The sequence below is a fragment of the Lampetra planeri genome, chromosome 27 (assembly GCF_965212315.1).
Source record: "Lampetra planeri chromosome 27, kcLamPlan1.2.h2, whole genome shotgun sequence".
Taxonomy (NCBI): domain Eukaryota; kingdom Metazoa; phylum Chordata; class Hyperoartia; order Petromyzontiformes; family Petromyzontidae; genus Lampetra; species Lampetra planeri.
The window spans coordinates 10,394,944-10,602,043 of record NC_136133.1 but is presented as its reverse complement, the minus strand read 5'-3'; the positions used below and the strand labels follow the sequence as shown (position 1 = coordinate 10,602,043).

Genomic DNA, 207,100 nt, shown 5'->3' with positions numbered 1-207,100 from the left:
GGAGATAGACGGGGGCAGAGGCGAGGAGGGAGACGAGAGAGGGACGGAGAGAGGCTGATGGAAATGGGGAGAGGGAGGAGAGGGGAGGGAGACGGGGAGAATGCGGCTGGGGGACGGGGGGGGGAGATACGAGGAGAAGAGGCACGTGGGTGGTGTCGGGTGCGCGCTGCATTGACCGCCCGCGCGATCTCTGCTCAGATTTGCGAGAAAGCGGGCCGGAGGCAGAAGACGCCCGCGAGGTCGTCACCCCACGGCCGAGGTGGGGTGACGCGGATCGGCGCGCGCGCGGGAGCTCGGTGGATTGTAGCGTCGCAGGGTCGTGAGAGACGCTGACGGTGGATTAATCCAGAGACACAGAGATAGACAACAACAACAACCGCCATTCGCCACTAAGTGGCGGTGACGTCACCACGACGCTTGTGCCAGGCCATGTGCACCTTGAGGCCACGTGAAGTGTCGAACGCCCGCTGGCAGGAGGTCACGGGGCAGACCCAGGTGCCACGGGTCGACTGAGACGAGTGGCTGATGCGCCACCTGTGCCCCCTACTGTGCCAACTTGCTGTGCTTTATCCACCCGGCGCTCCGCTCGTTGTTGTGAGCGTCGCTCCTCCACCCTCCGTTGTTGTTGGAGGGTGACTGCCTCCAACTGCCCAGTCGCGTCCTTCACGAGCCTCCTCCACAGAGGCCGATCTTGACACCGCTGGTGCCAATCTTCAGCAAGTCCACTCAGCTCCACGTCCTCCTGTACCACATCACTCCATCTCTTCTCTAGCCCGTGCCGCGCCCGTTTAGCCCTTTCGATACGGCCGGACAAAAGCTGTTTAGGCATGCGGTGATTAGGCATGCGGGCTACATGTCCCAGCCAACGCAGCCTTGCCTGCCGGAGGAGCTCACCGAAGAGAGACACATACATAGACACACAGACACACGTAGATACAAAGACACGCATAGACAAACACACAGACATAAATATACAGATACATTCACAGATACACATAGACACAGGCAGAGACTCACAGAAATATAAAGACATACACAAAGACAGACACCTAGACACAGAAACACACAAATACATAGACAGGGCTACACACACATGGACACAGCGACACACTTGGACAGAGACACAGATAGACACGTAAAGACATGCATAAAGACAGAGGCACGCACATATACATAAAAACAGATAACTATGCAGGGACACAGATAAAGACACATAGAAACACAGAGGGACACACAGAGTCACAGACAAATTGACTCTAAATGGTTTTTCCAATCAATCAGAATGTCCTTCCCTTGGCAGTGCTCGGTTCAACAGTCTTTAGGACTCAACTGAGCTTTACAAACTCCCCCCAATATATGAAAAAATAAGAATAGGTGTTACATGCAATACCCCGGTGTCTACAAACTAAGTTGTGCCTGCGGCAGTAGTTACATTGGGAAAACTAAGCGACATGTCTCAGACCGTGTTCGTGAACACAAGGCGAATCTGAAACACGGTAGGACCAATACCTCTGCCGTGGCTCATCATTGTTTTAACGCTGTGAGCACACATGAAATTGATTTCTCCAAGACGTCAGGTACTCTGCAAACCCACTGGCTATCAACAAAGATTCGTTCATGAAGCCATCCAGATATATAAACACAGACAACTTCAACCGAGAGGATGGGTACAAACTGAGCAATCATTGGAAGGACGCTATTAACCAGGTAAAGTCACAACTGGCTGTGATCCTTCCATCCTACCTGCCGATGTTAGCAGTTATTTCCGACTCTCTGAGTTACATTACCTTGTTAAATGTATTTACATTAACAGGCGAAATGTCTCACTAACATAGCCGCTGCTCCCTTTTCCTCGATGTGGCTCTCGTTGTTTAATCGGCTGAATGTCTCACTGGCACGGCCACCGTTGCGGTGGTTCTCTTGCGTTGACATGCTGCTGGTCTCTCACAGCGCAGCGGCCAACGCCGCAGCTGTTGTTGCCCACGAGGTGGCGTTGTGCCCGCTTCTCTGACACTGACATGCCAATCTTCTCATGAACACAGCCGCTGCTGCCGGAGCCGTCTCACATTGACATTCTAATCTCTAATCTCTAGCAATACAATGGCTGCCTCTTCAGCACCGTAGTCGTGATGTATATGAGGCTCTCTGTTCTTACATTTACATGCAAATTCCATCTCTAGCCCAGCCCACTTGCCCTTGGGTTGCACCCATCTCAAACCTTTTTAACCTCTTGCTGCAGCAGCATCTCCCGCTGTATTTCTCCTGCCTCAGCAATTCGCCTGCTGTATTTTTTTCACCTGAAGACGATTGCTTGTGTTGCGATCGAAACGTCGTGATTTTGTATTTTTATTTTCTATCTACGTGACTTTACCGAAAGACCAAAAGAGTAATTAAACAGGTGTTAAGATGTTCAAATACCAAATATAAACCTTTTGCAAGGAATCAAGTTCGCAAAAATATGAGACAAAGGCAAAGATCCCCCATATAGCCTTAACCGACTAATGGGGGCAAGTGCTCTGAGCGACCACCAATGAAGGCCGGCACGGCACATGGAGGGGGTGGGTGGCCAGCACCACGCCCGGCCGCCTAAGTTTCCCTAGTGGCGATGCTTACACACCGCACCAGGTCCTCATTTGAGGCTGAGTTGACCTAGGGGAGGCCCAGGACCTGGTTCAGATAATCGTCACTGGTGTCGGTGGCCGTGGGAGGGAATCACACTCGGGTCGCCTGGTTCGTAGCTCTAACCACTGCGCCACCGCTCAACTCAGCCGAACTTTACAAATTCGATCGTTTGGCAATAAACTCGAACCGCTTAGGCCCAGCACATGTTGGATAAGTTTCATTTTAGCTGCAATTCTCCACGGTACAATCAAACGAGCGACTTCGTTCAATGGAAAGGAAAGGTGGTACAAAGTGAGCGTAGCTGGAGGTACCACTGGGTTGTCTGGTCACCTCGCAGGCCTTGGAGCGTACCTCGACCACCAGGGGAATGCTCTGAGCTCTGCAGGAGCGGGCTTCTCTGAGAGGGGTTCCCGATACCACCGCTGGTGGGTCCGCCACGCCCCGCACGTGGCCCGCGGTGGCTGTGATGCAAACGCAGCTTGATGCGGACAATAATGACAACGGTTTATGTCATGCCTTTGATATTGGACATTAATATTTAAAACTGCGATATTTATTTTAACACGCAGTAGGCGACCAATGTTATCCATAATATAGGTTTTTTTTTTGGGTTAGATGCCGTAAATATAAAACTTTAAAAAAATAAGTTAGGTAAACTTATGTTATGTTAACGAAATGTATATAGCGCCCTAACCAAGACACATTACAAAGAATGAACGATGCGACAACAACGCGCGTGTGAATGTAACGGTGGAGATGAGGTGAGTGAAGTAGATGAGAGGAAGAAATGGGTGGAAAATCTGCGATATGTAAATTCGGTGAAAGCGAAAATAATGACAATAAATGATGATCAATGGATTTAATTAATGGGGTCAATGAGTGATATCCATAAAATGAGAATATGGAGAGGGAACGGTGGTGGTTATGAGGGGGGATTAAGGGGTCGGAAAGCTAGGGAACAATGAGTGAGTGAGCAAAGGTGACTGTTTAATCTAGAGGAGAAGTTTCTTCCATTTGTAATAAAGGACTTCGCCACGCTTCACTTGGTCTCCGTCCACTCTTTATTAGGTCAACACCCGCAGCCCGCTGGTCCCAACACCGGACTAGCTGTTCCTCGCGATGCGCCCCGCACGCGCTCTTCCGTCAGTCTTTCAGCGCCCCTCGCTCCGCACACCGCTGGCCGACAGTGTGCTGAGCCCATGCAGCCACGTGGCTGATGGCGCGGAATCCCTCCGGCCAACCAACGTGATCCCGCTTCTTCACTCCAAAAACTGACCCAGAGCCCTTCCAGGCTCCCACCTATATCTCCTTTACCACGTGACCCTGTTTCCTCCCTCACACCACGTGCCTTCGAACCTTCCAGATCTCGCCCCTCCATCGCGCCCTGCTGGCTCCGCCCCTAGGTTCCGCCCCCACTCACCTCGCTTCCGATTGGACCCGAGGTGAGCGGGGACCTTCACATACGCCCCCATACTGGCTCCGCCCACCCCGGCCCATGTGATTGGCCCAAAGGCCAGCAGCGAACCCCGCTTGCGCTTGCATTACACATTGAAAGGGGGTAAGAAGAGAAAAAGATCGAAACCCTAATTAAACCACCCCGATTAACCTGTACACCTCGCCTGGTATACAGGTGGTTGTGGGTTCGATCCCGACCACCTACGCCTGCTGTATATTTGGAGTTTGCGTGTCTCTCTCCTCGTGGTCGCGTGGATTTTTCTCCGAGTCCTCCGGGTTTCCCCTTCACATTTAGAAACAGGGGTTGAGAGTATTTGGCACTAAATTTCCACGTCATAAGCCACTTGATTGAACTATCATTTTTGATCACCAATCCGTTTAAAATAAGAACTATACAGTTCAGCGGGCTTTACCTGATAACATAAAACATAGTTTGTGAATAGTTTGTCATAATTAGTCAATTACAGCGCTTTGCCGATGGATGACGGCTCGCTTACCGATGCCCTCTCGTCCATGGGCAGGGGCCGCACGCGGCTCTTTAAAGACTGCTTTGTGGCGTCATACATTAGGGACCACCGTCTCGTATTCGCATGCATTGCAGCTCTTAAAATATGAATGGGGGGTTTTTTTTTACCGAATTCGAAAAGAATGTCTTTCTTGTTATTTTGGTTGCCGACCCCTGGTCATGAGGGTTGTTTGACCATACGTCACCACACTGCTGATCAGTGCTGGTTGGTGGAGGCAGTAAGGGAAGGCCCAAGACCCTGATTCATAGCTCACTCACCAACTCATGTCAGCCGTGGCCGGGAATCTAACACAAGTCACAAGGTTCGTGGCGCAGTGCTCTAATTGTGATTATACTCACTTTTCTGGAGCTAATGCCCAGCACCTATGAACATTGCCTTCATCCTCTATGGACGCGACTACTCTAATGTTTTTCTTGCTGGTGAATATAAGAATTCGATGAAAACGTTCTCTTGTTATTTAGTGAAAAAGAGCATTATAGCCAATCGGATTCCTCCAGTATGAATGTACACCGGTGCAGCATAAGAACACACCGATCCTCATCAAACAGTCTGAAGATGTCGCTGTTACCCTTTCAGTGAGCTGCAGACTCTCCATCAGACGTTGCCTTAGATTCAGCAGCAGTTTTCCCATTCGAACGTATGGTGGCGTTGGTGACACCACGAGTCAGAAACTGTTTATTCCACCGTCCGCCAAGATATAATTCCGGAAATGAATCGAGGAACCATCTGACCAAGTCTAAGGCGCGACGAATGAAATCTGCCTTTGGAACTCGAGAGCCAGCCAATTGTTATCAGACTGGGTGCTGCTGTACGACAACAGACTGCGAAGCTTCGTGTTCAGCTGCTCACATAAACATTCGTCTTCCGACTGCGTCGACATCACGAAAACTGGTTTTGACCGCAAGATTTTCTGACCAAAGTTGCGAATTGCGAGAAAATAAAGGATTATTGCGAAAAATCTGATTTGTTTTTACATATCCCGAGCACCACCGGAGTACCGCATATACGTTCAAATGCGTAGTCTCATTCTGAATACATTTGAGCACGAACACTCGGAAGGCCTTTCCCAGGCAATATGGCTCTAAAATGCCCGCAAAAAACACACGCGAATGAATGCAGAGAGAGACCAAGGCTAAGTAAACACACGTCGGTTGGCTGATATATATTGTTTTTAACTGGCCAGCCCTGCGTGGCTGTAATAACATTGACAAATAAACATGTTTTTTGTTAAACACAATCTTGACCACAAATCTTGATAATCGAATTGAGCTCCGTGTTCTCACCCTAAGCAATTTGTGGATTTTCTTAATTCTATATAGTAAAAATGTTCTGCATGACAAAGAGTGCCATAACGAAACAGCGTTGTGCAGCAGTCGCGTTAAGCGAGGACTGCCTCAACTCTTATTACGGCTTTTCTTCTCATTTCGATGGTATTGTATTTATACGAGGGCTGTTTAGGGATGTCATCTGTTTTATAGAGGATCAAAACGGTTTCTGAGGCAGTCGTCTAAACTAAACTATAAACTATTACTGGTAGGAACCTCCTGGTTACACCAGCCCACAGGGGATTATTGTGTCCGTCCGTCGTGCAGGGAGGGGCTGGGTGGAGAGGGAGGGGCAGGGTGGGGAGGGGAGGGTGGGGAGGGGCTGGGTGGAGAGGGTGGGGCTTGGTGGGGAGGGTATGGTGGGGAGGGGCTGGGTGGGGATTGTGGGGAGGGGCTGGGTGGGGCTGGGTGGGGGGTGTGAGGGGTGGGGCTGGGTTGGGAGGGGCTGGTCACCCCGTGGTGCCCTTATAAAACTAAACGTTTAACCTACTCACGCCGGCTTGTGTCCGCCCTCACAGTCGGGCATATTTGCGGAATATACCACGTCGCCGTTGACCCTGGCCATTGACCAAGCAACCCAACGTTCCTACCAGCTCCCTCAGCAGGAATGTGTTTTACCAAGGAAAGCCCCACTGAGCTATGTAGCACTTTTTCAGAAGCGACCTGACTATCACAAATGACAGCTCAACGAAGTGACTGGACACTTACTCTATGAGACCTCCTTTACCAGTGGCAAAATATAGTAGTAGGTTTTTACCCTTTAAACTGGAACAAAAACTGAAACCTTTATACAAGGCATCATGTTTGTAATAACCACAACACCAGCAGTCAAAATGCAAACAAAAAGAAACAACTCTGATCATGATAATGATATGCACTGTCCTTGAAGTTGAATGCTTACCCCGAGCTCTCAATACTCTGACAGTGCGCTGTTTTTGAGTTGTACGCCTTTTGGCGTCATCTGGTCCAACACCAATGGAGAGTAGGCTCTAAAAAAAGCTGTCTCGGTGTGGAGTGAGTTCCAAGTGGATGAACCACTGAGTAAGTGAGTGGGTGGGTGAGTAGGCGAGCAAGTGGGTAGGTGAGTTCCAAGTGGATGGACCACTGAGTAGGTGAGTGGGTGGGTGAGTAGGTGAACGAGTAGGTTAGATGAGTTCCAGGAAGATGAACCCCTGACCGCAAAGCTGCGAGATCCAAATCTCGCTGTCCTAGTGCGCGGAGCAATCAGATGGTCACCATGAGCTGCGGAACGAAGATGGTGACAATAGACAATAGAGTCTACCACCGACACACAGCACATGTCCATCAGATAGCTTGGAGAGGATTGGTGTAGACACTTGTGTAGTGGGCTCAAACGGAAACTCAGACGTACCAGTTGGAGGCAACACATGTATTTATATCAACACTTAACACAAAGGGGTAACTGCTCCTTTACCAGACATTAACCTATGGTGGTGGTCCACCAGGCTAACTACACTTACTACACTTGGAGAAGCTACAATGGACTGGACCCAAGCTTGGGTCCAGGTCTCGTGTCGGTCTTGTCTTCAGGCGGTGGAGTCGCACGTAGATTCTTGAGGATCACGACAGCAACCGGTCCCACTGGGAGACTGGCTTTAATCCTCTGTGGCAGGGCTCACTTTGCCCCTAGCCACGACCCCCTTCTCGAACTATCGAGGAGAATCTCCGCTTGACACGTGGTCCCCCCAGCCCCCCTTTTGGGGGTCCCCGGGTAGATGCCTCCAGTCACGTGTCAATCAGAGTGCCATGGCCCCGTGAAACCCCGTTCCTGATGCCGGCACCCCCCGCACCCTATCCTGTCGGGCTGGCACTACACCCAGCGCAGGGTGCCACTGGTTGCTGGCAGTCCATGCTCCTCAAGCTTTGCTAGGGCCGGTACTGCATCGGCCTTCAGTGGTGTCCGTGATGTCAATACATTGTATGGCATGCCTTTCCCAGGCTGGCCACACACAGCGACATCCAGCGATGTCGCTACATCACCCCCCTCCCCTCTTCGTAGCATTCAGCCGTCCCGGCTGACAACTCCCGTTTAGCAAGTAACCAACAATAACTAACAAATTAACAAGAACAATGTGCGCCTCAATAACAACAAAACAAGAACAATACCCCAGCCAACCTATACAATATACACACTATCTACAAATATACATCAACGGGCGAGGAAAGGAGGTGGAGGTACAAAACAACAAGCAAGAAGAGATAGGGAGAGAGAAAAAAATGCAGTAACCCGCGAATGCTCGGAACCCCCCCCAGTACCAACATCTCCCACCCACACCATGTACCAACACCCACAAGCACAACAAGGGCTAGGGTCAGCCAATAGCCGATGCGGCCCGCCGAAGTGTGACAACCAAGTGACAGTGTGGGAGTGTGTGTGGATGGGGATTACGAAAACCGCAGAGTTTTTGATCGAGTCCTCGTGGCCGGGCCCCCAGGGGAGATGGGCTCACTCTCTCTGGAGGTCCCGGGGGGGATATGCAAGTGTCCCGACGAACCCGGCTCCTCACGGGGAGAAGCCAGCCGGGCAGACGGGTTCTCGTCGTCCGGAGCCAGTGGAGCCGGAGCAGATGTCGACTTGGGGGGCGTCAGTCGGGCGGCACCTGAAGACGGGATTATATGACTCCGCTGAGGACCAACCTCAGCGGGCACACACCTCAGCTCGTCTGACACATGTGACACTCGGTCCCTGCGTTGTGAAAATAGGATGAATTTGCGCAGAGCGATGAAGGGCTTGAGGCGCGACGGGTGAACAAACCAGCTCCGCCGGCCCAACCAAATCTGAACTCACTGCGGTTGGACGACCCGAATTACATCAACAGGACCTCTCCAGGGTTTAAACAATTTAGGTGACATACCCACCGGTACCTGTGGGCAGTGTAGCCAGGCTCTGTCACCTGCAACCCCTTAGTTGCTCATTAGCCAATTAGCGCGAATTAGAATTTGCCCCTCTCTCGAGAAACGGTGCCTTAACGCGGCGAGAGAGTTTGTGTACGTCTGAGAAGCTGATCGCTATACCGTCGAGAGCCTAGTGCTCTCAGAAGGGTCACCCAAGGCGGGAAGACTTCAGTGGAGACGTCAGACAAAACCCGTTTCAAAAGGTCCCCATATGACCTTTTCAAATAAATTGTGATCCAAGAAAGCAATGGGAAACTACTTGGATTTTTTCTCCCTTGAAAACTTCAATGATGACAAGCAAAATCAACAAAGGCCCTGAGTATCGGCGTCCTTTAAATAGGGCAGGGGTGCTAAGAATCTCCGAGCTTGTGTCAAAGAATCCTTTCAAAGTAGCAACTTGGAACGTTAGAAGTTTACTTCAAGCAGGAAAACTAGCCAATGTCATACAAGAAATGGATCGACTTAAAATCAACATAATCGGTCTAAGCGAAACTAAATGGCCTGGAACAAAAAAGTTTATATCGAGCGAACACCACATCTTCTGCTCCGGAGGAGAAGAAAACACCAAACAAACATACGGTGTCGCCTTTATAGTACACAAGAAATTAGCGAATAAAGTCAACAACTTTACCCCAGTATCAGAACGAATAGCACTACTACAATTAGCAGGCAACAAAGTCAACGCGAACATTTTACAGGTTTATGCTCCAACAGCAGATAAACAAGATCATGAAATCGAATCGTTCTATGAGCAAATAACCAACACGCTGAAGCCGCTGAAGAAACAAGACATCACTATAATCCTTGGCGACTTCAACGGAAAGGTTGGCCACGGTCGAATGCAGAACATTGTCGGAGAACACGGACTAGGAACAAGGAATAGACGAGGCGACAGACTGGTTCAATTCTGCCAAGAAGAACGTTTCAGTATTGTTAACACGTGGTTCCAATTACCACCTCGACGACTGTACACATGGACCTCGCCGCAAGACTCCGACAACAACATTGTCAGGAACCAAATCGATTATATCCTAATTAACATCAGGTTTAAGTCCAGTGTGATAACAGCAAAAACCTACCCTGGAGCCGATATATCGTCAGATCATAACCCAGTAACAGCTACAATAAGACTCAAATTGCGATCAATACAATGTACAAAGACGAGACGAGCAGACCTGGAGAAACTGAAGAACAGCGCCGATAAAAGACAAGTACAGCAACATCTCAACGATAGCATCCGCTCAATAACAACAGAAACAGCAGATGTTCAGGAGTACTGGCGCTCGTTCAAACAATGCATCACAGAAACAACAGAAGTCATGCTGGGACATCAGCCACCGAAAAAGAAACAACGATGGATGACACATTGTATTCTCGATCTAATGAGCAAACGAAGAATGTACAAAAATAACAACTTGGAGAAGTACAAACAAATGCAACAGAAGATCAGAGAAGCAATCCGACAGGAAAAAGAAAAGTGGATGGAAGAACAATGCGCCGAGATTGAAGAACTAATTAAAAAACATGACAATTTTACTCTGCACAAGAAGCTCAAAGAAGCTGGTAACATCTACAGACCAGCCCCAACAGCTACCTTGTATGCGGACAACAACCAACCAATCCTAAATAAACAAGAAAAAATGAACACCTGGACAAACTATATACACAAGCTCTATGGCGCCGCGAGAACACCTGCAGAAAAAGACCAACAGATGTCGAAAGACGCTCTACACATTTTAACATCAGAAGTAGAACATGCAATCAAAACAGCTAAGTCAGGCAAAGTGTGCGGGCCCGACACAATCCATGTAGAATTGCTCAAACTATTAGACAGTAACAACATACGACAACTGACTAATTGGTACAATCAAATATACAATGGCAATAAAATTCCATCCGACTGGCTACAATCCATCTTTGTGGCCATACCAAAGAAAGCAACAAGCCGGAAATGCGAGGACTACAGACTGATACGCTTGATGAGCCACGTGCTGAAAGTCTTCCTGAAGGTGATCCAACAGCGCATACGCTCCACATGCGAAAATGCATTGAAGAACACACAGTTTGGCTTCTGCAAAGGACTAGGCACAAGAGAAGCAATCTTCTGTCTACAGATACTACTACAGCGATGCTACGAACATCAGAAAGAAGTGTACATCTGCTTCATAGATTACGAGAAAGCCTTTGACTCAGTAGACCACGACCGACTAGCAGCTCTATTAAAACAACTGGGACTAGATAAAAAAAGACATCAATTTCATCATTGCTCTTTATTGGAAGCAAACAGCCCAACTCCGATATGACAACGAATTGACAGACCCAACACCAATACAAAAAGGTGTACGACAAGGCTGCCCACTTTCACCCAGTCTTTTCAACATCTACTCGGAGCAGATTTTTGATCGAACACTAGCAGATAAAAACATTGGTATTAAAGTAAATGGACAATACATCAACAACATCAGGTATGCCGACGACACTGCACTGCTGGCCGATTCGGAACAAAACCTACAACAAATCTTGGAAGAGGTTGCCACAGAGAGTCAAATATGGGGCTTACGAATTAATAAAAAGAAAACAAAGGTTATGAAGGTCAGCCGAACTACAAGCGAAATAACAATCAAGCTTGGTAGCGAAAAATTGGAACAAGTACACCGATTTAAATACCTTGGTGTAATCATTGACGATCAGTTGAACCATGAAGTCGAAATCAAGAGCAGAATTGAACAAGCAAGGCAAGCATTTATTAAATGGAAAACACTCCTTGCAGACCGCAATTTGAGTACATCACTGAAACTGCGCACACTGAAATGCTACATCTGGTCAATTTTGTTGTACGGAGTAGAGACGTGGACACTGACAACAACAGCAACAAAAAGGCTCGATGCTTTCGAGATGTGGCTGTATCGAAGAATGCTGAAAATCCCATGGACAGCCAAAACCACCAATACACAAGTTCTGCAAGATATGGGCACTGACAGGCAACTGCTGAAGACCATCATTAGCAGGAAGTGTTACTACCTAGGCCACATTGCCCGAAACGACCACAAATACCAGCTATTAAAGCAAATCCTGGAAGGAAAAATGGAAGGGAAAAAACGACCAGGACGGCCAAAAACGACATGGCTCAGTAACATCAAAACATGGCTACAATTAACAACAGCACAAACTCTACACGCCGTGCTAGACCGGGACCAATATCATCGTGAAGTCGCACACGCCGTTAGGCAGCACTAAAGAAGAAGAAGAATTTGCCCTAGAAGCCTCACACGCTTCCAAAGCCTCTGAAGGTTAAAGCGCATGGAATCCAAAAGTTGGCCTTGTTTGGCGCGACATGTAGTTGGACATCAATTTGGGGGTCATGGTCTCCATCGTACATTCAAAAGAACGGCGAATTGCCGATGGATGCATGAGGAGCTATTCAGTAGGCAGCCAGAACTCCGGGAACCTGCAAGTCCCCATCAAGCTGGGACTCGCCGACCTGATGTCTCAGCATCGAAGTCAGAGTTCTGTGCAGGCGTTCCACCATTCCATCCGTCCGGGCGTGGTATGGTGATGTACATATTTTCTTGCCCTGATCGGTCAAAAGACGCTCAAGAGCACCGTTGTCCATGACATAGCCATCAAGGAAAGCCTCAGTAATGGCAACCACCGACTGGTTGGGGAGCGGCCAGGCCATTGGCCAGTGCGATAAATATTTGACGCCAACCAACAAATATTTATTTCCACGAAGGGTGGCGGGAAACGGACCAAGTATGTCTATAGCGACCAACTCGTTAATGCGGGAGACCCGAATTGATTGCAACGACGGACAACAGGGCCTGGCTGGGTGTTTCCGCCACGCACACTGCACACACCCCTTCAACAAATCAGCTACATCCTCTGCCATGCCCGGCCAGAAGAAGTCAACCTGGAGCGTGGCAAGACTTTTGCACACCCAAGTGCAACAGTCATTCGTGCACTGCCCACATAACCTTACCCCGCAGGGCAGTGGGCACAACAATATTGTAATGGCGCAAGCCGCCATCCCAACACATTAGCAGGCCATCCCTTAGGACGCAAGGCTATGCCCCTACGGTCCCTACCCCCATCCGTTTCCTTGACGCGGCTGCGCAATTTAACCAGGGAGGCGTCCTCCACCTGGAGGCGCCCCCATCTGCGAGATCAAGGCCAAAGATGGCATCATACGCCAAGGGACCGTCGGCTACCTTGGAGGAGGCCACCTCAGCCGACGCCGCAAGGGGTGGGGGTGAGTCGTCGGTCGGGGCTTTACAACGCCCCAAGCCCAAAAAACAAGCGCACCTGTCGTTTGGTGGCAATCGCGACAAGGCATCCGCGTTCATATGCTGGGTGCCTTTCTGATAGGATACAGTGAAGGAGGACCTCCAGCCAATGCGAAAGTTTGCCTGATGGCTGTTCAATCCACAATGCATACTGTAGCGCTGCGTGGTCAGAGTGCACCGCAATGTGTCTGCCATACAAATAGGGGCGATACTGTTGTACAAAAAAAAACGATCGCCAGGAGTTTCCGGCGTGTGACACAGTATCGTTGTTCGGCCAGTGACAATACTTTGCTGCCGTATGCGACAACGCACTCCAATCTGGGACAGAACCGTGCCGATGCCGGTGTTGCTCGCGTCTGTATCAAGGACGAACGGTGTGGCAAAGTCGGGGTAGCGGAGGGGAGGGGTGTTCACCAAGGCATCGTGGAGCGCAACAAATGCAGCCTCCTCCCCCCAATGAAACTTCTTACCCTTAGCCGTCAAGGCATGGAGGGGTTTTGCGTTGGTAGCGAACCCGGTGATAAAACGGCGATAATAAGACACGAATCCTATAAAACTCTGTACCTCCCCCACCGACATGGGGGTTGGCCAAGTCCAAACACACGCTGTTTTGTTGGGGTCCGTCGCAATGTCCAATTTTACTGACAATATGACCGAGATACCGCACGGATTTTTGAAGGAGGTGAAACTTTTGCGGCTAACATTTGAGATTTGCTGCAAGCATTTTGAGAAAGACGGCACGTAACCGATCAAAATGTTCGTCAAGGTATATTAAGCATGAGTCCCACTGAAGTCCAGCCAGGACCAGCTCCATCAATCGTTGGAACATAGTCGGCGCATAGTGGAGCCCCATCGGAAGCCGATTGAATTCGAATAGGCCCTGAGGTATACGAAAGGCTGTTTTGGGCCTAGAGACTTCGTCTAGTGGCAACTGCCAAAATCCGGACAAGAGATCAAGGGTAGAGAAGTAGTGGGCACCCGCTAGGGCGTCCAGGGAATCGTCCATCCGAGGGAGAGGGTAAGCATCAGCCACAGATATCTTGTTGATCTTGCGGAAATCGACACAGAAGCGCAAGCCTCCATCATGCTTTTAACAAAAACAATAGGGGTTCCCCACGGGCTGCTGGATGGCGAAATGATGTCTGCAGCTAGCATCTCATCAACTGCTAGCCAAACATGCTCCTTCTCTGCAGGGCTCAGCCGGTAAGGGTTCTGCCGGATGGGAGCCGCGTCGCACGTATCGATATGGTGGCTCAAGAGCGTAGTACGGCCGATGTCAAATTTCCCCGTACTAAAAACGTCAGCAAACTCTTGTAAGAGCGCCCTCAACTTATCCCTCTAGGACTCGGACAAGTCCGCACTCTCCGAACAAAGCGATTTCAACCACTCGTCATCTGGACCCTTACTCGTGAAGTGTGGGTGACGCATGGGCTAACAGGGTGCCCTCCTGAACAATGGAAGTGTCTAACCCAGCGTTGAGAACCTGGATGAAAGATTCCTGGTCGTTGGACGCCAGCGTCTGGGCTCCAACTGACGTCAATCCCTTTGCGGCCGTATTGGAGGGTCCCAAGAGGACCCCTCCCGCGGCCGCCGTCTGGTCTAATGGCTTGCGCAACCGTAAGGGGATGAACATTTGCGCACCAGGCGGAATCCGAACCGTTTTAGACGCCAGTGCTTGCACAGTGGCATTGGCCGTACACATCCGAGCGAGAGACGGTAAAAAGGCCATACAACGGCCCGATGGCAATTCAATGCACCCTTGGTCAATTAGAATATTTACAGGCATTTTACCCAAGAAATCAGTCCCGAGCAAGCATGGAATGGCAAGAGATGAGGAGACGAGAATCGGACCTGTCAATTTAACATCGCCAATACATACCTGCGCTGTTATTTTTCCAATGATGCCCAATGAGCCACCATTTTCGGCAAAGCACGGCACTTCAACAGGGCATTGGATATGGCATTTAGCGGGCAAAATATTATAAATTAGCTTTGAAATGATGGTCACCGACGCACCAGTATCGATGAGCATCCTAAAATCGACCCCCTCGATGGAACCAATAAAGTCGACGCGCGATACCCTCCGTGCGGCGAGCAGGGGCTGAACCTTCAGAGTTTAAGTGCGTGATCTGCTGCGCGTATCAGTCTCCTGAGCCACCGTGAAGACGCACGCACGGAGTCGACAACAACTTTCACTCAATAGCCACCGTCGGTCCGACGCGACAGCCAGCAACAACAGGTACATTTTTTAAGTGTTGTTATTTTATTTTACAGTATTTTTTACATACAGCGCTTTTGAGATATTTCTAGATGAAATGCACTTTAAAAATAAGCATGATTATTATTATTCTTACAGGGCACATCTAGAGACAGCGAGACAGATAAAGACACAGAAACAGAGAAATGCATAGACAAAGAGACGACACGGAGAAACAGAGACCCACAATGAAAGATACAGACACACAGCGAATACACACAATAAACAGACACGCACACCAAGACACCGAGACGAAGATACACTGATGCACATACATAAACCTAGACAAAATAAAGATTAAGATCCCCCGTATAGCCTGTAACAGACTTGGGGCAAGTGCTGTTAGCGAGCACCGATGAAGGCCGGCACGCACCCCAGTGGCGATGTTTACACAACACACCAGGAACTCATTTGAGGCTGAGTCGACCTAGGGGAGGCCCACGACCGGTTCAGATCGTCACTGGTCTTGGCCATGAGCGGGAATCGACCTGGGGTCGCCGGGTTCGTAGCGCAGCGCGCTAACCGCTAAACTACCACTCCCCTAGACGCCACCCACACACAGACACACACATTGTCTTCTGCATGTCCGAAGATGATGCCACTGACGGTTCTGGTGTCCCGCGTGTGCGACTGTGGCTGTGGAGAACGATGGGTGAATGGGAGCTCTCTCGCCCTCTCTCTCCTTCCCACATCGACTGCACCTGTTGCTTGCGAAGTTGTCGTCTTGTCTTAATCACCTGAGCCTCGCTACGTCTAACAGCTGAGCACCAACATGGTCCCACGTCGCACGGCTTTCAAGTTGCACTTTGGCCTGGCTTTGAAGCTCTTTTTGTGGCCACTTTTTTAGCGGCTCCTTGAAGCTCTCAGAATTGCGGCCATTTCACTTGAACCCACATCGCAAGTTAATCGGAAACAAGCAAGGGGCTTCGATTTCCAAGGAGCGGCTGCGTTGAAGAGCTTCACCATTGCAGACATCACTTTTGCCATTCCTTTTCAGATGCGGGTGGGTTGTTTTCTGAGCACAGGTGGAATTTGTCGAGGATTTGGAAGCGGTTCCGATAAGGGTGGGTTCCGAGAGCTCCACGCCGCATTGCTTCCATACTCTGCCAGACCTTAGAACAAACGACGCCCCCGACTCTCTTCATCCGGGCTCTGAGCTTGGTCCAAAAGGCCGGCGACGGCTTTCAGTTGTGCGTTACGATGCTTTGCTGTTTCTAGGTTGAAACCGTCGCACGGTTTATTTTAGGTCGATAGTCCATGCCTTTCTGCAGGGTGTACAAAGGCGATCTTGTGATGATACGTTGCCGTGGCCGGCGCACGCTCTTCAGAGAGACGAGGCTGGCGGGATGATTGACTTTGAGTTGCATTCGGTTCTCGTCCCTTTTCGTACCACGCAGCTTCGGCAAGATGGCTGAACAACTTGACGAAGCAGGGACACGAGAAGGCCACGTGACGGCGACGCTTTTCCAGGGAGCCTATGGGGCCTCCACGGTGGTGAGACGTTAACTACCTCCCTTGGCCTACAGGAGGTCGTGGGTTCGATCCCGATCATGACGACTGTATATTTGGAGTTTGCATGTTCTCCCCGTGGTCGTGTGTATTTTTCTCCGAGTCCTCTGGTTTTTCCCTCCACATTTAGAATCAACGTGCGTTTAGAGTATTTGGCTGCTATTAATTTCCACATGATAAGCCACTTCGTTGAGCTATCATTTGTGATAGCCATGTCGCTTCTGAAAAAGAGCTATATTGCTCAGTGGGCGTTACCTGATGAAATAAAAAGTGTCAGTGTTATATTGCTCTCGAACTACTGCCTCAAACAGAGATACACATATAGACATACACAAGACAAAGATCGCCCGTATAGCCTTAACATACTTTTACAGTGCTGTTCGCAAACGTTTATGAAGGCTGGCATGGCACACAAAGGGGGTGGATTGCCAGCACCACTCCCGGCCAATTTTGTCTCCCAAGCGGTGATGTTTATACTTCACACCAGGTACTCATTTGAGGTTTAGTCGACCGATGGGAGGCCCAGGACTGGTGCAGATAATTGTTACTGGTGTTGACCGTGAGCGGGAATTGAACTCAGGTCGCTAAGTTCATAGCACAACATGTTAACCGCTCCCACATACAAACACACGGACATACACACACGTTTTACCTTAGACACACATACACACGTAGATATAAACACATAGACATACAGACATACCACACACGCATTAACCTCACACTGTGATATGACGTCACCTTTGACCTCACGCGCTGACCATGGCAACCATCCTCCGCTGGTCCAGCGTTAGACTTGGCCGAGTCCACTCGCAGGAGACACGGCGATCGATTCTCCTCTTTTGGCCGCAATGGGGAGGTCAGCTGGAGACTCGGGGAGACTCTGTGAGTCTCAAGGAGACTCGGGGAGACTCAGGGAGTCTCAAGGAGACTCGGGGAGACTTTGCGAGGCTCAGCATGACTCGGGGTGATGATTGGGGGAGTCTCGATGTGGCTCGGAGAGACAACGGGGAACACTGTCGCAGTGTTCCGACTCGCGCTGCTTCCACCATCCGGCATCACAGACGAAGTCAGCATCCAACCGCTGGAGATTTACTTTCGAGTCCGTCTTTAACTGAGAAAAAAAAACGGCTTCATCGACCTCGGCCACACAGAATCTCACACAAGGACACAATTCTGCCATGTCCCGTGCGATAATCGAGTCAACCAAAAGAGCATTTCATGGTCCCTCCCAGTCGGGTGCGCACGCACGCTCTCGTCGTCAGTACATGAGCTCGTCCCCGAGTTGCGTCACCGGCTTCTCCCCTGAGCCCCCGCGGGCCCCGCGCTGCCCGGAACAGCAACAGTAGCAGCACGGGGTCGAGGGAGAGCGAGCAGCATGCGCGGAGAGGGAGCCGAGTGCCACCCCGCAGGGCGCCGCCAGCGCCAGCCACGCGCCGTCGCTGAGCCACACGTGCTCGGTGAGCACGCGCAGCACGCCCGGCTCGCCCGCGTTGGCCGCCTGCTCCACGAGGTCCGAGGCGAAGGCCAGGCCACAGAACATGGCCACGGCCACCCAAGCCAGCAGTGCTGCCAGAAGCAGAGAGTCGCGGGTTAGATCCGGCACTGAAATCAACTTCCCCTGTACATGAACCTCCTTAACCTCCTTCCGTTCCTCTCCTAGAGCCTCACCACCTATTCTCTTCCCTCTCCTCGCCCCTCCACTCCATCTCTCCCCGACCCTTCCGTGATCCCGAAGCACTCTTTCCTCAACCCTTGCACACCCCCTGTCAACTGCATCATCCCATGCTGTGATCGTTTTGTAAGCTATGTCAAGCGCTTTGAGTGAAGGTGCCTATAAATATACATTACATTATATCCGTATGCTTTTTATAAATGTCTCGTTTGGGCGTACCTGCATGTGTGCGTATAAATGTGTGTGTACCCATGTGTGTGTATCCGCGTGTGTACCCGTGTGTGTGTGTGTACCGGTGTGTGTTCTTGTGTACCCGTGTGTGTGTGTACCCGAATGTGTTTGTGTACTCGCGTGTGTACCCGTGTGTGTGTATACCCACGTATCCAGCAAAAACAAACCTTTACCTCCTCGCTGGTGCCGGACGGCAACACTTCGGTGGATGTGAGCAATGCCATGGAGAGAAGGCCAATTCCAAAATCGGCTATACCCCTTCATAGCGCTTGTAGTCACCACAGCAGCCAAACGGGGGCTCTAGACGGGTGCGAGGGGCTGGTAACCCCTCCACCTTCAATTAATTACCACTAAACCACGTGAAAAATATATAACGAAACTTGTGCCGGGGGAACAGGCGTCTATGATGTCTCCTGGCCGAACCCCATTTGGTGGGTGGCCACGTGGAATGTTCAAAAGCTCACTGCGGACGAGAGGCAGCCATTTCTCTGCCGGGAGCTGGACCGGTACTGCCTGGATCTCCGCAGTATTTAGGAGGTCCGGTGGACTGACTCTGGCTCATGCCACCATGAGGGGGAGACAGACCTCTACTCGGAGCAGGAGACTGCCAAACAACAGGGAGTGACTCTTCTTCTCAACAAAAGAATGAAAGGGGTGTGGGAGCGTGGCGATGAGGTGTGGGAAGCTGTAAGCCCCAGGCTACTTTGGGCTCGCCTTCCTATCAACCAGAGGCGAGGAGTAGTCGTCGTGGTTACTTATGTCCCCACTGAAAATGAACATCAGGAGAGAGATGCTGGCAAGGCCGATGAGTCACATGCCTTCTATGACTCCTGTCACAGGTGCTGGCTAAAGTGGCCACTCGGGAGAGAGTCATCCTGTTGGGTGACTTTAATGCCCAAGTAGGTCATGATGCTGGCACCTGGTCTGGAGTGATTGGAAAGCATGGGCCAGATCAGCTCAATAACAACGGTCGGAGGCTGCTAGGCTTTTGTGCAGCCCATGGGCTTGTAATTATCAACATGCTGTTCCGGCATTAGCGCATCCACACAACATCATGGATGCATTCTAGGTCCAAGCAAGAACATCTGCTGGACTATATAGTGACGGAATAGCAGATGCGGGCCCATGTCCTTGACACCAGGACCTACCGTGGAGCTGATCTGCCCACTGACCATCGGCTTGCCCTCTGTAAGATGCAACTGCCATTCTTCCACTCCGGTGGGGGATGGACATCCAGAACCCCATTCAAACCCACAGTGGCCTGGTCTCAGCTAGTTGATGAAATTTGCAAGTGAGAATTTCATCATCGGGTTGGAATCGTCCCCCACTCCTGATGTCGAGGGGAAATGGGCGAGGTTTAGAACTGTGGCTCATGCAGCTGCAATGACTGCTTTGGGTACACAGTCCAAACCTCCCCAGAGACGCTGGCTGACAGAGGAGGTGTTCTGGCTGGCTGAGAAAAAGTGACAGGCCCACTCTCACCATCCACATCAAAGAATGAGGATGCTTACTGCAGCCTTCACTCAGAGGTTCGGAGAGCTGTGCGGCGCTGCAAGGATGGGTGGTGGCCGCGAGTTGCTGAGGAAATGGAGTCTGCCTCAGTAGCAAACGATCACAAATCACTCTTTAACTCCATCAAAAAAGTAACTTTCAGCACCACACCTATTACCATCATTATGGGAAAGAAAAGTGATCAAATATCCGACCCCCAGGAACAGGATTGCAGTTTTTCTGAGCATTTCTGTGTGGTCTTGAGGGAGGGAAAATTCCTCAGCCTGGAAAACGTCATGGGGCAAAGTGGGGATGACCCTGCTAAGGCTGCCGAACCTGACATATTGAAATAAGTAGTCACCCCCTGTCAATGGCTGGCTGAAGTGCCATCTGATGAAGAAGTACAGAAGGCGATCCAAAGTCTGAGCCCAGGAAAAGTGCCGGGCAGAGATGATCTACCAAGCAAAATGCTGAGGGAGGGTGGCGTTTGTGCATAGACTGCCCTATATGAAATAATTATAACAGTCTGGAACCATTGAATGGGTTCTGCAGGATTGAAAGGATGCCCTCGTGGTCCCCATCGTCAAAAAGGAGGACCACACAGACTGTAAAAACTACAGAGGCATCTCCCTCCTCAATTTGACACGAAAGGTCCTGCCAAGGATTATTCAACATAGCCTGACCAATCTTGATTTGAAGTTTTCGTGACTGCTGGAATCCATACTCTTTGGTATCGACTTTACCTAAAGAACTAAAGAGTATAGCCTGGCCAGGCATGCTGAGGAGAAGCTTAGGGAGCCCCAATGTAGTTTCAGCCCCACCAAAACTAAGCACCTGCCTGGGTATTTTGTGCCATCAAACACTCCACCCCCACAACTCCCAATTGGCGATAGAGCAGTTGTAGAGAGAATGGAGAGTTTTCCATACCTGGGCAATGTGCTCAGGACTTATTTGGAGGTCTCACTCCAAAGCAGTTAGCAGCATTATCTTTTCATCGGCTGCGTATCGCTGTGTGGAAGCTACCTGGTTTGCTACTACACACAAAGCTTCAGGTCTCCTTGGCCACGGTCATGCCCTCCCTTTTCTATGCTTGCAAAACATGGACCCCCCTGATAGAACATCTTCGCCGGCTAGAAAGGCATAGGCTGGCCTACCTACGATCCATCCTGGGTTTAACCAAGCTGGATTGTGCGAGGAGCTCACTAATCCTTGAAAGATCTGGACAAAGTGCCAACAGTGATCTCCTCTGACAGGCAAGGCTGCATTGGCTGGGACATGTAGCCCGCATGGCCCACCACCGCATGCCTAAACAGCTTTTGTTCGGCCGGACAGAGGGCTAAATGGGTGCAGCACGGGCTAGAAAAGAGATGGAGTGATGTGGTACAAGAGGAAGTAGAGCTGAGTGAACTTGCCGATAACTGGTACCAGTGGTGTCTGTGGAGGAGGCTCATGAAGGACGCTACTGGACAGTTGGAAGCAGTTGTCCTCCAGCAACAACAGAGGGCAGAGAAGCAACGCTCACAACAATGAGCAAAGTGCCAGGTGGTTAAAACACAGCAAGTTGGCAGAGTAGGGAGCACAGATGGTGCATCAGCCAGTCGTCTCAGTCAGTCGACCCATGGCACCTGGGTCTGTTCCGTGACATCCTGTCAGCGGGCGTTCGACACTTCACGTGGCCTTAACATGCACTTAGCTTGGTACAAGCGCCGTGGTGACGTCACCACCACTTAGTGGCTAATGACGAGTATTGGTATTGGCACCCGTGTGTGTGTGTGTACCTGTGGCGGCGGCGGTCAAGTGGATGCCCAGGGTGCCCAAGAGGATGCGGTAGGGCCTCGTCATAGCGTTGTAGAGTGCAAGCGCCGCGCAGCCCAGCGCGCACACGCACGCGGTGCCCAGGCATGCGCACACGCACGCCAGCAGTGCGCCCTCGCGGTGCCGCATCAGCTCGGGGAATACTGCGCCACAAAAGACAAAAATCCCCCATATAGCTTTAACAGACTGCTGGGGCATGTGCTGTTAGCGAGTACCTATTATGGCGCACTCGGAGGTGGGTGGCCAGCACCACGCCCGGCCGCCTTTGTCTCCCCAGCTGCAATGTTTACACTCAGACTAGGTACTCATTTGAGGCTGAGTCGACTGAGGGGGAGGCCCAGGACCAGTTCAGATAATCGTCACTGTTGTTGGCCGTGAGCAAGAATCGAACCCAGGTCACCCTCTATACCACCACTCCCCATACTGCAGACACACACGCACACATGGGGCTGCCTGGAGTAATCCAACCCTGTGGAGGCAGCAGCAAGGGTTGGTGGATCACACATCTAATCTTATTTGATCCTTATGTAGAGCGCCTTAGCTCAAGGCGCTGAGGAATGAGTGGGGGAATGAGTAACCGTAACAGAGGACACGTGGGGGTTCACGAAAGGGGTTTGGGGAAGGGAATGGACAGAGTGGAGGGGCGAGGAGAGGGAAGAAGAAGGGTAATGGGCAATGGAGAAGAGGTGGTGAGGCTTTGAGAGAGAAACGGAAGGAGGTTACGGAGGGGGACTTGTCATGTACAGGAAGAGTTTATTCCAGTGGAAGGGTGCAAGGAGGGAAACTCCCTCCTTGGAGAACTCCCTTCGTGTGGGCGTCGAGGAAAAGCATTTCCCTGTCTCGCCAGGAAAAGAGGGTGCAGCCAAGCGCGGTCTGATCTCCATCTCTTTGGGACCATCAAAATTATGAAAAAGAATAGGCTTTATCCATTTCGGCAAAAGATAGGTTTTAAGATGTTCGAACACCAAATCTATTGCAAGGCATCACGACTACATTAACCACCAATGCTTGTGGTAGAATATCCAAACAAATGTGCTCTGATAATGTTCTGCATTGTCTTTGAAACTGATCGATCTACACCAGAGACAGCCTCTTCTATGGCCTTGTCTCACCAGCGTTATACTAGAGAATGCCAAGATACAAACAGCACAAAGGCAATGCAAATACGAAAGCATTGATAGCTCGGGTTGACCAGTTATATCTAATGGACTATTTTTTGGGTGGTATCAAAATGCCTTGCAAGAGGTGTCTATTTGGTGTTTGGACATCTTAACACCTGTATTATTGCCAGATGGGGTAAATCCCGTTCTAATCTCCATCTGTTCCATCTGTGTGGGATACAGTGTTGCCTCCCTCGCACGTGTGCTCCGGTTCCCTCTCCACGCAAACCTCCCAGTCTCGGGCCACAGAGCTCAGACAATCGTTGGTAGCGATAGGTCTGGCTGCTTCCTCCAAGCACTCACCTGTGGTTTGCCCACTTTAACATAAAGATTCCCCCAGGAGTCTGAACAAAGGCCAAAGCGATTTGGTGCATTGAGGCATTGGCACTTATCTTCCGTTTACGGCTCTTGGTCAGTGGTGGAAATTCTACTTTTCGACGGCAGAGGCGAGTCTGTCCATAGGACAACCAATGTTCACTTCCACCCACGTAAAGTGGTACCCGCTTTATCGACCACGGAGGGAGAGATGATGGGGCCGAGTCAACCCCGAACCAGGATTTGAACTCGCAACCTACCCAGTGCAGGTTGTAATGCTGAGCCACACCGGCCCATTACAGAAATCGAGTGAGATGAGAGGTGGGGAGCGAGGAGAGCGTGGAGGGGAGGTGAGTGAGATGATTTGGGAGAGGTAGGAGAGTGCATGGAGGGGATCCCCCTGGCAGAATATCATTAACACTGTACACACACACCGAGACAAAGATCCACCGTGTAGCCTTAGTATACATTTTGTTAGTGAGTAGCATCTATAAAGGCTGGCACATCACACGAGGGGGTGGGTGGCCAGCATCACGCCCAGTCGCCTTTGTCTTCCCAATGACGATGTTTACATATCGCACCAGGTGCTCATTTCAGGCTGAGTCGACCTAGGGGTGACCCAGGACCGATTCAGATAATCGTCACTGGTGTTGATCGTGAGCAAGAATCTAACTCGGGACGCCGGGTTCGAAGCGCTCCCCAACACACACACAATAACACAAGAAGAGAGTGGCGGATATGTACGTGACGACGCCAAACTACAGCCACTTCTCACAACTCCAACGGTGCATACTACCGGCACTTTCCTGAATGGGTACTATTCATATTCCATGAGTGTGTGAGCGCGTGAGTGTGCGTGGGTGATGGTGTGCGTGTCTGGGTGGGTGGGGAGCGGAAATGAATCGAGGAACCGTCTGACCAAGTCGAGAGCACGAAGAGTCAAATCTGCCTTTGGAACACGGAGCCAGCCGATCGTCATCAGGCTGGGTGCTGTTGTACGGCAACAGACTACGAAGCTTCGTGTTTCAGCTCCTAACATATACGGTCGTCTTCCGACCGCTTCGGCATCACGAGAACTGATTGTGACGCACCACCACGCAAGATTTTGTGACCGAGGTTGCTAATCGCGGGGAAATAAAGAATGATATCGATTTATTGAGTTTATACGCCGCGCACCACCGGTGTACCACCACTACGTTCAAATACGTCTCAGCACTTCGACACGCGGCATGTATGTTTGTTGAACTTCTTTCGCAGCACCGTGCATAGCCAACGGTGGATTAGCACGGTCAGGAAATATAACAAATGTATCATCACAAAGAGCACGGTGCAGACGGCACTGGCGGTCTCGTGTCATGTTCTGGTCGATCCGCGGCGTCGCTGTGCCGGACGGTGCAGTGCGGTCAATCAGAGGGCCTCGCCGGTCGTCACTCATCGCGAGCAGTGCAACGCCCCAGGAACTATTTGCAGCGCCGTGAATTGATTGCTGCGCATTTTACGCGGACAGTTCTGTGGCCTGGATTTATGTGAGGTCTGTAATTGAATATGGGGGGGGGGGGGGGGTGCAGATGCAGGTCGGGAGGAGTCGTAGTCGCAGAGATGGGGGAGGAAGCGTGGTGCTGAGGAGGGGGTAGCGGAGGGATGCACGGGGGAACCCGTGGCAATTCACCAGGATGTCACAGATAACTCGTGGCGAAGTCGATTTGTGTTGAACCAGGTGAGCACTCAGGAGAACATGATAGCTAAGAGATGTTAACTACCTCGCCTGGTGTACAGAAGTCCCGACCCTGACGCCTCCTGTATATTTGGAGTTTGCGCGTCTCTCTCTCTCTCTTCGTGGTCATGTGGATTTTTCTCCGGGTCCTCTAGTTTTTCCCTCCACATTTAGAAACATGCGTTTAGTGTTTGGCTGTTAGAAGTGTCCACGTGATAAGCCACTTCATTGAGCTATCGTTTATGGTCAGGTCGCTTCTGAAAAAAAAGATATATAGCTTAGTGGGCTCTACCTGGTAAAATACAAAAAATAGTTAAATTTATAAACCGGGATGAAGATCGCTTGTAAGCGTGACTTGACCCGAGTCAGCGACGTGACAAAAATCAATCACGAGATTTAACCTGTGCGCGGCACGACAATGGAGACGATAGGAATGGCAGTAAAAGACGAGAAAATATAAACCAGCGAAAAAGCAACCGCGTCACATTGGCGTGACCCTCCGGCAAGGACCCTCACCACACACGCCACGCGTGCCCCCCCACCTCCCCCAAAGTCACTACACGTTGTTGTTTAGTGATATTCCCAAACACATTCAATGTCTGCTTATTTATTACTCGTGTCGCGAGGGGGGCGGGTGGCTATTTAAACAGCTTGTCACTTCGCCTCATTCATCCCCGACCCCCCCAAATTCCACTCTGCCGTGGTCCACCCCTCCACCTCCTCCTCTCCACACCCCCGCCGGTTGGCCCCCCCCCCCAGACCTCCCCCACCACCCAGACACCCCGCACCAGGGCACCCCCCCAGACCCCCCCCCCAGACCTCCGCCCCCCACCAGCCCCCCCCCAGCCCCTCCCCAGCCCCTCCCCAGACCTCCCAGACCTCCCCCCCCCACCACCACCCAGACACCCCGCACCAGGGCACCCCCCCAGACCCCCCCCCACCAGCCCCCCCCAGCCCCCCCCCACCAGCCCCCCCCAGCCCCCCCCCACCAGCCCCCCCCAGCCCCCCCCCCAGCCAGCCCCCCCCACAGCCCCCCCCCAGACCCCCCCCCACCAGCCCCCCCCAGCCCCCCCCCAGACCTCCCCCCCCCACCAGCCCCCCCCCCAGACCTCCCCCCCCCACCAGCCCCCCCCCAGACCTCCCCCCCCCACCAGCCCCCCCCCAGACCTCCCCCACCACCCACCAGCCCCCCCCACCACCCACCAGCCCCCCCCACCACCCACCAGCCCCCCCCACCACCCACCAGCCCCCCCTCACCGGTGATAGCGGCGGGCCGCGGGCCAAGGCCGCACTGCCGCACGTTGGTCCCGGTGAAGAGCCCCATGCCGAGGGCGCCGCGGAACTTGTCGAGGTCGGGCCCCCCCGAGGCGTTGACGATCCGGGCCCCGGCCTCGCACAGGGTGCGCGCGCCCAGCCAGCGCGGGGCGCCCAGCGCGGCCCCCAGCGCCAGCGCCGCGCTCAGCGCCAGCGCCGCGCTCAGCGCCATGAGCGCGCAGCGGCGGTAGCGGCGGCGGCGAGACGAGAGGGGGGCCCGGGGGGGCAGCGTGGAGAGAGGGGGGGGCACGGCCGACATGACACGGGGGGGGGAGGGGGGTGAGGGGGGTGAGTTTTTAGTGAGATTGGAGTGAGTGGGGTGAGTGTCTGTGCGTACGTGTGTGTCTGCGTGTCTGTGCGTACGTGTGTGTCTATGCGTGCGTGTGTGCTGTCACTGCGTGTGCATTGATCTGTGCACAGTGTGGACACGCAACGTGGTTAGGGACACAGGTGCTGAACCAGGCCGGATTAAACAAACCCCTCCCTCACCCTGACACACCCGCTCGCTCTCACACACACACCCCCTACACTGTGACATAACCAATTCTCATCTCACTCTACTCCCCTCCACGCACTCTCCTACCTCTCCCCCCCTCTCCTTCTACTCCCCTCCACACACTCTCCTACCTCTCCCCTACCATATCACTCTACTCCCCTCCACACACTCTCCTACCTCTCCCCTCTCATCTCACTTCACTCCCCTCCACACACTCTCCTACCTCTCCCCTCTCATCTAAATCTACTCCCCTCCACACACTCTCCTACCTCTCCCCTCTCATCTAAATCTACTCCCCTCCACACACTCTCCTACCTCTCCCCCCCCTCACTCTCTCCCCTCTCTCAAATTCTCATACACAGGGTAACACTCAGAAGCGACGCACACGCACTCAACAAGTGTACACACTCTCTCTCCCACCTCTCTCTCCCACCTCTCTCTCCCACACTCTCCACCGGCCCCATGCTCCCTACACTGGAGTCAAAGGAGAGGCGAAGCCGAAGCGAAGCCAACGCTGTTTTGGTGCAGAGCGGAGGGCGAATGAAGGGCAGGAGAGTGAATGAACAGTGGGCGAGGGGGCTGGCCATGGAGTTAACTTGCACATGCACCTAATTGTCTGGTGCCTCCTTGCCCTTCTCACGCGATGTTTTCACTGTGGTTGTTTTTGTCGATTCGCGTGCGTTTCGTTTACGACCGCTAACTAATTCCTTTGTTGTGCAATATTTCTTAAGGAACCTTGCCACACGCAAAGATAAAGATCCTTCGCATAGCCTTCACAGATTGTTGGGGCAAGTGCTGTTAGCACTTATGAAGGCCGGAACGTTACACCAGGGGTGGGTGGCCAACACCACGCCCGGCCGCCTTTGTCTCCCCAGTGGCAATGTTTTTACCCACCGCACCAAGTACTCATTTGAGTCGAACTAGGGGAGGCCCAGGACCGGTTCAGATAATTGTCACTGGCGTTGGCTGTGAGGCGGGAATCGAACTTGGGTCGCCGGGTTCGTAGCGTGGCGCCCTAACCACTACACTACCGCTCCCCACACTCACCTCTGTCACTACACTCACCCATCTCACCACACTCACCCCTATCACCGCTCTCACCACACACACCCCTCTCACCACACCCGCACCCCTCTCACCACACCCCTCTCTGCAATATTGTTGTTTTTGTCTTTGTTTTTTGTTGCCACTGCTGTGCTTATGCATCATGGGTCTCCCCGTGTAATATAGCCAGGCGACCGGCGACTAAACGGGACCATCTGTGTAACAGATCAAATCAAACTCAACGCTTAAACTCCCCAGACCAAGCCAAAAACAGCAGAGGTGTTATCTGTGGTGGCCTGGCGTGGACACCGTGGAACACAGAAATTCTTGCAGAAGAGCCCGGATAAGATGTTTGCCTGTGGCCCAGGGTCAGGATCAATGTTCTACCGAACAAAACTTAAACATGGCGTTTCAAGACGGAGAGGGAGCATTGTTGGCGTAGATCTCATTGCAATGTTGACCAGAAATCTCTGGTGGCATGTCAACAGGGTTATTTTAAGGCGGTCTTTCTGGGAAAACAATATTTTTATTGCCAGTAAATTTTATTCGGGAAGGAACCACCCGCTGTGCTCTTCAGGATGATCGACAGTTTGTTACATCCTGACTGTACAACCATCAGGATGATTCCATCTGTTGAGCGATGCAGAGATTTCCATACTTTTTTTTACTGATAAGATTAATCTCATCCACAATACAATCTGCCTCATAGCAAAAACTCCTCCAGTTCTGGGTAGGTTTGCCCCAATTTCTTCCTCAGCCCTCTTGCAACTTGCTTCGGAGTTGAATTGGACCACCTGTCGTGGCTCCTAAAGGAGTCATTGAAGACATTAGCCCCACTGCTCAGATCAATTCCTCCCTTTCGAAGGGCAAGGTCCCTGTGTCCTGGTGCGACCACTTCTGAGCAAGCCAGGATTGGATGTTGATGTATTAGCAAGCTATCGCTAAAACTCGAACCTCCCATTTATTGGGATGCTGTTGAAGGTGGTCGCAACCCAGTTGGAACATTTCTTGAGTGTGGTAGTTTATTTTTTATATTACCTAGTCCTGCTTTCGAGCTAGTCATTTGTGTGACTGATAACATTCAGTCCATGGATAGGAGACATATATCCGCCCTTTTCTTGGTTGATCTCTCTGCGACTTTCGACACGGTTGACCATACAATTCTGCTACAGTGCATGAGAACCATGGCAGGAATTGGTGAAACCGCCTTAAAGTGGATTGCCACTTTCTTGTCAGGTAGATTCCCAGAGTGTCCATGGGCCCTCATGTGTCACCTGAAGGGCCCGTCCTGTTTGGGGTCCTGCAGGGGTCTGTTCTGTCACCACTGCTTTTCAGCCTCTACATTCAGCCGCTGGGGGATATTATCCAGAGGCATGGCTTATGTTACCACCAGTATGCCGATGACACGCTTACTGACAAACCTGGGTCGCGTGTCTGCATTTTCTGAATGTCTGTCCGAGGTAGCAACATGGCTGGAACAGAAGTGGTTAAAGTTAAATCCTACAAGACCGAGGTAATGATCATTGCCTCTGATGCTCGATTCAGGCTGGGCCAGTGCGAGATCAAACTTCCGCTTATTAACGGGGTTCAACGTTGTGATTTGCCAAAAGTACGCAACCTCGGGGTTCTATTTGACCGCAGCCTACACATGCGTGCGCAGGTGGTGGCTGCGGTCAAGTCTGGTTTCTTTCATCTCTGCCAACTCCGTGGTTTGCGCCCTTTCCTGTCAGCTCATGATCTTGAGTCATGAACTCATGCATTCGTACAGACCCGTCTTGATTACCGTAACGCCCTGCATGCAGGGCTTCCACGTGTTTTGTTGAGGCGGATTTTATAAAGCCACGTAGGTAAAAAAATAAACAAAAAAATGAAATTAAAATTAATACAAATAAAACAATTAAAATCACGACGTTTCGGAGGCAACGCAAGTCTCCGTCATCAGGTGGGACCGTCACAGCCAGATTTGCTGCATCAAGTGAAAGAACTAAGAGTATTAATCCTTGCAGTCACGAAAACTTCAAATCTAGTGTGGAGTTTGTCTGGTGGCAGGATGTACAGTGGAGTTTGTCTGGTGCCAGGATGTTGAGTGGAGTTTGTGTGGTTTATAGCAATACAGTATATAATTTAATGTTGGGTTTGTCTATGGCAGTATATAGTACGGTGTAGACTCGTGTGATGTAAGAGAATAAAGTTTAGATGGAAGCATATTATATTTTTTACGACGTAGAATTGTAATGTATTACTTACTGTTAGTAACTCAGCTTATTGTAGAGTATATTTAGTATACTGATGATACTATGTAGTTTATACTTTAGTTGTTTACGTGGTGGTTTTAGTTACTGCAGCTACATACTATTAACACTCCTTCCCTTTATTAATGCTACCCCTATCCCCTCCTTTTGATGCTAATAATCCTGCATAATGCACGGGCATAAGTAGTACTAATCACATACCTGCATTTCCCATATCCCCTCCCTTTGATGCTGCTAATCCTGCATAATGCACGGGCATAAGTAGTACTAATCACATACCTGCATTTCCCATAAATATGCTAAATTACTCTTGATATGCAAATTATTTTGTCAAGGCGCCCTTTCCCCCCCTTCCAACCCAGATTAAATATACGCTCCAAGCATGGTGCTGTTTTATTCAGACGCCGTCTCCCCGACAGACCTGGTCTTCAGCTGAGGACGGCTGCTTGCGTTGTGGCCGAAACGTCGTGAGAATTGTTTTATTATGTTTTATTTTTATTATTTTATTACTTCCCTTCTACGTGACTTTACCGAAAGAACCAAGAAGATTGTTGAAGCGGCTTCAGCTCGTGCATTATGCGGAATTCTGAGACGTGTAGCCCGCTTCGAGCAAATTACTCCCACTCTCTGCACTGGCTTCCAATAAGCTATCGCATCCAGTATAAGTGAGCCATTCTGGTCTATAAAGCTCTGCATGGTCTTGGACCAATGTACCTGTGGGCCCGACTGATCTGTCATACACCTGGGGTTTACCCGCAACGCTCTTCAAAGCAGGACCGACTCTCGCAGCCTCGGCTCTTGGCTCGACGATGGGGGGTCGGGCCTCCTCGAGTGTCGCTGCAAGGATCTGGAATGCCTTGGCAGCGGTGACGCGGCACGCTACGAGCCTCATTGTGTTTAGGTGGCAGTGCAAGACTCACTATTTTCTCATGGCTTTTACTTAACACATTCGTTCATTGTCTTTGAATTTAATTTTAGTTTACAATCTGTTGATAACCCCTTGAGTGGAGGTGATATTACATTTGAAATAAATGCGGTTTACGATTTTGGCGAGATCCTGCAGCGTCAAACAGGTGAAGTGCCAAGGGGCAGCTCTTTGCAGGGAGAGTAAGTGGCTGAGAAATAAAGCCGCCACTCCTCAAACAGAATCAGAATCTTGAAGGTGTTTTTCACAGACGTCCAGCATGGACACTGGGTCAGAGAGATGAGCAAAGAACTCAGATGATGAGTGGTCTGGGTCAGATGCTGAAGATGATGTACGCGGATTTCTAAACGGTATGTACAATTGATCATCGATTATCGGCCACTCCATTATCCAGCTTACAACATTATCCAGCTTACAACATTATCCAGCTTACAACATTATCCGGTGGTCCTGGGTCGATCCGGCGAAACCGCTCTAAAGGCTGTGACCCAGTCCGGCGATTAGCACCGTGTCGCGTGCCAAAAAAGTAGCTATGTTTGATTTTAGTGTTAAACATATATACAGTACATTATACACTACATACAACTTAAACAATGAAAATACTGCACGTGTATACATCACCCCATGCAGAGTCTGGAGTGGTAAGTACGGTATAGTAAATGCAGATAACACTTCATATATAGTAAACTCATTTTAAATACTAAAAAGACGGCGAAAAATACCAAAAAAATGTTATTCAAGAATGTGCAAAATTTAGCAATTTTAATGATTCGTGGTTATTCGGATTTTTCAAAATTCGGCGCCCAATCCCCCCCGGATAAGAAAAAATAATCCATGATCGACTGTATTTTCTTTTTGTGTTTAGTTTATTGTCCTTCCCCCGCACCTCCGATTATCACGGTTGGCTACGTACGGTCCCAAAGAAGTTCAACATGCACACATGCGGAGGCAGCGCGAAATAAATATTGAGAATTTGTTTTTCTCTCCAGATTTGTTGGGCTTCATTTGAGATCTTACAGACGAGGATCAATCGCGACCCAGGACATTTTTGTACTTAAGTCGAAAGCCTTACGTCTTGACTGAGGTCACATATCGGGGAGATTAACCAAGGGGCCGTGCTTTCAGATCAGAAACGACAGCACGCACAATCTGATTTAGCCCCATAAGGTGGCACAGTGTAAACGCTCTCTCTCCCGTCTCTCTCTACCTCCTCTCTCGAACGCTCTCTGTCCACACAAACCGGGACACTCAAAACATACACACACCCATTTAAGAAGTGTGCACACTCTACCCTCTCTCACGCCCTCCCCCTCTCCTCTCTGGCCCACTCTGTATCCGGCTCTTGACTTCTCCAGTGCCACACACAACAGATCCCCTCGACGTCCCTTACCCGACTGTTGGGCCACGTGCTGTTAGTGAGCCCCTATGAGGGAGCGGTGTGGTCAGCACCACGCCTAGCCGCCTTTGTCTCCCGAGTGCTGATGTTTGCACACCGCACCAGATGCTCGTGTCACACGGTCGTCATCGACGTTGGCCGTGAGCAGAAGAGGAACTCGGGTCACCGGGGTTCGTAACGCAATGCGCCAACCGCTGCGCCACCACTCCCCACAGGCACGCCCATCACTTACTGCACCCTCCACCCTGCACCCTCCACCCTGCACCCTCCACCCTGGACCCTCCACCCAGCACTCTCCAACCTGCACCCTCCACCCTGCACTCTCCACCCTGCACCCCCACCCTACACCCTCCACCCTGCACTCTCCATCCTGTACCCCCCACCTTGCACTCTGCACCCTGCACTCTGCACCCTCCACCCTGCACTCTCCACCCTCCGCCCTGCACCTTCCAACCTGCACCCTCCACTCTCCACCCTGCACTTTCCACCCTACACCCAGCAATCTCCACCCTGGACTCTCTACCCTGCACTCTCCACCCTGCACCCTGTAATCTCCATGGAGCCCATGGCTGGGGGGCTCGCGCGGGGGGGGGGGCGGTCATGGTAACGAGCCCACGCATCATTAATGCAGAGACCATGAATTAGTGACGAGGCGCGGACGTCTTCACTTACATGGCACGCTCACTGCCTCCTCCTCACCTCGTTCACTCACCCGCTAACTCGCCTCTCATCAGCAACATCCTTACATTTGAACACCTCCTCACTCCCCTCCTCTTGCCACTCATCAGCGTTCTGCAGCTACAACACTCGCCCACACACCACGCGGCACTCACCTGGACAGCGAGCGCACGCTCCCTACAGAACGCGCTCTCTCCCCGCGCTCCGTCTCCCTCGACTCCCCGCCCTTCCTCTCTCTCCCCGCCCCGTATCCCCCCACCCACCACGCGCTCCTCCCGACGTGTTGATCCTCTGCCCTCGGTCACGTGACGCGCCTGATGATTTAAGGCGGCCAGTTTCTGTGGCAGGCTATGACGCCAAACGGTGTCAAAGCAGCAGCAGAAGGATAACACTGGTCAACACACTTTTTCTGGCATAAGGTATTCCAATGATTTTAAGGTAATTTTGGGGTGCTGATTACAAATCTGGCATCAGTTTTTGTCTATTACATCAGGTTTTTGAGATATCAAATATAGCATTTTCAATCAAAATTGCAGAAGAAAAATATTAAATAAATGTGGATATCTACATAAAATTATATTATAAACACACTATCCTGCAGTTACTGACTAACTTGCAATCATAAGTGACAGAGATAATTTCGGGTAAAATCAATGAAAATGTGGTATGCCGATAGCATAAAAATGAGATGTGATGGAGCAAATCTGAGATCAGATTTGGAATCAGCACCCTGAAATAAGCTGGAAAAGTCCAGGCTAGAATTTTTTTTGTTGACCAGTGTAATTTATACCTCCTGGTTACACCAGCACACAGGGGATTATTGTGTCCGTCGTGCAGGGAGGGGCTGGGTGGGGAGGGAGGGGCTGGGTGGGGAGGGGTGGGGAGGGAGGGGCTGGGTGGGGTGTGGAGGGGCTGGGCGGGGAGTGTGGGGAGGGGCTGGGTGGGGAGGGTGGGGCTGGGTGGGGGGTGGGGCTGGGTGGGGAGGGGCTGGTCACCCCGTGGTGCCCTTATAAAACTCAACGTTGAACCTACTCACGCCGGCTTGTGCCCGCCCTCACAGTCGGGCATATTTGCGGAATACACCACGCCACCGTTGACCCTGGCCATTGACCGAGCAACCCAACGTTCCTACCAGCTCCCTCCACAGGAGTGTGTTTGCTATGATCGTTCAGTGCACATTAGCCCATCTTCTTCACTCTAACCAGCTTCTGTTCCTCTCTTAAAACAACCCCCATCTCTACTCCCTAGCCCACCTTTCCCCCGCCCCCAGCTACGACCAGGACGAGTCCAACCCCTCACTAACCCAACCCCTCTCACTACCCCAACCCCTATCACTACCCAACCCCGATCACTACCCCAACCCCTATCACTACCCCAACCCCTATCACCACCCCAATCCCTATCACTACCCCTGTAATGCGAGCGTAAACGGGGTTCGCTGCTGGGCTCTGGCCCAATCACACGGCCCAGGGTATTGGGGGGCGGAGCCCAGTATGGGGGGCGTGTGGGAGGGGGGGGCGTGTGGGAGGGGGGGCCGCCGTTCACCTCGGGTCCAATTGGAAGCGAGGTGAATGGAGGTGGAGCCAGCAGGGCAGTATGGGAAGGCCGGATCTGACGATCCGGAAGGGGAGGAGTCAGGGTCACGTGGTAAAGATATAGGTGGGAGCCCGGAAGGGATCGAGGTCAGTTGTTGGAGTGAAGAAGCGGGACCGCGTTGGGTGGCCGTTGCGCCATCAGCCACGTGGCTGATGGGGTTTCGGCACATTGTCGGCCAGCGGTGTGCGGAGTGCCACACTGGGTGTCACCGGTTGTGCTAACCGGATGTGGACTTGAAGGGGAAGTGGAGCACTCCTGCTCTACCAGTTCTCTGAAGTTGGACTTGAGCCAGGCGGATGGACCAGCAACACGGACACGCTCTAAGACACCGCATTCCTGATTTATGCGCGTCTGCCGTTCTTGCGTGTCGGTTACTGTTGTTGTGCATTGCCTTCCATTCCGTAATTCTTTCTTGCTTGTTGCACGGAGGGCGGGCCGGTGTTCCGTACCGGATCCTAATCCCTTCCCTTTCGTTGTGTTCGTCGTTTTTGTGCTCTCCGTTGTGTCGGTTGTGATTCCTGAATGTGTTGCCGTCGCTCTCATTATAATATCCTGTTTCAGCCGGGACGGCTGGTCTTTTACATCGGGGGGGGGGGGGGGGGGGGTCATGTAATGCGAGCGTAAACGGGGTTCGCTGTTGGGCTCTGGCACAATCACACAGCCCGGGGTATTGGGGGCGGAGCCCAGTATGGGGGGCGTGTGGGGGCCGTTCACCTCGGGTCCAATTGGAAGCGAGGTGAATGGAGGTAGAGCCATCAGGGCAGTATGGGAAGGCCGGATCTGACGATCCGGAAGGGGAGGAGTCAGGGTCACGTGGTAAAGAGGATATAGGTGGGAGCCCGGAAGGGATCGGGGTCAGTTGTTGGAGTGAAGCGGGACCACGTTGGGTGGCCACCGCGCCATCAGCCACGTGGCTGATGGGGCTTCGGCACACCGTCGGCCAGTGGTGTGCGGAGTGGGGGAGCGGAGGAGCTGACGGAGGAGCGCGCACAGGGCGCGCGCGAGGAGATGCTGGTTCGCTGTCAGGACCAGCGGGGTGCGAGAAGGAAACTAAATAAAAGAGCAACGGAGACCAGCAGTGCCTGACAAAGTCTTTTATTACACCCCTATCACTACCCCAACCCCTATCACGACCCCAACCCGTCCCTACCCCAATCTCTATCACTACCCCAATCTCTATCACTACCCCAACCCCTATCACTACCCCAACCCCTATCACTACCCCAACCCCTATCACTACCCCAACCCCTGTCACTACCCAACCCCTACCACTACCCCAACCCCTATCACTACCCCTATCACTACCACAACCCCGATCACTACCCCAACCCCTATCACTACCCCAATCCCTATCACTACCCTACCCCTATCACTACCCCAACCCCGATCACTACCCCAACCCCTATCACTACCCCAATCCCTATCACTACCCTACCCCTATCACTACCCCAACCCCTATCACTACCCCAACCCCTACCACTACCCCAACCCCTATTACTACCCCAACCCCTATCACTTCCCCAACCCCTATTACTACCCAAACCCCTATCACTACCCTACCCCTATCACTACCCCAACCACTCTCACTACCCCAACCCCTATCATTAACCCAACCCCTATCACCACTCCAACCTCTATCACTACACCCATCACTACCCTAACCCCTCCTTAACCACTCCCGTCTGTTCTCCCGTCACCATAACTTCACAACTTTTAATAACCCCGCTATTTATCTCAACCACTAACATCTTACGTACAATTTTATCATTGTTGCAAAGCGCCTTCGCATAAGGCGCTATATAAATCTATATAAGATACTAGTGGGAAGTACCCGGCGTTGCCCGGGCGAAAAAGACACACACACACATATGGACTCAAACACACACATCGACTCAAACACACACATCGACTTACACACGCACACACATAGTGATTGACACACACATCGACGTACACACACATGGATTTACATGCAAACATTTGAACTTTTCTATTTACCAACTCAGTTTGTTAAGATTAGTTTTATATGTACATAATGTTAGGGAAAAAAACAATGAAGAGAAAAAATGCAAACAATTGTTAATGCACCTTTGAGGATCAGCACACTGTAATCAAAGGTGAAGGTCATACTTAACTTGTATGATATGCCTTTGTCTTGTATTGAATGCTACAAGTCATAAGTAAATGGTCAATGGTATAAAAAGATGTAAGTAATTGTACTGTAGTCTGTATTACTGTTGTTTTTAATTGTACTGTAGTAAGGCGGTTGAGGAAGTACAGTCTATAATTTGCGAGCCAAATCCTTCGCAAGTTTGGGCCGCACACACACACAATGACATTTACAGGTGAAGAAAAAGAAGACGCTGGACACCGGCAGCTTCGATGAGGGTGGTGAAGGCACCGATTTGTTTGCATCAGCAGCAGCTACTACGGCCGGTTCGGAATCCGGCTCGTGCGGGAGGCAGTTGGGGGTCCATAATGGGGAGGGGGGGGGGGCGAGTGTGGCAGGCACGGCACGGTCCGTCAGCTGGGAGGTGAGGGACACGAGGAGTCGTGGCCCTGTAGCTGGAATCTTGCGGCTTTCTGTCCTTCAGAATGACGATGACTTTGGCCTGTATGCTTTCGGGATTTTCCACGTGCTGTGTATGGATGGTGTACAGGTTTTAAAGCCATCGATGCCCATGAACAGCATTCCTCGGTTCACGAATAGGATGCGTTCGAACATTCATTTACAAAAAAAAATCCCGTTTTTTTAAAGGTGAAATGAAGGATGCGTTCTCATAGCGCAAGATAATACGTAAATTATATTCTCCTTTTACAATCATGAAAACGTCATCGTTATTAACAGTCCATGACTGTAATAATTACTATTATTTGGGTCTTTGGGTGAAGCCACGTAGATAGAAAAAATAATAACAATATCACGACGTTTCGATCGCAACACAAGCAATCATCTTCAGGTGAAAAAAAGGGAAATCTGCAGAGGCAGGCTGTTTAAAGGTGTTGAGTAAAATGGGGACGTGACGTCATGTGTGCCGTTTAGTGCGATGACGTCACGTCTCCTAGAGTACTTAAGGGAGACCCCGTGACGAAAGCGGGGTCACCGTGGGAACGGGTAGAGTACGAAGGGTGATGAGGGAACCAGGGGTAGAGGGATGAAGTAGTGAGTCTGGGGAGAAGCCAGTGGTAGCCGTAGAGGTGCTTCTCTCTCCGGTCGGTGGAGTCGGCAGAGTTCCCGATCCGACACGAGAGACTGGAGCTAGCCGGCAGGGACCAGGACTCCGTGTAGGACTCCTAGCCCCAGGGAGTTGTCTACCCTTGTGTGTTATTGTTAACTTTGAATAAACCCTTGGCAAAAGCCCATAACTTACCTCCGTCTCCAAGTGCGTCCGTGGGAACTCGTCAACAAACGTTTAGAGATGGGAGGGGCAGCTAATGCCAATGTGGGAGAGGTAGTATGGAGCTGTGGGGGTGGCCATTGTACTGAGAGAGATTAGAATGTCGTCAATGTCAGAAACTTGAAGCTCGGCGAGAGCTCGGACAGCGCAGCGGACACATGGAGGTGGAAAAGAATGGCAAGCCGCCATTTCATTTAACTAACCTCATGATTATTACCGGCAGCTCAGCGTGTTGAGATGAGTGGGGGGATGACGAGTGTCAGGTTACTGGCGACCTCCTGGTGCTGGCTAGGATTCTTGGCGGGGCGATGGGAGTTTGTGGCGTAGACGATGGGTGATGGTTGGGGTTTTGGTGGCGGGGTTTTCGGGAGTTACCGGCGTACGAGGCCTGAAACAAGAACGAAGAGTTGTGATGGGGGCGAAGTTTCATCACTTGATGCAGCTCAGCCGAGAGGACAGCGTGCATCAAGATATTCCTCTCTCCTGCCTCTTCGCGATGTCCCAGCTACGTGACCCACGCTCAGAGCTTGCCTACGATTTCCTTTGGTGGAGCTAATAGCCGGCGATGTTGATTTATACCTACTGCTCACATTGAAGGGCACTTGAAGTGAATCAATAGATCCCGACCCCTTACGGTGTGCACGCGAACAACCGTGATACAGACCGGGCAGAAGATACGAGGCCACGCGGGCTGAGTAAGGCGCAGATACACGGACGCAAAAAGTCTATGTTTATGGCGCGCAATTAAAATTTCGTAAAAAGCGAAAATTGCGAGTTCGTAAATCGAGGAAATGTTCGTGAGAATTTCAGGGCACAGGCCATCGTATCCCGCAGCAGAAACAGCGTAGTCTCATTAGATCTTGCACTACTACACTACAACCCGTGCAGCATTATAACAGTACAACCCGTACTACATTATAATAGTAGAGCCCGTGCTACACCACACTACAACCCGTGCTGCACTACAACCATGGTGGCTAGATGTTGACTACCTCGCCTGGTATACAAGATGTCATGGCTTCAATCGCGACCGGGACGCGTTTAGAGTATTTGGCTATTGCTATAGATGTCCACGTGATAAGCCACTTCGTGGAGCCGTCATTCATGCTGGCCATGTCGCTTCTGAAAAAGAGCTACGCAGCTCAGCGAGTCTGACCTGGTAAAATAAAAATAGTCAAAAGAACCCGTGCTGTACTAGGACCCGTGCTGCACTAGGACCCGTGCTGCACTAGGACCCGTGCTGCACTAGCACCCGTGCTGCACTAGGACCCGTGCTGCACTAGGACCCGTGCTGCACTAGGACCCGTGCTGCACTACGACCCGTGCTACACTAGGACCCGTGCTACACTACAACCCGTGCTACACTACAACCCGTGCTACACTAGAACCCGTGCTGCACTACAACCCATGCTGCACTACAGCAGTACAACCCGTGGTACACTACAATAGACAACAGTAACTCACGTCCTTGTGAACCAAGTGGACCAGTGGGGATACGATATCTCTCCTTCACAATTCCGCCTTTCCACGTCAACAAATGGAAAGTCTTCAAATGACAGCTCAACGAAGTGGCTTATCACGTGGACATTTATGGCAATAGCCAAATACTCGAAACGCATGTTTCTAAATGTGGAGGGAAACCCAGAGGATCCGGAGAAAAATTCACAACCACGGGGAGAGACACGCAAACTCCCAAATATACAGCAGGCGTCAGGGTCGGGATCAAAGCAATGACCTCCTGTACATCAGGCGAGGTAGTCAACATCTTGCCACCACGGCGCCCTGAATCTTAATCCCTGGATCTTGTCCTCAGGATGCTTTGACGCACGCTCAAGTGAGAAGTCGCGTGATCCGATCGCTGCTCGATTCGACTGTAAGAGAGTCTCTCTCCAACCCACCATGCGAGTTGAGCAGAAACGTAATACACGTTAAAATGCACGCCACGCCAGTTTGTTTGGCTGTTGTTCGGGTGCCCAGCGGTGAAGGGCCTCACGACACAAGTTTGGCCAAAATCACTGTGGCCTAAGCCTCTCCCCTACTCCTCCCCCCCCCCAAAAAAAAGGATTATGATGAACTACTCTTGCTGACGACACCCAAAGTCATTCTTCTTCATTGCAAGGCCTCGAGGGGGCCACTGGCGGCACCCTTAAATGCGGTCCCCCCGACAATCCACAAAAAGTGAAAACATCCCCCACCCATCATCGAAAGTGGACCCGCTCTGAACATGAGTGAAGAACACTGCCCTGGGAGGCAGAACTTCCCTTCGCAATGTGAACACGGTGGGGGGGGGGGGGTCTGCTCATGCTTCATATACAGTACAGTCATCAATAGTTTAATTCACAGCCTGGTCAATCTCCCTGCTGGATGAAGGCCATTCCCACGACCGCACTTTACCGCAGTTGGCTTCCGGGGCGAGCCCAGTCCCACTCTGCATGCCCGCCTTATGCCAACAATGCAAAAATTTTATTTGGAATTTACATCAAGAACGATGACAAGGAACAAGTGGATCCTTCCAGACCTCAGGGTCTCCCTCGACACCCACACAGCGAGGCCCCTCCAGTCTTCAGTCTACTTTAACAACAGCAAGTACAAGTCTCCCAAGTGCAAGATATAAAAACACACCACACACACACGCAGACTTCCCCGAAGCATCCATACCTCGCACCCCTGCACAGGGAAGGCCGTGGCAGGGGCTGTTTGCGAGCACCTAGTAAGGCCGGCAGCGCTGGTGCATGTGGAAGGGTGGTGGTGTGACCGGTACCATGCGCCCGGCCGTCTTTGTCTCACTCGCAGGGCTGTTGAGCACCCTACACCCTAACACCACCTCCACAAAACGCGTCGATAATAATTTTTGGCCGAGTCGACCTAGGGGAGGCCCAGGGGGTGGTGGAAAGGGGTGGGGGGATGCTATGGGAGTTATGGCCTGGAATTGAACTTGGAATTGTAGCCGAGTAGTTGACGAATGTGCGTGTGTTCTTGGTGTGCGTGGTGTGTGGTTATTGTGGTGTGTTACGGGGTGAACGGTGTGCTGTTGTGTGATGTGAATTGCATAGTAATTATGTTGGAGTGGTAAGTGTGGTGTATGGTGAGCGGTGTGAATTGTAGAGGTATGCGAGTGGTGTGGTACAGGTAGTGTGAGTGGTGTGGGTGATCTGGTACAGCGTGGTGTGTATTGCGTGGTACGGATAGTTTGGTTAGTGTGGTATCGTGGTGTTGATAGCGTGGGTGTGGTTTTTGTGTTTAGTTTGTTGTCCTTCCCCGCACCTCCAATAAGCACGGTTGGCTACGTACGGTGCGAAATAATTTCACCGTACACACATACATGGTTAGTATGGATGTGTGGTTGGTGTATATCGCGTAGTATGAATGTGTTGTTGGTGGTTAGTGCGATTCGTGTGGTTGTTGGTCAGTGTGGTTGCGTGGGGAGTGTGGTGTGTGTAGATATGGCATCAGTCCTCCCACATTCACTTTACTCAAATACACAGCAACAGGAGCTGCAGCAGACACACCCATTAGTAAAGGCAGCTTTGTATGGCAATGATAATGGCCATGATGATGATGGTGGTGATGATGATGATGGTGATGATGATGATGATGGTGACGATAATGGCCATGACGAAGGTGACGGTGATGATGGCGATGGTGGTAGCGATGACACGAACAGTGATGGAGATGATAACAACGATCGAGATGATGATGACGATAGTGGCAAAGATGATCTCCGGCATGCTAGCAGGAACCACCGACAAGTGGGAAGGCAGTAGCAGTGGAAGCAACCAGGTAGCTGAGCCGGCGCAAGCAATGACCCAGGCTCTGCAGTCCTCCATATATATTAACATGCCATCGGGCAATTAATAGACACGTACGAGGCAACCAGACCACCCAGAGAAACCCACGCTTGTGAGGGGGAAACGCTCTATCCCCGTACAGATGGCACAGGTGGAGTCCAGATTTGCTGTACTGCCTTCTCCCGGCAGAGCCAGGGGTATGGCACCTCCTCGACGCCCACGGGAAGGGAGTTTTACAGCGTCTGCCGTGTGATCCACCAGCCCTCTCTGCTGCCTCCACAGCGCTGGGTTACAGGCCACGTGGATAGCCACCACTGATGGAAGATCAATGGTGATGACGATGGCGACACTTCCATAATCATGGGTTAACGAGGAACAATAGATGTACTAAATAATGAAGCCGATTACAGAACTGGTTCTCATTAATCATTCCTCAAAAACAATCACAGAGAAAATGATGATGCTGCCAATTACTTGGTAATGATGGCGGTGATCATGACGATGATGTGGCGGTGATGACTATTTGTTCCCATCCATGGTCGTTATGCAGTAACAAGGACAATGAAAGTGATGTTACAGGTCGTTATGATCGGTCGGCGATCGACACAGATTTGATCAACGTTGTTCACAATTGACGATCACCGCCGATTGATCAACGTTGTTCACAATTGACGATCACCGCCGATTGATCAGCGTTGTTCTCTGTAGTCTGGCGGAGGCCTTGGGATGAGGCCGTGCTCACCCATATCCCTCATGGCCAGCTGCTGTTGACGCTGCTGCTGCAGCAACATCCGCTGCTGCTGCCGTTGCAGCAACAGCTGCAGCCGCTCCTGATGTTGCTGCTGCTGGTGCTGCAGGTACTGCATGCGCTCCGCAAGCTGATCGGCAACTCGCTCAGCCATCCCGGGCTGCGCCATCCAGGGCAGCTGGTGTGGCAGGGGGAGGTGGTGCTGCCGCTGCGGCTGCTGCGGCTGTGGATGGTCCTGATAATGTTCAAAGTGGTGATAGTGTTGGTGGTGCTGCTGATGATGACCGAAGTGGTGGTGGTGATGTCGGTGCTGCTGCTGCGGCTGTGGATGGTGCTGATGATGACCGAAGTGGTGGTGGTGTCGGTGGCGTGGCTGCTGCTGCTGTTGAGCACACACGGGTTGTGGAAAGATGCGTATGGAGAGGACAGGGAGAGAGAGGTATGGGGTTAGGGCTGTGGTTAGGATGTGAATGGGGCTCCCCTGTTTAGATTACAACAGGGGGCTGATGATTGTCGCTGCGGCTGTTTTGTGTGATCCCAAAGGAGTAATTTGCCGCATTCATTAAAACATTGTTTAGATTAATGTGGACCAGCGACGCCGGTGGCTACACAATAGCCGACTTTTTTCGAGCAACATCAGGGGATCTCGAACGTCTCTGATGGCGCACGGTGACTGTACGGTTAACGCACACACACCGCAACAGTGTGTGTGTGTAAATTGCACAGTGAATGTACGGTGATTGTTGCTGTTGCGGAATGTGGTTGTTGCCCTCACATTGTCGACTCGCCGCTGTTTTGGCTCGTCAGGATCAAGGGGCGGCCCAATCCGCTTTGCAGCCTCGCCGGACACCACGTGCGCCTCCGTCTGGATGCGCTCAATCAGCTGATCGTCCTCCTTCTGTGGTGGCACACAGGGGAAGAAGGGGTTAGTGGCACGTGGTTACACACACAAGAGATTCATACTCTTAGGTTTTTTCGGTAAAGTCACGTAGGTAAAAAAAATAAAATTAAAAAATGAGAAATGACTAAACATAATAATAGAAATAAAATAAAATAATAAATCACTTTTAGTAATTTTTTTTTTACCTACATGACTTACTGAAAAAACCTAAGAGTATGAATCCTTGCAGTCACGAAAGCTTCAAATCTAGAATTAAACACACACAACCACTGTGACACACTCACACAGTGGTTGACACGCACACAAGACTCTCATACACGTGAAAGGCGTGGAACAGCAGTGACACCATCACACACAGTGACAAAGATCTCCTGTGCAGCCTTTAACAGGCTGTTGGAGTGGTGTTAGCGAGTAGCGACCACGGCACATGAGGGGGTGATGTTTACACAGCACACCAGGTACTCATTTGAGATTGAGTCAAGCTAGGGGAGGTCCAGAACCGGTTCAGATAATTGTCACTGGTGTTGGCCGTGATTGAGAATCAAACTCGGATCGTCGGGTTCGTAGCACAGCACTAACCACTACGCTACCGTTCCCCAATGACACACCTACACAGTGACATACAACAACCGCCATTGGTCACCAAGTGGAAGTGACGTCATCACGGCGCTTGTGCCAGGCCAGGTGCACTTTAAAAGCTACGTGAATTGTTGAACGTCTGCTGACAGGTCATGGGCAGACCCAAGCGCCATGGGTGACAAAGATAAAGATCTCCCATATAGCCTAAACAGACTGTTGGGGCTAGTGCTGTGAGTGAACACCTATGAAGGCCGGAACAGCCAGCACCAGTTCCGGTCGCCTTTGTCTCTCTAGTGGCAATGTTTCTACACACCGCAACTAGGTACAGGGGATCCACAATAAACGTTGTTTCACACTCACGTCGCTGACTTGAGAGGAACTCAACGTGAAATGTCCCGACACATACGTCGTTTTACTACTCAACTGAACCGAGTATGAAACATTGTGTGGGTGCGTAGCGGTTAGCGCACTGCGCTACGAGCCCGGCGATCCAACTTCGATTCCCGCTCACGACCAACACCAGTTGTTTTTGTTTGATTATTGTTTTGGACACGGCTCAGCTGAACGCGGCTCTGAGGGGGGGGGGAGGGGTGTAGAAGTACTGTACAACTCACGCATGTGCTGCCATCTTCTGTCCCATCGTGTTCTCTCGCATGCATTCTGAGTGCTCATTGTTATCAGTGCGGAGGAGTTCACCAATGGGACATTGTCCAGAACTTTCAAGGATTTGTGAGCTCCTCACACAATCCAGCCGGTTAAACCCAGGATGGATTGTAGGCTGGCCAGCCTATATGTTTCTAACCTGCGAAAATGTTCTATTGGGGGGGTCCACGTTTCGCAAGCGTAGAGAAGGGGGGCATGATTGTGGCCAAGAAGACCTGAAGCTTCGTGTGCAGCGACAGGCCAGGTAGCTTCCAAACAGTTTACGCAGCTGATGAAAAGATAATGGTGCTCGACTGATTCGGAGTGAGACCTCTGCTTTCATACCAGAACTTATCATGAACACACTGCCCAGGTATGGAAAACTCTCCACTCTCTCCACAACTGCCCCATCACAAATGGGGAGTTGAGGGGGTGGAGTGTTTGATGGCACAAAATACCCAGGCAGGTGTTTAGTTTTGGTGGGGCTGATGGTAAGGCCCCACCCTCTTAGAGGCACGCTCCAGATTCTGCAGCCACGCCTCCAACTCCTCCTCTGAGTGAGCAGCAATCACCAGATCATCAGCATGGTTGACCAATAGGGAGCTTACGCTTGACTGCACCCGGGCATCGATCAGCCTCCCATTGTATCTGTACCAGATGGAGATTCCTCCGGTACAGCCATAGAAGGCTTCACAATCGATGTGGTAACTTTTTTTTTAAATGTGTGAGCCAGAGGACATCCCTGTCGCACCCCAAGGTGAACAGGGAATGGCTCCGACTCGCGGCAACATAGTTTTACCCGGGCCTGCCCACCACCATGAAGGTCCTTAATGATTGTGGGCAGAGAGCCTGGGACTCGGAAAGCATAAAGAACAACTCAGAGCCCAGGCCTACCGATGGTATCATAGGCCTTGACCTGGTCAATAAAGAAGAGATGTATATCCTGTTGGAATTTCCTACACCTCTGCTGTAGCAGATGGACAGAAAATATGGCATCTGTACAGGACTGCCCTGGCCTGAAACCACATTGGGGCTCCGCAAGCCTCTCATCAGCGTGCCTGGCAAGGCGATGTTGAATAATCCTTGCCAGGACCTTTCCCGGCACACTGAGGAGGGAGATGCCCCTGAAGTTGTTACAGTATTTGCGGTCCCCCTTCTTAAAGAGGGGGACCACCAGAGCATCATTCCAAACCTACGGAATCCGTCCAGTGGTCCAGACTGTTATTATGATTTCATATAGGGCAGTCTGCACACAAAAATCACCCTCCCTCAGCATTTCACTTGGGAGATCATCTCTGCCTAGCGCTTTTCCTGGTTTCAGACTTTGGATCGCCTTCCGTACTTCCTCAACAGATGGCACTTCAGCCAGCCACTCACAGGGGGTGACTATTTCTTCCAAAATTTGAGGCACCATCACCTCAGCAGGGTCATCCGGACTTTTCTTTATGTTTTCGAGGCTGAGGGTTTTCCCCTCCCCCAAGACCTCACAGTAATGCTCAATAAATCTGCAAACCTGTTCCTAGGGGTTGGAAATCGAATCACCTTTCTTTCCCCTAATGATAGTGATAGGTGTGGCGCTGCAAGCTACTTTCTTAATGGAGTTAAATAACTATTTGTGATTGTGGGCCACTGAGGGAGACTCCATCTCCTCAGCAACCCGTGACCACCACCCATCCTGGCAGCGCCGCATGGCTCTCCGGCCTCCGAGCAAAGGCTGCATTCAGCGTCCTCATCTTCGATGTGTGATGCATGAGACTGTGCGAGTGGGCCTGTCGCTTTTTCTCAGCCAGTCAGAACACTTCCTCCGTCAGCCAGGGTCTCCAGGAAGGTTTGGACCGTGTACCATACCGCAGCCATTGCAGCTGCATCAGCCACAGTCCTAAACCTCGCCCATTTCCCCTCAGCACAGTGACACACAGTGACACACACAGTGACACACAAACACACAAGTGACACACACCTCGGGGTCTACCCAGAGCAGGCAGGCGGTGCAATGTGGGCAGGGCTGCCCGGGGATGAGTGGATGCTGGCAGAAGTGGTCGTAGCCGATGTTGGGCGTGCGACACACGTTGCACATGGTGCCCCCGCAGCGGCAGCTCAGCTTGTTGCAGCCCTCAGACTTGAGCAGCGCCGTGCCGCAGCGCGGACACTTCCTGATGCGCGCCGCCGACATGCGCTCCTCCCTGCGGGGCAGGCGGGAGGGCAACCGCAGCGGTCGACCGCTTCACAGGCAACTGCACCACATTTCCAAGCACTACACTGGTAAGACTACAGCACACCACCCTCACCACGCACACTCACCACCCACACTTACATGCTAATGCGGAACTTGACTTGAGACTGAGACTCCACCTCCTCGCAAGTGAGCCCAGCATGATCCTTCCAGTCCTCACGGCACTTCCTGCAAGAAGACTGTGACACACACGCAGGGAATAGTGTCACACACACAACAACAACAACCGCCGTTCGCCACTAAGTGGCGGTGACGTCACCATGACGCTTGTGCCAGGCAATGTGCACCTTGAGGCCACGTGAAGTGTCGAACGCCCGCTGGCAGGAGGTCACGGGGAAGACCCAGGTGCCACGGGTCGACTGACTGAGATGACCGAGATGACTGGCTGATGCACCACCTGTGCCCCCTACTGTGCCAACTTGCTGTGCTTTAGCCACCCGGCGCTCTGCTCATTGTTGTGAGCGTCGCTCCTCCGCCTTCTGTTGTTGTTGGAGGGCGACTGCCTCCAACTACCCAGTAGCATCCTTCACGAGCCTCCTCCAGAGGCCGATCTTGACACCGCTGGTACAAGTCATTGGCATGTCCACTCAGGACCACATCCTCCTGTGCCACGTCACTCCATCTCTTCTCTAGCCCGTGCCGCGCCCGTTTCGCCCCTTCAATCCAGCAGAACAAAAGCTGTTTTGGCATGCGGTGATTGGGCAGGCGGGCTACATGGCACAGCCAACGCAGCCTTGCCTGCCGGAGGTGCTCACTGATGGAACTTTGTCCAGATCATTCGAGGATTTGTGAGCTCCTCACACAATCCAGCCTGGTTAAACGCAGGATTGATCGTACCAGGCCAGCCGAAATGTTTCTAACCGGCGAAGATGTTCCACCAGGGGGGTCCACGTTTCGCAAGCGTAGAGAAGCGAGGGAATGACTGTGACCGAGAAGACCCGAAGCTTCGTGCGGAGCGACGGACAAGGAAGCTTCTACACAGCGTTACGTAACCGATGAAAAGATAATGCCGCTCGACTAATTTGCAGTGAGACCTCTGCTGTCAAACCGGAGCCGGTCATGTGCACCCTGCCCAGGTATGGAAAACTCTCCACTCTTTCCACAACTGCCCCATCACCAATTGGGAGTTGTGGGGGTGGAGTGTCTGCTGGTATAAAATACCCACGCAGGTGCTTAGTTTTGGAGGGGCTGATGGTAAGGCCCCACCTCTTAGTGGCACGCTCCAGGTTCAACAGCAGTGCCTCCAACTTCTCCTCTGAGTGAGCAGCTATTACCAGATTATCGGCATACATAACATGGTTGACCAATAGGGAGCTATTTCTTGACCGCACCCGCGCATCGTTCAGCTTTCCATTGCATCTGTACGAGATGGAAATTTCACTGGTACAGCCATCGAAGGCTTCACAAACTATGTGGTCGAAATAGATGTTAAATAATGTGGGAGCCAGAGGACAGCCTTGTCACACCCCAAGGTGAACAGGCTATGGCTCCAACTCCCGGCCCGGTAGTTTTATCCGGGCCCGCTCACCATCATGAAGGTCCTTAATGATTGTGAGTAAAGAGTCAGTGAGATGCCCCTGTAGTTGTTACAGTGTGTGCGGTCCTCCTTTTTAAAAAGGGGGACCACCAGGGCATCCTTCCAATCCTGTGGAACCCGTCCAGTGGTCCAGATTGTTATTATGATGTCTTGTAGGGCAGTCTGTGCACAAACACCACCCTCCCTCAGCATTCACTTGGGAGATCATCTCTGCCCGGTGCCTTTCCTGGTCTCAGACTCTGGATCACCTTCAATACTTCTTTTACAGATGGCACCTCAGCCAGCCACTCGCAGAGGGTGACTTCTTCTTCCAATATTTGAGGGACTGCAGCCTCAGCAGGGTCATCCCCCCACTTTGTCCCACAATGTTTTCCAGGCTGAGGGATTTCCCCTCCCCCAGGACCTTACAGAAATGCTCAGCAAATCTGCCAACCTGTTCATGGGGGTCAGAGATTGGATCACCGTTCTTTCCCCTAATGATGGTAATAGGTGTGGCGCCGAGCGATTTGTAATCGCGGGCCACTGAGGCAGATCTCCTCAGCAACCCGCGACCACCACCCATCCAGCACCTCACGGCTATCTGAACCTCCGAGCAAAGACTCCGGTAAGCCTCCTCATTCTCTGACGTGGGATGCTGTAGACGATGAGAGTGGGCCTGTCGCTTTTTCTAAGGCAGCCTGAACACCTCCTGTCAGCCAGGGTCTCTGGGGAGGTCTGGACCGTGTACCCAACGCAACCATTGCAGCTGCATGAACCACAGTCCGAAACCTCACCCATTTCCCCTCGACATCAGGAGTGGGGGACGATGCCAACCCCAGCCGCAAGCGATGAATACATTCTCGCGTGCAACTTTCATCAGCGAGCTGAGACCAGGGTACATTGGGTTTGAATGGGGTCCTGGGTGTACACTCACCATCGGAGTGGAAGAATGACAGGCGCATCTTACAGATGACAAGTCGATGGTCAGTGTGCAGATCAGCTCCAAGGTAGGTCCTGGTGTCAAGGACATGGGCCCGCATCCGCTGTTCTGTCACGATGTAGTCCAGCAGATGTTCTTGCTTTGACCCGGCGTACATCCATGAGGTTGTGTGCATGTGCCGATGCCGGAACAGCGTATTGGTAATTACAAGCCCATGGGCTGCACAAAAATCTAGCAGCCTCCTACCGCTGTTATTGAGCTGATCTGGCCCATGCTTTCTAATCACTCCAGACCAGGTGCCAGCATCATGACCAACTCGGGCATTCAAGTCACCCAACAAGATGACTCTATCCCGAGCGGCCAATTTAGCTAGCATCTATGACAGGTCATAGAAGGCATCTGACTCATCGGCCGTGCCTGCATCCCTCCAGTGAGGTTCATCTTCGGTGGGGGCATAAGTTACCACAACCACCACTCCTCGCCTCTGGTTGATGGGAAGGCGAGTCCAAAGTAGCCTGGGGCTTACAGCTTCCCACACCACACGGCAACGGTCTCACACCCCCTTCATTCTATTGTTGAGAAGAAGAGCCACTCCCTGTTGTTCGGCAGTCTCCTGCCCCGAGTAGAGGACTGTCCACCCCTCATGGTGGCAGGAGCCAGAGCCGGTCCACCGGACCTCCTGAATACCACAGAGATCCAGGCGGTACCGGTCCAGCTCCCGACAGAGGAGTGGCAGCCTCACCTCCGCAGTGAGCTTTCGAACATTCCACATAGCCACCCGCAGTGGCTTTTTGCAGTTTTTGGAGGGGTTACCAGCCCCTCGCAGCCGTCCAGTCCCCTTTGGCTGCTGTGGTGGCTACAAACGCCTTGAGGGGAATGGCCAACCAAAATTTGCCCTCCCCCCATGGCACTACTCACCGCTACGCTCGCCACCGTCACCACCACCATTATCATGCTCACCACTATCACCACCACGGTTACCACCACCACCAGTCAATACCATCACAATATCTACCACCACCGCAACCCCATGTGCGTGTGTGCATGAGTGTGTGCGTGTGCATTTGTATGTGTGCGTGTATGTGTGTGCGTGTGTGTGTGTGTGTGTATGCATGTATGCCTGTGCGTGTGTGTGTATGCATGTATTCTTGTGCACGTGTGTGTAAGCGTGTATGTGTGCGTGCATCACCTTCTTGCAGCGAGGGTTGGGACACACGAACACGATGGAGTTCTGTTCCAACATCGCCGCAAAGTCACAGAACGGACACCTAGCACACACAGATAGCAGGCGAGAAAGTGGGTGGGTGGGGGAGTGAGGAAGTAAGTGAGCGGGCGGGTGGGTGAGCCAGGGGGCGAGAGTGGGCGAGTCAACAAGTGAGCACATGGGTGAGCCAGCGGGTGAGAGAGTGGGTAACCACTGAGAGAGGGTGAAATAAGCGAGCGAGCAGGAGAGCTGGTGAGCGAGCGAGCGAGTCGGTGATAGAGCAGGCGAGCCGGTGAGCGAGAGGGCGAACCGGTAAGGGAGCAGACGAGCCGGTGAGCGAGCGGGCGAGCCAGCGAGAGAGCGGGCGAGTGGGCAGGTGAGCAGGCAGGGGGGTGAGCGAACGTGCGGGTGAGGTCTCACCGGAGCAGTTCATCACGGAGTGCGGAGCTCACGTCCTGCTCGGCCTGGCGCTCGCTCAGCTTGAGCAGAATCTTCTGGGATAGCGTCTTCTGCAGCTCGCTTTGCGGGAAGCCCTCCTCACAGCCAGACACCATGCACTGCAGCTGGGCCTACACAAGTGTGGAGACACGAGGAGACATGGGGGGACACAAGGAGACATGGCCAGTTAGACACGGGGAGTGAGACACGGGGAGACACGGGGGAGCAAAATGAGTGAGACACCGGGAGACACAGGGAAGGGACGGCAAAATATAGGGAGACACGGTGAGCGAGACATAGGGAGATATAGGGACACATGGTGAGACATGGGGGGGGGCACAGGGAAACATGGTGAGTTAGACACAGGGAGATACATGGTGAGTAAGACACGGAGAGACACAGGGAAATGTGGGAACTCACAAGGACAGACAGGATCACACGGGGATCACGAGGACACGCAACGGACACAAACGGACACGCAGAGGCACCGCGTCTGCGCAGTCTCCACGCTCTCACCCCGGCCTGCCCGTAGACGGCCTCCTGTGCGTATCGGACGAGGCAGTCCTTGCAGAAGAGATGTCCGTCCAGGCACTGGGTCATCTCCTCAAAAGGCACCGCCGCGAAGCAGCAGCCGCACTCAATGGCCTGCTGCTCCTCCTTGTACTGCTGCTCGTTGACGAGCATCGCCAGCTGCAGATCTGCGTGCTGCCCACACACACACACAGAGAAGTAGCGCCCCCTTGGAGTCAGCGGAATACCGTACGAGCCGGCGCGGTATGGCCAGGACCACGTCTCCCCTGACCGAGCTTTAATCTCCCCGGCGGAGTCCGCTGTGTCGCACACTGCCGCGCTAGGCGCTCGTTGAAAGGCCGAATGGCGGCAATGGTGGCGATGGTGGTGGCAGCACCGCCATCACCATCAATCGCCACGAGCGGTGATTGATGGTGATCACAGGACTATCATCACTGACATCACCACCATAACCGGCACCAGCTTCACCATCACAAGCATCACGACACCATCACCAGCGCCACAATCACCACCATCATCATCGTCACTGCCACTATCAATCACCACAAGTGCTCGCGGCACAGGACTGTCATAACATCGCCAATATCACCACCTGCACTGTCATGACCATCAATCGCCACAAGTTCCAGCAGCACAGGCCAATTATACCATCGTCAACATCAATGCCATCACCATCAATCGCCACTAGTTCCAGCAGCACAAGACTATCATAACATCACCATCATCACTGCCACCAGATGCATAATGACGAGCATCGCTACCATCACTAGCGCCCCACCACCATCATCGTCACTGCCAACATCACGACTACCACTACCATCAATCATGATGTGTGGTAGCAGCACAGGACTACCATACAATCACTAATATCACCAGCATCACCGCCACCAGCTTCAACATCTCCAGCATCACGACCATCACTAGCGTGCCACCACAATCATCGTCACTGCAACCATCAGCAACATCACCACTACCACCACCATCACTGCCACCATCAATCACCACGAGTGCTAGCGGCACAGTACTATCATATTACCACCATCAACAACATCCCCATCACCACCATAACCGGCACCACCTTCACTATCACTACCAGCACCACAGCCAACATCAGCTTCATTACCACCATTAGAACCATCACCACCATCAGCACCATCACCTCGTTCTGCTGGCGCATCTTAGCCTCAAAAAACTGGAGCTCCTTGAGCAGCTCGGGGTGCAAGGGCTCCTGCACATGGCTCGCGGATCCCTCCGAGCGGCGACGGCGCTCCAGTATGCGCAGATTCACCGCCAGCTGCAGTGAGCCTGGGTCACACAGAGACAGACGCACACGTCAGCGCACACACATGCACGGAGACACACAGAGATACACACACACAGAGAGATACACACACACACGAAGATACACACACACACACAGAGATACACACACACACACAGATACACATACACGCATGGAGACACACAGAGATACACGAAGATACATACACACACAGAGAGATACACATACACACAGATACACATACATGCACGGAGACACACAGCGATACACAAAGATACATACACATACAGAGAGATACACACACACAGGCGCACACATACACACAGAGACACACAGATAGACAAAGATACAGATACACACAGAGAGATACACACACACACATGCACGGAGACACACAGAGATACACGAAGATACATACACACACAGAGAGATACACACATACACGCACAGACACACAGACATAAAACCTCCATTCACCACTAAGTGGTGGTAACGTTACCACGGCGCTTTTCCCAGGCGATGTGTACGTTAAGGACACGTGAAGCATAAAACGCCCGCTGGCAGGAGGTCACGGGACAGACCCAGGTGCCATAGGTTTATTGAGATGACTGGCCAATGCACCACCTGTGCCCCCAATTGTGCTTATTTGCTGTGTTTTAGCCAACCGGCGCCCTGCTCGTTGTTGTGAGCATCGCTCCTCTGCCCTTCGTTGCTGCTGAAGGGCGACTGCCTCCAACTGCCCAGTCACGAGCGTCCTCCAGAGGCCAAACTTGACACCGTTGGTTACCAGTCATTGGGAAGTCCACTCAGCTCCACATCCTCTTGTACCACATCACTCCATCTCTTCTCTAGCACGTGCCACGCCGTTTAGCCTCCTCTATCCGGCCGAACAATAGCTGTTTAGGCATGTGGTGGTTGGCCATGCGGGCTACATAACCCAGCGAACACAGCCTTGCCTGCCGGAGGAGTTCACCGATGAGACTTTGTCCAGATCTTTCAAGGATTGGTGAGCTCCTCACACAATCCAGCCTGGTTAAACCCAGGATGGATCGTAGGCAGACCAGCTAATATGTTTCTAACTGGCGAAGATATCCCATTCGGGGGGTTCACGTTTCTTAAGCATAGAGAAGGGGGGCATGACCGTGGCTGAGAAGACCCAAAGCTTTGTGTGGAGCACCTCTGACACACGTGTGACACCCACCAAACTCTGCGTTACATGGAGCCGTTGAAAAGATAATGCCACTCGACTGATTCGGAGCGAGACCTCTGCTGTCAAACCAGAGCTTGTCATGAACAAACTGCCCTGGTATTGAAAACTCTCCACTCTCTCCACAACTGCCCCATCACCAATAGGGAGTTGAGGGGGTGGAGTGTTTGATAGCACAAAATACCCAGGCAGGTGCTTAGTTTTGGTGGGGCTGATGGTAAGGCCCCACCTCTTAGTGGCACGCTCCAGGTTCTGCAGCCACGTCTCCAACTCCTCCTCTGAGTGAGCAGCAATCACCAGATCATCAGCATGGTTGACCAATAGGGAGCTTACGCTTGACTCCACCCGGGCATCGATCAGCCTCCCATTGTATCTGTACCAGATGGAGATTCCTCCGGTAGAGTCATAGAAGGCTTCACAAACTACGTGGTCGAAAAATATGTTAAATAATGTGGGAGCCAGAGGACATCCCTGTCGCACCCCAAGGTGAACAGGGGATGGCTCCGACTCATAGGCCTTGACTTAACCAGGTCACTAAAGCAGAGATATAGGTCCTGCTGGAATTCCCTACACCTCTGCTATAGCCGACAGACAGAAAATATGGCATTTGTGCGGGACTGCCCAAAACCACATTGGGGCTTCGTAAGCTTCTCCTCAGCATGCCTGGCAAGATAATGTGCCTGGCAAGACACGATACACAAGGGGGTGGGGGGGTTGCCAACACCACGCCCGGCCGCCTTTGTCTCCCTAGTGGTCATATTTACACACCACACCGAGGAGAGGCCCAGGACCAATGTTGATGATCGTCACGGCTGTTGGCTGTGAGCGGGAATCCAACTCGGATCGCCGGGTTTGTGGAACAGCATGCTAACCGCTGCACTACTGCACCCCACAACACAGATACAAAGACACACACACACAGATACCCATCCACACGAGTCCACACTCTCAAACATAATGTTCCCACTCACACTCACTCCCATGCTCGCACTCAACACGAACCTTCGTGAAATGACACTGGAATGACCTCTCGTTTGCCTCTGCTGGAATGAGACTTCCCTCCATTGTCCAGCCAGCTCTTCACAGCCTTAGACAACACCTGCACACACAAAGACAAAGATGCCCCCCCATGTAGCCTTATGATGGTCAGCACGGCACACGAGGGGGTGGGTAGACAGCACCACTCCCGACCGCCTGTCTCCCCAGTGGCGATGTTTACACAAAGCACCAGGTTCTTATTCGAGGCCGAGTCGACCTCGGGGAGCCCCAGGACCGGTTCAGATAATCGTCAATGGTCTTCGTGGCCGTGAGCAGGAGTTGAACTGGGGTCCCTGGGTTCGTAGCGCAGCGTGCTAACCGCTACACTAGCGCACACACACACACACACGTGTGCACGTGCGTACACACAAAAAACACATCAAGAGCTGCCGTTGGCACACAGCGGTGGCAGCGCTGTGGGCATGGCGTGCACGCGTGCGTGCCCCGTGGGCAGTGCACGTGTGCCAGGCTGGGTGCTTGATGGGCGGCGCACCAGGCGCGTGAGCGCATAGCGGTGCTTGAGGCGGCGCAGCGTGGTGCGCAGGTCGACCACCATGAGCACGGGGAAGTCATGGCGCAGCAGCTCCACGGCCTGCAGCTGGTAGGCAGCATCCTGCATGTTGTCCAGCGACGCCGCGTCAAAGTAGTCCAGCTCCGCCTGCGTACGCACGCACACGGTAAACACGCGCACGGTACACACACGGCACAAGCGCAGTGCACGCACACAACCTGTGTGGACACGCACACAGTACACGCACACAACCTGTGTAGACACACACACACAGTACACGCACACAACCTGTGTAGACACGCACACAGTACACGCACACAACCTGTGTAGACACGCACACAGTACACGCACGCAACCTGTGTAGACACGCACACAGTACACGCACACAACCTGTGTAGACACACACAGTACACGCACACAACCTGTGTAGACACGCACACAGTACACGCACACAACCTGTGTAGACACGCACACAGTACACGCACGCAACCTGTGTAGACACGCACAGTACATGCACACAACCTGTGTAGGCACGCACCAAGTACACGCGCACGGTACACTGCAGTACACGTGCACGGCACACACACGCAGTACACACAGCATATGCACGCAGCACACAGAACACACATGTAGTACACGCACACAGTACGCGCACCGTACACACACAGTGCACGCACACAGAACACACACATAGTACGCGCACAGTGTGCACACAACACGCACACAGTACACACACAGAGTACACACGTAGTACACACATAGTACACACGTAGTACACACATAGTACACACGTAGTACACACACAGTACACACACGTAGTACACGCATACAGTACGCACACCGTACACGCACACAGAACACACACGTAGTACACGCACACAGTACGCGCACACAGAACACACAAAGTACACGCACAGTGCGCACACAGTACGCACACGTAGTACGCACAAGTAGTATGCACACAATATGCATGCAGTACACACACGTAGTACACACAGTACACATTCGCAGCACACTCACACAGCCTGTGTACACACAATGTACACACACAGTACACGCACAGTACACGCACATAGCCTGTGTACACACACACAGTACACATTACACACACAATATACGGCCTGTATACACACACACATAGTACACGTACAGCCCGTATACACACACAAAGTACAAAAGACAAAGATCCTCCAATATCCTCCACAGGCTGTTGGGGAAAGTACTGATAGCGAGCACCTATGAAGGGCGGCACGGCAACACCACGCCCGGCCACCTTTGTCTCACATCTCACCAGGTACTCATTTAAGGCTGAGTCGACCTAGGAGGCTCAGGATCCATATATTTGCCACTGTTATTGGTCCCGAGCAGGAATGTCACTGCTAGTCGTAACAAGTGATGCAAGTGTGCATCCGTTAGTCTAGATCTGGTTGGAAATTTCAAATGTGTCATTCTGGAAAAAGTCTGTTCACAGACATAAGTGCTGCCAAAGATGGTTGCCATTTTGAGTGCATGGTTCCTGAGATGAGGATATGTCTCAGAGGGGAGAGATGCATAGAAATTATGAAGGCTGCTTGACTTGAATGCGTCTTTCAGAGAGTCACAATTCTGCAGTTCAGCCAGTTCCATTTGGTAAATTGTATCCACATTTTCAATGTCAATAGAAAATGGGTTACGGAAAAGCTGTATCTCCTGTTCATGGAGATGAAGCTCTTTAAATCTAAATTGGAACTCCTTTTGCAATTTTTCCAGTGAATCCACACATGTTTTGTTTGGGAATTGCAACTAATGGTTTTCCGCTAACAAATTTTGAGTTGTGGGGAGATGGCAGAAGTTTTCCTCCTTAACTTGTTTGATGAGGAGGCCTAATTTTACTTCAAATGCTTTGACATGTGATTGCATATCAGAGGAGCTTCCCCTTTCCTTCAAGTTGCACATTGAAACTGTTGAGTAGCTCCGTTACATCTGTCAGAAAGGCAAGGTCCATTCTGCATCATTGAGCTCTGGTACTTCTTTGTTTTTTGAAAGCAGAAAAGCTGTAATCTGTGGAAGTAAGTCATAGAAACGTTTCAAAACTCTCCCTCGACTCAGCCAACGGACTTCTGTGTGGTACAGAACATCTTCATAGTCAACATTTAGTTCAGACAGAAATTCCGGAAATTGTCTGTGGTTTAGTGCATGAGCTCTAATGAAGTTAACACAAGATACCACAATTTTCATAACAGAGTTCCACTTCAGTGATTTACTACACAGCGCTTGTTGGTGGATGAGGCAGTGTATGGCTATTGGATGAGAATGGTTATGTTTGTCCATCTCTTGGTTAATGCGAGCAATTACTCCTTTCTTAGACCCCACCATGCTAGGAGCACCATCAGTTGTCACACTGGCTAGTTTAGCCCAATTCAGCTCCAAACCATTCACAGTTTGGCAAACCTTTTCATAGATATCCTCTCCTGTAGTTGTTCCTTTGATGCTTTGCAGTGCAGCAAGCTCTTCTGTGACTTCGAAATAGTCATTCATCCCACGAATAAAATTAGAAGTTGTGCAGAATCACGAACATCATTGCTTTCGTCGAGTGCCAAGGAAAAATAGCAAAGTTTTTTTGTGGAGTTTTACAGATGCTTATGCAAATTGTCTCCCATTTCTTCAATCCTCCGTGTAATTGTAGGTCCTGAAAGACTCACTGTACTAAATAAATCGGCCTTCTCTGGACACATCTCTTTGGCAACAGAAATAAGGCATTCTTTAACAAATTCTCCCTCCACGAATGGTCTGCCAGTGCACGCTATTAGCTTGGCAACTTGAAAACTTGCTCGCAGTGATGAAATATTTAGCTGCTTCTACTTCACAAAAGTATTTTGCTGAGTTGTTAATGTATTTTTCAGTTTTAATATTTTATCTTTTCTCACTTCTCCAACCAAACAATCATATTTATCTTTATGTTGAGTTTAAGTGTCGACGTAAATTGTTTTCTTTGAACACAGACACTATATTCTGGCATATCAGACACACAGCTCTTTCCTTGTACTGCATGAAAAAGTAATCATAAGTCCACTGTTCTTTGAATATCCTACACTCCAAGTCAATTTTTCTCTTTCTTGACATCAGTTTCCTAGGGAGTCAAAATTGCTATTAGTAAAATACCAATATATATACAGCGCTACAAAAACAATATACCAGCAATAACTTTGCCCACACAGAGACATACAGACTGCACTGCCCATCAATGCAGTCTGATTGGGGGAACTCCGCTTTTACCCCAGGCTCACACTTGTGCGGGTGCCATTAAAAAGTTAATTACACCTGCAGTTTTGTTCACAGATCGCAGTACATCCCCAGCACACAGGAATATCACTGGGAGTGGAGCCGAGGGGCAAGTGAGGGAGCTGAGGGAGGGAGAGCCAGTCAAGCGCAGCGAGGGGAGGGCTGGCAGCCTTAGGCCTGGGGGGCAAGTCCAGTCAATTGGCCCATTGAACCATTCACCAGCGCAGCCCAATTAGTGCCCACCGCCGCAGCTCAATCAGTGCCCACCTCCGCAGCTCAATCAGTGCTCACCAGCGCAGCCAAATCAGTGCTCGCCACCGCAGCCCAATCAGTGCCCACCACCGCAGCCCAGTGAGTGCTCACCAGCGCAGCCCAATTAGTGCTCACCAGCGCAGCCCAATTAGTGCTCACAAGCACAGCCCAATTAGTGACCATGGGCCGGATAAATATCCTCGGCGGGCCGCATGTGGCCCGCGGGCCGTAGTTTGAGGACCCCTGCGCTAAAGCATTTACATTTAAATATAAGCAATAGTGTGTCCATGCATGATTGGAATATAATCGATACTATAACACAACAATCGGCTGATAATGTGTTTAATCTAACAAATGCTAACCAAATTAACAAATTTTCTAGACTTTACAATAAACAAATCCCTATTAAAAACGAACAATTTAAAAACAAAACCGTAATGAACTTGACTAACACTAATTTAACCACTGACATGATTTCTGTCCTTTCTAAAGGCCTTAACTTTGCCGTTACCCCACGCACAATTCCAGTGGATGAGATAATTGCTGAGGTAGAATCAGCAGTAAGACTCCTTCCACATAATGAGGCAGAGATGACTAGACACGAGGTTGCCAAAATAATTGAGAATAGTAAAGTACCAAAAGTAAATATTAGCTCAAACGAGGCAAAAGCCTTAAGAGAGCTTCGTCTAAATAAAGATATTCAAATCCTAGCAGCTGATAAGGGCCGCACTACTGTAGTGATGTCACGAGCCGATTATGATAATAAAATTAAAGATTTATTAGAGGAAAGTACCTACATTAAAATTAAACGAGATCCAACTAATACTTTGGAACGTAAGACTACTGCAATCATTGCAAATTCATTAATCCCAAAAAATGAACAATTCCTAATTAAGCCAAGGGCTTCAAAACCACCTAGACTTTATGGGCTACCAAAGATCCATAAAATCGGCATCCCTTTATGACCCATAGTCAGTACAATTGGCTCTGCCACATATAAATTAGCAAAATATGTAACTAAACAAATACAGCCCTACATCGGTAGGACATCATCATTCATAAGAAATTCAGAACATCTTGTGAATATGATCAAAGATATTAAACTTAACCCTAATGATATTTTGGTGAGTTTTGATGTGATTTCGCTATTCACTAAGGTTCCAGTGAGCGAGTCCCTTAAATTACTTGATACACTGGTAAAGAATACAGGTTTACCAAAAGATATTCCGAAACTCGCTGACCATTGTTTAAATAACACTTACTTCTTATGGAGAGGCGAATTCTTTAAACAAAGGGAGGGAGTAGCAATGGGCTCTCCTTTATCTCCTGCTATAGCAAATTTGTACATGGAAAACTTTGAAACCAGAGCACTTGCCTCGAGCACATTAAAACCATCCTTTTGGTTTAGATATGTGGATGACACTTTGGTTGTCTGGCCACATGGTAAAGATACACTTAACGATTTTCTAAATCATCTCAATGCACAAAACCCGGCCATTCAGTTCATCATGGAAATGGAGGTGAATAACACACTCCCGTTCCTAGATATTTTACTTGGGCTTGGCCTAAATGGTAAAATAACACACAGCGTTTACAGAAAGCAAACGCACACTGATGCCTATCTGAATGCAGATTCACATCATCACCCAGCTCAGAAATCCTCTCTTATCAAGACGCTCATACATCGGGCTAAAACAGTGTCAGATGGTGAAAGTCTAGTGAGAGAGATTAAACATGTTAAAGAAGCACTAAGACAGAATGGCTACAATAATGCTCAAATTAACAGAGCACTAAATGCCAAATCACGATCGCAAAGCAACACTGCTGAAAGCGATCAGATTATCAAAACAATAAAAATACCATTTATCTCAGGAGTAACTGACAAATTAGCCCGTGTTTTGCAAAAGCAAAACATTACAGTAAGATTTGGTACAGTACACAAAATTCAACAACTAGTAACGTGCACTAAAGACGAATTACCTAAATTATCAACAGAAGGTGTATATCGGATTAATTGTGTATGTGGCAGATGCTATATTGGACAGACAGGGCATAACGTTAGTGTAAGACTAAAAGAACACCAGAGAAATATTAAACTATCGCAAACACAACTGTCGGCAGTGGCAGAACATGCATGCCAACAGGGACACTCAATTGATTTTGACAACGTTGAAGTGTTGTGTAAAACTAGTTACTACTGGCAAAGACTAATTAGTGAATCCATTGAAATTGAGAGAAACAGAAATAACTTTAATCGCTCAGACAGCTACAGGCTTAGTGCGGCCTGGAAGCGGATTATTAAATAAGATACATTACAATTACTTATAAGGGAAACAAACACTAACTGATTACTAATGTAGCATAATCACAATAAAACACATGCCAAATGATTACTAATCTACAACTCGCATCGTAACAATAGCCTGATTACTAATCTAGTATATACTGTAATTACAATAACCCCCCCTCAAATCTTTGCACCAGACGAATTAATGAGTTAATGATGACGTCACCCTGCTGCTGCTCTATATAAGAACGGGAGACACAGCAGAGCCTCACCATTCTGGCGAATTGCCCGATGATGCTGGATGCAATTACCACCGAAACGTCGTACTCAAATTGTAAATGTTGTGGTTTCACGCTTCAACACACCGGTGGGCTAAAGCAGTGAACTATTTGTCTTTTGTCAACGTGACACTTTTTTACTGATTGGCCGTGTCGGGTGGTGGAGGGTTACGACACATTTATAAATAACGCGATCTAAACCCAAAAACGTTGATTATGAATAATATTGGTCGCGAAAGCCTACGTGTTAAACTAAGATACATACAACATACATACGTACGTACCTCCTTCTCTTCGCTGAGGAAAACAGACGACTCGGGCAGTAGCACGAGCTCCTGCACCAGGCCCCGCGGGTAGCCCGGTTCCTCCAGCAGGAAGTTGCACACGCTGGCGTCACACCACCACGTACCAACCAAAGCGTCACACACCAACCATGTTACAACATGACACACCAATCACACTGCCACACACCAACCAGTGTCACACCACTACACACCAACCACACCGCCACACACCTACCACACCTCCACACACCAACCACAGCACCACACACCAACCACAGCGTCACACCGCCACACACCAACCACACCTCCACACACCAACCAGAATCACACCACTACATGCCAACCACACCACCACACACCAACCACAGCGTCACACCACTACACACCAACCACACTGACATACACCATTACACACCAACCACACCTCCACACACCAACCAGAATCACACCACTACATGCTAACCAGAATCACACCACTACACACCAACCACAGCGTCACACCACTACACACCAACCACACCTCCACACACCAACCAGAATCACACCACTACACACCAACCACACCACTACACACCAACCACACCCCCACACACCAACCACAGCATCACACCATTACACACCAACAACACCACCACACACCAACCATACCACTACCCACGAACCACAGGACATCACCGTCACGCTCACGCTGCATGCACGGCATTGTGGGAGGCACCCACATGTCCCAGTGTTCCTCCAAGTCCCCCATACTCCAATAGCGGCTCCCCCGTGTAGCCTTAACAGGCTGTTGGGGAAAGTGCTATTAAAGAGCACCTATGAAGGCCGGCACGAAACACAAAAGGGTGGGTGGAAAGCACCACCCCCGACCGCCTTTGTCTCCCGAGTAGTGATGATTTTACACAGCGCACAAGATACTCATTGGATGCTGAGGAGATGTAGGGGAGGCACAGGACCGGTTGAGATAATTGTCACTGGTGTTGGCCGTGAGCGGGAATCGAACTCGGCTCGCCGGGTTCATAGCGCAACTCGCTAACCACTACACTACCGCTCCCCATAAACACATACACGAACACTCACACACACACAGCCACACGCTCACGTAAACAGGTGAGCACACACAGGTACACACACACACTCATACTGCCCAGCTCAGTGCGGTACCTACACATTGGGATCCCACCAGCCTCGCTCTGGAATGAGCTGCTCCAGGTAGGACCTTAGGCAATCGGGGAACAGAGCCATCTGTGAAAACAAACACACAGCATAGGGTGTAACAGCGTCCTTTCCTTAACCAGCAGAGTACCTGCCTCTCTTAAACACTCTCTATTTAACCAGTAGAGAGGACCCAATGAGATTCACTGCCTCTCTTACACAGTCTCGCTTCAAGCAGCAGAGACAACCCATGAAGATTCACCGCCTCTCTCATTTATTATCCGTTAAATAAACGGAATTTTAATTGTCTTTCTCAATCTCGAGTACTGCTGATATCGGCATCATGAGACGAGGAATCCACTCGGAAATCTCAAAGCAAGCGTAACTCCCCGTGTAATGGAGAGCGGCCCACTGAAGCAGGTTTCACAGAGCTACCGCCAGAGATCCCGTTTTGTTGAAGTGATGCCCTGGGGGCCAGCCCTTTCCCAGCTGCCCTGCCAAAGAGAATCACGCCTGTCGCACGACATTCAAACCAATATTTTTCATTCCCAGCGCTGGAATGTATCCAGTCTAAGCGCAGAACTAATTACCACAACACCAAAGACAAAAATCCCCCATATAGCCTGAACAGACTGTTGGGGCAAGTGCTGTTAGCGAGCACCTATGAAGGCCGGCACGGTACACGAGGGGGTGGGTGGCAAACACCACACCCAGCTGCCTTTATCTCCCGAGTGGCGATGTTTTAATACACCACACCAGATACTCATTTGATGCCGAGTCAACCTAGGGAAGTCCCAGGACCGGTTCAGATAATTGTCACTGGTGTTGACCGTGAGCGGGAATTGAACTCGGACATTACCACTCCCCACCACGACCAGCGCAACCAACACCACGCACGGTGAGCTGCCTACCATAGACCAACTGTGGTGAACTCACTTACACTGCTGCTGCGGAGATGGCCAAGGATGGAGGGGCAGTGGGGTGAACGAACCCTCTCCAATTCCGAGACATCTGCAAGTTGCAGGGTGGTGGGTGGGTGTCCCTTTCGCTGCCGAATCTCGGACCGTGCAAGCGGATAAGTGTCAATTTTACTTTAGAGGCGTAGTAGCATTAGTAGCGCTGTTGTTTTAATAAAGACGTTTTTATACTCAACCGTAGCGACATGAACCTTATGGCGGTACCCCGGGGTACCATAGTACCCTGGCTCTCGCATAATGTCCGTGATGAAGTCGTTTTTAGTTTGTTGATGGTCGGCGATGCGGCAATCGACTCATCTCGACGAGCTGTACAAGATGCAATATGGTGAATACGCGCGTTCAGGGTTTCAGTGCAATCGTCCTCGCTGCGTTTCGACATCGCACTGATGTCGGATTGATATGTATTCCAGTCGTGGAGTTAAGTACACCCCTGGAAAAAATAGTGTCCCAGAAATAAAATATTTCATTGCCTCAGCCATTTTGTATTATTTGGTACCCCGGGGTACCGCCATAAAGATCACATGACCGTCGCCACTCTACGATAGCTGGCGGCAACACTGTGCCACACGCCCTCCTTGCATGGTCTTGTGGGAGCCTCGGTACCTGTTCCCGATGACGTACACGCACATGCACGTCATCGGAAAAAAACCTGATGATAAACTGATGACATACATGCACGTCATCGGAATGGGATAGGGTTCAGAAAAAAGCTGCCATTCTTTTTCAACTGTCACGCCGGGAAATGGAATCGAACCGGCACCCTCTGGGTGTCGTAACGCTCCAGTTATCACACGGTCATGGGGAAACTGAACCCCCAACCTCCGCTGGCACTCACCACCTGGCCCACGACTGTGGCTAGCTGGTCACGGTCGACGCCAACGGCGCCGCCGTCGCCGCCCTCGTCAGGACCAGCCGGTGCCTCCTCCGCACCCTCCACCACCACCTCCTTGGGCGCCGATGCTGGCGCCGTCATGGCAGCAATATCATCGTCGTCCTCGCTCCGGAGCTCCTCCACCTGCGCGGGGGGTTAGCAGCCAAGCATTAACATCGTCATCGTCGTCGTCACGATCAACATCATCAACATCAAAGACAAAGACCCCCCCCCGTTCACGAGCCGGCACGGCACGCGAGGGCGTGGGTGGCCAGCACCACACCTGACCGCCCTTGGCTCCCCAGTGATGATGTTTGCACACTGTAATAGGTAATTATTTGAGGCTGAGTCGACCTAGGGGAAGACCAGGACGGGTTTAGATGATCGTCACTGGTGTTTGTTGCGAACGGGAATCAAACTTGGGTTGCTGGGTTCTTAGCACTGCTCCCCATATCATCAGCATCACCGCCATCACCAACAACCGCCATTCGCCATCAAGTGGTGTTGACGTCACCACGGCGCTTGTGCCAGGCCAGGTGCACTTTGAGGCCACGTGAAGTGTCGAAGGCACGCTGGCAGGAGGTGACGGGACTGACCCAGCGGGTGCCATGGGTTGACTGACTGAGATGACTGGGAGATGCACCACCTGTGCTCCCCACTGTGCCAGTATCACCACCACCAACATCAACACCACCGTCACATCATCGTCACCGCGTGAAGGATGGCGTTGATGTCATAGTTGTCGCCGTCGTCCGAATCGTCAGAGACAACGAGGACTGGGCTCCGGCGATTCCACGAGGCTGGGGGGGTGGTGGGGTGGAGGGGGAGGGAGGGCAGAAGCAAACATCAGAGTCATGTGCAGCCAGTGAGTGGCCAGGAAAGTGAGTGGGATAGGGAAGCAGTCATTGAGTGGGTGAGTGTATTAGTGAGAAGGTGAGTGAGAGGGATTCAGGGGGGGCAGAGTGAGTTAATTAGTGAGATGAGTGGGTGAGTGTGATCGGGAGAGAGTGACTGAGTGGGTGAGACAATTTGTGGGCGAGTGAATTAGCAGGTGAGAGGCATAGAGAGGGGGTGAGTGAATGGATGAGTGATCAAGTTAGTGGGTGAGTGAGTGGGATAGGATGGGGGGTGAGTGGATAAGTCAATGAGTGTGTGAGTGAATCAGTGAAAAATTCAGTGGGTGAGTTGGCAGGTAAGCAAGTGACTGAGCAGGTAAATGAGTGAGCAAGTGAAAGATCACGTGGGTGAGTGAGCAAGTGGGCGAATGAGTAGGTGGGTGAGCGAGGTGAGCTTTGCTCTCACCAGGGCTGTTGTTGACCTCTCCCAGGATGACTACATCTGGGGGAGCGGTGGCGGCGTCGTCCATGTGCGATGCTCCCAGAGTCCCGCTCCTACGTCTTCAACACACCACGGGACGCTACACACATCGGCACAACATTGACGCGTCAATATAAACAATACATCAACGCAAGACATGGACACGGCATGGAACACGCATCAATACGTCAGCACAACATCGACGTCACAAATTCTGATTGGAGTTGCAACCACTGCGGCAACGTCGAATCAGACCACCAGACTACCTGAGGCCGAGCTTGCTGTGCCTGAAAACAAATGGCAGCTTCAAAATCCAATACGAGTGCGATACGGACAAAGTAATGTACCGTACTGACTAGTAAGTATGGACTGCATAAAGGAATAAGTGAATGAGCAGTTGACTGCCACTTAACTAGTGACTAATACTAGACCTACCCCATCCCATATCAACTAGTGACTAATACTAGACCAACCCCATCCAATGGCGGAGCCAGGATTTTCAGGTAGCGGGGGCAACCCCTCCAGCAATGAAGAATGATAGAGGAGTTGTTAGTAAGTAAGGACTTGTCCCTTGCTTTTTATGCGAGCGTGTGCGGCGATGGCGCAGCCATCGATCGAGGGTCGAATTCAAACCGCGTTGTGTGATCGGCATCGCGCTCGCTGAGGGTGAATGCCTTCAGGGAAGTCGTGTACTGTATACGCAACTGCGCACAATTCTGTGAGTCACTTCTAACTGCTTTGCCGTTACTTATTGTCAATTATGGACTCAGACTATTGCCCTATCATCTCATAGAGACCCTGGCACATAAAAATATGCTACACAGTGGCAGTGAGGGTCGCAAAATGCCGATTTATTACTAATAAACCCCAATGATCCGATCAAAATCCCTAATTTCGGTTAGATCATTGGGGGGGCACGTGCCACCCCACCCCCCCTAATGGCTCCGACAGTGCCCGCATCAACTCGTGAGTAAGTGGGTGAGTGAGTGGATGAGTAATTGGACAGGTGAGTGTCGGTGGGTGAGCGAGTGGCTGAGTGGATGTACATATATGTATAGTGAACTTCATTCTGAACCGTATGTAGCCAACCATGCTAATCGGAGGTGCGGGAGAAGTACAACTAAACACAAAAATAAATGAGTTTTCAATTGAGAGTGGGTGTGTACGGAGTGGGTGTGTAGGGAGCTAGGAACCCGAGTTTGGTTCCGACTCACGGCCAACACCAGTGACGATTGTCTGAAGTGGTCCTGGGCCTTCCTGAGGTCGCCTCAACTTCAAATGAGTACGAGAATAGGTTTTCCCCTTTTTTGTGGCAAAAAAAAACTGTTGTGTTAAGATATTAAAACACCAAACTGCAACCTTTTACAAGGAATCATGTCTGCATTAACCAAAATACTTGTGGTCAGAATGCAAACAAAAAACATTCTCTGATAATATATGCATTGTCTTTGAAACCGATTGGTCCACACCAGAGACAGATTTCTTTCGTGCCTCGTCTTAAACGGTGTTAGACCAGAGGACGCCAAAAGGCGTACAGCACAAAGACACGCACTATCAGAGTAATGAGAGCTCGGGGTGAGCAGCTACATCATGGGACCTCCTTTGCCAGTACCAAAATATGAGAATAGGTTTTCCCCTTTTTTTCTGGCAACAAAACAGGTGTTAAAAATGAGTACCTGGTGCGGTGTGTAAACATCTCCAATGGGGAGACAAAGGCGGCCCGAGCCTGGTGCTGGCCACCCACCCCCTCGTGTGCTGTGCCGGCCTTCGTAGATAGGTGCTACTCGCTAACAGCACTTGCCCCAACAGTCTGTTAAGGCTACATGGGGGGGAAACGTTGCATTACGTTGTCTATGTGTGAATCTGTGTATACGTGCCATTGCGTGTATGTTATGTGCGTGATAGCCGACATGCTAGAGATAGTTAATGTCAAAAGGGACTTTCCAAGTGACCATAATAAATAAATTATTGACACAATTTGAACACAGGTCGATGTAAAATATATATATAGCATCACGCCAACAGACAAATCAACACATGAGTGCAACATCAGTCCATTACCACTATGTATCAACAACACACAACAACAAAAATAGCAACATCAAGCGACACGACATCATCAGAACGACATCATCAGCATGACATCGCCAGCGGAACACGACGTGAGCACACCCCAGGAGCGATGTTGACGCAAGACTGCACACGTCGGCCATGCCTCTTTGCATCCTCCTCCTCGTCGTCCCCAAAGCTGCTTCTACATTCGGCGCCACGCAACACCCACACGACTACTACCCCAATACCAACACACACACTACTACTCCAGTATCAACACCCACACGACGACTACTATCCTAATACTAACACCCACACGACGAATACTATCCCAATACCAACAATCACACTACTACTCCAATACCAACACCCACACTACTACTACTACCTCAATACCAACACTACTACTTCTACCCCAATATCAATACTAACAACACTACTACTACTACCCCAATACCAACACCCACACGACGACTACTACCCCAATACCAACACTCACTACTACTACTCCAATACCAACACCCACACTACTACTACCCCAATACCAACACCCACACGACGACTACTACCCCAATACCAACACCCACACTACTACTACCCCAATACCAACACTCACACTACTACTACCCCAATACTAACACCCACACTACTACTACCCCAATACTAACACCCACACGACGACTACTTCCCTAATACCAACACCCACACGACGACTACTATCCTAATACCAACACTCACACTACTACTCCAATACCAACACCCACACTACTACCCCAATACTAACACCCACACCACTACTACTACCCCAATACCAACACTACTTCTACCCCAATACGAACATTCACATTACTATCCCAATATCAATACTACTACTTCTACCCCAATACCAATACTCACACTACTACCCCAATATCAACACCCAAACTACTATCCTAATACAAACACCCACACTACTACTACTACCCCAATACCAAAACGCACACCTACTACTCCAATACCAACACTACTTCCCCAATACCAACACAACTACTTCTACCCAAATACCAACACTACTTCTACCCAAATACCAACACTACTTCTACCCAAATACCAACACCCACACTACTACTCCCCAATACCAACTCACACTACTACTACCCTAATACCAACACCCACACTCCTATTACTACCCCAATACCAACACCCACATTGCTACTACCCTAATACCAACACTACTACCCGATCGCAGGTCACGGAACAGGCCCAGGTGCCATGGGTTGACTGGCAGATGCACCAGCTGCATCAACTCGCTGCGTTTCAGTCACGCAGCGCTCCGCACGTTGTTGTGAGCGTTGCTACTCGGCCCTCCGTTGTTGTTGGAAGGCGACTGCCTCCAACTGCCCAGTAGCAGCGTCCTTCACGAGCCTCCTCCACAGAGGCCGATCTTGACACCGCTGTGATCAGTCATCTACAAGGCCACTCAGCTCCACGTCCTCCTGTACCGAATCAGTCCATCTCTTCTCTAGCCCGTGCCGCGCTGGTTTAGCCCCCTCGATCCGGCCAAACAGAAGCTGATTGGGGGCATGCGAGCTACATGGCCCAGCCTCGCCTGCCGGAGGAGCTCACCGATGATGAAAACTGTCCCAGATCTTTCATTGTGAGCTCCGAACACAATACAGCCGTCGACAGGCAAGCCCAAATGTTCATAACCCAGCATAGTAGTGCACTCGCAGTGCTAATCGCGTCCCCCCAGGCCGCGCTGAACCAGCGTGGCCAAGTGCTGGTCAATCGCAGCCAGTGCCTCGACACGAAAACGCCTCCAACCATAATCCAAAGATCTCCCGATAGCCCTCCCACACTGCAGGATCAAGTGCTGTTAGCGAGCTACGATGAAGGCCGGCACGGCACACGAGGCTGTTGGTGGCCAACACCACGCCCGGCCGCCTTTGTCTCCCCAGTGGCGATGTTTACACATCGCTACACCTCATTTGGGGCCGAGTCGACCTAAGTGAGGCCCAGGACCGATTCAGACAATCGTCACTGGTGTTGGCCGTGAGCGGGAATCGAACTGTGCTCCGTCCCCAGCAGCAGCAGCACGCGCGGTGTTGTGCTGTACTCGCCGTGCTCCCCACGTGGCCGCCCGCGTTGACCAGAGTGGTGAAGTAGGGTCGCGACTCGCCGCCTCTCAGCTTCGGTTCTTTCCGAAGAATCTAGAACCGGGTTTCCGGGATCCGGATCCCCTCAACGCTGATTGGACGAGGGGCGCGAGGGGTCACGTGACACGGAAAAGGATGTGGGAAGGGGTGTTCGGTCACGTGACACCGAGGGCGTTGGGGTGACGTCACTGTTTGGCACGTGGGAATTTGAAGTTCTCGTCGATGCTGTCAACGTCGGCCATGGTCGATCCACTGCTCGGGGCGCCACGACAGCGATATGTTAACTAGCTCGCCTGGTATGCAGGAGGTCGTGCGTATGATCCCGACCCTGAGACCTGGTGTATATTTGGAGTTTACATGTCTCTCCCCGTGTTCGTGTGGATTCTGCTCCGGGTTCTTCAAGTTTTCCCTCCACATTTAGAATCAACATGCGTTTCAATCATTTGGATGCTATACATTTCTACGTGATAAGTCACTTCGGTGAGATATGTGGCTACGTCACTTAGTGGACTTTACCTGGTAAAATAAAAAGTTAAATAGTAGATGGATGATGGAATTCCCCAAACCTATCGCCAACGATTACCATATCTTATGATATAACAATTCACTCAGCTTCTGCACACGAGAGGATTTACATCGCTCCATCTCCTCTATGGACGTGCTCTAGGACGCATTCTACTCCCTAGCTGCCACTCTCTTTCGAGATTCTCGACCACCAGCCATCATTGTCCCTTAGCCGTGGCACATTCTGCCCGAGCCCATAATAGAGGTCATTGTGATGTTATCAACCTGTGTATATGTTAACCCTTGCCACAAATAAACCAAGATGCCTTTCTGATCTCAAGAAACATAAACTATCACATGAACTCCGGTCATCCTCGCGGTGGCTTTTGGCTAGTCATAGAACAAAGACGGTCACTGCATCGTGCACTTTTAGATGCGCATCTGCGGCCGTCTAGAATGCTCTTCCTTCCGATATTCGGAAGCCACTGGGGCTACGCACTTTCAAATCTGGATTGAAAACTCATCTCTTTAGAAATGCTTTTTGTGTTTAATTTGTCGCCCTCCCCCCACACCTCAGATAAACACGGTTAGCTACGTACGGTGCGAAATAAGTTCAACATACACACCTACACATACATGTTCCTCTTGCCATCTCTCAGTGCAACTCCAAGCGTGCGCCTCTCCAGGCGTTTATCATCATCACGAGCAATGTCCTACCGACTGCCAGATGATAGACCGACCATGATGCCTCTTTGGCAGTGTAGACATTGGACGCGGCGCAGGCGCAGAAGGGTGGGGACACGGCGCTTCTTTATTCACAACCACAGAGACACGTGGAGCCATTTTACAGAGCCACGACAGAGCAGTCGTCACATCCTCAAGCGATGCGGCGGCTCGAAGCCCACCGCCGATTGGCTCTGGCCGATATTTTTGGTCTACTCTTCCACGTTGACCTGTACCGTCTCGGAAGAAGAGGTGAGCGCACCCCACACGTTATCCCACCGCACGCGACATTGTCGCGATTGACGAACGCAGAAGCGCCGCTCTGTAATCGTTTGAGGGGTGTAACGATGCAATTAGACGATTTATCATATTTTTGGGGGGAAAATATTTAGCGCTCCGCTCGTGGCTGCCGCAAGGGGTCTCGAGTGAAGCTATCGAATTTTTTCTAACAGCGTGGAGAGAGAATCCGGTGATTGATCTGTGGAGTCGTTACACCCCCAAAGCACGGTGAGCACACAGACCGGCGGGGCACGCCGCGCGCTACTCTACACAAAACGCACAATAAATAAAAGCTTGTGATTGCGCACAGCCTGGGTCATCCGCATGGTCTTCGGCTCCGTCTTCAATATCATCAGCATTGTCATCGTCGCCGTCACCGTTATCAGCATTGCTATGATCAGCATTGTCATCACCGCCATTGTCATCACGATCATCGTCATCACTATCATCGTCGTCATCAGTATTATCAGTTCTCCTGTCACACATCGTGAACATCGTCACAGCAATCGTTACTCAATTGGGATTCCACGCAGCATCAGCATTCATCACCGCCCTACTGACAGCCTGACGCCCGCTTGCAGGCCAGGGTCCGAGTCATCTCATGCCACACAGGGGACAGCTGCCACTGGGGGGGGGGGTGCCACTTTCAAATATGCCAAGATGTGACGTAAAGCGGTCTGATACGCCACTACCGGCATATGGAAGGGCGGCTCGAAAATAAAAACAAAAAATCACCTTCACTAGGACCACCGGGGTTGGCACCTGTCTGGGCATCTGTGTTCCTGTGACTGGAATTGCTTTGGTACCAAGATCTGGTGGCATTGAATTTAAGTGTGGGAGACTGCACAAGTGTTGATGATGTGTAAAAGGTGGCAACTCGTCACCACTATCACTATCAGTCATCATGGTCAGCATCATCATCATCTATCGTCATAGTCCTCATCATCACCACGCGGACGACTTTCAAGTAGACACACACAGAAGCGACGTCGCCAACACATGCCGAGGAAGTGTTTACATGGGTACACACAGTGGCACGTGGTGACACACGGTGACACACGGCAACACAGAGTGACTTAAAGTGACACACGGGGGGCACTCGGAGACAGAACTTCACATCATGACCATCATCAGCCGCCTCATTTCATCGTCATCCCTTATCAATCGCCATCATCATCGCCCAGCTAATTGGATGAATCAATCATCTCATAACGATTGCCATCCAATCACACCCCTCTAGCCATAACACAGCGCCACACTGCGTCGTCATCATCATCAACAACACCCTCATCACACAACAGTACATTGCATCGATATCCCTCGGGCTCAGACAAATACAGTATTAACAACATCAAGTTACCCTGGAAAGACTCGCCGAATCTCAAGACTGCTTTTCAAGAGGGGTGCTGCCACGTCGGGACGTTTGGCCAATCCCCTTCACTTGCCAGTAATTGAGAGTTGTGCTCTCTTTACGTGGGAGAAAAACGGGAGAACCCGGAGAGAAGCCAGCACCGGGCTGCAACACTCAACTGCTCTGCCACACAGACGAGTTCAGCTTGCTGCACTGCCATCCCCTGTATTAGCAGCAGCAGCACAGAGAGAGAGATGTTTGGGAGTTCCACAAATCTGTGTTATCCACCAACCATCAACCCCTACCCTTCCCAAAGTGCCGGATCACAGGTCGAGGTTCGTAACGACCATTTCTATACAAGGTTCACCACGATGGGTGGCCGGCTGGCTGGACGACAGAACTGATTGGACGCAGAGGCCACCCCGCCAAATCGAGTGGCGGCCAGATTCAATAAATACCACGGCAAACGTCGCAGGGGGGTGATGAACCAAAGCTTCAAAGCAGCAGGGGGAGATGTGAGACCATCCGACTGTGTAAGGGGTAATCAAGGGAGTAACCAGGATGGTGGCCTCCAAGGTGGCCCAGAGGGTGTGCCCCCAGGGGAGCCACCTGTCCAGCTTTGACCCGGAACAGTCTGGATATTGGCACCTGTGTTTCGGTGGTAACATTTTGGTTTGAACCGGGATCTGCTCCGGGTTATTGCTGTGTTGTTATGGTGTTGATGTTGTGCTGGGACTTTGTCACAGGAGCCTGTACAGTGTTGACGACCGACTTCACCAGGGGGCCTCAATAGTCTACAGTGGGAAACGGTGGCGACGTAAGGTGCATCATGGAGTTAAAATAAACGCGTCTCATCGCGAAATGTGTGGGACTGTCCAAGCAGAGACAGAGAGAGAGAGAGACACAACACAGCGATACACACACACACACAGATATATTGAAACACACATGTATAGAATACTCGCGTACACAAACGTGTACACAGACACACGGACCCACTCAGGTACACACGGACATGCATTCAAAGACAAAGATCCCCCATATAGCCTTAACAGACTGTAGGGGGCAAGTGCTGTTAGCGAGCACCCTATGAAGGCCGGAACGATACACGAGGGGGTGGGTGGCCAGCACCACGCCCGACCGCCTTTGTCTCCCCAGTGACGATATTTACACACCGTACCAGGTATTCATTTGAGGCCGAGTCGACCTAGGGGAGGTCCAGCACCAGTTCAGATAATCGCCACTGGTGTTGGCCGTGAGCGGGAATCGAACCTGGGTCGCCGGGTTCATAGTGCAGCGCGCTAACCGCTACACTACCGCTTCCCAAAGACACACAATTACATACACGCACACACACACAATTACATACACGCACACACACACAGACACACATAGCCACAAAGAGACAAAGACACACAGAGGCACACACACCCACACCAAACACATGCGACTCACCACTGCTCACTCTCGCATCCTCACCGGGACCTCACCGTGGACCGGCTGTGGGGAGCGCCTGCCACTCACAGCTCAGAGGAGTGTTGGGGCTACAGGGGTTAAAGGTTGGGAGTGAGCGATCGATGAACACTGATCCCAAATGGACGTGCGTGTCAGGGCAGTGTGTGGTGGTAGTGGTTGTTCGTGTTAGTGTGTGGTGGTGGAGGTAGTGGCTGTCCGTGGTTGTGTGTTGTGGTTGTGGCAGTAGTGGTTATCCGTGTTGGTGTGTGGTGGTCTAGGTAGTGGTTGTCCGTTGTTTTGTGTGGTGGTAGTGGTTGTCCGAGGTTGTGTCTGCCGTGACAGTGTGTGCCCCATGGTGGTGGTGGGGTGGTAGAAGTGGTTATCCGTGGTGGAACGGTTAAGACTCCAAGCAGCGGCACACGACGGCGGTATGTGCAGTGATGGTCGTGGTGTGGTGGCGGTTTGGGTGGTGGCATTGTGTGTGGTGGTGGTGCCAAGTGGCGGTGGGGTGTGTTTGGTCGCGGTGGTGCCGGTGGCAGCATGTGGTGGTGTGGTGCTGAGCGGGCTTGGTGTGCGAGGTGGTGGTGCCGGGCGGCTAGGACTCGGAGGTGTTGCGGAAGCGGCACGCCACAGCGGTGATGAGCGCCGCCCCCTTGCCGCTGCCGTCCTCCGACTGCAGGAACTTGACTTCGCATTTGGGGGAGAGCTGCTTCACCGTGTCGTGCAGGAAGCGCGCAAAGCTGGTGGGTCACACGGGAGTCACACAATCATCAGGTGAGTGTCTACTCATAGCCCTGCGTTCCCCCTCCATGCCCCAACCCCCCCTCGTATCCCCCGTGTCCCCCTTCCATTCCCCCCCATGCCCCCCGCCTGTGCCCCCGAGGGATACGCACTGTGGATGCAGCTTGTACATGCTGCCGTCCACCCCAACCGTGACCTTGAGGTGCTCCAGGCCGCGATTCTCACGGATCTTGTCCACGATGGCTGCCATACCGGCACCGCACATCTGGGCGGCACGGCGAGACACCACACCGCACACCTAGCGCCGTACATGGCACGGCACCACACACCACACCGCACCACGGTGAGACAACAGCACACCTTGCACCGCACACCGCAACACACACTGCACCACAGTGAGATGACAGTACACCTAGCACCGCACCACACACCGCACCACGGTGAGACAACGACACACCAGTGCGGCACAGCACCACAGTGAGAACAAACGACAGGCGCATCATCTCACTTAACGAGCGAGATGCGTTCCGCGAAAATTGCTCGGTAAGCAAACACGCGTTGAACGATCGTCGATTTCCCATTAACTCCGCTGTAAACAATGATAAAATTCTTGCTTGTAACCTTCACCAGCTATTGTGGGTTTGAATGGGCTCCTAGGTGGATGCCCACCACCAGCAGTGGAAGAATGGCAGGGGGATCTTATAACATACTCTTTGTTTCTTTCGGTAAAGTCACATAGGTGAAAACAAAATACAAATAAAGCAACTAAATTATTTTATGTTTTATTTTATTTTGTTTTCACCTACTTGACTTTACCAAAAAAAACAAAGAGTATGGATCATTGCAGTCACGACAACTTCAAATCTAGGATCTTATAACAGCCACCACTACCACAACCACCCCCGTACCTCCTTGACGATGATGCTGTCATCACACGTGCTCTCCAGGCCCAGCTCGTGCAGGATGTTCCTCACCTGCAGCAAGGCCAGCCGGTCACTGTGAGAACACAGTCGGGGGGGACACAGGGCGATGAGTGGCGAAGGACACGCAGGGACACGTGGGGACACGCGGGGACACGGGGACACGCGGGGACAGACAGGGACATGGGGACACGAGTACGACACGGCGCAATGAATGGAGATGTACACACGAGGACACGCGGGGACACGCGGGGACACGCGGAGACACGCGGGGACCCACGGGGACACGCGGGGACACGCGGAGACACACGGGGACACGCGGAGACACGCGGGGACACGCGGGGACACGCGGGGACACGCGGGGACACGCGGGGACACGCGGGGACACGCGGGGACAGACAGGGACATGGGGACACGAGTACGACACGGCACAATGAATGGAGATGTACACACGAGGACACGCGGGGACACGCTGGGACACGCTGGGACACGCGGGGACACGCAGAGACACGCGGGGACCCACGGGGACACGCGGGGACACGCGGAGACACACGGGGACACGCGGGGACACGCGGAGACACGCGGGGACACGCGGGGACACGCGGGGACACGCGGGGACACGCGGGGACACGCGGGGACACGCGGGGACACGCGGGGACACGCGGGGACACACGGGACGATGAATGGAGATGGCCACGCGTCCGAATTTGTGCAAGTCTGAGTGGATGGCAACATCTCTGTCCCCCCCTCCCCCCATCATCCCTGGGGCTCACCTCTCGATCTGGGAGAGGAACCTCGTCTCGAAGATGCCGCGAGTTTTGAGACGCTCGGAGATCTTTCCGCGGAAAAGGAGGCCGTGCTTGGTGAAGTCCATGAGGATGTTCCTCACGATCTCGCCCAGGTACATCCCACTCATGAGCTTCTCAAACCTGCAGAGGCACAGGTCCCCGTGAGGCCTCGAGAGAGGCAAGTACTGTTGAGCGAGCACCTATGAAGAACGGCACTACAACTTTGTCTTACACCACACCAGGTACTGATTTAAGGCTGAGTTGTCCTAGGGGAGGCCACAGGATCAGTTCCAATAAACATTACTAATGTTGGTCGTGAGCGAGAATCGGACTGTGTTCAGAGCTCAATGCGATAGCCACTGTGCCACCATTCAGAAAAAAAACTAAGACAAAGATCCCCCGTATAGCCTGTAACAGACTGTTGGGGCAAGTGCTGTTAGCGAGTACCTATGAAGGCTGGCACAATACACGAGGGTGTGGGTGGCCAGCACCACGCCTGGCCACCTTTGTCTTCCTAGTGTACACACACACGCACATGTACACACGCACATGTACATACACACACATGTACACATGTGCCCGAGACAGGCCGTGCAACCCAGTGTGCTCCCGCACACCTCTGCTTGCCGGGGTTGAGCGACCCGGCGTCCACCAGCTGGTCGTACTCGGTGCGGATGTCGTCGATGACGCCCGAGTCCCCGAAGGCGCCCCACTCCATGTTGATGCACATGCGGCCCGAGTCGCCCTCCACCAGCTCCACGTTCCGCATCTCCTCCATGTAGCAGCAGTTGCTGCCCGTGCCTGGGCACAGCCGCGGCATGGAAAAGACACGGCAGAAACACGGGAGAAAGATGGGAGAGAGATGGGTGAGAGAGATGGGTGAGAGAGATGGGTGATAGAGATGGGTGAGAGAGATGGGTGAGAGAGATGGGTGAGAGAGATGGGAGAGAGATGAGATGGGTAAGAGATAGAGGATGAACATCGGTGGAGGAATGTTAGGCAAGGTGGATTCAATAGACAGGGAGGGGTTCTTCTTCTGAAGAAAATCATGAAGGGGTCGTGGGAGTGTGGCAGTAAGGAGTGAGAAGTTACTGTGGGCTCGCCCACCCCATCAACAGGAGGCGAGAAATGGTGATGGTGGTGGTGGTAGTGGTGGCGGTGGCTTGCACCCACACCAAAGATGAACATCAATGGAGGGATACAGGCAAGGCTGATGAGTTAGATACCTTCTATGACATCGTGTTCCTGCTGCTGGCTAAAGTGACCCCTCGGCATAGAGTCATCTGCATGGCTGAGTGTAATGTCCTCGTGGGTACTGATGCAGTCACCTGGGATGGACTGATTGGAAGGCATGGGGAACATCAGCTCAATAATAACGGTCGGAGGCTGCTAGATTTCTGTGCAGCCAATGGGTTTGTAATTACCAACATGCTGTACCAGGATCGGCGCATCCACAAAACATCATGGATGCACGCCGGGTCCAAGAAAAAATATCTTCTGGACTACAAAGTGATGGAACAATGCATTTGGGCTACCATGGAGCTGATATATTTTTTGTGTTTAGTTTGTTGTCTTCCCCCACACTTCTGATTAGCATGGCCGGCTACGTATGCTGCGAAAGAAGTTCAACACATACATGCATTCATACGATATGGCCAATGACCATCGGCTTGTCATCTGTAAGATGCGCCTGCCACTCTTCCACTGCAGTGTTGGGCGTCCACCTAAGACCCCGTTGAAACCCACAGTAGCCTGGTCTGAGGTAGCTGATGAAGGTGATTGCTTAGAATTTCATCATCACATGCAGCTGTGGTTGGCATAGTCCCACCCTCCTCCTGATGCCGAGGGTAAATGGGTAAGGTTGAGGACTGTGGCTCATGTGGCTGCTATGGCTGCAACGGGAACACAGTTCAGACCTCCCCAGAGACCCTGGCTGACGAAGGAAGTGTTCCGGCTGGTCGCGAGACAGGCCCACTTCCACCGTCTACAACAACCCATGTCGGAGAATCGCTTGGGAGGTTCAAAGAGCCGCACGATGCTGCAATGAGTGGTGGTCAGGGGTTGCTGAGGAAATGGAAGCTGCCTCAGTAGCCGGCAATCACAAATCACTCTGACTCCATCAATAAGGTAACTTTGCAACACCACACGTATTGCCATCCTTAAGGAAAAAGAGTGGCGATCCAATCTCTGATCCCCAGGAAGAGGTTTTCAGATTTGCTGACCACTTCTGAGGGGTCTTGGGGGAGGAGTAATCCCCCAGCCCAGATAACATTACGAGGACAAGGTGGGGACGACCCTGCTGGGGATGCTTTGCCTCAAATTGTGTTGGAAGTGGCTGCCCCCCTGTGAGCGGCTGTCTGAGGTGCCATCTGTTGAGGAAGTCCAAAGAGTGATCCAGAGCCTCAGACCAGGAACATTTCGCGGGCAGAGATGCCCTCTCAAGAGAACTGCTGAGAAAGGGTGGTGTCTGTGTGCAGGTTGCTCTGTATGACACCATTACGACCGTCCGCACCACAAGATGGATTTCCACAGGATTGGAAGGATGCCCTGGTGGTCCCACTTCTTTAAGAAATCGGACAGCGTTGATTGCAACACTGATTTGCCTCCTCGCGTGGCCTCGGAGTGCACCCAGTCTAGCACACGTGCTGTGGTGACGTCACGACGACTTAGAGGCGATTGGCGACTGTCACCGTTGGCGTGACAAAGAGTGAGTGACTGTGCGAGAGAGTGAGCCAGCGAGTGAGCGAGTGAGAGTGAGTGATTGAGCGAGAGTGAGTGAGAGGGAGTAAGTGAGCGAGTGAGCATGCCTAAGAGAGAGTGAGTGAGAGAAAGAGAGTCAGTGTGAGCGAGTCAGCGAGCGAAAAAGTGAGTGAGTGAGCCAGCGAGCGAGCGTGAACAAGTGAGAGTGAGTGAGATTGAGTGAGCGAGAGTGAGTGAGAGAGAGTGAGCCAGAAAGAGTGTGCGAGAGTGTGCGATCGAGTCCGAGCGAGCGATAGTGAGCGAGAGTGAGTGAGAGTGAACTGGCGAGTGAGTGAGAGAGCCAGTGAGCCAAGCGGGCGAGAGCGAGTGAACGAGAGTGCGATCGAGTGAGAGCGAGCGACTCACCGACGATGAGTCCGATCTCGCACTTGGGGTCCTCGTAGGCGCACGTCATCATGGTTCCCACCGTGTCGTTCACCACCGCGACCACGTCCAGCTCGAACTCCTACAGTCACGCACGCACGGACGTGGCTGAGCTGGCGAGGGTGAGTGAGTGAGAGGGTGACTACGTGGGTGGGTGAGTGGTTCGTTGAGTAGGTGAATGGGTGAGCGATTAAATGATTGAGGGGATTGGTGGCGCAGTGGTTAGCACACCGCGCTATGATCCCCGGTGATCTGTGCCTTTCGTTTGTTTGGAAGCATTATTTTTGTGTAGCTGTCGCGTGAGTGCGAGTAAGCAGTGCTGCAGATAGTGAATACGCAGGCGGTGCAACTTCCTTGGGGCCTATGTTTGGGACCAGTGGTGCAATGGTTAGCGCACTGCGCCTCGAACCCAGTTACCCAAGTTCACGAGTTCAAATTCCCGCTCACAGTCAATATCAGTTCCGACGATCTGAACAGGTGTGGCGTGTTAACATCAACACTGGGAGAGACAAAGGCAGCCGGGCGGGGACGGTGTTATTGGCCACACCGCCGCTCATAGGTGCCACGCTGTGTCAGCTGATACTCACAAAGAGCACTTGCCCTACAGCCTGTGTGGGCTACACAGGGCACCTTTGTGTGTGCGTATATGTGGCAGCATACGTTTCTGCGCTGGATCGCCTCCCGGAGCAGCATCACCACGTCCTTGCCCTCACAGCCTGAGGCCTTGAAGCCCTTGGTCCAGTTTACCAGGAACCCCTGCACACACACACAAAGATTCCCCGTGTAAATCTTGACTTAAAGCTTTCGTGACTGCAGGAATTAATATTCTTTGGGTCTTTCGGTAAAGTCACGTAGATATATTCAAATAAAATAACAAAAAACTACGACTTTTCGATCGCAACACAAGTGATCGTCATCAGGAATAGGGGGTTAGCCTCTAAAGGCAAACTGTTTATAAAGGTTTAGAGATGGGCGTAGCCCAAGTGTGTGAACAGCATGGGCGGGGCAGCTGATGTTAATGTAGGAGAAAACAAGACACCGGCAGTGGGTCTCCACCAATCACAGGGCCGCCAGGCAATCATTGCACCTCGCTCCACACACCCACACTGCTGATGGTGGAGGTTGTTGCTAGAGGTGGTGGTAGTAGTGGGTAATGATGGTGCTGGTAATGGGCTTCCACCAATAAAGGGCGACTGCTAGTAGTGATGGTAGTAGTGGGCAGTGATGGTCCTGGTGGTGGGCTTCCACCAATTAAAGGGCTACCAGGTCTAAAATGGAAACATAACAGCCAGTTATGACTTAAACTGGTTGATAACATCCTTCCAGTGATTGCTGAGTTTGTACCCATCTTCTCGGTTGAAATTGTGTCTACGTCTGGACATATGGATGGCTTCATGAACGAATCTTTGTTGACTTGCCTTTTGCCCGTCCAAGGACGGGTGTATTGCAGTAAATCTGAAACTTGCAAGCGATAAGCAGACCGCGACGTTATATTCATTGCATTAATACGTGTGCAATTTGTAAGGGCGCGGTGAAACAGACCTATTTCATTTTAAGGTTATAATCCCATACTCTTTGTTTCTTTCGGTAAAGTGATGTAGATAGAAAAATAAGTAATAAATCACGACGTTTCGATAGCAACACAAGCCACTGTCTTCAGGTGAAACAATACAGCAGGCGGACTGCGGAGGAGGAAATGTAGCGAGAGAGCTACTGCAACCAAATGTTGTATACATTTGTGGTGGCTACAACCCAAGGGTAAGTGGGCAGGACTAGGGATGGAATTTGCAAGTAAACGTAATCGCAGAGGGTAGGGGTGGATGAGCTCGGCTAATCCGAGGAGGGGGAGGGGGGGCTGCCGCAACAGGCGAGAGGGTGGGGGTGAAATTTACAGAGGGAAAGAGGTGATTTATTAGTTATTTTTTTCTACCTACGTGACTTTACCGAAAGAACCAAAGAGTATGAATTCCTGCAGTCACGAAAGCTTCAAATCAAGTTAATGAGTGTTAATGAGGGAGGCTGTTCGATAACGATTATTATTGAGGGGGGAGGGGTTCTCCATGCGGAGTGATGTCACACGCTCATGAGGGGTGGGGGTGTCCATTTGGAGGACGTCACCTGCTCATGAATATTAATGAGGGGGGATGGTCGATGTGGAATGACGTCACGAGCGTTAAGGACATTCCTGGGTGATTATAGTCGGTATAGCCAGTGGGTTTGCAAAGCACCTTCGTCTTAGAGAAATCAATTTCCTGTGAGTCCATCGCATTAAAGCAATGATCAGCCACCGCCGTGGTATTGGTCCTACCGTGTTTCAGATCTGCCTTATGTTCACCAACTCGGTTCGAGATGTGTCGCTTAGTTTCCCCAATGTGACTACTGCTGCAGACGCAGCTTAGTTTGTAGATGCCGGGGTATTGCATGGCAGGGATCACATCCTTCACAGATCGCATCAGATTGCTAATTTTATGTACTGTGTTAAATCGAACCTGGATCTTGTGTTTGCTCATGATTTTTAAAAATCTTTTTGGTACTGGTGGTCAGGGACGTGCAGTCAGGGGAGGCAGGGGAGGCAGAGCCTCACCTGTAATACTCCAAAGAAAATAGCTGTTACGAAAAGTAAAAAAAAAGAATAATCAAATAAAATAAATATTAAGATTTTTCCACTGATCTGTGTTATGTAATTTCTACGATTTTTATAGTCAAAATCGCCAAATTTGCGGAGCTCCGCTGCAAATACAGGGAGAGACGAGAGGTGAGGCAGCGACGAGCTCAGCCTCCCCTCTGATTGCGCAACCCCTCAGTAACTGGATGGAGCGCGCGCAATAAGCGCGTGCCTGTTACTATCTCAGTATGTCACCAATGTAATGTTTGTAGACCCCTTCATTTCATGTCCACGCCTTCCATACTCCAGGTAACTTATTTCACGTATGTGTATAAACTAGAAAGATATTTAGGCTCGCTGGTCTCGTCATGAAACTGCAATAAAAAGCACCAGGGGAGGCAGCTATCACATCTGCCTCACTGAGGGGGACGTATCTAACACGTAGTAGTGGTGGTGGTGATGTTGATAGTGGAGGTGGTAGAGGTGGTAGAGGTGGTAGTGGTGGTAGTAGTAGTGGTGGTGATAGTGGTGATGGTAGTAGTGGTGACGGTGGTAGTGGTGGTGGTGCTCACCACGTCGAGGCTCGTCTGCCGGCATGGGAAGGAGAAGGTGAAGCCAAGGGGGAGGCGCCACCCGGCCATGCCCATGTAGTCCAGGAAGTCGGAGATACAGCCCACGATGTGGTCAAACAGCTATTCTCGGGGACACGCGGGGACACGGAGGGACATGCGGGGACACACAGGGACACACACAGACACATGGGGGGATACGGGAACATGCAGGGACATGGGGACACCCAGAGACACAGGGGGGGGGGCCATGCGGGGACACGCAGGGAACACGCAGGGACACATACGGGGACACATACGGGGACACATACGGAGACACGTGGGGGGACACGGGTACATGGGTTAGTGTGTGTGTGCTGTTATGTACGGATGTATAATTCTGTCTATGTCTGCGTGTACCTATGCGCATACCTTTCTCTGTATCTCTTTGTATATCTCTCTCTGTACATCTGTGTGTATCTCTGTGTGGGGAGCGGTGGTGCAATGTTTGTGCACAGCGTGACAAAACTCGTGACTTGAGTTCAATTTCCTCTCACAACCAATAACAATGGCGAATATCTGAACCAGTGCTGGGCCTGCCCTAAGTCAGCTCAGCCTCAAATGAGTACATGGTGCGATGTGTAAACATCACCACTGGGGAGACAAAGGCGGGCGGGCGTGGTACTGGCCACCCACCCCCTCGTGTGCCGTGCCGGCCTTCATAGGTGCTCACGAACAGCACTTGCCCCAACAGTCTGTTAAGGCTATATGGGGTGTCTTTGTCTTTATATCTGTGTGTGTGTTTATCTTCGTGTGTGTATCTTTGTGTATATCTGGGTGTGTATCTCTGTGTATATCGGTGTGTATCTGTCTTTGTGAGCGTATCTCTCCGTGTATCTCGGTGTGTGTGTGTATGTATCTGTCTCTATCTCTGTGTGTATCTGTGTGTGTATCGGTCTCTCTCTGTGTGTATTTGCGTGTGTATGTGTATCTATGAAGGAGGCTCATAAAAGACACTACTGGTCAGTTTGAGGCAGTTGGCCTTCAACATAATGGAGGGTAGAGGAGCGATGCTCACAACAATGAGTAGAGCGCTGGGCAGCTAAAATACAGCAAGTTTGCACAGTAGGGGGCACAGCTGATGCATCTGCCAGTCATCTCAGTCAGTCAACCAATGGCACCTCCTGGGTCTGTCCCATGTCAGTGAGTCTTCCACACTTCACGTGGTCTCAAAGTGCACCTGGCCTGGCGCACAGGTGCCACTTAGTGGCGAATGGCAGGTATTGATGTATCTCCATATCTGTGCGTATCTGTATCTGTGTGTGCATCTCCGTACGTCCTCGGCGCTGCCCTGCATGATCTCCGCAGGGATGGGGTAGATCTTGTTGTGCATCTCCACGCTTCGCTTCTTGCTGCTGCGGATCTTGACAAGCAGTACGCGGAAGTTCGTGCCGCCCAGGTCCAGCGACAGGAAGTCTCCGTTCTCTACACAGACGCAAACATGAAGATGAAAAGTTCACCCGTGTGGCCCATACAGACTGACAGGGCAAGTGACGCTTGCGTAGTGCCTACGAAGGCCGGCACGGTGCACGAAGGGGTGGTTGGCCGGTACCACGCCCGGTCACCTTTGTCTCCCCAGTGTCGATGTTTACACAATGCACCAGGTACTCATCGGAGGCTGATTCGACCTCGGAGAGGCCCAGGACCGGTTCAAGTAATCATCTCTGATGTTGGCCATGTGTGGGATTTAAACTCGAGTGGCTGGGTTCATAGCGCAGTACGCTAATTGCTACACTACCACTCCCTACCGCCACCATCACCACCACCACCGCCTCCACTACCACCATCATTGCCAGGGCCACCACCGCCACCACCACCACCACTACGGCCTCCACTACCACCACCACTACCACCTTCGCCACCGCCACTACCAATGTCACTACTGCCACCACCACCACCACCACTACAACCACTACCACCGCCACCTCTACCGCCACTGCCGCCGCGGGCTCCGTGGTGTCGCCTCACCGCTGCCGTCGGGCGTGGAGCGCACATAGGAGGGCAGCATCTTGACGCTAGCCGTGGCGTGCGAGTCGCGCGCCAGTCCCCGGTCCATCTCCTGCCGCATGCGCCGCTTCACGTCCAGCAGCTGCGTGAGCGACAGCTTGAGCGGCGCCAGCGTAGCGTCGATGAGCTTGCGCTGCTCGGCCAGGCGGTATGCCACGGCCGTCACCATCGCCGAGCCCTTGCTGCTGCCGCACTCAGACAGCAGGAACTGCACGCGGCTCTCCGGGGCCAGGCGGCGCATCATCAGCTGCAGACGCTTGCTGTACCTGTGCGGGGAGCGGCGGAGGAGGGGAGAGGAGGTTAGACAAGAGGAGGAGAGGGGAGAGAAGAAGAGGAAGCAAGAACAGGAGGCGAGAGGAGAGGAGTGAGGTTGTAGCAGTGATAAGGACGGTGATGACGGTGATGTTGACGAAGATAAAGAACCGCATGCACAGTTTTAGTCTCTCACCGTTTAGTGTTATTGTGAAACGTCTGTAATGCAGCCGCATCTGCAGAGGCGCGCGATAGAAACGGGAACTGCTGTGTAAATGTGTAACTAAGTTAAGTGACAATGCCCCACGGGGTCATGTCAGGCCACCCCATCGGGGTCACGTTAGGTCACCCTGTCAGGGTCACACGAGATCATCCTGTCGAGGTCGTGTAAGGTCGCCCCATCGGGATCGCACGAGATCGCCCCGCTCACTGGGGGTGCGTCTTGTAGACGGTGCCGTCCACGCCGACCGTCGTCTGCAGCTTCTTCACAGCCTTATTGAGGCGCAGGCGCGAAACGACAGCGCCGAGCGCGGCCGCCACCAGGTAGGCGGAGCGCGTGCTCACGATGGCGCAGATCTGCTGCAGCGCTGCGCAGTCCTCCTCTGACGGGTGCAGCGAAAAGTGGTCCGAGAGCAGCTCCCGTGCCTTCAGCACACCCTCCTTGTTGCGCCTGCACACGCGGGGATGCACGCACGGATACGTCAACACCTCTGGCTGCCCTCACCTACGCTCCCTCATACCCGCGCACCCGTCTGTCCCGGGCGGGGGGTTCAGCCAATGTTCGCCCGGCGACGGCGTGAGGGTTGAGGTTCCGCTGACGGCTTGAGCGGCAGCGGCGAGATGTCTTCACTCTTGGTTCCCGGGCCACTCTCTCTCCGCTTATGCACACTCCTTTTATATATCCCTCCTCATTCCGAGCCCTCACGTGTTCCCCCTTAAGCTGCCGCCCCATTAATCCCTCATCATCACCCCCCATCTCCCGTACTCCGGTCAGAGCGTGCCCACCTGTTCGACCTCGGTTGCACCCGCTTCTCCCCTTAATTTCTGGCGGTTTGTCGGTGCAAACCTCATGGTGCAATGCACACACCTGTTTGACCTCAGTTGCACCCGCTTAACAGCGCGCACTGCGCATACCTCTCCTCTACTTCTGCATAAGTATGTCAACACCTCTTGCTAAGCCTGCACGTACGCACGGGTACGTCAACACCTTGCACGGTTTCGCTGCCCCCTCCTAGCTGTAACTCACAAAAAAAAAAGATCCCCCGTGCAGCCTCACACAGACTGTAGGGGCTGTTAGTGAGCAGCGCCTATGAAGGCCGGCACGCGTTTGTCTGTGTACGCGTGTGTACACGTGTGCGTGTGTACACATGTGTACACGTGTGTGTGTGTGTGCGTATACGTAAGCGTGTGTGTAAGCATGTGTCTATGTGGTGGGGAGCGGTAGTGTCGCAGTTAGCACGCTGCGCTACGAACCCGGCGACCTGAGTTCGATTCCCGCTCACGGCCAACATCAGTGACTATTATCTAAATCTGTCCTGGGCCTCCCCAAGGTCGACTTAGCCTCAATTGAGTACCTGGTGCTGTGTGTAAAACATTGCTACTAGGGAGACAAAAGCTGCCCCGCGTGGTGTTGGCTACCCACCCCCTCATGTGCCGTGCCGGCCTTCATAGGTGCTGGCTAACAGCACTTGCCCCTACAGTCTGTTAAGGCTAAATGGAGGATGTTTGTCTTTTTTGTGTGTGCATGTGATTGTAAACATGTGTATGCGTGCGTGCATGCGTAAGCACGTGCATGTGGTGTGGACACGCGTGTGTGTGTCTATGTGTGTGTCTGTGTTGTGTGTACGCGCATGCATGTGGTGTGGATGCACATGTCTTTGTGTGTCTCTCTGCGTGCCGGAAAAGGTCCTGGCAAGGATTATTCAACATCCCCTTGGCAGGCACGCTGATGAGAGTCTTGAGGAGCCCCATTGTGGTTCCAGGCCAGGGCGGTCCTGCACAGCAGAGGTGTAGGGAATTCCAACAAGACCTACATCTCTGCTTTATTGACTTGGTCAAGGCCTATGATACTATTAGTAGGCCTGGGCTCTGGGTTGTTCTTCACGCTTTCGGAGTCCCTGACTCTCTGCTCACAATCATTAAGGACCTTCATGATGGTGAGCGGGCCCGGGTAAAACTATGTGGCTGGGAGTCGGAGCCATTCCCTGTTCACATTGGGGTGCGACAGGGATGTCCTCTGGCTCCCACATTATTTAACATCTTTTTCGACCACGTAGTTCGTGAAGCCTTTATTGGCTGTACCAGAGGGATTTCCATCTGGTACATATACAATGGAAGGCTGATCGATGCCCGGGTGTGGTCAAGGGATGGCTCCCTATTGGTCAATCACGTTATGTATGCCGATGACCTGGTAATTGCTGCTCACTCAGAGGAGGAGTCGGAGGCGCTGCTGCTGAAACTGGAGCATGCCACTAAGAGGTGGGGCCTTACCATCAGCCCCACCAAAACTAAGCACCTGCCTGGGAATTTTGTACCATCGGGCACTCCACCCCCGCAACTCCCAATCGGTGATGGGGCAGTTGTCGAGAGAGTGGAGAGTTTCCCATACCTGGGCAGTGTGCTCATGACCGGCTCCAGTTTGACAGCAGAGGTCTCACTCAGAATCAGTCGAGCGGCATTATCTTTTCATCGGTTGCGTAACGTTGTGTGGAAGCTACCTGGTCTGTCACTCCACACGAAGCTTCAAGCCTTCTCGGCCACAGTCATTCCCTCCCTTCTCTACGCTTGCGAAACGTGGACCCCCCCTAATGGAACATCTTTGCCGGTTAGAAACATTTAGGCTGGCCTGCCTACAATCAATCCTGGGTTTAACCAGACTGGATTGTGTGAGGAGCTCACAAATCCTTTAAAGATCTGGGCAAAGTCCCATCGGTGAGCTCTTCCGGCAGGCAAGGCTGCGTTGGCTGGGTCATGTAGCCCGCATGCCCAGTCACCGCATGCCTTAACAGCTTTTGTTCGGCCGGATAAAGGGGGTTAAACGGGCATGGCACGGGCTAGAGAAGATATGGAGTGAAGTGGTACAGGAGGCTGGGGAGCTGAGTGGACTTGCTGATGACTGGTACCAGCGGTGTAAAAATCAGCCTTTGTGGAGGAGGCTCGTGAAATATGCTGCTGGACAGTTGGAGGCGGTCACCCTCCAGCAACAGCAGAGGGTAGAGGAGCGACGCTCACAACGAAGAGCGGAGTGCCGGGCGGCTAACATGAAGCGGAGTTGGCACAGTAGGGGGCACAGCTGAAGCATCCGCCAGTCATCTCTGTACGTCAGCGAGCCTTTGACACTTCATGTGGCCTCAGAGTGCACCTAGCTTGGCACAAGTGCCGTGGTGATGTCACCGCCATGTAGTGGCAAACGGTGGCAGTCGCCCTCCAACAACAACAACGGAGGGCGGAGGAGTGACGCTCACAACAACGAGCGGAGCGCTGGGTGGCTAAAGCACACCAAGTTGGTACAGTACGGGGCACAGGTGGTGCATCAGCCAGTCTTCTCAGTCACTCGACCCGTGGCACCTGGGTCTGCCCCGTGACCTGCCAGCGGGCGTTCGACACTTCACGTGGCCTCAAGGTGCACATGGCCTGGCACAAGCGTCGTGGTGACGTCACCGCCACTAAGTGGCGAATGGCGGTTGTTGCTGCGTGTGTACGTGTGTGTATATGCGTGTGTGTGTGTGTGTGGACGTGCGCGTGTGTGTGAATACGTACGTGTCAATGGCGGTGATAAACTGCGTCTGGAAGTGGCCACGCGTCAGCAACTCTGGCGTCGCTTTGCCATTGAAGAGCAGCGCCTGCGTGGTCATCTTAACGAGGATGAGGCGCACCAGCTCCCCCAGGTACAGCCCGCTGATCATCTTCTCAAAGCTGCAACCGCCACCACAACCAAAACAACCACCACAACATCAGCCACAAGTTGGGATCCGTGACACACGAGGGATTTCGAGGCATGGGTAGGCAACTGGAACCGGTGCCACTAACTATTTCCCGAGCTCTGGGGTCTTACGCTGTGATGTTTGGCCACCTCCACGCATGTGGAGAGGAAAACCGGAGGGCCCGGAGAAGTTGGGGGGGGCAACGCTCTATGCCACATGGGCAGAACAAGATGTTGGGCGTGTACCCCTTCATGATAATAAATACATAATTAATATTCGATTTATAATTGTTCATCACACGTGTCTTTAAGTTGCTCTCTTTTACACGACACGAATGGTGAACTCATTCAAACAGGGCCTTTATTCCTATCGGCAGAGTTATGGTCCAGGGAGGGAGGCATTCATTCTCAGGCTCTGGTTGGTTGCATTCACAGTAATTAATATTTACGAGGAGGCGCGTGATTTCAAGATCGGAATTGCTATTTAATATTGAACTCAATGTTATCAAGTCAGTCTGTGCGAAGGGCATGGCTCCCAGGGGTTACCTCACGAAGAGAACCCACTGGTAAAATGATCATTGTTCTGATATATTACTGGTAGAATTATTGTTTCTTGATATATTGTTTGGTCTGTTGTGAGGTGCACAGACTTTGTTTTTCCAGACTAGCAGAGGACCGTCTGGTTTTTCCAATATATTCCGTATATTGTTAAGTTCTTGGAAAGTAAACTTTCCGTTCTAATGCCAGTGCGTTCCTATTTTTAGATAAGGCTAACGCTATATTATAGAGTTTGCATAATTTTCTCTTGGTTTTGATATATCTGTTAAGGAGTGCTACACATATACGTCGGCACATATTGTTACGTATTGCATGAGTGCATAATATAGTAATCTTTGATTTTTACATTTTAGAGGGTGCACACGTTGGCTGATTTTATACACCTAGACATTCATATTTGTCTTCATCATATATATAGGTTCGTACGGTTGCGTTGGTCGATCGCGTGTTTTTCACGTATACTGTAGAAGAATAATGATGCAGAGTTGACGTGATTATGACTAGTTGTTGCTTCGATCTATTAAATACTCAGCTTTGTAGTGTATTGAGTGTCCAAGTGGTTTACTTCTGTTTCATGAGTCGTAATGCTGGAAAAAGTGTCGACTGCTGGACGGATCTATGATCCATAGTGTAGCGGTTAGCGCGCTGCGCTATGAACCTGGCGACCCGGGTTCGATTCCCGCTCACGGCCAACACCAGTGATGATTATCTGAACCGGTCCCGGGCCTCCCCTAGGTCGACTCAGCCTCAAATGATGTGTAAACACCGTCACTAGGGAGACCAAGGCGGCCGGGCGTGGTGTTGGCCACCCACCCCCTCGTGTGCCGTACCGGCCTTCATAGGTGCTCGCTAACAGCACTTGCCCCTACAGTCTGTTAAGGCTAAATGGGGGATCTTTGTCTTTTGTATTTGTGTGTTCATGGAGGGGGGCACAGGTGGTGCATATGCCAGTCATCTCAGTCAGTCAACCCATGGCACCTGGGTCTGTTCCGTGACCTGCCAGTAGTGACATCACCGCCACTTAGTAGTGAATAGCTGTTGTTGTTGTGTTCCCGTGTGGGTGTGTACCTGTGTGTGTTTGTATAACCACGCGTTTACCCGTGTGTACCCGTGTGTATCTACACACTTGTCTGTGTGTTTCTGTTCGTCATCTGGGTCAATTAACTCGCAGGACCTGGGTATGTCCTGTGACCTGCCAGCAGCGAGAGAACTCCACACTTCATAACTTCAGAGTGCACCTAGCCTGGTACAGGAGCTGTGGTGACTCCACTGCCACTTAATGGCAAATGTTGGTTGCTGTTGTCGTGCGTATGCATGTGCGTGCATGCCCGTGCATGTGCGTGCATGAGCTCACATCTGCTGTCCAGGGTTGAGCGACCCGGCATCCACCTCCAGGTCGTACTCAGTGCGGATGTCGTCTAGGGAGCCGTCGTCCCCGAAGGCACCCCACTCCATGTTGATGCACATGCGGCCCTCGTCCCCCTCCACCTGCTCGATGTTGCGAAGGTCCTCCATGTAGCAGCAGTTGCTGCCCGTGCCTGCAGCAGAGGCAGAACCAACTGTGTCAGTCCCATCGGCGGCACTCACAGCCACAGTAGCTGTGGTAGCAGCAGCAGCAGCGTTGTATCACTGAGCCTGGTGAGCATTTCGAGTCTCGTGAGTCCTCGGGCTACCATCAGAGATTTGTTCATGAAGCCATCCAGATATACAAACAGACAAAACTTTAATCGAAAATATGGATTCAGATTGAGCAATCAGTGGAAGAACGTGAAAAACTACATCACATTTTAACTGCTATGATTCTCACTCTTACACCTGTGCTGTTTTCGTTCACTAATTCAAGCTCATTGACATGCTAATTTCTCCAGCCCCCACCCATCCCTGCACGCCACAAACCCTCCCCCCTCTCCCCCCCGTGAACTCCTGCAGCCACGACTCTACAAACCCCCCCCCCCCCCGTGCATATATAAAGCCACAACAGCAGATCATTATTTCTCACCTGATGACTTTACCGAAAGAACCAGAGAGTATGGCTTCCTGCAGTCACGAAAGCTTCAAATCAAGATTGTTTTGATGGTTGCTGGCCACTCCACTGAAGATGTGTGCAGCAAATTACAAAGCGATTTGAATACAATTCAACATCAACTAATCGCACTTAAGCTGATTCTGAATGGCAATAAATCCAAATAAATTACCTTGGGGTCATCATAGACTCTATACTCATTTTCCAGGATCACATTGAATGGACTGGGAGAAATGCTAATTTTTAAACTAGCTTTCGCTACAGACATAAACATTAATAATTACCAGCTAAGTTTCGGTTGGAATTGGTAAGGGCTACCAACTGGGACGGTGCATATCAATCTGCCTCCGATACAACACTGAATAAGCTCATTCCCACTCATCATTCCAACTCGGAGATTTTCTCTGGATGCCTCTTATAAGACCCATCATTGTGACTTGTACAACAAAAATGAATTAATATCACTCCATGATCGCAGAACAATTAACCAGGCGTTGTTCATTTACAATATCCTTTGTGGTAATTCGGCAGAATATTTATGTCATTTCTTGACACAACGGGAGGGCAGACCTCACCCTGAGCAGTTCATCACCCCTTCTGTTGAACGTTCCCAGACACAAAGCAAGTTTTGGTGAACGAGCATTTATGATGGCTGCCCCTGGTCTGTGGAAAAATATCGCCACAAAACTTGGTCTATAGTCATTGCCATCGATCACTCACTTTAAATCGCTACTTTCATCTGAATTCGTTACTAGCTACCAATGTATAAAGAGTTGGACGAGTTACAAATATGAATGGCCTGGAATTGTTTAGACAACTTTTTTTTGGACGCAGTGTTTTTTATTCCTCACCATAACGCCATCGTGTTTTAGGCCATATCTGCATTGCAATTAATATAGCAGATTTAAATTCGTATTTCTTCGAGATAAAGCGTGCTATTTATAATAATCGATATTTAACTAGTTTTTTCTTATTGCGATTATGATTTGCTATAAAAAAAAATTTCGCTTATCTGTTAGTGTATCTTTTTCATTTATTTTACTGTGACTTGTGCGTATGTCGGGAAAGTGGTGTTCTTTTTTGTTGCTGAAACCCGATTTAAGAGCTTATTGGAGCGCGTAGGAGCGTGCGAAGCGCTCACCCACGATGAGGCCGATCTCACAGCGGTGGTCGTCGTAGCCGCACGTCATCATGGTGCCCACCGTGTCGTTCACCACTGCCACAATGTCGATCTCAAAATCCTGCGGCGCGTGCACAGCACACACGGTACACGCACACAGTAAACATGGTACACATACGGTACACACACAGTACACGTACAGTACACATGGTATACACACAGGGTACACACACAGTACACACAAACAGTACACATTGTACACACAAGGTGCACACACGGTACACATACAGTACATATATAGTACACATGGTATACACACAGGATACACACACACGGTTCACATAGTACACACACATGGTACACATATAGTAGACAGAGTAGACACACACACACACGGTACGCACACGGTACACATGGTACACATGGTACATGTATGGTACACGCACACGGTGCACATGGTACACACACACAGGGTACACACACACGGGACACCTGGTACACACACAGGGTACACACATACGGTACACACACAATGTACACATACGGTACACATACACAGTATACATAGTACACACAGGAGGATGTGGAGCTGATTGGACTTGCTGAAGACTGGTACCAGTGGCATCAAGATTGGCCTCTGTGGAGGAGGCTTGTGAAGGACGCTACTGGACAGTTGGAGGCAGTCACCCTCCAGCAACAGCAGAGGGTAGAGGAGCGACGCTCACAACAAAGAGCGGAGTGTCGGGCGGCTAACACGAAGTGGAGTTGGCACAGTAGGGGGCACAGCTGAAGCATCCGCCAGTCATCTCTGTACGTCAGCGAGCCTTTGACACTTCATGTGACCTCAGAGTGCACCTAGCTTGGCACAAGTGCCGTGGTGATGTCACCGCCATTTAGTGGCAAACGGTGGCTGTTGTGCTGCTGTACCCCGCGGCGCTGGATGGCATCGCGCAGCATCTTCACCACGTTCTGCCCCTCCACTCCGCTCACGTGGAACCGCTTTGTCCAGCGCAGGAGCACGCTCTGAGCAGCACATGCGTAAGGGCACACAGGGACAGAGACGCAGGGACGGAGATGCAGGGACGGAGACGTGGGTAGCACAGACGGGGAAAGCGACACGGGGAAAGAGACACGGGGACGCGTAGGGATAGAGACGCGGGGACAGAGGCGCGGGGTGCACATGGGGATAGAGACATTCGGGAAGACACAGACAATGCAGCGGCACATTGGAAGACACAGACACCCGTGGGGAGACACAGGGACACATGGGAACACACATGGTTAGAGTTCGGTAGACACACTCAATGCAAAAAGTGGTAGAAATGTGGCAGGGACAGTTGTGGTGATGGTGGGGTTTGTAGAGAGAATTGTGGCGATCGTGTTGATGGTGTTGATGGTGAACAAAATGGTGGCGATGATGGTGGTAGAAGGTGGTGATGGTGGAAGGAGTGGTGATTATGCTTACGATGGTGGTGGTGGTGATGATGATGACAATGATATTGGTGATGTTTGGTGATAGCGATGGTAGTGGTGTTGGTAGGGGTGGTGGCGGTGGTAGGAGTGACGATGGTGACGGTGGTGGTAGTAGCGGTGGCACCTCGCCGTTGACGTTGTGGCGGCAGGGGAACGAGAAGGTGAAGCCCAGAGGGAGCTTCTTGTCCTTAATCTTCAGCTTTTCCATGAATGAGCTCAGACACGCTGCCACGTGGTCAAACAGCTGACAGGGTCACCGGGGGGACACGGGAGGCAGAGGCATGGAGGGGCACACGGGGAGACGAGGGATAGACAGGGGACACACGAGAAGACACGAGAGAGACGGGGGGACACACGGAGACAAGAGGACGTTTTATCACGTAGAAAGAGAAAAAGACGCTTACACACATACACTCGGTTGTAACGACACACAAACAACCCCCCCCACACACACACACGTAAGCCCCGCAAACACACATAGACAAAGATCCCCGTGTCGCCTTAACAGACTTTTGCGGCAAGGGGTGTTAGCGAGTACCTATTAAGGCCAGAACGAACAACGACGAAGTGGGTAGCCAGCGCCACTCCCGGCCGCCTTTGTCTCCCCAGTAGCGATTTTTACACACTGCACCAGGGAGTCATTTAAGGCTGATCAACCTAGGAGAGGGCCAGGCCCGGTTCAAACAATCGTCACTGATGCTGGTGGCCGTGAGCGGGAATTGAACTCAGTTCGCCGGGGGTTCGTAGCGCAGAGCGCTAACCGCTGCGCCACCACTCCCCACGCGCGCACTCAACACTAAGACCCAAACAATGACACGGACGCTTTGCGGACAGCTGCTGCTCCGACACGAGGGGGCACGGACAGACGCACACATCCCAGCGCACTCATGTGGAGGCGTACGCACAGGTGGACACGCGCGCACGTACACACTGCCATTTGATGCTATTTTTAACTAAATAAACTATCAAGGAAATAACTTTGCAAACGCTGAGCACCGGTTAAGGTCGGAACACACAAGCAGGGAGGTGTGGCTCGTAGTACGCCCTTTGTCTTCCCACTGGTGATGTTTGCACACTGCACCGGGTACTCATTTGAGGCTGAGTCAACCTAGGGGAGCCGCAGGCTCGGTTCAGATAATCGTCACTGGTGTTGGTCGTGAGCGCAGCGCGCAAACTATTACACTGCCGCTCCCCACAGAGATGGACACGCACCCACCCACACACCACACACAGGCAACACACACACACCACACACAGCAACGCACACGTGCTACCCTAGAGCTGTTCTGACTTGAACGATAAATCTACGCGAAGAACCTACTGGAAACGCAATCTCTAAATACACACACACACAGACTCTCTAGCCACGCACACACAGTGTGCCCATCACATGCACACACTGACACCGATAGCCGCTATAAGTGTCCCGTGCGTGTGCAGTGCGAGGAGTGAGAGTGCCTTCCTGGAGAGAGACATGAGTCACGGTCACGGGCAAAGGCCCACACATACGGAGGCACACGCAACACAAACTTAGGCACCCTCACTGACACAGACACCGCTCACTCGTGCCAGTCCACATCTGCCAGATGGCAGATTACAGATCAACACGGAGACCAAAAGGAACACAGACACACCCACAGCGACACACCCCCAAGCAAGTTCTGTTGGGGCCAACAGAGCACATGAAGGGCTGGTGTGGCCAGTACCACAGCCAGACCCGTGCTGGCCACAGACTGGGAGAGATCTCATCTCAGGACCCAGAGACCCCCGAGTCTTAGTAACCTGAGACCCAGTCTCCCCGAGTCTCAGTCACCTGAGACCAAGTCTCCCCGAGTCTCAGTCACCTGAGACCCAGTCTCCCCGAGTCTCAGTCACCCGAGACCCAGTCTCCCCGAGTCTCAGGACCCTGAGACCCAGTCTCCCCGAGTCTCAGTCACCTGAGACCCAGTCTCCCCGAGTCTCAGTACCCTGAGACCCAGTCTCCCTGAGTCTTAGTCACCTGAGACCCAGTGTCCCCGAGTCTCAGGACCCAGAGACCCAGTCTCCCCGAGTCTCAGTCACCTGAGACCCAGTCTCCCCGAGTCTCAGGACCCTGAGACCCAGTCTCCCCGAGGCTCAGTACCCTGAGACCCAGTCTCCCCGAGTCTCAGTCACCTGAGACCCAGTCTCCCCGAGTCTCAGGACCCTGAGACAATGCACAGGTGCACTGAACCGCCTTGTGTCCCAGCAGCTTGGCTGCAGCTCCTAGCTCCATGCCCCCGTACCCCAATGCCCCTGTGCACCCCCCTCCACTGCCTACCTGGGGACCGGTGCCCCGGATGACGGTGTCGGGGACCTCGTACACCTCGTCCTCCATGTCGATCGTCTGCGTTTCGACGCGCACGCGCAGGATGCGGAAGCTCGAGCCGCCCAGATCCAGCGCCAGGAAGTCTCCCTTCTCTACATGCCGGGGTGTAGGGGGGCGCGGAGAGCATGGAGGAGGGGGGGGAGACAGAGACACAGCCGTCAGACGTTTCATTGAAGTGAGGAGGCCCCGTTAAGCTGTGAGGCTCACGCCAGGGCCCGCTCAGACCGAGAATTACAGAGGAAGTTACACGGGCAGAGAAACATGGGGAGACACGCGGGGAGACACGGGGGGAGACAAGGGAGGAGACAAGGGAGGAGACAAGGGAGGAGACACGGGGGCATGGGGGAGACACGGGGAGACACGGGGCACAGGGGAGACACGCAGAAATACGGGGAAGCCTCAAGGAGACACAGGGACATGCGGAAACACACAGGAGCACACACAGGGAGACATGGGGAAAATGGGGAGACATGGGGAGACACCGGGACACGGGGGAGATACGGGGGCATGGAGGAGACATGAGGAAGACATAGGGGCACGGGGGAGACACGGGGAGATACGGGAGACAGACCGGATCCGTCGGGTGTGGAGCGCACGAACGTGGGCAGCATCTTGACGGGTGCGCGTGAGCGCGCCTCCTTGTCGAGGCCGCGCTCCATCTCCAGCTTCATCTGCTCCATGATGGCGCGCAGGCGCTCGTCGCTCAGCTTCATCTCATACAGACACTTGTCCACCTGCACGCGGACACGGACAACGGGAGAAGGACACGGAAGGAAGGGACACGGGGAGACACGGGAAGGAGGAGCGGTCATTTCACTTGAGCCATGTTTTGATTCACACAAAGACAAAGATCCCCCGTATAGCCCTGAACAGACTGTTGGGGCAAGTGCTGTTTATCGAACACCTATGAAGGCCGGCACGGCACACGAGGAGGTGGGTGGCCAACACCACACCCGACCGTCTTTGTCTTCCCAGTAGCAATATTTACACACCAGGTAGTCATTTGCGGCCGAGTCGACCTAGGGAAGTCCCAGGAGCGGTTCAGATAATCGTTACTGGTGTTGGCCGTGAGCGGGAATAGAACCGCTGGGTTCATTGCGCAGTGCGCTAACTGCTACTCTACGGCTCCCACACACGCACACACCCACTCACTCACCCACTCACTCACCCACACATGCACACACCCACTCACTCACCCACTCACTCACTCACCCACTCACTCACTCACCCACTCACTCACTCACACACTCACACACTCACTCACTCTCCCACACATGCACATGCTGAGGAAGTGTCACCACCTATCTCTGCTCCCACGCTCTTCCTGTTTATCTCCCTGCTGCTGCTCGTGAGTAGGCAGGCCCAACGGGGTGGGGGAGGGGAGATCCCCCATGCCCCCATGAATATCTCCACCCTCTCCCCAAATACCGAACTCTTTAAGTTCATGGTCGGAGTAGTGGTAGAGCAACGCCTGTAACGATCTAGCAGCGTTGTGGAGGCAGCAGAGAGGGTTGGTGGATCACAAACACAGATGGTATGAAACTCCCCTTCCCGTGGGCGACAAGGCGGTGTCCATACCCTGACTTGCCAGAAGGCGATACTTGAAACGTGGACTCCACCTGCCCCACCTATATGCGGATAAAGCGTTGCCTCCTCGCGCGCGAGGGTTCTCTCATGGTTTCTCTCCGGGCTGGTTTCCTCCCACACGTGTGAAGACTCATCGTTAATTGGCCGAGAACACCTTCACATATTAAAGGGACTGCAGAGCTTAGACAATTGTTGGTAGCGCCGAGTCGCAGCGTGGGTCGTCTGTGGTTCCTCCTCGAGCCTCTGAGCCACTCTCTCTGCGAGCGCGAGCAAAGACTGCGCGCAAGTGGCGGTGCAGCATGACAAGTTGACACCGCACTTTACTATATTATATTTTAAAAAATTCTAGCTGGCTCGTACGGACAGACGGTCACGTCCAAAGAACATGTGCGTTGCTAATTAGTGTCACACACACCCAATGTACTAGATTATCGTGGTGGTGGTGATGATGAGCCCTTGTGAGCGAGCCACCCGTTCCTTCCATGTTGTTGTTGTTTTGTAGCCAGATCACTCGACAAGCCACCGCAAGCTTTGTGCCGTTCGCGATCCGCTACGTAGCCGAGCGTCGGAGAAATTCATCGCTGCGTGAAAGGCTCAAGGATCGCTCGGCCAGCAGCTAATGATGCTGCTGCTGATGTCCATGTGGATGATGGCTGCGAGCGGTATTATTAGCGGTTCCAGGAGAGAGGGCACAGCTGCTGTGGGTTTTATATCGGCACGGCGTGCAGAGACAAAATAGAGACTCCCTCTCGTTCGCTCGCGTGCTGCGTGCCACGTGCTGCATGTGCTGCGTGTGCTGTGTGCTTAGAGGAGGTGGCACGCACACTGGGGGGGATTCAAGGGGACACCACCGACAGCTGATGGCGAAACGAGACCTATCCCTCAATGTAGCCCTAACCCAAACACTCAATGTAGCCCTAACACTCAATGTAGTCCGAACACAAATTACAACCGTATATCTTAATGTTATCATAAATGTCAGCCATAATCCCGATCCCATAAATTCAACTCTAATAAAGTCCTCCATATCAATACTATTCCATAACCCTATCCCCGATCTTCCCCCACACCTCCGATTAGCAGTTCACTACATACGGCGCGAAAGAAGTTCAACATGGACATACATCTCTCACCCTATCCCCTAATCCTATCCCCTCACCCTATTCCCCCCTCTCCCCGTGTGAGTTCTATCCCCAAGCCGTGTAATTCCTGTGTCTCGGTTGCCCTTGACATTCAGGGTGTGTGGTCCCCTCACTGTGACTTGACCGCAGAAATCGACACAGAAATAGACCCTCCCTCCACTCCCTCCATCCCTCCACTCCCTCCCTCCCACAGGGACCGTGTCTCTTTCCTCCTCATCAACTCACTTTATAGGTCATGCGCCTTAATTGGGGGACCCTAATTGGGAGCCTTGTGGTTGGAAACCAGGGTAAACACTCTCATCCACACAGAGCACACGTGCATTGTACATGTGCACCGGCCTCTGTGCGAGTCGGTGGGTCTCTGTGCGAGTCGGTGGGTCTCTGTGCTAGTCGATGGGTCTCCGTGCGAGTCGGTGGGTCTCTGTGCGAGTCGGTGGGCCTCTGTGCGAGTCGGTGGGCCTCTGTGCGAGTCAGTGGGTCTCTGTGTGAGTCTGTGGGTCTCTGTGTGAGTCTGTGGGTCTCTGTGTGAGTCTATGGGTGTCTGTGCGAGTCGGTGGGCCTCTGCGTGAGTCTATGGATTGATGTTAGTCAATCACAACAATGTCATTTGTCTTTGATTTTTTCCGACGAAGATTCACAACAAGAGGATTGTCCAGATGGAGCAGCACCCTCCTTGAGATCCCTCCCAGATCCATGAATGACGTTCTCACGAGAAGCCAAGCCTTCATCTCCTGTCAATCAGCCTCATCATCCTCCTCCGCCTTCTCCACTCTCTACCCCGCCTCCCCCTTCTCCCCCTCTTCCTCCTCCACCTCCTCCCTCTCCTCCTCCTCCCCACCTCATTCCCCTTCTCTTCACCTCTTCCTCCTCCCTCTCCTCCACCAACACCTCCTCCCACACCCCTTCCCTCGCCAAGGCGGTTGGAACATTCCACTGCGGTTAGGTCACATGATCACAACCGAGTCACAGCAGACGCCGGGGTGAGATCAATGCGCGCACAGCGCAGGCAATGTCAGGCAGAGGACCCACGCACACAAAAGTTCCCCGTCCAGCCTGCACAGGTTGTCAGGCCAAGTGCTGTAAGCGAGCAGCACCTATGAAGGCCGGCACAGCACACGAGGGGGTGGGTGGCCGGCCAGGATCACGCCCGGCCGCCTTTGTCTCCCCTCTGCAGATCTTTTACACACCGCACCAGGAAATGCTCATTTAAGGCCGAGTCGACCTAGGGGAGGCCCCCCAGGATTGGTTCAGAAATTCGTCACCGAATTCGGGTAGCCAGGTTCATAGCGCAGTGCGCTAACCACTGTGCCACCGCTCCCCACACACACGCACGCACCCACCCACACGTAGGCAGGTAGTGGCAATGTCACACAGAGGACAAACAGCCTGCGCTCCTTGCGTGCGAGTGCTGGTGATGCGGATTGATGCTTCCACTGATGATGCTGATGCTGCTGACGATGCTGAACTCTCCTTGCCGTGTATGGGCTCAGAGTTGCCCAGCCCGTGCTACTGCTGCTGTTGCTGCTGCTGCTAGTGACGCTACCTGCGATATACTAATCAGCAGCATTAGCTTGGCGAGTGAATTGCTCTTCGCGATTGGCGTGGGTTTTTTATGATTCTGCTGTTTCTGATGATTCTGCTGATGCTGCTGTGATGATGACACTCCTCCGACGTGCTGTAATTACTCCACACATTTTATATGATGGCAACTGCACCTGGTGACTCGATGTGTGCACAGTGAGATTACACAACGAGTCTTCTCGTGTGTCCTTAAGCCTGTGTGTGTCTGCGCGTGTGTGTGTGAATGTGCGCGTGTGTGTGTGCGCGCGTGTGTGTGCGTGTGTGTCTGCGCGTGTGTGTGCGAATGTGCGCGTGGGTGCGTGCAATAGTGTGAGGAGCGGTAGTGTACCGGTTAGCGCGCTGCAATACGAACCCGGGAATTGACCCGAATTTGATTCCCGCTCACAACGATTATCTGAACCGGTCCTTGGCCTCCCCTAGGTCGACTCAGCCTCAAATGAGTACCTGGTGCGATGTAAACATGGCTACAAGAGAGACAAAGGCGACTGGGTTTGGTGTTGACCACGCAGCCTACGAGTGAGCCTTTGGGTCTCTGTGTGTGAGTTTGTGAGTCCGTGTGTGAGTCTGCGAGTTCGTGTGTGAGTTTGTGAGTTCGTGTGCGAGTCTGTGAGTTCGTGTGCGAGTTTGTGAGTTCGTGTGTGAGTTTGTGAGTTCGTGTGTGAGTTTGTGAGTTCGTGTGTGAGTTTGTGAGTTCGTGTGTGAGTCTGTGAGTTCGTGTGTGAGTTTGTGAGTTTGTGAGTTCGTGTGTGAGTTTTTGAGTTCGTGTGTGAGTCTGTGAGTTCGTGTGCGAGTCTGTGAGTTCGTGTGCGAGTCTGTGAGTTCGTGTGCGAGTTTGTGAGTTCGTGTGTAAGTTTGTGAGTTCCTGTGCGAGTTTATGAGTTCGTGTGTGAGTTTGTGAGTTCGTGTGCGAGTTCGTGTGCGAGTCTGTGAGTTCGTGTGCGAGTTTGTGAGTTCGTGTGTGAGTTTGTGAGTTCGTGTGTGAGTTTGCAAGTCCTTGTGTGAGTCTGTGAGTTCGTGTGTGAGTTCGTGTGTGAGTCTGTGAGTTCGTGTGTTAGTCTGAGTTCGTGTGGGAGTTTGTGAGTTAGTGTGTGAGTCTGTGAGTTCGTGTGTGAGTCTGTGAGTTCGTGTGTGAGTCTTTGAGTTCGTGTGTCAGTCTGTGAGTTCGTGTGTGAGTTTGTGAGTTCGTGTGTGAGTCTGAGTTCGTGTGTGAGTTTATGAGTTCGTGTGTGAGTTTGTGTGTGAGTCTGAGTTCGTGTGTGAGTTTGTGTGTGAGTCTGTGAGTTCGTGTGTGAGTTTGTGAGTTCGTGTGTGAGTCTGTGAGTTCGTGTGTGAGTTTGTGAGTTCGTGTGTGAGTCTGAGTTCGTGTGTGAGTTCGTGTTTGAGTCTGTGAGTTCGTGTGTGAGTTTGTGAGTTCGTGTGTGAGTTTGTGAGTTCGTGTGTGAGTCTGTGAGTTCGTGTGTGAGTCTGTGAGTTCGTGTGTGTCTATGAGTTCGTGTGTGAGTTTGTGAGTTTGTGAGTTCGTGTGTGAGTTTGTGAGTTCGTGTGTGAGTATGTGAGTCTGTGAGTTCGTGTGTGTCTATGAGTTCGTGTGTGAGTCTGAGTTCGTGTGTGAGTCTGTGAGTTCGCGTGTGAGTCTGTGAGTTCGTGTGTAAGTCTGTGAATTCGTGTGTGAGTTTGTGAGTTCGTGTGTGAGTCTGTGAGTCGTTGTGTGAGTTTGTGAGTTCGTGTGTGAGTCTGTGAGTTCGTGTGTGAGTCTGTGAGTTCGTGTGTGAGTCTGTGAGTTCGTGTGTGAGTTGGTGAGTTCGTGTGTGAGTTGGTGAGTTCGTGTGTGAGTTCGTGTGTGAGTCTGTGAATTCGTGTGTGAGTCCTTGTGTGAGTCTGTGAGTTCGTGTGTGAGTCTGTGAGTTCGTGTGTGAGTCTGTGAGTTCGTGTGTGAGTTGGTGAGTTCGTGTGTGAGTCTGAGTTCGTGTGTGAGTTGGTGAGTTCGTGTGTGAGTTGGTGAGTTCGTGTGTGAGTTCGTGTGTGAGCCTGTGAATTCGTGTGTGAGTTTTTGAGTTCGTGTGTGAGTCTGTGAGTTCGTGTGCGAGTCTGTGAGTTCGTGTGCGAGTTTGTGAGTTCGTGTGTGAGTTTGTGAGTTCCTGTGCGAGTTTATGAGTTCGTGTGTGAGTTTGTGAGTTCGTGTGCGAGTTCGTGTGCGAGTCTGTGAGTTCGTGTGCGAGTTTGTGAGTTCGTGTGTGAGTTTGTGAGTTCGTGTGTGAGTCTGTGAGTTCGTGTGTGAGTTTGCAAGTCCTTGTGTGAGTCTGTGAGTTCGTGTGTGAGTTTGTGAGTTCGTGTGTGAGTCTGTGAGTTCGTGTGTGAGTCTGTGAGTTCGTGTGTGAGTCTGAGTTCGTGTGGGAGTTTGTGAGTTCGTGTGTGAGTCTGTGAGTTCGTGTGTGAGTCTGTGAGTTCGTGTGTGAGTCTGTGAGTTCGTGTGTGAGTCTGTGAGTTCGTGTGTGAGTTTGTGAGTTCGTGTGTGAGTCTGAGTTCGTGTGTGAGTTTGTGAGTTCGTGTGTGAGTTTGTGTGTGAGTCTGAGTTCGTGTGTGAGTTTGTGTGTGAGTCTGTGAGTTCGTGTGTGAGTTTGTGAGTTCGTGTGTGAGTCTGTGAGTTCGTGTGTGAGTTTGTGAGTTCGTGTGTGAGTCTGAGTTCGTGTGTGAGTTCGTGTTTGAGTCTGTGAGTTCGTGTGTGAGTTTGTGAGTTCGTGTGTGAGTTTGTGAGTTCGTGTGTGAGTTTGTGAGTTCGTGTGTGAGTCTGTGAGTTCGTGTGTGAGTTTGTAAGTTCGTGTGTGAGTTTGTAAGTTCGTGTGTGAGTCTCTGAGTCGTTGTGTGAGTCTGTGAGTTCGTGTGTGAGTCTGTGAGTCGTTGTGTGAGTTTGTGAGTTCGTGTGTGAGTCTGTGAGTTCGTGTGTGAGTCTGTGAGTTCGTGTGTGTCTATGAGTTCGTGTGTGAGTTTGTGAGTTTGTGAGTTCGTGTGTGAGTTTGTGAGTTCGTGTGTGAGTATGTGAGTCTGTGAGTTCGTGTGTGTCTATGAGTTCGTGTGTGAGTCTGTGAGTTCGTGTGTAAGTCTGTGAATTCGTGTGTGAGTCCTTGTGTGAGTCTGTGAGTTCGTGTGTGTCTATGAGTTCGTGTGTGAGTTTGTGAGTTTGTGAGTTCGTGTGTGAGTATGTGAGTCTGTGAGTTCGTGTGTGTCTATGAGTTCCTGTGTGAGTCTGAGTTCGTGTGTGCGTCTGTGAGTTCGCGTGTGAGTCTGTGAGTTCGTGTGTGAGTCTGTGAGTTCGTGTGTGAGTCTGTGAGTTCGCGTGTGAGTCTGTGAGTTCGTGTGTAAGTCTGTGAATTCGTGTGTGAGTTTGTGAGTTCGTGTGTGAGTCTGTGAGTCGTTGTGTGAGTTTGTGAGTTCGTGTGTGAGTCTGTGAGTTCGTGTGTGAGTCTGTGAGTTCGTGTGTGAGTTGGTGAGTTCGTGTGTGAGTTGGTGAGTTCGTGTGTGAGTTCGTGTGTGAGTCTGTGAATTCGTGTGTGAGTCCTTGTGTGAGTCTGTGAGTTCGTGTGTGAGTCTGTGAGTTCGTGTGTGAGTCTGTGAGTTCGTGTGTGAGTTGGTGAGTTCGTGTGTGAGTCTGAGTTCGTGTGTGAGTTGGTGAGTTCGTGTGTGAGTTGGTGAGTTCGTGTGTGAGTTGGTGAGTTCGTGTGTGAGCCTGTGAATTCGTGTGTGAGTCTGTGAGTCCTTGTGTGAGTCTGTGAGTTCGTGTGTGAGTCTGTGAGTTCGTGTGTGTCTATGAGTTCGTGTGTGAGTTTGTGAGTTTGTGTGTGAGTATGTGAGTCTGTGAGTTCGTGTGTGTCTATGAGTTCGTGTGTGAGTCTGAGTTCGTGTGTGAGTCTGTGAGTTCGCGTGTGAGTCTGTGAGTTCGTGTGTAAGTCTGTGAATTCGTGTGTGAGTTTGTGAGTTCGTGTGTGAGTCTGTGAGTTGTTGTGTGAGTGTGTGAGTTTGTAAGTTCGTGTGTGAGTCTGTGAGTTCGTGTGTGAGTCTGTGAGTTCGTGTGTGAGTTGGTGAGTTCGTGTGTGAGTTTGTGAGTTCGTGTGTGAGTCTGTGAATTCGTGTGTGAGTCTGTGAGTCCTTGTGTGAGTCTGTGAGTTCGTGTGTGAGTCTGTGAGTCGTTGTGTGAGTCTGTGAGTTCGTGTGTGAGTTTGTGAGTTCGTGTGTGAGTTTGTGAGTTCGTGTGTGAGTCTGTGAGTCCTTGTGTGAGTCTGTGAGTTCGTGTGTGAGTCTGTGAGTTCGTGTGTGAGTCTGTGAGTTCGTGTGTGAGTCTATGCTTCTCAAACTTGATGGGTCTCTATGCGAGCCACTTTGTTTACACGTGAATCTACGGGTTTTTGTGTGAGTCTACGGATCTCTATGTGGGTATACAGTTCTTGGAAATTGTTGCGAAAGACAAAACCACGACATTCAATACTAAAGCGGTATTACCTAAATAATGGTGCAAATTACATGGCAACCAAAAATAGACATCATAGTTTAAATAAGTACTGTAAGCCAATAACCTTTATTATGAATTATTATGAAGTACCGTATTGTTTACCATCGAAAACGAGTGCAGAGTCGTGGTGCTATGGTTAGCACGCTGGGCTACGAACCGAGTTCGATTTCCGCTCACGCCCAACAACAGCGACGATTATCTGAATCGGTCATAGCCCCCCCCCCGCCTCAGGTCGACTCAGCCTCAAATGAGTACCTGGTGTGATATGTTAACATCGCTACTGGGGAGACAAAGGCGGCCGGGCGTGGTACTAGCCATCCAATCCCCTCGTGTGCCGTGCCGGCCTTCATAGGTGCTCGCTAACAGCACTTGCCCCAACAGTCTGTTCAGGCTGTATGGGGGACCTTTGTTAGGGAGATGCTTGCATGGCAAAGGTTGAAATGCCACGGACTCAATGTCATCCCTTGCCCGCCCGTAGCACCGTTTCAGGCAATGGCACCATATTCCGCGGGCACAAGATACCCGCGAAAGGCCAAAACTGTCCCCCGCGATGGTTAAATTGGTGTACAAAGAGGTTGCCCGCGATAGGTCGAAACCCGCGATCTCCAAGGGTCTCCAGTTCTGTATTTGACGAGTGCGATTCCGTGTGTAGCCGCCTTCAACTGCACACACGCAGCATCCAACCACCACCACTCTCTAAGCATCACACCTCGAGGCGCATGCCGGTCCCGGCTGGCTCACGAATGACTTTGAGCTCTGGGCTCACGAATGACTTTGAGCTCTGCGCCTCGGAATTGTCTCCTGAACATTGCATCCAATGTGTAATGTGCGGCAATAAACTGTTTATTATTTTACGGGCTTTTTTGCCCAAGGACGAGTGTATATTGCAGTAAATCTGCAATATTCAAGAAAAACAATTGTTCAGCTCGTGATTATTAATGGCGGGGGGGGGGGGGTTACCCCATGTGGAGTGACGTCACCCGTTAATGGTTATTGGGGAGGGGTGCGGTATGTGGAGTGACGTCACCCGCTCATGATTATTAATGAGGGGAGGGTGCGGCATGTGGAGGGCTCTTTTGCAGTGACGTCACGTACGGATGTAGCAGTGTGCTGCGCATTTATTTTTCACCGTCACTTTCTGTGAAGAAACGTCGTCATATTTGAAGAGACTTTGCGTAATTAATTATTTAATTTTAGCTCGACCTTCCTCTGCGTTAGTGTAAAAATCCACCCGCTCATGAATATTAATGAGGGGGGTGGGCATCATGTGGCGTGACGTCACGCGCGGGACACATTCTTGGCTCATTAAATTAGTAAATGGGTCTCCGTGACCGTCTGTGGTTCTCTGTGCGAGTCTGTGGGTCTCTGTGCGCTGTGGGTCTCTGTGTGAGTCTGTGGGTCTCTGTGCTAGTCTGTGGGTCTCTGTGCGAGTCTGTGGGTCTCTGTGCGAGTCTGTGGGTCTCTGTGCGAGTCTGTGGGTCTCTGTGCGAGTCTGTGGGTATCTGTGCGAGTATGTGGGTCTCTATGCGAGTCTGTGGGTCTCTGTGTGAGTCTGTGGGACTCTGTGCACGTCAGTGGGTCTCTATGTGACTCTGTGGGTCTCTGTGTGAGTCTGTGGGTATCTGTGTGAGTCTGTGGGTATCTGTGTGAGTCTATGGTTCTCTGTGTGAGTCTGTGGGTCTCTGTGCGAATCTGTGGGTCTCTGTGCGAGTCTGTGGGTCTCTGCGAGTCTGTAGGTCTCCGTGCCAGTCTGTGGTTCTCCGTGCGAGTCTGTGGGTCTCTGTGCGAGTCTGTGGGTCTCTGTGTGAGTCTGTGGGTCTCTGTGCTAGTCTGTGGGTCTCTGTGCGAGTCTGTGGGTCTCTGTGCGAGTCTGTGGGTCTCTGTGTGAGTCTGTGGGTCTCTGTGTGAGTCTGTCGGTATCTGTGCGAGTCTGTGGGCCTCTATGTGAGTCTGTGGGTCTCTGTGTGAGTCTGTGGGTCTCTGTGTGAGTCTGTGGGTCTCTGTGTAAGTCTGTGGGTCTCTGTGTGAGTCTGTGGGTCTCTGTGTGAGTCTGTGGGTCTCTGTGTGAGTCTGTGGGTCTCTGTGTGAGTCTGTGGGTCTCTATGCACCTCTGTGGGTCTCTGTGTGAGTCTGTGGGTCTCTGTGTGAGTCTGTGGGTCTGTGTGCGAGTCTGTGGGTCTCTGTGCGAGTCTGTGGGTCTCTGTGCGAGTCTGTGGGTCTCTTTGCGAGTCTGTGGGTCTCTGTGCGAGTCTGTGGGTCTCTGTGCGAGTCTGTGGGTCTCTGTGCGAGTATGTGGGTCTCTGTGCGAGTATGTGGGTCTCTGTGCGGGTATGTGGGTCTCTGTGCAAGTCTGTGGGTCTCTGTGCGAGTCTGTGGGTCTCTGTGCGAGTCTGTGAGTCTCTGTGCGAGTCTGTGGGTCTCTGTGCGAGTATGTGGGTCTCTGTGCGAGTCTGTGGGTCTCTGTGCGAGTCTGTGGGTCTCTGTGCGAGTCTGTGGGTCTCTGTGCGAGTCTGTGGGTCTCTGTGCGAGCCTGTGGGTCTCTGTGTGAGCCTGTGGGTCTCTGTGTGAGTATGTGGGTCTCTGTGTGAGTCTGTGGGTCTCTGTGTGAGTCTGTGGGTCTCTATGTGAGTATGTGGATCTTTGTGTGAGTATGTGGCTCTTTGTGTGAGTCTGTGGGTCTCTGTGTGAGTCTTTGGGTCTCTGTGATAGTCTCTCTGCAAGTCACAGGCTGGGACCATCCACTCGCTCGCCTTGAGAAACCGGTTTAATTGCCGTGGTCGGGCTGGCGGAAACCGGGATTCAATGCCATGAACTCAATCATGACAACACAAAGTTCCCCCGTATAACGCATAAAACCTGTTTAAAGCAAGTGCTGTTAGCGAGCACTCATTTAAGACCGACTTGACCGAGGGGATAATAAGGAAATGGTAAAATATTCGTGAGCGGAAATCTAATTCGGGTCGCCGGGTACACTAACCACTCACAACACGGACTCGCTCACTAAGCCACTCACACGCTGTCACCAACTCACAGTCCCAAACTCACTAACTCACATATCTCACGTACAACAACAGCCGCCATTCGCCATTACATGTGTCGGTGTCATCACCAAGGTGTTTGTGCCAGGATGGGTGCACTTTGAGGCCACGTGAAGTGTCCAAGGCTCACTACTGAGATTAGGTCACGGGACAGACCCAGGTGCCATAGACTGACTGCCTGAGATAACTGACAGATGCACCACCTACACCCCCTACTGTACCAACTTTGTGTTGTAGCCACCCTGCGCTCTGGTCGTTGTTGTGAGCGTTGCTCCTACGCCCCCCGTTGTTGCTGGAGGGCGACTGCCTTCAACTGCCCAGTAGCAGCGTCCTTCACGAGCCTCCACCTCCACAGAGCACGATCTTGACACTGCTGGTACCAGTCATCGGCAAGTCCACTCAGCTCCACATCCTCCCGTACCGTATCAGCTCCATCTCTTCTCCAGCGTGTGCCGCGCCCGTGTACCCCCCCGCCACACCCTCGATCTGGCCAATACAGAAGCTGCTTGGGCAGGCGTTGACTGGGCACGCGGGCTACGTGACCCAGCCAACGCAGCCTCACACACTCACTCAGGAGCTCACACTCACTCAGTAGTAGCACACACACACTCAGTAGCTCACACTCACACTCAGTAGCTCACACTCAGGAGCTCACTCTCAGCAGCTCACACTCACTCAGCAGCTCACACGCACCAACTCCCACAAACGTATCACTCAATGTCCACTCAGGCGCTCACCAGCGCACTCGCTCACTGACCACCACTGCACAGCCGCCAACTGCGAGGACCAGCCAGGACCCTCCTCAAGGAGAGCCACAGGCCTGCGGTGTTTGTTTTCTGGTGGTTTTGGCGGCACGATGTCCGACGTTTTGCACCGCGTCCCGGGGAACTTATTCGGACGCATGAGTTTTGTACCTGAAGAAGCCCCTGGTTCTGCGAACCGGCATTGGCTCGGTAAGGCCTTAATTCAGCAGTGGACTGATCATGGCTAACGATTGTTGGAGGTGTGGTGGTGGTGGTGGTACGTGCCTGCGATGCAACGACTTTGGAGGCAAGGGTTGGTGGACTGCACAGGGATTAGAGAGGTGCTGGCTGAGAGGGGTGGTACTTTTAGATCAGGCGGTGCTGTCCCCACGTTCAGCATGGGGGGTGGGTGCCGGATATTCTCCGGTGGCCTCCCACGCTGAGGGTCCAGACCCTTACTCGGGTTATTGTCGTTTTAGTGGCATTCATGGCTCAGTGCCCCCCTCTCCCCAACTCCTAATGAGGAACTCATTTAATATGCGGCATTACTCAACGATGTTCACATAGATGCACGCAACACTACCCCTAACACTATCCCTAAACCTACCCCTAATCCTTACACTACCCCTAACCCTCACACTAACCCTTACACTACCCCTAACACTATCCCTCACCCTGACACTATTCCTAACCCTGACAGCACCTCAACCCTTTACACTACCCCTGCAGCTGACACGACCCCTATCCATAACACTATCCTTAACCCTTACACTGCCCAAAAATCTACCCCAAATCCTAACACTACATCCAATACTAGCAATAATCATTGCCCTAAGATTAACACTTGCCCGAAGATTAACACTAGCCCTAACCCTGGCCCTAATTTAAAACCACTAACCTAACCCCTGACCCTAACCACAAACCCTAATACTATCTTATACTCCGAACCCTAATCAAACTCTCAAATCCTGAACCCTAACCCGAGCCCTAACCCTTAGCCTAACAACACGACCCCTAACACCAACTCAGAACCATAACCTTAGCCCTACCATATAAACCTAACCCTTCATCCCCAAGGCGGTTAGAACATTATAGCATGGCCTTGATAGAGATGCTCGCAAACAGCCCCTCGACTATGAATCTGCAAGAAGATAGGATCTCTGTCCCTTGCGAGTGTGCGTGAGAGACTGTGAGAGAGTGTAATCATGCGTGGGTGCGCGAGAGCGATGGTATGTGTCTGTGTGTACTGGTCCGTGTGTCGCTGTGTGTACTGATGCGTGTGTGTCGCGATGTGTGGAGCTGTAGTGTAGTGGTTAGCGCGCTGGGCTTAGAACCCAGCGAACCGAGTTCGATTCCCGCTCACGGCCAATAAGTGATGATTATCTGAATCGGTCCTGGGCCTCCCCGAGGTCGACTCAGCCTCAAATAAGTACCTGGTGCGATGTGTAAACATTGCCACTCGGGAAAGAAAGGGGGACGGGCGTGGTGCTGGCCACCCACCCCCTTGTGTGCCGTGCCGGCCTTCATAGGTGCTCGATAACCGCACTTGTCCCACAATTCTGTTAAGGCTATACGGGGGTTCTTTGTCTTTATTTTGTCGGTGCACGTGTGTTTCTGCGTGGCTCTGGGTGTGTGGGTGGCGAGTGACCACACGTACAGATCCTTGAAAGATCTGGACACAGTCCCATCATAAGTGAGCTACTCGAGCAGGCGAGGCAGAGTTGGCTGGGTCACATAGCCCGCATGCCCAAGCAGCTTCTGTTTGGCCGCATAGAGGGGGCTAAATGGGCACGGCATGGGTTCGAGAAGAGATGGACTGCTGTACAGAAGGATCTAATGATGATTGGACTTGCCGATGACCAGTACCAGTAGTGTAAAGATCGGCCTTTATGGAGGAGGCTTATGAAGGATGCTACAACGAGTGGAGCGCGGGGCGGTTAAAGCACAGAAAGGATTCGATTCGAAGCTTTCGTGACTGCAGGAATTACTCCTTGGTTCTTTCGGTAAAGTCACGTAAAAAATCAAATAAGAATACTACGTTTCGATTGCAACACAAGTAACCGTCATCAGGTAAGAATGAATGATAAAAAAACAACATAGTAAACTTAGAAACACAATGATACACGACACAGAGAGCCGGACAACGCAACAGCCAACACCAAACCTGGCTGACCACGCTCCTCCATCCCCGGTCGTCATCAGCTTGTGTTGCGATCCAAACGTCAGAGTCTTTTTGTCATTTTCTTTGAACCTATCTTCTTGACTGTACCGAAAAACCCAAAAAATTTCGAGGACATAATTTCTGTCCGTCTGCTACTTGCTACAGCAGAGGTGTAGGCAAATTTAGCTGGACATACGATACTTATTTATTTAATAGGACAGCTGTGTTGGCGATTGGAGGCAGTCATCCTCCAACAACAACAACGGAGGTGAGAGGAGCGACGCTCACAGCAACGAGCGGATCGCCGCGTGGCTAAAACGCAGCAAGTTGGCACAGTCGGGGTCACAGGTGGTGCATCTGCCGGTCATCTCAGGTGGTGAACTCATTACATTTGGGCCTGTCGCGTGACCTGGCAGAGGACCTTCCACACTTCACGTGGCCTCTAAGTGCACCGAGCTTGGCACAAGCGCCATGGTGACCTCGCCACCACTTAAAGTGGTGAATGTCAGTGAGCATGTGTCAGCAAATGCGTGTTGGTGTAAACGTGTCAGCAAATGCGTGTTGGTGGATACGTGTCAGTATGTTGGTGTGTGGATGTGTTCGTGTTAATGTATTAGTGTGTGGGTGTCAGTGCATGTGTGCACATGCCGTGGGGGGGGGGGGGGTTTAATGCAGCGGTTAGCGCGCTGCGAACCCGGCGACCCGAGTTCCATTCCCGCTCATGGCCAACACCAGCGACGATTATCTGAACAGGTCCTGGCCTCCCATAGGTCGACTTAGCCTCAATTGAGTACCTGTTGTGGTGTGGAAACATCGCCACTCGGGAAACAAAGGTGGCCGGGCGTGGTGCTAGCCACCCCACCCCCTCGTGTGTGCCGTGTTGGCCTTCATAGGCGCTCGCTAACAGCACTTGCCCCAAAAGTATGTATAGGCAATAGGGGGGATCTTTGTCTTGTGTACATGCCTACGTGCGCTACTGCCCTTACAGAAGCATGTTTGTGTCTTTTCCAAGATTCAGACACACTCTTCCACACATACACACAAAATACAAAGATCCCCCGTATAGCCTCAACAGACTATTAAGGCCGAAAAGGCGCACGAGGGGGTGGGGTGGTCAGCACCACGCCAGACCGCCTTTGTCTCCCCAGTGGCGATGTTTACTACGCACCGCACCAGGTACTCATTTGACACACACACATACTCCTCACACACACACCACCGACACACCCTCTCCCCCACACACCCAAGGAGTGAAGCGACACCCTCTCATTCCTGTGGTCTTCGCTGTCTGCCAGGACACCGAGCCGGATGCCAACTCGCTGCAGATGCCCACACAGATACAAACACACAAACACACAGACACAGACACAAACACACAGACGCCCACACAGAGACACAAACACACAGACACAAACACACAGACGCCCACACAGAGATACAAACACACAGACACAAACACACAGACACAAACACACAGACGCCCACACAGAGATACAAACACGGTCCTGTGTGGGGGCGGAGGGGTCCTAGAGCCATAAAGGTTCCATTGGACCCCCCCCCCCTCCACCACGCACATAAAATAAAAGACGAAGACCCCCTGTGTAGCCTATACGCAGGCTGTCGGGGGCAAGTGCTGTTCGTGAGCACCTATCAAAAGCCGGCTAGGAAGCACGAGGGGGTAGGTTACATGCCGCACAAGGTATTTATTTAAGGCTGAGTAGACCTAGGGACAGGCCCAGGACCAGTTCAAATATTCGCCACGGTTGTTGTTATTGAGCGGGAATCGAACTCAGGTCACTGGGTCCGTAGCGCTGCGTGCTAGCCACTGCACCACCAATCCCCGTACAACACCCATGCACGTCTACACACAAAGACAAAGGCCCCCTGTATAGCCTTAACAGACTGTAGGATCAAGTGGTGTTAGCGAGCACCTATGAAGGCCGGCAGATGCTCACACACACATTGACACACGCACACAAGCCCACAACAGCAACAAACAACAGCCATTGAGTGGCGGTGGAATCACCACAGCTGTTGTGCCAGACTAGGTGCACTCTGCAGCTATCAGGGCGAAGTGTGGAATGCTCTTGCAGCTGGCAGGTCACGGGACAGATCCATGCGCTGTGGGTTGACTGACCGAGATGATTGACAGATGCCAACGCAAAAAGGCAGTCACAGAGACAACGTAGCCCACACACACGTGAGTGGGTGACATTGTGCGGCGCTTCTGCAGCCGTCTGGAACGCTCTTCCATCCGATATTAGGATGCCACTGGAGCTTTTAAATCACAAAGATTGAAATTTAATTTCTTGAAAACTGATTTTTGATTTTAGTTTGTTGTCCTTCCCCCGCACTTTCAATCGGCACGTTTGGCTAGATACGGTGCGAAATAAGTTCAAATATGTGGCACATTAGCAATGGACCACGCTTTTAATAAGTCCTTATGTGCTGTGCAGTACATCAATGCACGGGTGTACACCAGCAAGTGATGACTGAGTTGGGCCTGTGGGGGGCTTGGCAGGGTTAATGATTAACCGGACGTGTATACCAGCCACGTGGTTAATGGCGACTCGGTTGCGGATTGCTGTGTGTGGCACGCGTGCTGTTGCATTTTACAGATTAACCACAATAAAGGTGTTTGCCCTCGATGTGGAGCGCCTGCCCACGTCCTTCATTTCGAGTGCGCAACAAATACATGGCGAAACATGCATACTGAGCTCTGTGAAATAGAATTGCCCTGAAGGTGGAAATTCTACCAGTTTCGCGTGGAGTTACGCTGCAAATCAGTGGAACAAAAAAAAAATCACCCGATTACGCACATTTTCAGTAAATGCGTCCCCATTTACACGTAACTCAGCAGGAAGTGATAAACGGTGCGTATGTGCGTTGTGGCGTGTCACAATTTGGAGCGGGAGTGTCGTGGTTAGCGCACTGCGCTACGAACCCAGCGTTCCGAGTTCGATTCCCGTTCACAGCCAACGCCAGTGACGATTATCTGAACAGGTCCTGGGCCTCCCCTGGGTCAACTCAGCCTCAAATGAGTACCGAGAGCGCTGTGTATACATCGCCACTAGGGAGAAAAAGGCGGCCGGGCGTGGTGTTGGCCACCCACCCTCTAGTGTGCCGTGCCGGCCTTCATAGGTGCTCGCTAACAGCACCTGCCCCAACAGCCTGTTAAGGCTACACGAAGGATCTTTGTCTTTGTCTGTATGAATGTGTGTGACGATGTGGAGGAGGAGACTCGTGAAGGACGCTGCTACTGGGCAGTTGGAGGCAGTCACCCGACAGCATCAGCGGAGGGCGGAGGAGCGACGCTCACAACAACGAGCGGAGCGCCGGGCGGATAAGACCACAGCAAGTTGGCACCGTAGGAGGGCACAGCTGGTGGCATCTGTCAGTCATCTCAGTCGGTCAGCCCATGGCAGCAGCTGGGGTCTGCGCTGTAAACTGCCAGCGAGCCTCCTGCACTTCGCGTGTCCTCAAGCTCCACCCAGCCTGGCACAAGCGCCGTGGTGGGCGCACAGCCACTCCGCGGCACGTGTCAAATGGCGGATGTTGTGTAGGGGGAGCGGTGGTGCAGTGGTTAGCGCACTGACCTCGATTCCAACAGGAGCAAGCTATTGATATCAAAACCGTTCTTGGGTCTCTTATAGGTTTACTCGGCCTTAAATGAGTAATGGACATGTAGACCATCAGCATTGGAGAGACAAAGGCGGCCGGGCGTGATTGCTATCCACACAACTCACTAACAGCACTTGCCCCAGCGGTTGGGATGTGTGTGTCTGTGTGTGTCTCTGCCGCAATATAATCCATGTTGGATGATGAATGCTGCTGACGGGGGTAACGAGGATGATGACGTGGATAATCTGTGCTTCGTAATTCCATAATTCCATCTCAGTCCAGGTCCATGACCCGAAAAAAAATGTTCGTTTACCTGCACAGCACATCCAGTATGACCCACGTGCAGTACGACCTCTCGCTATGTCTGTGTCACCCTGTCTGACCAAAACCCCAACCACGCACGTCACTGGCTGCCCGCGCCCATGAGTAGAATTAGCGACAAAAACTCAGGCAGAGTGGATTATGTGGTGGGGGTGGGGAAGGAGGAGGGGAAATAGAGGCAGGACGGATCACCCAGATATCAATCATCTCCACCTCCACAGGTAGACAGCAGCCACTCGCTCCACGTACATCACACTGCTGCACGTGCGTGGAGGATCATGCCACTCGGATGATGATAAATAGTCCACCCCTCTCTCTCTCCACCCCACACCACCCCCGAACAGCACTTGCCCCAGCAGTCAGAAAATGCTCTACTGTGGGGGGGGGGGGGGTCTTTGCCGTTGTTAAACAGTATTTAACCAGACACGTGTCTGTGTATTTTTGTGGTATAAATAGTGGAACAAAGCATGAGCCAGCACACACACACACGCGCGCCTCAACATCACCACCACTCAACGTATAATCAATCAATTTCCTGAAAATATCTAAACAGTCTATGTGGTGGATCGCAGAGCTTGGCCAATTGTTGGTTGGTGTCGCCGGATCAGTGCGTGGCTGCCTTGGTCTGTGGGGTTCTTCCTCAGCGATTATAACACATGCCATTTCCATCAACGACCAAGCGATATATAAAACTACACACTACCACTAACCACTACCACCACTCCCACTACCACCACTAACCACTACCACCACTCCCACTACCACCACTAACCACTACCAGCACACCACCATGAACCACTACCAGCACTAACCACTACCAACACTCCCACTACTACCACCACTCCCACTACCACCACTCCCACTACCAGCACTCCCACTACCACCACTCCCCACTACCAACACACCACCACTAACCACTACCAGCACTCCCACTACCACCACTAACCACTACCAGCAGTACCACCACTCCCACTACCACCACTAACCACTACCAGCACTACCAGCACTACCACCACTCCCACTAACCACTACCACTACCAGCACTACCACTAACCACGACCAGCACTCCCACTAACCACTACCAGCAATCCCATTACCACAAACCACTACCACCACTCTCACGACCACCACTAACCACTACCAGCACTACCACTACCACCACTAACCACTACCAGCACTCCCACTACCACCACTAACCACTACCACCAATACCACTAACCACTACCAGCACTACCACTACCACCACTAACCACTACCACCAATACCACTAACCACTACCAGCACTACCACTACCAACCACTACCAGCACTACCACTAACCACCACCAGCAATCCCATTACCACAAACCACTACAATTACCACCAACCACCACGACAAGTACTACATTTACCACTTCCAGAACCACCACAACCACCTCTACCACAACTACCACTACCACAACCACCACTACAAGCACCACTACAATTACCACAACCACCACCACTACAATTATCACTACCACCACTATAATTACGAATACCATCTCTACAATGATCACTACCACAACCACCACTACAATTACCACTACCATAACCACCACTACTACCACGACTACCACCACTACAATTACCACAACCAACACTACCACCAATACAATTACCACTACTATCACCATCACTACAATTATCACTCCCACAACCACCACTACAATAACCAATTCCACAACCACCACTACCACCAATACAATTACAACTTCGACCACTACCAGCACTAACAATGGTATAATTACTACTGTCACAACTACTGCCAACATTTCCAATGGCAACAGGCAAGTGGGTGAATGTGATTGGGTGAATGTCATCGGGTGAGTGATCGGGTGAGTAAGTGGCTGAGTGAGCAAGTGTGTCAGTTGGTCGTCAAATTATTGAAAAGGCGAGCGAGTGATTGAATGACTGAGCAGGTGAGTGAGCAAGTGGGCAAACAAATGAGCGAATGAATGACCGAATAAGTGAGTGATTCGATAAGTGAGTGGTGGGGTGGTGGGTGAGTTATTGGATGGTGAGTAGGTGGGTGTGGGGGGTGAATGAGTGAGCGAGTGATTGGGTGTGTGGCAGGGTGAGTGAGGCGATGGGCGACTGATTGGGTCACTGGATGAGTGGGGGGGGTGATCGAGAGGGTTGGTGATTGGTTGGTTGGGTGAGTGAGCGGGAGTTAAATGAATGAGCGCGCGGGTAGGGGGGGGCGAGTGGGGGGGGGGCGAGTGGGGGGGGGGGGCGAGTGGGGGGGGGGGGCGAGTGGGGGGGGGGGGCGAGTGGGGGGGGGGGGCGAGTGGGGGGGGGGCGAGTGGGGGGGGGGGGCGAGTGGGGGGGGGGGGGCGAGTGGGGGGGGGGGCGAGTGGGGGGAGGGCGAGTAGGGGGAGGGGGCGAGTGGGGGGAGGGGCGAGTGGGGGGGGGGGGCGAGTGGGGGGGGGGGCGAGTGGGGGGGGGGGGGCGAGTGGGGGGGGGGCGAGTGGGGGGGGGGGCGAGTGGGGGGGGGGGGCGAGTGGGGGGGGGGGCGAGTGGGGGGGGGGGCGAGTGGGGGGGGGGGCGAGTGGGGGGGGGGGCGAGTGGGGGGGGGCGAGTGGGGGGGGGGGCGAGTGGGGGGGGCGAGTAGGGGAGGGGCGAGTAGGGGGGGGCGAGTAGGGGGGGGGCGAGTAGGGGGGGGGGCGAGTAGGGGGGGGGGCGAGTGGGGGGGGGCGAGTGGGGGGGGGCGAGTAGGGGGGGACGAGTAGGGGGGGGCGAGTAGGGGGGGGGGCGAGTAGGGGGGGGGCGAGTAGGGGGGGGGGGGCGAGTAGGGGGGGGGGCGAGTAGGGGGGGGGGGGGCGAGTAGGGGGGGGCGGGCGAGTAGGGGGGGGGGCGAGTAGGGGGGGGGGCGAGTAGGGGTGGGGGGGGGCGAGTAGGGGGGGGGGCGAGTAGGGGGGGGGCGAGTAGGGGGGGGAGGCGAGTAGGGGGGGGGGCGAGTAGGGGGGAGGGGCGAGTAGGGGGGGTGAGTAGGGGGGTGGAGGCGCGCGAGTGGGTGGGGAGGTAAGCGAGTGGTGGTCAAGTGAGTGGGGGGGGGCATTGGGGGTGAGTGGGGGGGGCATGAGGGGTGAGTGGGGGGGTGGGAGGGCATGGGGGTGAGTGAGGGGTGTGGGGGGCATGGGGGTGAGTGAGTGGGGGGGTGAGTGAGCGGGGGTGGGGGTAAGTGGGGGGGGGTAAGTGGGGGGGGGTAAGTGGGGGGGGTAAGTGGGGGGGGGGGTAAGTGGGGGGGGGGGTAAGTGGGGGGGGGGTAAGTGGGGGGGTAAGTGGGGGGGGTGAGTGGAGGGGGGCATGGGGATTGAGTGAGTGGGGGGGGCATAGGGGTGGATGATTGGGGGGTGGGTGAATGAGAGCGTGGGGGGGGCGAGACTCATGAGTGAGTGGGAGGGGTGACAACGTGAAGCGATGGCTGCTGTGCCTGGGGGTGTGTGTGTGTCTGCGTGTGTGTGTGGTGTGTGTGTGTCTGTGTGTGTCTGTGTGTGTGTCTGTGTGTGTGTCTGTGTGTCTGTGTGTGTGTGTCTGTGTGTGTCTGTCTATGTGTGTGCCTGGGAGTGTGTACGAGTCACGTAACGGCGCGAGAGGCGGCCATGATGGACTGTTGCAAGGTCACGGAGGAATAGGAACCGCAGAGGTCACCACACGCGCCGCTCTCCCCCACATGCCGTCCCGTGAGCAGTCATCATCATCACCAATCACCACCATCATCACCACCAATCACCATCAATCATCACCAATCACCACCATCATCACCAATCACCACCATCATCACCAATCACCACCATCATCACCAATCACCATCATCATGATCGATTCACCGCTGGATGAAGCCCCCCCCCCCAAGCCTCTCTCGCGAGACGCTGCCATTCAACGACGATCCACTTCGCCGCTCCATCTCCGCGCAGGAGGTGCCCTTCGGCTGCGTGCACCTCGCCATTAATATAATAAATATTAATACAAGGCGCTCACTCTACCATCAAGGAATCTCGTGTTACAGGAAGGCTGCGGCTACCATGGGGAGGTTTGGCCATAAATTCCGCGCACAAATACCGAGGGTTTCAGCTGCCCCCTCCGTGTGCGCGAGAAAGCCGAGGACCACAGAGGAGGAGTCGGGAACCACCACCATCGCGTACAAAGACAAAGATCCCCCAAGAACGCACAGGCTACACGGACTGTCGGGGGCAAGTGCTGTTAGCGAGCACCTATTAAGGCCGGCACGGCGTGGTGTGGGTGGCCAACACCACGCCCGGCCGCCTTTGTCTCCCCAAAGCTGATGCTTACACACAGCGCCAGGCACTGTTGCTCATGTGTGGCTGAGTCGATCTAGGGAGTGTTCAAATTCAGTAATCACGTAGCAATGGGGGTGTGTGTGTGTTACATCATGTGGCGTCCTGATGCAAGCCATCACACACACAAAGACGAAAGAACCCCAACCTCGTGTAGCCTGCACAGACTGTAGGGGAAAGTACTGTTAGAGTGGAGCAGCTGATGTCGGTGCGTGGTGCAAACCAGCCACGCCCGGCCGCCTTTATCTCTCTCCCCAGCGTGTGTCTTCTTTTCAGAATCGGTTACCGGTTTACGAAAGTCGGACACCTGTGATCGTTTCATAGAATCGATAACCGGTTCTGAAAGTCATAAACCGGTAACCGTTTTCAGGAGAATGTTTACGAACTCACGAACATGGATTATTGTTTCTTTTCACGGGGGTTAGCGGCGCACTGCGCCGCTAACCCCCGCTGATGGCTGATGGCCTCCAAATATCGGTGACAAATCTGTTGAACCAGGTCCTGGACCTCCCCTAGGTCGACTCAACCTTAAGGGGAGTAGTACCTGGTGCGATGTGGGAAACGTCAGCACTGGGGAGACAAAGGCGGTCAGGTGCGGTGCTAACCATCCCCAACGATCTTCAAAGGTGCTACTCACTAATACATCACTTGCCCCAGCAGCGTGTTAGAGGCTACACTGGGGAGCTGTGGCTGTGTGTGCGTGAGGAAGCGGCGTGCATTAGTAATGAGGAACCGCTCGCTTCCCTGACGTCACTGAGCCTGCATCAATACAGTGCCTCTATTAATACCCATAGTTACACACACACACAGACACACACAGAGACACACACAAACACAGAGACACACACACAGACACACACACACAGAGACACAGACTCACACACACACAGAGACACAGACACACAGAGACACAGACTCACACACACAGAGACACAGACTCACACACACACAGAGACACAGACTCACACGCACACAGAGACACACAGACACACACACACAGAGACACACACACAGAGACACACACACACACAGACACATAGAGACACATACACAGAGACACACACACAGACACACACACACAGATACACACACAGAGACACACACACAGACATATACACAGACACACACAGAAACAGACACACACACAGACACACACAGACACACAGAGACACACAGACACACAGAGACACACACACACATAGACACACACATAGACACACACACACACAGAAACAGACACACACACAGACACACACATAGTCGACACCCGAACACTGCAGTATACACACAGTAGCATTAGCCTCGCCCTATCCACTGCTGGATGAACCCGCATACACAGTACGCCCCCATTCATACTGAACATTATGTATACACACCCTGACATTCACACACAGATACACAGACAAAGATACCCCTATGGACTTAATAGTATTGGGGCAAGTGCTGTTCGCGAGCACATATGAAGGCCGGCATGGCCGCCTTTGTCTCCCCACTGCTGATTATTACACACTGCAGCAGGTATTCATTTGAGGCGGAGTCGATCTAGGGGAGGCCCACGATCGGTTCAGACAACCGGCACACGCCCTGACATTCAGGCACATCCAACACATTCGTGAATAACACTGCGGGCTGAAATAGAAACATAATATATGACGCTTCGGGCAATGAGCCTTCTTCATAGCACGCATTTGACGCACAAAGATAAAGATCCCCCGTATAGCCTGCACAGACTGTTGGGGCAAGTGCTGTTCGCAAGTAGCAGCACTTATGAAGGCAGACACGGCACACGAGGGGGTTGGTGGCCAGCACCACACCCGACCGCCTTTGTCTCCCCCGTGGCGGTTTACCCACCGTACCAGGTACTCATTTGAGGCCGAGTCGACCTAGGGGAGCCCCATGGCCGTGAGCGGGAATTGAACCCAGGTGGTGGGGTTCATCGCGCGCCCACTGCTACACTCGCCGTGCTTATCAGAGGTGCGCAGATGACACAAAGATAAAGTCAGCGACACACACACACACTGACTGACAAGCAGACATACAACCAATCACACAGCCACGCACAGCCACACACCCCGACTTCCATGTTCCCAGACACACACAGCGAAATTCACAGCCGCAGACGAATCCTCACCTTCTTCCCCACATCGTCAAACTGCTCCGTGAAGTAGTAGGCGATGAGGTGCGAGAAAATGATCATGGTGCCTCGCTCCTGCTGCTGTTGCTCCTGCTGCTGTTCCTGCTGCTGCTGCTACTACTGACTCCTCTCGTCTCCTGTTCCTGCTACTGCTGCTACTACTGACTCCTCTCGTCTCCTGTTCCTGCTACTGCTCCTGTTGCTGCTGCTCCTGCTGCTGCTCCTGCTGCTGTTCCTGCTGCTGCTTCTGCCGGCTGGAGCGGATGAATGAGTGCGCACTCCCTCCCCCTCTCTCTCCTGCTCCCCGTGCATGGCCCCACCCACCGCTGCTCCACCCTCTCCCTTCATCTCGCTCCTCTCTCTCCCTCCATCTCCTTCTCACAGTCACACACTCAACCCTCTCACGCTCCCCCTCGCGCACCCACGACTCGCCTATCCACACAGCTACGCTGCCAAGACAAAGTTCTCTCCCCCCCCTGCATCCTCCCTTGGCGCATGTTCCGTGAGCCAGAAGCAGCAGCACCGATGAAGGTCGCCAGGGCGCACGAGGGGGTGGGCAGCACCACGCCCGGCCGCCTTCGTCTCGGTCATCGGCGAGGCTCCTCCGGCAGCCGAGGCTGGGGTCACGGAGCCCGCGTGCCCAGCCACCGCGTGCCCAAGCGGGCGTGGCACGGGTTAGAGAAGAGATGGAGTGATGTGGTACAGGAGGATGTGGAGCTGAGTGGACTTGCCAATGACCGGTACCAGCCGTGCCAAGATCGCCCTCTGCGGAGGAGGCTCGTGAAGGACGCTGCTGGGATGTTGGAGGCAGTCGCCCTCCGACAATTGACGACCGAGCGACGCTCACAACAACGGTCGGAGCGCCGGGCGGATAAAACGGAGCGCGTTGGCACAGTAGGGGGTACGGGTGGTGCATCTGCCAGTCAGCTCGGTCAAACCATGGCACCTGGGTCTGTCCCGTGATCTGCCAGCGAGCCGTACACACTGCATGCGGTCTCGAAGTGCACCTAACCTGGCACAAGCGCCGTGGTGACATCGGCACTTGTGGCGAACGGCTGCTGTTGTTGCGTTCGCGTGTGTCTAAGAGTTTATCACCCGCGTGTCTGTTGATCAGTTTAAAACATGCCGGTGCCGCACCTGGGACTGCACTCTGCTGGTCGTCATTCCGCCCCAGACGCACAACGCAGGGCATCAGCTGCCTTCTTCCTCTTCTTACCTATGCATGTTGAACTTCTTTCGCACCGCACGTAGCCAACCGTGCTAATTGGAGGTGCGCGGGAAGGACAATAAACTTACAACACAAAAAAGCAGTTTCAAAGAAATGAGTTTTCAACCTATGGCGGATGTCGATACGACAATTTCACATTCAGGTGGTTATCAAGTCAGACAACCGCGACAGGAGCGTAGTCACAAACCGAACCTCTCCATAATAAAGGCTCAGTCTTTTGTTATGCAGTCTATTCATAGTCTCAAACCGCACCTTACCATAATAATAAAGAGTGGGCCATCCCTGCCCCCCCCTTCAACCATTATATATACGCAGTGGTATCTCCTGTAATCTCTCATTTACTTGACACAGCTGTCGGGCTGTGACGGTTCCACCTGAAGACGGAAGCTTGTGTTGCTTCCGAAACGTCGTGATTTTTATTTTTTATTTTATTTTTATTAATTTGAATTTTTTACCTACGTGACTTTACCGAAAAAACCTAAGAATAGGAGTATCGTTGTGATGTCTCCTTCGTATTGTGTGGATAGTGGCTTTGCGTCGTTACACGTCGTCTGTGGTGGATGACCAGTCGCACAATGAACAGCACCAGCTGTGACTGGCGTGGACACGCGCGAGTATCCAGACTTCGCACTGCCCTCTTGTCACCTGAACCCCACTGAACAGATTTATTCCCGAAAAACCCTAACCCTGGAGATACAACACATCGCTCACGTGCTGGTAGAAAATGTCGCAAACTGATTCAGCAATTTTCCAGCTTCACACGATCTGTCCCCCCGCGTAAAAAAATACAAGCAATTTTAGTTGTATGCATCCCATCAGCCACACACAGTATTCTGGGCGAAGTCTGCTCATTTAATGATATGCATCCTCCATAAATACGCGATTGATTGTGTTGTGTATTAAATATATTTTCATCGAACTAGGACTCGGATATAACACACCAGATTAACAGTATTGGTTACGTATGCCTGGTTTTGCTGACGAGACACTGAATTTGAAAACCAGTCCTTGTGTAACTCTTGAGTGTTTGTGGTAGGCTATGGGTCTCTATGTAATTGTATGGTGGTAGTCTATGGTTATTCGTGGTAGTCTATGGGTCTGCGAGACCAAGGGTCTTTGATGTCTATCCAAGTCTGTCCGTGAGTCAATTGGAGCATGCCTGGCGTGCCATTGCACAAGGAATTAAATTCCTCCTGTTACCGTGCCCCTGATGCATTTGCACCGACTGCACACTGGATAGCTATACCAGTGGTGAGATATGTGTGTGTGTGTGAATGCGATACTCTGGGAAGTGATGAGAGATTAAGGCGAATAGGTTCAGGAGAAATGTGATCAGACCAGTCTCACCGTGGGCCTGCGATCAAGTCTGGGTTTCACGGCCATGGGAGGCTGTGTGGGATCTGTGGGAGAACCGCACCCAGACGCTACGGCCACTCCTTCATTCAGGCAGTAACGCCTCTCCCGTCTCAGCACTCGTTTTCAATACAGTCCTCCTACATTGGAATGTTGGGACAATCACTTTTTTAGTTTTTATTTGAGCGTTGCTTTGTGTGCGGGTAAATGGAAAACCTGTACAACACTCAACAATTCACAAAGGTGGCTTCACGACCCCCTCCCCCCACTTGCTGTACTGCCATCTCGTGGCCGGCCACCACCTCGCAGCACATCTTCACCCTCCTGCCTTCGGGATTGTGAAAAGCTGCACTCCACTCCCGATTTTGTGGGAAGACTAGCACCCACCACCATAGAAAAGTGGAATTTCCACCAACTAAATTGAGCAGCACCCAGATAGTCAGAAAGAGTTGAGTCTGAGGTTAAATGTGTACACATCGTATATTTAATCAAATTTCTCTCTAGCCGGTTACAATTATACATGTCTGGGCAGCAAGCACAGACTCAAAAGCATCAAAACCTGCAATTTAATTACGATCATCACCACCATTATCGTCATCGTCGTCATCTACACCATCATGCAATTATCGCATGGGTCTACACGGCTCAAGAGTATCGCAGATTCCGGACCAGTCCCACAGCATCCCCCAGACACCTCCACACTGCGGCCATCATGGCCACGATTGGCCCTAGAGGCACCCCGGACACTAGGCCAAGGCCTCCACTGGAGGCTTGCCACTGCGTAAACTAGGCCTGGGTTTAAATTGTCTGAGCCAGCCCGATGCTAATAGTTGACGCAGCCAGGCCTAGACTAAAATGTATTAAACCTGAGCTTACTTTAATTTATTAAAGCAGGCCTAGAATGGAATATATTAAACCTTGGCTAGTCTAGAATTGACGAATCCAGACCAATGCTATAACTGACTAAACCAGACCGTGGCTAGAATAGACGAAACCACGCCTAATACTCCACTGCCTAAACCAGACTCCGGCTAGAACTGACTTAAGCAGGCCTAGGCGAGAATTGAATAAACCAGGTCTAAGTGTGCACTGCCTCAAACTAAACCAGGGTGCGGCTAGAATAGACTTAACACGCCTAGATCTGTACCAACTAGATCAGGGGTCTGCAACCTGCGTGCGGCTCTTTAAGTGACTGCTTCGTGACGTTATTTATGAACCACTGTCTCTTGTATTCACCACGTGCATTGCGGGTCTTCAAATAGAGATTTTTGTTGCTACCGAATTCTTGTTATTTTGGTTGCCGACCTCCCTGGACTAAACCAACCCTGGGCCCAAACTGACCAACCCAGACCAGGCCCCTCTCCCATGTGGAGGCCTCCCTCCCTCACTCCTCACCATGGCCATGGTGTCCCTCCAAGCGACGAATCGATGGGCTTGGTGAGAAACCCATTTGGTTAATTTCCCTTTCAGTTTTTTTTCTCTCTCCTCCATGCTCAATTGCACAAAAATACTTAAGGTTGAAATTTCCCATTGGCTCCTATTTTTAATCAGTGTCAAATTAGGGAGATGATCACCTAAGTTATTGAAAGCAACTACCCCCTGAGCCAAGTAGTCCCAGGGCTCTAAGGGTGCCGAGTGTCCACTGCTAGATAACAATAAAAATAATTACCATCATAATACTGCACATTTAAAGCTTGAGACGCAAAAGCAGAGGGCCCAGTGAGGCCCAGTGAGGCCAGGGTGAGACCTCAATGCCCGATGAGCCTTCATCTCAGACCAGGAGCACAGTGCGGGGAGACCCGGCTGTCGTAAGCACAGGGAATGGCAATGCCGTCACTGCACTGGGCCTGACCCCAACCCCGAGCATGGAGGCAGGAGTGGGCCTCGTCCAAATGGCTCCAATGGGCCTGATCACAGCTCTAACAGCATTCTGTGGCAGCTCTCATCTCTGCGATGCGTTTTCGGGTCGTACCGTGCTTTGTTCTGCACGGTGCCCGACGTTTCACTCCGGGTACTGGCAGCTTCTTCGTGGAACTGAATTGAACCCTCAGGAGCGGGTTCCTTGCCCTAGCTTGACAAAAATCTTTCACAAGATGCGACCTGAATGAGTCTAACCCTAACCCTAACAATACCAGGCCTGACACGGGTGTTACAGGTACAGCCCGTTTTTGTCAATCCACTGCTGGATCTGCGTAGAGGGCAAGACTTGATCTCCGTGTGAGCCGGTCCTACTAGGGAGGTCTGGGAGGAGGAGTGGGGAGGGTGGGGTGTCTGTGAGGAAGGGGACTGCAACTATCACTGGAGGGTTTCAGGTCGAACCCCCAAGTCCCGGTAGATTTCCTTCAGGATGAGCAGAGAAGTGTCCTCAGACTCCCTGTGCGCATGCAGAGAGACAAAGACAAAGATCCCCCATTATTGCCTTTAACAGACTGTAGGGGCAAGTGCTGTTAGCGAGCAGCACCTATGAAGGCCGGCACGGCACATGAGGGGGTGGGTGGCCAGCACCACACCCGACCGCCTTTGTCTCCCCAATGTTGATGTTGAGACACCACACTAGGTATTAACTTGAGGCTGTGTCGACCTAGAGGAGGCCCAGAACCGGATCAGATATATTGTCACTGGTGCTGGTCGTGAGCAGCAATCGAACTCGGGACGCCGGATTCGTAGCGCAGCATGCTAACCGCTACACTATCATTCCCCGGACACACAGTGACACACACATGAGTGACACACACGCAGAGTACAAGTACACAGCCACATGACTGCAGAGCAAATATATGTGTGTGTGTGTGTGCTAGAGTGAGCGAGTACCAGTAGCACAGGTGGGACTGCAGAGCAAACAGGTACTCGTTGAAGCTCTCGATGGGCTTCTCCTGCAGCACGTAGTCCACGCGCCGCCCACCGTTCAGCGCCCCGACGCGCAGGCTCGTCAGCGTCGGGGATGGTGGTGGCTCTCCCTCATCGGGGGACTTAGCTAGGGTACACGCACGCAGGGGAACACGCGCAGGGGGTACACGCAGCAGTAAGCAGGGGTACACAATTTTAATATCAGGGCTCTAGGACACATTCGACCACTATTGAGTCGTGCCAACAAAGTGGCGTGTAACCATAGTATCGACAAGGCTCGGTTATTGAAACTCCCTACTCTACGAGACGTCTGGTAAAAACATTATCAAGCTGCAGTGTGTACAACATTCTCTGGCACGTGTTGTGACGGACACTACAAGATCCGACCATGTCTGTCCAGTGCTCGCTGAGCTGCATTGGCTTCCGGTTTGTGTGTTTCTCTTGCACTCATTACACACAAAGTGTTTGCCACAAATGAACCACAATACCTTGCTGATCTCAAGGAGCATAAACCACTACGCGAACTCCAGTCATCCGGCTGTTGGCAAACCATCGAACAGAGACACATCATGTGTTTTCAGATGTGCTTCTGCGGCCGTCTGGAACGCTCTTCCTTCTAATATTAGGAAGTCACTGGAGCCGTGCACTTTTAGATCTATATTGAAAACTCATTTATTTTTAACGACTTTTTGTGTTTAATTTGTTGTCCTTCCCCCGCATCTCCGATTATCACGGTTGGATATGCACGGTGTGACAGAAAGAAGAGCGTTCCAGATGGCCACAAAAGCGCATCTGAAAGCGCGCGATGCGGTGATGGTGAAAGCCACTGCTGCAAGGATGACTGGAGTTCGCGTGATGGTTTATGCTCCTTGACGAGATCAGCAAGGTATTGTGGTAAGCACTTTGCTACTGCTGCTGTTGCTGTCTTGAGTACCTGGCTGTGTCTCCTCGTCCTGCTGCTGCTGCTGCTGGCGGATCTGCTCGGCGACTTCGCGGAGCTCGGCCTGCAGCTCGGGCGACGGGGAGTTGTGCGCGCGTGCGAACTCGTGCAGCACGTGCCACGCGGAACGCAGCGAGCTCAGCACACCCTGCTTCAACTCTGAACCCATTCGCGTGAGGCTCTCCTTCAGCTCTGTGGTAGACGCGCAAACACACACACACACGTACGGGCACACACATACACACACTCGGTACGGGTACATACATACGGGTACACGCACATGGTACACACGTGGTATGCACGTAAACACACACACACACGCGTACGGGTACACGCATGTGGTACGCACACACATAAACACGTGGTACGGGTACACGAACGTGGTACACACGTGGTAAACACATGCAAAGACAAAGATGCCCCGCATAGCCTGTTGGGGGTAATTGCTGTTAGTGAAAAGCACCGATGAAGGCCGGCACGGCATACGAAGGGGTGGGTGGCCAACACCACGCACGGCCACCTTGTCTCCCCAGTGTCAATATTTACACACTGCACCAGGTACTCATTTGAGGCAGAGTTGACCTAGGGGAGGCCCAGGACCGGTTTAGATAAATCGTCATTGGTGTTGGCCATGACTGGGTATCGAACCCGGGTAATTGGGTTCATAGCGCAGAGTGCTAACCACGACACTACTGCTAAACTACCACTCTCCCAAAACACCACAGATGGGTTCTGGATTGACACCCACCACCTGCGCAGTGGAAGAATGGCAGGTGCATCTTACAGATGACAAGCCCAATGATCAATGGGTAGATCAGCTCCACGGTAGATCCTCACGTCAAGGACATGGGCCCGCGTCCGCTGTTCCATCACGTTATAGTCAGCCCAGGCGTCTGCGTCATGACCCACTTGCGCATTAAAGTCACCCAACAGAATGACTATCCCGAGGGGCCACTAGCCAGCACTTGGGACAGGAGTTTATAGAAGGCATCTTGTCTGCATCCCTGTCTGCATCCCTGTCTGCATCCCTCCACTGATGTTCATCTTCAGTGGGGGCATAAGCAACCACCATCACTATTCCTCGCCTCTTGTTGATGGGGAGGCGAGCCCACAGTATCCTGGGACTCGCAGCTTCCCACACCTCACGTCACGTTCTCACACCCCCTTCATTCCACTCCCCCGAGTGGGGGACTGTTCACCCTGGAGCCAAAACCAGTCCACTGGACCTGTACTCCACAAAGGTCCAGGTGCTACCAGTCCACCTCCTGACAGAGGAATGGCAGCCTCTCCTCCGCAACAAGAATTTGAACATTGCATGTGGCCAACGGCAGGAGTCTCCTGTTCCTGGAGGAACCCTGACAGGTGGGGTTTAGTCTGGCTCTGCCAAATGGGATTTGGCCAGAATACACCATAAATGCCTGTCCCCTAGGGCCTCCAGCACGAGCTTAGTTTGATGTTTTCACACAAAGACCATGGCACACACACAGGGAGTGAATTAAACCAGCACAGCTGTTTCAACCCTGAGCCTAGAACAATGACAAAGGTCCCCCCCCCATACAGCCGATTAAAGTCGGTACGGCATACGAGAGGGTCGGAGTTCAGCAGCGTGCTCAGCTGTCTTTGTCTCCCCAAATACTGCCGTTTACACACCGCGCCAGGTAATTATTTAAGGCTGAGTCAACGTAAGGGTGGCCCAGAATGGGTTGAGATACTCGTCACTGATCTTGGCTGTCAGCGGGAATCAAATTCGGGTTGCCGGATTCGGAGCGCAGATACACACACACACAATTATGCCATTCATAAGCTTCACAGCACACGCACATATTAGCGCACACACTCTCCGTTAGCTTCACTGCACAACAACTGCCATTCGCCACTAAGTGGCGGTGACGTCACCACGACGCTTGTGCCAGGCCATGTGCAACTTGAGGCCACGTGAAGTGTCGAACGCCCGCTGGCAGGTCAGGGGGCCAGTCATCGGCAAGTCCACTCAGCTCAACATCCTCCTGTACCACGTCACTCCATCTCTTCTCTAGCCCGTGCCGCGCCCATTTAGCCCCCTCGATCCGGCCGAACAAAAGCTGTTTAGGCATGCGGTGGTTGGGCATGCGGGCTACATGACCCAGCCAATGCAGCCTTGCCTGCCGGAGGTGCTCACCTATGGACTTTGTCCAGATCTTTCAAGGATTTGTGAGCGCCTCACACAATCCAGCCTGGTTAAACGTAGGCAGGCCGGCCTAAATATTTATAACCGGAGATGTTCCATTGGGGGGGTCTATGTTTCGCAAGCGCATAGAAGGGTGGGCATGACCGTGGCCGAGAAAACCTGAAGCTTCGTGTGGAGCGAAAGACCAGGTAAGCTTCCACACAGCATTATGCAGCCGATGAAAAGATAATGCCGCTCAACTGATTCGGAGTGAGACCTCTGCTGTCAAACCAGAGCCAGGTATTAGAGCACACTGCCCAAGTATGTAAAACTCTCCACTCTCGCTACAACTGTCCCAACAACTATACAACAACCGCCATTCACCACTAAGTGGCGGTGACGTCACCACGACGCTTTTGCCAGGCCATGTGCATCTTGAGGCCAACAACTATACACACACGCATACACACCTACACATCTACACACATGCTTGGATTTTGTGTAAATGTTGAGAATTTGAATTCCAACTCAGGCGGCCGCTAATCACTGCAGCGCACGTCACATGCTGGGAAAGTTAGGACAGATCAGGTGATGGTCATCGCGCGCAAGTACACACGCACATGCGCGTGTATACACACACTTGTACACACGCCATACCCTCTTTCATGTCTGTCCCCATCCACTCTATGGTGTCTTTCAGCTCTGCAAGAGAAACACACAGCGTGACCTCGCCCAGCCGGATATCTGTCTTCAGGACTGTCCCTCCGCCCGCACGTCCACCTGTCTGTCCGCACATCCGGCCGTCCGTACGTCTGTCCATCTGTTTCAACGTCTGTCCGTCTGTCTGCACTTCCCTCCGTCCGCACGCTTGTTTGTCTGTCCGCACGTTCCTTCATCTGTCCGCACATCTGTCCGTCTGTCCCCCTGTCCGTCTCTCTGCACATCCATTCGCTGTCTGCACGTCCATCCGTCTGTGTGTTATGGGGCGGCGGGTCACGATAGCTTGAGTGAAGACGACCCAATTTAAACGAGAGTTGCGTTGCTATTGGGGAACCCTGCAGAACACCGGGCACAGCGATTGGATCGAAAGTGATGATGTCACCCCACATGATGTCATCATCTCTCTACGTGACATGGAATGAGCGTCTACGCGTGTGTGTAGTATTCCTGTGTGTGTAGTCTGTATGCGCATGTGTGTATACGACGTGTGTGTGTCCGTAATGGAGAACAGTGGTGCAGTAATTGGCGCATTGCGCTACGATCCCAGCGACCCCAGTTCGATTCCCGTTCAAGGCCAACATCAGTGATGAGAATCTAAACCAGTCCTGGGCCTTCCCTATGTTGACTCAGCCCTAAATGAGAACCAGGTGCGATGTGTCAACATCAGCACTTGGGAGATTAAGGCGGCTGGGTTTGCGTGATGCTGGCCACCCACCCCATCCCATCGTGTGCCATGCCGGCCTTCAAAGGTGCTCGCGAACAGCACTTGCCCCAACAGTCTGCTGAAGGTTACACGGGGGGTCTATGTCTTTGTTGTGTGTGCATACCCAGGTGGAGCCGCTTGCGCCCCTTGTGGTGCGGAATGAGCACCGGCTTCAGGTCCACGTGCGGCAGAATCATAGGCTCCAGCCGGTACGCCACGGGGTCCAGCTACGAGCACAACCACCACCCCACCGACAACCACAACGACGTTCATAGCAACCACACCAACAGGCAACCACCACCACCACCACCGACATCACTATCGTCGTCGAGCCTCTGAGTAGGTGCTTGATCTTGAGGTGAGTGGAGTAGGTGAGTTGGCGGTGAGTAGTAGGGCAGGTGAGTGGCGGTGTAGTTGAGGGGTGAGGTAGGTGATTGGTGGGGTAGGCGAGTGGTGGGGTAGTTGAGGGGTGAGGTAGGTGAGTGGCGGTGTAGGTGAGTGGCGGTGTAGTTGAGTGGCGGTGTAGTTGAGTGGCGGGGTAGGTGAGTGGCGGTGTAGGTGATTGGTGGGGTAGGCTAGTGGTGGGGTAGTTGAGGGGTGAGGTAGGTGAGTGGCGGTGTAGGTGAGTGGCGGTTTAGGTGAGTGGCGGTTTAGGTGAGTGGCGGGGTAGGCGAGTCACCGGATGGTAGATGTTGTAGAAACCGGGGCACGTGGGGAGGCGGAAGGCCTGGTCCAGGCTGTCCAGGCCGCGCACGGTGAGGAACATGCCGATTGGTGAGCCCAGAGCAAAGAAGCTCCGCGGAGAGAACTCCAAACGGGGATAACGCACAGACACCTAGAAAGACAAAGATCCCCCGTAAAGCCTCGACAGACTGTTTGGGCAAGTGCTGTTAGCGAGCACCTATGAAGGCCGGCACGGCACAAGAGGGTGTGGGTGGCCAGCACCACGCTCAGCCGCCTTTGTCTCCCCAGTGGCGATGTTTTTTACACACTGCACCCAGGTACTCAATTGAGACTGAGTCGACCTAGGGGAAGCCCAGGACTGGTTCAGATAATCGTCACTGGTGTTGGCCGTGAGCAGATATCGAACTCGGGACGCTGGGTTCGTAGCGCAGCGTGCTAACTGCTACACACACACATACACAGTGACACACACACAGTGTCACACACACACACGCACGCACACAGATCACCATATGGGTGCGCACAAACACTTCCCCCAACAGCCTGACAAATGGTAGGGGGGGGGGAATCTTTGTCTTTGTTAATGTTTGGCGGTATGTTTGTAAATACACGTGTTTGTTTGTGTGTGGTTGTGTGCTGGAGTGCAATTTAATTCAGCACGTTTAAATGTTTGTTTGTGGTCATGTATGGGGATTGCTTATGGTTTATACATCGTGTGCGTGCATGTGAGTGAGTGTGTGGAGGAGGCTCGTGAAGGACGCTACTGGGCAGTTGGAGGCAGTTGTCCTCCAGCAACAACAGAGGGCAAAGGAGCGACGCTCACAATAACAAGTGGAGTCGCCGGTCGGATCAAACACAGCAAGTTGGCACAGGCGAAGACTAAACACAACTACTACAGTTCTCGTTAGCCACTCAGTGGTGGTGACGTCACCACAGCGCTTGTGCCAGGCTAGTTGCACCAAGGTGCTTCTCTTACACAAAGACAAATATACCCCATATAGCCTGAACAGACTGTTGAGGCAAGTGCTGTTATAGCGAGCATTTACTTTAACACACACTTACACATTAGGTGACGTACACATACTGGGGAGGCAGGGGGGACAGTGGGGGGAGGGAGGTGGGGGGATGGGGAGGAGAGGGTGGGGAGGGAGTTGCGATGCAGAAACGAAGAGGGAGGGGGGGGGGGTGGAGGGGAGAGGGGAGGGAAGGAGGGGAAGGAGGGGAGAAGAGGGAGGGGGAGAGGAGGGAAGGGAGGGGGAGGGAGAGCGAGGGGGAAGGGGGGAGAGGGAGGGAGAGGGAGGGGGAAGGGGGGAGAGGGAGGGAGAGGGAGGGGGAAGGGAGGGAGAGGGAGGGGGAAGGGAAGAGAGGGAGGGGGAACGGGTAGGGGAGGTGAGGGGTAGGAAGGGAGGGAGGGGGTAGAGGAAGGGGGTGAAGGGGGTGGGGAGAAAGGGGGGGCTGACCGACCTGTCCGGTGCCTGATGCAAAGCACTGGTAGTCAACGTGCAGCGATGAGACGGCGCCCGACAGCCCCCGGCAGAGCTGGCCCCGCGCCCCCTCTGCTGAGGCCCCACCCCCCACAGGCGCCGGCGACGCCGACCGTGCCGCTCGCCGGCGCTCGCGCTCTGACTGGCGCCGCTTCTATGGGGGTCACGCACGAGGGTCACTGTTCTGTATCTCACCGTGTCTCACCGTGCCGTCTCCGTCTTACCGTGTGGTATATAGTCCGGCAAAACAACCCCTACCTCCTTGTGGTGCCGGACGGGCAACGCTGTCGTGGGCAGTGCTGTGGGGGGAGGGTCAATTCCGATTGGCCTTTCCCCTCATGGCGTTTGTGACCACAGCAGCAGCCAAATGGGGGCTCTGGACGGGTGCAAGGGGCTGGTAACACCTCCACCTTCAATTAATTACTGCTAAACCACGGAATTGGCAGAGCCAGGAGACTGAATCCTTACCCTCGGAGCTCCTTCAGAAACAACAAAAAATCAATACGTGTGGCCATGTGGAATATTCGAACGCTCACTGTGGAGGAGAGGCTGCCACTCCTCTGTCAGGAGCTGGACCGGTACCGCCTGGATCTCTGTGGTATTCAGGAGGTCCGGTGGACCGGCTCTGGCTCCTGCCACCATGAAGGGTGGACAGTCCTCTTCTCGGGGCAGGAGACTGCCAAATAACAGGGAGTGGCTCTTCTTCTGAACAAAATAATGAAGGGGGCGTGGGAGCATGGCGGTGAGGTGTGGGAAGCAGGAAGCACCAGGCTACTTTGGGCTTGCCTTCCTATCAACCAGAGCCGAGGAGTGGTGGTCGTGGTTACTTATGACCCCACTGAAGATGAACATCCATGGAGGGATGCAGGCAAGGCCGAAGAGTCAGATGCCTTCTCTGACCTCCGTCACAGGTGCTAGCTAAAGTGGTCCCTTGGGATAGAGTCATCTTGTTGGGCGACTTCAATGCCCGAGTTGGTAATGATGCTGGCACCTAGTCTGGAGTGATTAATTGGAAGGCATGGGCCAGATCAGCTCAATAACAACAGTAGGAGACTGCTAGATTTTTGTGCAACCCATGGGCTTGTAATTACCAACACGCTGTTCCGGCATCGGCGCATCCACACAACATCATTGATACATGCCGGGTCCAAGCAAAAACATCTGCTGGACTACATAGTGACGGAACAGCGGATGCGGGCCCATGTCCTGGACACCAGGAACTACCATGGAGCTAATCTGCCCTCTGACCATCGACTTGTCATCTGTAAGATGCGCCTGCCATTCTTCCACTCCAGTGGTGGGTGTACACCCAGGACGCCATTCATACCCTTAGTGGCATGGTCTTAGCTAGCTGATGAAAGTTGCAGGCGAGAATTTAATCATCGCTTGCGGCTGGGGTTGGCATCGTCCCCCACTCCTCCTGATGTCGAGGGGAAATGGGCGAGGTTTAGGACTGTGGCTCCTGCCGCTGCAATGGCTGCTTTGGGTACACGGGTCTAGACCTCCCCAGAGACCCTGGCTGACAGAGGAAGTGTTCAAGCTGGCTCAGAAAAATCGACAAGCCCACTCTCATCGGCTACAGCATCCCACGTCGGAGAATAAGGAGGCTTACCGCAGCCTTCGTTTGGAGGTTCAGGGAGCCGTGAAGCGCTGCAAGGATGGGTGGTGGTCGCGGGTTGCTGAAGAGATGGAGTCTGCCTCAATGGCCCGCGATCACAAATCACTCTTTAATTCCATCAAATAAGTAACCTGCAGTGCCACACCTATTACCATCATTAGGGGAAAGAACGTTGATCCAATGTCCGACCCCCAGGAACAGGTTGGCAGATTTGCTGAGCATTTCTGTGAGGTCCTGGAGGAGGGGACATCACTCAGCCTGGATAACAACGTGGCACAAAATGGGGATGACCCTGCTGAGGCTGCGGTGCCTCAAATATTGGTCACCCCCTGTGAGTGGCTGGCTGAGGTGCCATCTGTAGAGGAAGTACTGAAGGCGATCCAGAGTCTGAGACCAGGAAAGGCACCGGGCAGAGATGATCTCTCAAGCAAAATGCTGAGGGAGGGTGGCGTTTGTGCACAGACTGCCCTACATGACAGTCTGGATCACTGGACGGGTTCCGCAGGACTGGAAGGATGCCATGGTGGTCCCCCTCTTTAAGAAGGGGGACCCCGCATAGACTGTAACAACTACAGGGGCATCTCACTCCTCAGTGTGCCGGGAAAGGTCCTGGCAAGGATTATTCAACATTGCCATGCTAGGCACGCTGAGGAGAGGCTTGTGGAGCCCCAATGCGGTTTCAGGAAAGGGCAGTCCTGCACAGATGCCATATTTTGTCCGTCTGCTACAGCAGAGGTGTAGGGAATTCCAACAAGACCTACATCTCTCTGCTTTATTGACCTGGTCAAGGCCGATGATACCATCAGTAGGTCTGGGCTCTGGGTTGTTCTTCGTGCTTTCGGAGTCCCTGACCGTCTGCTCACGATCATTCATAATGGTGAGCGGCCCGAGTAAAACTACGTGGTCGGAGCCATTCACTGTTCACCTAGGGATGCGACAGGGATGTCTACTGGCTCCCACATTATTTAACATTTATTTCGACCACGTAGTTCGTGAAGCCTTCAATAGCTGTACCGGAGGAATTTCCATCTGGTACAGATACAATGGGAGGCAGATTGATGCCCGGGTGCGGTCAAGGGATGGCTCCCTATTGCTCAACCATGTTATGTATGCCGATGATCTGGTAATTGCTGCTCACTCAGGAGAAGTTGGAGGCGCTGCTGCTGAACCTGGAGCTTGCCACAAAGAGGTGGGGCCTTACCATCAGCCCCACCAAAACTAAGTACATGCCTAGGTATTTTGTACCATCAGACACTCCACCCCCACAACTCCCAATTGGTAATGGGGCAGTTGTGGAGAGAGTGGAGAGTTTCCCATACCTGGGCAGTGTGCTCATCACCGGCTCCGGTTTAACAGCAGAGGTCTCACTCCAAATCAGTCAAGCGGCATTATCTTTTCATCGGTTGCGTAACACTGTGTAGAAGCAACCTGGTCTGTCGCTCCGCACGAAGCTTCAGGTCTTCTCGGCCACAGTCATTCCCTCCCTTCTCTACGCTTGCGAAACGTGGACCCCCCTAATGGAACATCTTCGCCGGTTATAAACATTTAGGCTGGCCTGCCTACAATCCATCCTGGGTTTAACCAGGCTGGATTGTGTGAGGAGCTCACAAATCCTTGAAAGATCTGGACAAAGATCTGGACAAAGTCCCATCGGTGAGCTCGTCCGGCAGGCAAGGCTGCGTTGGCTGGGCCATGTAGCCCGCATACCCAGCCACCGCATGTCTAAACAGCTTTTGTTCGGCCGGATCGAGGGGGCTAATCGGGCGTGGCACGGGGTAGACAAGAGATGGAGTAATGTGGTACAGCAGGATGTGGAGCTGAGTGGACTTGCCGATGACTGGTACCAGCGGTGTCAAGATCGGCCTCTGTGGAGGAGGCTCGTGAAGGACGCTACTGGGCAGATAGAGGCAGTCGCCCTCCAACAACAACGGAGGGCGGGGAGTGACGCTCACAACAACGAGTGGAGCGCCGGGTGGCAAAAGCACAGCAAGTTGGTACAGTAGGGGGCACAAGTGGTGTATCAGCCAGTCGTCTCAGTCAGTCGACCTGTGGCATCTGGGTCTGCCCCGTGACCTCCTGCCAGCGGGCGTTCGACACTTCACGTGGCCTCAAGGTGCACATAGCCTGGCACAAGCGTCGTGGTGACGTCACCGCCACTTAGTGGCGAATGGCGGTTGTTGTTGTTGTGTTGTATCTTACTATGTTGAGTCTCGCTATGTTGCATCTCACTGTGCTGCGTCTCACCTGTGCACTCACTCTCTCCTTCACAAATCCGCACAGTTTCTTCCGAGGTCCCAGAGGAATTCCCATCTCCTTCAGATCATTCTCACTACACAGCAACTGTCAAGACACACACAAATGATACACACACACACACGATACACACACGTACACACCTTATACACGATACACACATGATACACATAATACAGATTTCAGACTTCAGATCTTTAAAGGATATGTTAGCTCCTCACACAATTCAGCCTGGTTAAACCCAGAAAAGGCTCAGATGTTCCTTTTAAGGGCTCCACGTTTCGCAAGCATAGGGGAGGGAGGACATGACTGTGGCTGAGAAGACCCAAAGCTTCGTGTGGAGCGACAGACCAGGTAGCTTCACACGTTACGTAGTCGATGAATAGATAATGCTGCCCGACTAATTCGGAGTGACACCTTTGTTGCTAAACTGGAGCTGGTGATAAGCACATGGCCCAGTGTTTGATGACAGAATACTCAGGCAGGTGCTTTTTTGTATGGGGCTAATGGTAAGGCCCCATCTCTTAGTAGCACACTGCAGGTTCAACAGTAGCATCTCCAGCTCCTCCTTTGAGTGAGCAGTAGCCCAGACCTACTGATGGTATCATAGGCCGTGACCAGGTCAATATTGCACAGATGTAAGTCCTGTTGAAATTCCCTAGACCTATGCTGTGGCAGACGGACAGAAAACATGGCATCTGTATAGGACCGCCCTGGCTTGAAACTATATTGGGGCTCCGCATACCTCTCCTTAGCGTGCCTTGCAAGGCGATGTTGAATAATCTTTGCCAGGACCTTTCCCAGCACACTGAGGAGGGAGATGGCGCTGTAGTTGTTACAGTCTTTGCAGGCTCTATTGAAATTCCTTACACCTCTGCTGTAGTACACAGATCGAGAGTATTGTGTCTGTGCCGGACTTCCCCAAGACTTCACAGAAATTCTCAGCAAACCTCTGAACCTGTTCCTGGGGGCCTGAGATTAGATCACCCTTCTTTGCCTTAAGAATGGTATTAGGTATTTAGAGTATGTGGCTGGGATAAATTACCACGTGATATGCCACTTCATTGAGATCATTTTTGGCCAAGTCGCTTCGGAAAGAGAGCTAAATAGGTCACTGGGCCTTACCTGGTAAAATAAAACATAGCTAATAGTGAGGTAAGGTGCTGAAAGTTACTTTTATTATAGTAGTAAAGAGTGCTTGCATACAAAGGCAGTTTCCATCTCCTCAACAACCCACAACCACCACTCATCCTTGTAACGCTGGATGGCTTTCTCAGGTAGCTGGGTTCGTGGAGCAGCACGCTAACCCGCTGCACTACGTAACAGCCGCCATTCACACTCTGAGGCCAGCTGCACTCTGAGGCCACGTGAATTGTCGAAGGCTCACTGGCAGGAGGTCACGGGACAGACCCAAATGCATTGGGTTGTCTGAAATGACTGGCAGATGCACCAGCTGTGCCCTCCAACGTGCCACCTTGCTACATATAAATTGCCCGGCACTCCACTCGTTGTAAGTGTCATTCCTCTGCCCTCCGCTGTTGTTGGGGGGTGACTGCCTCAAACTGCCCATGACACGATATACACCTACATCTATAGACAAAAATCCCCTGTATAGCCTTAACATACTGTTGGGGCAAGTGCTGTTAGCGAGCACCGATGAAAGCCAGCCTGGCACAAGGGGGTGGGTAGCCAGCATCACACCCGGCCACCTTTATCTCCCTGGTGGCGATGTTTACACATTGCACCAGGCACTCATTTAAGGCTGAATCGACCGAGGGGAGACCCAGGATCGGTTTAGATAATCGTCACTGATGTTGGCCATGGGTGGAAATCGAACTCGGGTCACTGGGTCCGTAGGGCAGCACGCTAACCGCGACACCAACACTCCTCACAACATCTACAGACACGCACACATGCTCAAACAGCGACACACGGACCAGTGCACACAGACACATACCATGGCTCTTGCGCACCCACGCATGATTACACTCTCTCACACGGTCTCGCACGCACACACTCACAAGGGACAAAGATCCTCTCTCTTTACAAATTGTCTGGTGATGCTACTGCTGCTGCGTTGGCAGTGGTGTGCCCAAGGACAAACAACAAAAACGAAACGAGATTTGAAAACAAAAACTAAACACGTTCACCAATGACACTGTGGCCTTAAAAGTAAAAAATATATAAATAGGCGACGTTTCGTGCAATGGTTCTTATTCATAGCACTTAAATCCAATCTTTGAAAAGAGATTACTAGTCGAAGAAGGGCTGTTAGCGATGACCTATTAAGGCACATTTTGTTGATCTTGGCAGAGGTCCAGGACATCTCCATATATTCGTTACCTACGTTGGTCGTGAATGGGAATTAAACTCAGGTCACCAAACTTCGTAGCTCAGCGCGCCAGCCATTGTGCCATCGCTCCCCAAACAACAGACTGTTAGCTCGAGTGCTGGGGTCGCCTGGATTGTAGTGCAGCGCGCTAAAAGCAACACTATCACTCCCAAAGGCAAAGACAAAGATCCCCCCGTATAGCCTTAAGCGACTGTTGGGGCAAGTGTTGTTAGTGAGTATCATCTATACAGGTGGGCACAGCACACAAGGGGGTGGTGGGGGTGGCCAACACCACATCCAGCCACCTCTGTCTCCCTGAGTGGCGATGTTTGCTATACACCGCACCAGGTATGGCAATACCTAGACGACGAATGTCAAAACAACGTAAATCAAAGGGATTTACAAGTTAGGTCGGTGGAGACGAAGGCTGAGAGGCTACGGATAAGAGACAGGATACGGATGATGGTGCTGTCAGCGACGCCAATGCGGGGTGTTAATAATAAGGCGACGACAAATTTCCGAAATGACGTAAAAGGGGGGAGACGTAAATCGGCGTATTACCACTCATTTAAGGCTGAGTCGACCTACAACTCCCCCATGCACGATCGCATCGCTAACCCTGCCGCCGTCCTCCCCGTGTCCTCACCAGCGACTCCATATCCACCCTCTCCCTATCCAGCACGGCACGGAAGTCGTCCAGTCCCAGGGAGGATAGAGCCCCCTCTAATCCGGGGGGGGCTCCTCCTTCCTCCTCCTCACTGTCGTCGTCACCGCCACCTTCGCCGCCGCCGCCAGCACCACCGCCGCCCTCGCCTGTTTCATCCCTGCCAGGCCCCTCGGCCTGGGGGATTGAAAACATGGAAGAGAAACCACGCAGTCCACACTCTCCAATGTTCTCCCGCGCTCTCTCCCACACTCTCTCCCACGCTCTCTCCAATGCTCTCTCTCACGCTATCTCCCCCGCGCTCTCCCACACTCTTCCAAACTCCCCCAAGCTCCACCACGTTCTCTCCCACGTTCTCCTGCATTCTCTCTCATGCTCTACCAGGCTGTATATTTTTAAGTGATTTGTTTACCTGTCCTATACTTTGCCCTCCTGTCATGTTTTTGTATTGTTTGTTGCTATTAACACTTTGGCTTTCGTGACGAATATTATCCCACAGAGGTTTTTTGGGATAGGTGTAAATATAAATGTGTCGTTAAACCCACCACCACCCGACACAGCTAATTAGTAAAGTTTGTCACGTAAATAAAACGTGCCAATTAGTTACTAGTTCAGCACAAACTGGTTGTGTGTTGGCGAGTAAACCCACTACATTTACAATTCGAGTCGCGTGACGTTTCGCCGGGAATTACAACAACCAGCCTCATCAGGCGACAGCCAAAATTGTGGCGAAAACCTCCTGTTTCGGTCTTGTCACATTCTTTCCCGTCCCTGATGGACATCTGTGATAAAGAGCTGTATAGCTCATCGGATTCCTCTAGTCCAAAACAATATTATGATTGATAGTAGGTTTTTACCCTTTTAACTGGTACAAAACTGACACCTTTATTCAAGGCATCATGTTTGCAATGACCACAACACAAGTAGTCAAAAAAGCAAACAAAAAGAAGCAACTCTGATAAGGATGATAATATGCACTGTCCTTGAAGTTGATTGGCCCACACCCGAGACGGCTTTCTTTAGAGCCTAGTCCCCATTGGTGTAGGGCCAGATGACACCAGAAGGCGTACAACTCAAACACAGTGCAATATCAGAGTATTGAGAGCTCGGGGTAAGCATTTACACTATGAGATCTCTTTTACCAGTGGCAAAATATGATAGTAGGTTTTTACCCTTTTAACTGGTACAAAACTGACACCTTTATTCAAGGCATCATGTTTGCAATGACCACAACACAAGTAGTCAAAAAAGCAAACAAAAAGAAGCAACTCTGATAAGGATGATAATATGCACTGTCCTTGAAGTTGATTGGCCCACACCCGAGACGGCTTTCTTTAGAGCCTAGTCCCCATTGGTGTAGGGCCAGATGACACCAGAAGGCGTACAACTCAAACACAGTGCAATATCAGAGTATTGAGAGCTCGGGGTAAGCATTTACACTATGAGATCTCTTTTACCAGTGGCAAAATATGATAGTAGGTTTTTACCCTTTTAACTGGTACAAAACTGACACCTTTATTCAAGGCATCATGTTTGCAATGACCACAACACAAGTAGTCAAAAAAGCAAACAAAAAGAAGCAACTCTGATAAGGATGATAATATGCACTGTTCTTGAAGTTGATTGGCCCACACCCGAGACGGCTTTCTTTAGAGCCTAGTCCCCATTGGTGTAGGGCCAGATGACACCAGAAGGCGTACAACTCAAACACAGTGCAATATCAGAGTATTGAGAGCTCGGGGTAAGCATTTACACTATGAGATCTCTTTTACCAGTGGCAAAATATGATAGTAGGTTTTTACCCTTTTAACTGGTACAAAACTGACACCTTTATTCAAGGCATCATGTTTGCAATGACCACAACACAAGTAGTCAAAAAAGCAAACAAAAAGAAGCAACTCTGATAAGGATGATAATATGCACTGTCCTTGAAGTTGATTGGCCCACACCCGAGACGGCTTTCTTTAGAGCCTAGTCCCCATTGGTGTAGGGCCAGATGACACCAGAAGGCGTAAAACTCAAACACAGTGCAATATCAGAGTATTGAGAGCTCGGGGTAAGCATTTACACTATGAGATCTCTTTTACCAGTGGCAAAATATGATAGTAGGTTTTTACCCTTTTAACTGGTACAAAACTGACACCTTTATTCAAGGCATCATGTTTGCAATGACCACAACACAAGTAGTCAAAAAAGCAAACAAAAAGAAGCAACTCTGATAAGGATGATAATATGCACTGTCCTTGAAGTTGATTGGCCCACACCCGAGACGGCTTTCTTTAGAGCCTAGTCCCCATTGGTGTAGGGCCAGATGACACCAGAAGGCGTACAACTCAAACACAGTGCAATATCAGAGTATTGAGAGCTCGGGGTAAGCATTTACACTATGAGATCTCTTTTACCAGTGGCAAAATATGATAGTAGGTTTTTACCCTTTTAACTGGTACAAAACTGACACCTTTATTCAAGGCATCATGTTTGCAATGACCACAACACAAGTAGTCAAAAAAGCAAACAAAAAGAAGCAACTCTGATAAGGATGATAATATGCACTGTCCTTGAAGTTGATTGGCCCACACCCGAGACGGCTTTCTTTAGAGCCTAGTCCCCATTGGTGTAGGGCCAGATGACACCAGAAGGCGTACAACTCAAACACAGTGCAATATCAGAGTATTGAGAGCTCGGGGTAAGCATTTACACTATGAGATCTCTTTTACCAGTGGCAAAATATGATAGTAGGTTTTTACCCTTTTAACTGGTACTTGTGTTGTGGTCATTGCAAACATGATGCCTTGAATAAAGGTGTCAGTTTTGTACCAGTTAAAAGGGTAAAAACCTACTATCATATTTTGCCACTGGTAAAAGACATCTCATAGTGTAAATGCTTACCCCGAGCTCTCAATACTCTGATATTGCACTGTGTTTGAGTTGTACGCCTTCTGGTGTCATCTGGCCCTACACCAATGGGGACTAGGCTCTAAAGAAAGCCGTCTCGGGTGTGGGCCAATCAACTTCAAGGACAGTGCATATTATCATCCTTATCAGAGTTGCTTCTTTTTGTTTGCTTTTTTGACTACTTGTGTTGTGGTCATTGCAAACATGATGCCTTGAATAAAGGTGTCAGTTTTGTACCAGTTAAAAGGGTAAAAACCTACTATCATATTTTGCCACTGGTAAAAGAGATCTCATAGTGTAAATGCTTACCCCGAGCTCTCAATACTCTGATATTGCACTGTGTTTGAGTTGTACGCCTTCTGGTGTCATCTGGCCCTACACCAATGGGGACTAGGCTCTAAAGAAAGCCGTCTCGGGTGTGGGCCAATCAACTTCAAGGACAGTGCATATTATCATCCTTATCAGAGTTGCTTCTTTTTGTTTGCTTTTTTGACTACTTGTGTTGTGGTCATTGCAAACATGATGCCTTGAATAAAGGTGTCAGTTTTGTACCAGTTAAAAGGGTAAAAACCTACTATCATATTTTGCCACTGGTAAAAGAGATCTCATAGTGTAAATGCTTACCCCGAGCTCTCAATACTCTGATATTGCACTGTGTTTGAGTTGTACGCCTTCTGGTGTCATCTGGCCCTACACCAATGGGGACTAGGCTCTAAAGAAAGCCGTCTCGGGTGTGGGCCAATCAACTTCAAGGACAGTGCATATTATCATCCTTATCAGAGTTGCTTCTTTTTGTTTGCTTTTTTGACTACTTGTGTTGTGGTCATTGCAAACATGATGCCTTGAATAAAGGTGTCAGTTTTGTACCAGTTAAAAGGGTAAAAACCTACTATCATATTTTGCCACTGGTAAAAGAGATCTCATAGTGTAAATGCTTACCCCGAGCTCTCAATACTCTGATATTGCACTGTGTTTGAGTTGTACGCCTTCTGGTGTCATCTGGCCCTACACCAATGGGGACTAGGCTCTAAAGAAAGCCGTCTCGGGTGTGGGCCAATCAACTTCAAGGACAGTGCATATTATCATCCTTATCAGAGTTGCTTCTTTTTGTTTGCTTTTTTGACTACTTGTGTTGTGGTCATTGCAAACATGATGCCTTGAATAAAGGTGTCAGTTTTGTACCAGTTAAAAGGGTAAAAACCTACTATCATATTTTGCCACTGGTAAAAGAGATCTCATAGTGTAAATGCTTACCCCGAGCTCTCAATACTCTGATATTGCACTGTGTTTGAGTTGTACGCCTTCTGGTGTCATCTGGCCCTACACCAATGGGGACTAGGCTCTAAAGAAAGCCGTCTCGGGTGTGGGCCAATCAACTTCAAGGACAGTGCATATTATCATCCTTATCAGAGTTGCTTCTTTTTGTTTGCTTTTTTGACTACTTGTGTTGTGGTCATTGCAAACATGATGCCTTGAATAAAGGTGTCAGTTTTGTACCAGTTAAAAGGGTAAAAACCTACTATCATATTTTGCCACTGGTAAAAGAGATCTCATAGTGAGAATATTATGATTCTGTTATGATATAATTTGTACGACGCCGGCGCTGCCGACCCCTGACCTTGGCCGCTTCTCCGTTCGCGATGTCCGCCTCCTTCTGGTTGCAGAGGAGGTCGAAGAGGATGAGCGAGCCTGGGGGCAGAGGTTATGCAAACAAGGGTCAAATAGGATCATGTGGTATCAGCGGGTCCCGAGCAGCACCCAGACCCCCACACCCATTCTGTAATGATATAAACAGCCGCCCCAACCAGGGAGTCACATGGGAAGGTTACGATGTTAGCGCTCCACCACTGGGATAGTCGCGTGATCGGCGCCACCCCCCTTTGAGGTCACGTGATCAGGTCACGTGATCAGTGCCGCTCCCCCCACGAGTTACGTGGTCAGTGTGCCGCACCCCTCTGGGGTCACGTGATCATAGCTCACGTGAACAGTGCCGCTCTCCCCCCCGAGTCACGTGGTCAGTGCCGCCCCGCTCTAAGGTCACGTGATCAGTGCCGCTCTGCCCACAAGTCACGTGCTCAGTGTCGCTTCTCCCGTGAGTCACGTGGTTAGTGTGCCACACCCCCTCTGAGGTCACGTGCTCAGTGTCGCTCCTCCCATGAGTCACGTGGTCAGTGTGCTGCACTCCCCTCCTTACACCCACTCACCGAGGCTGTGCCCGGCGAGGGAGATGCGCCCGCGGAAGGTCGGGTTGCGCTGCAGGAAGAGGCGGTGCAGGCGGTTGAGCTCCCCGCCCACAGTGGACACCATGGTCTGGCAGTAGGTGGGGCTGCTGTAGAAGAGGATGTCCAGCAACGTCTCGTTGGTGAAGTGGCGCAAACGCCCGATACTGGGCAGCGTGATCTTCTTCAGCCGCCTGGGGGTGCAAGCACACGCGAGTACACACGTGGGGACATACACACACACGTGCGGGGACATACACACACACACCTGGGTCGCCAGGTTCGTAGCGCAGCACGCTAACCGCTACACTACGGCTTCCCACACACAGGTACACACAGGTACACACACGGGTACACACACAGGTACTAACACACGCGTGGGTACGCACACACGTGGGTACACACACACGCGGGTACACACACGGGTGCACACGTGGTTACACACATACTGTATATGCGTATACACACACGCAAGTATACACAAAGGTACACACACATGCGGGTACAAAGACAGAGGTTGTGTTCATGTTTGTTGGTACACAAACACAAGGAGATAAAGGGAGACGGGGAGAAACATGGACATACAGGAAGAAACGAGCAGACACGTGGAGGAAGGAGACATACGGAGAAATACAGGGATATGCAGAAAGACACGGGGAGACACAGGGAGACACACGGAGACACCACAAAAACGTGGGGAAACAGAGAAACATGGGGAGACACGCGGCGACACACGGGGAGACACATGAAGCCACACAGAGACACTCGGAGAGGTGGGGAGACGAGGAGCCGCACCGGTCGAGGCCCGTGGCGTCGCCGTGCAGCGCGCGGTGCCAGTGCACTGGCAGGAACTCGACACGCCGCACGCGTTGCTCATCCATGCCGCGGCGGAAGTGACTCTGCAGCAGCGCCAGAGACACACTGCGGAAATCATCCACTGTGGTCGACAAGGAGACACACAGGGAGGAACGGGTAAAGGGGAGAAACGGGGACACACGGGAACAAACGGGGGACACGGGGACCACGAATACGCACGCGCACAAACTGTCAAGATTGGCTTCTGCGGAGGATACTCGTTAAGGACGCTACTGGGCAGTGCCTGGCTGAGAGCATTCTGAGGCTCTCTGGGCAGTTGGAGGCAATCGCCCTCCAGCAAGAATGCAGGACGAAGGAGCAACGTTCACAACAATGAGCTGAGTGCCCGGTGGCTGAAACGCAGTCGGAGTGGGGAGCACAGGTGGTGCATCTACCAGTCAACTTAGGCACCTGGATCTGCCCCATGACCTCCTGCCAGACATTTTTCAACATGGCCTCAAGGTGCACCTAGCCTGGCACATGCGCCGTGGTGACATCAATGCCACTTAGTGAATGGCGGTTGTTGTTATTGTTATTTTTGTCTGAGTTTGTGAATGTGTGTATATGTGAATTTGTGAAGGTGTGTATATGTGAGTTTGTGAATGTGTGTATATGTGAGTGTATGTGTAGTAGCATGGTTGGAAATTGTGTACATTTCCCATCCATCCTTACCTGTAGTAGCAGGCATGTGTCAACAGGGGGTGGTATACTGAATGGGTAAGATGAGTCGGCCCGTTGGGCAAATAGGGATTCCCCAGACCCCAAGAGAGGGGCTGGCGGGATATTCCAGAGCCCCCTAGAGAGTTCTAGAAGGAAGACGTGGCTAGGGGTGGAGAGACCCTTGAACGGGTATAAAAGCCGGACGCCTGGACGGGTCTGGCAGTCATCGTCAAGCTGAAGACTGAAGACCCACTTAGGCTAGGACCCTGGGAACCCCCGGACCCGAAGTCCTTCTAAGGGCCGGGACCGAGTGGGCCAGTGGTCGGGTCAGCTAGCCTCCCCTAGGACCCCTTAGCCGGAGGGCTGAGAGTACGTAGCCCCAGTTGATAGGGCACGCTAGCCCGACGGCTATACCTCCCCAGGTATCAGGTGGAGGGGCCGCTACCCCTTTGTGTTAGGGATCGTTACTGTTGTTATTGGAATAAACGTGTTTCCTCTACAAGCCGTCTCTACTCTCCGTGAACCCACTACATATGTATGTGTGTATATCAGTGTGTGGTAGATCAGTGAGTGCGAGTGTGTGTACATGCATGCGTCACACGAACCGCACTCCACGATGGTCCTGAAGCGGAGATCGCACACGGGGCCAATGCCATGCACCATGAATACCAGGTGGTCCACCTCCCCCACCTCCCCTGCAACGCAAAGCAAAGGTCCCCCATGTAGCCCACACAGGCTGTTGTGGGCAAGTGCTGTTAGCGAACGGCACCTTTCACTCAAAACTGCTCTAGAGGAGTTGTACACCCCTAGCTGCCACTGCAATTTAGTGGCCTAAAATACAATGTTTCGCTCCGGATGATCGCTGCAAAGTATGATCTGTGTTTTGATTTAGTGTGCTGATCTTAAAGGTGCATTGAAAAATGTTGATACTCCGACTGATGCTCCTGCTGTTGTGGAGTGACTCATGCAGCCAGCTTTGGCTGCAGAGTTTGGTAGTACATGTTGTTTACGTCGTTTACAGTGATCCCTCGTTTATCGCGGTTAATGGGGACCGGAACCCCTCGCGATAGGTGAAAATCCGCGAAGTAGGATTGGCCCCCTAGGAATTTCCGTATATGTGTGTGTGGGTACCAGAATGTTTAAAATATGTATATTTATACTTTATATATATATTTTACTTAAATCTATTTAATTATAAAACCTTAATATTATACATTAACTCTCTCTCTCTCTCATACAATACGTATTATGGTGTTCTACACTCACCAATGACAGTAGTATCTTGAGACTTGACTCCAGTAATGACGACGACGACAATGACAATGACGATGACAATGACGACGATGACAGACCTGTGCAGTTCGATGAATGTGATGATGAATGATGATTATGATGGTGTTACTGCACAGGTATAATGATGCCTTTAAATCAGTTCGAAAAATCCGCGATGCACTGAGGCCGCGAAACTTGAACCGCGAAGTGGCGAAGGATTACTGTATTGTGAAAATTCGGTCACAGTTCCTATGACCACTGTTTCATTGCTGTTATGGCTTTATTTTGGTGATTTTCGAAAAGTCTTTTGGTTTGGCCATGTTTGTTTGTTGTAGTACAGAGTTAGACTGATAGCCTTAATCTAAGTTGTCTTGTGGTTGTTGTTGTTTGACTTGCATCCCACTGGGATTTTAGCACACAGTGTTGGTGTACGGTCTTTTTCTGCAATATTTTGCTGTCTTTTCTTGGATTTTCTGTTTGCACATAGTCACTTTAAGATGTTTTCTTGTTCATGTTTTTGTTTTTTGTTTGTTGCGGTTGCACCCGATTCAAGAGCCGAATGGCTCACAGGGCTATACCTAATAACTGAACTTGAACTTGAGGAGGTGGTGTGATCATAAACGCGCCCGGCCACCTTTGTCTCCCCAGTGCTGATGTTTACACACCACACAAGCTACTAATTTAAGGTTAAGTCGACCTAGGGGAAGCCCAGATATTCGTCACTGATATTGGTGGCCATGAGAGAGAATTTAACTCAGGTCATTGGGGGCGCAATGTGATCCCTATCTCACCATAACCCCGACCTTACCGTGACCCTGAACTTAACATGACTTCGACATCACCATGACCTCACTGTGACCCCGAGCTCACGTTACCCCGACCTCACCGTGACCCTGACTCTGCCCTCCCCGTGACCCCGAGCTCACCGTCGGGGATCTGTTCGGCGAGGTCGTCGATGCCGCGCTTCACCACGCGTGGACGAGCAGCGCCATCCGGAGTCGTCCCCCACTCGTCCGGCGGAGACAATGGGGAGAACTGCACGATCACCTGACACACAAAGATAAAGATACCCCCCCCATGTAGCCCTCAGAGACTCTTCGGGGAAGTGCTGTGCTGTTAGTGAGCATCTCTAAGAAGGCCGATGTGACAGACGGGCGGGTTGCGTGGCCAGCATGGCACCCGACCGACTAACTTTGTCTTCCTAGTGCTGATGTTTACACACCGCACCAGGTACTTATTTGAGGCCGAGTCGACCTAGGGGAGGCCCAGGACCGGTTCAGGTGTTTTTTTACCCATGTTGGTGACCGTGAACAGGAATCGAACTCGGGTCACTGGCTTTGTAACAGTCTACTAAGCACTATAGCGCGCCCCATGCAGATACAAAGACACACGTAAAAAAGACAAAGATCCCCCATATAGCCTTGACCAGACTATTGGGTACACACACACACGTGGGTACACAATGACCCTTCCCCCTCTCCACCCACACTCACTCCATTTGTCCGTGTGCTCACTCTCACCTTGGGGTTGTGCATCACGATCGTTTCTCCTGACGGGAACTCTAGTCGCCGGTGCCATGAGTTGTTTTCAATCGTCTTCTTATACTCAGCCTGAGACACAACAGGGAGACAGAAGGAGGAGATGCAAGGAGACACGGTGGAGACACAAGGAGGAGACACACGGGGGAAGCCACAGGGAGACACACGGAGACACACGACAGATAGAGATATGGTAATGCATAAACACAGACACACAAACAGAAAAATTAGTCCCCGTATCTTCCCTAGTGTCCCCATGTGTCTATGTATCTTGATCTGCTTGCTGAACCCCTCGTGTATCCCCATGTCTCTCCGTGTATAACACTGTGTGTCCCTGTGCCTTCCCGTGCCTACCTGTGTGTCCCCGTGTGTCCCCCATGTCTCCATGTGTCCCCCCCCCCCCCGTGTCCCCCCCCCCCCGTGTGTTTCTCCCCCGTACCTCGATCTGCTCGCTGAACTCCTCCCCGTAGGGAGTGAAGCGCGCCTCCGCATCCCCCTTGCTGAACCAGCAGCAGCGCCGCACTTCCCCCGGTGCCTCGTCCCAGTAGACGGCGCGTCGCTCGCGCTCGTACAGACTCACGTCGTAGCGCCCGCCAAAAGTGGACACCACCACGCTCTCCGGGTCCGGGTGGACTAGGACAAGCCGGAAGAACCACCAACACCACCATCAATGGTGACGATGATGATGATTACAAGTAGACGGGCGATTGATGGTTATTGTTAACGATGATGGTAGAAAAACGATGCGTGTGAAATGACAACGATTATGATGATGAAACAACTCTAAATATGTATTTAGTCAGGCTCCCGTACATCGAACCAGGCTCCCGCGTATCGAGCCAGGCGAGAAGCGCCTCACCAGAGTTGAAGGCCTCCTCCAGGGCGAGAGAGTCATAGAGGCTGAACGGCGTCCACACCTCCTTCCCCTCCACGCTGCGGCAGAAGAACCAGTGGTGCTGCACCGCCTCGTACACCAGCCCGGGGGGTGGGGGCTGGGCCCCGGGGGACAGTGCAGGCTGACCCCCAGGAGGCAGGATTTGACTTGGGGGGGGCGGGGTTTGGCCAAAGGTGGGTAGTGACTGGCTACCTGGGAGAGGCGCATAGCCACCTGTGGTAGGAGGAATATATCTGGTAGTGGGAGGGGCATAACCGGTAGTGGGATGGGCATAACCGGTAGGGGCATAATCGGTAGTGGGAGGGGTATATCCGGTAGTGGGAGGGGCATAACCGGTCATGGGAGGGGCAAAACTAGTAGTGGGAGGAGCATATCCACCAGTGGGAGGACTGTATCCGCTTGCAGGAGGATTGTATCCACTCGTGGACGGGGTGTAACCTGCAGGGGGAGCGGTGTATCCAGTCATGGGGGGGGTGTAACTGGCGGGAGGAGGGACGTAGCCCACTGTGGGTGGGGCTTGCCCAAAGGGGGGTGGGGTCTGCCTGCTTGTGAGCGGAGTCGCGCCGGCCTGCAAAACAAAGATCTTCCGTAAAGCCTTAACAGACTTGGGACAGGTGGTGTTTGCGAGCACCTATGAAGGCTGGAAAGGCACACGAGGGGGTGGGTAGCCGGCACCACGCCCGGCCGTCTTTGTTTCCCGAGCAGCGATGTTTACACACTGCACCAGGTACTCATTTCAGACTGAGTCGACCTAGGGGAGGCCCAGGACGTGTTCAAATAATCGTCACTGGTGTTGGCCGTGAGTGGGAATCGAACCCAGATCGGCGGGTTCATAGCACAGCGCGCTAACCGCTGTGCTACTGCTCTCCACAGACACACACGCAAAGACAAAGATCCCCCATATAGCCTGCAACAGACTGTTAGGGCAAGTGCTGTTAGCGAGCACCTATAAAGGCCAGAATGGCACACAGGGAGTGGGTGGCCAGCACCACGCCCGGCCGCCTTGTTCTCCCCAGTGGCCATGTTTACACATCGCACCAGGCCGAGTCGACCTAGGGCAGCCCCAGGACCGGTTCAGATAATCGTCACTGATTTTGACCGTGAGCGGGAATCGAACTCGGGTCGCCAGGTTCGTAGCACAGCGCGCAAACCGCTACATTCCCCACACACAGACACACGTTTTGAGTTACAACCGGGCGTGCGGTATGAATGGAGGGCCGTGGCTGCGGTTGCCACACGGCAGTGGAAGTGGGGTTTGGTACAACGGCAGTTCGCCAATCGGTGGGTTCGCATGCGGTAAAGCGTGGGCACTCCAACCAAAACATCTGGCCAGCGTGGAGAAGAGGAGACCCAATAATCTGTCTCTCCAGAGCTCCCGCCAGTGCAGGGACTATTTCACCAATCGTGTCATCTGTCCCCCCACCGCCTCGTCTAAGCCTCACCTGGGGTTGCTGTGGGGGGTTCATGGGAAGGGGGGGGGGGCCCGCCCCCACCCCCCACCATCTGTGGGGGGGGCACGTAAGGGTTGGCCCGGCTGCTGAGCGCGGTGTGGCGGTACGGGTTGAGGCCGGCTCCGGCCGTGGGGCTGGGACCACGGGAGGTGGGAAGAGGCTGCGGATCGCACGACACACGCACCGTCAGCAGGCCAACGCCGTTGGTGCCACCACCACCGCCATCACCAGCAGCAGAAGCCATCGCTGATGGTTCTGCAGCTGCTGCACTGGAGACGTGCGGTGACCTCCATAACCAGCCCCGACAGTCTCAGCTCACAGAGACCCACAGGCTCACACAGAGACCCACATACTCACACACAGACCCACAGACTCAGACCCATCTATCCTCTGCCTCCCACCATGGCTCTTAGGTCTTCTCTTCCCCCTGGTCACCGGACTCATGGAGACCACTCCAATGCCCTCCAGCCTCAAATCCATTCGTATCTACAGCACAAATCTGCCACGTTTCCTTCCGCACGACTGCATGGCTTGTTTTGTGTTGCTATAATGATAATTGTAATTGAACTTGGAACGCGCCGTACAAAATCTGCTCGCTCTCGCAGAGACGGGACAACTCCGACGCGCGAGGAACCACAAACAGGAAGGCAGCAGCTACATGGTGAGCCGGCGCCTACAACTACAAGCTCCTGGGTCCTCTATATATCAAGGCGTTATCAGCCAACTAACAAGTGTTTGCATGTGCGAGGAAACCGGAGCATCCGGAGCAAACCCCACGTGTGGGAGGGTGGGGGACACTAAATCCAGTCCACACTTTTGCCAGGGTACGGCTCCTCCTCGACACCCACCCACGGGAAGAGAGTTTCACAACATCTGTGTGGTGATCCACCAACCCTCGCTGCTGCCTCCACCGCGCCGGATCGCTACAGGGAGCTACATGGATAGCCATCACCTGCCCGGCTGAAATTCCCAGCGTCTGTCTCACACAAAGCTCTGCTTAAGTGTCAATAACTTCCTTTTCAAACTGCTTGCTTTTAATTCCAGCTCTCTGACCCATATTGTAATACAGACAGCACTCCTACTACCTCATCATTACCATCATCATCATCCCTACGACCAAGTCACACACATACTACAACACCCGCCATTCACCACTAAGTGGCGGTGATGTCACCATGGTGCCTGTGCCAGGCCAGGTGCACTTTTGACGCCACATGAAGTGTGGAAGGCTCGCTGACAGGAGGTCACAAGACAGACCCAGGTGCCATGGGTAGATTGACTGAGATGACTGGCAGACATACGTACACACAGATACACACGTGTGCCACTGGTTTTGTAGCACAGCACATTAACCACTCCACCACCACTGCACCCGCACAAATACAAAGAACCTCTGTTTAGCCTACACATGATGTTGGGGCAAGTGCTGTTTGCAAAGCACCTTTGAAGGCTGGCTTGGCGCAACACACCTCTAATTGGCATGGTTGGCTAAGTATGGAGCAAAAGAAGTTCAACATACATATAATAAAATCTTGTTATTTCGGTATTTGATCATTTGTAATTCGGGATAATTCGGCAGCGGCTGCGCTTTCGGCATATATAAAGTATTAGTAATTCACATTGCCGTACCGAATGATCGAATTTCGGCATGCACGTCAAACGACGCCGTGCGCCATAACCAAAACAATGACTAAGTCAAGTGGTGGGGCGCGTGACGAGCATTAGTGCTGACCTGTTGCTTTGGGCTTTACTTTGTTTATGCACTCTGTGCAAGCCAACCCTCTCAGAAATGTCGTCTACATCTGACTTGTTTAAACCCATGTCACAAACACCCAGGCATAACCTACATTCTACTAGCAGTGAAGCTTCCAATGCAGTCTCTTCAGTCTCTGGATATTCTTCCACAGACACCTCTGTCAGCAGTGAAGTGCCACATCAGCTGATGTCGTCTGACAGCAAGTAAAATAATGTAGTAAACATTAATTGTTTTAAATGTGAAAATTAAATGTAATTTTTTATTTAGCGTAATTTGGTGTTTAAGTTATAGTTTAGTGAGGATACAGTACATTAAGTGCATACTAAGTACATTAAGCCCCACCTACCACATTGAAAATACCACATCCTCCTCATTCACCTGCAGTGCTGGTTACTGATAGTGTAATTTTTTTGGGAAAAACATTTTTGGAAAACAAATTCGGATTTTTTTTACCATGCCCGGCCACCTTTGTCTCCCCAGTACTGATGTTTACACACCGCACCAGGCACTCATTTGAGACTGAGTCCATCTCGGGGAGGCCCAGGACCAATTCAGATAATCGTCACCTGTGTTGGCCGTGAGCAGGAATCGAACTTGGGTCGCCGGGTTTGTAACGCAGCACACGAACCACTAAACTACTGCTCCACAGACACAAAAACAAGATCCCCCGTATAGCCCACAGACTATTGGGGCAAGTTCTGTGAGCGAGCACAGCACACGAGGGGGTGGGTGGCCAGCACCATGCTCGACCGCCTTTGTCTCCCTCATTAGTGGCAAATGATTTTACCCACCGCACCAGGTACTCATTTGAGGCCGAGTCGACCTAAGGGAGGCCCAGGACTGGTTCAGATAATCATCACTGGTGTTGGCCATGAGCGGGAATCGAACTCGGGACACCGGATTCATAGCACAGCGCGCTAACCGCTACACAACCGCTCCACAGACAAAAGACAAAGACTCCCTGTATAGCCTGAACAGACTGTTGGGGAAAGTGCTGTTAGCAAGCTCCACAGACACACACACACGCACTCGACCCTGACACTCAACCCCTTACCTGACCCCTCCTCTGGCCCCTCACATGACACCTCACATGACCCCTCACATGACCTGCCCCTCACCTGTTTGCCGTCGCCCCCATTTCCCGCTGCACCCTCTGACCCCGTGAACGGCACAGGGCTCCGGGTGTAGGGGGAGCCGGAGTAGGGCGACCCGGACTGGGGGGCTCCCGACTGGGGGGCTCTGGAACTCCCTGGATTGGGGGGCCCAGGGTGCACGATGGAGGCGAAGGGGTCTGCGTGGGCCGCGTGGGCGGCCTGAGAGAAGAAGCTGAACGTGGGCGGCGGAGCCTGGCCCACGAAGCTGTCCTCCTCGCCCGCTTCAACGCCATCGTCTGAGGACGCAGGCGCACGGAAACACACAACCACGCTCGACGACCAGGCTCGACAACGACGCTTGACAACCACGCTCGACAACCATGCTCTACGACCACCCTCATACATACAGACACACTCTCATAATACAGACACTCATACATATGTAATGACACCTGCTGGCCGGGAAAGGGAAGCACGGGAATGGGCACGGTTAAAGTAACAACCAATCAGAGGAGAGGTATCTGGGGCAAAGGTAACAGGTGGGGTTAGCCGAGATACTCCGGGAACCTGCTCGAAGGTTCCACGAGAGGGCGTGGCCGGAGGCGGGGCCTAGCCAGGCCTAGGGGGATATAAGGGGGAGTGGACCCGGGGCTTGGGGTTCGGGTGTGGGGTCTTGGGTCCTGGCTGCATAGCTGCTCGCCGACATCTCTCTCCGTCGTCCGGCCACGTGGAAGATCTCCTGTGGGGTTTCCATCGCCATCATTGTCACGCCGCGAGCCAGCGCCGTAGCCGAGTGAGGGCGGTGGGACAATGCCGAGTGATCGGCTGTGTGTAGCTAGTAGAGACGTTAATATCTAAGTGTTGTTCTCAGAGTGAGAAGAATGAGGTTGGCCTGTGTTGTGCCCAGTGTGAGAAATCAAAGAAGTACCCTCTACACGACGTGTCGCGGAAGTCGCTCATTACACATACAAACATACAAACAAACAACCGCCATTCACCACTAAGTGGTGGTGACGTCACCACGACGCTTGTGCCAGGCTATGTGCACCTTGAGGCCACGTGAAGTGTCGAACGCCCGCTGGCAGGAGGTCACGGGGCAGACCCAAGTGCCACGGGTCGACTGACTGAGATGACTGGCTGATGCACCACCTGTGCCTCCTACCGTGCCAACTTGCTGTGCTTTAGCCACCCGGCGCTCCAACTGCCCAGTAGCGTCCATCACGAGCCTCCTCCACAGAGGCCAATCTTGACACCGCTGGTACCAGTCATCGGCAAGTCCACTCAGCCCAGATCCTCCTGTACCACATCACTCCATATCTTCTCTAGCCCGTGCCGCACCCGTTGAGCACCCTCGATCCGGCCAAACAAAAGCTGTTTAGGCATGCGGTGACTGGGCATGCAGGCTCTATGGCCCAGCCAACGCAGCCTTGCCTGCCAGAGGAGCTCACCGATGGGACTTTGTCCAGATCTTTCAAGGATTTCTGAGCTCCTCACACAACCCAGGATCGATCGTAGGCAGGCCAGCCTAAATGTTTCTAACCGGCGAAGAGGTTCCATTATGGGGGTCCACGTTTCGCAAGCGTAGAGAAGGGAGGGAATGACTGTGGCCGAGAAGACCTGAAGCTTCGTGCGGAGCAACAGACCAGGTAGCTTCCACACAGCGTTACGCAACCGATGAAAAGATAATGCCACTCGACTGATTCGGAGTGAGACCTCTGCTGTTAAACCAGAGCAGATCATAAGCACACTGCCCAGATATGGGAAACCTTCCACTCTCTCCACAACTGCCCCATCACCAATTGGGAGTTGTGGGGGTGGAGTGTCCGATGGTACAAAATACCCTGGCAGGTGCTTAGTTTTGGTGGGGCTGATGGTAAGGCCCCACTCCTCTTAGTAGCAAGCTCCAGATTTAGCTGCAGCGCCTCCAACTCCTCCTTTGAGTGAGCAGCAATTACCAGATCGGCATACAAAACATGGTTGAGCAATAGGGAGCCATCCCTTGACAGCACCCGGGCATCGACCATTGTATCTGTACCAGATGGAAATTCCTCCCGTACAGCTATTGAAGGCCTCACGAACTACGTGGTCAAAATAGATTTTAAATAATGTGGGAGCCAGAAGACATCCCTGTCGCACCCCAAGGTGTACAGAGAATGGCTCCGACTACTGGCCACGTAGCCCGCTCACTATTATGAAGGTCCTTAATGATCGTGAGCAGAGGGTCAGGGACTCCGAAAGCACAAAGAACAACCCAGAGCCCAGGCCAACCGATGGTATCATAAGCCTTGACCAGGTCAATAAAGCAGAGATGTAGGTCTTGTTGGAATTCCCTACACCTCTGCTGTAGCAGACGAACAGAAAATATGGCATCCGTGCAAGACCGCCCTTTCCTGAAACCGCATTGGGGCTCCGCAAGCCTCTCTTCAGCGTGCCTAGCAAGGCGATGTTGAATAATCTTTGCCAGGACCTTTCCCGGCACACTAAGGAGTGAGATGCCCCTGTAGTTGTTACAGTCTGTTCGGTCCTTCTTAAAGAGGGGGACCACCAGGACATCCTTCCAGTCCTGCGGAACCCGTCCAGTGGTCCACACTGTTGCTATGATGTCATGTAGGGCAGTCTGTGCACAAACGCCACCCTCCCTCGGCATTTCGCTTGGGAGATCATCTCTACCCGATGCCTTTCCTGGTCTCAGACTCTGGATCGCCTTCAGTACTTCCTCAACAGATGGCACCTCAGCCAGCCACTCACAGGAGGTGACCTCTTCCAATATTTGAGGCACCGCAGCCTCGGCAGGGTCATCCCCATTTTGTCCCACGTTGTTATCCAGGCTGAGGGATGTCCCCTCTCCCAGGACCTCACAGAAATGCTCAGCAAATCTGCAAACCTGTTCCTGGGGGTCGGAGATTGGATCACCGTTCCTTTCCCTAATGATGGTAATAGGTGTGGCGCTGCAGGTTACGTTTTTGATGGAATTAAAGAGCGATTTGTGATCGCGGGCCACTGAGGCAGAATCCATCTCCTCAGTAACCTGCGACCACCACCCATCCTTGCAGCGTCTCATGGCTCTCCGAACCTCCGAGCGAAGGCTGCGGTAAGCTTCCTCATTCTCCGACGTGGGATGCTGTAGTCGATGAGTGGGCCTGTCGCTTTTTCTCAGCCGGCTTGAACACTTCCTCTGTCAGCCAGGGTCTCTGGGGAGGTCTGGACCGTGTACCCCAGGGGTGTCCAAACCTTTTGCAAAGAGGGCCACATTTGATAAAGTGAAGATGCTCGGGGGCCAATAGTTCCTTTTGACATTTTTTTAAACTACAAAAGTTACGTGAAAATACACTGTTATAAAACAATTTTCATTGTCACAATTACCTTTATTTTTCAAATGACAATATAAGCAAATATAAGCCACTCAGGCAGACGTGAACAACTCGAAAAACACAATTCTGCCTTTCATTCAGTCAGATAACATTGAACAAACTGTATAGAATACCTTATATTTCCATGAGTTAAATATCTTTGCCTCATGAACATTTTAAACAGGAGTTACAAGTAATGCAAAGTGGTCTGTTATCATTAAACTTTAAAACAAGTGAATTTTACCCTTGTCTTTTACAAGATCTTTCAGAAAGCAATAGTTTGTGTCACATCTACAGGTACATAACATCAACAGTTATAACCAAATCTTATTCAAGAGTTTAATAAAACAAGTGCCATAAGTCCAAGTGCATTAGTGTCCTTTAGGCTTATCACTGATAATAGTGACAGATGTTACCGTTCAAAACACTCAATTGCAGATTGATCAAGGAACAGATAACTTGCTGACACTAATGAGAATGGTGATACTGAGATCTAGATTTCAGTAAAGAGACCAGGTCTGGCTTGAGGGCAGTGGTTGAGATGCGTAAAATGCCACGCAAGTGGGAGTCACTCATCCTTGACCTCAATCGGTTCTTGTTTAAGTTCATGACCGATAATGTTTGCTCACACAAATATGTGGAACCGAATAAGCTCAGCATTTTCTTAGCAAATGACCGCATTTCTTTTTTTTCAGTCGCCATGGCAGAAATTACTCGAGAAGGGTTTGCGGCACGGATGCAGAGCCAGATAGAATTAGAATGGTGCTGCCAACGTGTGGTGAAAGGAGGAATTGCATCTTTAAAGTTTTACAATTTATAAAACCGAAGCTGCGGGCCATATGAAATCTGACCACGGGCCGTCATTGGCCCGCGGGCCGTCATTGGCCCGCGGGCCGGACTTTGGACATGCCTGGTGTACCCAAAGCAGCCATTGCAGCTGCATGAGACACAGTCCTAAACCTCGCCCATTTCCTCGACATCAGGAGTGAGGGACGATACCAACCCCAGCCGCAAGCGATGCTGAAATTCTCGCTTGCAACTTTCAACAACTAGCTGAGACCATGCCACTAAGGTTTTGAATGGGGTCCTGGGTGTACACCCACCACCGGAGTGGAAGAATGGCAGGCGCATCATACAGATGACAAGTTGATGGTCAATGGGCAGATCAGCTTCACGGTAGGTCCTGGTGTGAAGGACATGGACCCTCATCCGCTGTTCCGTCACTATGTAGTCCAGCAGATGTTCTTGCTTGGACCCGGCATGCATCCATGATGTTGTGTGGATGCGCCGATGCCGGAACAACGTGTTGGTAATTACAAGCACATGGACTGCACAAAAATCTAGCAGCCTCCTGCTATTGTTATTGAGCTGATCTGACCCATGCCTTCCAATCACTTTCATACAGACACTAGCATACAGACTCACTCTCATACATACACACTCGCATAGAGTTCAATTTTAGTTCAGTTTATTTTTACTTACCCTGTTTGCAAATAAGCTCTTACATCGCCTGTCATAAAAAAAGAACACTGCTTCCCCGACATATGCACAAGTCACAGTAAATAAATTTATAATAAACTTATAACAAATAAGTGAAATAAAAAATTAGACAGCAAATCATAATCATACAGACTCACTCTCATACATAGACAAATATCCCCCATATAGCCTGAACGGACTGTTAAGGCAAGTGCTGTAAGCGAGCACCTATGAAGGTAGGCATGGCACACGAGGGGAGGGTGGGTAGCACCACGCCCAGCCGCCTTTGTCACCCCAGTGGTGATGTTTAAACACCACACAAGGTACTTGTTTGAAGCTGAGTCGACCTAGGGGAGAACCAGCGACGGTTCAGATATTCGTCACTGGTGTTGGCCATGACCGGGAATCGAACCCGGGTCGCTGGGTTCGTAGCATATTGCAGCATGCCTACCGCTACGCCACTGCTCCCCACATACATACAGACACACTCTCATACATACATACAGATACTCTCATATACAGATACTCATCCATACACTCACTCTCATACATACAACAACCGCCATTCGCCACTAAGTGGCGGTGACGTCACCACGGCGCTTGTGCCAGGCTATGTGCACGTTAAGGCCACGTGAATTATTTAACGCTGGCTGGCATGAGGTCATGGGACAGACCCAGGTGCCATGGGTTGATTGACTGAGATGGCTGGCCGATGCACCAACTATGCCCCCTACTGTGCCAACTTTACGTGCCTTAGCCACCCGGCGCTCCGCTCGTTGTTGTGAGCATTGCTTCTCTGCTCTCCGTTGTTGCTGGAGGGCGACTGCCTCCATCTGTCCAGTAGCATCCTTCACAAGCCTCCTCCACAGAGGCCGATCCTGACACCGCTGGTACCAGTTATCAGCAAGTCCACTCAACTCAACATCCTCTTGTACTGCTCCATCTCTTTTCGAGCTTATGCCACACCCGTTTAGCCCCCTCTATCCGACCAAACAGAAGCTGCTTGGACATGTGGTGGCTGGGCATGCGGGCTAGATGACCCAGCCAACAGAGCCTGGCCTGCTAGAGGAGCTCACCGATGGGACTTTGTCCAGATCTTTCAAGGATTTGTGAGTTCCTCACACAATCCAGCTTGGTTAAACCCAGGATGGATCGTAGGCAGGCCAGCCTAAATGTGTTTAAGGGGCCATCCATTTGGTACGAATGTACGGAGGGGGGAGTTAACCCAAATGCATACGCATGCGTATGGGGGTCTACTACTCGATAATAATGCAGCTGGTGGTGGACTATCTGTTGCTTAAACACGTTTATATTATTAAGCCTTTATCGTTTCTGCATGGATTGCATATCGGCCGTTCAATAGGATTCGGAGGGGGGAGGGGGGATGCGTCAAGCGTACGTACGCAAGTGGGGGGGGGTGTAAAAAGTACGCGTGCGTACAGGGAGTGGTCAAGTTTTTACAGATTTTTGCATACGTACTAAATGCATGGCCCCTAACCGGCGAAAATATTCCATTAGGGGGGTCCACGTTACGCAAGCGTGAGAAGGAAGAGCATGACCATGGCCGAGAAGTCCTGAAGCTTCGTGTGGAGCAACAGACCAGATAGCTTCCAAATAGCCGATGAAGAGATAATGCCACTTGGCTGATTCGGAGTGAGACCTATGTTGTCAATCCCGATCCGGTCATGAGCACACTGCCCAGGTATGGAAAACTCTCCACTCTCTCCACAACTGCCCCATCACCATCTGAGAGTTTTGGGGGTGGATTGCTGAATGGCACAAAATACCCAGGCAGGTGCTTAGTTTTGGTGGGGCTGATGATAAATAAGACTCCGGCTCTTTTAGTGGCCCACTCCAGGTTCAGCAGCAGCGCCTCCAACTCCTCCTCTGAGTGAGAAGCAATCATCAAATCTTCGGCATACATAACATACATACAGTCTCATACATTTGTAGTGACATACTGTCACGAAACTGTAGCGCCGGGTACTGGAGGGACACATGACCCGGGGGCTGAGAGCCCTGCCTTCATACAGTAGGGGGCGGGGCCCAGGACGTGGCAAAGCCACGGCCAGGGAGATAAAGGGGAAGCCCTGACAGGGATCGGGTTCCGTTGTGGGGATCGGCCTGGAGTCCCACGTCTCTTCGTCTTCGCTCGTTTGTCGGTTGAGTGTAGCCTGACATCGTGGGTCAGACAGTGTGTGTGCTGGCTGGCCCGTTCACTCCACTAATGCGCACGCACATAGCGAACAGATAGACAGCTAGCCATAGAACCCGAGTTGTCAGGGTTGTGTTTATGAAAAGTATTGCTTCCAATTACAGTGTGAGACTTCGTGTATAACACACTACACATACAAACACACTCATACAGACACACTCTCATGGCTACACACACTATATACATAGACACATTCAAACAGACACTCTCATTCAGAGGGCTGCTTCAGCACAGTTGAGGACAGGCACGTTGCCACGTCTGTCCTCAACTGACTACAATCGTTAATTAAACTCGCTCGCTTGCACAACATCGGCAATTGTTACGGCTACAGAGAGGGGGGCGCTGCATACGACTAGGCGGCGAGCGGCGTTCCATGATTTGTATGGACATCACGTGTTGGGTTGGGTGCGATGTTCACTGTATGAGTGTCGTGTAGGATAGAGATATGGGACCTTCGTGTGCACGTGTCGTTACGCGTTCACTGTGTATGTGTAAGAGTGTGTAGGTGTGTAAGAGTGTGTAGGTGTGTTTGTGTGCATGTGCGCTGCGCTTTGAACCCGGCAACCCGGGTTCAATTCACGGTCATCTGTGTGCCATGCCGACCTTCATAGGTGCTCGCTAACAGCACTTGCTCCTACAGTCTGTGAAGGCTATACGGGAGATCTTTTATTTGTATACGACAGGGGGTGTGTGAGTGTGTGGATACTGTCCACATCATTGCGTGTTGGAGACGAGATGGACTGATGCGGTACAGGAGGATGTGGAGCTGAGTGGATTTGTCGATGACCGGAACCTGCGGTGTCAAGATCGGCCTCTGTGGCGGAGGAGCCTCGTTCAGGACTTTCCTGAGGCAGTTGGAGGCAGTCGCCCTCCGGCAACAAGAGCGACGCTCACAACAACGCGCGGGCGGATAAAACGCAGCGAGGTGGCCCAGTAGGGGGCACAGGTGGTGCATCTGCCAGTCATCTCAGTCAGTGAACCCATAACACCTGGGTCTGTTCCGCGTAGTCCTGCCAGCGAGCCTTCGACACTTCACGTGGCCTCAGGGTGCACCTAGCCTGGCACAAGCGCCGTGGTGACGTCACAGCCACCGGCTATTGTGGTTGGACACGTTTGCTATGCAAGTGCCAACTGGCACCTGGACACCCTCATAGAGGAGATGAAAGTGTCATCATATTTTAAAAAATCAGCCCCGCAAACCAGAACCTTGACACAAATCTCGGCCGAGCCGCGACCTGAACTTGGTCTGGATCCAAATCTGAGCCTAAATGACCTGGACCCGGACTCGAACCCGGTTTAGGTGTCGGTCAAAGTTCCTACAACTTACAATTATAAAGCCACGTACCCTACGACTTCAGACATCCGCGGAAGCTCGTGTTCTTGACGAATTCAACACCAATTCCGCCGCTTTACACGGCGACACTCAACCATTCTCCGACTATACCTGGCACTACAGAATATTAAACTAAAGATTCCAGAACCCGACCTCCGCCACAGCGCAAATATCCGCCAGCCCCAACTCAGTAGCTTCCGCGGATTTCCGTCCATCACCGCCGCTTCTCCCACTCACTCGCCGCCACCCTCCCCCGTCCGCCTTACCGAGCGCAGCCGCGGCGGCGGCGGGATCGGCGCCCGTCACCACGGGCAGCAGCGTGGCCGGAGCCGAGAGGCTGAGCTCGGGCGCGGAGGAGAGGAGCAGATTCTGTCCCGGGTACGAGCGGCGCTCCCTCTTCCCGCCGCCGTCGGCCATCGCCGGCTCCGTGGTGTCACCGTCTGAGCCCCGCCCCCCCGCCACTGCCGCGTCACCTTTGCCGCGTCACCTCTTGACCTCACCGCGCCGCCATGTTGGGAAGGGAGCCATTGGCGTTGCGTCGGCGCGGGACGTCACCGGCCATGCGACGCGGTGGGGGGGGGTGAGCGTTGAAGTGGGGCGCGTGAGTTCCCCGACCCCTCTTGCAACATGGCTGCCCAGGTTTGACGTGCTGATGACGTCGGGCGCGACGTTGCGAGGTTCAGGGCGTGTGACACGTCGCGCGGTGACGAAATTTTTTCAGTCACGTGCTTCGGTCGGGCTGCCACGTGGCGTTGGCGTCGAAGTTACAAGTCGGACCCTGATGGCGTCGCCAATGCGTTACTTTCGTTTTTAAACAGTTGCCGAGTACAGGATCAGCACGTCAAGCGGTCAGCAACAAACAGCACTACTATCAAAGTTGTAAAGATTATGACAGCTTGGGAAAAATGAGACGATGGGAGGAAATTCCAAACTGGAGCAGTGCGAGTGAGAAAGCAGAAAGTGGCGAGATGTTAACTACCTCGCCTGGCATACAGGAGGTCGTGCGTTTCGATTTAGACCTTCAAGCCTGTATATTTGGAGTTTGCATGTTCTCCCCGTGGTCGTGTAGTTTTTTTTTCTACGGGGTCTCCCGGTTTCTCCCTCCACATTTAAAAATATACGTTTAGAGTATGTAGCTGCTATAAATGTCCACATGATCAGAAGCCACTTCGTTGAGCAATCATTTGTGGCCAGGTCGCTTCTGAAAAAGAGATATACAATATTGCCTCGTTATTCACGAACTTGCTATCCGCAAATCACATTTGGCACTACACGATTGCATAAAGAGAAAGTGAAGGGATAAAATGATGAATGTGATGAAGAGAGAAAGTTATGACATTAAGCAATGAAAGTTTTTTAAGTGATGCGCATCATCACAATTTAAATTAAGTTCATTTATAAACTTTTATTTAACATTTCAATATGCATTTTATTTACTTTGTTTATTATAATAAATGTTTAGTTGATAGTTTTCATGTATTTAATAGCTTTATCTATTTAAGATCATTAAAAAGGCATACTATCAGCGAAATTTACTATTCACGAGCATTATACTGTAGCCCAATGGGCCTTACCTGGTAAAATTAAAAAAGTTAAGTGTTCTGACCTGCAATGCAGTGAATTAACACATCACGGATGAGCTCAAATAGTCTTGTAGATTGCGTGTTCAACATGTGAAGGAATCAACGAGTGACGTTCACAGGAACAGCATGGCAGTAGTGTGGGATTTTAGTTTTATCAACATGGTGTGCGTCACGTCGCATCCAAAATAACAGCCGTCCTCGCGTTCTCACATGCGCACGCGGTAGCGTAACATACGCAGTTGGAAAACGCCTGGGGAATAAGGCATCGTACGAATGGGGATCTAGGAGGCGCAATAGTGGAGGAAGGTCCTGTTGATTTTGCCCACGTGTAGACATCAAAGCCACAGGTGATTCCTGTCAGCCATCTTGACCGCATGGCTGGGACGGCAAGTGAAGCCTCTGGGCTGCGTTTGCAGGCGTGGGCAAGAGCATTGCGGTGCTTAAGGGATAGAACCACGCTGCGTTGTGCGTAGTGACCATGCTGTGCAAAGAGGAATCCTCACTGCATGGTGAGAAAACACCGGAAGGATTGTTTTGGTTAAATGTGTTGCATCGTCGTGGGAACATCGTGGTGCACGTTGGGAAAACCATGTTGCGGCCCCGACATTAGTTTTACTTCACAGGCTTGTGCGATCCCATCAGGACACGTGGTGTTGCGTCCCAAGAGCACGTGGTTCCAGTGGAGTGTGAGCGTCACAGGCACCACATGTGTGTGTCGTGTAGGAGGACGGAGTGTGGTTGTGAGACCCTGGTTTGACGGTGTGTGCAGTGTGCCGTGGCGAGCCAAATCGAGCGTCTCCAAGTGCATAGATTATGCCGGTGACCACTCCGTTGGGGTTTCCATATATTAGTCTCGCCCCGCCCCCCCGAGTTGAGCAAAACTGGTTCCTCGATGAACGATATTAAAACCATCGGTTGAAATGATCGTTAATTGAATATAGAAAATACATGTAAAGGTTGATTTAAAGCTTTCGTGACTGCAGGAATTAATATTCTTTGGGTCTTTCGGTAAAGCCACGTAGATAGAATAAAAATAAATAATCACAATATCAGCGTTTCGATCGCAACACAAGCAATCGTCATCAGGTGAGAGCTGCTGAAGCAGGAAAAAATATATGGCGGGAGCACTGCTAAGGCAGGGAGTTATAAAGGTTTGAGATGGGTGTAGTCCAATGGTCAGTGGGCAGGGCTAGAGATGAAATTTGCATGTAAATGTAAGGATAAATCTTGACAAACGAAGCTGTGGGGGTGGCCATTGTGTAGTAGCATGGTTGGGCACTACATTTCCCATTCATCCTTACCTGTAGTAGCAAACACGTGTCAATAGGGGGTGGTACACTGAATGGGTAAGATGAGTCAGGCTGTTGGGCCAATAGGGCTCCCCAGACCCCAAGAGATGCTGTGGGGATATTCCAGAGCCCCCTAGAGTTCCAGAAGAAAGGCGTGGCTATGGGCAGAGAGACCCTAGAACGGGCATAAAAGCCGGACCTCTGGACAGGTCCAGCAGTCATCGTCAAGCTGAAGACTGAAGACCCGCTTAGGCTAGGACCCTGAGAACCCCCGCACCCGGCATCCTTCTAAGGGCCGGGACTGAGTGGGCCAGTGGTCGGGACCCGAGGACCTTGGCTGGGTTGGGTCAGCTAGCCTCCCCTAGGACCCCTTAGCCGGAGGGCTGAGAGTATGTAGCCCCAGTGATAGGGCATGCTAGCCTCCCGAGGACCCCTTTAGCCAGAGGGCTGAGAGTACGTAGTTCCAGTTGATCGGACACGCTAGCCCGGAGGCTATACCTCCCCAGGTATCGGGTGGAGGGGCCGCTACCCCTTCATGTTAGGGATCGTTACTGTTATTATTGTAATAAACGAGTTGCCTCTACGAACCGTCTCTACTCTCCTTGGACCCACTACAATTGTATTGTGAGAGATTAGCATGTCAATGTAAGAAATTTGCTTGTAAATGTAAGCTAGAGAGAGCTCGGAAAAGAACATCACCACATGGAGGTAGAAATGGATGGCAAGCCACCATTTACTAACACAGCTAACGGTGGCTGTTAGTGAATGTAGCTCAGAGTCGAAAATAACTAACATAGGTAGGAAGGGAATATCAGCCAGTTAATAATGTCATTCCAGTGATTGCTCAGTTTGTACCCATCTTCTCGGTTGAAATTGTGTCTGTATATATATCTGGATGGCTTGATGAACAAATCTTTGCCGATAGAGTACCTTCGTCTTGGCAAATTTAATTTCATGTGTCCACAGCGTTAAAATAATGATCAGCTACGGCTGAGGTATTGGTCCTACCGTGTTTTAGATCTGCCTTATGTTCACGAACCCGGTCCGAGACATGTCACTTAGTTTCCCCAATGTAACTGCTGCCGCAGACAGCTTATTTTGTAGACACCGGGGTATTGCATGTCAGGGATCACATCCTTCACAGATGGGATCAAATCACAAATTTTATGTACCGTGTTGAATCATACCTGGATCTTGTGTTTGCTCATGATTTTGGAAATATTTTTGGTGACCCCTGCTATGTAAGGCAAGGTGATGGTTTTGATTGGATCTTCAGATGGTTCTTTCCCAATGGTTGGGGTGATAGCTTACGGATTGTGTAGTCTGAATATCCATTCTTCTTGAGGGCTTGGTGTACGTGCTCCAGTTCTCTGGCTAGGTGGTGATGGTCGGAAATACGAGCTCTATGGTATAGAGCAGGGGTCCTCAAACTTTTTAAACAGGGGGCCAGTTCACTGTCCCTCAGACCGTTGGAGGGCCGGACTATAGTTAAAAAAACTATGAACAAATTCCTACGCACACTGCATATATCTTATTTTGAAGTGAAGAAACAAAACGGGAACAAATACAATATTTAAAATGAAGAACAAGTAAAGTTAAATCAACAAACTTGCCAGTATTTCAATGGGAACTATGGGCCTGCTTTTGGCTAATGAGATGGTCAATGTCCGGTTCCATATTTGTCACTGCTAGTCGTAACAAGTGATGCAAGTGTGCATCCGTTAGTCTAGATCTGGTTGGAGATTTCAAATGTTTCATTCTGGAAAAAGTCTGTTCACAGACATAAGTGCTGCCAAAGATGGTTGCCATTTTGAGTGCATGGTTCCTGAGATGAGGATATGTCTCAGAGGGGAGAGATGCATAGAAATTATGAAGGCTGCTTGACTTGAATGCGTCTTTCAGAGAGTCACAATTCTGCAGTTCAGCCAGTTCCATTTGATAAATTGTATCCACATTTTCAATGTTAATAGAAAATGGGTTACAGAAAAGCTGTATGTCCTGTTCATGGAGATGAAACTCTTTAAATCTAAATTGGAACTCCTTTTGCAATTTTTCCAGTGAATCCACACATGTTTTGTTTGGGAATTACAACCAATGGTTTTTCCGCTAACAGATTTTGAGTTGTGGGGAGATGGCAGAAGTTTTCCTCCTTAACTTGTTTGATGAGGAGGCCTAATTTTACTTCAAATGCTTTTACATGTGATTGCATATCACAGAGGAGCTTCCCCTTTCCTTGAAGTTGCACATTGAAACTGTTGAGTAGCTCTGTTACATCTGTCAGAAAGGCAAGGTGCCATTTCCATTCTGCATCATTGAGCTCTGGTACTTCTTTGTTTTTTTAAAGCAGAAAAGCTGTAATCTGTGGAAGTAAGTCATAGAAACGTTTCAAAACTCTCCCTCGACTCAGCCAACGGACTTCTGTGTGGTACAGAACGTCTTCATAGTCAACATTTAGTTCAGACAGAAATTCCTGAAATTGTCTGTGGTTTAGTGCATGAGCTCTAATGAAGTTAACACAAGATACCACAATTTTCATAACAGAGTTCCACTTCAGTGATTTACTACACAGCGCTTGTTGGTGGATGAGGCAGTGTATGGCTATTGGATGAGAATTGTTATGTTTGTCCATCTCTTGGTTAATGCGAGCAATTACTCCTTTCTTAGACCCCACCATGCTAGGAGCACCATCAGTTGTCACACTGGCTAGTTTAGCCCAATTCAGCTCCAAACCATTCACAGTTTGGCAAACCTTTTCATAGATATCCTCTCCTGTAGTTCCTTTGATGCTTTGCAGTGCAGCAAGCTCTTCTGTGACTTCAAAATAGTCATTCATCCCACGAATAAAAATTAGAAGTTGTGCAGAATCACGAACATCATTGCTTTCGTCGAGTGCCAAGGAAAAATAGGAAAGTTTTTTTGTGGAGTTTTGCAAATGCTGATGCAAATTGTCTCCCATTTCTTCAATCCTCCGTGTAATTGTAGGTCCTGAAAGACTCACTGTACTAAATAAATCGGCCTTCTCTGGACACATCTCTTTGGCAACAGAAATAAGGCATTCTTTAACAAATTCTCCCTCCACGAATGGTCTGCCAGTGCACGCTATTAGCTTGGCAACTTGAAAACTTGCTCGCAGTGATGAAATATTTAGCTGCTTCTGCTTCACAAAAGTATTTTGCTGAGTTAATGTATTTTTCAGTTTTAATATTTTATCTTTTCTCACTTCTCCGACCAAACAATAATATGTATCTTTATGTTGAGTTTCATAGTGTCGACGTAAATTGTATTATTTGAACACAGACACTATATTCTGGCATATCAGACACACAGCTCTTTCCTTGTACTGCATGAAAAAGTAATCATATCCTACACTCCGAGTCAATTTTTCTCTTTCTTGACATAAGTTTCCTAGAGAGTCAAAATTGCTATTAGTAAAATACCAATATATATAGAGCGCTACAAAAACAATATACCAGCAATAACTTTGCCCACACAGAGACATACAGACTGCACTGCCCATCAATGCAGTCTGATTGGGGGAACTCCGCTTTTACCCCAGGCTCACACTGGTGCGGGTGCCATTAAAAAGTTAATTACACCTGCAGTTTGTTCACAGATCGCAGTACATCCCCAGCACACAAGAATATCACTGGGAGTGGAGCCGAGGGGCAAGTGAGGGAGCTGAGGGAGGGAGAGCCTTTTAAGCGCAGCCAGGGGAGGGCTGGCAGCCTTAGGCCTGGGGGGCAAGTCCAGTCAATTGGCCCATTGAACCATTCACCAGCGCAGCCCAATGAGTGCCCACCGCCGCAGCTCAATCAGTGCCCACCGCCGCAGCTCAATAAGTGCTCACTAGCGCAGCCAAATCAGTGCTCGCCACCGCAGCCCAATCAGTGCCCACCACCGCAGCCCAATGAGTGCTCACCAGCGCAGCCCAATTAGTGCTCACCAGCGCAGCCCAATTAGTGCTCACAAGCACAGCCCAATTAGTGACCATGGGCCGGATAAATGTCCTCGGCGGGCCGCATGTGGCCCGCGGGCCGTAGTTTTGAGGACCCCTGGTATAGAGTGTTGATGAGGGAATTCTTCTGGGATGGATGGTGGTGGGAGTCAGGTTTTAGGTAGTCATCCGTATGCGTGGTTTACAGGAAAGCCACCCATATGGATTCCTAACACAGCCACTGTTAGCTGTTAGTAAATGGCGGCTTGCCACCCATTTCTACCTCCATGTGGCGATGTTTCTTTCCGAGCTCTCTCTAGCTTACATTTACAAGCACATTTCTTACATTGACATGCTAATCTCTCACAATACAATGGCCACCTCCACAACAGCTTACCATTCTTTTCCACCTCCATGTGGCGATGTTCCTTTCAAAGCTCTCTCTAGCTTACATTTACAAGCAAATTTCTTACATTGACATGCTAATCTCTCACCATACAATGGCCACCCCCACAGCTTCGTTTATCAAGATTTCTATCTTACATTTAGATGCAAATTTCATCTATAGCCCCGCCCACTGATCCTTGGGCTACACCCATCTCAAACCTTTAGAACTCCCTGCCTCAGCAGTGCTTCCTGCTTCAGCCGTTCTCACCTGATAACGATTGCTTGTGTTGCGATCGAAACGTCGTGATATTGTGATTATTTTTATTCTATCTACGTCGCTTTACCGAAAGACCCAAAGAATACATGTTAAAGGCTTAATTTGTTCGAAAACTATCGGAAGTTGACCTTTTTCACCCTAAAAACAGGTTCTAATATTTAAACAAACAATTTTAATTAAATAAACGTTATAAAACATATTAATCCATTAATATTAATAGAAATGTGGATGCATAATATAGCATAAAAATACATAAAAGGCATGAAATAAAAATTATTACTTTAGGCTAAGAGGATGGATGGTTTAAAGGGTTGGAGAAGCTGGGGTGAGAGAAATTTTCCTGCTTAATTTGCACACTAATCATTATTTTCCTCACTTTGTCTTCACATTAATTTTAGGGGCGATTGTTATTGATCATAACTTTTAAGTAAAAAAACACTAAGTATTCACGAAAGCTGTTTTCATAAGCAACACACATGAAACATTGAAAAGCTAGCAGCTAGTTGCTCTCAAAACGCTCATAAAAGGGCGTCGCTGATTGAGGCCTGCTAAGTCCACTTAGGAGTGCTCCAATTGCCCGAAATTGGCAACCGCATATCGTAAAACATCGTTAATATAAAATGTGTCTTGAATATAAACAATGGGATCCTATAGGAGGCGGATCATTAATCGAAAAATCGTTAATGATGGCATCGTAAACCGAGGGACCACTGTTATTGCCAACGACGAGGCGCGAATATCGCCGAGGTAGAGCGAGGCAAAGTTTTGACTCCCACATCCTGACCACCCCATCTTCCCCTGCTCGCATTCGCTCCCAAGGTGCGTGACAGACCATTGTGTACCAACGCCATGATCCGCATTTTCCGCATTCTAAATATTACCCACAAATTACTGACGAATTGGGAATACACATAGCAATCGTCACTCCCTACTGGCAGACTAACGGCCCCCGGCTGCCGAGTTATCTTGTGCTACACAGGGACAATTGCCACTTGGGGTGGGCCTTTTAAAAATGCGTTTGAGATGTGATACAGGTCGACTATCATATGCAAAGTGCTCTGTATGTATGCACGTTTAACTTATTTCGCCACTGTACACAGCCAACCGTGCTAATCGGAGGTGCGGGGGGAAGGATATGGGATATGGCTCGAAGAAACGAGGGTCTTAAGGAGGTCGTTCTATCAAAACAAGTCATTATGACGATGGTAGAGTATTATATTACAGCACGGTGATACACAAAGCTGCGCGATATGAAGTTCTTTTATTTTGGCAATTTCTGGCTTTTCCTATAAAAAAGTGCACGGACACGCAGATAGGAGGCGAGACCACCTCCCTCCGTGGCACTTCCACTAACACGGCACGACGAAGAGGAGGAAAAACACTAGCAGCAAAGGGGTGGCTCAGTCCACAGGGCGGCAAGCTCATCACCAGATCAATGGTTCGTCAGGGCCAGATTAAGTTGAACCGATGTTATATAATTTTTCGGGACCCAGAACCATAAGTTTGTGATTAAATCGGGTTGTAAATCAAACCACAGGAACCCGATTAATCAAGTTGTGATTAAAATTGGTTCATCACATGCAGCGAGTTGATTTTGCTCAGCCAGGTCACCAATGTGTGTACTTAAAAAAAAACATCAATTAAACTCAGTTTTGCACCTTCATCCTGTCTAAAACCCAGCCCTGAAAATATCGGTTTTAAAACCGTGCGACAAACATAAGTGCTTCCCCCATAATGCGTGGACCACAGCTGATTTGCAGGGACCGTAGCGCGATAACATCCGATCTCCACTGGCTGCTCTCTAACACGAAGGGTCACACCGTTCTGTCGAGACTCCCCGAGTGATTCTTGGTCTCGCGACGACAACACGGATAGCACTCTCGGGACAGATGTGGAAGGGGAGGAAAAAACAGACTTTTTTTTTTAACTAACTGGTCCCTGCCACGGGAATGTGAAAATTGCCTCCAACGATGGAGATGAGCAGAGCCACTACCCAATGTGAAAGAGCGGGGGAGGGGGACACCGACTATACACGACCACAATACAAAAAAACAACAGTGGCAGCGGTTATGCTAGTAAAACGCAAGCACAAAATGGTAGCACACATTACTTGTCACTCATCCTTGCCTTCCTTTCCCTCACAGCAGGGGTCAGAGGCCCCCTTTTGGGGATCCTGGTAAAAGCCCTGAAGCCACTGGACCCCCATGGAGGGGGTTGGGGGGGTAGTGGTTTGGTCCCGGGCGTCTTTATGGTACCTATAGCTTGGAGCTATCGCAGTGACCCGGCTTTCAGTTAAAAAGCCACTCATACCTGAAACAATACAGTTTATAAACGCCGATGTGAATCACTGCTCACAAACCATGACGCACCGATGGATACAAGCCCCGATGTTTATTTCTGCCTGTAAACCATGACCCTCATAAAATACTGCCCTAGCCTACACCCTGACCCTAGCTAGCCCTGATTATAAGCCTTGTCCCAAACTCTGACCAGTCGTGACCCTAAACCTAACCTCATAATAAACGCAGATTCTTAACCCAGACTCTAGCCCCGACCCTAACCCTGATTTTAAACCCACGACTAAACCTGACCATAAACCAAGAGCCTAACCAAAATCTATCGTGATGTGAACTTGAAAAATGTGGTCTGTGTATTCACTGCATCACGTCCTTATTTTCAACTGGCGCCAAGCTATTGGGAAGCTCACCGCGCATCCCCCGCCCCCCCCACCAGCACCGTGCACTGTCACACACGCTCAGTCAGGCAAAGTGCAGAGTAAAATAATCATGTCATTAAATTAATAACCAAACGACGCAAGTGCACTCGGTAAGACGTCCAGTGAACCAAGTAGATCATGTAAACCACTACGCAATGACGGGAGGACTGTGAAACTAGGACGGGAGGAAGGGTTACATCTAATTTAGAAACCACCCATCTGTAAGTGAGTAAGAACGCAACAGCGGGGAAACTCGGAACCGGTGCCAAACCTGTGTCACCATGTGTACCCGCGTATCCCTTTGTGTTCAATTCTCCATGTGTGCCCGCGTGTCATCGTATGTCCTCGTGTGTCCAAACGTGTCCCAGTGTGTCCACGCGAGTCCCGGTGTGGCCCTGTGTATCCCCATGTGTTGACGTGTGTTCCCGTATATCCCCGTGTATCCCTTCATGTTTACGTCTCCATGTGTGTCCGCATGTCATCGTGTGTCCCGGTTTTGGTGACGGTGATGGCACCGTCATGCTGCGTCCTGGTTAGCAAGTTGAATGGTGACCTTCTTCCGGATTGGCGCCTTGCCTCTCTTCGCCTGGGTCTGTGTGGTGATTCGGAGAGCAGAGAGGGGTGGGGGGGTGGGGCAGAGACAGAGATGATAAAGCAGTGGGCATGATGGCACGTAGTGGTGGTGTTGACGATAGTCGGGGTGGTGGTGATTTTGATGTTGATGATGTTGATGGTGATTATGGTGATATCATCACCTCGCTCCGGGCTGGTTTCCCTGATGGAGGCCGTGCTACCTTGGAGGCCGGGGCAGTCTTAGGCTTGGGGGGAGGGGGAGCCTCTTCATCCGATTGGTCCATCGTCTTGGGGTCAAAGGGCTCCAATTTGGGATGCGGGCCTGAGAGAAATGCACAAAATCCCCCCGTCAAGTGCTGTTAGCGAGTAGCACCTAGGAAGGTCGGCATGGCACACGAGGGGGCGGGTGGCCAGGACTACGCCCGGCCGTCTTTATATCCCTAGTGGTGATGTTTACACATCGTACCCGGTACTCATTTGAGGCCGAGTTGACCTAGGGGAGGCCCAGGACCGATTCAGATAATAATTGTTACTGGTGTTGGCCGTGAGCGGAAATCCAACTTGGGTCGTGGGGTTCGTAGTGCAGCACGCAAACCGTGACACTACCACTCCCCACAATGTGGGTCTGAGACAAATGCACACATACACACGCACACACACACACGTAAACACACAACAACAACAGCCACCATTCGCCACTTATTGGCAGTGATGTCACCACAGCGCGTGTGCCAGGCTAGGTCCACTTTGAGGCCACATGAAGTCTTCTTGGTTCTTTCGGTAAAGTCACGTAGAAGGAAAGTAATAAAATAATAAAAATAAAACATAAAATAATTCTCACGACGTTTCGGCCACAACGCAAGCATCCGTCCTCAGGTGAAAACCAGGTCTGTCGAAGCGAATTATTTTATTATGTTTTATTTTTATTATTTTATTACTTCCCTTCTACATGACTTTACCGAAAGAACCAAGAAGATGAATCCCTGCAGTCACGAAAGCTTTAAATCTAAAGCCACATGAAGTGTCGGAGGCTCACTGATATGCGGTCACGAGACCCACATGCTGCGAGTTAAACGACTCCCCTTGGTAAAATTGGCTTTGAATCAGTACCTAGTATGGTAGGTGCACTGGGGATACAAATGATTCCGGGCGTAGTGCTGGTCACACTACCCCCTTGTGTGCCATGCCAGCCTGCAGAGGTGCTCGCTAACAACACTTGCCCCCTAACAGCTTGTTAAAAGCTATAGGGGGGGATCCTTGTCTCTGTGTTGTTGTATACGTGCATGTGTACATACATGTGTGTATGTTGTATACGTGCATGTGTACGTGTATGTATGTTATGTATGTTGTGTACGTGCGTATATGTTGTATACATACATGTGTACGTGTGTGTATGTATGTTGTGTACGTGCATGGGTAGGGGTGTGTGTGTGTGCATACCAGGCCCCCACGTGACACCATCCCCCACCCCTCCCAGTGCAATGTCCTGCATGCTGAAGCTGCGCAGGCGATCAGAGAGGGCTCCCTGACCCTGCACACACACACACAAGACAAAGATCCCCATATAGCCTTAGCAGACTGTTGGGGCAAGTGTTGTTAGTGACAACTTTTGAAGGCTGGGATGGCACACGAGGGGGTGCGTGGCCAGCACCACGCCCGGCTGCCTTTTGCCATTGGCGATGTTTACACACCATATCAGAAACTCATTTGAGGCTGAGTCGACCTAAAGGCCAGTTCAGATAATCATCACTGGTGTTGGCCATGAGCGGGAATCGAACTCGGGTCGCCGGGTTCATAGCGCAGCGTGCTAACCGCTACACTACCATTCCCCACACACACAATAACAAGAACCACCATTCACCACTTAGTAGTGGTGACGTCACCACGACGATTGTACAGGCTATGTGCACGTTAAGTCCACTTCAAGTGTTGAACGCTCGCTGGCAGAAGGTCACGAGACAGACCCAGGTGCCATGGGTTGACTAAGGTGACTGGCTGATGCACCACCTGTGCCCCCGACTGTGCCAACTTGCTGTGCTTGTTGTTGTGAGCATCGCTGCTCTGCCCTCCGTTGTTGCTGGAGGCCGACTGCCTCCAACTGCCCAGTAGCATCCTTCACGAGCCTCCTCCACAGAGGCCGATCTTGACACTGATGGTATCAGTCATCGGCAAGTCCACTCAGCTCCACATCCTCTTGTACCACATCACTCAATCTCTTCTGTAGCCCTTGCCATGCCCATTTAGCGCCCTCTATCTGGCCAAACAAAAGCTATTTAGGCATGCGGTGGCTGGGCATGTGGGCTACATGACCTAGCCAATGCAGCCTTGCCTGCTGGAAGAACTCACTGATGGGATTTTATCCAGATTTTTAAGGATTTGAGAGCTCACACAATCCAGCCTGGTTAAACCCAGGATGGATCGTAGGCAGGCCAGCATTTTCCTAACTCGTGAAGATGTTCCATTAGGGGGGTCCACGTTTTGCAAACATAGAGAAGGGGGTCATGATTGTGGCCAAGAAGACGTGAAGCTCATGTAGAGCAACAGACTAGGTAGCTTGCACACATTACGCAGCCGATGAAAAGATAATGCCGCTCGGCTGATTCGGAGTGAGACCTCTTGTCAAACTGGAGCCAGTCATGAGCACACTGCTCAGGTCTGGAAAAGTCTCTACTCTTTCCACAATTGCTCCATCACCAATTGGGAGTTGTTGGGGTGGAGTGGTTGGTGGCACAAAGTACCCAGGCAGGTGCTTAGTTTTGGTGGGGCTGATGTTAAGTGGCATGCTCCAGGATCAGCAGTAGCGCCTCCAACTCCTCCTCTGAGTGAGCAGCAATCACCAGATCATCGGCATACATAACATGGTTGACCAATAGGGAGCCATCCCTTGACTGCACCCCAGCATCAATCAGTCTCCCATTGTATCTGTACCAGATGGAAATTCCTCCAGTACAGCCATCGAAGGCTTCACGAACTACGTGGTCGAAATAAGATGGTAAATAATGTGGGAGCCAGAGGACATCCCTGTTGCACGCCAAGGTGAACAGGAAATGGCTCCAACTTCCGACCACGTAGTTTTACCTGGGCCTTCCCACCATCATGAAGGTCCTTAATGATTATGGTCCAGACTGTTATCATGATGCAATATAGGATAGTCTGCACATAAACACCACACTTCCAGAATTTCACTTGGGAGATCATCTCTGTCCAGCACTTTTCTTGGTCTAAGACTGGATCACCTTCTGTATTTCCTCAACAGATGGCACTTCAGCCAGCCATTCACACGGGGTGACTACTTCTTCCAATATTTGACATACCACAGCCTCAGCAGAGTCATCCCCAGTTTGCCCCATGATGTTTTCCAGGCTGAGGTATTTCCCCTCCCCAAGACCTCACAATAACGCTCAGAAAATCTGCAAATCTTTCCCCTAATGATGGTGATAGGTGTGGCACTGCAAGTTACTTTTTTGATGGAGTTACAGAGATCTGTGATCATGGGCTACCGAGGCAGACTTCATCTCCTCAGCAACCCACGGCCACCACCCATCCTTGCAGCATCGCATGGCTCTTCAAACCTTTGAGCGAAGGCTACGGTAAACCTCATTCTCTGACATGGGATGCTGTAGACAGTGGGAGTGAGCCTGCTGCTTTTTCTCAGCCAGCCAGAACACCTGTCAACCAGGGTCTCTGGGGAGGTTTGGGCAAAGAAGTCCAGCAGCCTCCTTCCATTGTTATTGAGCTGATCTGGTCCATGCCTTCCAATCACTCCAGCCCAGGTGCCAGCATCATGGCCCACTTGGGCATTAAAGTCACGCAACAGGATGACTATCCCAAGTGGCCACTTTACCTAGCACCTGTAACAGGTCATAGAAGGCATCTGACTCCTCAGCCTTGCCTGCGCATCCCTCTACTGATGTTCATCTTCGTTGGGGGCATAAGTAACAAACACTACCACTCCTTCTCTCTGGTTGATGGGAAGGCGAGCCCACAGTAGTCTGGGGCTTACAGCTTCCCACACCTCACCACCACGCTCCCACACCCCCTTCATTCTTTTGTTTAGAAGAGCCACTCCCTGTTTGGCAGTCCCCTGCCCTCAGTAGAGGACTGTGCACCGCTTATGGTGGGTGGAGCCAGAGCCAGTCCACCGGAACTCCTGAATGCCGCAGAGATCCAGACTGTACTGGTCCAGCTCCCGACAGAGGAGTGGCAGCCTCTCCTCCGCATTGAGCGTTCGAACATTCCACTTGGCCACCCGCAATGGCTTTTTGCTGTTTCTGGAAGAACCCCGAGGGTAAGGATTCAGTCTCCTGGCTCTGCCAAAAGGGGTTTGGCCAGGAGACGTCATAGACACCTGTCCCCCTGGGGCCTCGGGCACAAGCTTAGTTAGATTTTTTCCACGTGGTTTAGTGGTACTTGAGTTTAATGTGGAGGGGTTACCAGCCCCTCGCACCCGTGGCTACAAACGCCATGAGGGGAATGGCCAATTGAAATTGGTCCTCCCTGCCATGGTGCTGCTCACCAGTGATACCGTCCGGCACCACCGAGGAGGTATGGGGTTGTTTTGCCAGACACAGACACAAGTACACACACACATACAATGCCTCCCCATGTCTAACAGAGTATTCTGTAGTGCACATCTCAGTGCTTCCCCCCATGTCCCCTGTGTCTTCTCGTGTCTCTCCAATGCCCCCACGCCTCCCAGTGACTTCCTGCATCTCCCCATGTCTCTCCGTCTCCCCATCTCTCCCCAAATCTCCGTGTCTCTACGTATCTCTCCATCACTCCCTACGTCTCCCCATGCCTCCATGCATCTCTATAGTCTCATCTCTTCCCGTGTCTCCCCATCTTTCCCCGCATCTCCCCATCTCTCCCCACGTCTCCCCATCTCTATCTCTTCCAATGTCTCCCCATCTCTTCCCGCGTCTCGCCGCACCTTGGCAGCGGCGGTGGCCGCAGCGGTAGCGGCGAGGTTGAGTCCACGCCGCCCAAAATACTTCACAGTCTCGTAGCCGCGCTCCTTCGCCTGCTGGATGTAGCCATCTATCTCCTGGGAGCACGGGGTGGGGGACAGGGGCGCGGGGGTGGTAACCGGAGGTGAGATTATAAACACAGCTTGGGGGGCAGCATGTGGCATTGTGCACTGGGCATGTGGGGGTGGGGAGCTGGGTACCCGCGCATCCCCTGGGAGTACTGCGGGTTGGGGTGTAGGGCGAGACGTACGGAAGAGGGATTATAAACATGCAGGCGGGGAGCTGCTGCTGTGTGGGGTCGCGACAACCTGGGTACGCCAGCACAAGGGACATCCACTGGAGAGGGGTATACGATCAGTGCCAGAAGCAGTAGAAACCTCACAATGCCAGGCTCAAGTTAGCCAGAATTCGAAAGAATACTGAAATGTAAAAAAAGACTTGCTTTACGAATACACCAAAAACTAATTTTATACGTGGGCTTTCACAACCGATATGATTCGCTAGAGTGCAGCCCGTCCGACAGATGGGTTCATCTTCCTCATCTACTCTCAAATATTCTTCTCTTACGGACTGCTCCACCATTGGCTCCACACCTACTCTTTTGGCAACTCTCACTCACCAGGCACCTTTCACTACTCACCACCTTGCACTTTCACCAGATAATCACCAGACACCCACCTGACCCTCACCAGACACACCTAATACCTTACCACTTGGTAGAAACTCACCAGGACACTATTCTGACACTCACCAGACACTACTCCCCTGAATATCAGCAGACATCCCCCACCGCTCACCTTCACTAGCCACCAGCCTCATCGTTCACACACTCGCCAGAACAAGTGAAGAAACACTTACCACGCCCACACAAATTACAAATCAAGAAGGGCAATGCCACGGTCATCATGGAAAAACCGTGTACAACCACAAAATTCAGGAAACTACTTAATGATGGAAGCTACACAAAAATGAAAAGAGATCCCACCAACAGCCTCGTTACAAAAACGAACAGTATCACCGATTCAGCTTCATTAATTGAACAGAACAAACGGTTTTCCTTAAAACCTTCTGCTGCTAGACCACGCAGATTATATGGCTTACCAAAAATCCATAAAGAAGGTACACCCCTTCATCCCATCGTCTCCACCATTGGCTCACCCACCTACAAACTGTCTGAGACCTTACAGCCATTCACTGGTAAGACCACCTCTTCTGTACTTAACTCAGCTCACCTGGAATCATCAGTTAAGGACATCTCACTGTCCCCAGGTGATTTGCTCGTTAGTTTCGATGTAGTTTCTTTGTTCACCAAAGTCCCTGTGCCCGATACCATTGCAATCATTGAAGATTTGGTCCAAAAAGGATTGAATGCTGATGTACCGGCCTTGGTGAGACACTGCCTCACCAATACATACTTTACCTGGAATGGAACATTCTACAAACAAACTCAAGGCACCCCAATGGGTTCTCCCTTATCTCCAGTTGCAGCCAATGTTTTCATGGACATATTTGAGACAGATGCCATCTAGGCATCCACTCTATACCAGTCCTTGAGGAAGAGGTACGTGAATGACACGTTTGTCATCTGGCCACATGGCCGACCGGCTCTGAACCAATTCCTCAACCACATCAATTCCATACACCCAGCCATCAAATTCACCATGGAGTGTAGAAAATGATCGCAAGCTACCTTTCTTGGCTGTCTTAATCAAAGAGACCAGATGGCTCAATGAGCCACTCTGTCTACAGGAAAGCAACCCATACTGATGCCTACCTAAAACCTGACTCCCACCACCATCCATCCCAGAAGAATTCCCTCATCAAAACTCTACACCATAGAGCTCAATGTATCTCCGACCATAAACACCTAACCAGCAAACTCAAACACGTACACCAAGCTCTCAAGGCGAATGGATACTCTGACTACACAATCCGCAAAGCCATCACCCCAACTGGGAGGAAGGGCACATCTGAGGATCCAATCAAAACCATCACCTTGTCATACATAGCAGGGGTAACCAAAAAGATTTCCAAAATCATGAACAAACAAGATCCAGGTCCGATTTAACACAGTACATAAAATTCGTGATCTGATCCCATCTGTGAAGGACAAGATCCCTGACATGTAATATCCCAGCGTCCAGAAACTAAGCTGGATCTGCGGTAGCAGTTATATTGGTGAAACTAAGCGACATGTCTCGGACCGTGTTCATGAGCATAAGGCAGATTTGAAACACGGTAGGACCAATGCTTCTGCCATGGCTGATCATTCTTTTAATGCGGCTGATTCACAGGAAATTGATTTCTCTTAGACGATGGTACTTTGCCAGCCCACTGGCTATCAACAAAGATTAGTTCATGAAGCCATCTATATGTAATGGGTTCAATCAGGGCACACACTAGAACTTGGAGGCAACACGTTTTATTAACCAACCCCACATAACTCTGAACGGAATAACAACATAAGGTGATAACCCACAGTTCCTACACTAAGCTATGTACACTGGAGTATGGTTATTTACATTCTGGATGGAGCAACTACAAATCTGACCCAGGTCAGCCAACACGCTGTTTGGTCCACGTGCGCGACGCCCGGAGACCCGAAGACCGGCAGACGACGAAGGTTTTTTCCCAGCCAGGACGAACCCCGGTCCCCCCCGGGGCTCGGCTCTTATGCTTACGGCATTGCCAGGCCCTGTCCTTATGTGTTTTGCAGAATTCGGTAATGCTGTGCCCTTGAACGCCACGCTCATTCACGTGCTTCGTGAGAGCTCTCGCTCACCCTCTCTCTTTCTCGTATGTAAATTTACGTAGCAAAAATGTTGATAAACTTGAATTCCCTGAGAAACAGCCTCCCATCTCTTGAGTTGACTGATGTAATATGGTGTGGTGGTAAGGTGGCGACGCAGTGTGGTTGTCATGTGGTGTGGTACGGTAGGGTTGTAAGGTGTGGTGCGGTGTAGTATGGTGATGCGGCGTGGTAATCTTTGGTGTTGTGTGTGTGGTGTAATGGTATAGCAGCGCAGTGTGTTGTTTTGTATGTGTAGAGATTGTATCACTACCAACGATACTTACCTGATGTGGTTGACACCGCATGACATGGATAACCAGGAAGTAAAAACAAGTCCTCAGATTGGTACTTAGCAGGCTTTAAATGGGATTGGTTAGAGGCAGGGAAATAGAAGGAATTGGAGGAGAAATACAAATGGAAAGAGCAGAAAACGGAGGACGATTGACAGGGAGGTCAGATGGGATCCGTTAGAAAAAGTGGAAGGTGAGGGAAAGCAAGGGTGGCACAGTCGGGTTTTTTACAATCGGGTTTAATTGTCTTTTTATATTAAACCCGATCATCTGAGATTGGGAGAAATCCGGTTTAATTGGTTCTAATTGCAGAACCGCACTTCTCAACGATCGGCTTCATCCATTCCAAGCTAAGGAACTCACTGGCGCCCACGATTGAGGAGAAGCTCGAGTTCATCAAGACCAACCTGCCCGCCGCATTCTACGACTACCCCGTGCCCGACAGCCCCGAGTACGATAGCAGCATCGACGAGGAAGCAGCCTAAGCCTATCAGAGTTTCGTATTCATTAAACCAGGTTTTAATGCCCCGAAATCGGGTTTAATTGTATTAAAGAAAAAACCCTATGCCTGCCGCTGGAAAAATCGGGTTTTTTCCACCAATGAGGGAAAGTAGGTCAATGAACCTTCGAGAAACGGGCTTCAGGGATAAAAAGGGGGAGGAAAAGCGAGAGCTCAAGATGCTTGGGGTGAAGGGAATCCTTGAAGACCCGTGTGTCTCAGGCTGGAAGGAATAAAGACTCCTATTATTGAAAACTATGGTGTCAGGTGTCACTACATATGTGTCACAGTGCTGCGGTGTGGTACGGCCGGGTTGTACGCTGCAGTGTAGTATGGCCGCGTTGTACGCTGCGGTGTGGTAAGGTTAGGTTGTACACTGCTGTATGCCGCAGTGAGGTGTGGCACGGTGATGCGGACACCTTCTCTCGAGAGGCGAGCGCCGGGTGGACAAACTTGCGGTAGAGGAGCGAGGAGCCACGCGTGTATGGCGACAGCAGCCACACCACCATGCCGATTTTACACTCGTGGTAAAACGGCAGCCTGCCCACCACACAACACACACTCCACCACATCACCACTGTACACACGCCACCACCGCCTAAACCAGGCATGGGTTGGGAGACACGGCACACGTAGCCAGGGAGCCCTGGCCTGTGCCTACGCAAGGTCCCAGAATCTTGACACGTGCCTTCATCCATGTACGCACTCGTGCAATTAGCAGCCGTAATCCTGTGATGTTTCTGTAACTTTACATTACTGCGAATGCTTTTGAAAAATAACTTGGCTCTCCCGGCCATGGCCAGGCCAGGCGGTGGCATTGTTTCCCATGAGACTCGGACGTCAATGAGAGCCATGTAATAGGAGAACCAGCTGCGGCCGCGCGAGGTGGTAGAGTTTTTTACCATGAGACAAGGATGTCTGTGAACGTCTCCACGGCGAGGAATAACGCAAACACGATCCAGTACATCATCCACTTTACCTGCACACAGGGACAGGGGGACGTGGGGGGCACGGGGACAACACAGAGGCATGGTGACATGATGGGAACACGGAGATATGGGAATGTTGGACATGACGCATGGAATAAGACATGGCGCACAAGACATGGAGACATGGGATATGGGGCCAAGATACATTGCCACAGGGAGATGTGGAGATGCGGGACAGAGACAGAAAGACACAGGGCATGGAGCACATAGACACATGACATGCAGACATGGGAAAACAGTTCAAAAATCAGATTATGAAGCAGACGGAAGTGATGATAACGGTGGAGGTGGGGACAATGTTCACCCAATTGGTGACGGTGGTGACAGGGAAGATTGTGATGATGGTGATGGGAAAGATGGTGATAGTGGAGATGGGGAAGATGGTTATGATGGTGATGGGGAAGACGGTGATGGTGGTTTATGGTGGTGATGAGGATGGCGATGGGGAAGATAGTGATGATGGTGGTCGTGGTTCATGGGGTGGTGATGGTGGTCGTGATCATGATGGTGGTGACTGGTGATGATAGTGGTTGTGATGGTGGTTGTGATGGTGGTGATGGTATAACACGGGGAGGTACTCACATACTCACGGACGTTCTTCGTCTTCACGGCCTTGTATGAGGCATACGCGGGATAAAGCGTGCCAAACACCAGCCTACACAACACACACACACAGATCCCGCATATACAGTGACGGAAAAAAGTATTTGATCCCCTGCTGATTTTGTACGTTTGCCCACTGACAAAGAAATGATCAGTCTATCATTTTAATGGTAGGTTTATTTGAACAGTGAGAGACAGAATAACAACAACAAAATCCAGAAAAACGCATGTAAATTTTTTTATAAATTGATTTTCATTTTAATGAGGGAAATAAGTATTTGACCCCTCTGCAAAACATGACTTAGTACTTGGTGGCAAAACCCTTGTTCGCATTCACAGAGGTCAGACGTTTCTTGTAGTTGGCCACCAGGTTTGCACACATCTCAGGAGGGATTTTGTCCTACTCCTCTTTGCAGATCTTCTCCAAGTCATTAAGGTTTCGAGGCTGACGTTTGGCAACTCGAACCTTCAGCTCCCTCCACAGATTTTCTATGGTATTAAGGTCTGGAGACTGGCTAGGCCACTCCAGGACCTTAATGTGCTTCTTCTTGAGCCACTCCTTTGTTGCCTTGGCCATGTGTTTTGGGGCAGTCATGCTGGAATACCCATCCACGACCCATTTTCAATGCCCTGGCTGAGGGAAGGAGGTTCTCACCCAAGATTTGACGGTACATGGCCCCGTCCATCGTCCCTTTGATGCGGTGAAGTTGTCCTGTCCCCTTAGCAGAAAAACACCCCCAAAGCATAATGTTTCCACCTCCATGTTTGACGGTGGGGATGGTGTTCTTGGGGTCATAGGCAGCATTCCTCCTCCTGCAAACACGGCGAGTTGAGTTGATGCCAAAGAGCTCCATTTTGGTCTCATCTGACCACAATACTTTCACCCAGTTGTCCTCTGAATCATTCAGATGTTCATTGGTAAACTTCAAACGGGCATGTATATGTGCTTTCTTGAGCAGGGGGACCGTGCGGGCGCTGCAGGATTTCAGTCCTTCACGGTGTGTGTTACCAACTGTTTTCTTTGTGACTATGGTCCCAGCTGCCTTGAGATCATTGACAAGATCCTCTCGTGTAGTTCTGGGCTGATTCCTCACCGTTCTCATGATCATTGCAACTCCACGAGGTGAGTTCTTGCATGGAGCCCCAGGCCGAGGGAGATTGACAGTTCTTTTGTGTTTCTTCCATTTGCGAATAATCGCACCAACTGTTGTCACCTTCTCACCAAGCTGCTTGGCGATGGTCTTGTAGCCCATTCCAGCCTTGTGTAGGTCTAAAATATTGTCCCTGACATCCTTGGAGAGCTCTTTGGTCTGGGCCATGGTGGAGAGTTTGAAATCTGATTGATTGCTTGCTTCTGTGAACAGGTGTCTTTTATACAGGTAACAAGCTGAGATTAGGAGCACTCCCTTTAAGAGTGTGCTCCTAATTTCAGCCTGTTACCTGTATAAAAGACACCTGGGTGCCAGAAATCTTTCTGATTGAGAGGGGGTCAAATACTTATTTCCCTCATTAAAATGCAAATCAATTTATAACATTTTTGACATGCGTTTTTCTGGATTTTTTTGTTGTTATTCTGTCTCTCACTGTTCAAATAAACCTACCATTAAAATTATAAACTGGTCATTTCTTTGTCAGTGGGCAAACGTTAAAAATCAGCAGGGGATCAAATACTTTTTTCCCTCACTGTAGCCTTTAACAGACTGTAGGAGCAAGTGCTGTTAGCAAGCAGCACCTATGAAGGCCGGCATGGAACACGAGGGGGTGGCTGGCCAGCACCACGCCCAGTCACCTGTGTCTCCCTAGTGGCAATATTTTTTTACACACTGCACCAGGTACTCATTTGAGGCTGAGTCGACATCGGGGAGGCTTCGGAATGGTTCAGTTAATCGTCACTGGTGTTAGCTGTGAGCAGGAATCGGACTCGGGTCGCCGGGTTCGTATCGCAGCACGCTAACCGCAAGGTTAACTAATACATATGTAACGTCGTCTAAGTTTTACTATATTGTATAATGTATATAAACAGTAAGAGAAGACTCCAGCAAGAGTGGACGTTTGAATCAAAATCGGTAGAAGATTTAATCAAATAAAACTGTCCCACACTTGGAACAATCGGTAGCGTGTTTACTGTCACTGAGCCAATTCTATTGTTATTATTGTACTTGACGCGGAGACCTCACAACCCAGCCGCTCTCTCATCTTCTCCAGGATTAACTGCCTCGTTACTGCCCTTCTTATCTGCTCTTCGATTCACTCAGCTGCCTTAACTGCCCTTCAACTCCCTTAACTGACAGCCTCGTGGCTGTCCGATGACCACACTCCACGTCACAGCCATGAGCTGCTGTATGGGAGGGGCTATGTCCACTCAGTGGCGCTGTCGGCGTTCAGATTCAGCCCCGTGAGTAGGGGGTCTCATCCCTGCATTTCCCCACTGTGGTGCCACATCTCTTTACCGTACAGCCCCCAAATTCCCCTATACAGGAGGAAGTATCGTCATAAGGACTGTGTTCCACTACAAAGACAGATTCCCCTTGCCTGTTGGGGCAAGTGCTGTTAGTGAGCACTTATGATGGCCGGCACGGCACACGAGGGGATGGGTGGCCAGCACCACGCCCGGCCGCCTTTGTCTCCATCGTGGTAATTTTTTACACTGCACCAGGTACTCATTTGAGGCGGAGTTGACCCAGGGAAGGCCCAGGACCGGTTCAGATAATCGTCACTAGCGTTGGTGGCCGTGAGTGGGAATCGTGGCGCAGCTATACTACCGCTCCCCAATCCGCATACTCACAGACACACACAGTCGCATGTAACTCATACAGCTCACCAGTATATAATTACACAGGAACACAACTAATTGACTTCATCCGTCTCCCACATGCACACGAGGTGCACACGAGGTACACACGACCCAGTCTCACAGTTTTTTTTTCCGTTCAGCTGCCCTTGTTCCAACACTCAACATCCTCAAGGGCCGGCCGAGTGCCACAGGGACACAAAGCCGGCCTCCTGGGTTCGAATCCGGGTTCCAGCCGCCAGTGGTGAAACCGGCTTCTCAAGAGTAAGTGATGAGTTGGTGGTCCCACCCCGTTTAACCACAGCCTTACCAGAGATCAAGAGACACATATTTACATAGAAACACCACAGCTTTACAAATAACCCAAAGACAAGAACGCCATCGACTTAGACCAATAGAACCCAGGGACCGATGGATCACAGAAACACAAAGATCAGAGATCCATCGAGCACATAGTCCCTTAGATCAAAGAGGTCAGAGACCCATAGACAACATAGACCCATAGATCGCAAATATATATAGGCCTCAGAGACCTAGACAGCACATAGCGATCCATAGATCAAGTAGATCAGAGACCCATAGAGCACATAGACTCATATACTGTATCACATACCCATGGATGACAGAGACATTTCTACCGGTATGTGTAATGTATAGCGCTGTATATTAATATTACTCCCCTGCGCACATTACAAATACAGCTATTCTCAATCCATTGCTTGATGAAGGCCTCCCCAACCTGTGTCGATCAAGGGGGTTGTGTGTGTCCTGTATGTTTGTTCAACTTCTTTCGCGCCGTACGTAGCCAACCGCGCTCATCGGAGGCGATGTTTGTGTGACCATACTTCACCATCTCTGGCCAGTGCCGGGATTGGTGAAGAACAGAAAACACCGGGCAGGTTCAGGCTGCGTCACTCGTGCCGTGCCTGCCAATCTCAGGTGTCAGTGAGCTAACCACAGCGCCACCGCTCCCGCCATCACCGCTACATTGAATGGGGGTGGGTGGGGGGCAGTGGCGCAGTGGTTCGCGCTACGAACCGCAGCCACCAGAGTTCGATTCCCAGCCACGGCCCACATCAGTGGCGAGTGATAACTGACCGATCCTGGGCCTCCCAAACACCCACATCACCGCAATGACCAGCTTGGTGAAGTATGTTCAAACTAACCTCATGGCTTTCATCCAGCGGTGGATTTATCGCGGCTGATGATGACGATAGTGGCTGTATTTATACAGAAACCAATTGATGGGCGAGACAAAGATCCCCCGTGATGGGGCAAGTGCTGTTAGCGAGCACCTATGAAGGCCGGCACACGAGGGGTTGGTGTGGCCAGCACCACGCCCGGCCGCCTTTATCTCCCCAGTGCTGATGTTTTACACACCGTACCAGGTACTCGCTTGGGGCTGAGTCGACCTAGGGGAGGCCGATAAACCTGGTTCAGATGAATCGCTATCACTGGTGTTGGTCGTGACCGGCGAGGAATCCGCGTGTAGACAGCAGCAGCATAACCAGATAAGACACAGCGACACACAAAGATACACCCCGGAGACACTATATACAAGAGACAAGGATACACAAGATACCCAGGACACACAAGAGACACAGCGATACCCAGGATACACGGGGACACACAGGACACACAAGATACACAAGAGACACAAGGATATACAGGCGGTGGTGAGCGGCAGGAGACTCACACGACCAGACGGGAGATGATTCGAGTCACCATGGCGCCCGTCGCCGATGCCGCCGCTGCTGTGGTTCCGATTTGCCGATTTGTATTTATGACGCTGCTACGGATACTAACTAACGCTGTCGATGCTCTATTCCCTGCTGCCACGTTTGATGTTACTATCAAACGTGTCTCCTATTAATTTACTGCTGCTGCTGTTCTCAGCTGTTGATGTCAATGGTTGCCTGTGGCACCTGCGCTGCTGCTGTTTCTGCTGCTGTGTATACGGCAGTGCTGAGCCCTGCTGTAACTGCTGGGGCATTGATCTCGATATCGGTGCTGCTGCTGCTGTTGTCTGCTGCTGCTGTTGTCTGCTGCTCGTTGCCGGTCTGTCAACACTGCCACTCAGAGCTGCGCTGCTCCACGCTACCCCGCGTCTCCTGTGTCTGCCACTCCTGTCGCTCTCCCCCCGTGTGTCTCCGTGCCCCCCTCTCCTCTCCCCGTGTGTCTCTCTCCCTGTGAATTTTCTCTCCCCCCGTGTGTCTCTCTCCCCGCGTGTCTTTCTCCCCGCGTGTCTCCCTCCGTGTCTCTCTCCCCCGTGTCTCTCTTCCCGTGTCTTTCTCTCCCCGTGTCTTACCCCCCGTGTCTCTCAGCCCCCGTGTCTCTCAGCCCCCGTGTCTCTCTCCCCGTGTCTCTCCCCCCGTGTGTCTCTCCCAGTGATTCTCTCTCCCCGTGTGACTCTCTCTCCCCGTGTGACTCTCTCTCCCCGTGTGACTCTCTCTCCCCGTGTGACTCTCTCTCCCCGTGTGACTCTCTCTCCCCGTGTGATTCTCTCTCCCCGTGTGACTCTCTCTCCCCGTGTGACTCTCTCTCCCCGTGTGACTCTCTCTCCCCGTGTGACTCTCTCCCCCCGTGTCTCTCTCCCCACGTCTGCTCCGTTTGTAACGTATCCCTCGGGACCCCGGCTCCAACTCAAACCGACATAGTTGCCCTCGGCGCCTGAGTTAAAATACCACGAGGACCCAAACATAGTCGCCCTCGGCGCCTGAGTTAAAATACCACGAGGACCCAAACATAGTCGCCCTCGGCGCCTGAGTTAAAATACCACGAGGACCCAAACATAGTCGCCCTCGGCGCCTGAGTTAAAATACCACGAGGACCCCGCGTAATCGCCCCCGACGACTTTCGAAAAACACCACGTGGACCCCGCGTGATCGCCCTTGGCGCCTGAGAAAAATATCACGAGGACCCCACATAGTCGTCTTCGGCGCCTGAGTTAAAATACCAGGAGGACCCCACGTGGTCGCCCTTGGCGCCTGAGTAAAATACCACGAGGACCCCACATAGTCGTCTTCGGCGCCTGAGTTAAAATACCAGGAGGACCCCACGTGGTCGCCCTCGACGCCTGAGTAAAATACCACGACGACCCCATGTAGTCGTCCTCCGCGCCTGAGTTAAAGACCACGGAGGACCCCACGTAGTCGCCTTTGGCGCCTGTGTAAAACACGAGAACCCTGTACGTAGTCGTCCTCCGCGCCTGAGTAAAATACCACGAATACCCGGCGTGGTTGTGTAGCGAAACAATGGTTATGAAGATATTTCCTTGCGTATAAAGGAATTGAGAGGCTATCTGATACAGGATGGTGAACGTTAACAGCACTACTGGACAGAGCCTCGCCCCCACATATCGTATTCTTGGTTCTTTCAGTAAAGTCACGTAGATAGAAAATAATAAAATTAAATAATAAAATGAAGACTTAAAGCTTTCGTGACTTCAGAAATTCATATTCTTTGGGTCTTTCGGTAAAGCACGTAGATATAAAACATTACAATTAATAAAATAATAACAATATCACGACGTTTCTATCGCAACACAAGTGGAGTGGCATTGTTGGGCGCGATCGCCACTACTCATAGCCGATGGTACCGGCCCTGCGTTAACAGGGGGCAGAAGGGAGGCTGAGCCAGCGAGGTAGATGAAGTCGGGCCGTTGAACCAAGGTAGTCCCCGGGGAGCATCGTGATCAGCGGTGCGGACCCCAAGAAGGGGGGGGGGGGTGGAGATGGGAGGATGACGTCATACTCCAGGTCCCTCGGGAAGATTCCAGAAGGAAGGTGTGGCTAGGGCGGAGTGAGCTGAGACTGTGTATGTACAAAAGCCGGGTCCCTGAACGGGCCCGGCAGTTGTCCACTCAAGAAGCCACCTGGAAGACCTGGAGCCTGGGGCAGGACCCGAGGACCTTGGCTGGGTCGGGTCAGATTAGCCTCCCTAGGTCCCGCTAGCCAGAGGACCCTTACCGGGCAGCTCTCCCAGTGCGTAGGGCATGCTCGTGAGGAGGTCATACCTCCTTAGGATATCGCGTGAAAGGGGCCATAACCCCTTTGTGTTAAGCTGTATCGTTATTGAATAATAAACGTGTTGCCTCCACAGAAGCCTCCTTCCATTTGTACCCACTACAATTGGTGACAGAAGTGGCCATATATTAGTTTGCATGGAAACAAGGAGGAAGAAACACACCAGGGCTCAGGATGAAGAAGAAGACGGTGCAGCTGCCCCAGGATTGACAACTCCGGCTGAAGGGGATGAAGCGTTGCCGGCCGAGCTGCAGTCTGCCCGGTCACCTGGCGGGTCACCACAGTCGGGGAGAGCGCTACGGGCGGCGGACTCTCGCCTCGCCGAACTTCTGCACACCGCGGCCTCCATCCTCGACGAGATTCATCGCGGGGAGCCGACAGCGGAGGAGGGCGAAGCGGGCCTGCAGGCGACGGCCGTTGCCACCGCCGGTTCTGGAATTCCCGCCCAAGATTTCTAATCTCCCACCGAAGTTGGGGGAGTTTCCGCTGGAAGCCAAGAGCATCATGGGACATGCGTCACTTCCGGTCGCGGTCCACGCCAATCAGCTATCGCCGCGTCATCGGCGGCGCAACCGGCATAAGGGGCCGCCATCTTGTTGACTGATGGCGGCGCAATTCCCGCCAAAAGTGATGAAGAGCATCTGCCCCTGGGATGCGTGCCGGCCATCCACCAATGCCTGCCCGTTCTCAAAGAGTTCTCTGTGGCGGGAGGCGACTGAGTGGCCTTTCAGCGCCGCCTCCTCTCACATCGCGAGGTGGCGGGGTGGACGGAGGAAGAGGCGCTACGGGCGCTCCCGGCCACCCTGGACGACGACGCCCTTTCCGCTCTCATCACGATTCCACGGGAGGATCGATCTATGCTGCAGCGGGCACTGCAACAAATGGCCGACATCTGCGGCCCAACATTGGACACGCGACACTGGTTCGCTGCTCGGAGGAAGGGTGAGTCGGAAACTCCCCTCGCCTTCCGCAGCGCGTTGCATGCCCTAGCGAAGGCCGCCTTTCCTCGTATGTACTATGAGGGCATCGACGCGCTTGTTTTGGAAAGATGCTGGCGCTGGCACGGGACTTGCGTGTGGTTTTACATTCCATTGACGATGGAGACCTGTGCTTTCTGCGCGCCTCAAAATGCATCCAGGCGTACTTGCTCCTCCAACGGGAGACAGGTCTTGCGGCCTATACTGCGTCGGCCGATTCCTGCAGTTCATCGGAGGAGCCTCAACCCAACCAAGCCTTTGCGTCGACTCAAGCCGGGGGTTGGAGAGCCGACGATCGCCCACGTCAACGGGACTTCTGACAGTGGGGATGAGCATCTCCGCAGCCGGACGCAGCCCTCGTCACCTGCTATAACTGCGGTCTACGGGGACACGTATCGTCGGGCTGCCGGGCACCTCGACGTCACGTCTCCGGACCACGGTCTTTGGCTCCTCGATCACCCTCGGCTCTGCGGCGGCCTCAGGCGAGTCACGGCACCACACATGCTCGGCCCCCGCTCTCACCCCGTAGACCTCATCGTGTCGCGTTGTGTGTTCATAGTGCGTCGGGTGTAGGGGGTCCGGAATGTTCTAAAGTCGACTGGGTGCTTCGACCGGGTCAGTGGTTGGGGTTGGCCCATAGAGTTGTTGCCGCGGCCGCAGAATCCTCTGTCATTATTGGATCCATCGAGGGGGTCGCTTTTCAAATTCTGGTCAACACAGGGGCTTCTACAACCATTATTTCAGACCTTATTTACAATATTTTACCTAAGAAATGTTGTTCCCTGTATCCAATTGATGCCCCATGTTTCGCCGCTAACGGAGGGTCGCTGGGCATAATTGGCCAGATTTATGCTCAGATTTGTATCGGCGATGTGAAATTGGCGGGCCCCATTCTAGTTTCCTCGTACCTCACAGTTCCATGCTTACTGGGAACAGATTTCCTGGGCAAAACGCCTATCAAAATTCTTATCGACCAGGGCTGTATTGAACTGCCCTCCCGTCGACGTTTGGCATTCCTGCCCCACTCGGTTGCGCACGGCCTACGCTACCGTTCAGGCGTTGGTGTCCTGAACGGTGTGCATTCTGCCGGGTGCGCAGATGTTCGTTCCCCTTCGGCTACGGAAACCTCTTGATTCTGGGGCGACGGCGGGGGGTGTCCTGCTGGGTCCTTCAAATACTGCAGTTTGGGGGTTAGAGCTTGTCGGTGCACTCTGGTATCTGGGGACCAGGATCCCTTCATCCAGGTCTTGAATGCCGGGTTGCGAACGACCGTCATACCGCAAAGTACCGTGCTCGCTCACGTGATGCCGACACCCCAGGCAGATTCGGTTGTAGGCCATGTTGGAGCCGTACCTCGATCGCAACCGCACTCTAACCTCGATGAACGATGGTTGAACTCACTTTGATCGGCGGCTGGCAACCTGTCCGATTCCCAGAGAGGTAAATTGCGTGCGCTATTATGGGAATTTTCCGATGTTTTTAGTAAAACTAAATTTGACATTGGGTGTACTAAATTGCTGAAATATCATATAGTCACTGGTGACGTCACTCCCATCCGGCAGAACCCGTTCTACTTGAGCCCGGCTGAGAAAAAACATGTCAGGTTGGCCGTCAATGACATGTTAGCTACGGATATCATTTCCCCATCCACCAGCCCATGGGGGCTCAAATTATCCTCGTAAAGAAGCATGATGGCAGCTGAAGGTTTTAAGTCGATTTCCGTAGGCTCAATAATATTTTGGAGGCTGACACATATCCACTTCCTCGTATGGACGAGTCGCTGGATGCCTTAGCGGGGGCACATTACTTTCCAACACTAGACCTTTTGTCCGGTTTTTGGGAATTGCCTCTCGATGAGGCATCAAAACCTAAGACCGCTTTCCGTATGCCGCAGGGCCTTTTTGAATTTAACCGGCTGCCCATGGGTCTCCACTCGGCCCCAGCAACATTTCAGCGGTTGATGGAACTGGTTCTTGCTGAGCTCCAATGGGACTCATGCCTGATATATTTAGATGACGTTATTGTGTTCAGCTGCACTTTTGAGGAACACCTGGAACACTTCAGGGCTGTATTTGTTAAAATGCGAGCAGCAAATCTTAAATTTAAACCACAAAAATGCCACCTCTTACGGGAATCGGTGCGTTACCTCGGACACATTGTTAGCCAGTCGGGCATTGCCACTGATCCGCAGAAAACAAATTGTGTTCGCACGTGGAAAACCCCCACATCTGTGGGGGAAGTACGGAGTTTTATTGGCTTCGCGTCTTACTATCGACGCTTTGTGGCGGGTTTTGCGTCCATTGCCAAGCCCCTTCATGCGCTGACAGTCAAAGGGATGAAGTTGCATTGGGGAGAGGAGGACGAGGCCGCATTTAACTCGCTGCGCGACGCCTTGGTGAATGCCCCTCCCCTATGTTACCCCAACTTTTCCGTGCCATTCATTCCCGACACGGATGCCAGCAACATCGGCATTGGCAGGGTGTTGTCACAGGTCATCAATGGGGTCGAATGCGTGATTGCATATGGCAGCAGGGTGTTGTCTCCAGCGGAGCAACGCTATTGCAATACTCACCGTGAGCTGTTGGCCATTGTATTCTTTGTCCAACAGTACCGGCCATATTTGTACGGCAGGCATTTCACCGTGCGCTCTGACCATGCGGCACTACAATACGCGTTACAAGTTGACCAGCCATCCGGTCAACACTCTCGCTGGTTGGAGGTCCTACAGGACTAGGCGTTTACTGTTACTTACCGTAAGGGCACCCAACACTCTAATGCCGACGTCTTGCCGCGTCTGCCGACAGGCGAAAAGTGTGCATGTTTCCTTGGCTCGGGGCGCTGCAGGCAGCCGGTTGATAGTTCGCCCCCGCCCCTCGCTGCAGCGGCCGAGGTGGTTCCCTCTGGGGTGGGCCCCTCAGGGGAACCTGACGGGACGGTCGCATGGGATGCGATGCTCGGCCTGAACCTCGATGATTGGGGCCGCCTCCAAATGGAGGATATTTCCCTCATTAAGTTATGTCGTCGCGCCGGACAGTCCGAGGGGGTAGGAGTCGCGAGGTCTTCGCATCCTTCGTCCTGCGTGATGGCCTCTTAATGACGTGGAATGGCAGCATGCGCCGATACAAAATTGTTGTGCCCACTGCCCTGCGGGGCAAGGCTGTTTGGGCTGCCCACGAGCACCTCTTACACTTAGGGGTGCACAAAATCCTTGCTATGCTCCAGCTCGACTTCTTCTGGCCGGGCATGGCAAGGGATGTGGCTGACTTGCTGCAGGGCTGCACCCAATGTGCACGGCTAAAGCCGCCAGCTCGGCCGTCTTGCCCGCCCTTGCAGTCCATTCAAGTGTCCCGCATTAATGAGCTTGTCGCCTTGGACATCCTAGGGCCCTTTCCTGCCACTCCCCGAGGTAACAAGTACCTGCTGGTTGGGGTGGAGTATTTCACACGCTGGTCTATGGCCTGGCCGCTTCCCAACCAGTCGGCGGCAACCATCATCCACGTTGCTGCGGGATGTGTGCAACATGCTGGGCACGCAGAAAACTCGTACCTCGCCATATCACCCACAGACGGACGGTATGGTTGAGCGCCTGCATAGAACACTCACCTCCATGCTGTGCCATCAGGTGAGCGAATCACAGCTTGATTGGAATCTACAGATCCCCAGGGTTCTGGCTGCATACAGGGATGGCACCTCATGCAGCAACCGGATACTCACCGTTTTACTTGATGTACGGCAGGGACGTTAACCCCTCCGTGGAGATGCAACTGCGCATTAAACCGGCCACCTCGAAGTCTAAAATAACTGACCATATGCAGTTTAATCTTCAGAAGTTGACCGAAGCACGGGAGGCCGCGAGGGTAAATGCTGGCTCACGTCAACTGGCCAACGAGCGGTTGCTGGGCCTCCGTGCGTCCGGAAATGCGTGGGCAAAAGGGGACAGGGCCTGGCTCCATTGCCCCCAGGTGCCGTTGGCGATGTCACCGAAGTTGCTCAGGCCCTGGAGGGGCCCTGTCGACGTCATCCAGGTCGATCGCCCCCAGTGTTAAAGTACAGTGGGGCAGGCGGTGTTGATACGTCCACCCGTCGCGCCTCAAACTCTTTGTCACACTGCGCTCTTCCACTTCACCTACATATCGTGGGGCCCGAGCGCGTGATGTGTCCGATGAGCCGGGTTACATGTCCATGGTGCCAAACCCTCAGCAGTCGTGTTGTTGCACCCCCAGATGCCGCAAGAATGAGTCCTCCAGGGCCGTCCACGCCTACCGCTCCCGTCAACGAGCGCTCACCCGCCGGGCCGGATGTCCCCCAGGCTGGGCCGGTCTCTGTCGACCCACCACCGAACCCCCCTGACTCGTATGATGGACCTGCAATGCGCACCCGCTCTAAGACTCCACGGTTTTCGTGACCCCCCCCACATTCTCACTCGCACCAGACCTCGCACTTACCTTCACGTCCGCCGGATTGTCTCGGTCGGTGGGCTTCCTTACAACTGTCTAGTGGACGGTTGGACAAGTCGTCGTTGCCTTGGCTTGCGCATGTGCTGGGAGGGGTGACGTGTGCAGTCGCGCGGGCACCATTTTTGTATGTTTGTATATAGTGTAATTTTGTACAGATGGGCTGGGGTAATTATGTCGGGTTATTCTTGTTGTTGTTGATGTTGAGGCACACGTACTTTCGTTATGTTATTGCCATATTTTTGTGGGGAGAGTTGGCAGCCGGGACGACTGGGTGCTACGAGGGGAGGGGGGGGGGAGGGATGTAATGTAGTGGCATTGTTGGGCACGATCGCCACTACTCATAGCCGGTAGTACTGGCCCCGTGTCAACAGGGGGCGGAAGGGAGGCTGAGCCGGGGAGCATCGTGATCATGGGTACGGACCCCAAGAAGGGGGCTGGGGAGATGACGTCACACTCCAGGTCCCTCAGGAAGATTCCAGAAGGAAGATGTGGCTAGGGGCGGAGTGAGCTGGGACTGTGTATAAAAGCCGGGTCCCTGAACGGGCCCGGCAGTTGTTGTCCACTCGAAGACTCAAGAAGCCACCTGGAAGACCTGGAGCCGGGGGCAGGACCCGAGGACCTTGGCTGGGTCAGGTCAGATTAGCCTCCCTAGGTCCCGCTAGCCAGAGGACCCTTAGCGGACAGCTCTTCCAGTGTGTAGGGCACGCTAGTGAAGACATACCTCCTTAGGATATCAGGTGAAAGGGGCTGTAACCCTTTTGTGTTAAGCTGTATCGTTATTGAATAATAAACGTGTTGCCTCCAGAGAAGCATCCTTCCATTTGTACCCACTACACAAGCAATCGTCATCAGGTGAAAATATAGTGGGAGAGCTGCTGAGGCAGGAAAATATTACATATTTGTTTAATGAAATAAAAAATGAATTGAAAATAATTAAAGCAAAAAACCCACGACATTTCGATCACAACACCAGCGGTCTTCATCAGGCGGAGAGAAAATAGGGGACAAGCCTCCAAATGAAACTGCTTATAAGGGTTTCCAAAGTGAGTGGGCGGGGGACGAGAGTTGGGAGGTGTAAACAGCATGGGTGGGGCAGCTAGTCAGCCAGTGCTAATGCAGGAGTAGACAATGGGGAGAGGAAGGGGGTAGAGATAGGGGGAGTGAGGGGGGGGTAGAGATGGGGGGGGCATTGCACCTCGCTACGCACATACACACTGCTGACGGTAGAGGTTGACAAGAAAACACAAATCAAATCATGACCTAAAGTGGTTGATGACATCTTTACAATGATTGCTGAGATTATAGCCGTCGTCTCGGTTGAAATTGTGTCTGTGTCTGTATATATGGATGGCTTCGTGAACAAATCTTTGTTGATATCCAGTTGGCTTGCAAAGTACCATCGTCTTAGAACAATCTATTTCATGAGACCCAGCCACATTAAAGTAATGATCAGCCATGGCAGAAGTATTGGTCCTGTCTACATCTGATTGGGAACATGTACAGTGAGGGAAAAAGTATTTGATCCCCTGCTGATTTTGTACGTTTGCCCACTGACAAAGAAATGATCAGTCTATAATTTTAATGGTAGGTTAATTTGAACAGTGAAAGACAGAATAACAACAAAATCCAGAAAAATGAATGTCAAAAATGTTATAAATTGAGGGAAATAAGTATTTGACCCCCTCTCAAGCATAAAACTCAGCAACCATTGGAAAGATGTCATCAACCTCTACCGTCAGCAGTGTGGATGTGTGTAGCGAGGTGCAATGCCCCCCCCCCATCTCTACCCCCCCTCTCTCCCCCTATCTCTATCCCCCCTTCCTCCCCCTTCCTCTCTCCATTGTCTCCTCCGACAATAGCGCTGACTGACTGGCTGCCCCGTCCGTGCTGCTTGCGTTCTCGTCCCCCACCCACTCACATTGGAACCCTTATAAGCAGTTGCATTTGGAGGCTTGCCCCCTCTTTTCTCTCCACCTGATGAAGACCGCTTGTGTTACGATTGAAATGTCGTGGGTTTTGTTTTTATAAAAATGTTATATTTATTTCATTATTTTTATTTTCTATCAACGTAACTTTACCGAAAGAACCAAGAATATGAATTCTTGCAGTCATGCAAGTTTTAAGTCAAAACCTATATATCGTGTCTGTGACGTAGGTGTGATTGTCTGACAGCCACGCAGCTGTCAGTCGGGGCAGTCAATGGAGTTTAAAGCAGATAATAGATAAGTAATATTTAAGAATACTTTTTTAAAAACACGCTTTAATGAAGTGTACCGTACTCGTAATGGCACAACTCCACGACTCCAGGAAGTGGCCCCGAAGCTTGCCATGACGTAAGGGGCCGTGGTGATTTACAGCCAACGTCAGTTGAGCGTGGACAATTAGACCCAAGCCAAAACATAACAAAATAATGTTTAAAAATAGTTTATTTTAATGATAGAATATAGTATTGTTATCAGCAAGACATAAGTATACCAAGTCTGCAGTCGATACACATTGGGAAGTGGGTTAAAATTGAGTTACAAGATTTGAGGATACGACAACAGACAGAGTGAGTTCATAGAAAGCGTGTAAAAAGATTGTTTAAAAGTATATTTTTCATTTTTTTTTTATGATAGAATATAGTATTGTCATCAGAATGACATAACTATACGAAGTCTGCAGTCGATACCACATTGGGAAGTGGCTTAAAATTGAGTTACAAGATTTGAGGATACAACATACAGTGAGTTCATAGAGATCGTGTATAAAGATTGTTTAAAATTATTATTTTTATGATAGAATATAGTATTGTCATCAGTATGACATAACTATACGAAGTCTGCAGTCGATACCGCATTGGGAAGTGGGTTAAAATTGCGTTACAAGATTTGAGGATACAACAGCAGACAGAGTGAGTTCATAGAAAGCGTGTAAAAAGATTGTTTAAAAAAATATTTTTCATTTATGACAGAATATAGTATTGTCATCAATATGACATAACTATACGAAGTCTGCAGTCGATACCGCATTGGGAAGTGGGTTACAACTGAGTTACAAGATTTGAGGATACAACAACAGCAGAGTGAGTTAATAGAAATCGTGTAGTAGGAGTAATAGAAAAGGGGTGAAATGGCGTTAAACGAAGCCTGGAGAGAAGCGCGAGTGGCTTGTGAGAGCTCTACATGAAGTCATAGAATAAATAGGAAGTATAAACGTGAAAGTAAACACGTTACCGATTGCTCCCATTGCGGAGAAGTATATTTTATTGCATTGTGTTGCCCATTTTGTTTTAAACAGTCTTCTCTTACAGTTTAGTCAAATTTAAGGCGACGTTACAGTTGTCCTCGGCGCCTGCGTAAAACACCACGAGGACCCCACGTGGTCGTCCTCGGCGCCTGAGTAAAACACCACGAGGACCCCACGTCGTCGTCCTCGACGCCTGCGTAAAACACCACGAGGACCCCATGTGGTCGTCCTCGGCGCCTGAGTAAAACACCACGAGGATCCAACGTGTTCGTCCTCGGCGCCTGATTGTCTAATTGCGGAGGATCCCCTGGGACTGTCCTGAACATCTAATTAGGAGCCCTCACGCTGCTCACGGCGCCTGATTAAAAATAACACGTGGACCCCCTGTGCTGCCTGCGGTTCCTGATTGGATAATTTTAAGGATAAACACGAGGACCCCATGGGGTCGTTACTCGGCGCCTGATTGAAATAACACGAGGACCCCTCAAGGGCTGTCCTCAGCGCCTGATTGAATGAACGGTATCGCCATTCGGGCTGTACAGTGCCGATACAAACAAAAACCCTGCCTCTTGATGGTTAAGTCCACCAGTTGATGGGGGTCTAGCCATGCCGTGTGGGTCGTCGTAGAAGATTGTTTGACCATACTTCACGCTGATCATCAGGAAGGATTGGTGAACAAAACACAAATGTCAAGTTGGATTATTTCGATTATTTAGCTACGATTCAAGAGCCAAATGGCTCACAGGGCTATTACCAAATAAATGAAACTGAAAACGTCATCTCCAGGATTGTCAGCAGAGGGCGCGGATGCAGCAAACTTTGCGGTGCTGTTCTATGCTTCTGCTGCTGCCACCACCACCACGAGCACTGCGAGAGCACGTGACGTCGCTCGTCGCTGACCTTGGTGGCGAAACTCGGGATCGCATCGAGCTCAAGTGCGGCGTTACGTAAACCCGCCACGACATTGCACTGACTGCGTCATCTATGCAGTGCAGGATGTGACCCAAAAAAAAAGGTGCGCACCAAAGTCAGCTAAACAATTGGAGATATCGAAATTAAAACTACGTTGCTTTTTAATGTTTCCGAATGAGGCCCACTGAGCTGGGAAATATTTAGGCCCTATTTTCCATTTAATGTTTTTTTAAAGCGGATATTTATAAACAGAGGCATAATTATGCGGTTTGTCCGTCCGTCTGTCTTTCCAAGCGATGTTTCTCAGATCAGATAAAATAGAGACACGACTTTTCTAAATAGATTTGTACACCACAACTAGACGATATCAAATGAAAATGCATTCACATTTAAAAAAATATATATATTGTTATTACAAATCCAAAATCATCCATAACGCTCTCCTACTTTAACTGCCATTACCACCACATCCAATATAGAAAGAACTAAGAAAAGTTTCAATGAACTTTAACCTGTCATTACAAAATCTTAAAAAACGTGCTCTTAAAACATGACTCTTCTTTATTTAAATTTTGAAAATGCAGTCACTTGTTATTATAGATTAATTTGCCAGCTATGTCATGCTCTTATTTAAATTGTGGCAAGTCCAACAAGTCTCTCTTGCACCATTGTTGTACGCAGATATGTTTTTATTAAATCAATTTTAACCTTGTGAAGCTCAAAATTGGGTTTAACTCTTGATATCCAACACTCACAAATACTACTATGGTCTTATCTGCAGCATATATGAGATGGTATTACAAATATTAATTGAAATACTGGATAAGCATCGCAAGTCTCGTCCACAGAGTACTGTCAGGACAAGTGCGTGCTTGGGTAGAGTGGACACTGGGGAAAGGGCATTAAGCCAAAGTGTGTGAGGGGTTGGTGAGTAGATGACGTCATGTGTAGCTGGTGACTTTCCAGACTGAGGCTGGTGAAGAGCCACGTGTGCTGAGCCCCAGCTTCGTGTTTCAGAGGCTTAATATAACGAGCTCAAAACTGTACTTTATTAATCCTCCCGTGCGCCCACACACACACACGCCCACTCACACACTCGTTCGACTGACTGATGGATTTTTAAATAATATATGTTAAGGTTTGTCATTGTATAGCCTGTGTTGTAATAATCATCTTGAGCATAATACTGGTAGGAACCACCTGGTTCACCAGCCCACAGAGGATTTTTGTGTCCGTCCGTCGTGCATCCAAAAATGGGATGGGTCGAGCGGCGTGGAGAGGGGAGAGTGGGGAGGGGCTGGGTGGGGAGGGGAGGGTGGGGAGGGGCTGGGAGGGGAGGGTGGGGCTGGGTGGGGAGGGGTGGGGAGGGTGGGGAGGGGCTGGTCACCCCATGGTGCCCTTATAAAACTCAACGTTTAACCTACTCACGCCGGCTTGTGCCCGCCCTCACAGTCGGCCATATTTACGGAATACACCACGCCGCCGTTGACCCTGGCCATTGACCGAGCAACCCAACGTTCCTACCAGCTCCCTCCGCAGGAATATGTTCCAGCATTGGACCATCTGTTTTTGACCAAGGGAGATGACATGACTCGAACTACAAGTCACATGACACTGGATTGCAATGTAGATGAATATTACAACAGGTTTAAAGCTACATCATCGTACTTAAATTCCCGTGGACGCCCATGATCGTCGGTAAACAAGGGGTCGGGAAGTGATAATTGTGAATCTGTCTGATTGTCTTTCTGTTTGACTCTGTCTGATTGCTTTACTGATTATATATCTGTCTCTCTGTTTTGGCTATGTCTGTCTGACTTCCTGTTTGTATGTTTGTGTCTTTAGGCTTAGTTTATGTCAATAATTTCACATATATAAACAAGTTATGAACATTTAGGGGGTGGGATGTGTCGCTCACACACAAAGTCTTACTGCTTTAATGTACGCTACTAACATTACTGTACTGGATTACAGACCGACCGCCTGCCCACCTGCCCATGGACATACCCCTGCCCACCCACCCACACACATCCCAACAACAACAAGGGCTATTCGCCACTAAGTGGCGGTAACGTCACCACGGCGCTTGTGCCCGGCTATGTGCACGTTGAGGCCACGTGAAGTGTCGAACGCCCGCTGGCAGGAGGTCACAGGGCAGACCCAGTGCCACGGGTCGACTGACTGAGATGACTGGCCGATGCACCCCATACACACACAAACATCCACCCGCTCAAGCACCCACCCGTCCACCCACACAATTATTCGACCGATTGATGCATTTTAATGTTAAGGATTGTCATTAATGTATAGCCTGTGTTGTAATGCTCATCTCAAGTATAATCCAGTGTTAAAACACATAGTGTTAACCACAGAACATGATGTGACTCGAACTAATTTGGTACTCCACTTAACTTAACGCAGCTCTCTCATTGACATGCTAATTTCTCTGCTCCAGATCCCCACCCCTCTCTCTGCCCCATCCCCCCCTCTCTCTATTTAAGGCCTCGACACAGAGGCGCTGTGTCTCTGTATGTTCCTATGTTGTCTCTCTGCTTGTGTGTCTTTCTGTGTCTCTCCGTGTTTGTGTTTTGTCTCTCTCTCAAATTTAGTAATCTTTGGAAGAACATAATCAACCAAGTAGGGTGTTGACTGTTGTTGTTTTGCCTCACGGCAGATATGGAGCATACGTTCACAGGAAGTTCCTGTTTTATGCTAATTTTGGTCACGTGACCAGGAAGTGACGATGTTAGATTTCCACTGTACCACGCGGGCGTCGGCCTTTACACAGATAAGTCAAGATGGCGGCACGCATCGCATCTCAGTGAGACCACAGCCACACTTGTCCATTGTGGGAGCTTGTAAGTTTGTTTATATTCCTATAATATTGGCAATGCTGTTGTAATGTTGTAATGGCCATTATAGTGATGTAAATGCCTTTATGGTGCCGTTAAGTTGTTGTAGTAAATACGAGGCCTAGTTAGTAACGAAGCCTGCGACTTTCCTTGTTGTGGATGTTACTTGTGATTTAGTAGGTCGAGTCAGACTTGTGCCTATGTTGCGATCCTGAGAGTAAAGATGACGAAGTATCTCATCCACAGATTAGTGTTATGTGTAATGCTGTACATTTGGGGTGCAGTGGGATGAATACACGATGTGCCTGTATGCAACGCACCGGCTTGTGCTCTTGTCTAGCAGTTCAGTGGTAATGTAGGGGCCTGGTCCGTCCAGGATCTATTGTTATCTAAGACAATGTTCTGATGCTGTGGTGTTCATTGTGTTGGTGTTTCCGGATTATAACAGATGCTGAATCTGTGTTTTCTCACCAGTTTTACCTTGTTACAATCAATAAATGACGATTGGAGTTGGACGTTCATCCTGGCTCCGAGGGTTTATTGAACGCAAGGTTATCTACTCGACTAGCGGTGCAACGCAGCGCACAGCGAGGCCAAGGTGGTTGTGTTAGCTGACTCTTTGTGTTATATTGCATTGTATTTCTAAGTTTACTAAGTTTGTTTTCTACCTGAAAAACAAAACATCCGAGTCAGATTTGGCACGGTACATAAAATACAGAAATTAATGTCTGGTACAAAAGATGTATTACCGAAGCTATCAACAGGTGTGTACAGGATTAACTGCACGTGTGGTAAATGTTAAGTTGGACAAACAGGACGAATGATCAGCACGAGACTATAAGAACATCAGATAATCTGGTAGAAAGTTGATTGAGTGGGCAGAAAGTGGGGCGGGAGTCTTTAATAAGTTGAAGGAGTTCAGTGTTGGTGATGGGAGTGAAAGCTGACAATGGAGAGCCTGTAAACACCTAGTAGAGGATTCAACCAGCGGGAGTGGAATTGATGGCAAAGAGTGTATGTGGGTTAGAATGGTGTAGATTTTGTTCATAAATAACCTTTTAATTGAGTTACAAATGGCCGTGGATGAGTGGGGGGGTTAGGTGGATTTTCCTTCTCAAGCGCTGGCAGACAGTGTTAGTTAATGCCAGGCAACCGGCTGAAGAGGTGGATTTTGACAATTTAACCAAACTGTGATTAATATGAAGTTAGTCCTTATAGATTTGCTAGTGCACTTAGAGTTTAAGTTAAATAGCCTATTTAATCGTTGTAAATCAATTATGTGAATTGTTACGAATGCCCTGCCGAGTTTTTCCGCAACAATTGCTGCCGTGTGCATGATCCCAAATAAATAATTTGTGGTGCAATTCATGGACCACGCCGCCGGAATGCACACGGGTGAACGTCGTCGCGGGATCTGTAACATTCACTGTGAGACAGCAGCAGATGCTGCGGAGTAAGTTCGCGGCTAATACACCTCGGCAATCACCGGGGCAGCCACTGGATTCAAACCCGTGATCATTCACGTTCAACGGCGAACATGCTACCCGCTTGACCACGTCACCACCCAAATAAGTGTGATGCTGTCATGGTGGTGGATCGTGCAGAGAATCAACGTAAAAAGACATGCACACACTGGAATGTTAACTTTTCAATAGATTTCGATTTAAAGCTTTCGTGACTGCAGGGATTCATCTTCTTGGTTCTTTCGGCAAAGTCACGTAGAAGGGAGATAATAAAATAAAATAAACCATAATAAAATAATACAATTCTCACGACGTTTCGGCCACAACGCAGCAGCCGTCCTCAGGTGAAGAACAGGTCTGTCGGAAAGACAGCGTCTGAATGAACACCACTAAGCTTGGCAGCGTATATTTAAGCTGGGTTAGGGGAGGAAAAGCGCCTTGACAAAGGAATTTGCATATCAACAGAGGAATTTAGCATATTTATCAATTCCATGCAATTTAGCATATTTATCAATTCCATAAACCCAGCCATCATGTTCACCATGGAAGTCGAAAAAGATGGCAAGCTATTCTTTTTGGATGTCCAATAGGGTGTCTACGAACTAAGTTGCCTCTGTGGTAGCAGTTACATTGGAGAAACCAAACGACATGTCTCGGACCGCATCCGTGAACATAAAGCAGACTTGAAACACGGTAGGACAAACACCTCAGCTGTGGCAGATCACTGTTACAATTCAGTGGGCTCA

At 51.4% G+C, this 207,100-nt stretch overlaps 5 protein-coding genes across 9 annotated transcripts; all 5 read right to left on the bottom strand.

Annotated features, from left to right (window-relative positions):
• Positions 1–15,378: 15,378 nt before the first annotated feature.
• On the bottom strand, positions 15,379–26,781 carry LOC144727930 (clarin-2-like). The gene is made up of 3 exons (XM_078607059.1): positions 26,553–26,781; positions 22,070–22,249; positions 15,379–18,463 (listed from the first exon to the last, which is right to left on the bottom strand). Exons 1-3 carry the CDS (start codon positions 26,779–26,781, stop codon positions 18,156–18,158), a joined length of 717 nt encoding a protein of 238 aa, XP_078463185.1. The 3' UTR covers positions 15,379–18,155.
• Positions 26,782–40,835: 14,054 nt separating this feature from the next.
• RNF216 (ring finger protein 216) lies at positions 40,836–70,906 on the bottom strand. Of its 3 annotated transcripts, none has more exons than XM_078607489.1 (17): positions 70,783–70,906; positions 66,617–66,731; positions 66,026–66,114; positions 65,279–65,458; positions 64,407–64,523; positions 63,480–63,556; positions 62,315–62,417; positions 55,935–56,099; positions 55,406–55,502; positions 53,074–53,219; positions 51,900–52,088; positions 51,366–51,514; positions 50,931–51,009; positions 47,367–47,464; positions 47,013–47,235; positions 43,706–43,828; positions 40,836–43,309 (listed from the first exon to the last, which is right to left on the bottom strand). In XM_078607489.1, the coding sequence occupies exons 2-17, from the start codon at positions 66,678–66,680 to the stop codon at positions 42,872–42,874; spliced, it is 2,337 nt and encodes a 778-aa protein (XP_078463615.1). In that variant the 5' UTR covers positions 66,681–66,731; positions 70,783–70,906; the 3' UTR covers positions 40,836–42,871. The 3 variants fall into 3 exon arrangements, with proteins under 3 accessions (XP_078463615.1, XP_078463614.1, XP_078463616.1); XM_078607488.1 differs by having other exon boundaries at positions 40,836–43,312; positions 70,783–70,905; XM_078607490.1 differs by lacking the exon at positions 64,407–64,523 and having other exon boundaries at positions 40,836–43,312; positions 70,783–70,903.
• Positions 70,907–72,114: 1,208 nt separating this feature from the next.
• Positions 72,115–123,054, bottom strand: LOC144728157 (hexokinase-1-like). The gene is made up of 19 exons (XM_078607487.1): positions 122,765–123,054; positions 98,189–98,351; positions 97,570–97,709; positions 95,395–95,514; positions 94,725–94,820; positions 93,819–93,918; positions 92,009–92,192; positions 89,934–90,089; positions 86,605–86,844; positions 85,884–86,188; positions 85,192–85,340; positions 83,880–83,999; positions 81,363–81,458; positions 80,685–80,784; positions 78,197–78,380; positions 77,565–77,720; positions 76,780–76,867; positions 76,024–76,169; positions 72,115–75,870 (listed from the first exon to the last, which is right to left on the bottom strand). Exons 1-19 carry the CDS (start codon positions 122,828–122,830, stop codon positions 75,726–75,728), a joined length of 2,754 nt encoding a protein of 917 aa, XP_078463613.1. The 5' UTR covers positions 122,831–123,054; the 3' UTR covers positions 72,115–75,725.
• Positions 123,055–125,809: 2,755 nt separating this feature from the next.
• Positions 125,810–165,212, bottom strand: LOC144728155 (triacylglycerol hydrolase DDHD2-like). The gene is given in 21 exon segments (XM_078607486.1): positions 125,810–127,722; positions 128,160–128,322; positions 129,130–129,327; positions 131,939–131,983; positions 132,829–132,931; positions 133,384–133,539; positions 134,853–135,026; positions 138,735–138,830; positions 141,722–141,916; positions 146,253–146,323; positions 146,839–147,047; positions 147,649–147,790; positions 148,974–149,063; positions 150,567–150,687; positions 151,161–151,250; positions 151,618–151,811; positions 152,038–152,641; positions 153,516–153,557; positions 153,559–153,684; positions 156,399–156,670; positions 165,018–165,212. Coding segments are annotated over 21 exon segments (3,321 nt in total). The 5' UTR covers positions 165,169–165,212; the 3' UTR covers positions 125,810–127,643.
• An 8,251-nt stretch (positions 165,213–173,463) lies between these two features.
• On the bottom strand, positions 173,464–190,599 carry LOC144728154 (receptor expression-enhancing protein 2-like). Of its 3 annotated transcripts, none has more exons than XM_078607483.1 (8): positions 190,137–190,599; positions 185,629–185,701; positions 184,960–185,036; positions 184,477–184,597; positions 180,441–180,554; positions 176,951–177,041; positions 175,693–175,832; positions 173,464–175,529 (listed from the first exon to the last, which is right to left on the bottom strand). In XM_078607483.1, exons 1-8 carry the CDS (start codon positions 190,166–190,168, stop codon positions 175,455–175,457), a joined length of 723 nt encoding a protein of 240 aa, XP_078463609.1. In that variant the 5' UTR covers positions 190,169–190,599; the 3' UTR covers positions 173,464–175,454. The 3 variants fall into 3 exon arrangements, with proteins under 3 accessions (XP_078463609.1, XP_078463610.1, XP_078463611.1); XM_078607484.1 differs by having other exon boundaries at positions 175,350–175,529; positions 175,732–175,832; positions 190,137–190,593; XM_078607485.1 differs by lacking the exon at positions 175,693–175,832 and having other exon boundaries at positions 175,350–175,529; positions 190,137–190,593.
• Positions 190,600–207,100: the final 16,501 nt, after the last annotated feature.

Coding starts and splice junctions, on each gene's coding strand:
- LOC144727930 (XM_078607059.1), bottom strand. CDS start 26,781: ATGGCGCTGAGCGCGGCGCTGGCGCTGAGCGCGGCGCTGGCGCTGGGG. Junction 22,250..26,552: donor GCGGCCCGCCGCTATCACCG/GTGAGGGGGGGC, acceptor TTTGTGGCGCAG/TATTCCCCGAGCTGATGCGG. Junction 18,464..22,069: donor CTTGACCGCCGCCGCCACAG/GTACACACACAC, acceptor TGCTTCTGGCAG/CACTGCTGGCTTGGGTGGCC.
- RNF216 (XM_078607488.1), bottom strand. CDS start 66,680: ATGGACGACGCCGCCACCGCTCCCCCAGATGTAGTCATCCTGGGAGAG. Junction 64,524..65,278: donor CCACAGTCGTGGGCCAGGTG/GTGAGTGCCAGC, acceptor GCACGGTCCGAG/ATTCGGCAGCGAAAGGGACA. Junction 55,503..55,934: donor GCTATGCGCTCACGCGCCTG/GTGCGCCGCCCA, acceptor TTGTGTGTGCAG/GTGTTGTCTAAGGCTGTGAA.
- LOC144728157 (XM_078607487.1), bottom strand. CDS start 122,830: ATGATCATTTTCTCGCACCTCATCGCCTACTACTTCACGGAGCAGTTT. Junction 94,821..95,394: donor GCCACAACGTCAACGGCGAG/GTGCCACCGCTA, acceptor TGTGCTGCTCAG/AGCGTGCTCCTGCGCTGGAC. Junction 85,341..85,883: donor CTCCACGCCCGACGGCAGCG/GTGAGGCGACAC, acceptor GCGTCTGTGTAG/AGAACGGAGACTTCCTGTCG.
- LOC144728154 (XM_078607483.1), bottom strand. CDS start 190,168: ATGGTGACTCGAATCATCTCCCGTCTGGTCGT. Junction 185,037..185,628: donor CGAAGAACGTCCGTGAGTAT/GTGAGTACCTCC, acceptor CCCTGTGTGCAG/GTAAAGTGGATGATGTACTG. Junction 175,530..175,692: donor GGAAACCAGCCCGGAGCGAG/GTGATGATATCA, acceptor ATCACCACACAG/ACCCAGGCGAAGAGAGGCAA.